Source organism: Tachypleus tridentatus, chromosome 4 (genome assembly GCF_004210375.1).
Source record: "Tachypleus tridentatus isolate NWPU-2018 chromosome 4, ASM421037v1, whole genome shotgun sequence".
Lineage (NCBI taxonomy): Eukaryota > Metazoa > Arthropoda > Merostomata > Xiphosura > Limulidae > Tachypleus > Tachypleus tridentatus.
In genome coordinates this window covers 64,361,349-64,605,141 of record NC_134828.1, presented here as the reverse complement: position 1 = coordinate 64,605,141, position 243,793 = coordinate 64,361,349, and the positions used below count along the sequence as shown (strand labels likewise).

At 34.1% G+C, this 243,793-nt stretch overlaps 4 protein-coding genes across 15 annotated transcripts; 2 read left to right on the top strand and 2 right to left on the bottom strand.

Annotated features, from left to right (window-relative positions):
- Nucleotides 1–10,710: 10,710 nt before the first annotated feature.
- On the top strand, nucleotides 10,711–37,036 carry LOC143249296 (uncharacterized). 5 transcript variants are annotated; one of them, XM_076498877.1, is made up of 4 exons: nucleotides 17,832–18,069; nucleotides 19,244–19,516; nucleotides 31,763–31,947; nucleotides 33,401–37,036. In XM_076498877.1, the coding sequence occupies exons 3-4, from the start codon at nucleotides 31,773–31,775 to the stop codon at nucleotides 33,457–33,459; spliced, it is 234 nt and encodes a 77-aa protein (XP_076354992.1). In that variant the 5' UTR covers nucleotides 17,832–18,069; nucleotides 19,244–19,516; nucleotides 31,763–31,772; the 3' UTR covers nucleotides 33,460–37,036. The 5 variants fall into 5 exon arrangements, with proteins under 5 accessions (XP_076354991.1, XP_076354992.1, XP_076354990.1 ...); XM_076498876.1 differs by lacking the exons at nucleotides 17,832–18,069; nucleotides 19,244–19,516 and adding an exon at nucleotides 10,711–10,862; XM_076498875.1 differs by lacking the exon at nucleotides 19,244–19,516 and having other exon boundaries at nucleotides 17,835–18,069.
- On the bottom strand, nucleotides 35,223–81,120 carry LOC143249294 (uncharacterized). 3 transcript variants are annotated; one of them, XM_076498869.1, is made up of 12 exons: nucleotides 80,772–81,120; nucleotides 59,269–59,437; nucleotides 58,443–58,856; nucleotides 55,357–55,565; nucleotides 52,283–52,424; nucleotides 47,509–47,745; nucleotides 46,934–47,053; nucleotides 46,344–46,454; nucleotides 39,090–39,206; nucleotides 38,096–38,215; nucleotides 37,550–37,675; nucleotides 35,223–36,637 (listed from the first exon to the last, which is right to left on the bottom strand). In XM_076498869.1, the coding sequence occupies exons 1-12, from the start codon at nucleotides 80,793–80,795 to the stop codon at nucleotides 36,603–36,605; spliced, it is 1,824 nt and encodes a 607-aa protein (XP_076354984.1). In that variant the 5' UTR covers nucleotides 80,796–81,120; the 3' UTR covers nucleotides 35,223–36,602. The 3 variants fall into 3 exon arrangements, with proteins under 3 accessions (XP_076354984.1, XP_076354985.1, XP_076354986.1); XM_076498870.1 differs by having other exon boundaries at nucleotides 58,443–58,853; nucleotides 80,772–81,119; XM_076498871.1 differs by lacking the exon at nucleotides 46,344–46,454.
- A 5,849-nt stretch (nucleotides 81,121–86,969) lies between these two features.
- Nucleotides 86,970–87,941, top strand: LOC143248139 (testis-specific serine/threonine-protein kinase 3-like). The gene has a single exon (XM_076496571.1). The coding sequence runs from the start codon at nucleotides 86,970–86,972 to the stop codon at nucleotides 87,939–87,941; it is 972 nt and encodes a 323-aa protein (XP_076352686.1).
- Nucleotides 87,942–91,378: 3,437 nt separating this feature from the next.
- On the bottom strand, nucleotides 91,379–153,951 carry LOC143249292 (glutaminase kidney isoform, mitochondrial-like). Of its 6 annotated transcripts, none has more exons than XM_076498865.1 (16): nucleotides 153,336–153,474; nucleotides 147,028–147,080; nucleotides 144,183–144,279; nucleotides 142,773–142,909; nucleotides 141,286–141,415; nucleotides 139,770–139,849; nucleotides 137,547–137,710; nucleotides 112,103–112,173; nucleotides 111,763–111,795; nucleotides 108,757–108,815; nucleotides 108,015–108,132; nucleotides 107,486–107,662; nucleotides 106,734–106,865; nucleotides 105,368–105,522; nucleotides 103,707–103,847; nucleotides 91,379–95,310 (listed from the first exon to the last, which is right to left on the bottom strand). In XM_076498865.1, exons 3-16 carry the CDS (start codon nucleotides 144,228–144,230, stop codon nucleotides 95,136–95,138), a joined length of 1,620 nt encoding a protein of 539 aa, XP_076354980.1. In that variant the 5' UTR covers nucleotides 144,231–144,279; nucleotides 147,028–147,080; nucleotides 153,336–153,474; the 3' UTR covers nucleotides 91,379–95,135. The 6 variants fall into 6 exon arrangements, with proteins under 6 accessions (XP_076354980.1, XP_076354983.1, XP_076354982.1 ...); XM_076498868.1 differs by lacking the exon at nucleotides 153,336–153,474 and adding an exon at nucleotides 153,049–153,065; XM_076498867.1 differs by lacking the exon at nucleotides 153,336–153,474 and adding an exon at nucleotides 151,628–151,922.
- Between the last annotated feature and the right edge of the window lie 89,842 nt (nucleotides 153,952–243,793).

The following is a 243,793-nucleotide window of genomic DNA, read 5'->3' as shown; positions in this document are numbered from 1 at the left end:
CTAGTCATCACCACCAGCTAGTCATCTTACCAGGTCTTTAAAAACCTAAATCCTGATACGGAATCTAAGCTGATTAATTTCTTCAAAGAAGGGGTCTTTTTGTGCCTGACTCTCTCATGTCTACAACACCTAAATACCGACAGATGGAACTATTGAATGTGCTGCCATCTAACGAAAACAATATAAACATGTTGCACACTTCTCATGCGACCACAACACACAATAGCACGGCAGCAAGTCTGCGTGCGGACTTGTAACGTTAGAAATCGTGTTTCGATAACCATGGTGGACACAGCACAGAAAGACTATTGTACAGCTTTATACTTGACTATAAACAAATAAACAAACAAATCACAAGAATATAGTTACATAATAAAAGGTACAGACATTGTTCTCGAAGTTTCTTTTTCATCATCAAATGACAAAAATATTTTAAACGTTTCAAAATCTCAATAATGTTTTATGCAATAAAAATTGTTATTAAACATATATAAAATTGAATTTAACCACATGTCAGAAGAAAATAATACCTTTTCCAAGATCTATATAAATCAATGATTGCCTCCCCTCTAATGACAGCGTAAGTCTGCTGAATTATATAACTAGATAGCGGGTTTCTGTGGCTATGTGTTTAATAATAACAAATAATTACAAAATAATTTAAAAACCCTACAAGAACATGACATTATAAATTAAATTAGGACTAATTACCTTTAACTTAGGTATTTGTTTAAAATACTAGTTGTTATTCTAAGTGCTTCCCATTTTGCTTGTTTTGTAAATTTTTTATATAATAAGTTTGTGTAATAATTTTTGTATTAATTATCTATTAATAGTAAAAATTCACTAGTATACTATGAAAACATCCTTTGGATTATTTTTTGTCCTTAATAATCATAGTGTCTCCAAACTGAAAAAAATTAGATGTAATGTGAAAAGCAAACTAAATAAAGTGAATGGGAAATACAGCTGTGTTACTTTAAACACCGGAATGGCCTAGCGCGTAAGGCGTGCGACTCGTAATCCGAAGGTCGCGGGTTCACGCCCGCGTCGCACCAAACATGCTCGCCCTTTCAGCCTTGGGGCGTTATAATGGAAGGTCAATCCCACTATTCGTTGGTAAAAGAGTAGCCCAAGAGTTGGCGGTGGATGGTGATGTGTAGCTGCCTTCCCTCTAGTGTTACATTGCTAAATTGGGGACGGCTAGCGCAGATAGCCCTCGTGTAGCTTTGCGCGAAATTAAAAAAAAAAAAATCTACGAAAGATAACTGAATCCTTGATTTTAGCGGTATAAATCGGAAGACTTAAATAATAATAATTGTGCGTTTTGTGCGCTACGTTTGGCATTAAACTGTGTATAATATACCAACTGTATTTTTCCACTTTCAGGTTTTTAGTGACTTGCTCTGTACCTTTATTTCGAATTTTTAAGTTCTTCAGTAGTCGGCATATTTCAAACAAATTTAGTCTTCATAACTTTTGTTTTCATTAATGAGAAAAAGAAAATTATTTTTATTTTTTAAACTGAAATTAGTTCTAGTTAATTCGTAAATCATGTCAAACGCGCAACATTTTGAAACCAGTTATGTATTAATAAAAACGTAAATAATTTTTTTCATTGTTTTAAACTAAAACTAGTTCAAGTTCATTTGTAAATCATATAAAACGTGCAACATTTCGAAGCCAGTTATGTATTAACAACTGTTTGCACATAGTGAAATTTGCATCATTTTTTCTCGTCAATTTGTGATATATATAGGTGGTCTTCTAAACCAAAATTTAAAGATGACAATTTCGTTTTCACTGTGTTTTCATTTGTTTATGTTTATTGTCACTTGCCGGATATCTGTATAAATAATACACTTATGTCTGTTTCCCCAGAACTTTTCTCGCTAATCTCGGTCAAACGTTACAAATCTCATTTTGTTAGAAGGACTTCTGTCTGAAGTGTCCGGATTAAATATTGGCTTTTCAATTCAGAATAACCTTAACCGTTTTTTGCTTAGTCAATCTTTTAATGCAACAAGTATGGTACATAATGACACAATGTTGTTCTTATCATGTGACGACTGGCTTCAATTTCAACTTTAATGTTTTTTATTTGCAAAGTACAGTGGTATCTCGGTTCTCGAACAATTCGGTTTTCGAACCTATTGTTTGAGAAAAAAATGTCTCGGTTGTCGAGCATAAACTGGGTTCCCGAACCCCCGAAATAATCCGTCTGATGACCCGAACGACCCTTCAACCATTTACGGCTCACGCCAAGCTTGCCCAAAACATTTTACCCGCACCTGTCGCTCAGTCGACACACCCGCTAAAATCTGCTGTGAACGTTCTCGTTTTTCTTTTTTTTGTTGTTGTTTTTCTAAATATTCTGATTAAATAAGCCACCATGGGGTCAAAGAGAGATACTGAAAGCAGCAAACCAAAATGAAAAGTTGTTAGAGCCACAATAAAGGTGAAAAAAAAGATCTCATAGCGAAGTATGAGAGTGGTGTTCACATGTCTGACCTTGCTACACAGTTTGGTATGGCGAAGTCTACAGTCTGCACCATACTGAAAAATAAAGAGGTCATCAAAGGAGCTGACGTTGCAAAAGGAGTGACAGTGCTTACGAAACAAAGATTACAAACAATGGAAACTGTTGTTGATTTGGGTAAACGAAAAACAGTCAGCTGGTGATAGCATTTCTGAGACCATCATTTGTAAAAAAGCAAAGCAGTTGCATACTGACCTCCTGAAAAACACCCCTGGAACGAGTGCTGATACAAGTGATGCCTTTAAGGCTAGTAGGGGGTGGTTTGAAAAATTTAGGAAGAGAAGTGGTATACATAGTGTGGTGAGACATGGGGAGTGTGGCAGTTCTAACAAAGACGCTGCTGATAAATTTGTTAGGGAATTTAAGGACTATGTAGAAGCTGAGGGTTTTATTCCTCAACAAGTGTTCAACTGTGATGAGACAGGCCTCTTTTGGAAGAAAATGCCAAAGAGGACTTACATCACCAAGGAAGAGAAGTCACTGCTAGGACACAAGCCAATGAAGGACAGGCTAACTTTATCGTTATGTATTAATGCAAGTGGGGACTTAAAACTTAAGCCTTTGCTTGTGTACCATTCTGAGAACCCGAGGGTTTTTTTAAAAAATAATGTCCTGAAAAGTAAACTAAATGTCATGTGGAGGGCTAATAGTAAAGCATGGGTAACCAGGCAATATTTTATGGAGTGGGTCCATGAAGTGTTTGCCCCAAGTGTAAAAAATTACCTCACGGAAAAACAGTTGCCACTCAAGGCCCTTCTTGTGATGGACAATGCACCTGCTCACCCACCAGGCTTAGAGGACGGGTTGGTGGAGGAGTACAGTTTCATTACGGTGAAGCTCTTGCCCCATAACACGACTTTTCTCATTCAACCCATGAACCAGCAGGTCATATCGAACTTTAAGAAACTCTACACCAAAGCACTGTTTCAAAGGTGCTTTGAAGTGACCTCTGACACAGAGTTAACCCTCAGAGAGTTCTGGAAAAATCACTTTAATGTACTCCATTGCTTGAGGGTCATAGACAAAGCCTGGAGAGAAGTGTCTTTGAGGACCATGAACTCAGCCTGGAAGAAATTGTGGCCAGACTCAGTAGCAGATAGAGACTTTGAAGGTTTTAAGGTTGAGCCTGTTGTCGAGGATATTGTCTCACTAGGCAAGTGTATGGGCTTGAATGTGAGTGGTGATGATGTGGAGGAGTTGGTGGAAGACCACAACACTGAGCTCACCACGGAAGAACTCCAAGACCTTCAGAAGGAGTAGCAACATAAGACAACTAAGGAAGTATCTTCAGATGAGGAAGAGGGAAGGGAGGATGTTCCTAGTTCACTAATCAAGGAAATGTGTGGAAAATGGGGAGAGTTACAAAGTTTTGTGGAAAAATTTCACCCTGACAAAGCTGTAGCAAACCGCAGCATAAACCTTTTCAATGACAATGCCATGTCTTACTTCAGAAACATTTTAAAATGCAAGCAGAAACAAACCTCATTAGACAAGTTTTTAGTGAGAAATAGGCCCAGTGAGTCTCAAGCAGATTGTAGCGGTGCAAAGAGACAGAAAAGAGAAAGAACCCCAAAAGGAGAGTTACCTGAGATTTCTATGGAAGATGACTCCCCTTCCAAACAATAATTCCTACTCTCCATGTTCCTCACCACCTTTCACTTACGCCATCAGCTCTCGTCAGCACAGGTAAAGTACAGTTACATTTTCATTTATTGTTTTTTTATTGTGTTTATAGTTTTCGTGGTTGACTTTATGCATGTAAGTATTATTATACAAGTATAAATAAGCAATATTTTTACTTAAAATGCTTCATAATGCGTAATTTTTGGAGGTCTGTAACGGATTAATTTAATTTACAATATTTTTTATGGGAAAAATTGATTTGGTTTTCGAACAGCCTTCTGGAACGGATTAAGTTCGAGAACCGAGGTACCACTGTACTTCATACTCAAAGTTCATTCAAAACCACATGCTTATCACTGTGAACGCTCGTTCAGACGTTTCTGTATTGTTTCTAAGTTTGCAAGTTACGTTTATTTTGTACTAATTTTGCTTGGGTTCATTTCATAGACTGTTATAAACACCTTTTATCTACTTTTTTCTTTAGTGCAGGTTTTATTCTAAATTTTTGTGAGTTTCATTGTTTCAACTCATAAAACCGTGTAATACGCCGAATATTCATAACAGTTTCATATTCTGTAAGCTGTACCCCGGTGGGACAGCACTAAGTCTTCGGACTTAAACGCTAAAATCAGCTATTCGATTCCCCTCAGTAGATACAGCAGATAGCCCGCTGTGACTTTGCTGTAAGAAAACACACACACTATTCTGTAAACTATTATAAATACCATTACTCTACTGTTTACTTTATATTTAGTTTTATTAAATAAAGTTACGCCCATGTGAGTTTGTTCGTGTGACTACATAAATATTTATTTTCCATTAGATCAAGAATAATCGATCTAACACATAATGCTTGGAAAAAAGCGTAACTTAAATGGCACACATGAAAATGATAGAATAAGGAAAATTTAAGAGAAGGCATGAAAACTACTGCAAATGTTTTGTGGATCGTTGTTAGTAGACAGTATTGAGTAATCGGGAAACTGGATAGGGAAAGTTAGTTCAGCATTCCAGAAACTTTAACCCTTTATTGCACATTGTTGCTTATTACACGTTCAAATTCCTCAGTTCTGTAGTGGAATGCTCTTATAACAGTCTAAATGGACCATGAAATTGTTTTATTTGTTACTCAACTGAACAATGGCACCTATAAGTAACGTATCTATTTATAACATGCCAAAATATATTTCATAAAAATATATGTTATTGTAGTATAGACCTATTTATGTAATAAAGTCAAACAAAACATTTTTTTTACACTTTCATATGTGTGCAATAGAATTAATATGGCTAGAATGTGTGTTTCTCTTTTAGCAAAGTCACAAAGGCTATCTGCGCAGCCTACCGAGGGGAATCGAACCCCTGATTTTAGCGTTGTAAATCCGGAGACATACCGCTGTACTAGCGGGGGGCAATATGGCTAGATAGTAACAAATTAAAATAACTAAACTACAGTGCTCCTAAATATATCCAAATTCTAATATTAGAAAATTAAAATAACTGAATAGTGGAAACACAAGGTCTTGTTTGAAAAAAAACAACAAAAAAAACGCGATGTAGAACCATGAAAACAAATTCTTATTCTTTATGCTCAAAGCATTACCGCTGTTAACTCTCATGAGATATTTAATATCGATATTTGTTTCAGTTAAATATATGTTTAGAAATGTAAGTAACTTATGCTGTTAAATGTTTATTACGAAATTCCCACCTATAAATTATATTTTAGAAGGGTCTCGAGTATAAGAATCAACAATATATGATGTACGAACGCACTAGCCTATCGTCAGTGCAAGCTGAAATTTCCAGATATTCGCTTCGCGCTTATAAAATGTAACCAACACAATGGACCAAGAGAAACAGTTTATGTTACTGGTTTGCTATAGTTGGTATATTATAAACTTCAGTAGTTGTAACTGTGATCAACGCTTATTAATCATGAACTTCAGATACTTGACCAGGAACGTTTATAACTTTCGAACGTTACAGATCGCTTAACTTCAGTGGATTAACCATGGACGTTAGCATTTTTCCGAAGATGTCATACAGCTTCAGCTGTGGATAAATCGCGTGCGATCAGCGAAAAGCTAGCTGGCTTTCCGTTAAGTGAACTGTACCGATAATCAACTTCAAACTAATACAATAATCGAGTATCTTCAAGGAAGTTCGGAATCAGACAGAAGACTCAATATTGTTTGTAAGTTTGTAAAACTTTTGTACATAATTCATTATTTGTAATAATCGTTATTATAAATTGTATTATTGTTTGTGTATTAAGATATATTTGTATCAAGAAAGAAAATTGTGTATCAATCAAGTTGGCAAATATAATAATTTTGGTTGCACATCGACATTTAATTAATTACTGAATTTAAATTACAGTTGAACTCATAATATGTAACAAGCTGTTTTGTTCTGTTCTTTGTTAAAGGTTTTCGGTGTGAATTATTATTCTTTGTTCAAGGGTTATGTCATCGTATGACGTGTAGATCTTTACATGGACGAAACAAATTAGAATTAATTAAGTTAAACGAAATTCATTTGTCAGCTTAAGGATAAACCTAAAAAAGAAGGACAATTAAAAGTGTGGTGTATCAGTGTAAAATATGTTTTCTACCTTCTTACTTTAATGTAGAAATTTTCAACATTTTTCGTTTAGTCCGAATCTACGGAGTTTTCCATATCACGTGTTAAAAAACCTTTCAAATTAATTTCGCCGTAACTGCATTTATTCCCTTGTTATTCTTTGGATATAATATTTGTGATTTCCGTGGAACGTTTGCTATAATGCTGCATATTGTGCAGGAATATAAAGGACAGTGTCTGTTCTTTATTAGTAAGTGAGATGATATATCGAGGCCTCCCTTATGTTGAAAGAAGATAACCAGTTGGGTGTGTAGCTATAAGTAAATCTGTAAGTTAAAAACGTATTAAATTTAAACAGTTTAAATGGGATCTCAAGTGAGTTGGTTGACAGAAAGACATTTCGAGGGAATACCAAAGGTTAATCGAATTACGTAACCTAGGAAAAATATCCATTTGATGTTCAGCACAAGTACAAGCAGCCGCACACCGTGTTTTTGTCTTTGCCAATACATAAAGATTATTTTCATTTTGATCACACATCATAGCTAATATTTTTGTTTCTCAGCATAATTTTTTCTTTTTTTTTAAATTCAGAATTATTTAGTTATTTTCTCGCCGGTCTTCGCGTACCACAGCGGACCGACATAATACACCTTGCGGAAATCAGCTTATCCTAATAATAATACAGATATAATATGAAATAATATTTATATATTGAAAATGCATTTTCCTTCTTTCATACGACATTGATATTATTAAAATCTAAATATTCAGGATGTGAAATGCATGTTATCTAATGAAAATAATAAAAATAAAAGTTTCCTCCATCTACAGCAAGATGTAGTCGTCTCCCACATCGTTATGACATTGACGCGCATGTTCGGTGATAGAATTAACCTCACAGGTCTTCATTCAAGTGCGATATCTTATATTTAAAATGAGCTAATCTGCATTCTGTTTTATCAACATATACCTAAATGTTTCATATTTATATGATAAAGTGTTACTTAAGTGCTTAATAGAGTTTCATAAAAAAATCACTTGTAGGATTTTAATGGAAAGTAAAAACATGAGAAGCTATCAACATGCAGTTCTCAAGAGATACTTCTGTTAGGGAAATTCCGAGTAACCTTCTTCGTTTTAACTTAAACGTCTTAACGATTGGATTACGTGCATTTCGAAAGCCACGACATCTCGGCCACACATTACACAGCAATTGTTTTCATCAGTGGCTGGTGAAAAGTAAAATATGGCAAAACTAATATAGACGCCAGTTTTTATAACAATAGATCAACAATTATTGAACTTTTTTTTGGTATCTCTGAAAATAGACTTTGACGCATGTCGTTAAACAACTTTTATTTTTTTACTCAGTAATATTGTCATTGAAACAATTCAGTGTACGAGGTACCATTAAGCAAAAGGTCAGAACTTCAATATGTCATTTTTATCTCAAAAAAAGTAATCGCTAGTATGTGATATATTGTTAATATAACGTAATATTTTATGAATTTATACACCACAATTTCATCTTTAGAACACGGAAACAAATGGCGAAACGTTTTTCACATTTTCGAGCAAGCAAACAAGCTGAAATTGTGCTTACACTTTTGTCCAGATTCCTGAAACTAACTTTTTTTACGACTAGCATCTTTGTATTTTTGCGTCTTTTTATCTATTACAGCTTGTAAAAACGTATGATTCTTGATGCTACCTGAAATGACATACAAGAAAATAGTGATCTATATCAGTTCTTAGCATATTGTTTATAACCTTACAGAACAAAATTTAATGTCTAGATAAAATATGATTAAAACTTCATCTAGTCTTATTTATTCATTTATCTTTGTTGTATATTCAAGTACTAGTAGTGAGTGGGTGAAGTCTCAAGGTTTTTAAGGCGTTTTAAATGTTTAATTATACGCACACTAATATAACTATCTCTGGGGGTCATGATTAACTTCTCCCTGTCTGAAATCTCTTTGCAGCGATATGAAATTTTCGTGGATTTGCATCTTCTTTGTAACAGTAAATCATGTAAATACATAGGTGAATAACATGACCTTTAATTTGTGGTTAAGAGAAGATTAAGGATTCGATTTGGTGTTGAGACTTCAAAAGTCTTTCAGAATTGCCTCTGGGAATACATGTTAAGCCAATTACATAAATCTGTGAAAAAAAACAAAAATTTCTCGCCACCTATACTTCCTGCAAAGGTAATAAGATTGTATTCTGTGATTTATCACAAAGGAATGCGATGGTTTTACTGTCTTGAAACATTTACATGTTCTACCGTCATTCCTGTACGCTGAACCCAAAAATATCATTTTTTTTCCTTTATATACATATATTTCACAAAATGCCCGAACGCAATACGTAAAAGAAAGACCACACCAGGTAGTTTTGAGACTAAAAGACGTAGATTTCACAAAAAATCAGGAAGAATAATGATACATATTTATTTAATATCAAGGTTCTTCACTTTTCTTCAGTTTGTTTGTATTTTGGTAACAAACTCATTAATAAAAAATGTTCATTGTAGCAAACGAAATAATAAGTTGATCAAATTAAGAGCTTTTTCTTCTTCCCGATTTGTAAAAAATCCTTACGTGATTAAAAGAAAATATTATTTTCGAACTCTGTGAAACATCTGTTATTAAAAACCAAAACAGCTTTCATGAAGCTTAAATTTGCAGGCCTGCGTCATAGGTGAAACAGACTGATATGAATTTTAAGAGTTTTAGATCCATACAGTTTTGAGGATTTTAATAATAATATAAAAATAATATTTTAATATACGTTTTAATTTGTGTTTAAATTTTGTCAGTTTTGTGTCTCCAGTGACTCTTAGACCCAGTGACACGTATTAAATTTATTTCTGGTGAAACATTATGTTGGTGGAGCCTGTGGCTTAAAAGGGGTTGTATTTGATAACACACGTTTACTATATTTTAGACACGAGAACAAAGTTCTTTTTGTGTTTGATAATATCGTTTGTAAATCCCCCATGTGGTGTTAACGTTTCGTGTTTGCACAGTACATAAATTTGATGTGAACTGGTTTAAAACTAGATTTCCCTCTAAACTTCAATTCTAATTTAAAGTTTTGAGATTGGAATTATCTAACTTGTGTATTTGTTTGTTTATTTTTCAATTTCGAGCAAAGCTAGACGAGGGCTAACTGCGCTAGCCGTCCCTAATTTAGCAGTGTGAGACTAGAGGGAAGGCAGCTAGTCATCACCACTCATCGCCAACTATTGGGCTACTCTTTTACCAAGGAATAGTGGGATTGACCGTCATATTATAACGTTCACTACGGCTGAAATGGCGAGCATGTTTGGTGTGACGGGGATTCGAACCCGTGACCGTCGGAATATAACTTGTGTGCCTTAACGACCTGGCCATGCTGGGCTATCTAACTTGTTTTAATATTAGTTTAACTGTGTTTTTTGTTGTTTGTATTGAATTTGATTTTTTATGTCTACGAATTCAGTTTTCACTTTGATAATAATTTATTTTCTCTGAAGAAACGTTCTAATTGTATCTAATAAAATTTATAATATTGATTTTTTCTATGATTGTATCTAAGTTTCTTTCGATTGACTACTCGTTCATATTCTGATGTTTTCGTATATCGTTTTCTTCTGATCTATTTTATTTCATTAAATTAATGATTTTCTCTTTCCTTTTCTACACTATTTCCAGTTTACAACAAACTTTTGCAGAACCTGATCCTGAAGTGGTGTTCCTGGTATACAGGGAAGAGATTCTCTTCTTTAATTACATTTTTCTATCACTTTTTAGGGATCTCTCTTGAGAACTTTCCGTTTTATTTTTGTACTAAATTTTAAATGATATGAAGGAGTATATTCCGACCTATTGATGAGTGAGGTACTTTAAAAAAATGTTTTGTTTATCCTCTGTAAGCACATTGGCAGCTGTAAACTTGAGGGGGAAGTTAGGTCTGTTTTCCACGTCATTTTAATGAAGTGACGTTAATGTTTGAACGCTAACTGCAGGCTCAGTGTATTCATTAGCCTCCTGCACTGACGACGTGACCGTCGTAAAGGAATGACTCATGCGTGAGTTGAATCATCCAAGATAGATTACAAACGGTATGTGAAAGATAAAATTTTCCTAAACCCGAGTTGAAAACCCTACGCATGTGAGTCAAAATAACTATACGTTAAAGATTAGGTTTAACTGAACTGCAAATCCTTTTTAATTAAAATTGGTATGTTTCTTCTATGTATCTGGATGGTCAATTATTTATTTTGTAAATACGATATGTGTGAGGATTCCTTATAAAATAACATTCACTAACAATTCGCTTTGTTTCTTAGGCTAGCTTATGTTAAAGTATTTTCTTTTAATTTAGATTTTTTCGTTTATTTGTTATTATTTCTTTGATTCTTAATATTTTTCTTTCGTTTAGAAGAATTAACTGTTTAGCAAATGGGTTTTAATTCATGTTCTTTTCTTCACCCTACATGCGTTTTAATCGTCACGACCACACTATCTAAACGCTTGACTCTAATGATGTGCTACTGTGTTGTGGCATCACATGTAGCAATTAAAAGTGCATGGCAGTGATTTTTTCTTTTACTATGAATTATTTTGGTTTTTATTTTGAATTTCGCGCAAAGCTACACGAAGGCTATCTGCGCTAGCCGTCCTTAATTTAGCAGTGTAAGACTAGAGGGAAGGCAGCTAGTGATCACCATCCACCGCCAACTCTTAGGCTACTCTTTTACCAACGAATAGTGGGATTCACCGTCACTTTATAACGCCCCCACGGCTGAAAGGGCGAGTATGTTTTGGTGTGACGGGGATTCGAATCCGCGACTCTCGGATTACTAGTCGAGGGCCTTAACCACCGGGCCAAGCCGTGCCTCTTTTACTATGAAACGAACTGGACAATGAACAATAATTTTTACGAGTACATATACGCTCAACATTTTCAGTTGTTAAGTGAATTACTGTAACATTGCTGGGTTTAATTGCGTGTGTCTGACTGAGAAAAGATTACTTTAGAAACATGTGCAAATGATAAAAGCAGAATAAAATAATAAATATAAAATGGATTTAATAACAAATAGATATCTTATACACATCATAGAAGATCACAGCCAAAAGGAGTTTGTTTGAAAGAAAGCATTATTTATGAACCTATTTTATTTTTCCAACGCACCGAACCAGAAAAAAAATTTTATTTGTTTTTTATTCGATATACAAGATTCTAGCTGGTGATTAGATACTTGTTTTCAGCCTATACGTATAATTAACCGATGATGATTTATATAATTGGGAATAAATATACATTCACAGGCAAATCATGTTATAAGAATATAGTGTTTGGTTTAGCTCTCTAGTGGTACATCGGTATGTCTGTGGATTCATACCACTAAAACCTAGTTTCGATACCCGTAGTAGGTAGAGCACAGACAGCCCTTTGTATAGCTCCATGCTTAATTCTAAGCACACAATCTTTGACTTGGAGTGCTGTTAATAGGATTATATATATTTTACTTTCATACAAGATATTTGCATTTAAGCTTTGATTAAGTGGGCTCGACATGGCCAAGTGTCTTAAGGCGTTCGACTCGAAATCCGAGTGTCGCGATTTCGAATCCTGGTCGCACCAAACATGCTCGCCCTTTCAGCGGTGGGCGCGTTATAATGTGACGGTCAATCTCACTATTCGTTGGTAAAAGCGTAGCCCAAAAGTTGGCGGTGGATGGTGATGACTAGCTGCCTTCCCTCTAGTCTTACACTGCTAAATTAGAAACGGCTAGCACAGATAGCCCTCGAGTAGCTTTCTGCGAAATTCAAAACAAACAAACAAATAAAAACGAAGTTATGAAAATGAAAATACATACCCAAAAGGCCTTACTGTAACCGTCCAGGTCTATTGTGAGCATTTTGACTTAGTTATAGCAATTCCATATGAAAGTTTTAACAATACAAAGTGATTTAACGTGTAAACAGTTTCGAAAAATAGATATACATGAATCATAAAAAATAAGTAATAAAAATAAATAAGTTGTATTATACTATTAATCGCTATTCTGTATCTGTTTTAGTTTCTATGGTATCACAACTTTTATTAATCTACGATTGTAAAGTATTGCTCTAAATGCCCTAATTACTCATCACAATTTAACCAAATTGTATAATTGTCGTTTGACTTTCTCAGTTTCCATATACAATCATACATTGATAATATTTGGCAAGGAGATTATGGTACAAGTGTCACAATCTGAGGATCGCGAGTTCAAATCCCCTTCCCGACAAACAACTGTTAGGGTATTAAAACGTGATGGTTAATTCCACTATTCTTTGGTAAAAGAGTAGCCGAAGAGATGGCGGTGGGTGATGATGAGTAACTGCCTTCCCTGTAGTCCTTCACCCCTAAATTGGAGACCGCTACCGCAGATAGCTGTAGTGTAGCTTTGTGCAAAATTCAAAACTAAACCTAATAATATAAATATTGGTACTTTATGTAGGTCACGCCCTGGTCGCAAATGTTTCTTCACCCTTTCATTTTCTTCCAACTATCTATCTATTTACCACATTTTCTGCCAATATTTGTCTACCATCTTGGAATTGACATTTGCACCCAGCCAAAACTGTGATTTTTTGTTCGTATTTTCTGACAGATAGATTTCCGGCGGAGAAGTATGTCGGCTCCACTTGATAGGGAATTCCACAAATACTATGCCGCAGAGTATGTGTTCCTTACTTTCTGAACTCCGGCTGTTTTGTCAAGAAGAAAGAGTAAATAAAAAAATTCAAATATAGTAGACAGTAACTGTTATTGACAAAAGGGGCGGGCCAGTATGGCCAGGTGATTAGGACACTCAACTCGTAATCTGAGGTTCGCGAGTTCGAATCCCCGTCGCACCAAACATGTTCGCCCTTTCAGCCGTGGGGGCGTTATAATGTAACGGTCAATCCCACTATTCGTTGGTAAAAGAGTAGCCCAAGAGTTGGCGGTGGGTGGTGATGCCTAGCTGCCTTCCCTCTAGTCTTACACTGCTAAATTAAGGACGGCTAGAAAAGATAGTCCTCGAGTAGCTTTGCGCGAAATTCAAAAAACAACAAACAACATCCTTCCCTTTAGTCTTACACTGCTAAATTAGGGGCGGCTAGCGTAGACTTACAGCTGTCCCAGCGAAGGACCGTTTTGTCTGTATACAATACATATTTTAAAACCATTTTCTACGTGACATGAATCGTGACAACGTAACGAAGCTCCAAAATCGTTCTGATATAACATATTTAACCTCCATATTTCACTAAACTTTTAAAGTTCAATGCAGTAAAAAAGATAAGGTTACAGACTATGAATGTATACAAACAAGTTGTCAATTTATGATGTAAGTATGGACACTGTAATGGAAAAATATGTTCCGTTAAAAATCAGTGAGGGCTTTGATGACTATTCTTAACTGTAAATATTGTATCTTGAATGCAATGCGATACTATACTCATCTCTACCGTTGAAAAAACTATGCATGCTTGTTGCCGTGCTAATTATAACTAATTATTTCTGTAACAAGGATGATTGTGCTGATATTTGTTGGTGAAACTTATGTTCATTTCATTTAGCATGAACTTATGTAATAGTGGCAAGCTGGAGTAGCGATCCTATCACTATTCCACACAATACAGTTTAATACAATGTCATGTAGAAAAGCATCCATCGAGGGACGGATTTGTTTTCTCGTCAATGTCTTTTTTCTTTTCAGTTGGATCTCATGTACATAGCATATTTCTACGTATTTATGGTGTTTATATTACTATAAATATTTATATATACAAAAGAAAAATTATAGGTAGTATTGCACAATTACACTATATGCCTGTCAACAGTGATGTTATGATATTATAATCGTCGAGAATTAACGTGTTTCTAAGGCAGACAGTTCTATGAGTTTTATCGTTTTTGGCAGGCTGCATAGTTTGCCAGATAATTAAACATTAAAATTAAACATTGTACACGATAACATTTTTGCATTGGGTAGAAAAAAACATCAATTAAGATGATGCGAAAAAAACAAGAAATTTTATCATTGAAATAAGGTTAATAAAATTAAGTAACTTACAGTTTCCTTTCTAGACATCTAACGGGTGTAAGTGGTACTATCATTATTTTGATGTGTATATCTTGCTGTAAAATCATATGAATAAATATTTGTGTATAAAAAACTTTAAGGGTCGAGATAATTTATTTAGTAACATTTTTATTTTATATAAAATTTTAGTATATTTTTACTTTTACGTTTCACATTTTAAGTCATGTTTTATTATTTTTTTATAAACAACAACAAAAAGCACACACACATATATGGATGGTATTTTGAACCTGGTCAAAACATGAGCTACATGGCCAGGTTAGAGTAATATTCAGTAATAACCATCCATAATTTAGAGCTGCTGACCAGAAGAAAGGCAATAAATTAGCAGTACCTCTTCGTCTGCACGTCTACTGGGGCTACATTCAGATATGCCATGAGTTTTTTTACCCTTATTCGCTGCTACAGTTTTTGAAATTGTCAGTGTTTAAGGGTTTATTCTCACTAAAGAGCATCGGACATGGAAATTTCAAAGTTATTCTGGTATTGGTTATTAATGGGATTACCTGCGTCACCAAGGTTATTACATGCCTAATTATACTATAAAGAGAAATAGTATCTGTTCAAGTGGCTTGGTGGTTTATTCCCACTCCTTGTTTACATTAGAATGGCCCTCAGTCACGTGGATGACGTGTCGGCCTGAGAAAATTTTGTATATCTAACTACTTTTTCATTTTCTTATCAGATTTATCTGGATATTTAAAGAGTCTTCAGAATTACTAATAGACTCTGAGGTTCCGACTTAAGATTTGTAGAAGTTTATCCAAATTGATAGATATTACTATTAACTGATTCTGTTGCCAAACTTAAGAGAATACTTACTTTTGATGCGACTTCATGAAATGCTTTGTTTGCTGTATACTTTGTCGTATTGAAGCTGGAGTGTCACAGTTTGAGTTTAGCATAACATAGATTACCTTAACAAACAGAGATACTGTTGTGAAAGTGTAAGCAAAACTCTCTCTAGCCAACTTGTAAAAGTGTGTAACTTCAATTTGGCTTTTTGTAAATAAAATTAATGTTTAGTGAGGGTCCTATTGAACTGAATAACTAATTTAAAAACACAATAATAAGGAACGATTACAGTAGGCAAGTTTAATTATTACAACGTTTCGACCCATAATATAAGATTATCAACAGGTTTGGTTTGTCTTGAATTTCCGCAAAGCTACACGAGTCGTTCCTAATTTTGCAGTGTAAGACTAGAGGAAAGGCAGCTAGTCATCATCACCCACCACTAACTCTTGGGCTACTTTTTTTACCAACCAATAGTGGGATTAACCGTCACATTATAACGATCCCACGGCTGAAAGGGCGAGCATGTTTGTTGTGACGAGGATTCGAGCCTGTGACCCTCGGATTACGAGTCGAGTGCCTTAACCACCTGGCCATGCCGGGCCCGTTATTAACATGCAAAAGTTACATTGAAAACACTTTCTTTATTTTGAAAAGAAGAGAAAATAAAGACATTGCTCCATAATACAGCGTCTGAAGAAACCTCTTATTTCTGCGGTTCCTTTAGGCTCCTATGGAGGAAATTAAGGCATACTGATAACACCACACTGCCTTTCACTCAGAGGGATTTGATGTCACAGTTATAAGCGAGGAATGTATGCATTGGCATTTAACAGCTCGAACATTGGACATTCCAAAGCACAGCCAGCCACTCTGTTTGCTTGTCTTTTGAATTTCTGCGATAGTCGTCCCAAATTTAGAAGTGTAACACTAGAAGGAAGGTAGCTAGTCATCACCACCCACCGCGAACTCTTGGGCTACACTTTTGTCAAGGAATAGTAGGATTGACTGAAACTTTACAACGCTCCCAAGGCTGAAAGGGCGAGCATGTTTAGTGTGACGGGAATTCGAGTCGAGCACCCTAACCACCTGACCATGCCAGGTCCTCTCTAATTACTACGTCAGTCCATGTAGATATAATTGCAAATTCTCAATAATGATTTGACATTTTTACTCACGTCCTAAACAATACATTTCAAATCCGCAGAGAAACATTTATCCAACACTGTTAGTCAATTATTCTGTATACTCTGAGTCAGAGTCCACAATTCACGTTCCGCTGCCGCAAAAACGCGCTCCGCTCTTTGGCGTTATAGGTGCGTTACACGAATGGTTGTCAAATCCTATTATTCAATTAGCGTGATCCAAGAGTCGGCAGTGGGTACTGTTGACTAGCTGCATTTCCTGTATACTGTCGTTTTAAAATTAAAAACATTTTGTGGCTTTGTGCAAATTTCCGAAACAAACAATTAATTTATGTATTTTATAAGATAAAATATAATTAATGAAACACGTAATGTATAGCAAATGATTTACTCTTCCCTCACTTGTGGTTCTTTTTATTCTTATTTTTTTATTATTGTGTTCTTATGGTTTAAAACTACAGAGAACTTCAAACATGTTGTCTGAATAAAATGTTCACAAATGTTTTCTTCCAAGTACTTAAAAGTGATATCATTATTATTTAAATGAAAGTTAATATCAAGAATCTTTACGCAATTGTATCGAGTTTGGAAACTGTTGTCCTCCAGTGGTACAGCGGTAAAATCCAGGATTCGATTCTCAGTGGTGGACAGGGTGTAGACAACTCTTCGTGCAGCTTTGCACTAAGATAATATTTAATTTTAGAACTTCTTAACATTTTAAAACCATTTATTCATGCACTTGGCTACATATTTCTGATACGAAGGCTTAGCCCTACAATGTAATCGACTCGCCCGGATTGCAGGGGGCAAACAAACACGTGTGTTTGATTAATTTGTTTTTTAATATTCTGTAACTGTAATGACTCTTTCCAAAGCTAGCAAAACAACACTCAACCGAAATCGTGTATCTACATATATATATATAGAGAGAGAGAGACACACACACACACACAGCGCATGCGTATTAAAGGTGCCAGCTGACATTTGTGTCCCGTAGCAACTACACGTCACCGCATCAAACAAACGCTGAGGATTACGGTGTTAACAAGGTATATTAAGTCTACCAGGCACAAGTCGGAGACAGTAACTAGTGTGTTGTCTAGACTACGAGATAGTTTATGTAGGAAGGGTGTGCTTATATGAGCTAAATTTCCAGTATTCAAACGTGCAAGACACAAGGAAAACATCGAATTCATGGATTCACAGAGCGTCAGGATAACTATTACAGTATCATCAATGAAGTAGTGAGTTTATCGCGTATAAAATAACATGACAATTTTTTTAAAGTGTTTCTGCTATATTATTATCAAAGCATTGTAAGTCCCTTATAACTTTGACATGAATGAAGATGATAGTAAATATAAATCGTCTTTGGAATCGTATGTGGTAGCGCAGAGAAATCTTAGAGAAACCATAACGAAAAATCTGTAGCATATCAGAAACGAATGCAGGATGGTAAGGTGGCTATCATTAGGTAATAATAGAAACTCTCCACCTGTTTTTCTTTACACAGCTACGCGGTTCAGCATAGAAACACCTTTTACACTGGAATGGTGTGCTAATATAATATATATAAAGAAAGTATATATTAGAAACTAGGGTAATATTAAGGATGTTAAGAGAAGTTACAATATTTAACTGGTGAATTATATCGATAATGTTAATATGTAGACAACAATAATTAATTTATAGTATTGAGCAGTTCAGTGTCACTCAGCAATCACGAGACATTTAAAAATGCCCACTCCTGTGGCACAGCGGTATGTCAGCAGGTTTATACTACTAGAAACCGAGTTTCGATACCATTGATGGACAGAGCACAGACAGCCCTTTGCTTAATAACAAACAGCGACAAATGAAAATATTATTTGTACTACATACAATGTACTGTATTAGTAACACAGTTGTAAAAATAACAATACTTTATATCAAAAGAAATAGTATTAGGATAAAAATGTTATAGCTAAACAAACAAGTTATGTAGAGCTGGTTGCTGAACTTGATAAAAGGAACCAAACAAGATAGGAATGGAAGTGGACATATAACTTGATCCGGCTAATGATCACATAGCAGACTAAGCTATTTCAACTTTACATGGAGAATAAAATCCCTACATTACTGACTTCCCCCAATTTGTTAACTTAAAAATACTTTTATGACTATTTTAGAACGAAGCAACATTTTACGATTTTAAATTCCGGTTCTATTTGTTTTGCCAGTGAGTTATCCAGTAATGTGGGGATTGTATTCTACATTCAAATATGAGATGGCTTCGTCATCTGTATAATCACTAACCGTATCAAGTGATATGTCCACTTCCATCCCTACCTCGTTTGGTTTATTTTGCTTAAAGTTCAGTAAACTATTTATTTAGCGATAACTTTTTTCCTGATGTTCGTTTACTTACTTTTTTATAAGATGGAGTACGTGGGTCATTAGGTCTATTAAAGAAAGGTGATGATGAACGAAAATTAGAAATCTCAGTTTTTGGTTATTCGTCGGTTTTCGAATTTGGGACATTTTACATATCTGAAAAGCAGTATATATACTGGAGGTAAAGCGACTACGTCAGAAAACTAAATTTTTGGCCTGTTTAAACCCTTTAAGAAGAAGGTATGATTTGACTTTCCAGAAGAGAGAGCCCCCTCCCTCTTCTAAACATTTTGAGGTATGCTGTAAATACAAACCGAGGTAAGACTTTTGTTCTTCTCTTCGAATCATAAAGCTCTAACAGTCGCAAAAATTATGAAGAATTTTCGTAATGTCATGTAAGGGCAGTTTCATTCAGTAATATCCAATCAGAAGTCGTTTAACATATCATTTTATTTTTACCATAAATATCCACAAAGCTTTCAGATTTCATTAAACTTTACTCAACCTTGTAAGTGTGTACATTTACTTAGTTAAACAACTAACAAATGCAAATATGAAGTTTGCTTCATGTAAATTGGAACAAAATCCTTCTGTATGGAAGCCTAAACAATTTTATTTGCACTCTGCCATAAAGTATTACTTCAATATAAAATGTGTAAGAAAAGCTATTGAACTCTTCATATTACACAAAGTTGGTCATACACTTTACGTAATGAACCTTACGAAACTGACTTGTGTAAGTCTTTAAATGGAAGTGAAACATGGCCTAACACGTGAGTAATATACTAATTATTTATATTATCTTATAACCACTTACACTTACATGTTTCCAAACACGGTAATTATAAATCAACAAGACGGCTTTTAGCCATGGTGCTACACAGTTCACAGTAAAGTATAACAATCAGTACTTCTTGGCCATAAGATGTCGATACTTTATAGTCTATAGTTAATGTTAGAATTCAGTTTAAAAACTTAATTAGGGAAGTCTACGGTATCACAACACTGCTGAGTTTAAACCCCCCGAAAACATCACTCTGTTTACAGTTAACTTGTAACATAATAGGAAGTTGGTTATTTTGAAGTAGTCTGTTTATTGTTAATTCAAATACTGATTAAACTATCTTTCCAGGTAAAGTAGACAGTGTGTTAATTTACATGTGTATTTGGTTGCTTTAAATTGGGAATACGACTCATTGCTGTAAATTGACAATGTAACAAATTTGTTGATTTTGCATGTGAAAATAACAAACTGTGAATTAAAGTGAAATTAATTTAAACATTTTTATTTAAAACTGTTTTTGACTCCTTCTGCACGAGTTAGTTAAGAATTAATGAAAATTATTACAAATCACAATTTGCCTGCATTTTGAAAGGTCTCCCATGTTCGTAAGTTGCACGGTGAAGATGTTTTCCATACAGTATTTCCATTCACACCTCGTAACTAACTGGTTGATAATATAGGCCTGTAACTAATCATACGTAAAAAGTATATTAGAAAACGTAGTACTGAAATTTTTAAATCTATAAAGTTTATAATTATGGTTTTCTTGGTTAACAGGAAAAAAAAAAAGTTGGGTAATAATTCTGATTTTGCGTCAACACATCCTTGTTGGGAATAAACAATACCCCAAAACAAAGTGTCACAGAAGAAACTGATACCACATCTTGACTTCACAACATACAGAGAAATGTTTAGGAAGGTTTTCTCTAAACAGTGAAGTCAGAGACCACTAACGTACAGACATAGTCCCCTTTAATTAGATTTTGTTTGTTCAACAATATTTGCGTACAGCTTCACAGAAGACTATTTGCACATAACCATTCTTAATTGTGAATCGATAGAGTAGAGAAAAGGCGGCTAGTCGAAAGCACCAGCCGCCAACACTTTGACTATTCTTGTCTGACCAAACAATGGGATTTGGCCGTAACTTTTATTAAAGTGCATTGCATCCACGGCCTTAAAGTGCGGAGCGTATTTTTTGGCAACTGGACGCCGACCATCTACACTCAGATTCACAGTCCTACCACAATAACCACTATGGTACGCCCAACCTCTCATAATTTAGAACTGCTGACCAGAATAAGAATAATCACTTAGAAGCACTTACTGCCTTACTTTAAACCAACCAGCAGAACTGACTGTTGCAATTACAAAATCCCACAGCTAATAATGCTGAGTTTCTAAAACAAATAGCCTTCGAGATTTAAAAGGTACGACATAAGCTTATCAAATAATTTGTGTGAATTTCTCCACACTTTTAATGTAAAGTGAATACAAAAATGAGAGAAACGCGATTCATCGTGTCTCGTCAAATGCTTTCAATTATTCGATACCCACACTTTATGTGCTGAGCATATCGTTAATCGTTTTCTTGTTTACATTTGACGCAAGTTGTTTCCAGTTTAACTTCTGTAATGACGTATTCATGGTTCATTTGGACCTCAAAGAATCAGTGAATTGCAACAGAGGCTGACATCTGTTACATTATACGCACCTGCAAGCTCAATAGTCTCTTTGTATGTTCTGTCACTACTAACTGCACTGGGGGCCTCAGCTTTAGTTTGTCCTAGTAGCAAATAAGTTATTTTTATATCACCGCTGTTGGTGTCTTTAAACAACTGGTTAGTATTGAAGATGACGTATTCCTGATTTACAGGCATCTACTATCAGTTATACTTTTAGATTAATCATGATTTTTCTTCAGGTTTCGTCTTTGACTTTACAGAACTGAAGCAAGCACCGATTTATCACAATATGTTTCATAAATGAAGCTTTCTCCAAACATCTGGTTGACTTTGTTATCTTTATTTATATAGGCACCAAATTCCATGCTCTTCTGGTGATCTAAGTTGTTTTAATATAACAGATCTTGCGTTTACATCATTATTCGTTGGTTTGTGTGTCCTAATATTTCTTTTTTGCAACTGAGCTTTCAAGCACAATGTACCCTACAAATCCTACAAGCTGAAATACTGATTTGAGTTAATTGAAATGTGTAGTTTTAATATCCGTATCCATCTTACAAATGTGAAGAAACCCACCAAAGTACAGTTTTTAAATAAGGCCTGTAGAATTGTTTTTCATGTGCTCTAGTCGCCATTGTTGTAACTAACGAATTTTCAGAATGTTCAGAAGTTAAAAGATGTGAAAGATCGCCGAAAAGCATGGCAGTTAAGGGGGCACATTATTAATACCTATTCTAGAGAGTTTGTGCGATTTAATGTTAATTGTTATCTCTAGAAAATAAAATAGAAAGTTTGATACAGCGATTCTGGGTAGTAACTCCCGCACTTCAGCGTCTAAAGTATGCCGCCACAGTGGGAGGAAGGGTAGAGGGGGTGATATCATCAAAAATGACGAGATGGAAGTTGATGTGGGTGTCTTGTTTGTTAAGCTGAATATTAGAGAAGATAGAAAAGTGGTCGCTGGTTATGTCGTAGCGAACTGTAAAGATTCCAGGAAAAAGTAGAATGAAGAAGGAATTACAGCAAGGCCGAGTACTGTCAATATCCTGTTCTATATAGTGTTATGTCTGAATAACTGTTTCGAAACCATGATACTTACTGTAATAGTCAGTGCCACATGTTTAAGTAGAACTCAAATTTTATTGAATTCTGAGTAGATTGACTTTTAACAAGTAACAACAGATGTATAACAAAATCTTACACTGACTTGTATAACCCTGAATTAGCAGTGTAGGTCTTGCTCCAACCACAAATGTTGCCGAAAGTAGGTCTGATTCTAAATAAATGTTATGAAGTGGAACATTAACAAAGTCACCCTCAATATCCTGAGACAACTAGGCGTGATGCAAAATAAATGTTGTGAAGAGGAACAATAGTTACCCTCTATATCCTGAGCAATAACAGACTCATCAGTGACAGAACTAGAATCTAAAGGCAATACACCTTCTGACAACAAGTATCCCCACTATCAGGTAGAATACGTATAGGTATTGGATTAGAAATGTCATTTGTCAGAGACAATCGACAGACACAAAAGGCTAACTCCTTCCCTATCTACATCAGCCCTTCTATCAGTGACTAAATTAAAAGCATCGAGTATCTGGTGAAACTACGTCCATGTGTGGACACTAACATACTGGGTGTTGCCACCTTTTCTCTTTTTTCTTTTTCACACTCCAACAATTACACATAACGTGAAGTTTTTTGTTTACAAAAATCACAAACAAGCCATAGTAGTTTTGATTACATTTTATCCTGACTGTTAGAAGATTTTGAACTGGAGGAGCTGGATTTGTTAGAAGAATCCTCAACTTGAGTGGATTGAACAGATACAGGTCTTTCCTAAGATGGCCGGAACTTTTTACGAAAATTGGTTTTATGTGTTAAAGTGTAATCATTGGAAAGAGCAGCTGCTTATAGTAGTGTTTCAACTTTCTTTTCATCCAAGTAAATTTTGGGGTCGTCACTGTGCGGCGTTTAAATTCCTCAATTAGACATAATTATCTTAGTTTGTCAAAACAGTTGTTGATGTGCATAGAATCATACCATCAATCAAAATAAACCTCTTTTCTGTGGTCAAATTTCATATAAGTTTCATTATCTAGCTTGCGATAACGTCGAAACGTTTGGCAGTAAGTCTCCAGTACTAACTCATAGGTTTTGAGAATAGCTGCTTTAATCTTATCATAATATCAAATAGTGGCGTAAGGTTTTTGTACTTTACCACTTAAAACACTTTGTAATAATAATGATCATTTCATAGTTTGAGCAACCTTCTAAAAATGTTAGAAATAATTATTAACTTCATTTTCGTTAAATGGTGGCACATATCGATTAAGTTCAAAGTTTTCATTTTGCCTTGGTCTGTCAGAGTTGAGTCTAATTTCCATTTCTTTCTGAGCTTTAATACGGTCTTGCTCATTCTCAGCTTCGACAGGGGCTTGTTCGGTCTCGAGACGTTTATTTTCTCTTTCAGCTTCGATGCAAGTTTGTTCAAACTCCATTAGTTTTTGAGTTTTAACTGGATTTCCAACTTATCTTTATCTTTCAACTCTGATTGATTGGTAGAAACACTGGAGTATTCCCCTTATGCTTCCTCTAACAACAAATCATCATCAGCTAATATTTCGATAATAAACTTTTTAGTTCATTTTTTTCTCATTGACTTCTCAACTTCTAATTTTAAAATTTTGGTAATTTCAAGTAACTCATTTTTATTACATCTTTCTAATTGCTTGAGGGAGGGTTTGTTTTGAATTGTACACAGAGCTACTCGAGGGCTATCTGCGCTAGCCATCCGTAATTTAGCAGTGCAAGACTAGAGGGAAGGCAGCTAGTCATCACCACCCACCACCAACTCTTGGGCTACTCTTTTGCCATCGAATAATGGGATTGACCATCCCATTATAACGCCCTCTCGAGGGAGGGTCATTCAGTAAAACCTTGAAAATGAGACATGATCAAATCTTGTTGGTACTGATAAATATAAACTGAATTTGCATTTAGGCCAAATTTTATCACTAATTCAGATCCTGGATACAAGCTCCAATTTATTATGTTATGTATTATAATTTATCTCGGGCAAGACTCCAATTTATTATGTTATGTATTATAATTTCAAATAGCCTGAAATTTTAATTCAGAAGTAAATTGAATATCGATATATATGAGATTTATGATATTTGCCAAGAAGATTGATACACATAATTATTTCTGAACAAAATATTTTTAGTTTCGTTTTTTACTTAAACGTAAGAAATCACAGATACGATATTCAGATTTTTGTGGATTCTAAGTTTTCTTGAGAAACTGAATATTTGTCTTGGTTCGTAGTCTATACGAGACTTAAGTCTACTTATTAATAAGTTACTTTTTATTAATTGCTCATTACTTCTATCCTGTGTTTCGATTCATAATCTGCTACTGTTCTCAGAGAAAGCCTGAGAAGCACCATTTTTATGGCAGCAGTTGCCGATACTCGAACCTGGATCTTCTGTTACCCACTCCCCTGAGATATCTCCATTAAGACTTTAACTTATCTGAATGTTTACAAGAAGGGTATCCAAGTGTTTGTAGCTTCTATGCCTTCGACATAAAGAAACATGCCACCAACAAGAAAAAAGGCCCATATATGAGTTCACCCCTATCACCAGCACTCGCTAACTTTTATCAGAAACATTTGAAAGATAACGCCCTCAAACCATGTGCTCTAAGTTCAGGATTTGTCTCAGATATTTTAACGATACACTTGTAATGCTATCACAACATTCAGTAATGAAATTCACTAATGGCAATAAAATAAGGTAAACTAAAAACCGTAATCATGATGGTTACTGACATATCTTTTATACTACAGGTACTTACAGAAAACTCACACATAAGAGTGAACACCTCAGGTTTAAATCAAACCACGTCAACGAGATAAATAAAAGCGTCATAGTCTGCCTAGTTTCAAAATTAAACAAGATTTGTATTACATAAGATGCAAAGAATAAGGAAGAGAAACATACTGGATGCCTGGAATAATTGAAATAAGAGGAGATAAAGACGATAAGCATTACGAAGAAACAAAAAATTAAAACACACAACAATAATCTCCAAAAAATGAAAAGTAAAAGGCATTTCTGAGTACATACAGAAGATATATAAAGAACATAGTGAATGTGGACTCTGATAAGTTGGAGAAACAAAAAGAAAAACAAACTACAGATTTCATATTAACAGACACACAGAACTCTGAAATATCGATTTATCTGCAATATTGTATCTTGTTAGAGATGGATTATAAAATACTAATTGAAATAATACTAAAATAATGGAATATGAGCCACATTCACAAAAAAAAAAAACAAGAATACTTCAATAAGTAACTAACTGATAGCTGAACATGTTAAAAATCTTGGATATTTTTAATTCAAAACTTTCAAATACATTGCTGATTAAAATGAATAGTGTACCAGCTTCTTTATCAAGAAGATCTACGTTTGAATCCTAGCCACTACCAAACACAGAAAATTCCTTATCAGGATTTTCCAAAAGGGTTAAGGAGCTCGACTCACAATTTGCATATCGCAGGCTAGAATCCCCTCACCAAACATACTTCCCCTTTCAGTCATGGTGGTGTTATAACACCAACCCCCACCAACTCTAGAGCTACTTTTTACCAACGAAAAGTGGGATGTACTAGCATCCTTCCCTCTAGTCTATCACTATGGACGACTAGTGCAGGTTGGCCTTGAACAGCTTTGCACAAAATTCAATAATAATAGAAACCTTCCTGAGGGCAGCAGGAGATTAGTAGTAAAAATACTTCATAAAAAAACTAGTTAGTAATTAATAACGGAAAAGTTACAAACTGACTTATAATTAGACATAGCTACAAACCATGACTCTGAGCAACCTTACGTTTAAATACTGCTGAAGTTTATTGAATCCTAACTCATAAGACTTATTAGTGACATTCATTAATTTCCGTTTTCTGAACTTAACATTTTGAATCTCAAACATACATATTACATATACAAAGGTCTATCATTTTCTATTCACTATGATGTATAGGTACACTATTTGTATCTGACCACAATACATCTTGTGTGTTAAAACAACACAATACTTCTTAGCCCCTAGTAAGACGATCAAGGTCTCCATATATGAATATGTCAAATTGTTTTCATACTCATTGAGAAGGTGTATCGAAACTGTTGGTACGAGACAGCAAAATGTTCTGCCGTCCACACCAAATTCCGAAAAAAAACTACAGTTTAACAGGAGGATAAACTCGGGTATTACGTACTACGGTCAAAATGCTTTTAAACCATGCAATTCAATCACTACAAAATTGCCAATTCTACAGTTTTCCACATCTTACGTCATGTAACGGAAATGGAAGTGATGGGTTGAAATTTAATGACGCACAGCAACGAGGCTATCTACAGCAGACGTCACGAAACACAATTATATGCTTGAAAAGTGCCATCGGCGAACAAATACTGTAGCAATGGAACATCACTATTTCCTAAACACTGTTTATTCCTGGGGTACCTACCAAGATCTTAAACAGTGACATGATATGCCACAAGAATTTATTATGCATCAGTTGCACAAATTAACAGAAATTTTAGTTTTTTTTCATAGGAAACTTGCATATTTTACATCATTCTCTAAACACATTAGTGGCATGGCCAGGTGGGTTAAGGCGTGCGACTCGTAATCTGAGGGTCGTGGGTTCGCATCCCCGTCACGCCAACCATACTCCCCTTTTAGTTGTGGGGCGTTATAATGTTACGGTCAATCCCACTATTCGTTGGTAAAAGAGTAGCCCAAGAGTTGGCGGTGGGTAGGTATGACTAGTTGCCTCCCCTCTAGTCTTACACTGCTAAATTAGGGACGGCTAACACAGATAGCCCTCTTGTAGCTTTGTGCGAAATTCAAAAACAATCTAAACACATTAAAAAACAGAAATTTACGCTTCTACAATGATGTTATAATAATGTTGGGGTGAGACAAATACTTGCATGTGTAGAGGTAACTTTCTTTAGAATTATTTTAAATGTTTAGATCTATTATTTCCAAGTCCCCCACTTTGATATTTTGTATTTGAATTCATAAATTATAAAAAATGTAAAGTAAGTAATTTGTGTTTTACTGTACTAAAACAGTTACGTCGATCTGACTAGACCACTCACATTTGAGGTTAGGTATACAGAATCTGATGGTCACTTTTAATTATATATACATATACCAGGTGGTTAGGGCGCTCGACTCGCAATCTGATGGTCGCAGGTTCGAATCCCCATCATACCAAACATGTTCGCCCTTTCAGTCTTGGGGCATTTTAGCGTGTTTTAAAGAGTAGCTCAAAAACTGATGGTGGTTGGTGATGACTAGCTGCCTTTCCTATTGTCTTTCAATGCGCAAATAGCCCTCTTGTAACTTTGCGCCAACTTCAAAACAAACCAAACTTAATTATATATATATATATACTATAATTTAATATGGGGTATAAAAAATTTGCATTCCCATCCTTTGTAAGGGATTTGAAAAATACTTAGATAGAAATCCCTCTCTTTATATTAATCTTACTTCCAATAGTTATGTGACTTATCACTTTTGTGGATTGGTTCACATAACGTTCTTCCAACCAATAATGTTAATACCACGTATATCATGACAATTAAACTTCAACTGCCTAATTTTCTAGTAGGACGCCAAAAATACCCTTGTTGTGCATGTTTTATCATGTATTTTGAACGCTAATGTTCAAATTTCTAAATACCATAGGATTTCATAAAAATTATTCAATGTTTTTGGAATGGTTGAAAACACCTATAATAAATATCAAAATTTGTCCGTGATCATATTCTCTTTGAATTCGAATCATTTTCAAATATTGAAAATATTACTTTCTGGCATTAAAACTAATTTCAAATTATTATCAAGAATTAATTATAAACTCTGGAGTTGGAAACTTATTTTAATTAAAATAATAACACTTTTTATAAGAGGTATTACAATTTTTAAAAGGTGTTGACAGAAGTATACTAGTAAAAATCATTGCGAGTGTTTCTATGTAATAAATCTACAAAGTTACGAAGGCAAAACCCTTTGAAATCTAATAGTAAACAATCAAACTGTTGCAGACTAAACATATACACGCTTACACATATCTAGCTCAAAAGCTTAAATAATCAGTCGGAATTATTACCAGTCATTGCTACTTATACCGTAAGTTTACAGTTTGATATCAAAGAATGCTAGACTTTGATTGGGGATATTCCACTTATCAAATATAATAAAAACAAAAGATGTAAAACTAGAAAGCAGGCTACAGATTTTTTTATTATTATTTTTATTTAGTTAATAGAACTCACGAGGTACCAGATTCTACTGTCACTCACCGTTGTTATCATCAACCATCTTCAATTTTATATGGTATACGAGCTTATAATTCTAGTGATACAATAGCATGCGATGTTATAAACGATAAACCTATCTTTGACAACCTAATCCTTCAAGCAACCAATGGTAAACTGTCTCCTGGACTCAGCGTTTTTAATCAAATATACTGAAAGTTTTATTTTGATCACTGCTACTCTTTATGCTAGTTATCACCCTCTAAACAATTAATATTTCGAGATAAAATTAAGTGAATTCAAATTGCTAATGAATGATACATTTTCTAATAATTTATAAAACTTATTATAAAATAATTTAAAGACTTTACTAATTTCAAAATTACAGTAGCCATTAAAGTAAGCTTTACCTGATAATAATTACACATCGTTCCTGAAACAGTACTTTCGTTACAGATAGTTATGACATAATTTTTAAGACTATTGTACCTTTTAAGCAGATGTGTAGCGCCACACTATTTGGATAATTCAGTCTAATAATGGGAAATTTAAATTATCTTCTTTTATCAATTATGCTCAAATATACTTTATTTTCTGAAAAGAATGAATATTTAAATTTAAAAGTCTTTTTTCTAAATTAAATCGTTATTAAAGTTCTTGATTATTAATTCATAATATAATCAATACAATTTGGAAGATAAGCATCTTCTTGTGAGGACATGTTACATTTTTAACAAATAAATTCTTACAAAGATAAATATTCCAGTTAGCTATATTAGATGAGAAATAAGCCACCCCATAGGGATGTCGATTAACTATTTACATATGTTATCATTAAAGTTTATATATTAATTATATATACAAAATTTAATGAGATCTTACCTCGGATGCTACAAAAATTATATATATATATATATGTATAGTGTGTTGTTTTTGAATTAAACACAAAGCTACACAATGGGCTATCTGTGCTTTGCCCATCACGGATATCGAAACCCAGTTTTTAGCGTTGTAAGTCCCCAGACATACCGCTGAGCCACTGGGGGACTTATATGTATAAATAATTGTTTTCATATAGGCCCGGCATTGCCAGGTGGTTAAGGTACTCGACTCTTAATCTGAAGGTCCCGTCACACCAAACATGCTCATCCTTTCAGCCGTGGGGGCGTTATAATATGACGGACAATCCCATTATTCGTTGGTAAAAGAATAGGCCACGATTTGGCAGTTAGTGGTGATAACTAGCTGCCTTCCTTCTAGTCTTACACTGCAAAATTAGGGACAGCTAGCGCAGATAGCCCTTGTGTAACTTTGTGCAAAATTGAAAAAAACAAACAAACATGTTTTTATATATAAATTCGTCTTTTGAAGTATTACATCTATTATATTTTACACGGCTTGTCATCGCCAGGTGGGTTAAGGCGTTCCACTCGCAATCTGAGGGTCGTGGGTTCGAATCCCCGTCGCACCAAACATGCTCGCCCTTTTAGCCGTGAGGACATTATAATGTGACGGTCAATTCCACTATTCGTTGGTAAAAGAGTAGCCCAAGAGTTGGCAGTGGATGGTGATGAGTAGCTGCCTTCCCTCTAGTCTTACACTTCTAAATTAGGGACGGCTTGCGCAGATAGCCCTCGAGTGGCTTTGCGTGAAATTCAAAAACAAACATTATATTTTACAATTCAGTTTGTTATATATTTTCATGTTTTTAGGGTTAACTATCACGCCAATAACCGGCTATAAACGGCGAGTGATAGTGGGATCTGGCACCCAGATCCCAACCTTTTATTGAACCTGTAGTTTGCTTTCTTGTTCTAATGCTTTTAAGTGATATCCTAAAAAAAATTACACTTTTAAATGACGAAATTTAATACAAAAGCATAAATGGTATAATTTTACACTATTTTGTTGGCACATGCATGTATATATATATATTGTTTTCATAATTATCTTGTCGGGGCTGTGCAGAGTTGAATAATCGCCTCTACGCCTTTGACGTAATACATATATTGTGAAATACATGCATACACATATATACAATCTACGTAAGTAAATTTCTCAGTGGCTCACCTCACCCATGCATAGGCGGCGCCAGTTAATACTGGATAAAAATTTAAGTCATGCACATGTAATTCATATTTTCATCACTCGAGAACGGTGTTTCTGTCCCCTGTTGGTACAGTGGTAAGTCTACGGATTGTAAATGCTCAAATCAGGGGTTCAATTCCATTCGGTGGACTCGGCAGATAGCCTGATGTGGCTTTGCTATAAGAAAACACAAACAGTGTTTCTGATCCTGATTTTCCAGATGACCCCCGTGTCTGGGCTTTGATCGTCATGACCCCCACACTTATATATATATAAGAATGAAAAACACACCTATTTTATTAAATTAAATGTTGACTTAGAGTAGACAGGCTTGCAATTTCCCCTGGAAACCTACTCGCGACCCATTGTTTGATAAACGCTGCTCAAGAAGAAATGCCAGAAAAAACAAAATACTAATGCAAATCAAGAAATTCCCATCAAGGGTTAGAAAAAAAAAAAAAACGTGTGTAATAACGTGTTACAAGATACAATAGTTCATGCACAAAAAATATATATACACACAGGTTTGATGCATTATTTACAAGCTGATATTGCAACATCTATTTACCATTCTTTTTAATATTTAAAAACAATTTAGAGTATTTTGATGACAATAACCCTAAATCTACAAATTACTTTATATGATAATATTAAGGTCTAATCTGATGGACTGTAAAGATGAAGATTCTACCCGCGACCCTGAGAACGAGACTACCCTCAAGAAATTTCAACAGTGTAGCCGAACTGGTCGGAGGAATGCCCTGCCAGACATCCAGGACCAGCAGAGTGAGGGGAACACAGCTTCACTTTCAAACCAGTTCAGCAAGTTATCTTGTTCCGGTAAGTTGGCGTACGGCTTTTTTTAATCAGTGAAAAAACAACAATAAAAAAACAACTGACTGTACGTACTTTGTTCTACTTTAGTAAATCCATGGTCACTACCAAATCCAGGGATAAAACGTTTGACCCTCCTTTCCAATGGATTATAGAACAAATACAGGCCCGTAATGTTTAAATATCTGAAGAGGAGAATCATTTTGTAAGATCAAGAGTCAATACATGTTGTGCGAAATACAATTAGCATGCTAATACAACAGATGTTTGAAGGTATGTCCCCCAGACAATTTGTAAAAAGATGCTATGAGATTAAATCTGGAAGCAAGTCTGCATCAATTATAGCCTAAACAGTTTCATGGCTTTTGATAGAAAATTCAATAAATCATCATTCTGTTATAATGCTGCACTACAGAAAAGTACTGTACTATCTACGTGCAGACTAGTTGTTAGTTGCTAAATTATATTACTAATTTAAGCAACCCTATACAGCAGTAATATATTAGCTGTTTCAATCACTAGATATCATATACATATACATGGAAGCACGCTTTTGAGCAATAAGCCAGTACCTGGTTCCTGTTCTGGATAGGTATAGAAAGCAATATTGTCTTCCATCGATGAGGTTCTTCGTAAAAACATATATGAGGACTTTGCAAATCTTCCCTGTAAAAATCTATAGCCTGTCTTGTTTTAGAAATAGAAAACTATTGTATGAGTTTTAATGGCACGAGTTTCTGAGCTGTTCTTGTTTACATTTACAAGTACATCAAATTTGGAGGAAAGATTACCGATACTGTGGTCAATGAACGAAATGTTTATTGTTTTCTTAAAGTTATCCTCCACTGTACTCTGCATTTGCACCTTGGGCTTGTCATGGCATGCTAACATTAATATTAAGACTGGTTTGTAGTATTATTGTTGTGATTGACGAGATAATGGGAATAATTATCTACTTCAACTCTTAGTGAAGTCAGTTCTTTAAAGGATTATTCTATCAGGGAAAGATCAGAATCAAAAATAAGGGGCACTGTTGCATAAAAGGTATTATTAACCCTAATGAAGAAATAAATGCTTGTTCTAAAGGTTTCATTAACTGGTGAAAGAACCCCGTTCCCTGCCAATTCTTCCGAGCGACGAACTACAAAGCAAAGACCCTTTTAGATCAAACAAATAAAAATGTTATTAATAGTAACATTTGTTGTGTAAAATTATTTCGTACTTTTTAGTAAAAATAGTTTCTTAAAATATTTATTTTGCTGATGAAAACTGGTTACTTATTACAAACTTTGACAAATTAGAAAATAAAGCACCAAAATGCCACAATGAAGTGAATAGTTTGACACAAATGTACAGTCATTTCTTAGGAGAAAAAATAAAAAGTGGGCATTTTCTACTTCTAAAATTTAAATACTTAGAAAATGAAGTGAACTTAAAAACTTTTCTCATTATTATGCAGATAACAGCCACGACGGTACCACAAGCAAGGCAACGTTAGGTGACACTTCCAAAACCTAAAGACATCTAGCTGGTGTGACGGAAGAATGTGTTAAGACTTTTAATTAGAACAAAGACTTATTTACGTAATGGACCGAGAAAGATTGAGCGGAAATACCGCTTTGCAATTAAATATTGCATTTTAACTCGAGTTTCCTTTTGCAATCATAGAATGGAAAATATCCATGTAATGTGAATCGACTAATGTCATTACCAGAATATTTTTGTTTTAAACCAAACGTATCGTTAGGGGGAAAAAAACACACATTTAAAAACGCTGTAAACAAGCTACTAATAGTTGCCAAGTAAACAAGTGTCCACGAAAATATTTTCCCAATCAAAAGTATTAACAAACACACGTTCAAAACCCAATACGTGACCAGTATATAACGTTAGTTGAGAGTACTAAAAACTTTTCGATTCACTTTTGTGAAACTTATCTTATTTGTTTGTAGATTTATGATGAGGTTCAAAACTATTTTACAAGTCTTAAAAATCCATTATAAATAAATATTAATAATATATAATTCGTGGTAATCGTGAAATGGCTCCATGGTTTCTCATTGTTAAATAAACAGTTGGTAGAAGTAACTCAAACACACGACATAAATCCCAAACCAGTATCGCTTAAATTCATAAAAACTTCTGAAGAAGTGCTTATAAAACATACCATATAAATTTATATGGTTTAAATCAAAATGTTTTACTCTTTAAATCCTTAATATTTTATTCACAACCTACAGCATTTTTATGAAGATATTAATGCACTTTGAGATTAATAAAACAATACTATTGTCAAATATTTGTTTACTTTACTTGTCACGAGAATCCTATATGACAGATGTAACACGTTTGGAATCTGTAGGCTTTTCTCAAAATTTGTGAAACTTCATCAGGTTTATTCTGCAATTTAAAATATTTATATATGCATACTTTACTTGCCTTTACAGTAAATCTGTTACAGGCGAAATGTATAAAAGAAATTTTAAACTTTTCAATTTTGTAATATTCGACTGTATTAATTGTCAATCAGGTCATAATTAAATTCAAAATTTGATTTCTACCACCCAGAGTTCCTGGTGATGTACATACTTGTTTAAATGATTCTGAATCCTGACTTTACATTTTCACGTATACGTGACACTTCATGGAAAGGGCTCGCGTTAATCAAAAGGGTGTAAAATTATTTTGTGGTTTTCGTAGAGTTCCTTAATTTTAGTAATAAAAACTCGTTACTTATTAAAAATTTTGACAGAATGGAACAGAAGCCCCCTGTACACCAAAACCACTTGCAGTTACTAAAATTTTAGGCACGTTTGTTCTAGCTCTTTTCTGTTCTACACGTTTAGATCAAGTACTTAGTGAAAATGTTTCAATGCCCATCATTTTGGGGGGAAAGTTAAATACCGTCAGAATAGTTTTATGGTAAATTAGTTTCACAAATTTTCCTTACTGTACATGTGCATACGAGTACGTTCTAAATATAAGAATTGTAAGTTTCAGTCTGCAATAACAAACTGGTGCAGTTTCTAATCATATTTTGTCAAACATGTTTAACGTCTGTATGTTTTGTTCTTAAAACCTGCATTTTAACCAAAAGCCATAAAATGGATATTTTAATTTTTGTTTGATAAAACACCGCTGTTTACCTCTATAATAACATTCTTACCTCTCAGCAACTTACGTTCCAACCAGCTTCTACTATATTTTCAATCAGTATATCGATTTATCATTATTAATACTTGAAAAATAGATGGTATAAAACTGAGTAAATAAATCATAACTTAAGAAATCCAGTTTCTTTATTTATTCAGTTACCTACCTATTGAACATACAATTAGTTAAAGGACAAAAATATTTTAAAAGCAGCTGTATTTTAGTCAATAATGTTGGTTATCAAAAGTTGTACTTATCATAATTGAAACAAAACAAATAAGAGAATCATCACACTATAATAATTAGTATCTAAACACATTAAAAAGCATTTATATGGTCAATGATCACAGATTGTTAATGATTATCAATACAAATATTTTAAAATTTACGAATATGCATTGCTTATACAAAAACATTTATTATTGAAAACATAAGGTAAATAGCACAATAAAAATTTGTACTGTTTTTAATTTGTGAACTTCCACCTACTACATTTTTTCCCTTTATTTTCTATACATACAGATTTAATAAACTGCAATAAGGATAAATAGCACTAAATGTTTTCTACTAACTTTTGCCTCTACTTTTCAGTGACCTTTCATATCCTTCCACATCTCAAATGCATTTAATAAATTCATCACTGAAGAAAAGAGGTTTTAAATTTTGTTTTATTTTAGAAGTAAACTGTTCAGAAACCAATTTCTTTTACTATATGATCTCTCAATTAAATCACTAATATAACTGTAATATAGCAAACCAAAAATAATGACTAAACCAACATGTTGACCATGAACTTATTACAAACAAGATAAAGTACCATGAAAATCCAATATGTTGGCCTAGAAACTGGACAAATCGAATCAGATAGCAAACAAAACCTGAATGTTCTAAAACATTGAACATAATACTAGTACTTGGATGACCAAAGCATTATAAATTTTTATTAAATTGTTGAAACTATAATTAACTAATGTGGTTCTGTCCCCCCCTTTTTTTTTAGAATGAGAGAAACATATCTTAAAAATTATTAAGCAACAAAATAAGAAATATATCTAAGTTGAACAGTTATAAAACAACACCCAATAAAAATATTTTTCAAGTTTCATACCAAGATTAAAACTTGTACCCAAATTCACCTTTATATTTGTTTTTCTGCCATGAAAAAAAAGGTTCTTCTCAAGAAAATCTTCTATTATCTTCAGTTATTGACATATAATATTGTCTCAATATAAAATAAAAGTACTTTACACATTAAAATAACTTATAACAAACAACATGTAACAATAACTCCTTGTATTTATTGCTAGTTTGTTATTGATTTAACCTGATTCACGAACATCTATAGTAACCAGAATAACAAATTATAATTTGATATTTTATTGCCTAAATGAAATTCTGTGACCTTAATGAGCCTGTTAAAAAGAAAAGCAAAACTCAGTAAAATTCTCTGAAGCCCAACAAAAGCTTTAACCTTACATAATTAAAAGAAATCTGCTAAAAGGTCAGCATCATTGACTTGCTTTCCGGTTGGTCGTTGTACTAACTACAAAATAAAAAAGAACAGAATTTACAATAAAATACTCTGACTTGGATAATTATGTTAACAAATGTCATCTTATTAATATATACACTGAAATATGAGAACCAAATAGGATCATAAGTTGCAGTTAAAAAGACAATAAAACAGAGCCCTTCAGTGAACAGGTATTATGTTTTTTTTAAGTTAGGTAATGTTTATAATAATTAAAGAAGTTTCTAAATAAATGTTTCCATTATAATGCTTTTAGTTAACTTTTTATAAATATTTTCCCCCATAAAATGTTCAAAAAAGTTAATTACGAATACACTACAATATCACTTTTATGAATTGAAATATTACAAGTACTTATGATAAAAGCATGTATCAGTATCACTTATGAATAAAAATAAATAAAATTTAAAAGTGATTCTTTATTTGCAAGACAATATTTAGGTGAACCCTAAAAGAAGAGACTTTGATTTTAAGTACAGTCATTTCATGCAGTTACTGTTGCTTAGATGATATAAAAAACACAACTGTCACAGATGTAACAAAGACATTAGATAAACATCATTCTGATAACAGTAGACTAAAGAAGTAGTCTATAAAATCTCTGAACACATACAAAAATTAATGTCTCAACCCATTTCAGTATTAGATCAACATCAGGTTTAAGTGTAAATCAATTTGATATATTGTTCTGTGCCATCAATCTTTCGTATTATTTATACAACTTATACTTGGTTTGATTTTTTATGGGTGTGTTTCCCAGCTCATTCTATAGTACTAGTTCCAAATCTAGTTAGCACATCATTATATTTTCTTGGGAGATTTAAAACTATTCTCTTGTAATCTATTGCTACTATATGTCAGAGAGAGATATACACAATTGTTTCTTTACTTTGTTGGTTTCTAACTTTTTTTTTATCTACTTACTTCTGCTTCTCACACTCTCACAGTTTAGTTCATCACTGTTATCTTTACAATCACTTTGACCATCACAACGCCAGACAGGTGGAATACAGATTCCATTGTTACAACGGAAGTCATCAACAGCACACTCTAGAAAAATGCAGATAATATAAAAATTAGACAAAATCCTTAAGCATAATAAACAAAATGAAGAAGTGATTCACACAAGGTAATTAACTTGAATAAGAGTGGAACTATTATAACACTTGTCTGTTACTTTACACTGAAGATCTAACTGGAAACACGATCAATTTAATTTAAGAGATTCAACATGCAATTTTGCCAAGAATCTCGATCTCACATATATAGATTTCATTAATTATAATAAAAACAAGTTCAAGTTCTTCAGTTATGTGTAATATTTATATCATAAAGCACTTTATTTAACTATTAATTCATTGTTGAATAGTTTGCTACAGATGTACACATTTTTAAACATGATAGAAACGTGTCAAATGACAGACACTAGCCAAGTTTCATGGTAAAACATGCAACATTCATCTTGCTCACCCCTTTTGGAACACTCCCTTTCATCACTTTCATCAGTACAATCTGCTTGGCCATCACAAACCCATCTTCTGGTGATACATCTTGACCCATCTGTGCATTGAAAACGATCAGGTTCACATACTGGAAGAATATAAAGTTTGATGGTAAGTTAAATGACATATGAAAACATATCAATTGAAATTACATAAAAAAAACTAAGCAATAAGTATTTGTCATGAAATTTACTCTTTTGTTTGTATATATAGTAAGCATATATAAGGGCGTATTGGGCTAAGTACTTATTGATGATAAATACAAAACAATAAATGAACAGCATGCACTCCACCAGTTTTCAGAATAATATATATATATATACATCTATGCCTGTAAGAAATTAAATACATGCATAAAAATTCCTTACTCTATGAAGGTCATAGTTATATCTTAAACATTGTATAGTTATTTTTTTCTTGTCAAAAATCCACTTAGGCCTATTCATTGCTTTATAACTTAGCAGAGAAGACAAATTATTTTTCAGTATTTCTGTCACCTAACTGTCCCTGTATGGTTAATTTATGTTGTAACTAAGTTACTGCAGTTGTATCTTGTTCTTCAAAAATCATCTTCTCTTTTTTTGCATTTGCAAGAATTGTCTACTTTTTGTGAAAGTCCACTCGGGCAATAGTGGCAATCTTCATGAGAACTGTGAAAAATGTATCTAGGTGTACTTAAATAAATAATTTTTTTTTTCTAATCACAGAAAAGTGAAATACAGCAGCTCTTCAACTACGTTATTGCAATAACAACGTATATATTGCAGGGTATGAAGCTGTAAGTAAATGTAATCAAAAGTGCAATGGCTTTATAAGAAAAACGATAAAATAACTATTAGTAATTAACAATTAATTTATATATTTCATGACAAGCAATGAAAACACATAACGTTTATTAACAAATATATTACTAATAAGAAATAAATTTTTAGAAATAACTGTAAAAAATGTAAGTTAATCACCTGGTTCACTAGGGCAGCCTCTTTCATCACTTCCATCTAAACAGTCTGGTTCCCCATCACACCTCCAAGTGCTGGGAACGCATTTCTGGTCACACTGATATTCATCTGCAGTACATGCTTAAAAACAACATAGAAAACTACTAAATTCTATGAGAATACAGATTACTAGAAACTATTGTGAACATATATTTTCTTTATCAGAGCTTGAAGCAAGTCAATGGAAAACTGTTAATTCATGTCCTAATCAAATATTAATTCCCTTTTTATGATATGGCATTCTGAGAAGCTGTGATGAAGCTTAAAATTGTAATAAAAGTCCGAGCAGAGACAGATAGTCCTTAGAATCCAGATAGCGTGTATCAAGTTTACTTGGGTGTTCATTTTGTGAAGTAATTTCATTCAGTAGCCAAAGAAACTGACCTACAATGAAGGAAAGTGTTTATTTATACAGAACTTTCACAAGTTAAGTTTGGCTGTTTTTCTCTTCAATGAAAATATGTGTGTAGAACATTTTGTGTACAGTTTCAATCATCTTTGATTGGAAGAAGACTGGGTTTAAGATTTGACTGCAAAGTCTAAACTTATAGGATGTAACAGGTGTTAGTTGCTGGTATTAAAAAACATTTGCTTAAGTATTATCATGGACATGCTTAGAGCAATAGATGGATTGGTTGAACTCATGAGAGAGTTTACAATAATGGTGAATTATATGCTACAAATAAGCAGGTTACGTAGATACATGTTTGGGGAAGCTCTTAAGTATATTCATTAATGATAACTTAAACTAAACTTGTATACTGTTGAGAGAGTTTGGGAATTAACAAATACATAGAATAATAAAGAGTTTGGAAATAAGAGATTTAGAACATGATAAAAATATTTTAAAAGATAAGGCTGCTGGATTTAAAGGTAAATGCAATTATCCAAAAATAAACTTAGTTATTAGTATCAGTAACGAAACAAACTGAAATGGAAATTTATAACAAATATTTTTTGTTCTTGATATTTTCAGTACTGGTTGGTTAATACTACTGCCCACAATTTTTGTAAATGTTGAAGATTCTGATCTGTTGTCAATAATTTTTCTTGATTTGGTTGAGCTGAAAAAACAAAATGCTGAAACTATATATACATCTCTAAAAAGTTTGCTTGAGGCAAAATTTGATAGCACATATTCAAAAATATTTTGGTCACATTCTGCTCAGATAGTGCAAATGCATTGCTTGACTGCAAGTCAGGGGTGAGCACTAAACTTAAAAATAATTTTCCTGACATCTTAATTTGGTACTGCTTAAATTGCTGCTTGTAACTGGTTTTAGATGATTCTATCACTGATATAAAACAAGTGAATCACTTCAAAGTGTTCATATACAAAATCTACATGATCTTTCACCAATCAAACAAAAACAAATGGAACTTTTCAACATTTCAGAAGAAATTAGATTAGAAATTCTGAGATTGGTAAAGTTTTGGGACCAAAATGGGTTGCTTGCAGCCCAAGATCAACACTTGCTGTATAGCATGCTTATCCAACATTATACAAATATTTTCTACTCAGAAAAAATATTCAGAAATGGCTAGCCATCTTTGCAACAAATTCTTCCTGTAGGATTTTGCAATAATGACAGATATACTACAAGAAATTTCTTTACTTTCTAATGCCCTTCAAGCCAGAAATTTAAATTTAGCAAAAGCTGAAAACTAATAAAAAGGGCCATTAAGGCATTTGAAATGCTCAAAAAAAGTAGGGGAACCTTTGAAAAGAAAACTGATGAAACTATTACTTCTGATGCCTTTAGGAATACTGAGTTTGTTGAGAACCAAAGACATGTAGGCCTTCCTAGTCAAAAACTTCTGGAAACAGTAATAAAACATATAAAAGCCAGATTGATGGATTGTGATCACCTAAAATTAAAAAACAATGTACAAGAAAATGACAATAAAATTCATGAACTGGTAAACATACTTAAGTCAAATTCTTGGAATATTGATGAAGTTGTCCCTTAGAAAGCCACTGAAGAAATATTGCATGAATTCAATAAGCTCTTTCATCACAAAATCAGCATTAATGATTTTTGTGACTATGTGGAAAATGTCCTATGAAATTGCAATAATCATGAGATTCTAAGAACCGTACAAAAGGCTAAATATGTCATCAATACTGTTGCTCTTAGTTCCACAGAGACACAGAGGGTTTTCAAGAATGAATATCATATATTCAGATAAAAGAAGCTGCCTTACAGTTGAAAATATGGGAAACCTAATGACAATTAATTTGACTGGCCTCCCATTGGATTCATGGGATCCCACTTCTTCAATTCAAATAGTGACTTAAGAACAAAACCACACAGCTGATGACAACAGGGTCAAATGTAGAAGGAGTAAAGATTTGGATGATAATCAAGTGGCAATTTGGAAATATTTAAAGCATGCTAAATAAATTATTTCATTAAGATATTTTTGTTATTATTTTTCATTACAAAAATGGGGTTGTGTAAAGCTAGATAGAACTAGTTGTCAAAAGTTTTTGAATCTCACCACTGATTTATAAGTATAATTTGGATGGGAATAACCATAGCAGTATCATGAAAAAAATGGATCTTAGTGTAATAGCTGATCATTCTCTAAGGCCATCCAAGCAATGTGCTGCTGTTAGTGGTAACAGAAATAGGATTTTAGGTTATATTTACAGAAATATTGAATACAAGTCTAAAGAGGTTATTTTATTGTACAGGTCACTGGTTAGGCCACATTTGGAATACTGTGTTCTGTCTTAGGCTTCTTACCTAAGGAGTGACATTGAATTGTGGAAAGAGTTCCTAGAAGAGTTACAAAATGAGGCCTGGGGAGATGCTGAAATCTCTCAGTGTTTTCTCTTGAAAAAAGAAGTGTTAGTGGGGATCTGATTGTAAAGAAAATTGATAGTGTCAATGCATCATCTTTTTTATATCTAACAGTGAGAACAGAAGACTAGGAGACATAAATAAAAAACTTTGGCAAGGTAGGAGTCATCTTCAGCTAAGATAGTTCCATTTTCTACAGGATGGTTGGCCTTTGGAATGGGTTGCCTACAGATGTTGTAAAGGCACTAAATTTAAATGTTTTTAAGAAAATGGATAATTATATAAATTGTAAGAACTGGCTTTAAGTTTTTTTTCCTTTTAAATTAATTTAGATAAGAGTATAATATAGCCGAGATGGACCAATAGGTCCTATGTTGTCCCGAAATGTTATGTTATTATTATAAATATCAGAATCACTGAAGCATTGTGCTTAGTTTGTAATGTGTCAGTCAAAGTGAAATATTTAAGGAGAAATTAATGCGCGTGTTCTGTTACTCCATTGCTCGGCAAGTTACATACCTGTCTATCAGCCAAAGCTAAGTAGTTAAGTTAGACATACACCTCACAATTTTTATTAAGACACTGTATTTGAAATAAGGTCTTGTTGAAATGTTGTTTTTGTTTTTAAGCCTAATAGTTACATTAAAGTAAATGCAGCCTTCAGATATTTTTCTTGTTTTTTGTTAAGTGCCAAGTTACACAAAGGACGGCCTGTTATGTTCCCACTAGAAATATTAGTACCTGTTTTTAGTGTTATAAGCCATCAAAGTTACTTTTGAGCCACTGAGGGAGGTATAGCCTGTAGAAACATTATAAAAGCAATAAAATAATTTATAATCACATGGACTGCAATTATTTTCATGAAATATCAAGCAATCTAAAAGAACCCAGTAACTGATGGAAATGATTGAATAAATTACAACAGAGGGAGAGAGAAGATGAGAAAATAAACTATCTTTCGGCAACTACCTTCTTTACAATACAAACAAAAGGTACAGTAAAGACTTTTGGTAACTTTGTACTGTATAAGTTAAATTTAGTAGAGTATTAGCTTACAAGCATTAAATATTCATTACAACGACCCTGTAAATGGAGCCCTTAGGTTCGCTAAGTGCTATCAAATGGATTACCTTGTCCCCAAGGTTTACACAAATATGTTCACCCATTCTGTAGTATTTTCATAAATATCGTCAATTTTCAGCTGTTTCACATGAAGGTCTTGTAACCATTCCTTATTTTTCTTGTTATTTGCCATAATATTCTGTAAAGTTTGGTAGTTCGTCCTTTAAAGATACAGTTGTATATTACGATATATTTTGTTTTCATGAATTATTATTTGAAGTTTACTTAATCAGATACATATAGGTAGCGAAGTATTGATAGATGATTTTACACCGATTTCAATATTTTTCAGTACTGCATTCTTACACTATGCCTCTCTTCAGGTAGCCAAATGCTCTGTCATCAAACTACATCCTTTTTCAAATTAATTGAAACAAGACAGAAAATTATGATTTTTCAATTTTTTGTGTTTTATTTCTGAGAATCCAAAATTACTCACAAATTAATACATGATATGACCGCCTTTATTTTTCAGAAGATCATTAATCCGCTTTGGCATCAAGTCCACGAGTTGACTGCAATCTTTACTAATTTTTGGATCCCGCTACCACACCTCAATTATGGCCTGAATAAGCTTATCTTTCGTAGTACAGTCTTTTCCCCGAAGTCTTTCTTTACAAATCGCCCAAAGATTTTCAATAGAATTTAAGTCTGGAGAGTTTATAGGTCAGTCCAGCACCTTTATTCGCATTGTAGTCATAAAATTCTTCACAAGTTTCGATGTATGGCACGGAGCCAGATCTTGCTGACAAATGCCAGATCCATCTGGAAATCTCTTTTTCAATCCTGGAACGACTCTTCTCTGCAAAACTTAGATGTATTGTGGTCCTCGCATCATACCTTCTACGATATGTAAGCCTCCGACGCCATAGTAGCTGAAAAAGCCCCAAAACATCTTCTTCAAGGGATGTTTTACGAACTGATTGATGTAAGATTCTCGAAGTTTCTCACCTGGAAATCTGCGAACATGCAGACTTCTTTGACCCTGTACGAAGAAATGAGTCTCGTCACTGAATAACACCTTCCTCCATTGTTCTTGCATCCAGTTCTTGTATTTCAGACCCCATTGATACCGTTTTTTCTTCATTGAGTTGGTAAGTTGTTTTTTGACTGGTCTCTTTGCCCTTCTAACGCAATTTTGAATGACGTAATATTCCTCAAAATTCCGTCATATATCCCAAAAATAGATCAACCGTACTGCAAAACACAGCTAATGACGCCGTCTGTGTGAAAAAATTGACTATTAAAGGAAATCAGCGAGTCCAGCGAGCCTACACCGGCCACCATGCTGAAAATATTGTAAAATGACCATTTGTTTCAATTAATTTGCACAAGGGTGTAGTGACGCGCATAAATGATTAACGAGATTCCCACTGTCCTTATCTACTATCTAGCGAAACCACAGTCAAGGGAACGGGCCTGGAGAAATAATTACCTCCTTAATGCCGCTCCTGACAAGAAGTGTCTTCAATCTCTGCAATACTAAGTAGACATATTTTCCTTTAAAAACTCCATTCTTTATATACAAAAATTTGCGAAGACCATTTCGACATTTGATGCTGTTTGTAGTTAATTTTGAAAATACTGAAAACTCAGGCTCATCATTTCGTAGATCGGTAAAATCATTAACATTTTCACGTTCAGATCTCTCAGAAACAATGACCGTCACTACAATTCCTGTTATTAAACCCTTTATCACTTTTGTTTCCAATTAATCTGTTTCTATGTAATAATTCTGCAGTAGTTTAATCGCAGAAGTTCTCGTGACTTATAATAAACAATAGGCATAAAACTAAAAACTGTATAGGTCTACTTTACGTTATACGAGGTTTGTTCAAAAAATACGCGAACTGTTTGAATTGCGCGGCTCCAGTTGGTTCCAGGGGAATCCGTTTGGTGTCGCTAGGTTTGCACAGATCAGCTGATTACGACGCCATTTCCCGATTGCAGATATCTTCATTTGTCTATTAGCTACGCGGTTTTAAGTGAAGTGCGATTTTTTCGTTTGGCGGATTTCAGAATGAATGACCTGAAGGAGCAACGACTTGCTGTGAAATTTTGTGTTAAACTTGGATAATCTGCGACTGAAACTTTTGCTATGCTTAACACGGCTTACGGTGATGTTGCTATGAAGCGTACGGCATGTTTCAAGTGACATGAACGTTTTAAGGATGGTCGACAATCCATTGAAGATGATGAGCGTCCTGGACGTTCTTCCACGTCAACTGACGACCCACACGTCGACAAAATCAACACCCTGGTGCGGGCAAATCGACGTCTGACTGTCAGGCAGTTTGCTGAAGAGTGTGGTATATCAGTTGGATCTTGTTACGAGATTTTGACCGAAACATTGAAGATGCACCGCGTTGCTGCGAAATTCGGCCCTCAGAACTCGTGAGGTTTTGGCCAAACACTTGATCACTGTTCTTCCCCACCCCACCCCCTACTCACCTGACCTTGCTCCTTGCGATTTTTTATTGTTCCCCAAACTCAAAAGACCCTTGAAAGGAAGAAGATTTGAGACGATTCCCGAGATTAAGGCAAATGCGACGAAGGAGCTGGAGGACATGACAAAAGAAGCGTACCAGGACTGTTTCAACAAGTGGAAACACCGTTGGGATACGTGTGTGCGTTGGGGAGGAGAGTACTTTGAAGGGGTCCCAGACCTGTAACTTCTCAATGAAGTACATTTTGTTTTATGACGTCAGTCCGCGTATTTTTTGAACAGCCCTCGTATACCGATATTAAAAACACGGAAACGCAGGTTCTTCTCCGAAATAACGCTCATGCGCTACTCATGTCTTCATGAACATTGTTAAGATTGTGTACACCTTTTACCTGTTGGCGTAGAATAACAACTGTAAATACTGTACATGTTTAAGCCTAATAATTGACGCAATAATTAAATGTAAATATATTTTAACACATCTTCTTTAAAATATAAAGAACAATACATGCTTATTTTCTAAAATAATAATAATATACTACCATTACGCTTATAAAACTAGTTTTAAGAACTAACCTGAAAAGGGAAGTTTATATAGTGGAAATTTCATAAACTTGTATTTCCATTCTCACTTTGAGTTACTGTTTGAATTTTCAATATTGGGTCTAACTGAACTAAGAAATTTAATGATCCAGGTATTATGCTGAGCACGGTTAAAACGCACGAAGATGATAGATATCGTAATAGATCCTTGAGTACGTCCGGTTAGCGAACTTAGTAATGACGCTTCAGCGTTGACAGTTTATAGCGTTGTTGAAAATTTAAACTAAAAACAACACTTACCATTACAGTTAGCCTCGTCTGCAGCGTATATGCAGTCTCGAATGCCATCGCATTGCCACCGTTTGGGAATGCACGCCTTATCGGGACACTGAAATTCGCCACTTAAACATACTGTAAGAATAAAAATACTGGAATTTAAAACTGGCTTTTATTTACCTCAAACGTAAGTATACATTTACTAAATAATTTTAATAATAAACATATTTACAAGTGTAACTTCGAAGAAGTGAATTACACCGTCAATTTATTCTCGAGGGGTCGGCATATTTCATACATAGCGACGTAATACTTGTACTAATTTAAAATGCCACAGTATTCAGTTGTAGCTTTAAGTTCTCTTTACACTATTTATTGTCGCATAAACGATTGCTGTTGTAGTTGTTTTATGAAAATTGATTTCGTACAAATATGAAAAACAAACAAAATTGAATTTTTCGTGAAACATTACAACGATTTGATAATAATACAAGCTATTGTGTAAGATTACACACTACTGAAAGAGAACCAGTAGTACAAAAAATACACGCAAATATTTGAATGAAAAACTTGAAAGGCGCCGGACGTAAATTCTGCGACAGCGGTAGACGTACCTTTCTGAGCCAAATTAACACAAACGTTGGGATTGTTTGAATCCGGATACTTCTGACACTGGAATACTTGGGATAATTCTAAGGCAGCAAGGATGTACTCTTCACAGCCTTGTGTTGCAACTGGATATTAAATAATGAAACCAAGAAAGGTTGTCATAAATCTGGGAAGGTTAGCAAAATAAGAAAAAAAGTGACTTCGAAGAATTACTATTAACGATATTTAAATACGTCATAGTAGTTTACCATGCTAAACTGGCATTTACCCTTTACAATGCTTTAATCCACAGCAGAATACGAATATTTAGTTGCAAGCAAACCTTAAAACCATTTAATGACTTTGATTTATCACTATGATACTTAAATTTTTAGCTTAATAAATTGTTTACATATTAGTAAGGTAATAAATGGCCAGCATTATATTGTTTCCTCAAATATTTCCCAATTATTATGGTACCATCGTGTGTCAACTCTTTACAATCTCAAACTGAAGCAATTACAACAACCACTGAAACTTCTGAAAAATTTACTATTATTTTTGAACTTACGTCCTGACGATAATAAAGATATCATCCTACCTCTGCAGAACTTCCTACAAGGCGCCACTGGTCGGTTGTTCTTACATTCCGGTTCCAAAATGGCGCAGACAAGCTGCTTAATTCGAAAATTGCACTCTGATCGAAGAATGAATTCGAAGTAGGGAAGAGACCTGTTTACTTCGTCATAACTGGTGTCTCCAACCACATTTGGCAGAATAGTTGTATTGTACGGCAGGGTGTCATCACAGAAAGCATATCTCCTGTCTCTACATACTCCTGAAATGTATGGTAAATATCAACTAAAATAAAAACTTTGGCCAATCCAATAACTTCATTACAAAAATCCAGGTTGCTAATGTGTTGTCATAATATACGTCCTACGTAAATAAATCCATTCTTATTCGAATTTCAAAAATAAGACTGTAGGTTTATGCCTCATAACAACCTTTAAACAAACATGAATAAACTTGTAAAATACAAGATATATATTAATTTTAAGAACAATAATCGTCCTTTGCTTCGTTTTTACGAAATTTTGTTAAGACATTTGCTGCAGGAGCAAGCAAACCGACAGTAATGTACACTCTAAGGTAGAACAGTCACAAGACTATGGACTTTTATGATAATCTTTAACCTATTAATAACAGCAAGAAACGGGTAGCTACTTCCTGTTGCAAATATTTTTTAAAAGAAAAAAAACGTATCCATCCTTTCCACTCGGGTCCTTGGGCAGTTGCCCAGATCTGCGAGCCTAAGCAAGAGCTTCCACTTCTGCGCCATCAAGAGTTCAGTGTTCCACACAACTTGGTTTTCGAACTTACTCATACTGATATTGTTAAAAACGAAAGTAAAATATGTTACCTCGGTTACAAATGTAGTTAACTATTCATGGAGTATAAATATTTATGGACAGAATAACATTTCAGTGTAGACACAAGCAATTCTTACGAGATATTCCGCAGGCATTAAACGCCAATATTTCTCGTAGATATATGCAAGTACGAAGTAAAATGGTTTCTACATACTTTAACGCAAATAATAAGTAGCGTTTTGCTGAATACCTGTTCAGCAAAACCCTTATTAAATTAAGGTATAACAATACACGTCACACGAAAATTACATCCCTTTAAAGAAATTTGTTTAATCTTAATAATTAGCAGTTCCGGCGTTCGTTCAATTACGTCATGACGTTTGTTCAAAGTTAATTTTAATTTAAAACGACGGGAAGCTGCCGTAAAATGGCGGTGTTTACACCATTGAAACCAAAGGACCAAGTTTTCCTGGGTTAACAAGTCATAGTGGTTCTCAAAACAGCAATTTCTTAACAAGTCAGTGTTAAGCCATGTAATTCTCTTATAAAAACACAAAATAGAAACATACAACTTACCACTAAAATAATATAACATGTTACAGAAGCAGGTTTATAAGTCATTCTTTCGTGAAAAGGAAAACACAAACAAAACAGAACAAACCTTAGTGTGCACTTCTAATATCTGTTTGGACGTCTAAAAACTTAACTTGCTCTTTGCAACTGGCACGTTCAGACGTTGCCTGACGCCTTTAATTAATACACGAATGAAAGAAGCTAAACATGGTTGTTTTGAAAATACATAATATTACAACATGCTGGGTCGTGGAAGTAAAATGCGAAAAGTAAAAAAACAACAACACATAAATGCACTCAGATTTGAACAAGAACCGATATTAGTTACAGCAGAATTTTGAAAGTATTAATTTGATTTATTTTATTATCATTATTACTGTTTATAATAATCGTGGCCCTATTTTTCTACATTAAATTTATAACACTAAAAACTATAAAATAGAAATGATAGACTACAGAAAAGACACGAAGTTAACGCCACCCATCAACTCTTAGACCACTGTAATCGAATAGTAGGAATAATCGTCATATAATAAAGCTCTCACTTTTAGGACTGGAAACCTAAACAACATACCTAAATATAACTCATGATAAAAAATATAAAGTTTCTATGTTTTATTTAAAACCTAATCACACGTTTAATTTATTGAAAATCTCAAAATACGTCAGCATGTTCAAGTTAGCGAAATTGAGCCAGATTTTAATGCACCAGACAGTTTGGTCAGAAAAGAGGAATTTCTAAACTACACTAGAAATGCGTGCGTGAACATATTCATGAAAAGCTGTGTAATTCTTTTTTATTTAGATATGCTGAATTAAGTGCGATATTTTACATCTTTTATGAATCTAGTAGTTCCATCGTAACTGACCGAACCGCATTATATTTTTACTTTTCCTATTGTTAAACATCATGAGATATGTTATGAACAAACACTTGACCTAATAATTATAAAGAAAACATTGACGTGCCTTATTTTTTTATACAAAAACACTCATGTGGCAGTCTTTAAGTTAGAATAACTTCATTTTTTAAACTAGTTAAATGTATTATTTGATGAAATTTATTGAATTTTGTTCTGTGTAAAAAAATGTGCAGTTAAATAGAATATTTTGAATCAGTAAATTTCTAAATTATGAATAAAAATACACTTTATAGCGCCACCTCTTGTAAAAGCTTCCAACTATAGATAATTTTTAAAATTATCTTTGCAAGGATTGCTATAGTTTATAGTTACTTTATCTTAATAGCTACATATGAAAAGTAAAACACACGTTAAATTATTATCAGTAATTTTAGAACAAGTGCCGGCCATACGCGTATATTTTGTAACCTGTCTACAATACACGTGATTTTGATTTGGACTTAAAACAAAGTTTTGCGAGTTAATGTTTAAAAACCGAACCTGTAACACAAGACGGTTTTTATCTAATATATATATATTTAATGAAATATTCTTTTTAACACGCCAGAAGTATTGCATTGTTGTCATGAAAACTTTAAATAAGTAACTACAATTATGAAAAAATACTTGTTAATAATAAATCATGTCCACAATTGTTTGTTACGTAATTCAGTAATATCTGATTTAAGTATTCTTGATATGTAATTAAAAACTTTCTGAAGAAACATCAGCATGCATTCGTCATTCAAATATAAAAACGACAATATTAGTTTTAGAGCTATAATCGTCCACTAGATGGCAATCCAAAATATCATTAAATTTATTTGTAAAATATCGTAATAAGTAAAACTTCAATATAATACATCCACGTAAAGGGTTGTTATGTTCATTATGTTTATAAAACACACAAATAATTTTAACGAATAAAAATATTTAATATTATGTCGAAAACAACTGTAAGTATTCAAATTTGTTAAGAGCACCCACATACTACAAACCTTTTTTTTTACCACATCTTAATTTGCATTGTTTTTGTTTTATAATGGTTCCTTACTTGAAACGGTCAATTTCATTTTTACTACGTTAGTAAATAAGTGTGGTTTTTATTGAAATACGCATGTATCTGTTTCAATTTAATGTGTGACGCACGATTATGGTTAAAATTTCGCGGATTTTCTGCCTCCTTTGAAATTATAATTTAGAGATATCATGACTGTTGTTTTTTGTTTTGTTTTTTACAATCGGCTTTACATTTACATATCAATAAGAAATTCTGAGTGAAAGTAGAGCGTATAACATGACAACCAAAATGTATTTGCCATATCCAGGGCTAACGAATTATTTCGCTTAATATCAGGGCTCATAAGGGCAGCTGGGATATGACACACACAATAGTGGTTGTGTAAAAAAAAGCCAAAAATATTTCCGTTTCAGATATAAAATGTTTTCAAATATTTTAATTTCCTGTAACTAGTGTCGTGAACTTATTATGATAACTTGAACTTAACAGAGGTCTAATCTTTGAAACCATACGCATAATTAATTAGTTAAGAACCTTAACAACAGATACTCTGTTAAAAGTTGATTACGCTAGATAATTTTAGTAGACTAAGTCAAGCATCAGCTAAATAACAAATATAAAACATCCAATATATTAAGCAATGTTCGAATGACGAATGTGTTTTTCTGAAGGTTAAATATAAGCGGTATACGACTTTTAACCTTGGCATTAGAAGCGCTTTAATTTTCCTGAATTTTTCTCCTGCTCATAAATTCTTTCATCAAGATTTCACATTGATATTCTACATGTTCTTAAACTAAATACATTCTGAGTAATATCAACCACATTCCAAGTAAAGAACGCGAAAAACAACGGACCGTTGAAGAAATCACACACATGTAGTGACATTTGTTTTTACACTAAAACCTTTAATAATTTCCTATAACTTATAAAATTTAGTAATTTAGAAAAAAGGGCCTTCACTGAGAAGGTAATCAGTTACTTCATTAACGTTAATATAACACAAAACCATCAATGATTAAAAGTACTTGAAACGATCACCAATTTTTGTAAGTTGTATTATTTGCATTCTACGTTCACTATTAATGAAAAATTCAAAGAAGCAAAATATTTATAACTGAACAAAACAGCAACCAATGAAATCGTCACAAAAGATTTTTTTTTTATTCGTGATTCCAGAGCATTTTACCTTTTCCTCCACAGCTACAGAGTGGTGAGAAGATTATTTTTTTCATATATTAGTGAATTTTTTATTAGTTTAAAATACTACAGAAAATATGACTGTCATCACAGTATTTTAGTTTGTTATACTTTGTATAGGTCCCACAGGAGGTATAGCCCTCAGACCCCTTCAGATGCAGGATAATATATCCACAGCTTACTTGAGTGCTATCACACCCAAAATGGAACACAGTTGATGCGCATGAGCAGGACAGACGAATTTAAATACTGAAATCTGGTTAACAAGTCACTAAGAGGCAGACGCCTCCGCCTGCATCACATTACCAATGTTAACGTCCTCCTTGTATGTTGAACGCCCAGTCTCTGCATTAGACACCGTTGATGATGCTTTCCCCATTTGGTTATTGACAACAACAGCAAGAGAATCACTATTTGCAGTGTCTGAGCTGACAGTTATCACTTCAACCTGTCAAGGGAGAGAGAAAAAACAACCTTGAAACGATTACGTGTTTTCAGTTACACCAACGTTTAATACCGTGGGAAGGATGTTCTTTTCGTTTATATGCCTACACGATAAATAAATAAAAAAGAAACGAATTTTGGGTCAACAAACTCCGAAGTGAGTTGTCTAAGACTTTTCTTAACCCTTATCTTTTTTTTAAATTTACCTTTGGAGACAAGAAATGGAAGTTTCATTTTTAGGCGATAATTTAAAACAGTATTTGAGTAATCGCCATCTATGATTGCACAAAGGTAATTATATAAACTTTTATTTGAAACTTTTAAGTTCAAATCACACTGTCTGAAAAAACAAAAACAACATACCAACTAAGAATTTCATACAAAGTTAAACAAAACATGAATATCTGAAAATTATTTTATGTAGTGTGTGTATATACCTAAACAAAAAATTAATGTAACAGAAATTAATACAAACAGTTACACAAAGTTTTCAGGAATTCGGGCTGAGAAACTTAAATATCAAAATCAAGTTCCTATTAAAAACAAAATCTCACAATACGAAATTGTCCCATTACACAAAAGACTAGCTGCGTACAGCTGTTCCTAATTTTGGATTGTTACGTTAGAGAGACGGCACCAAATCTATTCAACTACCCAAATCTTAAGTTACTCTTGTAGAATTTGACTGCTACTTTTATAGCACACCTAAGACCGGAAAGGTGTAGAACGTGTTTTGGGGACTACAGGGTACGATCCTGTAATCTTTGAATCCAAAGTCTGGGGACGCTAACTGCAAAGCCACTTTTAGCCTCAACTGTTTTCAAATATATTCCATCTAATAAAACTTTTTCTTTAAGTACATAGTGAATAAAAAAGGTTTGTACGCATTTTACTAAATGACATCTTATTGCATCATCAAACTTTTACTACAACATCGAAGGATGTTTTTGAAGCGATTTTTGTCCGTATGTTCTTCTGTGATTTGTTCTTCTGAATTCTTCATTAACTACGTAATAAACACAAATGATAAGCCCAACAAGAAAATGCTAGAAGATTGTTTTACTTTTAATTAATGATCCAATATCATGTTACCTTTTATCGGTTACTAAAACAGTTTTATATTTCCAAAATATTCACAATACAAGATTGTACAATTACTCAAAAAGACTATCCACACACAGACGATTTCTGAAAACACTCTTCTAGGACATGAAATGATTAGCTTTATTTGTTTGGCGAATTTCAAGCAAAACTATTCGAACATTAACTGCACTAGCCGTCCCTAATTCTCAAGTGATAAACTGGAGGGAAAGTAGCTAGTCAACATAACCCACCCATGTTGTACCAAACATGCTCGCCCTTTCAGCAGTGAGAGCGAAATAAAGTGACGATCAATCCTATTATTCGTTGGTAAAAGAGTAGCCCAAGAGTTGGCGGTGGGTGGTGATGAGTAGCTGCCTTCCTTCTAGTCTTACACTGCAAAATTAGGGACAGCTAGCGCTGATAGCCCTCGAGTAGCTTTGTGTGAAATAAAAAAAAACAAACTTCACTTTGATTTCTGTCCCAGAAACGTAACTTGGATGTCAGTTCTGGATTCTTATTTTGATAAATTCTTGGCAGTTCTATTTTTTTTTGTGCATATACGCAAGGCTACACAATGAACTTTCTGTGCTGTGGCCACCGCAGGTATCGAAACCCGGTTTTTGTTATACGTCTTAATACTTGTCAATGGGGGCTAAATGTACAAGATATGTAAAGTGTGATTTCAAAATGGATACGTTAAACAAGACATCATCATAGCATACTCTGTCTCTCTTTTTCGTTTTCTATTCACCTCACTACAAGTTTCTGTTGGAATGAAAAAAGGACGGGTCAAGTTTGCCCTAATGGCGTTTGTTGAACATCTTTACATATTTATACAACTTGGATCTTCTTCCTTTGTGTAATTATCAAACCTTTATATGATTGATTCTCTCACTGTAACTTAATTGCTTTTACATGCAAAGCTTTTATCAGATATCAACTTGTTCTAAGATAAAATTTTCCTCAATACAAAGCTTGAGGTTAATTTTATTATTATTTTCAATATAGAACTTTTAGAAAGTTATAGACGTATTTACCAATCGAAATTTGGCTGAAAAGCATTTAACTAAGTTAAATTAACTAGGATTTTTAATGATTAAGTAACCTATTTTAATTTAGAAAAGTATTAGGAGGTCCTGATGAATTGTGCTGCCATCTATCCGACAATATTATTACTACGTTTAACAGTCTTAAAGTGTTATATAAATAATTATATTTGTCACCAGATATCCAGATATCAGTATTATTAAGTCTTCACAACGCAGCCTTATAGAGTGTTGAAACAACAAAGAAATGTTATCAGTTTAATAACTAAAGTACACCCTACAATGTTGATCCAGTCACAATCTCTATTTCATATACGGTTACATGCTAATATCTGTTCATTGCTATCTTTGTTTTCCTTGTTCACCAAAAGAACGTTACTTTTACCATTTTTTACTGATTGTTCATCTTAATTTACAATATATCAAGTTGCTAATTTGCTGGTGTTGTTAAAATGTTTACATCTATTCAGAAACATATAAACATAAAGCATCTTGAGCATCTGTGTAAAAACACGATCCGTACATATACTTGCAGTAAATGTTTTTCCTCAGATGTATGTGTCCTCATACATACATATTTTTTCTTTATGTTCACTAGCCTTAAGATTTTGGCCAGCAGTGTATATTTCAGGAGTAAAACGAATTTTTATTTTAATTAATAGTTATTGTAAATAATTCCCTTATTGGCAAAATTATACATAAAATGTTATTATAGAGCAGGCATTAAATTAAACAATTTAAAAATTAAATATTAACATACTGAAATATAATTCCAATATTTTGAAATAACCTAAAAAAAATGCTTACTTCGACGTTGCTCAACGTAGCTAACTTTCGTTTTGGTCCCTCGAGTTTCACCATGTAAAGATCTGTTGCTGGTGGAATTTCAGAACGTGCAGCAGAGGCTGTAGATTCCGACTCGTCCAGATAAGCAACAGATGGATTCACTGACGACGTGGGTCGGAGAGAAGGGGTAGACTTCACGGAAAAAATATCTACGTTGGAGGTAGATTTATCTACGCAATACAAAGTTGATCAAAGCACCAAATCAATAACCGCATATTTAATTAAAGTAATTAGATATTTTAATAGAACAGGACGAATTTGCATCAAATTACTTTGAATTTTCAAATGACTATTGTATGGAAGGTACAATTATTTTGTCTAAACATAGATGGCGCACATATAGCTAAAAATGTTAACTTTTCGAATCTACCTAAATTCTATTTTACCTGATATTTGTACCCTAATTAGTAGTTCTTTTTATATTTACGTTCAAGTCAATTAAAAATAACTTATACATTTGTAGTTATTGTTTATCATATAAAAATACAATAAATTGTCTTACCTAAATGAAACAACTGCATTTTTTTCTTCTTTGCAAATATTGAATTTTATCGTATTTCATTAGTAAAAGAAATCCGTGTGATTATTACGTGAATATTTGAAATTAAAATTATTGATCACAGGGATTTCTGGAATTGCTGTAGCGTGTAATGTTGCTATGAAAACATACTTTTCATATACATACCAGGGCTGTTCAGAAAATACGCGGACTGTTTGAATTGCGCGGCTCCACTTGGTTCCAGGGGAATCCGCTTGGTGTCGCTAGGTTCGCACAGATCAGCTGATTACGACGCCATTTCCCGATTGCAGATATCTTCATTTGCGTATTAGCTACGCGGTTTTAAGTGAAGTTCGATTTTTTTCGTTTGGCGGATTTCAGAATGAATGACCTGAAGGAGCAACGACTTGCTGTGAAATTGTGTGTTAAACTTGGAAAATCTGCGACTGAAACTTTTGCTATGCTTAACACGGCTTACGGTGATGTTGCTATGAAGCGTACGGCATGTTTCAAGTGGCATGAACGTTTTAAGGATGGTCGACAGTCCATTGAAGATGATGAGCGTCCTGGACGTCCTTCCACGTCAACTGACGACCCACACGTCGACAAAATCAACACCCTGGTGCGGGCAAATCGACGTCTGACTGTCAGGGAGCTTGCTGAAGAGTGTGGGATATCAGTTGGATCTTGATACGAGATTTTGACCGAAAAATTGAAGATGCACCGCGTTGCTGCGAAATTCGGCCCTCAGAACTCGTGAGGTTTTGGCCAAACACTCGATCACTGTTCTTCCCCACCCCACCCCCACCCCCCTACTCACCTGACCTTGCTCCTTGCGATTTTTTCTTGTTCCCCAAACTCAAAAGACCCTTGAAAGGAAGAAGATTTGAAGATTTAAGACGATTCCCGAGATTAAGGCAAATGCGACGAAGGAGCTGGAGGACATGACAAAAGAAGCGTACCAGGACTGTTTCAACAAGTGGAAACACCGTTGGGATACGTGTGTGCGTTGGGGAGGAGAGTACTTTGAAGGGGTCCCATACCTCTAACTTCTAAATAAAGTACATTTTGTTTTATGACGTCAGTCCGCGTATTTTTTGAACAGACCTCGTATGCGTCACTGTTGAGAAGATATGTAAAGTGTGATTTCAAAATGGATACGTTAAACAAGACATCATCATGGCTAAGCGTGTTAAGACGTGCGACTCGTAATCTGAGGGTTGCGGGTTCGCATCCCCGTCGTGCCAAACATGCTCGCCCTTTCAGACGTGGGGCGTTATAATGTGACGGTCAATCCCACTATTCGTTGGTAAAAGAGTACCCAAGAGTTGGCGGTTGGTGGTGATGACTAGGTGCCTTCCCTCTTGTCTTACATTGCAAAATTAGGGACGGTTAGTGCAGATAGCTCTCGTGTAGCTTTGCGCGAAATTCAAAAACAAACAAACAAACAAAACTGTCGAGAAGAGAAATTTCATTCAGTATTTCTATGTTATTTGTTACTGAATTATTTGAAGTACCTATATAAAAGGTCATAATGTCTCGTAGTTTGTAAAAACATTATTGCGTGAATTATGAGATGGATATTATATAGCTGATGTTATGAATATGTGCACATATATTTGCCTACTTCTCAGAATATGTAACAAAGTCATTAGGAAAAATTATGAGATACAATGATAGTTTACCTTACAGAAAATTTTACTAGTAATTTAATAAAGGCATACACTGTCTTCTGAGGAGGCTTTACTGGTTTGTCTGGATTGAAACATAGAGCGGCTATCAATACAAAAACAGAAGATCCGATCTGACATGAACAGAGATTTACATTTTATGATAATACAGATTCATGATATAATGACTAATGTGTTTATTTATGTGAACAATTATGACAAAGATTCCTTACGCGGTATAATAATCAAAAAGGCCGCGACGTTGAGGAACAGGTAAAACCAGTTCACATCTATTCTTACAGTCAGACTGTTTAGTGTATTAATACAATGAACGTAATTCAGTTATAAACAAAAGTGAAAGGAATAAATTAGTGAAATCATTAAACTGTAAAAATCTTTTATTACCAGCAGCGTTCTTTTGAAAAACAATGGCTAAAAACCCTTTAACAGGTGATGACTAAAGCAATTCATTTACATGTTGTACTCTCGTTTACAGCACGCTTGAGGATTAAGTTATTAGTGTATCATACACCTAGCAACAACAACAGAAAAGGTCTTTACCCTATCTTTATATTTCTGGCAACTTAATAGTTATTTCTAGAAAACTAAATATAAAAAAAAACACTTTCAACGGCTCAATAGCGATTTTTAAAAAAGCAATGTTAAAATATGCAAGTTTACGATGTTACAATACTTTTTGCACCAAAATATTGTTTATAATGATGTATATAAAACAAACTAACATAATGAGCCTACAGTTTGTTAATTAAAATTTAATCTGGGGAGTCTAGCTGCTTGTGGGATTTTATTTATGGCTGTTGTTATTATTTCGAACATTTCGCATATATTTATATAATTATAGATTATCATAAACCTACCTGATATATTGCTATCAAGAGACATTTCCCGTGATGATGGTTTTATGGGTGGCTCGCCAGTGACCGAAAATCTTTTAGATTGTCCGACAGAGGGCGATACTGAAACAATGGAATCGATGTCACTCACACTTTGCGTATTTATTACCCTGGTGGGCATTATCGAAAGACCAGGCGGTTTAGTATTGAGCAACATGGCTGAATTCTGATTAGGGTGTATAGCAAATGTCGTCTTTTCATGAACTAGCATTTCTCGGTTAGCACCATCTCCAAACGCTCGACCTTCGACCTCTTCAGCAATAATATCTTTTTTTGGTAAAATGCCCCCAGTTCCCTGGCGGTCCAACTGGCTAGCGATATTTTCTTGTACTTTGAATTTCGGAGTTCCTAAAGTATCTGATTCTGCGGCTTGATCTGCTGAGAAAAACATCGCAATACTTACAAAAACAATACAATATATAATATAATTTACACAGTTTAAAAACAGTTGTTTTTGCTTTATATATTTATATTTTTGAAAACCTCTTTTTAATGGTGGTGGTATATGCATTACAACGAACTGTTTAAAACAACACAGTTTCAAACATTCAAAATCACACACTTGATTTTGAATTTCTGTTAAACCATTTTTTGATGTCGTTTTTACTTGTGATAAATAAAGCAGAAACTTTTTTTTAACGTGTTAAGATGGTGTAGTGTTTACTGCATCTAAACTTATTTAAATATTTTAACATTCCCCTTGGTGTTAGCGAAACTAAGTCTACAAAATCAAACTTATTCAAAAGCTGTTTTCGTGGTAAGTTAACGATAAAAATTAAAAATTCCTTACCACCTAGCGTGAAATACAGAATAAGTAAAGCTACGGCCACAGACCCTACCACCACCAAAGAACAGAAGAAAAGCTTGAGAGAATCAACACAATATGGCTTTCGGCAAAGTCTGTCTCGGTACTTCGGGTAAGAGGTGTCTGGGTCTAGCGGCAAAGTACACATGCTTTGCTGAAAAATACAAAAACAAAATTATCGTCATTTACGCGCAATTCATAAATGCATATTATTGTATAATATTCCATTTAATATTTATATTACAGTAACTAACCCTGGATATTCGAACATAAAAAATATGTATCATGCATTATTGAAACCGAAAGTACTGTCATAAAATAGTAAAAAAGTTATGATACTTGAACTGGGTGCATAATGAAGTAATATCAACTTAAGGAATTCGAGATTAATGTTTTTATTACATATCTTATTAAAAAAATTCGAAAGGGACGGCAGGCAGCACAATAATTAATAGAGTGTAATTTAAAAAGTGTGTGTACATTTTATTCTATATTCTTTAAGATACCAGACGCTCCAGACAGTTAGGCCTCAGGCCTGAACGTTGCGGATGTAACATTCTTAATGTTCTTATAAAAACACCTTTGATTATAGAGATGTTATAAACGTATACGGCCGTGTTGTACCAAGCTATACCTAAAGGTTCTTGAACTGTAAGTGACTGGGCAGACAGATATACAGTCGACCTCGTCCTTCAGCGGGCCTACCAGCCAACACCTGGTGCAGGCAGTAATGTCATAACCAGAGTTTTAGCTCTCCCGCAAAACTTGTGATCCAAGTTCCAGCCCTGTGTTGAGTAGCTTGCTTTCTCGTGACTCTAAAACTGTGCACATTTATATACATAATAAATTTCTGTCATTCGCAATGCAATAATCAATTCACTGAGAGAACTCATACAAAGGTGAGAAGTTTTCATTTTTGCTGAAAAAGATGAAAATGAATGGAAAGTTGGGTGATAACAATTCATAATAGATTATATGTGTTGATTATTAGTTCAATAACAGTTACAAGTCACGAAATATAACATAGACTTTAAAATTAAATGCTGTTTCCGATATCGAACCATGAGGATTAGTAAGGTAATATTAGACTTGAAGTGACAGAAACATTCTCACACGCTACACATTATCTCCTGAGCACTGAATACAAGTCTGATGGAAGATGTGTGCAGAGGCTGAATATTAAATTACACTTTGTGATATTCTTACTTTCGCCGACGTTTTTGAACGAAGTAACTGTGACATAATTTAACATAAGCATTTCGTACGTTTAGAAATGTTTTGATTTCGCAAACTATGCTATTCTTTATCTTTCAGTTTCTTTGTGAGATGGGGAGAAGAAATGAAAATTTCTAGCCGCAGCATAGCAACTCATAGAATGACTCTCTGAGTTTGTTTTTAATACAAACTTTTAGCTCGTAGCTCCACTTTTTGATTGACTTAAGATCTGTAGAGAATTTATTATTATATATTTATTTTAATAACTATGTATGTTTCAGTTTAATTTACATTTAGAAATGTGTGTAAGTTATATTGTTAAATGTGAATTGCGAAAGTCTCGCCTATTCTCTACATTTGTAGAAGATTGTTTTAAGAAAGCACTAGCGTATCTTCGATTATTGTTTCCAACTGAATTTTCGAGAACCTCACCACCATAAAAGTTTATAAATCGACACGCCAAAAGACACTTTATTATTGTTAGTTTGCTACAGTTAGTATACAAAAGACCTCGCAAAATGTAACTGTGATAAATGCTCAACAATCGGGAAGGTACAGATATTTAACGAGGAACGTTTATAAATTTCGAAAATTACAAACCGTTCACTTCTGTGAATTAACTCTGGACGTTAGTTTCTACGAAGACATTAAATATGTCTTCGTTTGTAAAAAACTCATGTGTGAGCAGCAAGAGATAGCTAGGCACCCATTAAATGAACTGTACCGATATTAGCTCGAAGTTCATTTGCTCATCGTGAACCGTTGATAAAATATTCAGATTTAAACCAGATAGGAGATTCAATATTTTTTGCAACTTTGTAAAACCTTTATATATAACTGATTATTTATAATAACTATTTTTAATAACCGTTACCATAAATTTTGCTGTTTGCACATTAAAATATAGGGTTAAAAAACTGTGTGTATATCAATCATAAATTTGATATATACCGACATTCAATTAACGTTTAAATTAAAATTTCAGGTTATTTGAAATCATAATACGTAACATAATAAATTAGAAAGTCGTCTGAGATAAATTATAATAAACTCTTCAAAAAAAGAAACGCAAAAGGGATATTTTTGTTATTTTAAAGAGAAATATATGTAATAACGTTACAAGCTCAGAGTATATGATGTTACACGTGTTAAGGCACTGATTGTCAGACCAAAATGACAATAAAAGTTGTGCACTTTGAAAACGGAGGAAAACATCAGATTTTTCGCCAAAATGCATGCGTGTCTAATAAATTTGTTTCAGAGATCTGCATGTTCTGCAAGTGCAACATGTGCAAAATCCCTATAAAAGTGACGGGTTCTCGGTTTCCATAGCTCAGTGTTAAGCCATCGACACGCAATACAGTTACGCCAAGCCTGACTGAAGCACAACGCAACAACGCCATTGGTCCCTTGGAAGCAGGCGAATCTCGATCAGATGTTACCAGAGCTGTGAATGTTCACCCAAGCACCATCACAAGGCCATGGAATCGTCACCAACAACATGGATCAACTCGTGACCGTCCACGATCTGGCAGACCTCGTGTGACCACACCCGCACAAGATCGCAACATCCGGTTACGTCACCTTCGGGATAGGACCACCACTGCGACGTCTACTGCCTCAACCATAACAGGGCTGCGTAGGATTTCCGATCAGACCGTACGCAACCATCGACGAGATTCTTAGGCTCCATATGCAACCCATCATGGTGAAGGTCAACGACGTTTTTCAACATGACAACGCCCATCCTCACACAGCCCGACTCACCACTGTCTTCTTGAGACACCACAATATCAACGTTCTTCCCTGGCCCTCCAGATCACCAGATTTAAACCGCATCAAACATCTTTGGGACGAGTTGGACCGACGTCTGCGACGGCGACAACCTCAACTGCAGACTCTACCTCAGCTTGCAGCAGCTTTGCAGGCTGAGTGGACAGCCATTCCGCAGGATGTGATTCGTCATCTCATTGCTTCCATGGGCAGGAGATGCCAAGCAGTTATTGATGCTCACGGGGAGCATACTCGTTATTGACGTTGAGTGACGTTAAACTTCACCTAGTAAGCGTGGACTTCGCCTTTGCAGACTTTGGATGTTCAGCAGTGAATGTGCAAAGTTTCACACATGTCATACAGAACTACCCGGAATAAACTTGTTAACAATTTGTCTCATATTTTGCCTTTTGCGTTTCTTTTTTTGAAGAGTATATGTAACACACCTAATTACATCTACATCTATTGAGGATTCCCTCTTGATTTTCAAGTAAAAACCTTGAGCTCATAGCTTCATCTCTCGACCGATTTGAAATCGAATCACAGTCACTTGTTTCAGTTATTTTTCTATTATGGAAGGCAGATTCCACGAGTGCCAAAGATATCAATACATTGTTTCATCAAGCAGTTTTACAAAGCGGACAATCAACAACACGATAGATTTTCAATGTCCAGCACAAGATATAAGAAATGTTTTGAAAATTTGATTACCTTAGGTAAAAAACACCTGCAAAGGTTGTTGCTTTCGTATCACATCTTTGTTATAATTGTATGTAATAATGTACATTGATAATTGAAAACAAAATTATCATATGTAATAGTAGTGTTGTGTTGCCTAACGCATGGCAAAGTGGGTTAAGGCGTGCGACTCGTAATCTGAGGGTCGCGAGTTCGCATCCCGGTCGCGCCAAACATGCTCGCCCTTTCAGCCGTGGGGGCGTTATAATGTTACGGTCAATCCCACTATTCGTTGGTAAAAGAGTAGCCCAAGAGTTGGCGGTGGGTGGTGATGACTAGCTGCCTTCCTTCTAGTCTTACACTGCTAAATTAGGGACGGCTAGCGCTAATAGCCCTCGAGTAGCTTTGTGCGAAATTCAAAAACAAACAAACAAATACCTAACGCATGAATGTAATTATAACTAAAACATCAAAAGAATTTGGTCTTTTCTGTAAGTCTCAGTAACGATTTTCACGGTTTCGCAATTCATAAGCGCGAGAAAAATAACAACAGGCTGATATTCCAGTGTTTTCTTTTATATATGTACGCAATACTTGCGCTTACTAAAATATCAATTATTAGCCTAATTGATTTAGTAGTACTGTCAGAGGAAACCACCCTCTATTTACAAACTATAGAAATCTTAAACACCATGTTTGTGAAGTTAGAATTTTCCTGAGGAAATACAGCTGCCCATTAGACAAGGCTGTGGATTCGAATCTCATACGATCTAAATTTCACTTATTCAGAAAAGAACATCGATTCTTGGTAGCTAAGCCAAATAACGTTGATATTAAATATACAAATAACTGGATGTTTTGTTTGTAAAATGGAATTTACTTACCAGAATCCTTCAGTGAACAACGTGCAACCCGCCTTAAGAACTTGTATTTGCGGGTACATATGCTATTTATACAACATATAATAATCCTTTAACTAGTAAAACTGAAATATTCAACTTCGTTTACGAAAATGAATTACTGCGTATTTGTGGGATATGCGATAAAAGTTTGTCATATGATACAAAGAATTAACCAACAGGTATAACCTCCTTTAAATACACACTTTATCTGATAAAAATTACTTTCATAATTTACTATTTATATAAGACGTATTCTTGTTAGATATGGCATGCATGAAATAGTAAAGAAATAAGAGGATTCTGAAATACTCGTGGAATTCAAAGCAAGTGGTGAAAGAAGATAATGAAAGGCCGATATATACACAACGCAATACAATAAATGTAATTATTTTACTACTTATCATCTTACATTAAAATTTATTGCAACACAGTCAATGAACGTTTATTCGTATCAAGTAATTTGTCTTCGAAACGGTAAAAAAATATTAATAAATAAAACATCTTTTATTGTTGGCTTAAAACTAAAAAACAACTGGAAGGTAGAGACGTGAACAGCCGTCAGTTAGGGTCTGTTTAACCTAACTTGTTCACTTTTTTATGCGTCTCGAAAGGTTTAGTGACGTTCAACCACCACGACCTAAGCTAACCGATTGGATCATCGTCGTCACAGGTATGTGTATCTACGTATACCAAAACCATACATACACTGTTGATAAAAGTGATTAATAAAATGAAACAAATATTTATCCAAGCAGGATAAATAAGTTTAAATCTTCGTAAAGTGCTGCAATGATCTTTGTTAAGCTAAACAAGGGCTAGTTGTACTAGTCGTCTCCAATTTTTGAACTGATACTTTTTAAAAATAGTTTACAATACAAGAAGCTGCTAAGTGGTGTAGCTGTAATGCACCATGTACACAAAACGATGTTGTTTTTTTAAACATGAAGTTCGTTAAGTATTATCATAAAATATAAACAAAAATCAAGAAAATAGCATTGCAAATAGTACTCGAAATACGATGTGTGTTTTGTGTATATTTTTCATTATAGCAAAGCTACACTGGGCTATCTGCTGTATCCACAGAGGGGAATGGAACCACTGATTTTAGCTTTGTAAATCCATAGATTTACCGCTGTCTCAGCGCGGGAAGGGGCTCGAAATACGAATATTATATTAATTTACACAATAATCTACCTCAATAAAACCTACATCATTGGAATGAAAGGTCGATTAGCCATTATCTGTCCGTCATCAATGCTCAAATCGAAGATGTTCTGCTGGTCTGAAATCGTGTGCAGTTCAGTATGAAAAACAATATATATTTTACACATGACAGTTAACAAGCTGCTATAAATACAAAAAAAAAATTAACTGTTCACTTGATGCAAATGCTTCATAAAAATGAATAGCAACTAATTAAAAAAATATAAGTGAAGAGACGATGACCGGGAACAGTTAATACAGCATTCTTTTTTTATTGAAATAACATTTTACTTCAAAGGGCTTACGACTGACAAGTTTTCTTTTTCTTCTTCACTTCCTTGCTGTTCGTAGCTAACTAACATTCATTTATTTTTTTAAGGCCTAATTACTATGTCTAGCAGCAATCATCGTTTTCCATTACGTTTTTGTGGACGAATATTTTAAAACTTATGTTTCAAGAGAGAAAGAGATTCTTACGATAAGTCAAACAAAAATCCATCTGTCTAAAAGATATCATCAAAATCATCAAACGTTGAAATAGTTAGTTAATAAAAACACTTGCGCGAGAAGAATCGATAGGAATTATCGACAAGTTTCATGTTTGAATTTGCCAAAAATGTCTTTAACTTTAAAGAATGAACGAGTCTTCAATGATGCTATCAGCGACGAAACGTAAGGAGTTACAAAATTATTTCCTTTAGTAATCCCGAAATTATTGTTATTTTAACAATATTTCTGTCACAAATACTTTGAGGCACAGCCATCCAAACGTAGGCTTAATCTTCATAAGGTTAAACATAATTTATAAAACGTTAATAGAAACTTTGAACGGCGTTTTCGTAATAGTTTAGGAAAAGAAACGGAGGTAGTGATAAGCCCAAAGGCCTAATCAAAGAAACGCTTATAAGATGATTACGCGTAGACAATACTTAAAAGTAATTTTCCCCATTCTTCTAGGGCGTGGCCTAGTGATTAACATGCCAGACTAGAAATCCGATAGTACAAGGTTGGTGTCCCTTTACCGCACAACCGTGTTCCACACTTCAAGGCTTTGAGTAGATTATAAAGTGGGTGGTGATGACTAGCTGCCTTCCCTCTAGACTTGCATTGCTAAATTAGGGACGGCTAACGCGGATAGCCCTCGAGTAGCTTTTTGCGAAATTCAAAACAAACCAAACCCTCACGTGGAATTTTTAACGAACTAATAATACCTGTTTTTCTTTTAAATGTGAATAGCAGTCTGTTGGATTATTATTCTCAGTATCTCAACTGCGGTTAATAACTTTAAGCAATTTAATAACTAAGTATTCATTTATCCTCAAAACAACTTTTAGTGTGCTTTTTTCACAAGATTATTTACTCAACAAAAAAAAAAAGAACAAAAACAACTACGAATCCTCTCTTCCAGACGGCTCTCTAAAATACACTTCAAATTAACTTAAGTAAACGGATATTAAAAACATTAGAAATATGATTTGGAAAAGAAGTGACTGTTCAAAATCTAGATAATAAAATTTATACCGCGATTAGTATATTATAAGCAAACCTACTGTGGAACAGAATCAGCGAACTCTTACCTCAAAATTATTGACGATAATAACATATTCAAAAACTTATACACCACATGTTACTGTCGAAATATTCAGGCTTCCTCACGTTTGCTACCTTAGTCCTCTAATACTCAGTAAACGATATCGAATAAAACCTTTAATATCTAAGCAATAATTATATACATGGTCTTACTCGTATATTTTTTTCATTAGCATAAATCAGTCATGTTTGTAGCAGCCAACCAAACTATTTTAGGTTTTGCAGCTTTAACAACTGAGTTTTTTCTTTGTAGCCACTTGGATTTATGAAAGCATTAGAAGTAGTATCTTGACTACAGAACAACATTGCACAATATTTGTTTACGAGCACACAGATTCTAACCGATTTGAATAGACTGTCGTACTATTTGGTGTTTCGCAGGTCACATGAATTTTTAATAGAAAAATCTAAAGCTTGAGTTAATACAGAATGAAAGAGAAAAAGTCATCTCCCCCCCCTCTAGTAACATCCAAATTTGGAGCTCAGAACAGAAACTGGTAACGAGATAGCTTATAAGAACTTTTAATCAAAAAGCATTTCTCCAATAAATGATGATTAATGATTATTCTTTCCTCTTTACAAGAGTAACAGAATGTAACACTTACCAGAAAATATATACGTAACATTTTACACACATCTTTATTAATTTCCTAAATAAAAATTGTGCATAATTCATTTTAATAGTCAAAAATACCAGCAAAAAAAACAACAACGAACTACAACCTCTCACACTGTACTGCAAATATATAATATAGTTATTAGTGAAATTTCACGAGGTCAACGTTCTTTTAAGGAAAAAAATACAAAACATCTAGGTAGTCGCAAACTCTCTAAGTCTACTATCTTTTAGTACTGAAACAGCTTGAGGCATCTGATCAAGATGAAGATGAGGCCACGTTTGGTGGGTCTATCAGCAGCTTTCTGATTGGTTAACATAAATACATACAATCCAACCCTTCTATTAACGTCGGCATACAGTAATAAAAGAGTTGAATGCTTGGGCTTATATCAATGAAGCGTGGAAACGAAAGGCCTGGGGATTCGGTTATCCATATTTCAAAGAACAAAAGTAAACTCCAAGCTCAAGGAAGAATGACTAAGCAGTCATAACAACGACTAGTAGGTCTTGAAATCATTGCAGAAGAAACTGTTTAAAAACTCATACATACATGTTATGTGATAAGAGAATATTTATTTTTATTAAGATTACAGTAACTGGTTATTACAATAAGAATACAATATTATATTTTGTATATGGGCACCAGTATAAATATCTTAATGGAAATATAATAAATAATCATAGCTTTATTAACTAAACAGAAGTGTAATAATAATTTTGGTCAGTTTTCTTTAAAATAGTTGTGAATAAACAGTCTCCTTGAACCAGAGAGTATATTCAATTCGATTGTTTGGTAAACCGTTTACAACTGCTTTGTGTAATTTCCTGTGTTACGTTAATAACAAAAATTGCATTTCACATATTTTGACGGCACTGTATTATCAGCAAAAATATTTTGGTCTCAGTGTAACGAATGCATCCAGCACATTGACACGCCCAACTCCGCGAAGTGGCTGCGGGAATTTTTTATCAATTGGATGCCACCGGTCCTTGTCATTAACTGAGTGCGAGAAAAAACCGCAACCGAAACGAAGGCTTTTTGACAGTTGTAATTTCTATAAGAAGTGTCAAATGGGAGACATTTAGTTAATTTCAAAACAATTTATTTGACAAGATACAATAAAATTATGCATGTATATAATATCAACATGAATAAATATACGTATTTATATAAACTGAACAACATCAAATATGTATTCAAACACGACCCGGTGGTTAGGGCGCTTGCTTCACAATCTGCCCGTCACGGGTTCATATCTCCATCACCTAACGTATGTTGCCACTTCAGCCGTTGGGGCGTTATTATGTTACAATAAATCCCTTTATTCATTGATAAAAGAATAGCCCAAAGAGTTGGCGGTGTTCACTAGTTAGCTGCTTTTCCTCTATAGAGTCTATCATTGCTAGAGCAGATAGACCTCGTGTAGCTTTTCGAATTTTTCTCTTTACGAGTTTTTCGTTTGAAATATTTCTTTCAAGCAGTCGACGTTTTCTTCATGAAATTCCTTCATAAAAAGAAACATTTTTGTTTCTCTTTGAATTAAAGTGTTTTTTTTCTTCAAATTAACCGTTCTGCAAATACAATTGTTTGTTTGTTTTTGAATTTCGCTGTTCCAAATTTAGCAGTGTAAACCTAGAGAGAAAGCAGCTAGTCATCACCACCCATCGCCAACTCTTGGGCTACTCTTTTACCAGCGAATAGTGAAATTGACTGTAACATTATAACGCCATCGCGGCTGAAAGGGCGAGCATGTTTGGTGCGACGGGGAGTCAAACACCCTAATCACCTGGCCATACCAAGCCCTCGAAACCTATAAATGTTCCTGGTTGAATATCTGAAGTTCCCGATTAATAAGCGTTAATCACAGTTACAGCTTTTGAAGTTCATAGTGTACCAACTGTAGCAAATTAAAAAAAAAAAAACTGTCTCTTGGAGGGTTGATTGGTTAAATTTACAATAGTACATCCATCACAATTTGCAGTAGTGCTTTACCAGTTGACTCGCTCCTTCCTTCTTGCCTTAACACTGCTAAATTAGGGACGGCTAATGTAGATAGCCCTCGTATAGCTTTGTGTGAATTTTAAAAACCGTTTAACTTGAGCGGATTAACATCGCACATTAGTATTTTTATGAAGACATTATATAATTTAACTGTAAAAAACTCACGTGTCATCAGCGAAGAGCTAGCTAGCTCCCCCATAAAGTGAGTTGTACCGTTATCAACTTGAAATTATTTCACTCATCGTGAATCCTCGATAAGATATCAAGGAAGTTTCGGATCAGATGGAAGACTGAATATTGTTTATAAGTTATAAAACTTTTGTATATAAATCATTATTTGTAATAACCGTTATCATAAATCGCATTATTGTTTGTATATCAAAATATACGTGTATTAAGAAAACTGTGTGTATCAATGTTGTTGGCAAATATAAAGTGGAAACATATCGACATTTATTTAACTTCTAAATATAAGTTACAATTTAACTTAGTTTTTGGCTGTATGAAACCGTAATACGTAATAAAACATTCCGTTTCCAAACCCATCAATTATTTGAGTTTCACACATGTAGTTTCTTGATAGACACACTTATATTGAGATGTTTTAAGTCAGAGTTGTTTACTGATTAAAAAAAAAAGAAAATGAAATGTTATTTTAATGTAAAAAAATCCGGTTCCAAATCTCAGTAATATGAGGGATTTAATATTAATTGGTATTAACACCTTATAACAACATCTATCAAAAGTGCGTGTGTTTTTTTGCAAGACATATAAGTGCACACATTATATATATATATTTTTTTTTGTATTTCACACGTCTGTTTGTGGAATTTCGCGCAAAGCTGCACGAAAGCTATCTGCGCTAGCCGTTCCTACTTTAGCAGCGTAAGGCAGCTAGTCATCACCAGCTACCGACAACTCTTGGGCTGCTCTTTTACCAACGAATAATGGGATTGATCGTAACATTATAACGCTGAAAGGGCGAGCATGTTTGGCGTAATGGGGATTCGAACCAGCGACCCTCAGGTTACGAGTCGAGTGCCTTGACCAATTGGTCATGCCAGGCTCATTTCACATGTTAATCAGGGTGTGGTCACACCAAATAAAGTACATGAGAGGCTTATTATGAACATTAGAGACAAATGAAAAAAATGTTGTGAGTGCATTCACAGCCACAAACCCCAATAGCGATGTAGCCATGACTAAAACGAAGCAGTAAACCTTCTCTATAAAATCAATAAACGAATAATATAAATGCTTTGCTAACTTTCATAAGCCTCTCAACGACCATCGCACGGGTATACATTCTAGTACAGTGGTTCTCAACGGGATCTATTTGGATCCCCAGGGGACGAATTGGAAGGGTTATATACCTTCACAAACTTTCTCTTGGATGCGACATCGCGTCTTCTTTATGGATATTTGGGTATGTTGAAAATTTTATACCCAGGAGAGTCGGGTGCGAAAAGACCTCTTCCTCCTTCCCTAACTTTAATTTTCAGCTACTACTATGTTGAAGTTGTTTGTAGTGCGTGAGGTCCTGAGTAACCCACAGTACTCCAGCCCTTTTCAGGGCAATGTCCATGTATTGTCTTTAATTCTTTTTTTTTTATTTTATTATTTGAAAATATATTTATATAAAGACATTTATAAACTATGTATATGATACTAAATATAAATGTCTAATGCATGGTGGCCTGCTTGATTTCTATTTCTTAAATATATATTCATAGGAGAGAGGTACTTAAGACTATGCTCATCATGTACGTGGTATCTAACGAGGTCACACAACAAATCATTTTTTATGCAAGAGTCTATCGGATACTGTTTCTAAGTTTGCGTACTTGTGTATGAAGTATTGCGAGGTACTTTATACGCTGAGGTTATGATTGAATTTTGATTGAAGTTTGTGTAATTGTTTTTGTGTTATGTTTAACCAGGCTGGACATGCGTATTTTATAATGGGTCTAATGTATGTTTTATAGATTTTTATCATATTATCAGGAAAAGTGCCTTGATTTTTATTCGACAGGCTTCTTGCATAATTTGCTCTTTTCCAGGTTTTAGTCAGGATATTGTTAGTATGCTGTACTGTATCCACGTTAACATGATATCGTAGGTAAATACTACAAATTTTGCCGAAGTAGCAGTCTGTAAAAGTGATCAGTTCACGTGTAACTTCGGAGCATCTTTTCTCAGTTTATTTAATCTGGTTAATAGTATTACTTGGGTTTTTTCGGAATATTTATTTTTATTCTATATTTCTAACAGTATTCTTCTAAGTTGTTCAGGACTGGTTGAAGGTTTGTTGCTGTGCTATTGAAGGAATGTGGGCGCTTCACTAGACCACTACATCGTCAACGAATTGTGACGCAAAAGTTTAGGTCCGACAGTGGCATATTACTCACATACATGATAAATAAGATAGAGCTAACAACCCCTCCTTGTGAGACTCCTGTCTCAGGTGAAAAAGAGTCTTAGGAGGCCCCATTAATTGGTTGGTTGGTCGATTTAGTGTTTTAGGGCACAAAGCAGCTAGGCTATCTGCGCCAAACGTCCGGTAAAAAGGTAAAAATAAAGTAAATGTAGTAAAATTCATAAAAGGAAATGAAGGTGGAGGCCCCATTAACATCGACTTTACACGTTCTATTGTCCAGAAAGTTAGATAGCCAGCGAATTTACCCGGGGTAAATCCATTTTCGTTAAGCTATCTCAAAAAACCGTGATGCCAGACCATGCCGAATGTTTTCTCAATGTCGAGAAAGCAAGTGACAGTGCATTCCTTCTTGTTAAAACTATCGGTAATTGTTTCCATTAATCTAATTAAGTGATCTGTAGTTTGTCTAGTTTTCCTAAAGCCGTTTTGAATTTCGGGTAATTTTGAGTTTGCTTCTAAATATATTGATAGTCGGTTACTAATTCTTCTTTCTAATATTTTTCCTATGCATCTGGTTAGACTAATAGGGTGGTAGTCGCGCCAAACGTTGTTTGCTACCATATGGTAAATGCGAGGTCAACTACACTCAGCTAATGCCTCCCTCATGTCTGGTGTGCCAAGAGGTAAAGAGTCTTGTGTTTTCTTGCTATGTCTTTAGGTTTTATGCCAGTTTTGGTAGCTTGTACCATACAGATGTGTTCAGTATAAAGTGATATATAAGGTGATATAGTGCTTTTAACGTGACACAGTATAAAAATCTGCTAGATTGCTAAAATCTAAGTTTTCTGGCCGTGTGTATTATACTACTGTACTGGAAAAATATTTTAGTAAACATAGAATCGTGAATGTACATACCGATATTGTTCATGGTTGTGGGTGATTTTATGGATATTATGGTAGCCACTGATATTCATACATGTCTCGTATTCATATGTAGCTAGTTTATGGACTTATAAAATGATGACAACGTGAAACCGATCCATGCCTTGAAAAACCAATGTTGTGGCTGGATTCCCAAGTTAGCGTTAAATATAACAAATTAGATATGGAGGCCCAGCAAGTACTTTTACCATTTCTGACCACATACTTGGTTAAATGTGCCTTCAGAGCTGTTAGAGATATCTTGACAAAATTCCTGTAATTTTTTTTTGTCAAATAATCACCTTTAATTAATGATTAGACAATAATTGTTTTGTTTTAGACTAAGTGAATTTCATTAATTACTATTGTAAAACTAAAGTATAATGATGCAAATAATTTATTATTTGATGATGACTTAAGGATGGCGAGGATTTGGAAGAATCTGGGATCGCCAAGGGAGAAATGCAATGTGGGACGTTGAGAAATAATGTTCCAGTATGACCAATGCAGTATTTACTTTGTTTTTTGTGAAATAATGTAGATTAGAGCAGCTTCTCCATTTATCAACAAGTGAAATGTCTGTGGTTTATACACTCTTATAACTTTGTGCATCTGTAAGAAAGATATTTATATACAAGTTGTTACTCATACCTCTGGATTGAGAAAGTAGTACTTCATCTGCTGGAAATGCATGCGTTGATAAAACGATGCTCTGCCGCCCATTGTGTTGTCAGAAAGATTTTCTACAGTTAGTGTACATATTAAAAGGCACTTTTATGTCAAGCCATAAAGGCCATAATTCATTGATAAAAAGGCAGCCAAACTATCTAATCATAAGATAGCTATCAATCATACGATGCAAATCAAAATTTCGACTATCCACCGCATCAATACGTTATGGCCCTCTTGTGTACCAATCATAGAGTCATATACTTCTACTGTTATACGTTAAAATATACTCCTACCATTGCAAATGCGATGAAAGGTACTTCTACTGTTGTATACGTGTTGAGAGCAAGTTATTTATAGTATTGTGTACGTATTTTATAAGGAAGTTATTTCTAACCTTGGGTAAGTGTGGAGTGAAATTTACTCACTTTTCTGGGCATGTTTTAAGAAAGTTAATCCTCCTACTGTCTACTTAGAAAACAATTACTTCTACCGTTGTGTGGGAGAAATAATGTACTTATATAATTACGTATATGTTAAGTGAAAGGTATAAAACTGAATGTTTGTTTTAGTACAAATTACACAATAAACAATCTGCACCATGCCCACCAGGTGAAATGAACCCCAGATTTTAGAGTTGTAAGCTCTTAAACGTGTCTCTGACCCAAAGAGGGACGAAGATGTAGAGACTGCGCAGAGGATGAAACAGAAACAGCTTTAGGCACCTATTTAAATATCATGGTAGACAGTCACTTGTCACAATATATACAGAGGATTTCTACACCAAAGGATGGACAGTCACCTGTCACAATATCTACAGAGAATGTCTACGCCAAAGACTTGTGGAGTAACAAATTTCTGCTTTAGGCTGGTGGAAGATTCAAATTTCCAACAAGCAGCACAAGGATGGAACTGAAAGCCATGAAGCAAACTCTTCCCCAGATTGCTGAACAACGCAATACTTGCGACTTCACAAGTAGTACTGCGTGAAACTCAAAGTGGTTGGCTCCCAACTACATGGTAAGATCATCAGCTAGTTTTATGTGCCAAATAATAAAGAGGTAAAACCACGAAATAAAATTGATAAACGTACAGTAGAAACTACTTAATCAAAAGCAAAATAATTCTCCTGACAGGAAACTGATCTCCTCTGTTATAATGATGAAGTGAAAGTGGCAACCATAGAAAGTCCTCACAGACAGACATAGAGAATGAGAATACTGAAAATCAAGATACCATATAGAATAACTAGGAAAAGCAAAATATGGGTCAGTACGAGTATAGACAGCCGGAGGGTTGTTGGGAACACAAGTGAAAGAACTCATCTGTCTGGTTCGGTCTCCAGATGAAGAATTATCACCTGTCGGCGAAGCAAAATAAACTTATGGTAATGACCTTTTTTTTTTGTCAAATTTCAGGCAACGATACTCGAACGATATCTGCCCCTAATTTTAAAATGGCAGACTACAGGAAAAGCAGTTAGTCAACGTCACCTATCGCTAAATCTTGAGGTACTATCTGCCAACGAATAGTGATATTGCTCTTGACATTACAATGTTCTCAAAGCTGAAAGGACAAGCATATCTGGCGACGAGTTTCGATTCCGTGACACGCAGGTTACAAACCGAAACATTTAACCAACAGGCCATGCTAGGACTGGTGGTGAAAAGACCTCTCACTTTTCGTACCAATAATTATTGGATTCTCTTAATGACTAATGAAACGCGCTTTCTTGTAATAAATAAATGCATAAAAAGCAATGTTTATCGCCATTATAACAATAATGGTGATAATCTACCGCAAGTTACAACACTATTAAATGAAATTGTTTGCTTTCAACCTGCTGTTTTGAAGTCCGTGAGATATTATCTAAAATATATATACTTTATTCAAATAATAGTAATTATATATTTTTTGTTGCATCTACGAGCATGTAAGAGAATGTTAAGTAAATAAGTTGGAATTCGTTTCAGACGAAATTTATCAACAGAAATATCACAATGTTTTTGTTTTCACGTTATGCTTCGAGTCCTTTAAATCATCTGCAGATCAGTGGTGGCTACTGAAACTTAATTATCCTTAACTGAATGTCTGCCAAAAATAAGTTAAGATTTAATACCTGTCTGAGCAAGATGTATATTTTTCTATTCAATGTAACGTTACAAAATATATTTCTAACATTAAGTTTCTCTTTTAAAAACTTTCATTACAAGAACAAGGTTCACACGTAAGCAAATGGGAATTTCAACGTCCAAATTGTTCAAAAGCTACTTTAAATCTCGCATTTCGTTATTCAAGAACTCTGCGAGGATTTAAAAAACCTATCCAGTACTAGTTCGCGGTACAGGCATGCCACAACTAATTTCTTAGGCTTACGATCCACATGTTTCTCAACTACATGAAAAATCAATGACTTTTTCTATCGGCCTTTTGGAATTACAGATGTCTCCACACTTAGACATAGCTCAAAACCTATTTCCAAGTTCTGATACATGAACTAAAAGTATAAAATTATTTAAAATTCATGCAGTACGCTCAAGTGTTTGTGTGTGTTGTTGAGTTTTTCTTATAGCAAAGCCATATCGGGCTATCTGCTACGTCCACGAGATGAATCGAACCCCCTGATTTTAGTGTAGTAAAAGTGTTAAAAAGATAACAAGTATACATTATTTTCGTATACTTCTACACCCAGGAAATGTAAAATAATGGAAATTAAATTATACTGCATCTCGTTACTCTTGTCACAACATCGTGTCCGATTACGCAGAACATCGTATTTTTAAAGTGATTTCGCACATACACTTATGTCTGTCTCTGGTATTTGGGTATATATAATTTTTATACCCAGGAAAGTCAGGTACAACAAGACCTTTTCCTCCTTCTATTACATTGTTGAAATTGACTGATTAGTATGGAGTAATATCTACTTTAGACTGGTCCTTTTTAGGGCAATGTCCATTTATATTTTTCTTTTTTTTTTAAGTCTAGTACGTAGGTGGCTGTTTTATTTAGCACTATTTTATTAATTATTATTATTTAACTTTGTTTTTATCAGATGTACAAATTTAACAGGGAAAGGAGTTGGAAGCAATAGCACTCTGTATATTGATGTATAATACTGTGAATTTATCCATGTTTAACAGAGTTCATGATGTATATTAACATTTGTGGTAGGTATTTTTCGATGTTTTTCATAATTATTTTAATGATTATATCTGTTAGATTACTTTCATTATTTGGATTTGTGTCAATATTTCAAAAAAGGTAGAAGTAATGGCATTGGTTAGTGTGTTTTCAATATTCATAGATGTGGTTTTGTGTGTGTCTTGAGTTGTTTTAGGTAAATCTTCATTTCTTGTTGATGGTTTTTCGTGCATGAATGATGTTTTCTTGACTGCTGCAGCATACGAGTTTGTTTGTGTGTTTATGTTTTCTGGTGCTGGAGTGGTAGTTGGTTTTGATGGTTCGTAAATTTTGGTTCTTTGTGGCTTGTTCGTGTTAGGAATTTTAAGTTCGTATAAGTGTGTCTTAATTGATTTGTAATTCTGGCATCCTTTATAGTTTGCTGTATGTTCTTCCCCACAATTACAGCATTTAGGTTTGGGGGTTGCAAATGCACGTTTCAACATTGTTACTTTGTTTTGAATTTCGCGTAAAGCTAAACGAAGGCTACCGGCGCAAGCCATTTCTAATTTAGCAGCTAATCATCACCACCCACGCCAACTCTTGGGCTACTCTTTTACCAACGAATAGTGGGATTGACTGTAACATTATAACGTACGACGGTTGAAAGAGTTTGTTGTAAGGGGGATTCGAAACCGCGATCCTCAGAGTAGGAGTCGAGTGTCTTAAGCATCTGGCCATGCCGGGTCCAACAGTTTTACTTCTTAAAAAGAAAATTTCTAACCTTCTGAACTGGTGAAATTAAGTGTCCGGCATGGTCAGGTGGGTTGAGGCGTTCAACTCGTAATCCGAGGGTTGTGCGTTCGAATTCCCGTCGCACCAAACATCCTCGTCCTTTCAGGCGGTGGGTGGTGATGACTAGCTAGCTGCCTTCCCTCTAGTCTTACACTGCTAAATTAGGGATGGCTAGAACAGACAGCCCTCGTGTAGCTTTCCGTGAAATTAAAAAAGACAGTACTGAAATTACGTTTATTAATCCCAACTTCGGAAATTAAAAAAAACAAAACATCTTCCTCGGACCATAAAGTGTTCTAGTGACATTTATTATTTGTAGTATTACACAATAGTAAGTGAGCAAGTAGCAATAAAAACAAGACTCGTACGCAAACATAATTTTATCGTAAATATTTGGGTTTATTTACTAGTAAGGTAAAATCTGGGATTAGAACACAATATATGCATACTTTACACACAAAATACAAACATTTAACTTTTATTTAATTAAATACTACCAGGTAGTGTTAATATTGTATATATCACTGTTATGGCAACAGTTTTCAATTGCTCCTTTCTAAATGATGTTCACAATAAAACGTGATGGTGCCTCCAGTAATACAGACGAAAACGTATCTTTACTGAGAGTTATAATCCAGAATTCTTCCTTTTATGTTAGAGTTTCCTCGAGATAAACCTAAAACAATGTTTCAATAATGATTTTTATATTTTAAAACAATCTCTATAATAACGTCCCGCGCTGGTACAGCGGTAAGTTTTCGGGTTTACAACGCTAAAATCAGGGGTTCGATTTCCCTCGGTGGACTCACCAGATAGTCTGATATGACTTTGCTATAAAATACACACTACAATAACAAGTATGAAGCTTTAGTAACATCATGCGATACGAAAACCGACTTTCATTTTGGGTAACAGAGCCCATATAACAGCAGAAACAATCCTAACACAACAATATTTTGTACGGGAACTAAATGTCTTGACTACAAACATGAGTTTTAATATCGAGTGTAAAATGTTGCCTGCAACTAAGCTCAAAACTTTTTTGTTTGTTTGTTTGAAGTTAAGCACAAAGCAACACAATGGGCTATCTGTGCTCTGCTCACGACGGATATCGAAACCTGGATTCTGGCATTGTAAGTTCGCAGACACATTACTGTGCCACTGGGGGTCAAGCTCAAAGCTACATAATGGGTTATCTGTATTGGGTTCACCACAGGTATCGAAACTCTATATTCAGCGTGAAAATCCTTCAGAGTTACCGCTGTATCACTAAGAGACCGAGCACGGAAAAATATTCATAAAAACAGTTACGACAATTACAATTGAATTAGTGGCTTCCTTGTATTATGTGGAGAACAGGATGTGTTTCAACACTATTTTTTTTTTTTGGCCTGGCATAGCCAGGTGGTTAAGACACTCGAATCGTAATCTGAGGGTCGCGGGTTCGTATACCTGTCACACCAAACATGCTCGCCATTTCAGCCGTGGGGGCGTTATAATGTGAAGGTCAATCCCATTATTCGTTGGTAAAAGAGTAGCCCAAGAGTTGGCGGTGGGTGGTGATGACTAGCTGCCTTCCCTCTAGTCTTGCACTGCTAAGTTAGGGACGGCTAGCGCAGGTAACCCTCGTATAGCTTTGCGCGAAATTCGAAACATACAAATTATTATTTTTTATATTGACAAATTAACATATTTATTCTTACATCCAAAACATAACTAAAAAATAAAACTTTTTCTTTGGCTTTGCGTTATTTACCCTCTTTAGCAATTTCTAAGTACTACAGTTGTTGTTTTGTGGAGCGTCCTAATGTTTCATGTGCCCAAACTGTAAATCAGAGAATTCGCTCCAAACGTTCAAACCATTGGAACACTTATAAAAGTTACGGTTAAGTCGCAGTATTCAGTCATATAAAGATCAGCTCAGAGTTGGCGAAGGGTGCTGCTGACTAGTGCCTTACAATCATATCAGTTCGAAATTAGGGAAGACTAAATCGCAGATAAACCCAAAACAACAAGAATAATTTCTCACTATAAATAGGACAATGTCAGTAATAATAGTTACTGGCTTCAATATCATAAAGTGAATACCAACAAGAACAAGTATTGGCTTTCATACGGTAAAACAATGTAAATAACTACTGGCTTTCATGTCACAGAGCAATGCCGACAAAAACAAATATTGCATTTCGTTCAATAGATTCAGTTACCGACAAGAATAAGTACTGGTTTTCATGCCATAGATTCAAATACCGATAAGAACAAGTACTGGTTTTCATGCCAGAGATTCAATTGCCGACAAGAACAAGTACTGGTTTTCATGCCATAGATTCAGTTGCCGACAAGAACAAGTACTGGTTTTCATGCCGTAGATTCAATTGCCGACAAGAACAAGTACTGGTTTTCATGCCGTAGATTCAATTGCCGACAAGAATAAGTACTGGTTTTCATGCCATAGATTCAATTGCCGACAAGAACAAGTACTGGTTTTCATGCCAGAGATTCAATTGCCGACAAGAACAAGTACTAGTTTTCATGCCGTAGATTCAATTGCCGACAAGAACAAGTACTGGTTTTCATGCCATAGATTCAACTGCCGACAAGAACAGGTACTGGTTTTCGTGCCGTAGATTCAATTGCCGACAATAACAAATACTGGGTTTCATACCATAGAGCAGTGTCAACAAGCACTGGCTTTCATGTTATAGAGCATTGCCGACAAGAACAAACACTGTATTTCGTGCAATAGATTCAATTGCTGACAAGAACAAGTACTGGTTTTCATGCCATAGTGCCTCCCAGTGGCACAGCGGTATGTTTGCAGACTCACATTGCTAGAAACCGGGTATCACTACCCGTAGTGGGCAGAGCACAGATAGCCCATTGTGTAGCTTTGTGCTTAGTTCCAAACAAAAAAAAATCATACTATAGATCCAATTGCCGACAAAAAAACTTGCTTTCGTGTCCCAAAACAATGCTGAGAACCACAGCGTGTCTTTTTTCATGTCACAGAAAAACACTTACTTCAGGTCATGCCTTTCATGTCATAGAACAAAGCATAGAATAACAAGTATTGATCCTGATTCCTTTAAAAAATACAGACATTAACAAGTTTGGCTAAATTTCGTGACGACAATAACACTATCGGACTATAAAAGCCCTTTACTCCAATCTACGTCATATATATATATATATATATATATATATCAATTTTCACAAGTACAGACTACTTACGAAACCACGATATTTAATTCGTAAGACATACCATAGAAAAGTTCAAAGATATATTAGGCTAAATAAAATGAATTTTAAGTTTTAAAATTCATTTTCTGATATTTGAAGACGGTTCCACAAATCAATTAACACTGTAGTTTATTTATGTATATTAATATTATTGTTGTTATTTTCAATTATCTGCAATAAAAAAAGGCCTAGCAAGCAATACAAACGATACAGTGCATGCTTTTCGAACATATTTTTGTTAGCAAATTTTTTGTGAGCCTTTACTAATTTTTGCTGACTGTTAATCTTGTAAGTTAATATTTATTTTTGTCATTAAATACAAGTCCAAGGCTAATACAGAGTAAAGGTCTGTTCATTCATATCTAAGAAAAGGGTCCTTACCTCTCTCTGGACTTGCTTCACCATTTCAACTTGCACTGCAGGGTCCGATGCGAATGTGGCGAAGTTAGTAGTTCTTTAGTTGTTAGGCGTGCTGCATGTAATGGAAGACGAGTTCGGGCACTGACCTTAACTGTCGGAAACCGAGATGGTTTAAAATGTCTCCTACTATCTAAGAACCTCGGTTCTGCAGTTCAAAGCGTGATTCAGGCTTTTTTAGTCGGGAGACTTTTATTCACGGAAGGAAAATCCGCCAAAAAAGTAGACACCTGTCCAAGTCAAATGCTCTAACAAAAACTTTTACAAAGTAGGCGGAGAAACGCTTCTGGCTTGTGACGTTAATAACAAGAGGGCTTAATCTGGTTAGAACATTTTCTTATTGGCTAAAGGTGAAAAGTACCAAGATACACTTGTTGGAGGTCAAAGTTTTAGAACAACCAGGTGGTGCTCAACAAGAACTAGATGAGTTGATATGCAAGGGAAGTGTAATTAAGACTTTTGAAATAGTAAGGGTTATATTCTCTGGACATAATTTACCTTTCATAGCATACATTATTTATTATTATATATATTTATATATGATAATAACGTTACTTATAGTAAAACATCAAGATATTTATTACACAGCAGCAATCAGACGTCACTGTTCTTGCACTAACTAGCATGGGACATATATTATGGAAAGTAAAGAACAATAAGTTTAAGTTTCTGAATTTTTAGTAAATATTTGTCATTATTTTAAATACTTTTATTCTAGGCCACCCAAGTAAACATTAATCATAAAGATTGGGTCCGTACGTAGAATGTTTAAAAGGAGGGTTTCTAGTTTGTGAGATGAAAATCCAACACAACGTGCTAATGCTACGGGTATCTGGGAGCAAACCCTTACAGAAAATATATACATATAAAAAAAGGTATTACGAGATTAAACTTGAAAGCAGTTTTGCATGAAATATAGCTTAAACAATTGCATGGCTGTTCATATAAAACCCACAAGCATCCAATAAAAAGTCAACAAATTATGATTCTGTTGTAAAACTGCATGTGGAGTGAGACTTAAATCAGCATAATATTGTATATTTTATTAAAATAAAATTCCATATTATCAACATAAAGAGTAATGATTAATAGTTCCATTATATTGCTAATTTAAATAACTCTCTACAATAATATTATATTAGCTATTTCAATAATTGACTATCATATACGTACGTGTATGCGCTACAGAGATAACATGCTGGTATGCTCCACTCTTCTGTGGTGATTTTCCATAAATAACTTACATATTGTTTCGATATTGGGGCCTGGCATGGCCAAGCGCGTTAAGGCGTGCGCTTCGTAACCCGAGGGTGGCGGGTTCGCGCCCGAGTCGCGCCAAACATGCTCGCCCTCCCAGCCGTGGGGGCGTTATAATGTTACGGTCAATCCCACTATTCGTTGGTAAAAGAGTTGCCCAAGAGTTGGCTGTGGGTGGTGATGACTAGCTGCCTTCCCTCTAGTCTTACACTGCTAAATTAGGGACGGCTAGCACAGATAGCCCTCGAGTATCTTTGTGCGAAATTCCAAAACAAACAAACAAACCGTCTGTAATTCACTAGCAAATGCTATCTTGGTGGTACTAGTTCCAGTTCAGCGATTTCACAAGTCAAAAAGAGAGTTGCTTTATAAATTTCAACTCTCTATTTGTGCTGCTTGTGGAAAGCTATATTCTACATCATTGCTTAAACTACGATCTTACTAGTTCGATCGGGTTCGTGGACTCAAGCACCTTGGAAACCCGCACGAAAATTAACATAAGTGGTTAAGGGCTTCAACATCCACCGATCTTTTGCAGAATGTTGTTGGTCCATGAGATAATAAATGCATAATCATCTCTCTTACTTTTTGCAATGCAAGAATTATCTGTGGCCATGAGTGATAACAAGTTTATTTCTTATTCACCCTCTTCTCAATCCTTATATTTTATATGTTTGGAGTGATTGCCGTACATCAGAGTTGCAATAGATCTTTGTTCCACACGGGGAAAGGAAGCAGAGATTTGGTTGTGACCAATCATCTCAATGGTGACCGTATCATATCTTTCCACCCATGTGTGTCTTCTGAAGTACATTTTAGCAATCTCTTTCAGCGTTATAATGTGATGGTTACTCCCACTCTTCTATAAAAGTAGGCGGTTCATGGTGTTGACTAGCTGCCTTCCCTGTAGTCTACCACTGTTCGAAATTAAAGTTCAAGCAAACCAATCAATCAGCGACTAACCGTCCTTCTTGATCATGAGCACTTCTGCCTGTGAGCATGTCATTTCTTAAGTAAGAAACGCTCTTCACTTATAGTACATGATTTTAGACTCGATAACACACGAGATAAGGTAAATATATACATAAGCAAAAACATCATAATAATATTATGTGGTCATAGCACCAATACTTTCTCCTCTCTACTTATTTTGTAGTCTTTTCAGATGAAACTGGTAAACCCATAACATGAAAAGATGTTTTACTAGATATGATACAAAGTAATATTCAGTTTCGCTAAAACTAAGTCTCTACTACGATATAAATAGGCTAAACACAAGTGTACAGGATATAATGAAACAATATTCGCTCAAATTCACAAACACAATTAAGGTAATGATCATATACTACTTTTAAAAGATGGACAATTACTTTTAATGGAGTGGTAGAATGATCAGACAAGCAATATTCCATCAAAGTTTGTTATAAACTGACCAACTCATTCAAAATTCTGTTCCACGGCGACTAAAACTTACGTTTCTTAGTTAAAATGGAAACGTTAGGATCATTTAGACTGACTAGAGCTACTCACGTGTCTGGCCATTCCCATTTGAAAATAAAGGAAATTGTAACTCTGAGATATTACCTTACCTGCCATTGAAGGACAGTGCTGTTAATTTTTATGCACATGCGCTTTACAACAATTATCTTATAAGTAGACCAAGAGCATGGCAAAAAAACGTAACTAGAATAAAAGCAACTTCATTTCATGACCATGTGTTGTGTGGAAACTGAACATATCTATAATAAACGAAAATATTTAAAATCTTGCTACATTAAAATAAGAAGGTTGAAAACACATGGTATACTTGCATACTAAAATTTTATTGTCTGCTTTTCCTTCCTTGCATAAAATGACAACTGTGTTTCGCTTCTTGTACAGTATCTGAATGTATTTCCCAAAGAAAATCCTTTTAACACTGGAATTTCTCTACATTTCTATTTTTAAGGTGCTTAAATGTGTTAACAGGAGACATGGTAGTAAAATATATTTAGAAAAAGTAATAGAAATATTAATTGGAAAAACACGGGTCTTTTCAGTAAAGAATACATTAAAAGTATTTATAAAAAGAGTTTCAAGTCCAATTTACAGGGAGTCTGGAATATTTCTTGTAGTGATTGAATAAAATATAAAGCACTTTCCACGTTGGTAATTTGATATTTTAATGGACTCGAGTTTTCAGTTGCATGCTGAGGCTCAACATTTATGTATGACCCTGTGATTAAGATTATAAAATAGGAACTATGTTATGGAGAGTAACGATACTTCATTATGCTTTGTTAAAATAAATATATGTATTATTTTCGATCTTCCGGTGATCATGTCTTAATTTTTTAAAAGTTTTAATAGAATGTTGGTAAAAACAATGCTCTTTACCAAAATGTATCATATATTTATAGCGTTCCTTATAATATTAATGTTTCTAACAATCAAATCAAATAACAACACATAGAGCCCACTGTTCCATGTTCTGTATTACTTATACAGGGTGTTCGGAAAGTCACTGTGCACTTATATATTTATTAACAGACAAAACTCCATAGTGACTTTCCGAACATCCTGTATAATATACTTTTCACTTAATGTTTTACTACTTGTTAAACTTAACCAAGCTAATATCATACTAATACTTTTATTAGAAATTATAAAATACTTATAATCATTGCGTAAACGTAAAGCAAAATTATTAATATCATAATGTTTAAAAATAAATCTTAAAATTTCTATAAAGTTTCTAACAATTTTGAACAGTAGGTAACATGATTTTGACTGTTGCTCTTGGACAACTGTTACTAACATTATCTACTAATAATAGAAAAAAATAAACATTACCTTATATTTTGGAATTTACAAAAAATATTCATTTCCAAACTACGCTTGTCGTTTTTTTTACGGCCCAGCATCGCTAGGTGGGCTAAGGTTTGTTTTTGATTTTGAATTTCGCGCAAAGCTACTCGAGGGTTATCTGCGCTAGTCGTCCCTAATTTAGCAGTGTAAGACTAGAGGGAAAGCAGCTAGTCATCACCACTCACCGCCAACTCTTGGGCTACTCTTTTACCAACGAATAGTGGGATTGACCGTCACATTATAACGCCCCCACGGCTGGGAGGGCGAGCATGTTTGGTGCCACTGGGATTCGAACCCGCGACCCTCGGATTAGCCTTGTGGGCTAAGGTGTTCGACTCGTAATCTGCAGGTTACGACCCTCAGATTACGAGTCGCACGCCTTAACACGCTTGGCCATGTCGGGCCCAAACGGCCTAACTGAATATTACTCCTTATAACTTGAACGCACGCATTTATTTTGCGTCGTCTTTCAGAATTTGTAATGGGTACTGGAGGGATCGGGCCTGGCCCGCGTCGCGCCAAACATGCTCGCCCTCCCAGCCGTGGGAGCGTTATAATGTAACGATCAATCCCACTATTCGTTGGTACAAGAGTAGCCCAAGAGTTGGCGGTGGGTGGTGATGACTAGCTGCCTTCCCTCTAGTCTCACACTGCTAAATTAGGGACGGCTCGGTGCAGTGGGCTAACAACCTGCTCACTTAAATACTTGTTGAAGAATCTGCAAGCGATTGTGGCCCTATGTTCCTAGATGGAATCTAATGGTGATAACTAACTATAACTAACTAACTGGAGGGATCTACATGTTTCGATAATGTTAGAAGAAACTAATTTTACACTGCAGATAGCAATAAGAGAACATTTATTTAAACAGACGTTTCGCCTTTTTGGGTTCTTCAGGTCCAGTACATAAAATTATGTATTTACTATTTATTGTTCATTATTACCGTCTATTTTATCTTAATTTAGCTAACATATTTATTCGAAGGTGGTACCTTTCTTAATACTTATTATTGAGAAAAATATGTTTAATAGGAACAATTTGAAAGTGTTAATATTCCAACATGATTATTATCCCTTTATCAGCACCCATGTTAAAAATATAACACTTCAAAAATATTTTTATTAGTTATAAAGTAATGCAGTAGTTACACTTTACATGTATTGTTATCAATGTTTATTATAGATAATATGTTAAAGTTTACACCTTCTAGTTCCGACTGTCAGTTCTGAGGTTGGAGGATACCCTGAACTGCAGTATAAATACATTTTTATCTGCAATACTTAAACAGTTTGTTTTTATAATTGCTATGAAACTGACAGCAATTTTTTTTTATTCTTGTGTTATTGTTCTGCTGACAAAAATAATTTTTACACATTTTATTGAAAATTAGTAAAACATTTCGATAAGGCACGACCTTAAAGTTGGCTTCAGAAGCTTATAAAATCCAAAAACGTAATATAAAACACTTAACTATAGTTAAGTTTCATTACCGAGCGAATTGTAACCATAAATAAAAATTGTAATCATATTTATAATATACATATACTGTGAAAGATGTGATATTTTAACGACATTGACAGCCATTTTGTTTACTTTTCATTTTTCATCACTACCCTCTTCTCAACAATGTATAAGTACTAATACTTCAGTATAAAACAATGAAAGAAAACTAAAAGCTTTTTATACGCTCTTCATACATTAGTTGTTGAAATGTTTGTTTTAAACGTTGATCTGAAAAGTTTAGGACGATGTTTCGAGGAGGTTGTCTGTTTAGGAAGTCGCACTGTTCTAATAATGGAACTATGGTTATATTGTAACAACATAACCTACGTTAGTTTAGTATTGTTAAACAATAAAAAGCATGTAGTTGTTAGGTAACGAATTACGAGAAACTACATGATGACTCGGTAATGACAGAGTATTTCATTCAAGTTGTGTAAATTTGATTGGGTTTTATTTTAATTTTATTACTCATATATTTCATGAAAGTGGTTCATCTTCATTGTTTTTTTTATACCAAATTTGTGGAAGATACTCGTCAGATAACCGAGCTAACTATGGCAATAACTCCGAAACAAGTTGGATGTGTGCCAAGTTTAAATGTAGATGAAGCATTTTACGTTGATAATTTTAATTTATCTTATAAAGAGTTACAATCACCAAAAATCATCGTAAAAACTTTTCTACATGGTAGATCTTCAAATGAAAGATTTCTTAATAATAAAGGATATACAATTGGAAGGCAGATTGGCTGTGGTACGTTTGCTTCTGTCAAGTTAGCTTATTATACAGTGAACGACCAGCAAGAAGAACTTGCTGTAAAAATTGTGGCAAGAGACAAAGGACCAAAAGAATTCACGAATAAGTTTTTTCCTCGTGAGATAGAAATATTAAACAAATTAGACCATAGCAACATCATCCAACTTCATGCGATATATCACTTGCCAAAAAAAACTTATATTTTCATGGAATTAGCCCGAAAAGGTGATGTCGTTGAATACATTCGGGTTAAAGGTCCTGTTTCGGAACAATTAGCGAAAAGATGGTTTCATCAAATTACTCGAGCATTGCGGTATTGTCACCATCTAGGAATTGCTCACAGAGACTTAAAATGTGAGAACATATTGCTGGATGACTCACTAAATGCTAAACTTACAGACTTTGGGTTTTCCAGAACATGCTTCAACCCCACAACAAACCGACAGATTCTAAGCGAAACATACTGTGGGAGTGCAGCCTATGTGGCCCCAGAAGTTGTTCGAGCAGTACCATATAATCCTATGTTGTCTGACCTTTGGAGTCTAGGAATTTGCCTATTTGTAATTCTCAACAACTCTATGCCTTTTAACGACTTTAATCTTAATAAAATGCTCAGGGACCAGGAAGAACGAAATTGGAGATTGCGATCGAATATTGAACACACTCTAAGTAATGACGTGAAACATTTGTTACGAAAATTATTGGAACCAGATGTCATGAAGCGAATTTCGCTTGACCAAATATTTGAACATTCATGGCTAAAGACATGACTAATAAATATTTACATTTGAAAATGTTTCATTTAATGTAACACATACTAGTAAAATACTCCTAGACTTCTCAAATAAGTGATTATGGCTAAGATTTATTCATTAATAACTGGTTATTCAGTCTTACTCGACTAATTTCACATATTAATACACTAAACTCTATAATTTACAATATTTATTAATTCTTAAATACCTTAATATTAGTTGGTTTTGATTTGTAAAATATATCAAGTTACTGCTATCAATTAAATATATATATATATACATATTTTTTTTTCAGTTTATACATATAATCAACATTCCCAAACGAAACGTGTGACTTAGGTTGCAGACTATAATAGTTTCAAAATGCAAATATATTGATTACTTTAAAAATGTTTCATTTATTGATTTTAATAAAGAATGAAGTAAATGGTGTGTTGATTTATTGACCTGTATAATTATATTTCTACCCATAGATTAAACTGACGAATTTACCTGGTTCACTATTGTGTTTTTAATTGTTTATATTAGAGTGAAAACAGATGTTGTTTAACACAGAACGTATATCTTCCAAGTTGTTTGTTTTTGAATTTCGCGTAAAGCTAGCAGCCGTTCCTAATTTAGCACTGTAAGACTAGCGAGAAGGCAACTAGTAATCACCACTCATCGTCAACTCTTGAGCTACTCTTTTACCAACGAATAGTGGGATTAATTGTAATATTATAACGCCCCTACAGCTGAAAGGGCGAGCATGTTTAGTGTGACTAGGATTCCAACTCGCAGATTGCGAGTCGAGCTCCCGAACCACTTGACAATGCTAATCCACTTCCAACTTGAGGGAAACCTTTTACACATTGTAGTTTTCGATCTTTTGAATGTATTTTTACAGATATACTAAATATTTTTAAATTACATTCACTACTTGTAATGAGTTTTTGGCATAAACATGTAGCAAATCTTACACGTGTTCAGCATTGTTTGCTTGAATTTTGCACAAAGCTACTCGAGGGCTATCTGTGTTAGCTGTCCCTAATTTAGCAGTGTAAGACTAGAAGGAAGGCAGCTAGTCATCACCATCCACTGCTAACTCTTGAGCTACCCTTCTACCAATGATTAGTGAGATTGACCATCACATTACAACGCCTCCACAGTTGAAAGGGTGAGCATGTTTGGTGTGACGGGGATTCGAAGCCGTAAGCCTCAGGTTACGAGTCGAGTATCTTAATCACTGGGCCATGCTGGGCCTTGTGACGGCTGTCCAGGGCCTTCACAACATTTACAAAAGTCCAATGGCCAAGAGAAGACTTTTCACAAACCTGTAATACCCTTCACGAGAGCTACAATTCCTCAGCATCCAAGTCATATGCTCTTCTACTTGTGAAGAATAGCATTTTCACGTGTTAAAAATTCCAAACACACTCATCCTTTCAGAATGGAAAGAGTACACATATAATAAGCATATATGTGTGGCCTACAAACATGCTATGTTCTCCCGCTATTTATTATAATATTTTAATAAATTATGTATTATTTAGTTCCTGTGCTGTCATAGAAGCTACATATGGTGCAGGGTGTCTAATATTATCTTGTTCTACCAATTTCAGCTACTTTCTCTAGTTAGTTAACGTTCTCTGCTTACGGAGAAATTTCAGTATTCTTTTCCCCTGTGCTAAGGCTAGATAAACTGGAATACTTTTTGTGGCTGAAGTATTCAGGTAAACAAGTCTTCTAACAGCTGTCAGAAAACAGAGTTCATTAGGTCTGCCTTCAACTAGACAGAGAAATTAAGTGGATTTCAAATGCATTCTTTACTATCCCCCTGTTTTACACATTGACAAGACGTTTTAGAGTTGGTTCAGCATTTATTGTTTACGTAATAAGTGTTATGAAAAAGGAAGGACACAGGAATAGTTATTGTATACCTTGGACTCAGGATGGCCTGATTTGCTTTTCTTGTGAATAAAGATGTTTTTGTCTGTTTACCAAAATGTTTGTCCAGCTAGGTCACAAAATGATCACTTGGTTTAAATATTTTTAATCACAAGAAGTCTCATAATTTTTCCTGGTTAGATTCTGCTGTTACCGTGGATAATTCTATATGATACTTGTCTGAAAACTCCATACAAGTTTCTAACATTTCAGGGTATCTTCTCTCCTGTTTTCATGGCACTGTCTCCTTGTATGAAAATTAAGCACTATATGACAAGTATTTTATTAGTAGTACTAGTTGACCTGAAAAAAGTTTAAATTTCTAGATATAAGTTCATTTTAGATCTATGTGCATGTTTTGGCCAAATATTCATTACTCTTTGATGTTCATCATTAGAATGCTACTAGTCCTGTAATGGTTGCACTTACTGGAATACCTGCAGTTCATCATTGACTTCATGTTCAAATAAATAAGATACGTATGAATTATACTCAAATAAGTTATGTTGTACTCATGATAAGCTTATACATAGTGCTAATGAGATATAGGGTGATAGGGGTTACGTACCTTGGATAAAAATGAGAAATATGCCCTTCCTTGTGATTTTTCATTTAACACAGTCACCCACCCACCTACGGATAAAACTTATACGTATATAAACATTTCTATGCCTTCAATGGCTCCTCAGGAAACTGGGATGGATTGTGTAATCTAATAATTGATGTAAGACAACTGACTGCTCTGGCAGTATTTATCAAGTGTTAAAAATGTTGTTTGTGGTAAGTGTATGCTTGAATTGTACAAAACATTTTCTGTGATCCATAAATGATAGAACTACAAAAATGTTGACTTAGTAGTTGCCATTCACTGATATTTAGATATTTGCCCATGTAACATAGGGTCTCATTAATTTTAGACTAATTAGGGGTTAATAATCAAACACCCTGTTACTTAATATTGTTTCCAAGAAAAGCCATGCAGGATTACTATTTAATATTATTGTATCAAATATACTCTAGTTATTTATTCAAAATTTTCTATTTTTATTTTGTAAATTTTTTTACAAATTATTCTGCAAAAATATAAATTATTTAACCTTTTAACATTGTCTGTTTTGTACTTATACATACAGTAACTTTTGCATGGTTATTTCTTGTGCTTGAATCATAACATCTGTACTTTTATTGCTAATAAGCCAGGTTTTAAATGGCAAGAGAAAAACAAAAATTGAAAAAAAAACAACAACAACAACAAAAATGATTACAGTTCTGGCTCTTGCCAACCACATTTGTTAAAACACCTGTATTACGAAGCTCCTATGTTACCTTCAATAGATGTTGACATATTGCCTACCATTAAAGGATCCTCCATTATATAATTACTGTTTATTACAATGAATAAGGAGAAATATTTTGCTAAGTCCATTATAAGTTCAAAAGATGCTTTCTGAAGAAAGAAACTTATCAATTTAATTTGATCATTTTAACTTTTTAAATGTATATAAATAACTATAATGAAGACAAGATTTATTAAACAAGACAACTATTGAACACTTTATTACTATACTATCCCATACAGGTCATTCATGCACAATATATTCATCATTCTTAATGTCACCTGAAAGACAAGATTATTCAAACTCAACTTTTTCTTACTTTTTTAGATGTAAAATGTTTTATATGTGTTTTCATGTGTTTAGATGCCCATACAAACAGAAAATATCTCTCTCAGAAAATGTACATTTTTGTATAAACGTTCCTATATAATATTATTTAAACTCTTGTTTTTTCAAACTAACCCCAATCAACAAAGTAAGCAAGGATTTGTTGTTTTGTTTGCATTTTTAACAGGATGATTAATCTGATATGAAACTCCTATAAATATCTGTTTTCTACACATTATGTTCTTACTGTTTTCTTCAGTAAATTTAACAGAAGATGCTAAAAAATTATATCACAAATACATGGAATAATATAAGTTGTTCTACCATGTAAAAGATCAACTATTACAAAAACGCACCTCATACAAATACAGTAGTTAATTACATATTATATTATTAACATTATAATTTTTTACTGTCATTGCTATGAAATGAGAAAGTTAGATACACTTTTAAAAGTAAATTGAACTGCACACTGTTTTAGGTCAAAAACAGTTAATATGTTAAGACCAATTTTCTATTATTTGTTAAATTACTTGGTAACTTTTACCAGTCACTGGGGAAAGTAATGTTCATTCATAGAATATTCAATGTGGGTGAACAAAATATATTATACTTTTAGTTATTCCAAATGTAAGCTTTATATCATGCTACTCTATCTTTTTTTCCTTGAAATGGAAATGCTACTGTTTTATCTTTAATTCATTAAGCCTACATCAGTTAAAAGTTCATACCATATTATTAGTTTTCACTTAATTCTTAAAACCAATTAACAATGTTAACAACATGTAATACCTTTATTACCATGACTAGGTTGCATACATATCTAAGTGTATTTTGAAAAACAGCCATAGCAACAAAACATCACACACTAAATCACATAATATTGGTTGACTAGTTACATTTTGAAAACTTGTACAACACTAAATAAAGTCACATAACATCATAACATACATTACCTCACAACTCAACACGACAAATTACAGTATAATATTAGAGTGCAAAATGCTACAGTTTGGGGTAAAACACAGCAAAGAAAAAAATATCAGCTGTTAAAGCATTTTCAGCAACTCACAAAATTTCTGCATGATTTTGTCTTCTATTAAAAGTTGCTGCAGTTTTATGAAATGTTTTATTTTTTTATTGACTGAAACAAAAAAATTTCAACATGGCTAACACACAACTACACAGTTTAATAAACATCCAAAAAGTTATTTTAATACTAAGGAAAATAAAACAGAAAAATGATTTGACAGCTCTTATTGCCATAAGTCCACTTACATTCACTGTTGCTTAGTACAACTTAAACTACATCCTTAAAAATACAAAAGCATTAAACTAAATTTATGATAATGTGTTTGATTTTGTTACTTCAAGCTAATAAAAATAGAACTGGAAATTCTAGATAACCATGAAAGAAATTAATATATATATATAAAAGATAAAAGTCATGGAATAACTAGAAATATAAAGTTTTCCAGGATTACGACAAGTAACTAAAACATGACACAGAAAGTTTAAAAGTTGTGAATTTCATAATATGTCACTCACATGACAAAGTATTAAAACCACATAATGTACTACAGTACATACAAAGAAAGAAAATTGATGTTAACTACTGAATCCTGCCACCTAATGTTAACACAAACAATTTGTGCTACATCTCTCTATGCAACACCATTGCATGTATGCTACCTAAGAAAACAATTTAGAATGACTACAGGTATGTTTATACATAAAAAATATGCTCCTTAACTAACATCAAGTAACTTTTATTAAACAGAAGTATGGTGATAAAGGAATCACATCTACTGGCAATGTATAAATAAATACAAATAACAAAAATGCAAGGGAAATATTTCCTCCTAGTATATACAATTAAATTTAATGAGTATCTATGTAGTGAAAATATTAGGTTTTTAATGGAATCTATTTTTGACACAATATATCTAACAACTAGAAAAATAATTTACTTTTTCATAAATATTAATTACAAAGAGTGACACCAACCTAAGTCATTTTTAAACTTTACTTAAATTTTAAATAAAACTCAACTTATAAATAATAACCATTAAATGCATTTAAACAAGAACTGTAAAACCTAAATGTCACAATGAAGGGATGTATTTAATGGAGAGAAACATAACATTTCTATTCTACCCAATCAAATAATATACTAAGTGTAACTACAATAAAAAATTCTAGCTGTGACACAACAACACTGAAATCTGAACATGTTATGCACAAATAATGAAACTTACGTCTTCATTGAAATAAGCTCCTAAAATAAAAGTATAGGTCAAATGATGTTTCATTCTTCAACTAAACCTACATGACAAATAATAAATATATCTATTAGCTCATTTTTTTCCCTACAAAACAGTACCTATAACAAGCAATAATGAACACAACAACAAACAAACAAACAAAAAAAAGAAAGAAAGAAAGAAAAAATAAATTATTATACCTGAATTACTTCATGCAATAATGACAAACTTTTTTTGACTTTTATTAATTAACACTATTGTTTTCTGATGACATCAGAATACTTGATTTTTCAATGGACTCTTTGTGACTTTTATTAATCAATATTATTTTTTACTGATGACATCAGAGTCCTTGACTTTTCAATTGCCTTTTTGATTTTTATTAATCAACATTATTGTTTTCCGATAACATCAGAATTCTTGATTTTTCAATTGACTCTTTAAATAAATTATTGAATGAAATATTCAAAATATAAAATATTCAGGAAGCAATTTTTATAACAATAAATTTTGTTTTTATGACTAGCATTTATTAAGTAAATATAGTTCAAAGTTTTAATTATGTTTAATCAGTTACATTTTGTATTCTTAAACTCACCCAAAAGCCAAATTATTCAGATAAATTGAAACAGAATTTTTTGTAGTTGGCATCATTAACTCAACACTTAAACTGAATATCAAAAACAAGCTAAGGAAGCTAAGCATTTGAAAACAAATTTTAAAAAGAAACAGTCCATAAACAACTGAGGTCAAAATATTTTCATACTGGTTGTAACAAAGTTAGCAATATATTCTAAAAGTATGAAATAATAAAATACATGTACAAAACAACACAGGTACCAAGACGGTTTCATTGCAAAAGTGACCTTGAATGTTATGTTATTCAGTGCTGTACATTATGCAAAAACATTTTTGAGTTTCAAAATTAAGTACTCAGAATAGGATACTGACTTATTTTTAAATCAGTAATCACAAAACAGAAAATATAAATTATCTTGTTTAAAATGCGTATATTTGCTGATGATTACTAAAAAATAAATTTCAATTACATCATATTTTTGGTTTAAAGTCACTTAACAAAACTAATTTCTTTTTTACTTTTTTAACTTCACAATCAAAGATAGAGTATTTCAGATGAATTTATTTTTGCAACATCATAACAATGACAGATTATATACTCCACTATAAAAGTTACAAAGAAAGCTTGACCCTGAATAAAAGTTTAAGCTGAAATAATTTCAAATGAGAGTAGCACATAGAGGAAGTCAGTTGCTGATCTAATAGCCATGCTTGTCAACCTCTTATTAACTAAACAGTAGATGTAGCAAACAGAAAATAAAACAGTTATGTTCTGCCTACTTAGGCAAGTATGGAATTGGAGAAGGTGTCCGATTAACATTTCGACTGGCTACCTTTAATTCACTAGGACTGTTTTTTTCTTCTTCTCGCAATGACTCCCACTTCTCTAAAATCCCAGCAACTTTTGGATGACCAAATAAAATGGCTTCATCATAAGGTGTATGACCCCATCTGAAGAAAGGAAGGTAAAATTTCTATATTTCTTTGCTTAAGACAGAAAAAATAGTTTCAAACAGTTTGTGTGTTTGTTTTGGAATTTTGCACAAAGCTACTCAAGGGCTATCTGTGCTAGCCGTCCCTAATTTGGCAGTGTAAGATGAGAGAGGGAAGGCAGCTAGTCATCACCACCCACTGCCAACTAGTGGGCTACTCTTTTACCAATGAATAGTGAGACTGACTGAGCATGTTTGGTGCAATGAGGATGTGAACCCGCAACCCTCAGATTACGAGTCGCACGCCTTAACACGCTTGGCCATGCCGGGCCACCAACAGTTTACAACATGAATGTAACACAATAAAGAAAAATATAACTAGCTTTTGATAACTTACTGACAGGTTTTAATAGATTTTTCCAATTTATTAAGGTATCTTTCATCTTGTAACAGCTGTTTCAAGTAATTTACCCCAACAAAAAAGTAAAAATAAAATAAAAAATATGCAATTTCACAACCATTTCTTATGACATTTAAAAAAACATTATTTTCTACGTATACATGTTACTCTAGCAGGTATAAACTAAAAATAAATAAATAAATGTAAACAAATAAGAATTCTCTGAACTTCATTGCTTGCAAAAAAAAAATCATAACACATTGTATGAACAATAGAATAAATTCCAATCACACACAAACATTCAGTCATTTTAATATTACACTTACATAATTTGCAACTTTCATTAATAGCAACGTAAATTAAATTTCACTAAAACAACAACACAGAAGTCACTATTTGAAAAGAGAAGACAATAGTAAACTAAGTTTTCATATTATGATAAATATTTGAATGTTACTTGGTTTTATTATTTTCATCTTTAGAAATTAAAGTTGAATAACAAAAAATACCTAGATTTAGTGATATTAGGGACTAAAATAGTTGGTAAAAACTTTTAATTTACATTGTAAGACAAAATAAATACATTGTTTATTTAATAAACACAGTCTACAGACTAGTTAATTGTTAAAATTAGGCTTAGCAGTGTTAAAAACAGGCTACTTAATACTGAGTGTTTAATCTAATTCTACAAATAATACAGTGGTTAAGACAATTTTGGAGGTTACATGTTTCCAGTTTGTTATGTGTGATGGGTGCAATGAATAGGTTTTATTTGGGAATTCTAGACTACACTATGTTAGCAAAGAAGCTAACAGTGAGGTTGTTCAATCTGTACGTAGAGTTTGCAGATTGGAGGTTATTCTAACTAAAATTGAGGAAATAGATAAAGAAAAATACAAACTGTGGGAAATGACAGCAGGACTTCAAGAAAAGCTTATGCTTTTATATGCAAGGGAAGCTAAGATTCACAATTAAATTCAGGAAGTTAGAAATGGTTAGGATTAAATGTAGTTAACTGTAAAGGCTCTATTCTACTGAGCAATAGATTTCAGCCCTTGGCTTATGTAGATGAGGAACTACTAGATCAAGAGAAAGCAAAAGGAATAGAGAGTGATATGGATTATGAACTTACAGAGGTTATAGGCAATTCTTTGACATGGTATGTGGTAAATAGGAAAAAATAAAAAGAGTTAGATTATGTTATCCTGGGGCACAGATGGAAGACATAACTGACAAAGCAAGAAATGCAATGATGCAGTTTCTGTTGTATATGTAGGATCTAATGATACATTGAAGAGTTAATTAGTAAGTACAAGGGGCTGATAGAAGCATTCAAAGATAAAGGGCATAAATTAATTGTGTCAGGGATAACTGCTAAAAATTAACTGTAGGCACGAAATTACGAGGAAGTCATTAGGGCTAAATGCTAGACTGAAATTAATATGTAAGGGTGAGCAGGTCAATTTGTTGGACGTTTGGGATAAGTTCAGTGGGTGGATGGAACATTTCAGATGGTTTACTCTTAAGAAAGAAAGGGTGTGACATTTTTGCAAGAGCTATTAATTCAGCCATAAGTGAAGTTTTAAGCTAGGACTAGCTAGTAGTGAGGGCAAAGTAGATGTAGAGATGTAGAGGAAAGTTCAGCACAGAAAATCAGTATGAAAGAAGGGGCTTAATTGTTACTATTGTAATGCTAGAAGTATTAGAGATAAAATAAGTACTTTGGGGCACTGGTAAAAATGGAATAACTGAAATATGGCTTAATGTAGGTAATTTTGATGACAGAAATTTCTTTGAAATACATGGTTATAGGTTATTTAGTAGGGACAGAATATAAAATGCAGGTTACATGCTGTTGAAGTTGAGAATATTAAGGATAATTAGCAAGGAGACTGAATCCATTTGGGTTTCTGTTAGTGGGTATCAAGGGAAAATGCTTTTTATCAGAACTTTGTTACAGACCACCAGATGAAATTAGTGAGAAACTTTACAGTGAGATTAATATTTCAGCCATTAATAAAATCATAATTATGGGTGATTTTAATTTCAGGCACTGATTGGGAAATACTAGAGCCAAACCATGAGGGAGAAGGTTTCTGAAAACTGAAGATGAATTTCTTTATCATTTAGTTAAGGAACCTACTAGAATAATATATACTCTATATATATACTAATATATAAATGCAAAAGGCAAAATTTGAGACATATTGTTAACAAGTTTATTCCGGGTAGTTCTGTATGACATGTGCGAAATTTTGCACATTCACTGCTGAACATCCAAAGTCTGCAAAGGCGAAGTCCACGCTCACTAGGTGAAGTTTAATGTCACTCAACGTCAATAACGAGTATGCCCCCCCTTGAGCATCAATAACTGCTTGGCATCTCCTGCCCATGGAAGCGATTAGATGATGAATCACATCCTGTGGAATGGCTGTCTACTCAGCCTGCAAAGCTGCTGCAAGCTGAGGTAGAGTCCGCGATTGAGGTTGTTGCCGTCGCAGACGTCGGTCCAACTCGTCCCAAAGATGTTCGATTGGGATTAAATCCGGTGATCTCGAGGGCCAGGGAAGAACGTTGATGTTGTGGTGTCTCAAGAAGACAGTGGTAAGTCGGGCTGTGTGAGGACGGGCGTTGTCATGTTGAAAAACGTCGTTGATGTTCACCATGATGGGTTGCACATGGAGCCTAAGAATATTGCTGACGGTTGCGTACAGTCTGACCAGAAATCTGACGCAGCCCTGGTATGGTTGAGGCAGTAGATGTCGCAGTGGTGGTCCTATCCCGAATGTGACATAACCGGATGTTGCGATCTTGTGCGGGTGTGGTCACACGAGGTCTGCCAGATCGTGGACGGTCATGAGTTAATCCATGTTGTTGGTGACGATTCCATGGCCTTGTGATGGTGCTTGGGTGGACATTCACAGCTCTGGTAACATCTGATCGAGATTCGCCTGCTTCCAAGAAACCAATGACGTTGTTGCGTTGTGCTTCAGTCAGTCTTGGCGTAACTGTATTGCGTGTCGGTGGCTTAACACTGAGCTATGGAAACCGAGAACCCGTCACTTTTATAGGGATTTTGCACATGTTGCACTTGCAGAACATGCAGATCTCTGAAACAAATTTATTGGACACGCATGCATTTTGGCAAAAAATCCGATGTTTTCCTCCGTTTTTAAAGTGCACAACTTTTATTGTCATTTTTGTCTGACAATCAGTGCCTTAACACGTGTAACATCACATACTCTGAGCTTGTAACGTTATTACATATATTTCTCTTTAAAATAACAAAAATATCCCTTTTGCATTTCTTTTTTTGAAGAGTATATAATGCTATTTTGAATTTGATATCAACTTCTAATGTAGAAATGGTTGAGAAGGTGAAAACTGGGGAACACCTGAGCATAAGTGGTCATTGCTGTATTAGGTTTGATGTTTTGCTGCATATGGAAATCAGAAATAATGATATTTTGATTCCAAATTTCAAAAAAAGCAGATTTTTGTAGGAATTCAACAAGAATTATCTGTTCTGAATTGGGCAGCTGAGTTATGTGGAGACACTAAGCAAATGTTTTAAAGAGAAAGTTACCAATATTCAAAACAAATATATTCCCTACATAAAGAAAATGGTAGCTGCAAGTAAAAAAAAACAAACAAAAAAACAAAACAGGTTGGCTTACAACAAGTATATAAAATAGAATTACAGAAAAGCACCACATGTTAAAAAAATTGACTGGTATCATAGAAGATTACAGAATACCAAAAATAAACTGGTCAAACAGGGAATTAGGACATTCAAAAGGATGTATGAAAAAAGTTTACTGAAAACTTTAAAATTAACAGTAAGAAATTTTGAAAGTACATAAGCGGTAAACAAGATGTTAAGGTGGAGATAGGAAGGCTTGTATCTGATGGTTATGAAGTGGCTAATTTATTAAATTCTGTTTTTTCTTCAGTTTTTACCAATGAAGATTTAACCAGCATTCCTCATTTTGAGCAACTGATAGGTGAAAACAAAACTGAAAAAGACAACTACATAAATTCTGAGATTGCTAAAATAAAATTGGGAAGTTTAAAGAATGATGAGGCTCCTGGGCCAAATTACACTGGTTTACAAAGAAATTGAGGCAAGCACAAAAATAGTTGTTTTAACCTTATTTGGGGGTGCTGAATTCAGATTTGAAATCCGTTTTTACTCATCACCTCTAGTTTTTTAGATATGCATACTGTACATGAAGGCGTATATGCATTCAGGGTTAATTTCTAATATTGTGTGACTTATGTCTTCTTTTTTAGTTATTATGCAATAAATGTAAGTGATAGCATCACATTATATATATAGCTATATATCAAGACGTATTTTGGCAGTTAAGCGTAGCCAACACGTCTCAATCAACAGCCAGTAGTGCACTGGCAGTTAGCGCAGGAGGTTGTTGTCCCTCGACAATTGTGTTACACAGTCTTTTGGGTATATATTTGTATTACAATTTCCAACGGCCTTTTATAATTATTATTGCCTTACATATGATTTAATTTTACTTTGTTTTTTTTCAGATTCTCCAATGGCTTCAAGCTCGTCAAAACACCAAGGATGCCTCAACAAGGCCAATTGTTTTTGTTACGTGTGTGGGGACTTCACGACAGTTGCACAGCGTCGAACCATCACTTCCCTCCTCAGAACTGCCTACTTTCATTATTTTGACTGTAAAATTGGTGATCAGGACAAATCTTGGGCTCAACACATCTGTTGTAAACCCTGCTACAATGGACTAACTGCTTGGTTTAATGGCAAGAAAGCGGCTTTCAACTTTGCAGTCCCGATGGTTTGGAGAGAGCCACGAAGCCATGCAGATGATTGTTATTTTTGTCTAACAAATATAACTGATTTCAATGCATCTTCTAGAAAAAAGATCAAATATCCCAACCTTCCATCTGCTATGAGACCCGTTCCCCATTCAGATGATTTTCCTGTCCCAACACCTCCAGTAAATAAGGATCTTCTTTCCTCATCAGATGAAGAAATGCCTCCAAGGGAAGATTCTGCCAAGTCAATCTCTTCCGAAGATATTGACTCTTCTTATTCAGGAACAAGTGGCAACGAGCCACACTGGATCACGCAAGAAGACCTGAATGACCTTGCTCGTGATTTGTATCTGTCAAAACAGCAGTCAAAGCTCTTGGATTCTCGGCTTAAACAGTGGAACCTAGTCCAGGAAGATGTAAGGATCACCAGTTTCAGGAATCGGAACAAAGACCTTGCTTCATTTTTCGACATGGAAAACAAGTTGTGCTACTGCACAAATGTACCTGGCTTGTTCACTTTCCTTGGTTTGCCACAATCCTTCAGACTGGCGTCTTTTCATAGACTCTTCCAAGCGAAGTCTCAAGGCTGTGCTTCTGCACAACGGGAATAAATATCCCAGCATTCCCACTGCACACTCTGTCCATCTAAAGGTGTCCTATGACAATATGGAGCTTCTTTTAGAAGCTGTTAAGTACAACCAGTACCAGTGGAGTCTGTGTGGGGACCTCAAGGTCATTGGTCTTCTTATGGGTATGCAAGCGGGCTTCACAAAGTACTGTTGCTTTCTCTGTCTCTGGAATAGTCGAGCTGTATCCCAGCATTACAAGCAGAAAGACTGGGGGTCTAGAAGCACTTTCGTTCCTGGCGAACACAGCATCAAGGAGAATCCTCTGGTTGACATGAAGAAGGTGCTTCTTCCTCCTCTTCACATCAAGCTTGGTTTGATGAAGAATTTCGTGAAGGCCATGGGCAAAAATGGTGCTGCCTTCCAACACTTATCTACTGTGTTCCCAGGTCTCAGTGCTGCTAAGCTCAAAGAGGGCATCTTTGTCGGACCTCAAATCCGAGAAGTGCTGAAGGATACTGATTTTGAGGAGCTTCTTACCTTAAAGGAACTGAGAGCATGGGAAGCATTTAAGTCAGTCTGTAGTGGCTTCCTTGGTAACACACGCGTACCAAATTACCAAGCCTGTATTGAGAAGTTGCTAAAGACTTATGAGAATATGGGATGCCGAATGTCACTCAAAATTCATTTTCTCCATTCCCACCTCAACTTCTTCCCTCCAAACCTTGGAGCAGTGAGTGATGAGCACGGAGAAAGATTCCACCAAGACATTACGAAGATGGAGAGCAACTACCAAGGCAAGTGGAACCCCAGCATGATGGGAGACTTCTGCTGGATGCTCTTGCGTGACATCCCCGGAGGCAAAATACACCAGATCATCTAAGAAAACACACTTCTAACTGTCTGCGGTACTATGAATTGTGTACATTGTGTCATCCAAGTATATTTATTCCGTCAATGTTCTTTATCTATCCTGTTTTATCTGTAATAAGCTGCTGCAACTGTTGAAATAAACACGTATATACTAAAATGAGGCTATTTAAAAGCCAGAAAACTAGAGGTGATAGAGCAAAACTGTTTATAAATTTGAATTCAGCACACCCAAATTAGTAAAAAACACCTATTCACATTCTTGCATCAGACAAAAAATATTTTTTTGCAAACCAGTGTAATATTTCCCTGAGGGTTTTAAAGGAGTTCAAAGATTGTATATGTGAGACACTTGCTACATTTTTTGCAAGTCCTTGAGTAGTGGACAAGTACCAACAAACTGGAAATTAGTTACTGTCACTCCCATTTTCAAGGGAGGTAACAAAAGTTGTTCCAGTAATTACTGGCCTGTTAGTCTTACATCAGTTGTGGGAAAAATTTTGAGTCTCATAAAAGATACTTTGAAAAGTCATTTAACAAAATTTAGAATTTTATTAGATAGTCAACACAGTTTCACTAAGTGATTATCTTGCCTAAAAAATATTTTGATATGCTTTGAAAATGTTCCTGCATTTGTTGATGAGGGTAAAGGTGTGAAATTGGTGTATCTGAAGTGCCATTAAAACACTTGTATAAAAACTTATCCCTATATTTACCTAATTGAATATAACAGTGGCTTGATGGAAGAAGGCGGAGGGTTGTTATAAATGGAGTTCAATCAAAGTGGATTAATGTTGCAAGTGGTATACCCCATGGATCAGTCTTAGGACCATTTTCTTTTCGATTTACATCAAAGACACAGATGAACAAATTGTCTATAAATTACTCAAAAGTTTCTGATTGTAGTAAGGTCTTGGATGTTGCTAGCTGTGAAGAGAATGCTGCAGCTTTACAAAAGGATTTAGATCATTTAGTGAGTCAGGCAAATAAATGGAAGACAGGTTTTAATTATGATAAATGCAAGATAATGCATGTGGGTTCTCATAATTTCATTTATAGGCATAATTTAAATGGTTATAACTTTTAACAGTGTTACGAAACAAAATATCTTGGTGTTGTGGTTGATCAGTATCTTAAACCATTTTAGCAGTGTGCTGTTGCTAGTGGTAAGGCAAATAGGATTTTAAGTTGTATCTACAGAAATATTGAATACAAGTCTAAAAAGGTTATAATTTCATTGTACAGGTCACTGGTTAGGTCTGATTTGCAGTACTGTGTTCAATTTTTGGCTCCTTACCTTAGGAAGAGAAGAGTGACGATAATGGTGCCTGGGATAGAGGGGTTGTCATATTAGAAGAGATCGAGATCCTTAAGACAGTTTTCTCTTGAAAAAGAGAGGATCTGATTGAAGTATTTAAGATTGTAAATGGAATTGATGATGTTGATACATCAACATATTTCATATTTAACAGCAAGAATTGTAGAACTAAAGAACACAGATATAGATTTAGGCACAGAAGAAATGATCTTCAGCTATGACAATTTATTTTTCAAATTGTGTGATTGGCCTAAGGAGGGGGGTTGGTTTTGGATGTTGTGAGGGCAGTAAATTTGAGTGAGTTTAAAAGAAAGATTGGTAAAAGTATGAATGATAAGGGTTCGCTTTAATTATTTTTAATAGTTTTAGTTTGGCTTAGAGGATGGGAGAGTTAAGATGGACTAACAAAATCCTTTGCTGTCCCTTAAATATTATGTTAAAAAATTAACCTAACTATTTACCGATCTTTTGGCTGGTGTTCAACCCCACACACTTTCAGGAGAAAACTGACACATTCAGAGTGTCCTTCAGCTGCTGCTAAGTGGAGAGCTGTTCTTCCATCATAATCACACTGTTCCATGTCCATACCAGATAGGTAGTGCCTGAAAGGTGAATAACATCAAATCAAGACAAGCAACTTGCAAATTTGTTCTTGTAAGTGGACATGTGTGACCTTTATAGTAAGTACAATACACATATACATATATGAGCTTCACTGTAAGCAGAGATACACGTGTTAATAGTAGGTTTTTTATTGTTGTTGTTTTAAGTTAAACACAAAGCTATACAATGGGCTATCTGTGCTCTGCCCACAAGTATCAAAACCCAGTTTCTAGCAGTGCGAGTCCATAGACATATCACTGTGCCACTCAGGGTGCTAACAGTAGAAGTACACCTGTAATCTAAAATAAAGTTTAAATACAATATTATGGAACAAATTTTGACACCTTCATGAGTCCTTTTACTCCAGCTTTTGCCCTGAAATAAAAACAATTTATTTGATAATGGAGTCACTTTGGGGACATTCAAAGCTGTTGATTGATTATTCACATGTCACTTACATAAGGAACCATTTTAAAAAATGAAAAGAGTTGAACAGGACCACTGTGTTTAATTCAGTACACAAACCATATCTCAGCAAAATAAAAAGATAAGGTTTTCATTTTATATTCTAGCTTGTAAATATTAGTAATTTGAGTTCTTAATTTGTAGGAAGTTATAGACTTAGTATTTTGACATCACAAACACTTAATTTTAAACAGCGTTGCATTCAACATATCATGTGTTTCATTAAAATCTATATTTAAATGTGTTCTTTTAATATTTACTTTTTAAATAAAGAAATTAACTCGTATATAATACCAAAGTTTGAATTATAATCTACAATTTGATTCCAAACTTACTGACATAAATTTATCAAATAGTAGTTCAATAAAATTTGAATGCAAGTCAACAAATGCAATGACTTGGCCTTTGAACCCTGACCCATTGCAAAAGGGTTAATCAGTAAGGATACTCAACACTATGCATGAAAAGATGCAGTATAAGTTTAATCACACAAGGGTAATTTTCACAGTAATTACTGAAGTTCAATTTATTGAATGATTCTCACACACATATGAAAGTTGGTGCCTCAATGATGAACAAGCATTGAATTCAGATACCTGAATTTCATTACAAAGAAACTGCAGCTGAATTTAACAAAGGATTTCTAAGCTAATGATGTATTTAACCCTGAGATTAACTTCAACATAAATAGTTCAAGATGAACTGCTAAAAATATTTCATGTTCAAGATCAAATGTTAAATTTCAACTTTGGAGAATATTGTGAGTTTATTTGAAAGTTCAATTCAGAAAAACGTCCTCAAATTACAGACAAGTGTCAAATATAGTACACGAGCGACACAAAATTATCTTCAGATTCTTACAAGAGTCTGTATAAGCTGGTCAAGATATTAAATACAAAGTATCACATGTATCTAAGTACAGCTACTTCTGTAATACTCTAAATAATTAGTTAGATGATTTGTTTGCATTTACTTATATTCTCCAAGGAACACATTCTGTCCATTACACTAAGAGAAAAAATGTAACAAGCAAATCTAAAACAATGAAACTAACCTCCTCATTGCTGTAACATCTCCACTTGCAGCACTAAACAGCAAACTAACAATTTTAAGCCCTTTTGTTTCATACTTCTGTCTTCGAGGGTCTTTTTTTTGAGTTGTGTGTCGAAGATTGTCATAATGATGGAAATTGAACAGGCGAATAAATTCCTGAAAGGATAAAAGTATTCATTTTACAGCTTAAAGTACAATAGAACAGTTTGATTTGAATCATCTTGGCTTCTGTTATGCTACCTTTAAAATATTAAGACTTCAATATGATGAAAACCCATGCAACAAGAAGAAAACTAAACACAAGTTCAGAGATAGCAAATTACGTGTGTTAAATACAAAAAAAAAATTATATATAATTGTCTGAAAAAAATTTTAATTGTATATAAAATGCTGGAAGAGGATATAAACAGTTACATAACTATACAGATGTTTTACTTACTTCCAAATCCAATGCATAAAAAAAATTCTTTATTCTGCTTTCCATACATTTGTGAGACAAGTGTTTTTTGTCAGTCATGATTTGATTTTGTTTTCATTTATGTACTTTTCCTTCTATCATTTAATTCAGTTATATTTATTTTCCTTAAATGCTAGATTACTTGCCTCCTAGTGTGCATTAGATATTAAACAAGTAATTTTAAAGTTAGACCACCATGAGGTTCCCCTGACAGTGACATATGAATACTAAATTCACATGTGGTTATGTAACAGAAATGATAAGCTGTTAGTCCTGTGAAACTGTGATGTGTACAATTTTGATTTTAAAACAAATTACTGCAATACTGTTATTTCAAACAATCTTGTGGTTTTGTCTGGTTATAGTTTTTTTGACTTTTTGTTATTGTTGCTATTATTATTTTGTGTGTTTTGCTAATTTACAATGTTGCTGTTTTTGAGATTGTAATTAAAAATTCAAATATTTAGTTACAGAATCCTGGTCAGGCACTACTTAATTTCTTATTGATATTTTGCAAAATATGCACTGTGTTAATAAATTCATATTTTATTGTATTCTAGTAACAACATGGTTGATTGATATGTGACATTGTTAATTTGATTACTTGGTACATTACATATTTATTTGAAGTTTCAACATACATAAATTTATAAAACAAAAGAAAATAATAATTTTAAGAGCTCATTTTCAAGAAAACCACATTCATTTGCAAAAAGGAGTTTTAAACAACATGAAACTAGATATCAGAGACATTGTCAAGATAACAAGAAACATATTAAATATCTACTTTTGTACTAAGGTATGAAAAAGAGTTAATTTCTAATATTTATACTTTAGAATTACATCCATCTAAAATACAGCACCATTAGTTACTATACTTGTAACATTTAGCTAATGTATAATTCCTTACCTCACAGAACTGAACTCCTCGTACTGAATTACCATAAACATCTAGAGGTGGTGACCAAAGACAGATTCCCATCACATTAGGTACAACAATCATAGTACACCCAGATACACCTGACTTTGCTGGTAAACCCACCTACAGAAAGGATCAAATTAAGATTTAAAATGAAGATAGTGGCTTGATAAAGTTCCAATTAAACTACTACAAAGTTACTATGTTAAAAGTTATGATAAAACAACTGAAATATGTTTAAAAGTAGCTGTTTTACAAGGCCAGAATACAGAAAAGAAACTGTTATCAGTTTGTTATTCTGTGTTGTTAAGACTAAGTATTAACTGCTTTCATGCTAAAGACTGTACAAACCTCAATAAAAACAAATAACATTAGTACTATGATTCAAAACTTCATATAGAAAAAATATTTCAAGTTCCACAACACTTAAGTATTTCTAAGTTCTGACACTTTTTAAAATGTTTTTCTACTTAAAAAAAACAAACTAGTGCAATAAAAATATTTTAAAGCACAAAAACCATGATGCAATTTATAATAAATATAGTTATTTCACTAAAGTTCACATATTCTATATTACAACAACGTTTTTTTCTTCAAATAAACAATTTATGATAATGGATTTTTCATTTTCAAAGTATTTTTAGGAAGTTATCTTACTAGCCACACCAGCAAAATTCTAGATTATACTTTAAAGTACTCATACAGATAGATACCAAAAATTAAAAAAAAATAATAGTTTTTACCTTAAATGCAAATTGACCAGAATAATCATACATTCCACAAGAATGCATCAATGAAAGGACATCACGAGCAGCGTGACTATCAATTACTTGCTGGCCTGTGATTGGACAGATACCTCCATTGGCAAGAGTGGCAGCCATAATAGAGATGGTTTCACTATTTACTTCCAGAGAACACATCTACATATCAAATAATAAACAAACATTAATAACATGGGTCTAACAATGATATTTTACAGGTAATTACATCATAAACTTAATGTCAAATTGTATGATAAAAGAATCAAGCAAGCAAAGAAATTACATACACCTGAAAATTTATATAAATATTTGTAATGATTTAAAAAAATATATACTCACACATACGAGTGTGAAAGGCACTACTGAAATGTAATAAAAAAAACATCATAATGTTAAAACCATTAAAGATGTCAAAAAGAATGTATAAACTAGCTTAAGGATAACTGTTTTTAGCATATTTCTAATTTCCTACACAGTGAGAACAATGCAGTCTTATCAAAGATCAGCATACTTGGAAATAAAAGTCCATAATTTCTTTTAAGACTGCTTTTTCTGGAAAACACTTATTCTCCTTCATGTAAAATCCTATGGCATAGTTTCGATCTGCAGCTTCTCGCTCTGAAAGAAATCTAATGAGAACAGTGGGAAAAAAAACAAAACAGTATTTAGCCATATCACCATTTTTTAATATGCAGGATAATTCCAAACATTTGAAAACTAGAATTTGTATTAATAGTGATTTATATTACATATATGCATGTGCCTAACTACATTAACTAGAAAAGCATTTTCTACTCATCTAATTATTACAAGTTTTCAGCTTAATAAATACATTAAAACTGACAAAACAATATATTTTTATCTGATGACTGATAATAAATAGTTTGTTTTCTTTTTACTTAAATTGCAAAGTTAACAACCATTCCACAGAAATTACAAGATTTACCTAAATTTGATTGTTTATTGGGACGTATAATATATATATATTTTTTAAATTTATCAAGTCTTATAAAATTAAACCAATAGTTCAGAATAATACAAGCAGAAATTTGAAAAAAACACAACAGAATTTCTTTACATCACAAATTGACAAAAATCTTCACTCCCAGGAACTCTTGTTATAACAGTAAAAAAAATACATTACTAGCATATTTAAGTAATGCAGATTAATTGTAGTTTACTTTTCTTAAAAACTAGTAACCAATTACTTTCTATTTTGTGAAAAAGATATACTATACACAGATTACACTTACGTGGCATTATTAAAACCAAGGTATTCACCACCTGCCATAGCCTTAAAGTACTGTGTCATCTATGAAAAATAATTACAAAAATATGTTTAAAAATTAAGCACTTTAAAAATACTTTCTGAAAGAATACTGCAAGCTACATAAATTAATTGTAGTGCATAATAGCTGTTTAAAAAAATTACTTCATGAAAATGTGTATGAAAATAAGTTTCATGAAACAGTTCTCTACATTTTTCATTTCTTCTAAGTCTATGCAGGCAGTTTCCAAACAAGTGGTCATGAAAGTTACTAAGTTGATTTCATTCTAGCTACCTTTGTTCCTTTGTGGAGATAACACCTGTTCTGTCTATGGATGTAATATCTTTAATGTTGTAGGTTGAGCAAAAATATCAACAGTTATCATTCCTCACTGGTAAACCAGATGGAAGTGATAAATAATATAGGCAGCATTAGTCACTCATAGTTTCCCCATTAATTAAGAAACACTAGATTTAAACATTTATGTACTGAACCGAGAATCAGCTTAGTTGATTCATGGTTATCCACTATTTAGATGTTTTGGTGTGTTTGATATAAATAATACTGTTTTTATTGTGTATTAAAAACTGTATCCAGTCTGCTTATTTATCTGCTCAAACTGAATTAGTATTAGTTAAAGTCAATACCACTCTGCAATTTATCCTACTGATTCTTTTGTAATATACTCCATTAATCTGATTTATTCTTTAGGGAAATCAGTTTTACCAAAAAATACTGCTAGCACTAGCTGTTTGTTCTTTTCATTGTACATTGACAATTACAATGGATATTTCTTCCATAAACTTAGTACATTTACTCTTGCATTAAATGACATTACAAGAAATATTATTTAACATTCACACCAAACTTGTGTACAATAATATCAAATAGACCTCTCATAAGAAAAAGGGCTTATTTTGCTTGTTAGGTAATAAGACTTACAGTTTTTAAAAGTAAACAGTTATAATTTGTTTGGCATCTTAAGACTTGTTTTTCAGCACAAGAATAACTGTGCACTTATAAAACATGTAAAACAAATTGTATCTTTGCCATTTTATCAGACAACTTATACACTTTACAAAAATGATAAAATTTAAGCAGACTTCCAAACACAGTACAAGTATAGAATCAAAGTAAATGATGCAGTCTTTGGATGCATAACATGTATTTCTTTCCTGAATCAACATTCAGGAAATACAGTGCAGAGAATAATTGTTATTGTGGAGAGTTATGGAAAGGAATAAACATCTGTGAACAGGTGAAGCAAGTTTTTGTTTATTGACTGCTGAGGTTGAGAGGAATATTTACTAGAAATGTAAACAGTAGATAAGAAATATATTTCCATATCATGTCTTCATAAGACAAAGAAAGAAAGAAAAAGAAATTCTGAATTAGAGAGCAAAATTTTGAGAAAAGCATTCAAAATACAACAGACCAGAACTCAATGTTTTATCACCACCAGTCACTCCAAACAATATTTATACAGGACAAAAAACTTATTCCAATGTGTAACAGCATTTGTTTCATCTTAGAGATGGACCTACCTTCTCCCAAGAGACAGACACTGGGCTAAAGTGATAATTTTTAAAAACTGACACATGCAATCTTTACCAGAGTAAAAGGATTAGTACATTTATTACTTTACACTATTTGGTTAACAAAAATTTCACACAATATACAGATCACCTGGATGAAAATATAGAAACATTAACTGAATACATCTGACTAAAATATATATTTAAACTACTTATGAAAAATTGATTTTTGATGCTACTACATCAGCAGAGAAAAATGTATTTGAAAAATAATTATACACCTATTTCACAAAATTATTCCCAAATTTTGTCAGAATTTAAAATAAATAATTTCTTCCCATTGGAATTAGTCCAGCAAAATACTTAAACTTTTATGGGACAGTTAGATCTGTACAATTTTTATTGTTCAACAAAACTGTTAGTTTAAGTGTCACAGAAGTATTACATACCTTCAAATATCATTACATTACATCACAATATTAAAAACATTTATTCAGAAGTACAACTATTTTAAGGTACCATTAACACTAAAAGCTCTTATTCTTGACAAATCCTAGATGTTTAATTTTTTTTTAATATCCAAAGAAATTAAACTGAGGCTTGCAGTAGGAGAAATCTGGTAATATAAATGATTAAAGCATATATTCAGTTAGTAGAATCATGGATTCTAGTCATATTCAGTCTCAGTTTTTTGTTTTTCAAAACAATCTATAAATTATGTAAATGTAATACCAACTCTCATTTAGTTATTTAGAAGCAATATACAATTAGTTAGAAATAACACTAAATTTCTCTGTTTTATTTTTTATTTAGTAGAAGTTTTATCTTTGTGATATAAAACCAATAATGATTTAACAGTTTTTGACTGTGGTTAGCTGATGTCTCTTAACAGCACTGCTGTATCTTTGGTTACAATCCTTGATGCCAGCAACTTCAGTTGTTAGTTACCTGTACTGTGGATCACATTCTGCTTACTTTATCTGTATATATTTGCTACATCCTAAAGTTACAGTTTTTAATTCTAGCAAAAAATCAATGTTTTTATACAATTTAGGGTTTTTTAAAATTACTTCTGCTATAGATGATGTAGAAATACTGTACATCACACCATTAATAAGGGAGTTAAAGTTTTCTGATAAAATATCATAATGGAAATGCTTTGTAACCAGATTTTTCACCTATCCATATAAAAGTTTAGTGTATATAGTCATATGCAATACATATTATAGTAATTATACTTAATCAAACAAAATGTATTTTTGTAAACTTTAATTATTCTATATATCTGCAATGTCAGAAGTCAAATAATAACCATTTTTTTCCCTGAAAATAAGTTTCCAGAACTTTGGAACAAACCATAGCATTAAATTTTCAACAACAGTTACTTCATATGCACACTCGTAAAAAAATTATGTGAGTGTAACAATTATAAACACTACATAAGAAATTTACTTACCCAGTCAAATTTCTCAGATGCTCTCATTTCAGGCTAAAAAATAAAGCATAAAAATATTTATCATTAAATGCTCTTTTACCATATATATACATGTGTGAATATAAAAATAATTAAGTTTATATATACCAGAAAATAAAGTCTCAAGAATATTTCTAACTGATTTCTGATTTTAAGGAAAACTACTGCTAGATATCAAGTACTAGATGGAAGAACTTCTTGGCAAGGAATATAATAATTTACATTTACTTCCTTAGTTAGTATCATCATATGTGTACTTATGATGTATCTGATCACTACAATATTCATACAGCTGATTTATACATGAATACTTAACACCTACCTCTACAATATTAAGTAATAATGAACAAACAACAATTGCTCCAGCATTTACCATGGGATTGTGTGGCTTCTCTGTAACAGAAAAGTTCTTTAGAAAATTGAAAGGTGTTTAACAGAAATATAAACTAAATAACAAGCATACCAATAAGAACTACAAATATATTTTTTTCAAACAAATATCAGTGAATGCATTTTCTTATTCAATAAAACTTTATAGCTAATAATAATACTGGTAAACTCACTATCATCATTAGTAATCTATATGGTCAACTAAGTGTAATTATTAATTAGTAACTAAATTATTTTTTTAAATTGTGCAGCATCTTTGGGAAAAAACCTAAGAATAACTGTTTTCTGCATTTAAGAGATAAAACATCCTTATATGTTGAGAACTTAGTCCACTTTTTGTAAAAGCAATTAGGATAACAACATAAGACAATAATCAGATTTAATTGTATCCAACATCTTCACTATCTTAAATACTCTGCCCACAGTTTGAAAATGGTAGAACACTTACAGAATGGACCTAAGTGACAACCTCCTAAATAACAGATCCTCAGTTATTATAACCTACTTCCAATTTGAAGATAAGAACTACCAACAAGAAGACCTAGCCAAGAGTTCATTCCTTGCACCAGTACTCAGCTGTGCTAATGATTTCTTTTATTTTCATTTCTTATGCTACATGTTTGATTCTGCCCGTGGTACACAAACAGTAATAAGAGAAAACCTGACTTTTGTCAAACCAACACATGGTCTGTATCAAAGTGGAAATCTCAAGTTTTATTTGACATGTGTTTGAATTGAGATCATGACAACTCCTAGATCAGATAAAAAGACATCTAAATAGTTAGATATATAAAGTTTTTTTTCAAAAGAAGGTCGAAGCAACAACATCAACTGATGGTGGGAAATCCATTTCAGAAGAAAAGACAACTCTGAAGAAACTGAAGCTTGCAGCAGTAATCAGACTGTCGGTGTGAAAAAAATATATACCAGCAATTTTCACAGAGTTGTTAAAGAAACTTGGTTTTCACAGTTTCCTTGGCTGGAACATGTTTCCCAACAAAATACATTTCATTGCAAATTATGCAGGGACAACAAGAAGACAAATATTTATGCTACCACTGGGAAAACTGCTACTAAGCCTAAAAAAGACGACTTGGCAAAGCATGCATGATCAGAAGATCATCACAGTGCAGTAGTATCACAAGTTTTGAAGAAGGACATGTCAACTGCTGCTGTGAATGTGTATGTGGGGTGTAAAGGTGGCATTCAGGCACAAATGGCCACATGACTTGTACAAGCAAAGGAAGTCATCCCAACTGTGAAGTTTCATTCCCTCCTTTCATTACAAATATTCAATGTAAGAATATTCTTCATTCTGGTATTAATAAGATACTTTCTGTTTTCTACAGTATTTTCTTAAAACAAAAGGCAATTTGACAATTTTCTAAAAGTGAAACATTTTGAAAATACCTATCAAAACTTAAGTAGCTAGCCAACTCTTCCAAATATCTTTGTTTATTACTTTAATTGGTGGTCTTATTTCAAAACACAATGAGGATGAGGCACTGACTGAATGGCTGCTACTAAGGAACATAATGGAACAGGATGCTCACAAAAACATAAACATGAAGAGCTTCTACAAGGAATACATCCACCAGACCCGTCAAACTTTTCCAAATCTGTCTCAGCTTGCAGAAATTGGATTAATAATTCCAGTTACATCTGTTGACTGTGAGCAGGGAATTAGCAGGTACAACAGCATCAAAACAGATGCCAGGAGCAGTCTGTCTGTGGCCAAGACAATAATTTTACTGAACTTATCCATGGAGTCCAAACCTTTAGATCATTTTAACTTTGACTCTGTATTCAGAAACTGGGGCACTCAGAAAGAGAGGCATGGGTACCATTCCCTGCTGAAGAAATGTGTTTCGGAACCTCAGATGTCAACTTCTACCACATCTTCTGTTGAGAATGATTTGGCTGAAGAGCTGCCATTGGATTTATCTACTTACTAGTCGTCCTACCGTATTCTAGTTTTAAGTCATTTTTTGTTTGTGTTATTTTGAGAAATGTATCTCTTTATTTTCTTCTATATCATGTTTATTTTGTTATTTTGTTTGTTTTGTTTTTTTTGGTGGAGAAGATTGCTGGGGAATAAAAAAATAGTACAAAACTTAATGTCTTGTAGATTTTCACATAATTATAACTATTTTTTACTGGATGTAACTGATGTATATTAAAAGTCACACACAACATAGTTTTTGGTGACCTAAAATTTTGGCTAAACAACTGTCACTGTGGCTAAAAGAAAATTACTTTGTTTAGCCACAGTGGCAAAGAGAGTTATTTTTCTAGTGGAAGCCCACTATAACCATACACTACAGATAAGATTCAAGAATTCATTAACCACATGAGCAGCTAACAATCTCCCATATCTTGGCATGATGGTTACCAAAACACATAACTCACGCACCACAGATGTTTATATGAATCTACAGATAAGGACAAAATATTGGGATAGGTTACAAGTGTAAAAACAGGCATCACAGACACCCAGTTTCAAGAATTAATAAGATCTGTAATACCAAGGAAACTAATAAGAGGGAAGGAAAACATATTAATATAATTCTCTTTAACAACAAATATCCAGAACACATGATAAAAAATAGACCAAATTATCTAAAAACTCAATGAAAAAACACCACTGACAGTACCACCCTGTGAAAGTGGATTCTAATACCTAGGCGAAATGTAAAGACCAAGAAAAGTTAGAATTCAAGAGTATAATAGACTTACAAGACTTGATAATACCAGTCTAACTATAATAGCTTTTCATATCTGAGAAGACTGTACAATAAACGAGAAAAATGCTGAAATATTAGGATATGATCCAGTCACAATAAAAAAAAAAAAAAGAAGCTGTCTATATCCACCTAAATAAATATTCAATCAATCTAATAGAGCTAGAAGTTAACAAAACCTGGATATTTTCATGAAAAACATTTAAATAGTTAGGTGGATCAAGCTTTAATGTGGAGGAGGCCCAGATGGGTGGATAATGCATCGGACTTCCAACAAGAAGGATCCAATCCTAGTGACTACCAGCACTGCAAATAATCCTTATCAGAACTGCTGTGAAGATAGCAGCTACAACACAGAGTAAAAACTCATTAGTAATCAATATCTAGTTATAAAATCTTAGTTACTAATTATTATTAGTTGATCACATGAATTACTGACCATGACTATGACTGGTATCTGGTTGTCATAACCTTAACATAAGTGGTTGAAGAAATAATTACAGTGAAAAGTATTACCTATTTATTTGAAAGATACTTGAGAATAATAATTAACACTAAATCTCTGCATTAATAAACATTTTATTAATGTTGCAAAGTCTTGACAACAATGCAGTAACCTGGTTGTTTTGAACTTTGCGCAAAGCTACTTAAGGGCCATCAGCTAACCGTCCCTAATTTAGCAGTGTAAGACTAGAGGGAAGACAGTTGTCATCACCACCCACTGCAAACACTTAGGCTACTCTTTGACCCAAAAATAGTGGGATTGACTGTCACATTATAATGCCCCCACAGCTGAAAGGGCAAGCATGTTTGGTGTGAGTGGGATTTGAATCCGGGACCCTCAGATTATAAGTCAAACGCCTTAACAGGCTTGGCCATGCCGGGCTCAATGCAGTAACCATCATTCTACGTCTGAAAAACCCTAAGATAAATTACATGAAATATATAACCTGTCATATGAGATTGAGATCAACATAAATAATACAAGGTTACATTAATGATAAATAATAACAATAAAAAAAGAGTCCAACTCATAACCATTATTAAAGACTGGGAGTGCTGCAACATCCACCTATTTTTACAAGTCCAAGGAACAAGAATACTGTTTTGGAACTTTATATTCAGCCATTCAATTGTAACATTATGTTTTTGCTGTTTATAAATACCCCATTTTGAATTAGCTCAGTAAATATTTATGTAAAATGTGTATATAACATGGGATTAATCATGAATTTACTATTTAGTTGTGTATTTTTTGCAAGTTTTCTACAGTAGTGCTTCTGAAGAGTACAAACAACATATCCAAAAATGTTCAAGTCTTGTGTCACCTTTTTGTGTTTTACTATAATTTAATTTTGAGCTGTAATTAATACCAATAAGTTTTTATAAACTGTTACTGTGATTGAACTGCAAAGTTTGTATTACAAATTCTGTAGTAACCCTTACCTTTAACCCTAAAATTATCAAATTATCACTATGCTGTTCACCAGTAATTAGAGAGATTAAATAGTTCTTTTTATAAGCATATTTTTGTATGCAATGCATATGTTATTATAGACCCATAAGCAATATGATGGATAAATAGCTTAGAAAATGTGTTTAAAATGCCAATGAGGGTTGTTAATTCTAGTGTTGAAAATAACAGCAGTGTTGACAAACATATTACTGACTTGTAAGAAATTGATTGGAGTAAAACATAATCTTAAAATAATTTCAATTTTATTAAACTTGTTAAATATATCTCTCAAAATGCTAATAGATGTCCAACATATATGCAGAATCCCTGCACAGTAAATACTCAAGTAAACTGCCCACATTTTCCAAAACTGCAAGCCTGTAAAACATCTACTATATGATTTATCTGCAATCATAGTACATACATTTTAAATATTCTATGCAAGTCAACACTACCTCTGCATCATATCTACACCATGCCATAATTTATACATTTCTACAACACATACAATACATCCATGATACTGCATGAAGCTCGTTCCTATACAAGAGAAGAAATACAGTTCTAGGGTTACAACTCACTTTAATTTAGGTTTTACTTTAATAAGTACAGTATAGATAATAACAAAATGGTACTTCTTTTTTATTTGTTTTCTTTCTCAAAGTAATTGTTAGATTTAACTGGCAGAGAATATTTAAAATGAATATCATAGACCATAAATTTACAATTATAAGTATATATGGTTGATTATCTTATTTTAAACTGATTTTAAATATACAAATCAGCAGGTCACATCACAGCCACAACCAATATATAAAATTGTAGGTTGTGTGATGCCATCAAAACTGATTAGTTTTAGAATGAGCATGTAACAGCCCTTTCTGATGCAAAGCATCCATCACTCAAATCATAAAGATATGCTCAGATCTATAGTTTAGAAATTATAAGATGGGTACTTGAAAGAAAAGAAATATGAATTAACACTATTAAAAAGAAAAAAAGAGAGAAAGACCTGAAATAAGTTATACCCCAGCTGTGGTAAGAAAGTCATAGCATCTAGCTTGTAGCAAGTAAATATTCACAAACCAGCAGAACACCACTGCCCTACTCTCAACTGAATGGTTTTATAATCATTTCTATATTTTGTTTATATTTCATTAACACATTTAGGAAGATGCCTCCACAGTCCACCACCCTAGCAGTTTGGAACTGAAAAGTGGTTAAGAACTCTCAAACTGCACTAGAAGAAGTAGGGAAGGGGGCAATGCTGAAGAGTCTGGAGGAATATTTATATCATTTTAATTCAAGTTTATGAGACCAGAGGGAACCTAAAAGCTGTCCTCCCCAACTCATGAACTGGTCACATGTGAATAAGATAAGTTGATGGACCAATTCAAGAACTCAACATTCAGTATCAAAGATATTTACCTAACATAAATCATTTTTTTCAAAAGTGAAATTGACCAGAACCACACCAAATGTATTAACATCTTCAGAATAAGAAATACAGATAGACAGCCAAAGGGAAAGAACCATACCAATCCATAATTACCTCTGCTGTAACCAACAGTGCTGACTAAATAAAAATGATGGATAAATAAATACATCTGTAATACAAATATGAGGAATTATGTTGATTGTTTCCACTCTAAGTTCAAAACTTGACCACTAGGAACCAACATCTATGTGGAGGTAAGATGTGGGATTCCAATTGAAGGAGTGAACTGTAATTATGACTTCTCATTCCCATTTGTTTTTATGTTTCACGTCAAAAGATACATACCATCTATACCAGCAGAACACCTCCACCTTACTCTCAACTAAATGGGTTTATAATCATTTCTATGTACATCATTAATGTATTCAGAAGGATGCTTCCATGGTCCACTATCCCAATGGCTTGGAACTGGAAAGTGATGAAAACTCTTAAACTCCACCAGAAGAAAACGGGGTAAATGTGGTGGAGATAACTTACCTAGTGAAAGTTTCATTGAAGTCTGAAGAATGTCTCCAGGAAGATGATGAAAACCTGAAGAGAAAGGACCTATGATCCTAAGCAAATAGTGAGATGTGAATGTATTAGTAATTGACATGCCCAATTGAAAAAGTTCCTCCAATGGATGATGAAGATGAGATACCAGTGAAGGTGTAAGATATTGAAATTGATAAGAAGGCACCTGGAACAAAGTACGGGAGGAAGATGATAGAGGAATAAGCCAACTGAATCAAAAGCCAAACCCAACTGGTAACAGTGGAAGGAGAAAAATCATGAACAAAGAATGGCTGTTAAGGAAAAAAAGAGGCAGGAATGGGCACCATGGAAGAAAGCCATGCAGACAATGCAAGAGTGAAGAACACATACATAATGTAGAAGTTTGTCCAAACTGGTTCCAGGATAAAGTTGGGGAATGGAAAGAAAGGAAAATGATGAAATGTAGGAGTTACCCTCCATACCTTCCAAAGTTTTGGGGAGAAAAGAATGATTCGGATAAAGAATATATGTAATATGATAAAAAGTACAAGAAACATTGACAGCAAATAAATCAGACCTCTGACATGCACAGGCTAGGAGGAGAAACAAATAAGTCTCAAGGGAAAGGGGAAACAAGGAGCACATGGCAAGTGGTTTCAACAGAGGAAAAATGAAGCAGTGTAGGATCACATTAACATAATAGCATGGAAGAAAACATCAACAGGGAAAATAGGAGAGGTGAATAACCTATGACAATGGAAGAAATGAAAGGTGTAGGGCAAGGCTGTCTGATAATGTGATATCACAGAGACAGAAGACCACTTGATTTAAAAGCCTAGTAAGAAAGTATGCAATATGAAAAACAGACGGTTGATCAGTGGAAAACCCTCAGCCCGGAGACAAATGGCAGAAAACATTCCTATATGTGGATCAACTTCCATGGAGAAAGGGTAAGAGAAACAAGTCAAAAATGAAACTACTCATCATGACAAGTTGGATCTCCTTGCCAAGGACTAGATAAAAACCAGGCATGAAGATTGAAAATATGAAGGGCTTGGTGAAGCACTGATGAACAAAGCAGATTAAGAAGAGAGAGGTAATGGAGGGGTAAATTAGAGCTGGAGAAGCCATGGAATCATGGTTGAGCAAATCACGAAGGAGCAATCAGAACGACTTGACACAGAATGGTATGAATGATCAAAGTCACCTAGTGAAAAAGTTTAATAGAAAAATAAACATGTATGTTGGTCCAATTCTGGCTGAAAGATTCGACAACCAAAACAGGAGGATGAGTGATCAGAGACCAAAATTGAGTTAATTTGCAGTTGAGAGACATGGCAACACCTCTATGTATGAAGTACCTCCAACCCTCACTCAAGACAAAGCCACTGGAAAACAAGAGGGCAGAGAGGTTACTTCATCAGAATTTGTCTGGATGTAAAACCAATCTGTGACAAGACTGAAAGCACATGACAAACAATGAAATGAATATCTTGGATGTGGGTCCAAACAAAAAGATCCCATGGATCCAATGTAAGTATACAGAGGGATCCAGAACAGGTGCCACCCTAGTGACTGAAATAAGCAACTACTGTAGAATTGTCAGAATAGATCATTACCAGACAATTTATAGCCTGATAAAGAAAATGCTCCACTATCTGATGTACTGTGAGAAGCTCCATAATGTTAATATGATAATACCTTTCAGCCACAGACCAATATCCTGAAACTTTCTGTTGAACGACCCTCCTCCCCTATCCCTGAAACGATGCATCCAAGAAAATATCTAAATCTGGACAAGGAGGTGGAAGTGGGATTCCCACTGACACACAAGTCTTGTTCAACCATGACTGCAGAATGTGAACTAGAGTAAGAAAAAGGAAAACAAAAGCTTGCAATGAGTCCCATACAAGATTCCATTTACCATGAAGAGTCCATCTATGAGCACAACCTAAAGGGATAAAAGGTGCTTTAGAAAATCATATTTTCAAAAGTGATAGAACTTCACAAACTGTAATACTCAGAGTAGTAAAAGCATTGAGAACTAACAGCTACACAGAATAAAAGCCAAGTTGAATTACACTGTACAACAAAGTTTTTGTTTCTTGAACACTGTTGGGTGTTCCTTATAGATGTTTGGCTGCTGATCATGAAAATCACATCCAAATTTGCCCATCACGTATCGTTTCATCGAAATCTTGGTTTCACCAGGACATTGCTACAATGGAAAAATGTTATTAGAGCAACTGGAATCTGTCAATGCTTGCTGACTACTGTTGTACACTGCAACGTGATGCACCAGACATTGAATACAAATGAAAATCAGGAGCAAAACACTTTTAATTATGTTGAACTTAATAGCATATTAGAAACATAAACGCAATTACATATGTTATTGCTGGTAAACAGTTAACTGTCTATTTCTCAGAGTTCCTACGTGATGAAGCAAAACCAAAACTACATTTGTGCATACCCACCAGGTACTGGTCACAATCAGCAAAAACTTTTCAAAACAATTGTTGTGCAGTGTTATTTGTACTTAAGCACAAAACTACAAAATAAGTTATCTGTGCTCTGCCCATCATGGGTATTGAAACCTGCTTTGTAGTGTTTAAGTCCATAGATATACCACTGTGTCCCTGGGGGACTATAATAAAGTTGGAGAGGAAAAGGTTGAAACTGACTGAAAGGATTGTTGATAAAAAAAACACATGCAAATGGACAAGATATTAGGTAGCTGTCTCCAAGAGCAGCTGATGAGTGTGAATGGTGGACCCCTGTTTTGAATGAGCTAACAGTAGCCAGCTGTCCAAATAATGATGAAAATAAAACCTAAGAACATGAAGGTAACAAGCAACTGCACTGACTACCCAATAAAAGCAAGGCCAAAGAGCAGTGTGTAAAACTGAAAAACCACCCTGTGATGAACAAATCAAAAGGTATGATTGCAACTGACCAGATATTTGAATATTCATGTAAGCATTTCTGACATTCATAAGCCTTGAGAAATGATTCCATGGTAAAATGGAGTAGACTGAGAAATTTAGTGAGGTGTAACAAATCTGTTAAAGGATGTCAGTCTTTGGTTTTCTAGAGGACAAGAAAGAGCCTGGAGAAAGACAATGAAGAAGTCTGATGGTCTATTGACAGAAAAGATCATGTACTGCCTCTAACAGATGCTGGCAGGTGATAGGATCCAGAGGCATAAGGTTGATTGATTGATTGATTTAGTGTTTTATGGCACAAAGCAGCTAGGCTATCTGTGCCAAACCTCCAGTAAAAAGGTAAAAATAAAGTAAATGTAGTAAAATACATAAAAGGAAATGAAGGTAAAACAAAAAAATATAAAACCAATGTTTACACCTAGTCTACAACGTTAAGAGAGAAAGCAGAGTAAAAGAAGTTGTAAAGTACTTACTCTAGCAAAATGGTAATGAACATAACCCGCCAGGAAGACGAACAGGTAAGTTCAAGAACCACCGTCAGCCAACTGAAGTTGGTCTTTCCAGTCCTGGCTCCGGGTTATGTGTCATAGCAGCCATTATCAAAATGTAAAGAATAGAAGTTTTAAAAGACACATAGCAAAATCGTAATAATGAGTAGCCAAAGGTCCAGTAAAAAGAGAAATGTCAAGTAAATGGAGTAAAATTTGTAAAAGTAAATGAAGGTAAAAACAAAACAGCAATTAAAACAGAAAATGGCGTAAAAACCAATGTTGACATCCAATCTACAAAGTTGTAAAGGACTACCTGTAGCAGAATGGTAATGATCATAACCTGCCAGGAAGACTAACAGGTAAGTATAAGAACCACCGTCAGTCACCAGAAGTTGGTCTTTCCAGTCCTGGTTCCGGGTTATGTGTCATTATGGCCAGTACTAAAAGGTAAAGTAGTAAAAGTGTGAAATGACATGCAGCAAAAGTGTAATAACAACTCACCAGGATGACTAACGAGTAGTTCAAACGAATAGTTCAAACAGCAGCGTTAGTCACCTGAAGTTGGCCTTTCCAGTCCTGGTGTCGAGTTATTTAATGTTCTGGCCATTTTCCAATGTCAAATTGAACGAGAGAGAATAAAACTGGAAAAAAGGAACCACAATTAAAAAGGTGTAATGAATAAATATGCAACACTTAAATAAGATTAAAAAGATTAATGGCCATTAAAAAATTAAAAACGTTATCAAGGTGGACAGTGTCACTATCACCAATAACACTGTCCAATGTTACAGATAGACCCTGGGAAAAAATATGTTTAAAATATTGCCGTCGTTGAGAATTGTAACGATGGCAAGAAAGTAAAACGTGGCTGATAGTAAGTTGAGTGTCACACAAACTACACATTGGTGCATCAGTTCCAGATAAAAGAAAACGATGAGTTAAAAAACTGTGACCAATGCGTAGTCTAGTTAGAACAACTTCCTCCTTCCGAACTTTACGGAAGCTAGATGGCTAAAGTCCAATATAGGGTTTGATTTGAAAAAGCTTGTTGTCGTGTTGCTCACTCCAAGTGGACTGCCAGCTGGCACGGAGCAGAGCCTTGAAGACAAGACCATAGTCCATGTATGGAATAGGCACAGGGGTGGTGGTGCTGGAGCAGATAGATTTAGCTGCCGTGTCTGCAAGCTCGTTCCCGCGAATACCAACATGGCCTGGTATCCAGAAAAAACTGGATAGAATTAGCTGTTAATGAGAAATGGGCCAGTCGGTTTTGAATATCAGCGAGAACAGGATGTGAGCCAACGTGAAGTGATTCCAGGGCCAGTATAGAACTAAGCGAATCAGTATAAATAGTGCAGTTGGAGTACTGCTAAGCTGCAATATGATCCAGGGCAAGAGATATGGCATACAGTTCAGCAGTGAACACAGAAGCTGTAGAGGGGATTCTGTGCGCAACTACTGAACCACAGCAGAGCCCACTGAATTACCTGATTTGGAACCATCTGTATAAATGGGAACTGAATGAGTGTTCGAAAGATGTTCATTAAATAAAAGACAGTACTTCCAACCTGTAGTATCTGCCTTTTTTAGATGACTGAAAGAAAGGTCACATTTAGGGGCTGTAATAAGCCATGGTGGGATGGGCCGACCTGTGGAATCTGCAATGTTATCCAAGGACAGACCCAATTAATCCAATTGCGCCCGGATGCAAAGGCCAAACGGAGCAATGGCAGATCCTCTGTTCTGAAAAAGTACGGCCCACAGAGGAAGGAAAACACATCACCAAGTGAGATGCTTTGTTAAGGAACGAAGTTTCGAAGTATATTGTAAAGATAGTTGCAAATGGCGAAGGTGCAGAGAAGGTTCGTGAGATTCAACGTATAAGCTTTGAACTGGAGAGGTATGGAAAGCCCCAGTGCAGAGTCGATGTCCTTGGTGATGAATGGGGTCCAGCATCTTTAAGGCCGAGGATCTGGCAGAGCCATAGACCATTGATCCATAATCGAGTTTTGATTGAATAAGAGCACGATATACCTTTAACATCGAACATCGATCTGCTCCCCAATTGGTAGAAGAGAGGACACGGAGGATGTTCAGTGCTCTTGTGCATTTGACCCAAAGCTGTTTTAAGTGTGGTATAAAGGTCAGCTTACGATCAAAGATAAGCCCCAAGAACTTGGTCTCCGGGACCACTGGCAGCAAAACTTCACCGATATGAAGTTGAGGATCAGGGTGGATACCCTGTTGACGGCAAAAGTGCATGCATATGGTTTTAGAGAGAGAAATTAAAGCCATTCGCCATAGTCCACTTCAGTACACGATTGAGGGCAGATTGTAGTTGCCGCCCAACATATCTCATGTGCGACGACTGACATGAGATGTGAAAGTCGTCGACATACAGCCCATTCGCAATAGTGAGAGGGAGTTGTTCAGTGATGGCATTTATCTTTATACTGAAAAGTGTGACACTCAAAACACAGCCGTGAGGGACTCCAAGTTCCTGTACAAAAGAATGGGAAAGTGTCGAACCCACACGAACTTGGAATCTCCTGTCCATTAAAAATTTTTTAATAAACATGGGTAAATGGCCATGTAACCCACATGTATGGAGGTCTTACAAAATGCCATACCTCCATGTTGTGTCGTAAGCCTTCTCAATGTCAAAGAATATTGATACAAGATGTTGGCATTTGAGAAAGGCTTCTCTGATAGATGTTTCAAGACAAATTAGGTGGTCTGTGGTGGAGTGCTGTCGTCGGAACCCACACTGGGTGGGCGAGAGGAGGTTATTTGATTCGAGGAACCAAACAAGACGAGCATTAACCATCCTTTCTAAGGTCTTACAGAGACAGCTCATCAAAGCAATTGAACAGGAGTTTGAAGGAATCTTGGGATCTTTCTCTGGCTTAGAGAAAGGTAAAATAATAGCCTGGTGCCAGGCATCAGGAAAAACATTCTCCTGCCAGATCTGGTTAAAGACAATCAGAAGGACATCAAGAGAAGCAGGAGATAGATGGTTGAGCATGTCATAATGAACATCATCTGGTCCAACAGATGTACTGGCAGACCGATGAAGGGCCGTTTTTAGTTCCACCAGTGTAAAGGGACAATTATAGTCAAAGAAACAGTCAGTTTGAAAGGAAAGAGGTGAACGCTCTGCCCGAGTCTTGATGGCCAAGAAGGCGGAAGAACAAGCAGAAGTGCTAGATACCCGGCAAAAGCTTTCACCTAGAGTATCAGCAATGCTCCGGACATCAGCCACCTCCTGACCATCAGAGAGTAAGATCGAGAGGGGAACAGAATTGTAGTGCCCATTAACCTTTCGAATCCTGTCCCATATGATCTTGGAACTGGTGGTAGAAGATATGCTAGTTGTGAACTTAATCCAAGATTCCTTTTGGCTTTGACGGCTTACTCACCTAGCATGTGCACGGGCCCGTTGGAAAGCGACACGGTTTGAAAGTGTGGGATATCTACGAAAAGTATCCCAGGCCCGTTTTTGAGCCTTCCGTGCTAAGTGGCAAGCAGGATTCCATCACGGACGAGGATATCATGGAAAACGTGTCGAGGTTTTAGGAATACACTGAGCAGCTGCTTGTATAATACAGCCAGTTACCGCTGCCACACAGTCGTCTATTGATGGCAGATTTACGATGGCAGGATCAAGTTCTGCGAGAGCAGTGAAAGTGGACCAGTCTGCCTGATCCAGCTTCCACCTGGGCACAAGGATAGGGTGGCATCGACCACGGCCAGTCTCTCTCAAAAGGATAGGAAAATGATCACTGCCTAGTGGATTACTGTCAACCATCCATGAAAAATGGGAGAATAATGAAGGGGAGCAAACCGAGAGATCAATAGCGGTAAAGGACTGACTAGGTGCATAAAAATAAGTGGAAGAACCAGCATTGAAAAAGAAAGATTGTGATCAGAGAGCATACGCTCTACAGATCGACCCCCTCCCATCAATAACAGCACTTTCCCAGAGGGGATGATGTCCATTAAAATCCCCCAGGATTAGAAATGGAGACGGCAACTATTCAACGAGAGCATCAAGGTCTGATTGCTCATATGTCTCTCCAGGTAACAGGTAGAGAAAACAAACAGTGATGGTATGACCCAAGGAAACACGGATGGCTACGGCCTCCAAAGGTGTGTTGAGTGACAAAGACAGAGTGGGCACATGCTGATCAACCAATAGTGCCACCCCTCCATGTACTTGTCCATCACACAGCCTGTCATTTCTGTACAGAGAAAACTGCCGAATAGAGACTGTATCAGCAGGTTTGAGAAATGTTTCTTGTGGGGAAAAACAAACAGGATGGTAGGAAGCAATCAGTGTTTTGATATCATCCAGATTAGAACGTAAACCTCGACAGTTCCATTGTATCAAGGTAGCCATTTTTAAGAACGGGTAGGTGAAGTGGCTGGAGAACCCTTCTGTTTACGACCACGTCTTTTTTCCTTACTGTCCTTAGTCGGAGGAGGTCTATCAACCTCCATGGATCCTACCCTGGGTCGAGTGGGCAGGTCTTTGTTACTGGAAGGGGATTCCAGTGACTGAGGACGTGAACGAATGATTGTTTTGCCTCATGGGGTGGGAGAAAAAGATGTATCGGAAGAAATGCCTGTATTTGAAATTGAAGGACGTGGATCTTGAGGTTTATTGGAATGTATGGGAGGAACAGAGATGGGTGTGGAAGTCAATTCATCAACCTTTTTAACCACGGAGGTTAAAAGGCTTTTCATTTGTTTTGAAAACGATTCTCTTGGAGGCACAGAGAGATCTGTCTGCACTCCCACTGTGGTTGTGGAATGAAGTGCAGCAGCATATGTCCGAGATGGAGTGGTGGGCAGCAATTTCCGAGCCTCAGGATAACTAATGTTATGTATCATTTTCAAATGCTGCACCTCTTTTTCCTCCAACCATTTTGGGCAAGAACGAAAGTAAGAGGGGGTGAGAACCATTGCAGTTGATGCAATGTGGGTCCATGTCACATTCATATGCATCGTGATCCTTGCCCCCACAACGAGCACATGTCAGGGAACCACGATATGATGTCTTTGAGTGGCCGAATCTCTGACATTGGAAACATCGGAGAGGGTTTGGAATGTATGGTCGACCCTGCATATGAGATAACCTGCCTTGATGGTGGCAGGTGCACGTGATGAAGTAAATGTCAAAACGAGGGTATTTGTTGGCAGTGTAACTCCATCTTTGCGAGTGGAGATGCGCCTCACTGCAGAAATTCCTTGAGTGGAGAGACCAGCGAGAATCTCTGACTCGGGGATGTTCTTCAAATCCCTCTCAACAATAACTCCTCGTGATGAATTCAAAGTAGCATGAGGTGTAACCTCAATAGGTATATCCCCAATTGCCTTTGAATTCAAGAGGAGTTCACTGTGTTGGGATGTGGATGTTTCAACCAATACGTCTCCAGATCGAAGCTTCTTTACTGACTTTGGAGAGCCAGCAAGTCCCTCTAGTCCCTTCTGAATAAAAACGGGGGACAATTGCCCTAAAGGTTTTTCCGAAAGAGAATGTAAGATAAGAAAATGAGGTAGGTGTGTTTCAGATGTTGAAGATTGCTGTTCAGAGTCTTCAAGATGTGGTCACTTACCCATTGACTGTTTTTTCACAATTTTATTTAAATTTTTTGGAGGATCCATGGGAAAAATGAAAAATTCGGTACCCACTGACCCCACCCACCATGGAGACCTACAAGGGGACACACTACAAAGTCATGCAAGGACAATGCAGCAACGCCAGGGTTTCGTGAGCACTATACCCAAACACCAGCATCAGGCACAATGTCCACAACACCCGTTGAGAACTTCCAACTCTGGTACTTAGTTGACTCTAGCCCAAGTGGACCAGCCGACTGACCCAAGGTGGGCCACCCAGAGGCCGCCCGTCTACAGGAATTCAAGGTCAAAGTGGTGTGTTAGGGTTGGACTCCTCAACCACCAGGATCCTCTCCTCCCCTTCACGGGTCGCCACACTCGGCAAATACGTGGGTGGATGTTTAGATCCCAGAGAAGGTAACCAGACAGAACAGAACCTTCCCTGGGAGGTCCCCTCACCACGAACAGGAATCCACACCGAGGGGAGAGGCATAAGGAAAAAAATCAGTACCCAAGAGAAATGAGAGAGGAATATAAGGATAAGTGACTCTGATAATACCCAAATAACCACTGACCTGTGGTGAAAGAATGCCAAATGGGGAAAAATTTGCAAAATCAAGTTTCTACCAGACTGAGACCATCTGGGTTGTCTAGTGATCAGTACTAATAGTGCAATGCCCATCTATGTTGAATAAAATGATGGGATGAGAAATCTCTGGATGGAGGAACAGGTAAGGCTTGAGGACAGGAAACAGAAATAGAAGCTTGTTGTATTTCTGATTGTGACAAACAGGCTACCAAAGGGAAGAGGGTAAAAGGGTTGAGAAAAAAGGCTATCATAATCATCATCAGCCAACCATTTTTCTTGTTCAGGAGATAGTGGGACTAGTTCAGGAAAAGCTGGTTGACCAATATAACAATTAATTTCTTGGAAGATAATCACTGACAAATCTAACAGCAGGTCACCCTCATCTGCAGTCTGTGAAAGAGTGCTTGTATCAGGTATGATATCTAAAGTAGTAACATGAATTTCAGAAATATGAATCAAACAAAAATGTTTGTTTGCAAATATGAGAGAGAAAATAAAAACTGAGAAATTAAGTTAAAGTAAAAAGTGTCTTTAGTATAACTATAAAACAATTAAGAATAAAATTCTGCTTCAAAATTGAAACTATTAAATTAACAAGTGCAAAGCACTAAAAGTAAAATAAAGACCATCTGAACCGAGTACTGCCAAACAAGAAGAGATAATTATGTAGAATTAAATAGAGGCAGTCACATGTGTAATCAAAATATGTTGTGCTCTTATTAGTGGAGGGTTGTCTCATGATGATTTGCATGAGACTCATTGGAATTAGTCAATTCCAATGGAGGGAAGAAAAAAGACTTATGGGCTTACATAATTTTTTGTAGAGATGTAGGTAGGTAGGTAGGCATTCAATGTTTATTAGCACAAAGTTATAAGGCTATCTGAGCCAGACAAGATATGGTACAATATAGGTGTAGGGCAAGTAAGGTAAAAAGTAAAATATATAAAATTAGTAACTGCCAGGAAGACTGAAGCAAGAAGTACACCCTTGCTGTCAGTCACATGAAGTAGGCCTTTTCAGTCCTGGGTTCAAGTCAAAATAACAATTGAAATGTGTAAAAGAAATTGTGTTAAAACATTAAAAATGTGCAAAAGAAATCATTCTAAAACACTATATAGTCTGATAAAAAACCTTAAATTAAGTGTAAAAGACCAATGGCTCTTAAAAATGTAAAAAATGAGTGAAATGGGCACTGTCACCTATAACATGGGCTAAAGTCAAGGACAAACTCACCTTACAAATATCTTTAAAATTGTGTTGTCATTCTAGACTGTAATGAAGGCATGATAATAAAATGTGGATGATTGTGATCTGAGTGCCCCATAGACCACACATTGATGCAGCAGTTCCAGACAAAAGGAGTGACCAATTGACATTGACCAATGTGTAGCCTTGCCAAAACAGCCTCCTCTCTTGATCCTTACAGAAGCAAGAGGGCCAAAGACCTAGAGAGAATGTTTGATTTGAAAAAGCTTGTTATTGTGTTGCTCATTCCAGGTTGCCTCCCAACTGGTGTACAGTCTGGATTTGATAACTGGACCATAGTCCATGTATGGAATAGGTACTGGGATGATAGTCCAGAACCGACAGACTTCACTGCTCTGTCAGCCAGCTCATTCCCACAAATACCAACATGACCTACTATCCCAAAGAATTGGATTGAGACAGATGAGAGAGAAAGATGAACCAGTTTGTTTTCAATATTGATGAGAAGAGGGTAGTGACTATCATGAAATGATTCCAGGGCCAATAAACAGCTGAGTGAGTCCATATATTGCACAATTTGTATATTGCATTAGTTCAATATGATTTAGGGCAAGAGAGATAGCATACAATTTGGCAGTGAAAACAGAAACTGTAGGGGGGAGTCTGTGTGCCATAATCGAACTGTAGCAAACCATGGCAGAGCCCACTAAGTCACCCGATTTGGAACCATCTGTATTTATAGGAATGGATGGATCATATGAAAGATGTTCAGCAAAGAAAGAGCGATATTTCCAATTGGGTGTATCTGCTTTTCTCAGATGACTCAAACTAGGTTACAATTGGGGAAAGTAATTTTCCATGGTGGAAGAGGCTGATTTGAAGAAACTGCAATGTTATTCAAGGAGAAATCCAATTCTTCTAATTGTGTCTGGATACAGAGACTAAAAGGAATAGTGGCAGACTTTCTGTTATTAAAAAGTGTGGTCCATTGTGGTTGGAAAACACAACTCCAGGTAGGATGCTGTGGTAAGGATCAAAGTTTGGAAGCATACATTAGAGACAGTTGCAAACGGCAAATATATAGAGGGGGTTCATGAGATTCTACATACAGACTTTGCACGGAAGAAGTAAAAAAAGCTCCAATGCAAAGCCGAAGCCCCTGGTGATGGACAGGATCCAACATTTTCAGTGCTGAGGTTCTGGAAGAACCATAAACCACAGACCCATAGTCAAGTATGGATCAGACGAGACCACGATAAATTTTGAGCATGGAGTATCGATCTGCTTTCCAAGAAGTAGAAGTGAGGACATGGAGAATGTTCAATGATCTTAGACATTTGATACGAAATTGCTTGATATGAAATATAAAATTTAATTTAGAACCAAATATAAGACCTAAGAACTTTTCCTCAGGGACGACAGGAAGTACAACATCATCAAGACGGAATTATGGATCTGGGTGGATTCCCTGTTTGCGACAGAAATGTGTACAAATGGTTTTAGAGAGTGAAAGTTTAAAACCATTTGCTGTGGTCCACTTCAGTATCTTATTCATTGCAGTTTGTAGCTGCCATTCAATAAACCTCATATTTGATGACTGACATGATATGTGAAAGTCATCAACAAAAAGACCATTTGCAACTGTAGGGGGTAGCTGTTCACTGATGACATTAATCTTTATAATGAAAAGTGTGACACTCAGAATACAGCCCTGAGGGACTCCAAGTTCCTGTGGGAAAAAATGAGAAAGTGTTGAGCCCACATGGACTTGGAATCGGCACTTAATTAAAAACTGCTGGATGAAAAGGGGTAAGTTGGCATGCAATCCATATGAGTGAAGGTCTCACAAGATGCCATATCTCGATGTTGTATTGTAAGCTTTTTCTAAATAAAAAAAAAACAGTAACAAGATGTTTTCGCCTTAAAAAAGACTTCTCTGATTGATGTTTCAAAACGAATTAAGTGGTCTATCGTAGAGCATTGTCTTTGGAATCCACACTGAGTAGGTGAGAGGAGGTTGTTTGATTCAAGAAACCAAATGAGGTGGGCATTGATTATCCTCTCTAAGATCTTACTGAGACAACTTGTCAAAGCAATGGGATGGTAATTCAAAGGAACTGTTGGATACTTCCTAGGTACAGAATAGGGAGTATGATAACTTGTCCCCAAGCATCTGGAGAGACATTTTCCTGCCATATCCGATTAAAGACAGCTAGGAGAATAGTAAGAGAGTTCTGGGAAAGGTGGCGTAACATCTCATAATGTATATTATCAGGTCCGACTGATGTATTGCCAGACCAATGAATTGCAACTTTAAGTTCCATCAGTGTAAGAGGGCAACTGTAGTCATATAAATGGTCAGTTGAAAAGGAAAGAAGCAGATGCTCTGCCTGTGTTTTAATGGCTAAAAAGGAAAGGGATAAGTTTGAAGAGCTAGATACACGAGAGAAGAAGTCCCCAAGAGTATTGGCAATGCTCTGTGCATCTGCAACTTCGTAGCCATCAGATATTAAGATAGAGAGGGGGGGGGCAGAAGTATATCTTCCACTCACCCTCAAGATATTATCCCATATAACTTTTGTGCTGGTGGTTCAAGAAATGCTGGAGGTGTATTTCATGGAAGATTCCTTCTGGCTTTGAGGTTTAACTTGCTGAGCATGTGCACAGGCTTGCTGAAATGCAATGCAGTTTGAGAGCGTGGGATATCTTTTAAATTTATCCCAAGCACGCTTCTGAGTTTTGTGTTATAGAACAGGCAGAATTCCACCAAGGGTGGGGATGCCATGGGGAACATGTCAAGGTTTTAGGGATGCATCAAGTAGCAGCTTGTATAATACTGTTGGTTAGTGCTGCATTACAATCATCTATGGATGATTTACATAAGATGGCAGAATCAAGTTCTGAGAGAGTAGTGAAAGAAGGCCAACTGGCTTGGACTAACTTCCACAGAGGTACATGGGTCGGGTAGTACTGATCACAGCCAATCTCTCGTAGGGTGATGGGAAAATGATCACTTCCTCATGGATTGATGTCAACCTCTCAGGAAAAGTGAGTGAGTAGAGAAGGAGAACAAAGAGAGAGATCTATAGCTGTAAATGACTGACTAGGTGCATGAAAATATGTGTAAGAGCCAGGTTGTGGTTCAGGAGAGTATGCTCCATGGTGCACCCTCACATATCAATATGGGAGCCACTCCAGAGGGGATTATGCCCATTGAAATCTCTCAAGATTAAAAAGGGGGTAGGCAGTTGCTCAATGAGGGTATTGAGGTCTGATTGATTATAATACATTTCAGGTGTAAGGTATAGAGAGCAAATAGCAATGGTACATCCCAAGGAGACATGGATGGCTACAGCCTCCAAGGGTGTGGTCAATGACAGGGACCAGGTGGGCACATGCTAATTAACCAGCAATGCAACTCCCCCATGTCCCTGTCCTACACATAGCCTGTCATTCAGGTATAATGAATAGTGGCAGATAGTTACTGTATTTGTAAGCTGTAGAAATGTTTCCTGCAAAGAAAGACCTGGGATGATAAAAGTCAATCAGATCTTTGATGTCAGTCACATTTGATTGAAAACATCGACAGTTCCATTGGATTATTGTGGCCATGTGTAATTATTTCAGAAGAAAAGACAGTAGAGAGTCCTTCTGCTTACAACTGCATATTTTTTCTTTATTGGATGTGGGTCTATTGCCCTCTATGGATCCTGCTCTAGCTCGAATGGTTGGGTCTGAATTTATCTGTACACGTACTAACAACTGAGAGCACAGACGAGCGGTTTGTTTAATTTTTGGGGTATAAGAGAGAGAGACCCCATGGAAACATCTTGACTTGAAGAAGGTGAAGTTCAGCAATGACTGGAAGGTGTGGTCAGGACAGAGATGGAAGGAGACACTGATTTGTAAACTATGTTGATTTTGGAAAGTGTTTCATTAAGATTTGCTGGTGAGGACTTTGTAGGGGATAGTTTAAGGTCTGTTTGGACTCCTACTGTAGTAGTAGAATTGGTTACAGCATCATAAGTTCTGGTTGGAATAGGTAATAATAATTTTCAAGCCTCTGTGTAAGTGAGACTGTTAACTGTCTTGAGACATTGTACTTCTTTTTTCTTCTACCCATTTAAGGCGAGAGGTAAAATAAGAAGGATGCATACCATTACAGTTTATATAATGTGGTTTGAGTTGGCATTCGGTGGCATTATGGTCTTTACTACCACAATGGGCACAGGTCAAGGAACCATGGCAAGATTGTGTTGAATTACCAAATCGTTGACAATGGAAACATCGTACAGGATTTGGAATATAAGGTCGCACCTTACAATTCAGATATCCCACTTTTATTGTGGTGGGAGGACATGGCACAGTAAATGTTAGTATTAGAACATTTGTTGGTTAGAGAATTCTATCTTTTCGAGTGAAGATTTAGTGTACTGCTGTGACACCTTGGCTGGTGAGACCTGCAATGGTCTCCAATTTGGGAACAGTCCTTAAATCTCTTTCAACTATGACTCCCCTGGAAGTATTCAAAGTGGAATGAGGAGTAACTTCAATGGGTATGTCCCCAAAGGCCTTTGATGTCAGGAGGAATTTGGAATGCTGTGATGAAGATGTTTCCTGAACGTAGCTTTTTTACCAATTTAGGGGAGCCAGCAAGCCCTTCTGAATAAAAAATGGGGACATCTGCCCTAGAGGTTTGTCACTTAAGGAATGCAAAATTAGGAATTGCAGGACAGATTCAAGTGGTAAGTTAGGCTGTACAGATTCATCAATGTGTGGTCATTTTCCAGTAGTAGGATTTTTCTCAATGGTTTCAAGTTGTGTTATTTTTTTTGTTTTAGGAGTATCTATAATAAATAGAAAATTCAAGGCCAAAGTGGTGTATTGGAGTTGGACCCCTCACACCACTAGGATTCTCTCCTCCCCTTCACGGGTTACCACACACGGCAAACAAGCAGGAGGATGTTTAGATACCAGAGGAGGTAAACTGTAAGAACAGAACATTCTTTGGGAGGTCCCTCACCACGTACAGGAATCCACATCGAGGGGTTTATAGAGGGCAGCACTTAATGAGAATAGCTATTTATGTAAGAGAAGGTAACACACAGTGTTAGAACTTGCATATCATGCAAGCATCACACTCTCCAAACTTGCAATTGAAAATGAGAGTAGTTATAAATTACTTTAAAATTTTTATAATGCATATTGACTACTTTAGCAATGAAAAAAAAAAAGTCTAATATAGCTAAGTTTCTTTGCACAAGTCAACAGACTTTTACCAAAATATATAGCTAAGTTTTTTTGCACAAGTTAACAGACCAAAATATTGACACAAAAGGGTGGGCGAACTCATTTTCAAATAAAGGTTTTCCTGTAAACAGTAAGCCAATGAATACTAAAGATGTACTGCTCAAAGGTCTAATACAAAGTTATTGTCAAAAGGCAGTTTTACTCCTTTTGTCATTTACAAGACAGCGTGACAATAAAAACACCACTACTTTCTGTTTAAATAACATTGAATTTTTTCTTACTTTTTTCCTCTTAATCTTTAATCATTCCTCATTTTATGCTATTTGTAGCACATCCAATTTCCATACCACTTTTGAGCTTTGTTTTTCAGACTGTTCCTACATTATACACATTCTCTCTATATTACCAATAATTATGTTTCTCATATTTCCTTTTTTCTATCCTATATCTGTATTCCTTTACACTCAAATTTTCACAATGAATGATAATCTAATTTCTTTTCATACTGTTACTTTAGACCTTTGTATTTTCCTATTTATTCCTAGTTCACCATACAAGAAGGTTCTGAAACTACATAGCTTATTAGGTTTCTTATTTTGTAATTTATCTTAAGTTCCAGCAAGTTTTCTTATTATTATTACTGTTATGGTAGACAAAAATCCCACAGCAGCATTTCCAAAACCTTTTCAGCTATGGAACACTTTGAGCTCAAAAACAACTGATCGAACCCTTAAGAAACACTTTTATGTTCAAAAAGTTTTTATTTCAAAACTAGCCTTTTGCTTCCTTGAAACACTATGTTCAGCTATCATTAATGACTATCTCACAATGAGTCATCAGCTCATAAATCATGCCACCCTGTATTATTTTTGTCATTGGCTACTTCATTTATGAGCAGAGCTTCTAAGCATAGGTTTATTTTTTAACTGAATATATGTATAAAATGTTGTTTCCTGTTGTAAAGAAACTTAATATTCATCAGTTTACTAATTTTTCTTCATTATATGAGAATGAAATGTATGTCATTCTACGTAAATAATTAATCACACTAAAGTTTCAAATATATTGTATAATTTTCCAATTTATTTTTAAACTTGTTTCCAACCAAACACCAAGTATATTGTAAACATGTTTATTTACAGAATTTTGAAGTTGAAAATTTAAGCATCACAAGGTGTTAAATGACATTTAGTATATTTCAACATTTATTCCTACAAATCAGGTAAATTTATTATGTAGGTGATTCTAATCTGTAGATAACGTGTTTTAACTGAAAATTATCCGTACTACATCTATGGTGAAGAATCCATTCCTGCTTTAACTGTAAACAGTGTGTTTGTGGAGAACAAACTTTTTGTATCATGAAAATAATTGATTCAATCAGTGTCTTAGCTGTAGACAACTTGCAAATAGTATGTAAACTTCCTGTCTTATGCATGTAGTCTATACATTTAGCTGCTGGTGAAATGTTATTTGCCTGTGACATGCATGCACATTTCTGAAAAATATTATATAAAACATACAAAAAGAATTACTGAAAAAATCATGCTTCAGGCACTGCTCAACAAATTGGACTCTGCTGCAACATAGTTTCTAGCAGTATGAAAGGTCTCTCAAACTATTCAACAACTTTTTAGTTCAACTTAGCAATACAAAATAAATTCATGCCACTGAAATTAATATATAATTAGTCATTGAATAGGCCACATTCCAAAATGTATAGCTACACCTTTCAATCTCAAGAGATTTTTAGCATTATATACAGGATGTCACAAAATAATGTATACACACATTGAATGATTATAACTCACCTAAACTTTCTTTTTTACAGGTGCAACTGATTTGAAGCAATGGAAGAAGCAAAACAAAGCTTTATGAAAAGGAAATTTATCTTAAAGTGTTACTGGAAGTGCAGGAACATAGCTGAAATGCAAAGACAGTTTAGAAGGGAGTCTCAAATAGATCCACCAACGTGACTCACCATTATTCGCATCAGAGATAAGTTTAAATAAATGGAACTGTTCAAGATGTCCATAAAGGGTACTCTGAAAGACTGAGGTCATCCACCAGTCCCACACGAGAAGCATAGCTGTTGGAAAGTCTCCACCAATCTCCAAGAAAATCTGTTCCGTAAACAGCCTGCAAAACAGGAATCCCATATTCAAGTGTCTATCACGTTGAAGTGTATTCAATGGAAAAGTTTTATTCCAGCATTAGTCCATGCCCTCAACGAAGATGATCCTGACCAGTGTTGAATTTTGTGAGTGGTACCTGGCAAAATCTGCAGAGGATGTACAGTTTCCACAAGACTGCCAGGAATGATGAGGCCACATTTAATAGACATAATTGCACCTACTGGGCATCTCAGAACCCATATGTTACAGTTGAACACCACGTAAACTTATCAGAGGTTACAGTGTGGTGTGGACTATCAGCGTTGGGCATAATTGGACCATTCTTTTTCGAAAGCACAGTCACTTGTCTCGTTTATCTGAACTTGCTGCAAGAATCTGTCGTGTCACACACTTGAGAGCAATGTGGAGATGAAGTTTTATTTCCATCAAGATGGAGCACCTCCTCATTTCCATCGTAATGTGAGGGTCTATTTTTACAAAAATTTGCCAAACAAGTTGATTGAACAAGAGGTAGCACTGAATTTCCCCCACGTTCACCAGATTTCACACCTCTGGACTTTTTTTTTTTATGGAAATGCACCAAAAATAAGGTTTATACCACAAAACCTGCAACAATTAATGAGCTGAAAGCAGCAATTGAAAGAGAATGCACCCAAATACCAAATGAAATGATTTGTGAAGTTTGCAATCCCATCTGTCCAAGTTATCAGCAGTGCCTGGATCAGAATGGTCATCAGATCGAACACCTGCGATAACTCAAAAGATTCTACACTTACCTTCTTAAAATTGGATTATAAAACCTAGATATATTTAATAAACACTGTATCTATAATCATTCAAAGTGTGTATATGTATTTTTTGGGACACCCTGTATATTAAATAATCAAACTTTTCAAAAAAGGTTGAGGTTCATAACTTAGGCATAGATTTTATAACACTTGGTCTGTCTGTGAATATTGTTTACTCACTGTTGTAATCCAACACAAGTTCATTGAACATGCGACCACTCGGCTCCTGACCAACATATTGGTGGACAATGTCAGAACCAAGCTCATTCAGAGCTATAGCATAGTTCAAAGGTTTTCCTGATGACTGGATTGTGAATGGCACTTCAGTGTCTCCAATAGAATACCTAGTAAATTAGATAGCATAAACAGTTTGTACAAAGTACCCAAACACAGGAAACATAGCAAGATCCCACCATTACAATTCTGACCTAAAAAAACATTAGTTTAAATCCTATTATGTTAAAATAAGTACACACAAACAAGAGCATGATTTATTAGCTAAACATTAAATTTCTCACTTCGAATATGAGGAACTTCAGGACCTTGTTATTTTAGCAAAATTGCTGTTTCCTCCCCTAAGTGTCTCAGCAATATTTGTTTGTGGTTGTCAGTGAAAACCAGTATAGTAATGTAGATGCCATTTCAAAAAAGTGATTATTATCTATTGACACAACACAATTTTTTCTGTAGAGCAAAATAAAAATAATTTTGTAGGTTGACATTCATTCTATCACTGTCCATTAATTCCTTCCTAGTTTAATGATACACAAAGATTTAGCAAGTAATATTGTATTTAACAAAGAAAAAATAAAGCTGAGTCAAACCAGTTAAATAAATATTGGAAGAAACACCAGTTTGTCCAGACAGAGACTTTTAAGCTGTGAGCATTTCACAGGTGGTATACTGAAAATGTAAACATGAGGAATATTAATAAAAAAAAACAAACTTTTTCTTCTACTAAATATGTTAATTTCCATTCAGTTTTATGTACTTTGTACAAATCATTTTTACATATGTAAAATAATTAAATATTTAACTATGTTTAACATAACAATCTTTACTGATCCTGATACTCCATGCTTGTTAAAGCCAAAAAAAAAAAAAAAAACAATTTAATGAACAAAGTTGACACTGCAAGATTGCTGAATGACTGCAGATATTTCAGTTAGTTTTATAAAACTAAAGAACAGGAAAAGTGCTAATTATTGTGTTTAATGACATTAACTTAAGAGGATGCCCAAAACAAGTTAAAAATTTTGACATGCAATTCTATACTAAATGCCAAAGATAGTTAAAAGATAAGCTCAATAAGCTAAACATTAATGTGTGCAAATAGCATTATGATATTTATTAAGTAATTATAAAATCAAATCCAATTAATTTTAATATATGTAGAACTGAGAGAAGTTTAATTATTCTATAAAAAAACTGAAATTGTAATGAATCACAAATGTAATTTTTATTTACATCTTGTGGACTGTAATTATTCCAAAAAATATATAATTAGAAACAACAGTAATTTAAAAAGAGACAACCAATAACCAACAAAACTTTATTTTTAACCACTTCATACTGGTTAAATGCTTGCATATAGAGTTCAAACCTTATCTGGTCAAACAAGATAAAATCTAGTCTCACTCTCTGAAAATTCTCTATATAGCATTTTTAAAAATCTGCAAAAAAAGCTCTTGTGTGTACTACTTAAGGTGTTTTTTTAAAGAGATTAATTATTTCACTCCTTTGATTGGTAAGGTGTTCACATTCTAAAAATTCTGCAAAGAAAAATGCTGAGATAATAATAAACCACTAAAGAAAGCTGATCTCTTTCAGCTGCATATACACATTTGATTCTCAATCAAGTACCAATTATAGTTTTTTTTACATACTGGTCTTCCACATTATTGTATCTTACTTCCTCAGTGGGCTGGATTTATTTATGTTATGGAACACTGATCTCTTTCAGCTGCATATACACATTTGATTCTCAATCAAGTATCAATTAGTTTTTTTACATACTGGTCTTCCACATTATTGTATCTTACTTCCTCAGTGGGCTGGATTTATTTATGTTATGGAACACTGATCTCTTTCAGCTGCATATACACATTTGATTCTCAATCAAGTACCAATTATAGTTTTTTTTACATACTGGTCTTCCACATTATTGTATCTTACTTCCTCAGTGTTCCATAACATAAATAAATCCAGTGATGTCGAGAAACCCACTTGTTGAGGGTATTTTGAGAAAATATTTTTCAACTTAATCTTTTTTATAAATAAATAAATCCAGCCCAGGGTGTATTTAGGGGTTCTTAATCGTTTTTTTTATTACTAAATTTTTACAATAATAACTTATACATATTAAATTATTTAACAAATATATAATGCTAAATAAGAGTTTACCTTTGCCCATCAACTGTACACAGTGAAACTCCCCAGTAGTCAGGATTATATTTGGATAATTGTGGAATGTAAGATGCAACCTTAAAAAATTAAGAAATGCAAAGGTTGTGAATAACAAAACATTACTATTGTTTTTATACCTCTATGCTATACATTTAAAATATTGAAAAATATTACATGCCAATCTAACATCCTTCTTGTCCTGAGTTTAATGAGTGTCATCTTCTTTATAAAAATCCCAACATGGTATTTATGTCATTATGCTGAATTAGAGTGCTTATTTTGTTTTTGGCATTGCCTTTATTCTGTAATCTCTTATAAAGTAGGAAAAGTCACAAGATTTACAGATCCAATGAATAATACAGAATGTCTGCAATTATTTAACAACTTATTATGCATTTAGAGTTAAAGACTAACCATCATATATGATGTTATTCCAATGAAATTTATGGTAATATACAAATACAAATGTGAAATACAAACAATTATTTCTTATACTCTCATAACTGATAACCTTTGAGTTGGGTTCATACTGCTACAAACTTTTTCACTACTGATGACATTTGTTTGGCCATCTTCAAGGAGAAATCTACATCTACTAGCAAAACTCTTGCTTCTTATTTAGTAGGGAGTATTTCATGCCAGTAATAAGTTCTTGTATATATAAATCTTAAAACATATAAATCACTTCAAAATAGTCATAAACTAATGTTCAATCTCTCTTTTACATAAAAATATATCACACTTGGAAGAAATGACAACAGTTTTCTTAAGTAAATTTAAATTTATCTATGAAAAAAATCATTTCAGATGTACCAAGTTCATATTTAAAAATTTACAAAATATTTGTGATTTTTAATGCAAGTACTTAAGTTTTACAAAGACATTAGAAACATTAAAGATATATAATTAAGCTTCTGTGAAGTCTGAAAAAGAGGCAAAAGCTTCAAGTTTTTAATCCTTATTGACATGAAACATGTTTTCTACAACATTCTTTTTAAATCTAGAAAAATTATTATCAATGGACTCTTTCAGAAACAGACACAAAATTTCTTAAATAATTTGCACATATTAATTTCGGCACTCACTACCCAGCAGTTACTTACAGTAAGTATTATCCCCTATTACCATAACAGGTGAGCAATTTAATTCCTCTTAAACAAAGGTTTTGAAAGCATCACTACATTTCGTGTCTCTTGCTTGATAAATTGATCAGTTCATCACTCAGCTTGAAATATCTTTTGTACTAGAGGTATTTGATGGGTGTCACTAGTTGTGAAATAAGTTTAGCTCATTTAGGTTTATTAACATTGCAGTAATTTAGACACCTCACACAGCCACCACTTTATAACCAAATCTATATATTTTAAGTACACAACACTGCCTTTACATTTGATAAACTTTCTGTATTAAAATACAAAATACCATCCTAAAAATGTTTTGTATGTTATGTAAGGTCCCCATAATTTGAAATATACAAGACTATACACAACAGAAAGGCACAAACATACAATACCTTGCCTCTAGTGTTGACTTTGCACTTCCAATAGAAGTCTTCAATGTTTTTAACAAAATCCTGGAAGTCAGGAATTACAAAATGGTGGCGGAATGCTCGGCTAATAAGAACAATGTTCTCCCGTACAACACTGTAGGAAAATAACATTAAAAAAACGTAAAATGTGTACAAACCTATTAACCATGCATCAGTTTTCTGGCATATTCACAGACCTCAAATATTTTACAAATATTAGCACAACAGATGGAAACACCTACAAGTTTGTTGTTCTCAGTTGCTTCAGTATTCAGCTAGTTTGTATTAAATTATTACTAGTTTGTATTAAATTATTAAACTTAAGTTTAGGTGGGAAAAAAGAAACAAGTTGTAATATTCAATGTTCATTTATTGATTAATAGAGGAAAGGTTTTAAGTGTTAGTATTTTTGTTTCCAAAATATTAGTTTATTATTATTTAATTATTTTTAAATTAAATGTTTTATGATGAGGTCAGCTTGGACCATGATAGAGTGACTATGGAAACTTTTTACAGAAGAAGAAAGCAGATTTAAAATACATGAAAACCAGCATTAATGTTCCTAACTACGTGAAATATTTAATAAAAACATTGAGTACAGTCTAGTGTGTTTTGTTAATTGCATGACTAGCTTAACAAGCAAGTTTTTGGGCAACATCAATAAAGAATATTGAGTTTTTTTTTCATTAGTCATTTTTTTATTATGACACATACATTATTATTATTAACATTTTTTTAGAATTGAAGTTTCTCTGTCACATATTGTCTGTGCTGGTACACAATTTTAAGTTTTACCTATTTTCTTTTCTTTCTAGATTTAAACAGTTCTCAGTACCCATGTTTACATATATTGCAACTGCATATCTGTATTAATGTGTATTGAGATTTCACTTCTAGAATAAAAAATAATTTTACTTCTTCGATACTGCCTTCATAAATTTTGTAAATTTATTTTATAACTTCTATGATAATCATGATATTATGAGTTCAATCAGCTCAAATGTAATATGAACTGGAAGTAGGGTTTAATTATGATAAAGTCATTGGACTGATGTACATTTTTTTGCAACATTAACAAATATTATACTCAATTTTAGAAAACATATCATACTTAAGATAGGGGTAAAAATAACTTATTATTAAAGCATAGCTAAAATATTTCCATTTAGTAATTCAATATTTGGGTTATATTTCTTGAGTCATCCTTATTAATTGATTTAGTCTTAAAAAGAGTGACACAAGTTACATCACAGATAAACAAACAAATTCAAATAACTCCTTTTTCATACTTTTATTTTGCTGTTTACCAGTGTGACAGATAATTGGTGAAACAGGCAAGAGAGCTTTAAGGCAAGTCAGAAATGGAAACTTTCCATCATAAAAAAAAATTAAACATTTTGTTGATATAACTTTGTAATACACACACACACAACTAATTTCAATCACTAATTTATTCAGAAAACTATACATACCTTTTAAATGTAGACTTATCCAAACACAGAGCCTCTGGTGAACCAACATCAGGAAACTGTTTGTGAGTGGCTCGTAGTTTGGTCATCATTTCCTTCAAACGAGGATCACCCTTTCTCAATCCAGTGGCAGATAAAGCCTATAAGCAATGAATACATATTTAACACTTCAGGCACAACACTGAAAACATTTCTTATTCTTTATTCCCAAAATTTTTGTGTCTCTATGTTGTTGAGTCAAACATCTTTCATAAATCAAACTTCCATGGGAATTTCTGTTAGCTTCCATACTCATTAATCAGTTTGAATTAATATATATTCCAAAGTAAACAATCATCTGTGCAAGTCCCTCAAAAATGCATATGTAGAGCCCTTTTAGTACAGAATGTTATCGTGGCCTGCAGGCAAAACTACTCATAAGTTACCATCACTTATATAAAAAAATATCCTAGCTTCTTGTTTTTGACTAAGTGTCTAAAACTGTAATAGATACATGTGCGTAATTGTATCATACTGTTATGTCAACATCATATAAGATTTAAAATTTGACTTCAGAATAATTTTGTGTTAAAATAACTTGTTAAAAAAATTCCAATCAAGCACTACAGAGAATTTATCAAACATAAAGACAACATTCATTTGTATCACTTTAAAAACTCAAAACCTCTTGAAATTGTAAACAATTAGTCAAAGGGATTAGAATTTAACTATGCATTAAGCAAATAATTTATTACTCTGATCTTCAAATCAACAAATATCTCACAGTAAAGATGTATTATCTTTATATATTAAAACATGTACTTTATATGCTTTTTTAAGACAAATATTTAAGGAAATGTAATTAAGGAATATTAACTTCTCCAACTTTTACTTCTAAAATTTGAATTTTTATTATTTTATGTTTTTGAAATCAATCAACAGATGACAATACATTGTACCTTAAATAACTGTGTTATGAAAATACATACTAATTAAAATCATTTTTAATACAATAAAATATTGTTGGAATTTACATAGAAATGATAAAAGCTAAAGTAATACAATGCAGAAATTTGCTTAACAATTGAACACAAAGAACAAATACAAATTGGATATGCCTGTTTTAAAACACCAATGTACACTTTTGCAAAACACTCTAAAATATAGAATGATTTCAAGTTGTAAAGATTTTAAATGTTGAAAGAAACTCACCAGTTGTCAGCCAGACACAATGCATGTTTATGAACAAAGTCAGATGTTAAAGTATTATGAAATTTAGTGCAATAATATAAAAAAAAAGAACTAAAATGTAGCAGAGTTCACATCATTGCTATGTTGCTAAGTGATAAATTTGCAGAATACTTCTTCAAACTTTTAAAGGTTATTAGGAAACTCAATAAACTTATACATATAAACTAGGTGAACCATTCTTACAGCCAAAAATCTTCCCACAGGAACCTTCTCATTGATGTCCTGAAACATTTCAAACAGAACATCTTCAACATTCTTCTGCCCATCTTCAGTACTCTCACTGTAAAAGATGAGTTGATCATTCAATTTATATAGTCTACTTCTCAGTTACAGATAACAAAAATAAAACAATCACAACACTGATTAATCTAGACAAAATTCTACATTTGCTAAGTTATTTTCATCTATTTTGGGCATTCTCAAACTTTTTCAGCCTGAAACTTCATTGATAACTACGAACATTCAAATCCTCCACAAACACACACACATTGGTCAACAACAATAAACAGAACAAGGTCTTTTTTCTAAACAAAAACTTAAAAGGTAGTTTAGTAGCACACATATTTGATTTGGAAACATTACATAATCTTAAAACATCAAATCTCAAACAAGTAAAATACTAAAAAGAAAGACTGGACATGATTAGCTTCACAAATGAAAAACTATTAACTTAGAAAGCATATTCACTGAATTCCTGATTAATTATACCTATAAGATATTAGTTTCATTCCATTAATATACAGTGCCCTGAATGTCAAAGTGAAGAAATTCAACCAAGCACGGGTAAATAGTGGGAGTAACTAAGACTCTCTCAAGGCAGCCATATGCCTCATCATCTAATTACTGATGCACATGAATGGATTAATTACCTTCCCACTCTCCATATCTATTACCTTGCAAAACCACAGCCAAAAAACAGGCTTGGAGAAATCAGTTGTAACTATATAATATTAGTGACAATTATAAACTTCAAATTTCACACACTGATAAAAAGGCATCAAAATCACTTGGATGAAACAGATTCCTTATATTAAATATACAAGTTACGAACTAATGGCTAACCAATAAAATTCAGAATTTACATTTAGTATTTTAAGACAAACTCATAGTCAACAGGTTAATTCCAATACTATTGTAACTAGAGTTTTAGTTAATCTGGTTGTAGAGTGTGAAGATAAACCATACCATATAACAAATATACAGAGTGATAGAAAGTAGCTTCACTTGAGAGCAGATATGGTTTTATTTCACTTAAGAGTAACATAAGAAGGCCACATGTGTGTATACTACTTATTCAATTCTAACTATAATACAGTTAAATATGTTATGTTAAACCAACTCTGGAGGCTCACATTACAATTCATGTCCTTGCATTCAGTAATACTCTATCTGATAACAATGCATATTAACAATAGCCTTGGAATTCTGTTTCCTTTGCAAAAGTCTCTGTCATAAGGGTTATTGTATCTAAAACACACTGCTCCTCCCTACAAACTTTTCATAAACCATGTAATGTATGAGAAAGTCAGTTTCCCAAAACCCATTTCAACAGTTAGATATTGCACAAAACTCCAAAGTGCTACATCAGGTGACTTAACTGGCATGTCTTCATATATAATAGTATGAACATCCATTTCATTTTACAGCTGCTTGAAGTATGCACTGGTTGAATGGCTAGTATAACTGGAAGCATTGTTTTGGTGAACCCACAGCTTGTTGAACTCATTCCCAGACAATAACCTTTCAGGCCCGGCATGGCCAGGCGGCTTAAGACATTCTACTTGTAACCTGAGAGTTGCAGGTTTGAATCCCCATCTTACTCTTACCTTAGTCATAATGCAGTTCAAGACAGGATATGTTACCCTAGAAATTCTACATACAAACAACTATATAGGTCATTATAGGAATTTTGTTACAGTTATGAAAAGGATAAAACCAGGATATTTGAATATCATAGAATACCAGTGCGACACAAATACACAAAAAACAGTGAAAATGTGTGATATTCAGTATTTGTACACAATAAAAATCTATTGTTTTCAGGGAACCACAATGATGAGACATAAATACTGGCCTAGTAAAATTATGAGTTGTGCATATTCACATCTGTTTACAGCTAAAAATTTAGAATGTGTACCAGTTTATAGCACTAAGGAAAAACTAATATTTCCTCACATAATTAAACTAAAACAAACTAAAATTACAATCATTTAACTGAGTTAATTGCTATATGTTCATATTGACTGTCACAGAACAACATAACAGTTTATACAGTTTATGCCTATAACAAGTATTAACAATGTTAGTGCTCCTAGTATACAAATAATATAGCATGTTTAGCAGCTTGAACCTCAGACCTTCTGATGTGCAACCTGGTATACTTGATTAAACCCAGCCTTCAATGCTTAACAATCTATGACCTGAGAAGCTGCAGATAAAGCAGAAGAAGACCAGTAAGAGTTAGTTATTATATTATTTCATTATCTATATAATTATAATACATGAGATAAGCAAAACAGAATCACATTTATTATAGATATAACTGTCTTGATGAAAGACTACATACATAATCATTACAAAACCATACCAATAACATCCATATAACAATCTATAATATCCCATACTAGTTTAAAAAACATTAACTGCAAACATCCCATAATAATCTATCTATGACGTTCCATAATAGTTTTAAAAGTCTGTAATATCCCAATAAAAATTTTTAAAAACTGTAACATCTCATAATAGTTTTAAGCCTATAACATCACATAATAATTTTATAAAACTTTTAACAACCCATACAAATTTTAAAAGAACTTTAACATTTCATAATACTTAAAAAAACAATTTAATATCCCATAATAGTTAAAAACATACTGTCGTTGCTAAGGTACTATAGAGTTCCGAATAATCGTACATGTACGATTATTTATTTTCAACCATTTTACCACCATGTATGATAGTTATTCGAGGCTTTATGATTATTAAATTTTGACCGACACAGCAGGGAAAATATGCTGATATCGCTTACTTGAGAGAAATCGCTCACATCAGTCATTTACAGTCAAGCAAAGCCACATCGAGCTGTTTGTTGAGTTCACCAAGGGGAATCGAAAAAAAAAAGGAAATTGGCTTTTATATACCTACTTACTCATGTAGGATATTGTGAATGTAATGTTATGTATTATAATTTATCTCGAACGTATCTCCGATTTATTATGTTATGTACACTACATATTACAATTTCAATTAGCCAGAAATTTTAATTTTAATTTAAAAGTTAACCAAATGTCGATATGTATCAAATTCATGATATCTGCCAACAAGATTGAAACACATATTCTTTCTTAACACAAATATATTTTACTGTATAAATAACAATACAATCTATAATAACAGTTATTACAAATAATGACTTATATACAAATGTTTTACAAAGTTACAAACCATATTAAGTCTTCTATGCAGTCTGGAACTGAATATTTGATTGACGGTTCATGATGAACGAATTAATTTATATTAATATCGGTACAGTTCACTTAACGGGTTAGCTCTCTCGCTTCTCACAAGAAAGTTGTTCATATATGAAGATATGTGATGTCCTCTTATAAGTATTAACATCCATCAGATGTTAATTCACTGATGTTAAACAGTTTGTAATGCTCAAAATCTATAAATGTTCCTGGTCAAGTATCTACACTTTCCTGATGAATAAGCGTTAATCACAATTATAACTTCTGAGGCTTATAGTATACCAACTGTAGCAAACAAACAATATTAAACTGTTTCTCTGCATGGTGTAAATTACCTTTTATAAGCTTAAGAGAAGATTTTCTAGTAACTTCAGCTAAGGCAACAATACTGTGTAACGGATTTACAGTTACATAATTTATTTTAATACCTGCGTTTGTTTCAGTTTGATGCATGTGACATATATTGTTGGATGAGTATTTTGCAAGTCCCATCTGTTCTCCAAATTTGTAGAAGATTCTCGAGAGTAAGAATCAACAATATATATGTTTTATGAAAATAAATAGTGTATCTTCGAATACTGTTGAATGTTCAAGAATTTCACCTGATTGGTATAAAAGCTAGCTGAGACACTGTAACAGAATATTGTTTTGTCACTACAGTCAGTAGTGATAAATGCTCATTAATCGGAAAAATACTGAACTTGACCAGGAACATTTAAAAGTTTCGAACATTACAACCCGTTTAACTTCAGTGAATTAACTTCGAACGTTAGTTAAATATCTTCATCTGTAGAAAGTCAGCTTGTACTTGGTGTGAGACCAGCCAAGAAAAGACAGATAACTAGCTTAAGAAAGTGTACAAAATATCATCTCGGAATTAATTTGCTCGTTGTGGACCTGGACCATCGATAAAATATTCAGTTCTTGACCAGAAAAAAAGACTCAATGCAGTTTGTAAAACTTGTATATAAACTAATATTTGTAATAACTATTTGTAATAACCATTATTATAAATTGTGTTGTTGTTTGTATATTAAAATATATTTTAATAAATAATATTTATAAAAAATAAAATTGTGTGTATCAATTTTGTTGGTAAATTTTGTAAATTTGATACAAATATAATTACTATTAACTTCTAAATTAAAACAAAAAGTTCCAGTTATCTGAAATTGTAATACATAAGTGATGAGACTTGTCCGAAATAAATTACAATACGTAACAACTGGTATTTTACATTCACATCGTACATTGTTGATTCTTACGCTTGAGTATGTTATACAAGTTTAAAGATTAGACAGGTCTTTCACAAAATATATTTAACACTATAATTTACATGCAATTCTACATATATATTAAAGTGAAACAAACAGATATTAAAAAAAAAGAACAATAGTGAATCTGTTACACCTTACTCCTTAGAAAATTAAAAACTGATGTTAGATATAACACTGTGAAGGAATTATACAACTTCAATAATCATAACAGTATGTAATACAATTGATACAAACAACCTATCATAAATATCACATAACACGTGAAAATGCTTACACACAATTGTTATATTTTTGGAAAAGACCCAAAACAATAAACAGTCACACGACTGAAGGATTCTATCAAAGTTGGGATAGGTTTGAAAGAAGCAACAGGAATTTTCCTGTATGGTTTTCTGACCAATTAACATGTTTTACAGAATTGAGAAACATCTTGTATTATTTTTTGGCCAAATGAAATTTCTCATAATTTTATCACACTGTTGTAACATATAAGTGACCTTCCATGTCGAGTTCATAGGACACTTTTCATATATCAGAACGATATGCTTGTGGAACAAAGATCTGATAAACTACAGACCAATCCTCTGAAGCTGGTACACCTGGTGGTCTCCATTTCCTCATAAGCACACCATTTTTGACAAAGTAACAATTTGGAACTTTATCCAGTTCATTCTTTGGGAGTGCACATTTAAAAAGTGAAGAGATCTGCAGATCTTTTTCTTGTTCAATGATCAGTTTACTTCTAGCAAATGAACTGCACCAGTTGAATCAGATCCCTCATTTCCATAACTGTCACTCACCAAAGTATTGTCAGGGGGAAAATTATTCACAAAATTCCCATTGGATCCAAAAAAACATCTGAGACAAATTCATAATGTCCTTTGAACACGTGTCTATCATTTGTTTTTGACTTAATTTCTTAGCTTGAGCTCGATTCACAGCACACGAGGGAAACACGTCTGGACTCTCCTTAACATCATCTGTAAAAGAAATAGTGATAGACTTGCTAACCATGTAGGGTCGGCAACAGCTTTTCCTACAACCAAATTGCTTACCAACAATGATACACCTTTAACTGGCAGACTAAGTATTACTCCAACCACAACTTTTCCCAACACTAGGTGTGATGCAAAATAAATGTTGTGAAGAGGAACAATAAAGTCACCCTCAATATCCTAAGACAACTAGGCGTGATGCGAAATAAATGTTGTGAAGAGGAACAATAGTTACCCTCTATATCCTGAGCAATAACAGACTCATCAGTGACAGAACTAGAATCTAAAGGCAATACACCTTCTGACAAGTATCCCCACTATCAGGTAGAATACGTATAAGTATCGGATTAGAAGTGTCATTTGTCAGAGACAATCAACAGACACAAAAGGCTAACTCCTTCCCTATCTACATCAGCCCTTCTATCAGTGACTAAATTAAAAGCATCAAGTATCTGGTGAAACTACGTCCATGTGTGGACACTAACATACTGGGTGTTGCCACCTTTTCTTTTCAAACGCCAACAATCGGACATGACATGACCGTTTTTTTACAAAAATGGCAAACAGGCCTTGATTATTTCGATGAAGTTTTATCCTGTCTGTAGTAAGATTTCGAACTAGAAAAATCCCGAACATTACTGGATCGAATAGATACAGGTTTTTTGTCAAAAGCATAGAAATTTCTTTTTTCATGAAAAATTGTTTTATGTGTTAAAGTGTAGTCATGGGTAAAAGCAGTTGCTTCCTGTAATGTTTCAACTTTGTTTTCATGCAAGTAAGTTTTGAGATTGTGTAACGGATTTACTGTTGTGTATTTATTGTAATATCTACGTTTGTTTCATTTTTAATGCATGTCACTTATATTGATAAATGTGTGTTGTTAAAGTCTCGCTTGCTTTATAATTTGTAGAAAATTCAAATTTATGATATTTGCTTACAAGATTGTACAATTTTGTTTCTTGATACAAATATATATATTAATATATAAACTACAATACAATTTATTATAACGGATATTACAAATGATAATTCATATACAAAAGTTTTATAAACTTACAAACAATATTAAATATTGACACATTTAACACTAAGTGACATACATATCTGAATATATGTTAAACTGAAAGAAACATAGATATTGAAGTAAATATACATCAGTGAATCAGTTACAGCAGTAATTCTTTGAACCCGTTTTTCAAACATCGATATGAAACATAAATATTCATAATGTCTGAACTTATTCTCCAGCGAAACGAAATTCCTAGTTAATAACGCATTTGTCCCCCCGTAGGTCAACCATAAGCATTCGTGCTAAAATCGTTATAATGCTAAAATATGGAGTTCTGTTCCACGCATTAGACAAAACGCAAACAACCCATTGAATAGTATTGTGCTAAAACAATCATGGTATACTTATTTATTTTAAGCATTTAGCTTACTGAGGATTTTAATAATGTGAAAGCTATGTTTTTGTGGTCCACTGATTACAAGCAGTAACAGTACTTGGAAGGAGTTTTAGTCTAATATACGTTTGCAACACAAAATTAATTTTTTTCATTTCAATGTTTTATAAACGAAACAAATAGATATTTTCTTTTGCAAAAACTTCTACTAATACTCATTACGAATAAACATACTCCAAATATCAAAATATACTCACAATTTAGATAAAAATACATGTCAGACTGAACAAATTAAAACAAAATTACCTAAATTGTCCAACAAGATATTATTTTTAAGTTAGTTTTCTTTATTCATTATATTGTGGGATTCATTATAGAGAACAATGTGTTTTAAGAAAATATTTAAATATTAAATTAAATGGTTGTCTTGTAACAGTTTAAATTCACTGTGCTAACTGCGCAATATTTAAACTCACATGTTACCGTTTTGGTGATCAATTTCTTCTGGTGGGTTGAACATACGAACACGATTCACCATGTATCGCTGAACGACGTATATTGGCGTCAACACGCTGCTACTAAAAAATCCGCGAAAGAATATGGGGATAGTTCTAACAGCTTGACGGCTTACGATAAAATTTGAATATACGACAAATGACATCGGTGTATTGCAAACTGTAAGGCCATCTTGTAGTAACCTGTGATGTGGCCAATAAAGTGTTTTTAAACATTTTCCATGAACTACGCGAAAAGTTATATTACTAATGGCAGCCATCGCAAGATGCTAAATTTCAACGCATCAAGTATCCTGTACACAAACTAAAAAAAATACGACGCACAAACACTACTGCATCAAAAAGGTTGTAGCTATAAACACACTACCTTAAATAACGTTTACACGTCACAATGTCAACCACACTATTAAATCTATTTTTAGAATACAACAGAAACTTTGAATCATAAAACTTGGTTCAAAAGCACACACATTTACAAACGCAGGATCTTCGTTTGTAATATCGGTAATTTTCTCATGATTCAAAATTTGACTTCCATGAAAGCACTTATTAAAAAAAAAAGCCTGATATTAAACGGATTCGTTTTATCACGACTTCGCTGTTTAAGATCAGTTGCGATATAGTTCAAAATAAAATTTGTAAAAGGAGAAATCCAAGTTCATCGACCTTCACAAATCGAAATAAACCAAAATAACAACCCAGACAACGTGAATCCAAGTTCATGTCTTAATTCATCTTTCAAACGAAACTGACAACTGCATTTGGTTTATAAAAACGACAAAAGTGACGATTACGTCTTATAATTTTATATAGTACTTAAGTATACTACTCATAAGGTTTTAGTAGTGGACCTATTATATTCTTAAAACACTTTAGGCTTTATTTACTACTTACGTTAAAACTAAAGATTGGTTTCAAGACTGTTTAATACTATTTAAACTATACTGTGTTCGCCAAATACTTTTCTTCAGCTGGTTAAGCATGATTATAATTAATCATACTGTCATAATTGTGTTTTTTCTTATGTCAAAGATACATCGGCTATTTGCTGTGCTACCTAGGGGAATCGAGCCCTTAATTTTAGCGTTGTAAATTCGTAGAGTTACCGCTGTTCCAGCGGGGGTCATATACTGTCATAAGACAATATTTGCATTGTTATTTAGCACTACATTTTTTATTCAGGCTGTTTTTGTATTTTTTTTTTTCATAACAGTAATTCAACCATATTGTGATCGTCATATTCACTCTTTTTTAAAATAAATAAATAAAAAATATTGGAGTGAATAATGGATGAAGAGTTAAAATTATAACACGCTTAAAACTAATATATTATGACAAAAATAATTAAAATCATGTTTAGTCATCTTAGAAAAGACGTTCACACCATACCAATTATCGTAACGTTTCTTTTGTACAGTCACGCTACAGGCCTACTACCGCAGTACTGAAGAACCTAAATCACTTTTCACTCACTTCAGCGTAAAACAAAGAGGCAACGTTAGTGTACGTTACTGATGAATCGGTATGGGAGTTGCGTAAGATGTAGAATAACGACATTAACATCACATTATTATTAGCTTTACATTCCAACAACGCTATTTAGGTTTACTGTTAATTATGTTATGTGTTAAATTTACTTAAGTATATATAATTAAGTAGGATAAGTGTGAACTTACCTCAAAACTTGTTCTTTATTATTAGCGTTTGCTTTTGTCTTATTTTCTTCATCCTGATTATCATTTTCTTCTTTGTGATTTTTCACAGATTTTGCTCGAATAAATTCTTCCACTGGCATGAAAACCCGATCAGCGTTTGATGAGTTTATTGCTGATGTTGTATGAAACCTCCTTGAAATTGATGTGGTTTTTCTTACGATAGGTCGTATACTTCCAATAAAACAATAAAGGTTAAACAATTTATTTGATGAATACTTGCCTGTATTATTAAAAATATGGTCCAAAATAAATGGTTTTGGGGTATGTCGGCCGAAGAATCTCCATGACGATACTAAATGCGCCGAAGATGGCAGGCGTCGGCTGATGATAACCATTTAGGCTACTTTAGTTGTTACATTCCATTGTCCTACTTTTATTGATAGATAATCAATTTGGCAAGAAATTATTAATTACAACAAGCTTACAATAACCTATAAGTTATTTACTTTTTCTGAGGTTAAAATAGCAGCGCGTTTGAATACTATTCAATCTGCAAGAATACAACATGCAAATAAGCCTTGTCTACCTGAACCTCAACGAAACACCGGTAACTAAGCAGCCACTGCGTCACAGCCTGTGGTAATATGTAGGATTTTAGAGCCATCTATATTCTCTGCAGGATTTGGAATGATGCTTCCCTCTAGTAGCAGAAAATTAAATACTTTGTTTAAAATTAAAACGATTGTTTTATAAAACTTACTTTATTAACAATTATTTCACTCTGTAAGTGTTTTTATTACTTTATGGATTTTATTTGGTGGAACAAAAATAAAGAATATTAGAAACATAAGTACATTCCTGATATTACTTTTATTAGGAAAACACTTTGGTTCAAGAATTCAATTTAAAATAAAGAGACATTGTATTAAATTGGTTTCTTGAACCTACGCGTTTTCATAGCATCATGAATTATTATAGAAATATTAGAAGAAAAAAAAAGAGTTAAATAATGTGTGTATGTGCATGGAATGTACAGTTATCCAAAGTGAAGGTGTTTGGTAGAGGTTAACTAGTGGAGATGTAGAGTAGTCTAAAGATGGTATGATGTCTGGAATGTACAGTTATCCAGAGTGAAGGTGTTTGGTAGAGGTTAACTAGTAGAGATGTAGAGTAGTCTAAAGATGGTATGATGTCTGGAATGTACAGTTATCCAGAGTGAAGGTGTTTGGTAGAGGTTAACTAGTAGAGATGTAGAGTAGTCTGAAGATGGTATGATGTCTGGAATGTACAGTTATCCAGAGTGAAGGTGTTTGGTAGAGGTTAACTAGTGGAGATGTAGAGTAGTCTAAAGATGGTATGATGTCTGGAATGTACAGTTATCCAGAGTGAAGGTGTTTGGTAGAGGTTAACTAGTGGAGATGTAGAGTAGTCTAAAGATGGTATGATGTCTGGAATGTACAGTTATCCAGAGTGAAGGTGTTTGGTAGAGGTTAACTAGTAGAGATGTAGAGTAGTCTAAAGATGGTATGATGTCTGGAATGTACAGTTATTCAGTGGGTGAAATAGTTTAGAAGTAGAATAACCTAGTAGGTTATGATGTTTCAAATGTTATCTTGTGCATTTGGTCCCATACTTTATCAGTGTAAGACTCTAAAACACATTTTGCATCAAAACATAGGCTTATCACAATCATCCAGTTAATCTATAAATATTGAGTAACTTAATAATACTGTATATCTTGAGTACTTGTTTAGATCCATCTACCACTTTCCTGAAGTCACTTCCCCAGGAGCTGCAGCCCATAGTTTATAAACCCATGACATGGTACATGGTGGTGTTTAGAACATAAAGTTAACTGGTAAATAATTTATAATTTAAGTTTTTGAAAGTAGCAAAATAGATTATAGCTTTTGGAACAAAAACATAGTCATTAGACAAATTTAAGTGGTTTGTAAATTGAATTAATAATGATAGGATTTGAGATACAAGGTTGCCTGCAGACAGTGAAGTTGTAAAATAAAACTATTGAAATAAGGATGGTAAGTGAAATGTAAAGCAGCCAGTATGTCACATAACAAAACATTAGAGGGCAATAAAGTACCTTTCAGTCCATCTAGGCCATCCTATCCACTAACTTAAACACACACACAAAAAAGCCAACTCTTATCATTCAAATATTTATCAAGCTCCAGTTAAACTCCCTTAAATTAGCTATATCTACCATATTTTAACACAATCCACTTCAAAGGCCAACCACCCTGTTAGAAGAATAAAGCTGTCTTAGCTGAAGATGACCCATACCCTGACAAAATTTATATTTGTGCCCCTTAGTATTATCATTCTCCATAGTAAATATGAAAAAATATAAAGCATCAACACTATCAATCCTTTAATAATTTAAAACACCTCAACCAGATCCCCTCTACTTTTTTCATAAAAAAACAAGTTCAGATATCTTAACCTATCCTTGTATAACAACCTTTCAGTCCCAGGTGTCATCCTTGTAGCCTTCCTTTGAACAACAATTCAATGTTTTTTCTTAAGTAAACAGCCCAAGACTGAACACAGTACTCTAAATCTGGCATTAACAATGACCTATACAATAACATTATAATCTCTGTAGACTTGTATTCAATATTTACCTAGATATAATCTAAAGTTCTTTTTGCTCTGCCACTAGCAACAACACACTGCTTAGATGACTTAAGTGACTGATCAACAACAACACTGAGATATTTTTTGCCACGACACTGTTAAAGGTATAATTTCAATTATAAGTATAATTTAGATGGTTATTATAACCCATATGCATTATCTTGCATTTAGTGTTATTAAACTTATCTACAATTTATTTGCCCAACTCACTAAATTATCTAAATCCTTTTATAAAGCAGCAGCATCCTCTTCACAGCTATAGAAAGCCAGAACCTTATTATCATTTTCAAATTTAAGTAATTTGTTGACCATTCCTTCATCTGTGTCCTTGATGTAAATCAAAAAGAGCAAAAGTCCTAAGATGAACTCATAGGTACACCACTTGTGAAATTATTCCAGTTTGACTGAACTCCATTTATAACAACCCTCTGCTTTCTTCCATCTGCCATTCTGCTGTCCAGTTTGCTAATTTATCCCCAAACCATACAGAGATAACTTTTTACAAGCCTTTTATGTGACATCTTGCCAACTGCTTTCTGAAAATTCAGATGCACCAAATCTACACTATTATCTTCACCTACATAAGCAGTAAACTTTTTAAAGAGTACTGAAAGACTGTAAGGTAAGATTATTTAGTTAGTGTGACCATGTTGTCTATCCACTAAAATTCTAAACTTTTGTTAAATAAATTTGCAAAGCATCTTTCATAAGACTTTCCAAAAATTTTTTTCCACAACTGATGTAAGAATAATGGGTCAATAACACTATGTAACACAAATTTTGTTCCTGGATAGTATGTGTTATTTCTTAATTGCTTATGTTGTGAAAGTACAGAAAATGGATATTATTCCCTTTAAGCTTCGCTTTTGTGACCTGGATAATGAAATTAAGAAATTAACCTATTTTCTATGTAAAAACAGGTAAATTTACACATTTTCATTTACATAAGGTCTGAATAAAACAACATATGAATCAAGATTTACATGTATTTATACTAAAGTTATACAAAAATGAACAAGAATGTTTAGAAGTGAGTAGTTTTTCGAGATTTGCGACTGTAATGTAAATCGCTATCACGTATCAGCCCCCAAATATAGCTTCCCATCATATTTTCAATATATGCTCCCAGGTCACAAAAGCAAAGTTTGAAGAGAAAAATAGGTATTTTCCATTTACTTTAGGTATAAGCAATTGGGAAATAACACTTTCTGTCCAGGAACAAGAAAAAGTCAAAATTTTGTTACATAGTGTAATTACTAGGCAATTGTTATCACCAAAGTAGTTTATCTTGAATATTTAAAAAAAATTATTGTTAAAAATTTTCCACATTTGATCAGTCTTGAAAAGCACAGCTTCCCACTTCACAACAGATAATTCTTGTAGCATTCCTTTAAAATCAGTTTTGTTTAAACTTGTAACCAAAGTATCATTATCCCTGGTCTTCATATGCAGCAAAACATTGAACCTAATAGAGCACTGAACACTTGTACTCAGTTGTTCACTAATTTCTACCCTCTCAACCATTTTTGTATTAAAAGTTAGCAATAAATCTGAAATAGCATTGTTTCTAGTAGCTTCCTTGACAGATTGAGAAAAAAAAGATCTTGAACAGTTTCCAAAAATATCCCATTTTTATGGTTTGGTGTTAAAATTTCTCAATCTATATGCCCGAAATTAAAATTACCTATAATTATGACCTCATTAACAGCTGAAATACCATTTATTACACAGCTTAATAATGTCACAGTTTACAACATTGCAATATATAAAAGGGTTTAGAGGGAATACAGAGTTAATGGTTCCATGTGATCACAAACAGTTATAACTGGGTAAAAGAGCTATACATATTGCAGTCATACTTCTGATTATAGTTTGAAACATTAAACTTGAAATTAGTGCAATGTTTACTGAAACATAACAACTCAGAGTTGGTACAAATAGCAGGTAATTTCATCCCAGGAATTAACTTATCATTTGCTATGCAATATTCTGTTGGTGAGTACATTTGCACATCTACTTAGATGTTCATGTAAAAGCTTTATAGCCTATGAAACTATCTGAATTTTTTATGTGCTCATCTCTGTTTTGAGATGCACACTATTTCTAAAAAAATTATTGTTCAACAGCTACTCAGAGAAGCTTATCAATATACGACTTACTTTAGAATCATGCAACCACTGATTTGTTAGTTGCTAAGAATATTTACTTTAGCAAAGAAAGAAGAAATAAAAAGAATACTTTACTCCCATGAAAATATCTGTCATGTTACAGTACTGTAGAAGAAAAATTAAATGTATGTTTTACCACATTTACTGGTATGGATATTGGTGATCAATACACAAACACAAACCTACCAATCACTGGTAAGGACAACAAATCTTGACTATCTCTGAAAAGCAGAGGTGCCAAGTGCATGGCTGCCATTTCTGTAGATCTCAACCAAACTCCAAATGAAATGTATAGTCAAGCTGTGCTTAATAACGCCAGTTATTTACTATTAGGTTACTCTTTATCACTCTAATTACATAGTGTTTACATTTTCCCTGTTATTTCCACCTTTTTTTTTTTTTTCCACCAAACGCCCCATGTTTGGTGCTCCATACCACGAAACAGCTCGGTTAAACACTATGAAATTAGCCTAAATACTAGCTGGTCAAAAGTTTAAGACCATACCAAAAAGAAGTCGTAAACAGGGTAGAAAATGCCCAACAAGAGGTCTCAGTAGTGAGTTGCACGGCCATCATTGCAAATAACTTCAAACATTCTCTTTGGCATGATCGATATAAGTATTTGCAGAAGGCTGACTGTAATGTTATTCCAAGTAGTGAAGATGGTTTCATGAAGATCATGCACTGTTTGGAATTGTCCATTTCTGAAGCCTAATTTAGACTAATTTCATAGTGTTCACATTTTCCCTGTTAAATGCTATAAAAGTTTTTTTTTTTTCCATTTTCTTATTTTCATCTTTCGAAGCTCTACTCAAATAAGTGGTTGAGTCTAACAACGCAACATGCATATTTTTTCTTTATGTTTATTAACCTAAAGATTACGGCCAGCAGTATATTTGACAAGCTCTGATAATAGTTGCATTGGTGGGCATTCAAAAAGTAAAATCATACACAAGTATTAAGATGTGTATAAGCATCATTGGATTTCAAGTTTTGGGAAACAATAAGAGTAAACTTATTTTTTGTTAGCATTTCACAGAAAATATATTCCATAAATTAAAAGCGCTCTGTAGCGTTCATAATAATTTTTCTAGTTCATTAGAACTCACGATTTGTAAATGAGTTATTTTAGTTTACATGTATAAACGTGGAAACACTAAAAGAACGATAAAAGAGCACCCTGAAAAAACATCGTTCAATGGTAAACAGTTCTAAAACGATTTAAATGTTCTGACAGTATTTCCTGCAAGTTTGTTTATTTTGTTGAGTAATGAGATTAATTTGTTGTTTCATTTTGTAAAAACATTTTTTCGGAAGTTTAGGAAAATACTCGAGTTTTCATCAAATATTTTTCTCATTGTTAAGATTTGTTTTGTTTTTGAATTTCGCGCAAAGCTACACAAGGGATATCTGCGCTAGCCGTTTCTAATTTAGCAGTGTAAGACTAGAGGGAAGACAGCTAATAATCACCACCCACCGCCAACTCTTGGGCTACTCTTATACCAACTAATAGTAAGATTGACCCCCACGGATGAAAGGGCGACTTTGTTAAAATTCACTATCACATACGTGAAATAAATATGAAAATGAAGAATTCCTATCCAAAACCTTTTTTCAGTTTCTGGGTTTCCACCGGTGGAACAGTGGGAGGTCTACAGACTTACATTACCAAAGATTAGCGTTCTATTCCCCGCGGTGGATACAGCAGATAACCAAATATGGCTTTGTTCTAAAACGAACAATTTCTGGTCTACTGGTATCAACACATTGTTGAGGAACACTTTGACATTTACTACATCTGTACATAAAGACTACAAGTATGGTAAAAATACAAAGCTTTGTTTTTTTTCAGCTAGAGGTACAAGCGGAGTGAATAATTTGAGAAAACCTCTACCAGATATATTTTATCACTTGATCTTACACCTGTAAAATGTAACAATCAGGAACACCAATAGGTCATACGAAACTGCAATGATTTTTCACTGAAATTCATGCGAAGCTACTCAATGGTTACCTACGAGTATGCTAGCGATCTGTAATTATGAGCTGCTAAATTAGATGAAAGGAGCTAACCAATGGTACTCACCAACAATTATTAGTGTAGCTATTAATAATGCGACCACATCCCTAAAGTTGGGAATGAAATTTTGCGACAAAGGGATGCAAACCATTATGTCTTGGAATTTACAATCTGTCACGCTTATCAACACATATAAAACCCGAAGAAGTCGCATAGGCTAAACATTAGTTTAAATTTAAAATATATATATATTTTTTATATTTATCTTGAGTGTAAATGCCGTTTTTCCTTAACTTTTATCAAACGTACTGCTCTGTTGTAATGGGACATCTTAAGACATTTCTCATAATTCTTTAGATAGATACTTTCCTCGCCCTTGCAACCGCTCCTTTAATTAAACAATCAAATATTGAATTACTCAATCACGAGTCACTTGTAGAAATGATCAACGACCTATTTTGTCTTTATTAAATTTGTCTGAAACATTTAAGATAATATCAAGTCGTAAAGCATACTGAGATACGTACTTTTAACGGGTACTTAACGAGATCGTATAATCTACAATATACTTCATCGCTTATCATTATTACTATTTCTATAACGCTATTAAACACTTTAATAAATAATTTTAGTTTTGCGTTTAGTCACTGGTCTCTCCAAAAAAACACAATCAAATAACATTTTGCGAGATGCTCTTCAAAATTGACATAACTGTTAAGCATCTATAACCGTCCACTAACCATCTGATCAGTCTGTGATAAACTGTCATTGTTGATATCAGTCACCACATTTTGAACCTCCAGTTAGTTATGCAATTGATCCTAATGAATTGTACTCAGTGTGTCACTTATGAATTCCCGCGTTTCCTCGTGCTTCTTTTTTGTTTGAGATTATATTTTTAGTCATTTAAAGTAAACTGAATCAAAATTCATTTAGTACAATGTGTGCAACACCATATTTTTCCTGAATAGGAACATATTTTACTCATATTACAATGAAAAGATTGCTCGTTTGGGTTGTTGCTCATAGAAGTCTGTAACAAAAGAAAAATCACAGTAACCTACTATGAATCTGCGATAGATCTGCTTTATATTTACACCTAGCACAGATCTAAATGTTTGGAGAAAATTAATATAGTCAACTTTTATGTTAGAGCTCAAGTGGGCAGAGCACAGATGGCCAGTTGTGTAGCTTTATGTTAGCAACAAATAAACTTTAAATGCTTAATTCATAAAGCTTCTCTGTGTTTATAATCTTTGAAATTATTAAGCTGCATTCAAAATATTATGCATGTATTAAAAATAATATTTGACTAAGTCCATTTCGGAATTGTAACTTCATTTTATTTCTTGATCTATCTTAGCAAAATTGCAAAAACAATACGGTATAAACTTTTATTTATGACAAAATGTATCTCGGTAATCAAAATGAAGTTTCGTTTCGAAAACAGTAAATTCTTACGTGTATGAATGTTTGACTCTTGAAACTGACTATATTATAATTTTCTTCTTCCAGATCTTAAATTTTCGTTTTATGTGAATGTGTCAGCCTAATACCCAGAATAAACATTATAACCTACATTAGTGGATACATTAAAATAATAAAAGTCGAAAAGTAGACAAACGTTCCATAAATCTAGATTTTAAAAAAACGTTTTTTTTTCTTTTTTACCAAAACTAAAATGCTTGCCCTCATACGAATCATGAAAGTTACTGAACTCACATAATTCAAGGAAAAAAATAATTTTCAAATATGAAATTTTCGTGGCCAAACAAAGTTTAAGTTACTTTCAGCTGAAGACGAAAACAAAAAAGGTGCAGCCAGCTAAAAATTATGGAGTCTAAGAACACACACTTAATATCTTAAATAATATCTTAATATCTTAAAAGAGGTAGAAAGTAGTACATAAGTAATTCCACAGATGGCAGCAGTCTGTCTACAGTGCGGAAATAGAGCGGCAAACAACCGCGAGAAATTACACACGGGGCCAGAAATCCATTTATATTTTGAACTTATCAAAAATAACACCTGTGACTGATAATACTAGCTAAAATGAAATGTATTTTACCTCCTCTTGAAGCGTGGTTTTGTACTTCTCATATGAGTATTAAAAGTATTAATATTAATGGTAAATTTTAAGTATTCTCAGATATGAGTTCACAGACATAGCTTGTCAATCTTTTCTAGTGGCTTCAACAGAATAGATTTACTATCCTTTCAAGTACAACAAATTCTAAGTTGATATCGCTGTCGGTGTTAGATGTACAGGATTCACTTTTGCGAATAGGAAAACAACAAACTTAGTACAAACGTGTTACTTAAGTCGCGAATGAGAGTAGCAGACATTAACAAAAATTCCCACCCTTTTTCATCAGATCTTACTCATCAGTATGACATTTTATTCAAATTCAACTAACTTATAATAACAACCAGTTCAACAGTATACAGTCTAAAGATACATAAGACAACAACTGAAGTAACTGTAGAGTTGTCCATCTACCTAACATTACGGACTGTTGTGGCTGAACCAGGGTCTTGCCAATTCTTTTTGTAACAATAAAAATGCAATGAGATAGTCTAAATGGATTGTGGGTTTTGTCCTGCAACTGTCAGTAGTAAGTGTCTGGCAAGAATTGACGGTTAGGGCGCTGGACTCGCAATTTGAGGGTCGTGGATTCGAATCCCTGTCACTGAAGATGCACTATCAGCCGTGGAGGCGTCATAACGTGCAGTAAATCCCACTATTCGTTAAAGAAGTAGCCGAAGGGTTGGTGGTGCTTAACTGGCTAACTTCTCTCTAGTCTATCACTACTAAATTAGGGATAGCTAGTGCAGACAACCCTCGTGTAAATTTGCGCAAAATCTACAACGAATCAAGTCAACAGTGAGGATATACAACAACACTTTATTTAGTCATTCAGTATTTCAGGATTAGGTTGTGACAAATTCAAAAGTCGGAGAAAAACAGCAATAGCGACCTAACAAAGAGTGTGTGAGAGAGTTTTTTTATTCCAAAATCTATTTAACCACAAATGTTATTTCTCTCATCGCCAGAGAAGAAAACTCAACGTCTTGTCTTGCTCAGCATAGAAACGAACATTAGACTAGTTGCAGGTTTCAACACAGAAGCTCATGAACTGTATAACACCAGTCGGAATGTCCGCCAAAGAGACAAGAAAAGCAAGCATCTTTTGTTTTAAAGGCCTGTTCAATCCGTAGCCACGAACTTTGCTTTTAAGGCTTCTTTTTTACACTTGGAGATAAGTAAGGTAAATCTAAGACACCAGGGGGCTGACCACGATGAATGTTCACTTTCTGTGTTTAAGTGATGCTGGTATGTTAAAAGTAAAGAAGAGAAGACGATCCCACACCCGTCAGCGATAGAGAGAGAGAAGTAACTATAAATACTTGGATCGCTACAGTTGTTTCTGCAACTATCATCATCCCTCAGAGCCCTGAGCCTTGTTAGCGTTGTAAAGATGGCAATTGTCTAGAAGTTCGTTCCAATCACCATCAGAAGTGTATTGAAATGTACTTACAAGAAAAATCAAACAACAAAACACAAACAAATAAAAATAAAATGGTATTCTGTTCCCAGATATTAGCAGGTTAAGGTACACTTTATGGACACCTTCTGTAGGACAGTGGGAACTGCGTATGTATTGTTACGTACCAAGTCTGATTCCCAATATAAAATATAACATCATCTACTTACTCATATTTCTGTGTTTTATTTTCAAAGACGTTACTCTTTATTATGTAATTAAAAAATTTGTAAAACAATTGTGTCAAACGTTAGATTGATATTTAAATATGTCTATCTATGTACTGCTGACACTAGACATCTCAAAAATGTCTTCAAGTTATACCATTCTTCAGTTAAGTGGTCTTCTGTGAAAATTTTCTCTCAAGAAGGCGTGTGATTTGATGAGGCCTAACTATCGTGCCTGCTTATACATATGAGGGTTTGGTTTGTTTTGAATTTCGCACAAAGCTACACGAGAACTATCTGCACTAACCGTCCCTAATTTTGCAGTGTGAGACAAGAGGGAAGGCACCTAGTCAACACCACCAACCGCCAACTCTTGGGTACTCTTTTACCAACGAATAGTGGGATTTACCGTAACATTATAACGCCTACACGGCTGAAAGAGCGAGCATATTTGGTGTAACGAGAATTCGGACCTGTGACCATCGGACAACGAATGATGTGTTTTAACCACCTAACCATGTCGGGCCAGATATAAGGGACGAATTACTTAGTTGCAAGTTAAATCGTATTACTTTGTATAGAGAACTGAAACGTTGACCGTGTTTTTAACTTAAGGCTCTAAATTTCACTGTTGAGTAGCATCTTGAGATCAAAGTTACTAAATGACTTTGATCATTTAAGTCCTAAAGTATTGTTTCAAGTAATGCAGTTAAAATAACATGAAAATCATGACGAAAAAGGAATGTAGTACAAAAATATTGATATACTTTCAGACTATTAATTCTATATGATCGAACATAATCAGTTTCCATAAAAAAGTTACGTGTTAATATGAGAACATTCTTATTTCTCATCCAGTTACCGAAATGAGAGAAAACAGAAAACTAGTACCGTGCAGAGTACCTTAGTCTTTAAGGCCCCCTCGACATTTCTTTCCTTACCACTCTAATTCCCAGCTGTCGCAGTATTTCTCTTGGCCAGGTGGTTAAGACACTGGACTCGTATGCCGAGGGTCGCGGGTTCGAATCCTTGTCACACCAACTATACTCGCCCTTTCAGCCGTCGATGCGTTATAATGTGACCGGCAATCCCACGAGGGTTATCTGCACTAGCCGTCCTTAATTTAGTCGTGTAAGACAAGAGGAGAGGCAGCTAGTTATCACTACCCACTGCCAATAATTGGGCTACTCTTTTACTAACGAATAGTGGGATTGATCGAAACATTATAACGCCCTCACATCTGAAAGAGCGAGCATGTTTGGTGCGACGAGTGTCACTGGGAAAAACTTGAGGTTGGAAAATACTGTATTAAATATTTTTTTCTTCTAAACTGGTTATATTCAGTGTTTGGATTGGAAGATAAGAACTCTGTTCTAATTGTTAAAATTTCAGTCCCAGAAATAAATGTTTTGGAGTTTTACTAACTTACTAAACCTTAATAGAAGAACGTGTGCACAAGTTATAATTATATTAAGTCCCTTTGTGCCAGATATTACCTCCAACAATAACTGGTAAAATAGGTTTTTCTTTCAGTTCTTTTTAATGTTTGTATCATTAAAGTTTTTATTGAAACATAAGTTTGATCGAAATAATGTCTGATCAATGGGACAATTAAATGAGTAAAATATCTTTTGTAAAAGTGTGGGGCCTGGCATGGCCAAGAGTGTTAAGGCGTGCGACTCGTAATCTGAGGGTCGCGGGTTCGCATCCCAGTCGCGCCAAACATGCTCGCTCTTTCAGCCGTGGGGGCGTTATAATGTGACGGTCAATCCCACTATTCGTTTGTAAAAGAGTAGCCCAAGAATTGGCGGTGGGTGGTGATAACTAGCTGCCTTCCATTTAGTCTTACACTGCTAAATTAGGGACGGCTAGCACAGATAGCCCTCGAGTAGCTTTGTGAGAAATTCAAAAAAAAAAAAAAGTGTAAGTTTAAATTACATATGTTTCATTAATTAGTTATAATTCGATCACTGGTTATATTGAATCTTTCATACATGAACAGCTAAGTTGAATAAAAACGAAATATACTTATCCAAAACTTGATAAAAATAATTTTGAATTAAAACAAAATTAGAAAATAGGATAAATATTAACAATGTGAAAACGCTACAAATTCATAGAAAAGTACAAATGATATTTTCACCTAATCTCGTTACACGAAACGTCTTCCAATTTCCACCACCACCACCTGGCACGTAAGCCTATCAAATATCGCGTTCAATAGTTCTGTTTCACATATTTTTACTCTTTCTAAGATTATTGTGTAAACCAAACACGACGTCTTCACGTTTCAGTGCTTTCTTGGATCAAAAACGTATTATCATTTCTTTATTTTTTCTCACAAACGTATTTAAAATTCACGTTTTGTTTACTCATTAATATTTCACTCTAGGCGGAAAAAAGAATTAATGCAAGCATTTCGCATCTTCAAAACAAAGGCCGTATATACGAAATGAAGTAGGCCTGGCATGGCTGGGTGGGTTAAGGCGTTCGACTCGTCCTCTGAGTGTTGCGGATTGAAATCCCCGTTGCACCAAACATTCTCGCCCTTTCAGCCGTGGGGGCGTTATAACATGACTGTCAATCTCACTATTTGTTGATAAAAGAGTAGCACAAGAGTTGGCGGTGGGGGTGATAACTAGCTGCCTTCCCTCTAGTCTTACACTGCCAAATTAGGGATGGCTAGCGCAGATAGCCCTCGTGTAGCTTTGCGCGAAATTCAAAAACAAACAAACGAAATTAAGTTACGCTTGTATTTAACCAATACCACCATGAATGGGATAAGCAACAAATTTGATCAAAAATAAACAGAAAGAAATATCCACTTTACATTTAAAAAAAAAAAAAATTCGTTCACAACTTTTCAACTGTCTCAAATAACATTTATCATATTATTTTACATTGTCAGAGATTTGATTTTATCGGAGAAAGTGCTCCTTCCACAGCTGTCTGAATCGAATAATAGAGAGGTGGCGCCGTCTGTAAGCAAATTATATGAAGGTAACAGTATCCTTCTCTTCCTTTGGAAGAACTGAATCCTACAACTCAAGATCTTATTGGGTTTTAAGTGACAAATCAGAATTGTCTGCTTTATACAGACTGTCCTATCATCATTAAGTCTTGCTAACATTTTGAAATATTTGCTTTTGATCGATTTTGTACGCCAGTTTGAATGGATGTTGGATTACTCACAATTCTGCTTGTGTCTTGTAAACCAGGAGTTTTCAAAATATGGACTGTAGGAAAGCTTCAGAGAGAGATGTATCAAACATATACAATTGTTAAAAAAATAGTAATTCTGAGTGAAATATTAAAAACAAATCTGAAAAACTTAACGAAGAAGTCTAGAAATATTATTGTTTATATATGTTTGCAATGAAAGTAAGGTGCTCAATATCTATAGGTTTATTGGGTTGGATGGAGGGTTTGATTGTTTGTTTTTTGAATTTCGCGCAAAGCTACTCAAGGGCTATCTGCGCTAGCCGTGTCTAATTTAGCAGTGTAAGACTAGAGGGAAGACAGCTAATAATCACCACCTACCGCCAACTCTTGGGCTACTCTTATACCAACTAATAGTAAGATTGACCCCCCACGGATGAAAGGGCGACCATGTTTGGTGCGATCGGGATTCGAACCCGCGACCCTCGGATTACGAGTCGAACGCCTTGTCCCAGGGGTTCCCAACCTTTTGGCACTCGCGACCCCTTACCTAAAAGTTTGAAACCCATGTGACCCCCTACTTAGGGCTTACTATCAGCAGTTTAATTTTTCTTTTATTTTCTGTGAAGGAGAGGGAAAGAAACATCTAAAAAAATATATAAAATTCTGTAATTATTTATTAGCAAATTAAATCACATTGGTCCAACCTGATTTCACAAAAAGAACATATTTCTTAAAATAATATTAACATAGGTTTGAACAGCTATCCAACCCAGCTAGTGAGATGCCTGATGTTGCATTTCAGCAGCAAGCTTTGAAATTCGTGGCCGAGCGTTTGTTAAAGCCAGTCTCATGTCATCTCCAACATCCAATCTGTTCCTATTCTTTGTTTTTATATTGACAAGAGTGGAAAATCCTGCCTCACACAAGTAGGTAGAAGCAAATGGAACAAGGACACGTAAAGCTATCATGCTGACTTTGGAGTATGACTGATACATAGCGCACCAGAACTGAGTCACAGATTTCACCTTGAAGAGATCACGAGCTGAAGAGTCGTTCCTTAGATCCAGAAATTCATCTTAGATATCACCTGGGATGCTGGATACATCAAGTTCAGTACAAAATGGGTTCCTTACCAGGGCCTCCTGTTCCTGCGATAGCTCAAGGAAGTAACGCTCGACTTCCTTTTTCTAGAGACTAAAGATGTTCGGTAATCTCATCCTTGAGGAACTGATCCAGTTGGATCTGAGACTCATCTGTCACTCCACAAAGTTTTTCAAACATAGCGATGTTTCCAAGATTGGTTTTCCGACGCCAGTTCTGCAGTTTGAAAACAAAGGCCCGAAGACTATCTTGAAAAAGGAGAACATGTGTTTCCCTTCCTTGAAGCTTCAAATTGAGCTTGTTCAGCTGGTCAAAAATGTCGGCTAGGTACGCAACCCTTTTATTCCATGCTTAATCTTCGAAGTGAGCTACAAGATCTTTCCTTTCTTGAGTCTCCAGGAATAGCTTTATTTCATCTTTCATTTCAAAGACACGATTAATAACGTTTCCTTTCGACAACCAACGTACTGCTGTGTAGAAGAGAAGGACTTCGTGGTCAGCATTCATGTCTTTGCATAGTTCTTTGAATAGGCGAGTGTTGAGTGCTTGAGTCTTCACATAATTTACAATTTTGATTACAGATTCAAGCACTTCCTGCAGAGAGGCAGGGAGAGTCTTACTGGTGGGAGCATATCGGTGAATCATGCAGTGGATGCCCTTTGCTTGAAGTGCTAGCTTCTTTACTCTCAACTGGAATCCTGATTTCGATCCCAGCATAGCCGGTGCCCCATCCGTACAAATCCCACACACGTTTTCCCATTGAAGATCGTCGTCTTGAAAAAAAGTTGAAACTTTTTCTATGACATGATCAGCTTTTGTTGTGGTTTCAAGTGCACTGCAGAATAAGAATTCGTCTTTGATGTCACCTGAATTAATGTATCTCACGAAGACAAGCAACTGAGAACATGAACTTACATCTGTCGACTCGTCGAGCTGAAAAGAGAACAAAGGGGAACCCTTGATTTCAGTCAAAACCTGTTCCTTCACATCCATAGACATTTTAGAAATTCGCCTCTGTATAGTATTATTTGACAGGGATACTTGCTGCATCTTCTTTGCACTGGCTTCTCCAAGAATAAGATTTACTGCTTTTATCATGCAGGGTTTAAGAAGTGTTTCTCCAATCGTTTGAGGCTTTTTTGTTCAGCAATTTCGAATGCAATCTCATATGAAGCTTCCACTACGGCTGCACACTGCTGCTGAAACGACCCACTTCTATCGATTCTTTGGCTTTTAAGACACCGTTCATGCCGTTTGAAGAAATTCAAACCCTTCTTTGCGTGTTCTGGATGTTTCGTCTTGAGATGACGCTTGAGTTTTGATGGTTTCATTGACTCTGCACTCAGGACAGCATGGCACAAAACACATTGTGGTTTCTCGATGCCGTCGTTGGCAAGCACAGTGGTGAAGCCAATATTGAGGTAGCATTCTGAGTATCTGCGCCGTTTAGCCATGGACACAACTCACCTCTACTGCTTACTTATCTCCTTGTTAAAATAAAATAAAAATGTTGAATAATGAACGCTTTGGCAACTGTAGATCTTACACTGACTACTTGTGGGGGTGCAGGTAGAGTAATGATGGGGTTAGTATTGGGAGGGAAGGGAGCGTGGCCAGTCGCGCGATTCGTCATCCACCAATCAGCAACGGACATGTGACTCACGTGTCGACAGCGAGCACACACACACTTAATCACAGCTAAACAGACACACAAGCATACGTACATGCGCGTGCACTCACATACTCGCTACTCACTAGTCCACACATAAATACAGTTGCAGACACATACACATTCACACAGGCACATTCAGTCACAGGCACGCATACATACACCCATAATATCACCTAATGACATTGAACTAACGTAGCACACGTTTTGCTTTGCACCGAAACAAAAAAAAAAAAAATGTAAGAGCATGAAAATGTAATTAATGAAATAAAATTAATGTTATCCCAAGCTACTTCTAACAAGGCTACGTGACTCCCCTGCCAAGGCTTCGCGAAACCCCTGGAGGTCACGACCCACCGGTTGAGAACCCCTGCCTTAACCCAACTGGCCATGCCGGACCGTTGAATGAAGGTACAGGCTTATTCAGGATGCACAATGTTCTAGGAGGAGTTTATGATGGGAGAGTTTTAGAAATCCTGCTCAAACTTAAAAAAAGAAATCATATAAAGTTTTGCGCATCATTCTCATAAACTATCACATTTCTAGATAAATTACAAAATGCCAAAAATGTTAGTGTTACATGCCTATTCACTTGAACCACTTAACACAGTGATATTCAGATTTTTAAACAGAAAAATCAATACCCTAAAGAGCGAATGTGCTGTGTACCCAAATTATCTTTGACTTTAGTACATCTGTATTCAGACCGTTAATGTTTTCTAAAAAAAAATTGCCCGAAATTACCAAAGTTCACTTTTCACAAATTCAGATAAAATGATGTTCAACCCAAATTTCGATAGAAAACCATTTTTAAAGTGAAATATAAGACACCAGCTTGCAAACGTCTCTCTTAGTATTTGAGTTTCAGTTAAATTGGGATATGTTCTAGTTTATTTAAAAATGTTTTATGTTTTAATGAGATAGAGAATTAGATCAATGTAAGTAGACATTTGCTTCGTTTTTTTCTGGTTTTTATCTTTCAGAATTTAAATTATTTTTGTTGTTTTTTCCAAGCCCTAACTAACTTTAGGAACAGAAATTAACCCAGTTATTTGACACTTGAGTTTCTTGGTTCACGATCTGTTTTGGCGTAGTATATATCTTGTATATGCGTCATACTCTTTTTTTATAATGCTTATGGGGGAAATGGAGACTCCTTAGTTCAAAGACAAGAGATTTTAAACGTCAATGGATGGAAGAAAATAGAATAAGATGGAACAGGCTTTCTGAGTATGTTCATTTGTTTCAGTAAACTTCTTACTCGCCTCTGATCAACATCTGTGTAGAAGTGTTGGACAAGCCTTCCCTCCCTGTACCTTGTGATTTAACCAAGGTGCACCTATTTTTGTTAGCTTACTTAGATTTCAGTGGTAGGTCTACTCAGATTAACCCGAACCTTGCATTTTTGAGCTTGGACATCCTCTTTTTAGTTTCTCACTGAGATGTTGAATTACTGCTCTCGCATCCGAACAATTGATACATTAAATGCAGTAAAAATACACCTGGAAACACCTTCTATTAATCCTTAGAATTAAAAATACACCAGAAAACACATTTTCTGGATCATCAGAATTAAAAATACACCAGGAAACACCTTCTCTGGATCATTAGAATTAAAAATACACCAGGAAACACATTCTCTGGATCATTAGAATTAAAAATACACCAGGAAACACTTTCTCTGGATCATTAGAATACTAATTTCTTGTTGCATACTGGCTATTTACATCTTATTCATCTTGATCACGCTGATGCTGGGTATGGTAATTGCGCTTTTTGACTGCTAATGGTATCTGCTACCATAATATTGGTATTGAAGGTGTTTCTTGTCTTAAACGTTCATTGTATGTTAATGTTGTTATTCATTATTCTCAAGCTGTTATTTTATAGCACCCATACAACTAATTTGATACTTTTCTCTCAATCAGCAATTGCTCTTATGCTAATTTGTGATGATATTTCAATGCACTTCCTCCACGTTATCACGTGAATACAAATGTTCAGGATAGTAAGTAATTTATTCATAAATACAACCTTGTTCTGCCGAATGATGGATTTCCTTCTTAAAAAGTTTCACGTTTTTCCTAATAATTCATCATATTGAAAGTTAGGTTTTTCAAATAAGTTTCGTCCGGTTTCCTTTACTTTTTCCCCCTCAAGTGGATTCCTATTTATAGTGGGGACCTCCAATGGGTGGTTCTACTTGTGCAGCTTATTTACCCTGAGAATCAAATATCCACCCACTATTTCATTATGCAGGGTGAAACATAATGGAGAAGAGAGGATCTTGGTAGTTGTGTGATGGTTTATTTGACATTGCATACCGCCTGGCTTTGTGTTACCGTAGACAGGTGATTGTTCAGTTGTTCCTTCAGGGACAGTCATTTGGTCAGTAGGGAGGTAGGACCAACTAAACGCCTTAATTAGACTTCTTCACAGTTTGTTGATGCATTTAGGTATTGTATCCATGAAAACCTTCAAGTCATTGCAATGTCCTTCTGTAGGGGAATGAGGTCAATAAGTACAAACTTTTATTCAACTTTGATCTTTAACTTCCAAAATACCATTCAGGACTTCACAACTAGTTTTCCTGCTCTCCCTCATAAAACCTTCTTAATAAGAAGTCAAGTCTATTTTATCTTCTCATTATCCATGCATTATCTGAGAAATCTCTGAGCAAAATGTCACCATTCTCCTGCTAGAAGATTTTAAATGAACTTGTTGATGCCAATAGGTCTGTTAAAACTTTTCTCAGAGCACCTGTACTAAGCATAAGAACATTAAATGTCTTTGGCTTCCAATACCTTTGGAAGAATTCCCATTGACTTTGCTCTTATAACACCTTACACTCCTTCAGAGCATTAGTTTCCAAACTTTATATCTCAGAGGAGGAAATTCTTTCTGAGTTATACGACTAAAGTGTGGTTCTCATGAGAATGGGACATTAGAACCAATCAGGGCTTATTTCTTACATTTCACTAACCATAGTCTCATGCTGATGTCAAGGCAGGATATTTTAAATATGTTATGTTCTTATAGATGTCAAATCTTCTTATAGGGTTCGACTGTCATAAGCTTTGATTTACAAAACTTCCTATCACGAATCCTGTATCTATGTTTATTTTGTAATAAGAACCATAGTTATAATAGCTGTAACCACAAAGTCACTACGTATTAACTCTAAAGGTTAACATTCTGTCACTTCGTATTAACTATAAAGGTTAACATTCTTACTCAAGATGAAAAATATTTTATCAAAAGATAAATAACATCTCTTATAATAAGAAATTGGAAGCAGTTACACCAACTTTAAAGCAGTGTTATGCTTTTGTTGTATATATTTATCATTTCATTTGCGAAAAGATATTTATTTACGTAACGTATTCTCAAGACGGCTGGTATGGGTATTAAAACTTTAATTAAACTAAAGTACAGAACAACATTTCGACCTTCTTAGGTCATCTTTAGGTTAACAAAGAGAGTTTTGAACTAGCCATATTGAGAATACATTTTTGTTTCAAGTGGGTTTTTCGTCATCATGAATTATGTAATGTATATTTTTTATCACTCTATTAATAATCTTTATTAGATTTATAGCTGAGTCCTCTCACAAGGTTATTTTACCTCATGGTTCCTTGACAGTATGCAGAACCACTAAGCATCTGGGTTCTGTTGAATGGGTCTTTTTCCGTGGGACCATTTTATATTCAAAATACCAGATTTTGGAATTACTGAGTACGAGGTCTGTTAAAAAAATACGCGGACTAACGTCATAAAACAAAATGTATTTTATTTAGAAGTTACAGGTCTGGGACCCCTTCAAAGTACTCTCCTCCCCAACGCACACACTTATCCCAACGGTGTTTCCACTTGTTGAAACAGTCCTGGTACGCTTCTTTTGTAATGTCCTCCAGCGCCTTCGTCGCATTTGCCTTAATCTTGGGAATCGTCTCAAATCTTCTTCCTTTTAAGGGTCTTTTGAGTTTGGGGAACAAGAAAAAATCGCAAGGAGCAAGGTCAGGTGAGTAGGGGGGTGGGGAAGAACAGTGATCGAGTGTTTGGCCAAAAACTCACGAGTTCTGAGGGCTGAATTCCGCAGCAACGCGGTGCATCTTCAATTTTTCGGTCAAAATCTCGTAACAAGATCCAACTGATATCCCACACTCTTCAGCAAACTTCCTGACAGTCAGACGTCGATTTGCCCGCACCAGGGTGTTGATTTTGTCGACGTGTGGGTCGTCAGTTGACGTGGAAGGACGTCCATCTGCAATGGACTGTCGACCATCCTTAAAACGTTCATGCCACTTGAAACATGCCGTACGCTTCATAGCAACATCACCGTAAGCCGTGTTAAGCATATCAAAAGTTTCAGTCGCAGATTTTCCAAGTTTAACACAAAATTTCACAGCAAGTCGTTGCTCCTTCAGGTCATTCATTCTGAAATCCGCCAAACGAAAAAATCGCACTTCACTTAAAACCGCGTAGCTAATACGCAAATGAAGATATCTGCAATCGGGAAATGGCGTCGTAATCAGCTGATCTGTGCAAACCTAGCGACACCAAGCGGATTCCCCTGAAACCAACTAGAGCTGCGCAATTTAAACAGTCCGTGTAATTTTTGAACAGCCCTCGTATACACACTCAGTAGAGGATAGTCTGTTTTAATTACTAGTACTGTGCTTCTCAGGCCATGATTCATTGTATTGTTGCTCTATCTTTAACTTTTTAATTAAAATCTTGACTTAACTTAGTGGAACTGTGCCTGCTAGAAGGCCTGCCAAGCCAGAATATTTGTTTCAAGTACAATAGTCTTTTCAATCTCATTGCATTTGAAAAGTCTAGACTACTTGCTCATTGTTTCAGAAGGTACAGTGAAATAGACTCGTATATTAAATTAATTTCTAACCTTTGTTCTTCCACCAGTTCTAAGATATATACTTCCTAGTACTGGACTAGGTGACAAAGTAGTATATATCTCATTCTCTTTCAGTCTGGCAGGCTGATGATCAGATAGTAGTTGAGGTGCTAGTAACTGCTAACTAACTCTTAGGACATGTTTTTCTTTAGCATTTTAATACCCTCAATTATTCTTCAGAATTTTCGGCCATTAAGGTATGGGCTGAGGACATTGTTTTAAGTGTTTGATTTGCTAGCAGGATCAAAGTTAACAAGCCTCCCATGGAGTTGAAACTATGTTCAGTGACAATGCATTCCTTGGATGATATTCATTATGATACGCTATGTCAACCTTTTCTTTCGCTTTCTCTTTTATTTTACTTTTAATCTTAATCTTATAGGCGAGTACATTTTTGGAACCATGGAGTCAATTTATTATCAATCTATTTCCAAATCCAGAGGCCCAAAATGGCCAGGTGGTTAGGACGGGCGACTCGTAATTAGAGGGATGGGGTTTAGATTCTCCGTCACACCAAACATGCTAACTCTTTCAGCTGTTGTACGCCATAATGTGATGGTCAATCCTATTATTCGTTGGTAAAAGAGTAGCCCAAGAGTTAGCGATGGGTGGTGGTCATTAGCTGTCTTACACTGCTAAATTAGGGATGGCTAGCGCAGATAGCTCTCGTGTAGCTTTGCACGAAATTCAAAACAAACTAACTAACTAACTCTATGGAAAAAAAATGCTTGAGTCCCTTTAATAACAGATTGTTGCTTTTGAAATGGGATAATTAATTCTCGTTTTACCTGTTTCTTTAAACTAAATTTTTCCGAACATCCAATGTGGCTTTAGTAGACAAAGAACTGCCAACGATACCTAATTAAGACTTGAACATGGAAACGTCATGTGATATCACAAGAGAGTTAATCTTTAACTCACCAGCCTTTCTTACGGGATAATAGTCAACCATGTAACATTTGGCTAACAGCCAGACATTTTTTTTTTCTTTTTTCGTTACTTTTTGTTCATTAGTGGCAACATTTTAGACATTCTAATTTTCATTCTATATTTCTTAATGTGGTTCTGTATTGTTTAATATGTTTACTTGCACTTTGTATCTTTTACATTCGACAGTATCATTGTAAATGATGATGCTGAGCAACTTGATCTTGCTTTTAACTTTTTATGTAATTGAAATTTTTGTTTTACTGATTTATAACCATTTTTTTCAGTTTTGACTTGTTTTATTTAAACATTAACTGGAATATCCTTCGTTTGACTAGTGAAATAAAAACTCGTTTGTGACAAAGGAGAGGAAATTGCGCCTCTGTTTTTTTTCTTAACATGACAAACGTTAAAAGTGTAATGAAATTATACAAAAGTACCATGCTGCCAAGAAAGACATACTGTTTTCAAGAATTCTATCAATACGAAATTAGAGGGAGGGGACCTAGTCCTCTGTCATGACCTTATGCAATCGCTGTGTTAAGTTTGGTACTGATATGAAATGTGGAAATGTGTGAGGATGTTTATATAGAAAATGGGAGTCCACTCCATCCCCTTCATGACCTCGTGTCACCATATATCACTGTGTCAAGTCTGGTGCCGACTATCAAGAAATGTGAAACTTATTAGGTTTGATTTGTTTTGAATTTCGCGCAAAGCTACACGAGGGCTATCTGCACTAATAATCTCTAATTTAGCAGTGTAAGACTAGAGGGAAGGCAACTAGTCATCACCACCCACCGCCAACTCTTGGGCTACTCTTTTACCAACGAATAGTGGATTGACCGTCACATTATAACGCCACCACGGCTGAAAGGGCGAGCATGTTTGGTGCGACGGGGATTCGAATCCATGGCCCTCAGATTACGAGGCGAGTGCCTTAACTACCTGGCCATGCCGGGCCCAACATATAAGGAGCAAATATGAAATGATAGATATACGATCGTGTATTCTTTCATTCCTGACACACATCTTTCTTTGTATAATAGATAACCAATTAGGCTTAAGTGTCTTGTCTTATTATGCTCGAAACCATATCAGACTTCTGCTTTTGTCTTTGACATTTTGTTGTTATTCTTGCTAAACTTCTATTTTCAAGTTTCCCCGACAATCTAACATTATAAAATTTCATTCACTAGCTTCTTGGTAGGATCAAAAATGCAACCTTTATTTGGCCCAACATTTTAAGTTTGTTTATATTGTTACAACAAAGCCAGATTGTGCTACATACTGTGTCCACCACGGTCGATTTAATTTCGGATTTTAACGTTTTATGTCCATAAACTTATCGTTGTCTCATTTTAATTCTTGCAGGACTTTAAGTTGAAATTTCTCCTAAGCTATTTTGTAGATCTTTCGGTTCATCAAAACATAGTCTCACGCATACATGCTTAGATTGAACAGAACATTGTGGAAGATAGGTTTGCTCTTTCCTATCCAAATATTGTCCTCTCTTTCTCAACTGAAACCAGTTTAAAGATTTTTATGATACTCATCTTGTGCACAATAGTGTTATCTGGAAGCATAAATGTCATACTCTTCACATATAGTTAATCAGTGTGAAGATTTCTATAGCATTCTTCATTCCCTAAATTTCAGGTGACTATTTTTAACTGTAACTGACATTTTGAAATCTATATGAAACACTTTAATGTTTTGTTTTCTGAACCAGAGCAGCATTTTGCTCTTTGCTAATGAGCCATATCTACTTCTTCTTAGAATGATTATGGTCACTTACACCATATTAACATATTGAATGATTATGGTCACTTACACCATATTAACATGTTTTATTGCTTTTACCAGAGATGTAGTTTTGTATTTATATGATGAAAGTTGAATGAGCTGAGCGTGCAGTATTCGCTCTTCTGAGTGGAAGCATTTTAACACAGTTCTTATTTACAAATGATGAAAATAAGTTTCTCTTTTATCGTCATATCATTATATTTCTTTCTCTACTAAAATTATAGAGCATATATAATTATCTCTCATTAATATTGGTGCCTTTAATTCATGGTTATTCATTTTCACAGTAAACTGGACTTTGTGAGGGAAGAAGCATCGTTGACCATCTTATCATTCTTCAGAAATCTGTAAATTGTTCTCTGTTTCCCTATGGTTATTTTGTGACTGGCTTTTTAGTCCTTGTACCTGTTTTGCCACAATATTTGTATTGAAGCATATCTTATTTCTTTTGCACTGGTTTCTTCTTGATTACCCTCATCGGTGTAATTTCACTGGTAAGATTCAAAACACCAATTCTTCTAAATTGGTTTAAGCTCAGCGAAGACTTCGAATTTTACGCTTAGTCACATACGTTTTAACATAATTCTGAGTTATCTAATTTCTGATCCTTCTGAAGCTATATCATAACTACATTTACTTCTGCGAAATATTTCGACGTTAGTGAGGAAACACTAAACTGTTTCAAAAAGTGTGACAAGTTTTTAAGCATTTGATTTTAATGAAACTATTTTAAACGTCTGTGTTTTTAACTTAATTTTTCCTGTTTAATGTTATCTACCCAGGCCTTTTGAGCGTCATTGATGTATTTACATCGGTACTACCACAAGGAAGCTGAATTTGTGCATACAAGTACACCGACAATCAAATATACCATCAAACTCTAACGTAAGAAAAACATGCATTGAAGAAATATGATATAACGATAAAAACAGACTTCAAAATATTAACAAGACTTCATTACGAATGGACACTTCAAATCAAGGTGACCATTATTATTCATCAGTTTGAGCCTACTTTAAATGAGGATTGCTTAGCCATTGTGCGATACTTCAAGCTGTAGGTCGATCTATGGTTACAGACATTAAATCGTTATGTAAGAGGTAGTTAAAATAAGAAACTCGGTCTATAGACGATTGTAACTCAGTGGTAACTCTGGTTAAAAAGGATCCATAAATACCAAATAGTTTAATGTTGTGCAAAATGTGTGCAAATCACAGCAACTGTCTGAGTATAAGCACTTGTAATTTATAAGCTTGCTGTGGAGTAGTAGTTGGTTTTGTTGTTTGCTGTTGTTGTCTTGAATTAAGCACAAAGTTACACAATGGGCTATCTGTGCTCTGCCCACCACGGGTATCGAAATCCGGTTTTTAGCGTTGTAAGTCCGCAGACATACCGCTGAGCCACTGGGGGGCTTGATGTTTGCCCTTCCTAAAAGATGATGCACATATAACACTTTTATAATTTATCATATGTCAAACTATACTGAAGTTAATATTACATTATCGTGTATAATGCCATTCAAATATTTCTAAATTACATGGGTCTTAATTAATATTATGATCATTTCAAAATATACTGAAATGCAAAATTATAGTGTAATAATAAGTATTAACTAATGCTTCATTCTAAGAGTGTTAGAAAACTGTTGATCTCATAACTAATGCTTCATTCTAAGAGTGTTAGAAAACTGTTGATCTCATACAAAAGAACAGAATAACTTTGGATTTTTGTTTATACTTATGATAATACAAATTAATTGAAACACTTCTATCTTTTCATCTACCTCATGAAAACAAATGTAACTAGAGGAACACTCAGTGGAGCGTACACTTTCAGCACACAGTGTTTATCATGGTTGACTCTAAAAATATATATAAGATTGTGTCCGTATGCCCGTCCTTATCAATAGATATGGATATTTTTTTTGGCAGGACAATGAGGAATAATATTTTATAAATGTCCACCAAGTTTCAATTTTGATCGAGTAATAAAAATTTGTCCTCATATTACAGGGATTTATGGATTTTCGTGACCTGGACCGTCCATAAACTAATCACCTCTAAATTGGATCATAGTCCAAATGTGTACCATCTGTCGTCTAAGTCTATTCAGCAGTTTTATAGAAATTCTAATGACAAACACACTCACAGGGTGAAACATAACCCCTGTCTATCTTCGGTAGCGGATGTATTAAAGAATTGTAAATAATAAACTATAATTGAATATATTCCTTCTATCTTTAGCTCTTGAAAGCACGTCTTTTATTCACTAATGAGAAAATACTACGGTTTTTAACTGTTGGACAGGCAGATTTAGTTGTCTTCAGACATTAAATCTTATGATATACATACATATATGCAACTTTCAAGGACTAGTTTTAAACCCGAAAAGAAAGGATTTTTTTGATAGTTATTTTACAGCTGTATTTTATTCTTCCTGTGTGTAACAGTGGAAGCTGTTGTGTTAAAAACAAGAGCTCTGTTTCAGATCTACCTGTCATGTGCGACCTTTATAAAAAAAAATAGAAAGAAAATTATACCCTCCAGAGATTTTGAAAGAAGCGGAATATTGTGATGTTTCGTAGACAAGCATATGACGCCAGCGTCTCCTGTATAATTTACTTATAACGATAAGCATATGTAATTACATATATCCAATATGTTGTTGTTTTTTGAAATCACTTCGATTAAAAGGCTAACCGTAGTTGGCTATTTGTCTCAACCACTACTGTTTAATCGTTGTTTCTCATTGGTACCATATCATTAGATCTCTCACATACGATTATATCAGTCGAGATATTTTTCTTAGTGCTACTGAAGTATTATACTTTAGTCTAGCATGAAAATAGAAACCACAAATTATGTATCTACACTAATATAGTTGTCAGTCTCGGCATTCAAGGAGAAAATAAGTCATGTTCCGTTTTGTTTATTATATACTTTTTAATAATAAACGTACTCGTAACGTTGTGGGTAGAGCACTCGTTTGAAGAAAACTGCTTCTTTAAATAGCGGAAAATAAAGAGGGCGTTCGTTGCCTTGTACTAATGAAGTAGCTTAAGGAAAGCATGAGAATTTGGGCTAACATTTGAAAAAGTTATCATTTAACTTGTTCTTTCTACTTCATTACATGTGTGTCTACAAGTAGTAAATACACACACACACATATATATATATATATACTCGTGAAATTATTATATATTAAACGAAACGAGAACCGTTTTCACATCATTATGCTTAATGACATAATAGCAGCATAAAAAAAATTTTAAAAAATCACGTACGTATGTTTCATACGTCTACTTTGTTACTAGAATTGAAATCCTAGGCAAGAAAACACAAATATATTCGAGTGAGCCACACATGTGTTTTTTGGAAAATATTTTCTCTCATCTCTCATAGCAATGTAACATAATACAAAATTTGTGATTTGCTACTTAGCAATACTTCCTATAATATATATATATATTTATATAAAGCAAGTACGTTATCACCCGAAAACACGCGCACACACGTTTAATAAAAACAGGAGCGGCTTTAGATAGGTGGGGGGTCCTGTGAAAAATTATGAACACGGGACTAAGAGTAGTGAAATGTGAACTAGTTAACGTTAAAACACATTAAAATAAAATACTGCATAACATATAATATTTCGATATTTAATTCAATATACCTTCAGAGGGCATAACGCAAAAGCCTGGGGAAAGTTATAATAACTCAACAACAATTAACAATGATTACAAGGTTTCCGATGGCTTCTTCTTATGTTAAAAGCTGAGTTCTTTTCGTGTACAATGGCGCTCTGTGAAAAATTACAGAGTGGGTGAAATTTTGAACATTCTTTTTCTCGGGACTGTTTAAAGTCTGAAAAGCAGACTTTAACTCAGTACACGTAAAAGCCTGTAGAAACTGAGAATGCGTCAGATTTGACAATTGATCACGTGTCAGTTCGCTACCATTGGACAAACGTTACAACTGTAATGAGTTAACTAGTCTAGAAGTAGGGTTGATTCTTTATGAAATAGCAGTAATAGCTGTAATCAGCAGCATAAGGTCAAGGGTCAAACTTGAAAAAAAGTCCTTGTTCTATCGCGGGGCCTGTAACGCATACATCATAAAACTTTGAAGAACACTAACACAGAAAACCTCATACATCATAAAACCTTGAACAACATTAAAATAGAGAAACTCATACGTCATAAAACTTTGAACAACATTAAAATAGAGAAACTCATACATCATAAAACCTCGAACAACACTAACATAGAGAAACTCATGCGTCATAAAACTTTGAAGAACATTAAAATAGAGAAACTCATACGTCATAAAACTTTGAACAACATTAAAATAGAGAAACTCATACATCATAAAACCTCGAACAACACTAACATAGAGAAACTCATACATCATAAAACCTCGAACAACACTAACATAGAGAAACTCATGCGTCATAAAACTTTGAAGAACATTAAAATAGAGAAACTCATACATCATAAAACCTCGAACAACACTAACATAGAGAAACTCATGCGTCATAAAACTTTGAATAACACTGACAAAGAAAACCTCATACATCATAAAACCTTAAACAACACTAACATAGAGAAGAGAATTTCGTACAGTATAAAACTCGAACAATACTAAGACAGAGAAGAGAATTTTAAACAACAGAAAACCGCGAACAAAAATAACATAAAAAAATAACTTTTTACAACATAAAACTTCTAACAATGTTAACAGAAAGAACACAACTTTATGTATACAATTTATTCTGATAAGCTACATTAAATTCGAAACCGGTAAGGGATAAACTTTTAAGCTTCTATGTTTTTACATATATTTTACTTGGAGGAAGTGTGCTTCGTGTTATTTTTTGTTTTACTACACAGTATTTTTTGCGTTAGGCTTACCTTATGTGATTTTTAACCGTTGTTATTGTTTTTTGAATTTCACACAAGGCTACACGAGGACTATCTGCACTAATCGTCCCTAATTTAACAGTGTGAGACTAGAGGGAAGGCAGCTAGTCATCACCACTCACTGCCAACTCTTGGGCTACTCTTATACCAACTAATAGTAGGATTGACCGAAACATTATAACGCCCATACAGCTGAAAGGGCGAGCATCTTTGGTGTAACGAGGAATCGAGCTTATGACTTTCAGATTTCGAGTCGAGCTTCTTAACCACCTGGCCGTGCCGGACCTTTTTTTCTATTGTTACCTAATCTGGGTATTGTAATTTATTTTTGTGAGGGTTGCTTAAAGCAGTAAGGTATTTGTCTCCCCCTTTTTATTGTAAACCCTTTTAATTATGTTTCCTTTTATGAAACCAGTTTTAGAGGTCTTAAAGTTTAATTAATATTTTCTTCTTTCTTTCTACAATACCTTTAAAAATAGATTCATACGAACTGTTTTTCTTTTCACTGAAATAATGCGGCATGCTTTGACTAGAAACTGGATGAAGAATTAGAAAAACTCAGTTGTAGACGATCGATGTAAATGTTAAAGACATTGTGTATATTAAGTGTTAACACAGATGACCAATTAAATGTAGGAGACGCTTCTGCGTTATTATTTTTAGATTAATCGTTTAGATACTACCCTTGTTATTTTACCAGATAACATTCTACATAACCTTATACGTCGTGTTCGAATGTGCTAAATTGACTAACCATATAACATTTTATATATCTTTATACGTCGTGTTGGAATGTGCTAAACTGTTTTACCAGATAATATTTTATATAACCTTCCTTATACGTCGTGTTTGAATGTGCTGAACTGTTTTACCAGATAACATTATATATAACCTTATACGTCGTGTTCGAATGTGCTAAATTGTTTTAACAGATACCATTTTATATAACTTGGTACCAGTGGCGGATTTAAGGTTGTGTGGGTCCAGAGGCTGATAATTTTTGTGGGCCATACATCCCATGTAATTATCAATGGGCCCCCATTAAGACCATGGGCCCTGAGGCTGAGTCGCATCTATCCTCTCTCTATCTAAATACGCCATTGCTTGGTGCGTCGTGTTTTAATACACTAAACACAAAAGAAAATATACTTGTAAAAAATAAAATAAAAACTGCCGATATTATTATGCCTTTATTAACGTATTATACTCGATATTTATATTTCTGTTTCCTTATTCTGCTTTAATATATGCACAGACTCGTTGAATTTTATTAATAAATAAAATGAAACTAACAATTAAGAAGTATCTAGCGTTGGAAGTAGACATGGAGACCGTTGTATAAAAGAAGGGTGCAAAAGGTAAACACTGTAGGATTTCCACTCCTTTATTGTGTGCACTATATTACTTTCACGTTCTGACAGATTAAAGTGTGATTGGTTGTCATCCGACCAGTGAGAAAGTACCACACCAATATATAGCCTTAAAATTATAAGTTGTCATACTATATCCAGTAGTAGTAGTCCTGTGGCCATTGAAATAACGCATGATAAACATGTAAAAAATCAAAGTTGGATTTGGTTATGGGCATTCTATGTGCGAAAAATGCTGACATGACTCCGCGTTTCATTAATAAACAATATGGAAAATTTTGAAGAGGGTAATTTGAAAGTGGAACTGTTGAAGAAGAGGTTTAAGCAGCACCTGACCCTTCGGGGTCCATTTAATGACACCGATCATAGCAGCAAAGCGAAAAGTTAATGTAGAAAATCGAAACTTTTCAAAAGTTACGCAAAGTATCTCAGAGTGTGTTCTTTACCAGACAGATGACGTCAATTACAGATCTCACCAACTACCTTGCTATAAATACTGTTGTCAATGTTATCTAAATAACTGTAAGATATAGATTAGCACAGAAAGTGGTCTTAATATATTTGTGGTTGCACGAAAAATGCTGCTTAAAATAGGTAGTCAAACCAAGAGATTGAAATGGGAATTGAACCATAAAGAGGAGAACAATATCACATTTAACGTATACCATCCACAAGAGTCATAACAAGTTTACGGTTGATCTAAACAAAAATTGATGGCATCGCGACAGCTTATGGGTTTCGATTCACCATGATATACTCTCAGGTACAGTACCTACCTGGCATGGATTCACCATGATATACCCTCAGGTACAGTACATACCTGGCATGGATTCACCATGATATACTCTCAGATAACAGTACCTACCTGGCAGGGATTCACCATGATATACTCTCAGGTACAGTACCTACCTGGCAGGGATTCACCTTCTAATAAGTTAATGACTTCAAGCACACAGTAAAGAGACTGGTGGAAAACATAGATCCATGACTTGACTTGCACAAAGTACCAGTATATAAATTATTGAGACTGTATGGCTTTGTGTGAAGAATGAAAATATGAACAAATATCTAAGCTGAACAGTGGAAACTAGCAGAAAGCATTTCAAATGTTATCTCAGAATCATACATTGATGGATTGTATAGCAGAACAAAACAAAGAGTACCATTTACACGAAGCAAAGAGCTATCGTGAAAATAATTGTACGTTCTATTACTTATTCAATGTTCTCTAACATTTTCTGTGATAAATCAATATAATCACCATTATTGGTTGGTTGTGATCTCTGTATGTGTATTACATCCATAATTATTTCGTTACTGTTACATATATATGTTAAAGAAATTAAATAAATACATTGAAATGAAGTTAAATAAGTAAACAAAATCATGAAGAAGGATTGCGTTAGAAACAGCAAATCCCAACCTCTGATTAATTATATTATAACCATAATTTGTGTGTGTGTGTTTTTCTTGTAGCAAAGCCACATCAAGCTATCTGCTGACCCCACCGAGGAGAATCGAACCCCTAATTTCAGCTTTGTAAATCCGTAGACTTATCGCTGTACTTGCGGGGTGCGCCATAATTTTTTAAAAGCCAAAACAAAACACATTAAAATTAAAAAAATAAACAACATACGTTGCATTTTTAAAATCAATCTTTTTCTTATTATTATTTTAATTTAGGAGAGCAGTCACCTTCCCACAACTGTCTGCAGGCAGTGAAAGGTGATATAGATGTAGGACGTTGTGGGCTTGAGCACCCACATCTCGCTCTTCTAATTTCTAGTCTGATTGTGTCTTTATTATGTGAGACCAGCGAATTGGAGGTTAAGACTGATAGACGGTGCATCCTCACCGCAATGTGGATCCTACGTCTTCATTCACCTCCAAAACCTAGGATACACTTAATAATTCCACATTGTACCTTGTACCCTAAAATTTTTCTTAAATGTAGCGTATTTTGTTTATTTTTAAAAACTAAGTACAAAATAAACTTTCATTGTCTGATGCTGGGCTAAAAACAAATTGTATCAAGCTTCTTCTAGTTAGTTTATGACAGTGTAAATGGAATTAACTTGTAGTGGGATACAAGTGGGAAGTACTGTGAAACAGAACTGTTTTTTGCTGACCTGAAAATTAAGGCCAAGCGGGATTAGAACCTAAAAACGAAACAAGTACCTGGGTCAGAAATTATGCACGACGCACGAGATTTTGAACAATAACAGGCTTACGTATATAAATACATTTAGTATGTGTGTTTGAAAGATAAAATTGTAATATTTTTCAAACTTTGTCTGTGTTTCAGATCTCAAATTTACCTAGCAAAGCTTCTTGTTTCTTAGAATATGTTCATCGCCAAAAATAGTTTCATGTTACCCATGCCACGGTATTATAAAGTATGAAGTTAGGGAATATTTACTACTCATAAAATGTCAAGTTTGTACACGTCTACTGGTGGGCCAGGGGTAATTTTACAATCTTACAACGTTAAAATCCAGGGCTCGATTGTCTACGGTGGAAAGATCGCAGACAACACTTGTGCTACAACAGGTTTTTTACAAGGTGTAACTGAAAGCTTTTTCTATAAGCATGAGAAAAATTAGTCAATACATAGAGTAAAACATTGATGTGTAGATCAAGTTTATTAATTGTTTAGGGAAAGTCAATAAGTTGACTTTATAAAGACATCAGTTAGTAATCTAATTTGACTTGTTTCAATTTGGTATTTTGTTATAAGAACTCTTGGAGATAGCAAAAAATAGTATTTTACAGTTTGGATTTTAAATTATCATTATTTTCCTCTCATATTTCCCGAGACGAACTCATTCAAGACAAAAACAGTATGTCTAAGTATACCTAAACAAAGGAGGCTATTTTGAATTTACGAGACGTAAGGGGACGCTTTAAAATACAGGTAGGGTTAAATTATGTCTACAATAACATTACTACCGAATAATACACCCAAATATGTTTGTATATTTGTACATTACTCGTATGTTATAATGTGACGGTCAATACCACTCTTCGGTGAAAGAGTAGCCTAAGAGTTGGCGGTGATGACTAGCTGCTTTCCCTCTAGTCTTAGACTACTAAATTAGGGACGGCTAGCGCAGAAAGCCCTCCTATAGCTTTGCGCGAAATTCAAACCAAACCAAACTTACTCGTGTATTTTTACACAAATTGCGCTGTTCCTGTAACTCACGTTTGTACACAAGAAAACGTGTAAGTATTACGTCTTTACTTCTTGTCAAGCGTATGATTCCTACAGTTTGTTTAACATCTGTGGTACACTCTTATAAAAAAGATAAAGTGTTCTCGAAAACTTCAACCATTAAAAACATAAACGTCTAAAAATGCTTCAAGGACAGCGTCGTACATATATATATATATTTAAAACGAACATATGTCAAACATAAAAATATGCATTTATGTGTTTCTCTGTGTGTATTTCTTTGATCTGATAATATATGTTATTTTCGGGTTCTTCTTTTCATAGGATGGAAGGTGGTATGCGTGAAAGCTATGGAGCCATTTCAAAACTTTAAATTTTTTTTCATTCATTTAGAGAGAGCTCGTGATTAACTTGAATAATGAATAGCTTCATTAACACCTATTCTTACACTGTAGTTTATTCTTTTCAATGTTGTATGGCCACTCTAACTTCCTCTAAATATAAACACTTTTAAATTATTTTTAACTTTTTATTATTAAAATATCATGAAGTATTCTAGGCTTATACCGGAGTTGTGTTAATGTGTTTTTATAAGCTGGTATCATTATATTTACTAGGCTTTTTTTAAATTCTTCAAGTTGCATGAGTAATCGTTGACAGTACCGATATAAAAGCTAAAACGTTCCGTTGATTTTACAAAATATTTCATTATGTAATTATATGTTATATTAAGAGATCAGAAAAATAAAATAAAACGTAACAAAAAAGTATTCAAGAAAAATTACATTAGATTACTTACATAGTTAATGAAATAATACATTTAAAAGACATCAGAAAAGTGCCACCTGGTGGTAGTGGGACCGTAATTAAAATCCTTTGTTTCAAAAAACACCAGTAAAAACAGAAAATTCAACCATCTAAATAGAGTTGATAATTACAAAGCTGTTAAATAATAAGTTATATTTAATGACAGCAATGAAAAAATAAACGTAAAATGAAAACCCAAGCAGTGTTTAGTAAACGTTTCTAGAGAGGAAAGCGTTCGATTACTTACATGAATTATAGCAGTCTGTCTTAAGCCCGATGTCTTCATCTCGATCTTAATGGTGTTTTATTATAATAATAATGTTCTTTGTTAATAAATTGCCTCTTGAGATAGGGGCAAACATAAAGAAGAAAATAAATTATAGAGATTAAACTTTATATAAAAAAAGGTTTCATTGTTCTTTACATTATTAACAGAGGCTCGTACGAATAACACGAGCCTCTAATTTTTGTAATTTAAATACGCATTGAGTAGTACAAAAGAACATCTTAAACCGAAGGAATTCAAGACCTTGCCTTGAGCAGGTGGTCTTACAGATCTCTTGGTAATTAGAAGTAAACTTGAATGCGAATGTCATGTTTTTTTTCTTCTCTCTTTCTGTTCTTCACCATTGCATGAAGAACAATTTATGGGCAGCAGACAATTATGGCTCATACGTACGTTCTCCTGTAATAGGACGAGAAAAAGCCCGTAATGGAGTTGGATACTTTTTTTTTTCCGTCTCTTATACGTATGTTTGAGATTTTAATCTTGCTATCACTTCATCTTTCTGCTTACAAAATAAACCTTTTTAAATTGTTACGTATTATAATTTCATATAGTTAAAAAGTTTAATTTAAAAGTTAATTGAATGTCAATATGTATCAAATTTATAATATTTGCTAACAAATTGATATACATAATTTTCGTTCTTAACACCAATACATTCTAATGTACAAACAAAATATAATTTATAATAAGGGTTGCTACAAATCGTTATTACAAATAATGATATATATATATATATACAAAAGTTTTACAAACATACATATAGTACTGAGTCCGACGGTTTATCGACTGTTCACCATGAATGAATTAATTCTATGTTGATATCGGTACAGTTCATTTAACGGGTAAACTACCTCTCGTTTCTCAGACGTGAGTTTTTCATATATGTAGATACTCGTAGAAATATTAATGTCCGAAGTTAATTCACTAAAATTAAGCGTTTTGTAATGTTCGAAATTTATAAACGTTCCCGGTCAAGTATCTACACTTTCCCGATTAATAAGCGTTTATCACAGTTATAGATTCTGAGGCTTATAGTATACCATTTGTAGCAAACCGATAATATCAAACTCACTCTCCGTATGTTGCGATGGCTACATTTTATAATCATCAGGCGAGGCTTTCGAAAGTTCAGTTGGCAATAATGTAAAACGCATATTGTTGACTCTTACACTCGAGAATTCTCTACAAATTTGGAGAACAAGCAATACTCATTTAGCAATATAAGTTATATACATTTCTAAATATATATTAAACTGAAAACAACAACATATATATTAAAATAAATATATAATATTAAATCCGTTACAAAATCTTCATATAAAAAATTTCAGCTTGAAGTTAGCACACGATGGACTATCTGTGCTCTATTCGTGATGACAATAAACCCACTTGAAGTAAAAATATATCTGAGGACAGCCATTACGGTTTTTATTAACCTGAAGATGACCTAAGAAGGTCGAAACGTTGTTCTGTGCTCTATTCACTACGAATATCAAACACCGATTTCTAGTGTTGTAAGTCCGAGGATGTACCGCTGTGCTACAAAAATAAATGCTTAAGAAAGCTTTAGATAAGTGTATACAGTTAAAAAAGAATCCGAAAGAACAGAGATGCACTGCCAAAGAACATCGATAATTAGCTTACAAGTGTGCGAACATACAAACATTTCTATCTCACGAATGACAATATACTTTTTTACAGCTAAAACAGATTGTTTATTTTCAACTGTCACTTTCGAACGATGTGAGATCTCTAAAGTTATAAGCCAGGAGTGGCCTAATGCTGTGCGTTCCGGAAGGCTTAAGGTTCGAGCCTGAGAGACGCCACTGACCATACACTTTCAGATATGTGTGCGTTATTGGTAGTGATAGTGACAGCCATCCTGTCTGTATAGACGGTGGGTGCTGCTGATTGGTTTTTTCTTTCTCGTCAGCAGTTACAAATAGCAATGCTTCATTCATTAACTTGAGTAAACTTACTCGTTGACGCTAATTAATATAAATGTTTACATTATGGCTTCTCACGTTCACTCTTGCAGCTTCAACTCAAATCATATAAAACTGATTATATAGTTTTAAAAATTTGAATATGTTACACATTTAAACTAAAACGACGCTTGTATGAAAGCGTAAACACCGCAGTTGTTGAAGGTCACCGACGTTAATAATACATAATTTTTTAAAATGAGACTGTAAAAAAGTCTAAAAGTACAAAACATTTACTCGATAAACCATCGTATGAAGAAACTCGAGACCGTGGAAGAATCTCGTGCGCTCTGCTCGATGTATTCCTTGTCATATATTATTCAGAAAACAAGTCTTAGCCAAGGACTGGAGTTTCAAGTTATATCATCTTTCACCAAACTAGCTGGATCGATTATAGGATACTCATATATAATTTTACAATAGGGCTTGGATAAGCTATCTTTCATGCATATCATTCTATACCAGTTACAACAGGGATTTGAATTCTTGTTATATACAACAAGGATATGAACATTTTCAGCTAGACCAGGCAGCCACGATATCCTAACTTTTCTGTGTGAAACCCTTTACTTTATTCAAGATCGAGCAGTTTGATACTTAATTTCTTTTACACAAGCTTGAACTCACCCTAAAAAATATAATTCTGAAAATATTATTTGTTTGGAATTAAGCAAAGAGCTATGCAATGGACCATGTGTACTCTGCCTACTACAGGTATTGAAACCCGGTTTATAGCGTTGTAAAACCGCAGAGATATCGCTGTGCCATTGGAGAGCATTCTGAGAAGAAACTAATAAAAAAACTCATATTTTTAGCATAAAGTTATGAAACTATTAAGTAGGAGGTTTAAGTTTTGAAAGACAGCATTTGTTAGAATTTCCCTAAAATAGCCTGTTATTTAGGTATTAATCTGAAGGATTTTGGAATTACAAAACTGAGGTGTTCTCTAACCTAAACATTTTATAACTGAAACTATACGTGACTTTACATGTATGAGCAAAACCCTGAATTTTTATTATATTTGGATATATATATATGTATGTGTATGTGTATTTGCAAACACTTAACACGTTCATAGTGAAATTTTCCGTCTCGCTCTCATCCGAAGTTTGTTATTCAGAGGTTATTCATTGAAACAGAAATACATTAAAACGTATTTGAATAGCAATAACGTTGCAGTGAAAAGTACGTTCTTATGTGTTACTACCCAGACGTTCTGTTCTCAAGTTTCTTATTATCAACAGTACACATTTTCTTTTAGGACTCACTCTTCTTGTAGATTTGTCATATGTTAACTGATTCGAATCTTTGGTGATACTACATTTATCAGTAGCCTTGAACAAGGATAGGCTTTGTTCGGTTCATTAAACAAAGGCGATAAAAATATTTTTGTATTATTTTACTTCTTACCTGCGTGTTTATCTAAAATTAAAATAAAATTGTTAAAATTAAAACCTGCATTTAGTAACATATGGTATCTTCATATGACATTGATAAGAATACAGTTGTATTACTTCTTGAAAGAGCAAAATAGAGTTGGATCTGTAGAATGTTCGTACCGTACATTATACTTTGGTAAAATGTAAGAAAAGTTACTACCTTTTCTGTCTTTGTTTACGTCAAAAAACATGTTATTAATCAATCAAAAACATGACCTTGGGCTTATTGCTTACCTAGGCTGTTTTTATTGGTGCTTTAGTCCTTGTTGACAGCAGTTTTATCTACCCAAGAGCCACGTGGAAGATGGTGCTGTCACAGACAAGTTTACTTTGTTTTAATGGGCACAACTGGCAGAGGTGACACCGTTTCTCATGGTTACATAAGTTTAAGAATCGGTGTAGACGCTGAAGTTCAAAATGACCAACACATCTCGTAAACTGTTCCTTCCCCTTTCTTGCTCCTTCTTCAAATCCTCTTTCCGAAATTCTAAAGTATCAAGGTTATTTAGTTCATTTGTTTATGATTTTAACGTTCTTTCGTCTTCAGCTATAAACTACTGTGTTTATATTTTGTTCGTGTAATTTCCTTTAGACTTGTTTTTAGTTCTTGTTCTTTGATGCTAGTTTTCTTAAGGAAATTTAGTCCTCCTTTAAAAAACTTAAGCACATGGTAATACAGAAATTAGTAGCTAATAACAGGTAAACAATAAATATTACAGCTGGAACCTCATTGTATTGAGGAAAACTTTTTATAAAAGGAAATAAATGAGAGGATGGATAATATCAAATCTTTAGTGCAAACAGGACAATAGGGATGGCATTGGCAGCATTCCTATATAATAGCAGTATAGTAGAATGTTAACAGACAAAAATAGAATAAATTAAACTCAATTGTGATTGTATAGTTATATAGATTGTTATATGTTAATATTTGCCTGTGGTATTGTGTAAGGATGGTACAAATGCCACCACTACTATATTGTTTCCTTTGTCCTTGAATAACTGATATTAGCCATACCTTCACATATTTCCTTTATCTTGAAAAGTTTTGTGTTTACTTGCTTGCTTATTTTTTAATGTAGTGTTTCAATATAAACAGAAATTTGTATTTATGATCAAGTTCTAAATACAATATATGAAAATTCACGAAATTTATAGCATACTATATAAAACGCAAATACTCCCCAAAATAGAAATAGTTACCCTGATGGCACAGGGGAAAACGTTAGGAACATAGGGTAAATTCCAAGCGTTTTGAAATGCCTAGATTATCTCGCCTGGAAGAAATTATCCTAATGAGAAGTAGACACTATTTGTGAAAGCATAACAATCGCTACATCATGATAAAAGTACGCCTTAATCTTTAGTAACAAATACATCACGTTTACCGCTGTTTTTTTCTGTCATTCTAATCCTGTTCCTTCCTAAATCTCAAGTTTTGATAGATTTTTTTAGTTATATAGTGAATTCAAAGTGCAGAGATGAGCCACCAGGTGCAGAAGAATCTTCTAGCTTACGCAGGAGAGTATACCAAATATTTTGAGAAAGATAAGATACACAGCACTGAGAGCTATCCAATAACTTCGCAAAGATTTTTCCAAAAGGTAGATTCTTGAAGAATCTCACACATCTTGAAGATCACTGGTGGAGCACTGAATTTCAAATTCTATCATCAGGACTTTCATTAGCTATATATCCTCGTTTCCATTGTAACACAACTATATGGAACGCAACGAGCCAACTCCAAAACTGAAAGTTCTACATGTCCTCGTCTCCGAATAAAAATATTTGTATTCTAAGTAATCACAAGGAAAGGAAGGACTGTGACGGGTAATCTCCACCTGGAGGATCTTCTTGTCATTCTTCCTTTCGGAACACAACTGTGTTCTAAGTCGTCAGAAGGAAGGGAAGAACTAAGACGAGTAAGCTCAACACCTAAAGGTTTCAAAACTGATACAGTGGGGTTTTTGTGAAGCGTGTGATTATAAATTCGAGTTGCATACTTTTAATTCGATGTAGGTGAAACGTTTCACAGTGACTTTACCCAAAGATTATAAGCGGGTACTCTCTCCATATACAACTAATAAATGTTTCTCTTCCTATAGTTTCTTCACACTATATTTTATCACTATAATATATGTAAACTGTGGAAACAACAGCATTGGCTATCATACTTTTGTTCTTCTTGAGTGAAACGGATTTGCTCCAGGGTCATACCCTTAAGATTAAGAAAATTTCAAGTCTAGCTTTAGTTTCTTATGTTTCGTCATGTAGACTTTCCGTGTGGATGCGAGGGGTATTGCATTTTTCATATGTTTAATAATAAAATTATTTCCTTTCAGGTAAATGTTAGCAGGAGATTCAATTTATCCATATATAGATTTGTCGAGGGGCCCTTCGATATAGGCTAAGTAGACAGAAATATTGTTCATAATTACTCATCACTTCTCTGGTAATTAGAACTAGACAAACAATAAACAGTTATGGGATGATCTGTTAAGTAACATAATGTTAGTTTTAGTATTGTTTTTCCCCTAGGTTTTCGTATATCCGGTTTACTATAAAACATATTAATTATATTCAGAACACTTAGATGAAAATTAAGAATTACCTGAATGTACCTGAAGAAAGATATTCTATACTATGAAAATGCAAAATATGACTATATTCATGTTATCACGTGTAACATACAATCCTGACCAAAATGCTGCACATACTTTCTATATCCATGTTATTATCTACATGCATGGAGTAGTTATTGAGTAAATGCCCGAACAGTAAAAGAGAGGTAGCATATGGTTATATAATAGGGTTTTCTTTTGGTTTAATCAGACAGTTTCTCTGTACTTGGTGTAAAATCGTGTTTCGTCACATGCCAGAAGTTAACAGAACGTCAAGTTGTTCGACTGACCAGAAATGGTATGAAGCAAACGGACATCTCCACAAGAACGTATTATGCCAAGAATCCTGAAACATTATTGGACTTTAGAAAACTCTATTGGTAGACGCCGAGAAACCGAGATAGCCGTGTTTTGATCAGGTTAACTCATCAAAGTCTAAGGATGTTTTGTAACACCTTACAATAGAAATGCCATGAACACATTCATTTCAGGGTATTCAGGAGAATAGTGAAAACAAGACTGTCCAAACAATATTATTTTGCAATAAGGACTGTCTGTAAATCGATATAAACGTGAATTAACAACTGTCACAATGTTATTTCGGCAAAACAACACACCAACTTACAGTTAAGACAGTGGCATGATATATTTTCGGTTGAGTCTTGTTCCCAGCTAATGGCAGGATTCACGTTCGTCTTTTGCCTGAAGAATGAATGAGGGAAGAAGACTGTCTATCGCACAGGAGGTGGTGTAGTACATGTTTGGGCAGCTATTCATTACAGTGGAAAATATAGCTTTTAGTCTCATCTAGGGAAACATCAGTGGCTTATCCTACAGGCATCACATGAAAACGAGGTTTCTGTCATATGCTCGCGCAATGTTTAGCAATAACTTTGTGCTCCGGAATGACAGTGCTATTGTCATCAGTGTCAGTATTGTACAGGGTTATCTTGATCAGGAGGAAATTGCAAGCAAAATCTCCATACTGTAATTCCATTGAGAACTATTGGGCAAAAATAATGGTAAAAATTGCTAACCTCGATCCTAAATCAGCTACTATAGCTGAGTTGCAGCACCTTCCAGTGGCAAATTGTATTAAAATCACGGTGGATTAAATTAACAACTTCATCGAAAGCTACATCGCTTTGCAGAGGTTAATAGAGTACAAGGTGGACCAGCCAAGTACTAGTACTGAATGTCTCATATGAAATAATATAAGGTTATAGACGCTATTTATAATAATTTTGTGTTACATCTTGTCATTAGAAATGTGTTGACAAATGAAATGCTACAGGTCTCCGATACAACTGTTTGCTGTTCTAATAAATCCTTTACGATGCCCATATAATCTGTATTATTATACAAATTAGATATATAGATGCTTAAAATAATACATATTTCTCAGTTTGATAGCGCCAAGTGTATTTGTATTCCATTTTAATAATAATAGTTTTATTTGTTACAAAATATACAAAAATTTTGGCCAAAACTTTATATTTTCTCCGAATATTGTCACATTTATGTGTTATATGGCATATAACATGTATTTTAACATCTTTTTGTTGTATGGAATGTATTTTACTCCAAATGTTTCTCATATTCAAGATTATATGGTGTGTGTATATATGTATATATTTGTTAGACAGTACATTTTACTTCTATCGTTTTATTACGTAATTTGCATTTGTTTGCTTCACGATTTTCTCACACAGTGGCATATAACACGTATTTTTTACTTTAAACTTCTCTCGTATCTGTTATTTAGCACGTGTTTAACTCTAGAATATTCTCATAACTTTATATTATAAAGTATGTATTGTACTCCGGATATTCATGTTACTTCAGAAAACTAACACCATATGAAAATCAGTCAACATAAAAAGTTTTTCTCAATAATCTTAACTAAAACTTCCAGCTCCATAACAACTAAAATTCCATCATCTCTGAAAACAATCACTATTAAACCAAGTCATGTAACAATCCAGAGATTTATAGTGGGGAACTCTAGTCTGTGTGTGTTTTTCTTATAGTAAAGTCACATCAGGCTATCTGCTGAGTCCACCGAGAGGAATCTAACCCTTGATTTTAGCGTTCTAAATCCGAAGATTTACCGCTGTCCCAGCGGGGAGACCCGCCATGGCCAGGTGGATAAGGCACTCGACTCGTAATCTGAGGGTCGCGGGTTCGAATCCCCGTTACACCAAATATTCTCGCCCTGTTAGCTGTGGGGGCGTTATAATAGGACGGTCAATCCCACTATTCGTTAGTAAAAGAGTAGCCCAAGAGTTGGCGGTGGGTGGTGATGACTAGCTGCCTTCCCTCTAGTCTTGCACTGCTAAATTAGTGACGGCTAGCGCAGATAGCTCTCGTGCAGCTTTGTGTGAAATTCGAAACAAACCAAACCCAGCGGGGAACAATCCCAGTTAACCATTTCTATCCCTTTCAAGTCATTTAAATCATTCAAATTATTATATATTTTTTCTTTTTTCAAATGAACACAAATGCCTTTATTTATTATATTCGTCGAATGTAAACCTAACATAAAAGTTATGGCTTTAAGATATTCTTATCAATGAAAATAAATCACGCTTTAAAGTCTGGACATTTCATGAAAAGATAATAATTAGTTCGATTTTGTACACAACGCATATCATGGTAATAACAAGTGTTTCACATCATAGCTAGATCATAAACTAGAACTTATTTCTTATTATGAATATTCGTTCATACAAACTGAATCTCAGTTTTGTAGATTATAACAGCATGGATGAAAACACCTTGTAAATTTTCGACAGTAAATCATATATAATTACAATGCATGGTGCAACCGTTGATCTCAGCATTGTTCTAACTATGAGCTTTTCGTACCAAGATAAGTAGGCGTTGGTTCCACGTGGATTGGTTTGTAATAATATAGATAATGAGAAAGGTGTGTGAATTCTTATGCTGCCAGTGCTGGGGTGGTCTGGGAAAAGAAATTACTTTTTTTTTTCAAGCGACCTAACACGTTTCTAAGTACTGAACAAATACTTATTTCACATATGAAAGCAAACCACGTATACAAGAGAAACGACTTCACTAAAGTTGAGAAACTATTTAAATATTTTAACCGTGTCTTCATAAATTGGTATTAATATTGACACGATCTTAAATCTGAGATACTTTGATAATCAATAACAGACGAGCAACAATACCTCTTAAGTTTGATAATGATATAATGGCAGTGAACTATGCAGGTATTGACATATAACTTACTCAGACGAATATACCTCTGTTTTTTACGACTGCTGTTCACCTCTTCTAACCCGTCAAGTACGTGATGTTTAACTTTGACAACTAAAGACAGTGATTGTATGTGTTTTAAGAAACTGAAAATTAAAATTTTCCTATTAAAATTCGGCTTTAAGTTACATATCCATCAAGCATTTTGTATTCAAAATTAGAATTCAAAACTGAAAGGTTTAATTCGGTAACTCGATGATGGGTACGACAAGCAAGCAATTCGCTTAGTTTGCAACATGTACATGAAAATCATGTTCAGCTGAATACAGTTATGACTTATATTCTTCGTTCAAGAACTTGAGTAACTTAACAGCCATGTACACAGGGTAACTGTGCTGTGATTTTTCTTTGTAACATAACATGGTATTATAATTACTTTGTGTGTAAATTTTAGACGAATAAATGTATTCAAGTCGATATTGTACAGTTATAAAAAGTAACCATTCGCTGAGAGTTTCGAGTGCTTACAGAACATAGACCATAGTTAATAAAAGATATACTGACTTTTGTTATAGAAGTGATTATTTTTATATTTTCACATTGCTAATTGCTACTTTATATGCGTGTTTGTGTTTTAACGCTGTTAGTTATAAGCATGAAAATATAACATGCTGCTTATATGCAACCAGTATTTTTCTTATTGTAAACTTGTTTGACTGTATTGTAAAGTTTAACCATAATAGGAAGACAGTGAACTTGATGTATGCAAAATTTTAATGCTACTTTTTGTAAAGTTTGCAAGATTAGAATCTTAGGTTCTTAACCAAAGTAGAATAGTGAGAGAAATGATAAAAGAAGATACATTATGGTGTGCTTGGTAGACGACAAATCTTTTTGTGTGTGTTTTTTTTTTTTTTTTTAGTCAACTCACGTTCTGCTCTCGCGTGAGGTGGGAAATAACGAAAGGATATTACCTGGCTTTAGGTCAAGATGACAGAAGGTTATTTGATAGAACTTATATCCAGATGGTGTTACTGACGGTTTTAGATATGTTGTTGCCATATCAAGGTGGGAACAAAAACGAACACATCAGTTTCAGGCCCACCCACTGCGCTTCAAGGTTCTGGAGTAACCAAGCTCCATAGTTACTTCTCTTTTACAAAGTTCATGTTTCATGTAAAAATCATGTTTACCTGGAGGCTCAGTTACCACCTAACATTGTAAATATTAATTTGCTGAAATTGTTTTTTCTCCCTTCATTATCTATCTTTCCCCGTTTATTTTCACCTATTATATTATTATTCATTTATATATGTTTTTTTATCCCATTTCAGTTGTTCTGGTTTAATTAAAGTTTTATATTTCAGTTTGTTTAGTGTTTCTTCTTCATGCTGTTAGTTCATTTCAAAAATCTCTATTATTATATTTAATCTATAAAATTTGTTCTTTTCAAATAAATGAGAATGTTTAGCGTTATAATTATTGGTATTTATTGTTTTTAAGAGCAGAATTATCAGACCCACTTTGGTTTTTGTACTTTGACACTAGTAACGGAGACCCTTAACAAGTCGATACTAATATTTGTTGTCTGATTCAACGTTTAGAACTAGTGGAGGATATTTTGACTGGATCTTCTGGTACTTGTTATCAGATAGAAGGATAGAAATTGGAAGTATAAATACTTTTGAGCTCGGTAGTAACGTCTAATGTTTGAAACCACGTATGAAACCCATCAGTTAATCGACATTTTTAAAATTAACATAACGTTTAAAGCTGTATGTTACGAATTTTCATCAGGTGAACAATAACATTTATCGTTTAAAACCACATATAAAACCTGTCAGTCAATCGACATTTTTTAACTGACATAACGTTTAAAACTGTTGTTAGAGATCTTCGTCAGGTCGACAATAACATTTGTAGCTTGAAATCAAATAAAAAGCCTGTCAGTTAAATTGATATTTGTTATTTGACCTAATGTTTGGAACTATTTTAAGGATCTTCATCAGATCGATCTATTATTATTCGCCTAAGGTAACTTGGAGCTTGTCTTAGAGATATTCATCAGATCCATGTCAACACTTATTACGGATATTCATCAGATCCATGTCAACACTTATTACGGATATTCATTAGATCCATGTCAGCACTCATTATGGATATTCATCAGATTCATGTCAGCACTCATTATGGATATTCATCAGATCCGTGTCAGCACTTATTACGGATATTCATTAGATCCATGTCAGCACTCATTATGGATATTCATCAGATCCATGTCAGCACTCATTATGGATATTCATCAGATCCGTGTCAGCACTTATTATGGGAAGAAGCTTTCATAAAATTTATTTTAAATGTTTCAGATTTTTCTCAAAAACTGCTTTTACAAAAGTCTTACAAAAACTTGCAATTATTTAGTGTTATCATAATCAGCATTAGATCATCAACAGTGACAGAATGGTTTTTTGTTTGTTTTCTAATCCATATCAAAACATCACAGTGATAGGGAGATTTGTTATTTTATAATCCATATTGGATGATCTACATAAACAGTGATAGGGAGATTTGTTGTTCTTTAATACATATTGAAACATTAACAGTGATAGATTTTGTTGTTCTCTAGTCCATACTAGATCACTAAAATCAACAGTGATAGGGAATTTTGTTGTTCTCTTATCCATATCGACAGTGAAAGGAAGTTTTGATGTTTTGTAATCCACGTTGGATCATCAAAAGTGATTTTGATATTCTTTAATCATTGTTGTATCATTAACAGTGACAGAAAGTTGTTTAAATATCCTTAAATTGGCTTTATAAAGAGTAACAAAATGAAAATGAGATGTGGTTTGTTTTTAATAAAATATTTCCCTATGTCACCAAATTACAGTTTTTATATTTTTTTCATAACATAACTCTTATTGTGTTAATTTTTCTTAACGTTTAGGAATGAACGTTATTGTTAAAACTGTAAAACGATCTTATACTTGTCATACGTGTAGTCACAATGCCTTACATTATACGGAAAAGCCCTCTAGTAGATCTAATCTTTTAATATTTGAGCATGTAATCCCTGTATATAATTTAACAGCCAGACTTTAAAAAAATATAGACATATTACTTTGTAATGAAATAATTATGAACGATTTAATATAGTTTTACAACGAAACAAGTTTTACGATAAAAGGTCCATTTAAATACGCCGTCAACTGTCTAATATGTATTCCCAGAAGACATTAAATGACTAATACAAATAGTTTTGAGTTAAGCCATCTGGAGGATATAAAATTATCACGTGGTCTCGATGTTTAAACGAGTAAGATATACACAGAGGAGGAGCTCTCATTGATATGGATTTGGCGAAGTGGTACTTGTTTGGAGTGCTTCCATATAAGTGGCTTGCAAAGAGAACGTTGTTGGCGTGAAGTTTGTTATTTCCCGCCAGGTGTTAACTGTCTGTCGCAGCGCCCTCTCAGCTAAAAGTAGCATGGTTTTCTTCAGAACTTGTAGAGGTCACTTTAAGCTGTTCGTTTGGACAAGACTTGAAAAATTACAGGCCAAATTGATATAGAATTACTGAAATGTAAGAAGTTCTGTTTAGTTCTCAGTGAAAGGCATTCCAGGAATCGTGTAAAGATTATACATAATTCTGAAAAATCATTAACGCCAATTTTGCAAGAAACTTTAAAATACATACAGTTTGTTTATGCCCCGTTTCCTGGCGTCACCACATGCCCCTCTTGTGACATTTTCCTCTTGGAGAACATACTACACAAAGTTATCCTTCTTCTGAATTTAACGAAAGACACAGCTTGAAGTTCAAAGTCGTAATGAAAACAGCAAAGTTGAGTCTTAAAGCACGTGAAATGTTTTGAATAAACTCTCTTTGAACTAAGTTTAGTTAATTATTATTAATATATTAATAAAACGATTAATGTTAATTTCCAAATACCTTACAAGAAATCAAAATAACAGTAGAAACACAACACCATTACTTAGTAACGTTATTGAACATGTTTCACTTATTAGCGTAAATCGTATGTTTATGCAGGGCTATCACAAAGTAAGTTTGGGTATAATCACGTGGGTAGAGGGAAAAACCATAGAACCTGCGTCTTTGAAATCACATTTTCTTGTCATTGGGAAATGCAGTTCAAAGTATGATTTTATGTCGTATTTCATCATCCACATTTCGACTAGTAGTGTTGCTACAACTAACCATTGCTAACACTTAAACAGAAAATATCATACGTGACGCACGTATGATAGTAGTATCTTAATTTATATGAGCTTTTAATTCTTGGGGTCGGTCGGTATTTTTTGTAAACCAAGGATTTTCACATCCGCGTGGTAGGCTTAGTAAACAATCATATAGGACAAGCTTGGTCGATGATGGGGACTCGAAATCCGATTCTCCGATTGCTAATCAAGCGTCCCAACCACCAGGCCTGACTTGCACTGATATTACTGTATTTTTATGATGAAATAAAATCTTCAAGTGCTTCGTCACCTACGGCCGTGTCATTTTCTAAAATGTGTTGAGGATATGCTCTATATATATACTAATAGATAAAACTGTAGTTTTATTTATTTCCCCGCCATCTATGCGTTTATAACCAAACTAATTTAGGCCATCCTTATGTATACAAAGTTAAATATACTTGTGTTGCAAATTAATATAAGTATAAAGAAGATAAATTGTGTTCCCGTTGAAAATACTTGTTTGTATTATAATATGAATATTTTTGTAGCGATATGAATACACAATTTTTATGTTTTCTAACAAGACCAATGATGTGTTGTTTCCAATTCAAAATTGTGTTTATTTAAATATAGCGTCGTGTTCTGAAGCCACTTTTTAATCAAGTGTAGGTAAATTGTACAAAATTCATCAAAATGCATTACCTGACATATATGTGTGTTCATTTTATTAGCCAACAACGACTATGTTATTTCTAACTTGAATTTGTGGTGTAACCATTCTAATACAAGGCTTGTGTTCCATAGATGATACTCAATATTGTTTTTAACACGAGTTTGTTGTTTTACAGTTTTTTCAAGATGTAACAAATGTAGTTGAACAAAATTAATGTTGATAAGGAAAAAAAGTAAATAATCTAAACAATATTCATGGATGATAAGACAGGAAAATACTGACAACTCTAACATATAGGAATAGACTGATAAATGAATAAAGAAATACTTTATGTAATTAATGGGAAGGTAGATAAACAGATACATAGATACACAAAAAGATAGGAGGACAGCCAAACAAACACATAGTAAGCTAACGATGGACAGATAGATAAGAAGTGAGACTGATAGACAGATCACGCACCTGGTTTGTGATGTGTGACGACTGCTTGGAGCATGATGTCTCAAATTAACAAGTCGTCTTCGATTGAGGGTAACCTAACCCCACGGATTCAACCTCACAAGTAATACCTCCCAAGCTGGTATAGAGGTATTCTAACCAGTGGGTTTAATTGGTACGTATGTCGAACTCGATCACACCCTTGTCACTAACTTGCCAGGACGAACCAACCAACAGAATATGTAATTTGACCACCGAAATTTAGGAAAAAGAAAAAGAATACTTTTACGATAAATCGATGTTTCAATACGGTTTTATCAAGTTTTCTGTTTGATAACACTACCAACACGCATTTTTCATTACGTACACGGCCTCACCTTGAAACACATTTTGTTTCTATGTTTCACTGAGCTATATTTCGAGACGACATACATCTTCTGATACAGCTCTATCAAACGAAGCACGATTAAAAATAAATTATTTCAAGTCACAACTTTAATAGCAGCTTTCTGGAAGAAATAGATACTTCTTTTCAATGTGAAAAGGTGGGTTTAGTTTATAAGGTTAAGACTCCTAGAGAAAAAGGTCTATTTTATTGGGCTATTAATTCTGCGTTTTAGCATTCGCTGCGTCAACGAGCATTCTTTCCTTTATTGTTCTCCATATTTGAAGTTGATTGTCAAAAAGATACCCGCTCGTGACAACAATTCCTTAACAGAATAAGACCTTGAAGATTCTAGATGGTTGTATGGATAAATTTTAATCGTCTTGATTTGTTTATTTGAACTTGTTATTGTATAATTTGATCTTAACTGATTCGTTCCTTCTTTTCTTAACAGAACCTTTATCGATTATTAATTTTTTCTACATTCTTTGTCATTTATTCAATTCTTACATTATGATTACGGTGGTCGCTTAATTCTTTTAGCTTATTACCTCTCCATTTATTTGTCTATTTTGACTCTGTATCAACAAGATTTCTTCACTGTTTTTCATTCAAAATAAAACTTATTTTACGATTCTTCTAACTTACATATTATTTCATCCATTGTTTTGTACCACGTTTATCCGCCATTTTAGGTATTCATCCATTATATTTCGTTAATTACCTATAATTTGTTTCACACTGACATTATTCAGTACTTGACACCACTTTGATTCATTACTTGATACTATATTAATTATCTGACACTATTTTATTCATTACCTAATACTACTTTTTCATTAATTTACACTACTTTTATTTATTACCTGATAGTACTTTATTCATTATTTGACACTACTTTATTCGCTATTTGATACTACTTTATTTGTTATTTGGCACCATTTTTATTCATTACATGATACTCCTTTACTCATAATTTAACACTACTTACTATTTGATAGTTCTTTATTCATTATTTGATACTACTTTATTTACTACTTGATAGTACTTTATTATTTAACATAACTTTTATTCATTACCTGATACATCTTTATTCACTACTTGATACTATTTTAATCTTTATTTGAAACTATTTTATTCACTACTTGACACTACTTTATTCACTTCTTGAGCCTATTTTATTTGTTATTTGATACTACTTTTATTCATTACCTGGTACAACTATACTCATAATTTAACACTTCTTTATTCACTATTTGATAGTATTATATTAATTATTTGATACCACTTTAATTATTATTTGAAACTTCTTTATTCACTATTTGTCATTACTTTATTTAATATTTCACACTACTTTATTCATTACCTGAAGTTATTTTATTCATTACAAGACACTGTTTTTATTCATTACATGCTACTACCTTATGCATTATTCGACACGACTTTTAATCATTTCTTATACTTTTCACTATTTGACACTACTTTTATTCATTACGTAATACTACTTTACTCATAATTTGATACTACTTTATTCACTATTTGCTATTACTTTATTCACTATTTAACACTACTTTTATTCGCTATCTGCTACTATTCATTATTTGACACTACTTTATTCATTACCAGACACTGCTTTTATTCATTACCTGATATCACTTTATTCATTATTTGAAACTACTTTATTCACTATTTGATACTAGTTTATTCACTATTTGAGACTACTTTATTCACTGTGTGATACTAGTTTTATTCATTATCTGATACTACTTTATTCATTACCTAATACTACTTCATTCATTATTTGACACTACTTTTATTTATTACTTGATTCTACTTTATTTATTATTTGACACTGCTTTTATTTATTACTTGATTCCACTTTATTTATTACTTGACACTTTTTTATTCACTATTTGATAGTACTTAATTCATTGTATGACTCAACTTTATTTACTATTTGATACTACTTTATTTATTATTTGACACTACTTTTTCGTTACCTGATACTACCTTATTTATTACATGGTACGACTTTATTCATTATTTGACACTACCTTATTACTTATTTGACACTACGTTTATTCATTACCTGACCACATTTTATTCATTACATGACACTACTTTTATTCATTACCTGAAACTATTTTATTCATTATTTGACACTACTTTATTCACTATTTGACACTACTTTATTCACTATTTGATAATATATTATTCATTATTTGATACTTCCGTTATTCATTACTTCATACTACTTTATTCACTACCTCATACTACTTTAATAATTGTTTAACACTACTTCATTCACTATTTGACAGTACCTTTATTCACAACCTGATAGTTCTTTATTCCTTATCGGGCACTACTTTATTTGTTATTTGAAGCTATTTTATTCATTTACTGACTCTACTTTATCCACTATTTGATACTACTTTATTCATTACCTGATACTAATTTATACATTATTTGACGTTACTTTATTAGCTATTTGATACTACTTTATTCACTACTTGGCACTTCTTTATTTATTATTTGACTCTACTTTTTTCATTACCTGATACTACCTTATTCATTATTTGATACTACTTTATTCTCTACTTGATACTACTTTAATCATTATTTGAAACTATTTTATTCACTACTTGACACTACTTTATTTACTACTTGAGTGTACTTTATTTGTTTTTTGATACTACTTTTATTCATTACCTGGTAGTACTAAACTAATAATTTTACACTTCTTTATTCACTATTTGATAGTACTTTATTCATTATTTGTTACTACTTTAATTATTATTTGACACTACATTATTCACTATCAGATACTAATTTTATTCATTACCTGATACTACTTTATTCATTACCTAGTACTATGTTATTAATTATTTGACACTACTTTATTCGCTATTTAATACTACTTCATTCATAATTTAACACTACTTTATTTATTACTTGATTCTTGTTTATTCATTAACTGACACTGCTTTTATTGATAACCTGATTTCAATTTATTCATTATTTGAAACTAGTTTATTCATTATTTGATACTACTTTATTCACTATTTGATACTACTTCATTCCTTACCGGGCCTTTCTTTATTCATTATTTGACTCTACTTTTATTCATTATTTGACTCTACTTTTATTCATTATTTGATTCTACTTTATTCATTAATTGATTCTACTTTTTTCATTAATTAATTCTACTTTATTCATTATTTGACACAACTTTATTCATTACTTGATACTACTTTTATTCTGTTTCTGATTCTACTTTATTCACTATTTGACATTACTTTATTCGTTATTTGACCTTGTTTTGTCTGTTGTTTGACATTACTTTATTCGTTATTTGACCTTGTTTTATCTGTTGTTTGACATTACTTTATTCGTTATTTGACCTTGTTTTATCTGTTGTTTGACATTACTTTATTCGTTATTTGACCTTGTTTTATCTGTTGTTTGACATTACTTTATTCGTTATTTGACCTTGTTTTTCTGTTGTTTGACATTACTTTATTCGTTATTTGACCTTGTTTTATCTGTTGTTTGACATTACTTTATTCGTTATTTGACCTTGTTTTATCTGTTGTTTGACATTACTTTATTCGTTATTTGACCTTGTTTTATCTGTTGTTTGACATTACTTTATTCGTTATTTGACCTTGTTTTATCTGTTATTTGACATTACTTTATTCCTTATTTGACCTTGTTTTATCTGTTGTTTGACATTACTTTATTCCTTATTTGACCTTGTTTTATCTGTTGTTTGACATTACTTTATTTGTTTATTTGACAAACATATTTGTCAAATATGTCGTTATTTGACCTTGTTTTATCTGTTATTACAGGTCAGTATTTGACCTGTCAAATTACTTTATTTGACCTTGTTTTATCTGTTATTTGACCTTGTTTTATCTGTTGTTTGACATTACTTTATTCGTTATTTGACCTTGTTTTATCTGTTGTTTGACATTACTTTATTCGTTATTTGACCTTGTTTTATCTGTTATTTGACATTACTTTATTCGTTATTTGACCTTGTTTTATCTGTTGTTTGACATTACTTTATTCGTTATTTGACCTTGTTTTATCTGTTGTTTGACATTACTTTATTCGTTATTTGACCTTGTTTTGTCTGTTATTTGACATTACTTTATTCGTTATTTGACCTTGTTTTGTCTGTTGTTTGACATTACTTTATTCCTTATTTGACCTTGTTTTGTCTGTTGTTTGACATTACTTTATTCGTTATTTGACCTTGTTTTATCTGTTGTTTGACATTACTTTATTCGTTATTTGACCTTGTTTTATCTGTTGTTTGACATTACTTTATTCGTTATTTGACCTTGTTTTATCTGTTGTTTGACATTACTTTATTCGTTATTTGACCTTGTTTTATCTGTTGTTTGACGTTACTTTATTCGTTATTTGACCTTGTTTTATCTGTTGCTTGACATTACTTTATTCGTTATTTGACCTTGTTTTATCTGTTATTTGACATTACTTTATTCGTTATTTGACCTTGTTTTATCTGTTATTTGGCATTACTTTATTCGTTATTTGACCTTGTTTTATCTGTTATTTGACATTACTTTATTCGTTATTTGACCTTGTTTTATCTGTTATTTGACATTACTTTATTCGTTATTTGACCTTGTTTTATCTGTTGTTTGACATTACTTTATTCGTTATTTGACCTTGTTTTATCTGTTGTTTGACATTACTTTATTCGTTATTTGACCTTGTTTTATCTGTTGTTTGACATTACTTTATTCGTTATTTGACCTTGTTTTATCTGTTGTTTGACATTACTTTATTCGTTATTTGACCTTGTTTTATCTGTTGTTTGACGTTACTTTATTCGTTATTTGACCTTGTTTTATCTGTTGCTTGACATTACTTTATTCGTTATTTGACCTTGTTTTATCTGTTATTTGACATTACTTTATTCGTTATTTGACCTTGTTTTATCTGTTATTTGGCATTACTTTATTCGTTATTTGACCTTGTTTTATCTGTTATTTGACATTACTTTATTCGTTATTTGACCTTGTTTTATCTGTTATTTGACATTACTTTATTCGTTATTTGACCTTGTTTTATCTGTTGTTTGACATTACTTTATTCGTTATTTGACCTTGTTTTATCCATTATTCCTTCTTATCTAGCTCATTTCTCGTACTGAAATTGCCTATTAATTTGTTGTAATTTTATTATTTACTTTTTATTAACTTTATTATTTAATTTACACTCAAATATTTCTGCTTACTAATTTACACTGATTTTATACTGCTGTATACTTTTTTACGTATTATTCTTTACTGTTTATTCTTTATTTTACGCTTATTGTATTCATTTCTTCACGCTGGTTTAACTTACTACTTTACACTATTTAATTTATTACTTCACACGTTTTATTCCCAGTTTATAGCTCTCGTGTGTAAAATAGAAACTTTTTCTTTTCTTACATGTATGTATTTCTTTCACAGTTATATCTTCGTTGTCTTCTCTTTCGCCCTTTAACGGCATAGCGGTATGTTCGCGGACTTAGACGCCAGAAACCGGGTTTCGATACCTGCAGTGTTTATTTGTATAACTTTTTGTTTTATTCAAAACAAGCAAACAAATGTCTCCTCTTTTAATTAAAATCTAAGGGTGTCAGAAAACTCTATGACATACTCTGAATATCAGAACTAGCGAGTGGGTTTACTATGTGCGACAACACAAAATATTCTTTGCGCTTTAAGCAGTGGGCGACAGGCTGCTGCTAACTGGTTGCCTTCTCTCTTGTGAATGGGCGAAAATTAGTGACTGCAGCAGATATCTTAGTTATTAAATTTAATTGAAAAAAAAAGATTATTTAAAAGAACGGATTATTTATTGGAAGGGCTGAAAGAATAGGGATAATCGAATGGGTTTGAAGCAACGACTTATATAAAGATGACTAAATGAAGGCGACAGTCGCTGGAGAAACGTCTGGCACTTGGCTCTTAAATCTTGTTGTCTATTATTGTTTTTGAAATGTGTGTATTCACAATTTCAACTCAGTTTATTTGTTAGCGATATGATTAAATCAAAAACAGATAAATGAATCACTTTATTTATCGTCTTAATTCCAATAAACAAAACATAATCACATTAACTTTTAAAGAAGAAAAGTATCCCGTTTATAAACATGAGAATGAATAGAAAACAAGAGACAAACTTTACTCTTTCACATTTTTCAGAGAACATACATCAACCGAAGCATCATAGCCGTCCCTAATTTGGAACTTTGTTGTTTTGAATTAAGCACAAAGCTCCACAATGGGCTATCTGTGCTGTGCCCACCACGGGTATCGAAACCCGGTTTTTAGCGTTGTAAGTCAGCAGACATACCGCTGAGCTACTGGGGGCAATTTGGAACTTATAAGCCAGGTGACAATACTCACCATCAGCTCTTGGTTTACTCTTGTCTGATCGAACAGTGAGGATTGACAGTTATTTTTAATAGCGCACCCATGTCCGCAAAGTAACAAGCGCGTTTTTACCACAACGAGTTACAAATTGAGGATTCTTGAATCCACAGACCGAGTAACCTAACTCTTTGGCCACGCCCAACTGAGGAAAATTAGATTTATACAAATTACATTAAAATTTATCTCTAAACATTCAAAAACCAAAAATAATGATAATAACATAGAACATGAATTAAAAATAAAGCAATTTCACTTGCATGCCGTCTGTTTAAGAACTGTCATAATGAAGTCAGATATGCACTAAGAATATTTTGTATTCGGACGTCTTCAAGTGACTAAAAAATCCAAAATAGCTGTTGGTAAATGTTATCACATGCACGTGATCGACAGTTTTATCTGTGCTGCTGTGCGGGCTACATTGTTCAGCGAGAATCCTTAACTCTGCCCAGACTTCTTTGTTGTTAAATGAATGGTCACTGGATCACACGGCAAGCATAATGGAATGCCAATCACATACACGCATAAAAATAACAAACAGTCAAAGAGTGAAAGAAATCACAGGTGAAAGGTCAACACATCACTCTTTATGAAAGTAGACTAGATGCACTTTATCAAGTTTTACTGAAGTGTTCCGTTTCAAGAGTAAATAAAATCCAAATTAAGAGTAACAAATATTTTTTCTTACTTTTGAAGCTCATGTGTCATGTGTTGTGTCGTAGCCTACAAAGGGTATCATTCTACTCGTGATTCATAGCATACGCACGTTTAATGACGTCACGACAGTAGAAATTGGAACGTTAAGTGTCTCTTTTGTGATGTAATTTTTGGGTCTACTGACCGACTGACAGGCAACCCAGTACTGTATTGTGGTGCAAGTGGTTAAAATAGGTGATACCGCCAGGTTGCTTTCGGGGAAATAGTATCATGTGAAAACAAAAGTAAGCAAAAAAAATATCGGATCCCACATAAAACTAATGCTAAATGTCCAGTCAGAATACTCGCTATGAGCAAGTAAAATTTAAATGGCTGTTATAACATCAAGCTTTAACGTTCTCAGAGATGATATAGAAAACTGCAGGATTAAAAAAGCGCTATTAATTACAAATGAAAGAAAAAGAGATTTGCAGTTGATAAATGCTGGAGAAAATAGTATTATTACTTATCCATAAAAATGTTCCTGGTGCTTGATGTTTAACTGGTAACAAAAACGTTCTGAAAACCGATTCACTATATATCTCTGTCTCACACTCTCTAGGAGTCGTATTAGTTGTTTGTGGATTGAGAACACAAAGCTATAGTAACACTCTGTGATAGAGCTTGGCTAGGCCTTTAGGATACCGCTGCATATTCAGACATGGGTGGTACTTATCTGTTTATCCTTTCCTCTCAACATCTCTACAGGACACTAGAAATAACACATATAATTCCACCAATTATAGCTAATGATGTTTTTTATTTTTAGTTGCGTGTATTATGTTAGATAAAACCTGACGTCAAGGTCTCAAACTAATCGAAGGAGTAAGCTGGTAATCATAAACAGTGTTTATACATGTGTTAACCTTCACACTTTGTGTAATATTGTGGTTTCTGCCTCATTGTTGCAGATCGATAGGGTATAGTCTCAAACCCAGTCGCCTCCTGCAGTTCTGTTTTACGTGTTTATTAGTGTAAACTGATGCGATTCTTAAAACAAAAGAGCCAGATTTTATACTGATTAACAGCTAGTACTTCATGACTTCATTTATTAATGAGTGATACCAAGAACCAATGGCTAATCCTTTTGTTAATTACTACCAACTACTTTATCATTTCCTTGTTTCGATAATGATTGATTTGAGTGTCTTATCACTACCGATCGCTACTATTAATCTTTGATCAAAACAGGTACCTACCGTGTTTCTCCGATAATAAGACCTACCCATAAAATAAGACCTAGTGTGATTTTTGGGGATAGTTTTAATATAAGCCCTACCCATAAAATAAGCCCTAGTTAAGAGTGGCAGGAAGAGGAAAGAAATAAAAAAATTAATTTATTAATTAGTTTAATAGTTAGTTAATTAGTTTGTTTAAGTATTAATCAGTTAGTTTAATAATAGTTTATTTTAAATGGTTAGTTTAATAGTTTTACTTTGTAACTTCATTTTTTTAATATATCAAAATAAGACATCCCCCGAAAATAAGCCCTAGTGTCATATTTTGGAGTGAAAATTAATATAAGCCCTGTCTTATTTTCGGAGAAACACGGTACATAGATCAAAACTAAATTGATTTGTCACATTTATGCATTGAAACCGGAGTTCAACGCGGACTCTTACGTATCAGTTAGCTATAATATGCAAATTTTTATTCATGCTGTGAAAGAAAGAAGAAAAAAAACTTATTTGTGTTAATTATTACCATAAGAAAACATGAACATCATGTCATAGAATTAATGAGAAAAATAACCATGGAAGTATTAAAATACGGCAGTGTTTGATTAGGTTTAATTTACATATTATATATTTATATATATATATATATTGTTGGTAACTTAAGTTGCTTTACAGGATTGAATTAAAAATAATTACATATTTTACTGTTTCTCACTGGGTCAGCGGTATGTTTATAGACTAAAAACGTTAAAATCCAGAACAGATAGTCTATTTTATAGGTTTGCACTAAAACAAATAAAAATGTATTTTACGTGGTAACTTGATAATTTAGTAAATTGAAACTTGACCACGCTGTCGCCTTCCACTGACTTCCTATTATCCAAGTATAAATAAATACACGAAGTTTAGGATAGTTTTTGTAACTATCTAGATACTGTATCAAGATAACAATGAAATATTTACATTTTTTTCCCGTTTACTCTAGTTCTCCAAAATTCAAAGCTGTTTATCAGTTACAGTTCATGATATGAATCAATACACAGGGGCGTAGGAACAAATTCACTGATATAGCAGAATTCTTGCGTTTTTTTCCGGTGAATTATATATATATACGTGTGTGTGTGTGTAATAAAGCAGCACAGGTTTACACAGAGAACTTGTCCAATGCTGTTGCTATAATGGAGCACCAGCCCTTGATAGAACGTTTTTTCCTTTTACTCGTTTAACAGAAATACACACAAGTACCGTGTTTTTTCTGTTTTGTAAACGAATACAGGGTATCATGGTGACGTCATTGTTACTTGAGTCACTTACAAAATTTTTTATAAGGCCCATGGTGACGAGAAAACCCACTTGTAGAGAAAGTATATATGTAAAAACGGCTGGTATGGGTTGAGAAATTTTTTTATGTAGAGGAGCGAACAACGATTTAACCTCTTCGGCCAATTACATGCAGATGTAAATACATCAACATGTGCCACTAAATGTAGAAAGAAAGCTGAACTTTATTCTCACAAACGAAGCGCATTATTCCAATTTTATCTGTACTGTCTGAAATCTGTTCATAAAAAATACTATGATATTAAGTGATCTCTGTTTTGATATTACAATTTATCGTTTCTGTTGGGTATTCTGAATAACTAAAAATTAATCTGTTTTAACGAGAAATTGTTCATTAATATTTGTTCACAGTGACTCAACTGTAAGTCTGAAGGTGTATAACGTTAAAAACCTTATTTCGATATTCATGGTGGTCACAGAACAGATAACCCATTGTGCAGTTTTGAGTTTAACAAGAAACATTAATGTATATTTGAAATTATAATATTCGTTTTGAACAATAGAGGGCACCTCTGTAGTACGATGCTCCTCTACGTTTATTTAAAGTCAAATCCTCAACCCAGAGGCTATTTATACTTCATCAACCGCAGTGAATTGAGCCTCTAATTTTACAGTGTAAGTCAGTGATCTTACTACTAATCCACCAAGTGAATACTATTAGATTATCCAAGTCAACTTTTGTTTCGATAATCGTGGTTGACACAACGCGGATAGGTCGTGGTATATGTAGCTTTGCGCTTAACGACAAGCAAACAACAACAAAAACACTTTTTTTTTACTATAAGCATTGCAAATCACTCTTTCCTCCCCAAATTACAGTTATCCTTTTTATCATATTTAGCTGTAATTTGCTGTTTTTATTAACATTAATAAGATATTAATATCATTTTGTATTCTCCAGATTGAAGAAGTTGTTTCACTCTGATGAGCAGATCTGAGGCTCTGTGTTTCGCGCTCCGCACTTTGTGACTGTGGTTCCTTTACAAGACTGACGGCCAAATTCAACTATTTCATTAGAATAGTTCACAAGTTGACGGTAGGTGGCGTTGACTATCTGCCTTCTAGCCTGCCCGGCATGGCTAGGTGGTTAGGGCATTCGACTCGCAACCTGATGGTCGCGGGTTCGGATCCCCGTCACACCAAATATAATCATTTTTTCAGCCGTGGGGGCATCGTTATGTTGCGATCAATCCTATTGTTCGTTGGTAAATTGTAGCCTAAGAGTTGGTGGTGGGTAGTGATGATTAGCTGTCTTTCCTCTAGTCTTACACTGCTAAATTAGGGACGGCTAGTGCAGATAGTCTTCGTGTAGCTTTGCGCGAAATTCAAAACAAACAAACACATACACCCTCTAACCTATCACTTCAAAAGTAGCACTGCTCAGAGAAGATATCTCTATATCACTTCAAAAGTAGTACTGATGAAAGAAGATATTTCTAGAATAACTTTTCGCCAAATTCAGGAAACAATAACGCTAATATTTATTTATACTCAGTATAAGCTGTTATACTTACCAATGCTCACGAAACCGTCTATACAAACAACAACCAGTAATAATAGCTTTGTGTTTACACAGACGTACACATGCATTTTCGGCTAAACGAACAAGCTAAAATTGATCAGTATAACTTAGTATTATGTTTTAGTTAATGACATCGTCATGACAGCTGGATAATTAATGGTTTAGATAAGATTTATTCTTCCATCGTAAGATTTACGTCTCTCTTTAGGTCTTCGTAAAATAATGTTTGTTTAATCTAAAGGACAGTGGAGAAAACAAAAGTCCATAGCCCCCGCCGGTATCCGCAGGATGTCCACGTATTACTGATGTTTTAACTTGAAATAAAAATAGTGGTGACTTTAAAAATACCGTGACATGAATGACAACACTGTTCATTTCACCTTTGTAGAGTATCGGTTTGGACGGACCTTGAAGATCCTGTAAACCATGGCATCTATCCTAATCCTGTCGCATCCGTGCCGAAACATATACCACATGCTGTTCGGGTTTGTCTGCGTAGTAAGTCACCATTCACAGATATTATGTGCCCACAGAAAGACGTGCTGTTCTTCTATTGTTTCTTATTACAAACAGCTTTCAATCGACCGCCATTCTTTCATTTTTTTAGCAAATTGACTTGAAACTTTATAAAGTTATACATTGGTCAGACGATTTTCTTTTTATTTAGACGTTTTTAATGACTTTATGGGGCCCATAGTCAAACAACCCAAAAATATATTTTTTGGGCGCCCGTGCGATCATATTTACAGCAATCAAAATGAAAATTGGCACAATTATAACTTTTCCTGCAGCCAACACATTGACATAAAGAAATTTGGATTTACCCATTTTGGGTCTTTCGGGAGGGATTTTTGGTCAATTACACAGCAGTATTTTTGTCAGTTTTACAAGAGATTTGGTACAAAGCTACTTTTGTACAGGTTCTACTTATCGGCTAACAAAACTGATGGACTTGTTCATTTTCAGGAATTATAGAGGTAGGGATGCACAAAAAGCATAATTTTAGGGTTTATCGTTGTTTTTATTTGACACTTACTCTGCCATCTGTCGGCCAGTTTACATGAGATTTCGTACAAAGATACCTTTTTAGAGACCCCAAACAGAGATATAAATAATTTGGAGATTTTTGTCTTTTGCCGAATTTCTCAGCGAGGAAAGTGAACTATTCATGTGTATGTCAACCAGTTTACAATTTGGTATAAAGATACTTCCCTGCAGGTCCCAACTTGCAGCGATACAAACAACCTTCAGTTTTTTTGTGTTTTTTCACCATTTTTCTGTTGTCAAAACTGTCAAATCCTTGTAAAGATTGCGTGGCGGGGACACGTTACGAATGTTGGTCTCTTTAGTTTAGTTAGTTTGTTTGTTTTTTAATTTCGCGCAAAACTACTCGGGGGCTATCTGCGTTAGCCGTCCCTAATTTAGCAGTGTAAGACTAGAGGGAGGCAGCTAGTCATCACCACTCACCGCCAACTCTTGGGCTACTCTTTTACCAACGAATAGTGGGATTGACCGTCACATTATAACGCTCTCACAGCTGAAAGGGCAAGCATGTTTGGCGCGACCGGTATTCGAACCCACGACTCTCAGATTACGAGGCGAGTACCTTAACCACCTGGACATGCCGGGCTCTCTTTAGTTTATATTGCTTTAATTAAATTTTAAGAATATCGTTAATTGAGATTTCTTTTGCCGATGGCTCGGTGTCCAGGCCCGGCATGGCCTAGCGCGTAAGGCGTGCGACTCGTAATCTGTGGGTCGCGGGTTCGCATACCTGTCGCGCTAAGCATGCTCCCCCTCCCAGCCGTGGGGGCGTTATAATGTGACGGTCAATCCCACTATTCGTTGGTAAAAAGAGTAGCCCAAGAGTTGGCGGTGGGTGGTGATGACTAGCTGCCTTCCCTCTGGTCTTACACTGCTAAATTAGGGACGGCTAGCACAGTAGCTTTGTGCGAAATTCCAAAACAAACAAACAAACAAACAGGCTCGGTGTTAAAGTGATTACAGGATAACATTGTATACTTATTTAGATCAGTTAAGACGGTTTCTGTTGAATTATAAATTTTTTAAGTAAAAATTAAATTGATTGATCGTAGTTACACAAAATTACGCTTCGAAAAATAAAGGACTGTTTAGTCGTTGAGAAATTATTTAATATCAGATACATTAGCCGCTACGACATGATAAAATATTTTTAATACGATCGGCTTGAAGACTAGAAGTTTAGGAAGAACAATGTTTTCTTGATTTTTGTTTGTTGTTTGAATTTCGCTCAAAGCTATACGAGAGCTATCTGCGCTAGCCGTCCCTAATGTAACAGTGTAAGACTAGAGGGAAGGCAGCTAGTCATCATCACCCACCGCCTACTCTTGGGCTACTCTTTTACCAAAGAATAGTGGGATTGACTGTCATATTATAACGTCCCCACGGCTGAAAGGACGAGCATGTTTGGTGCGACGGGGATTCGAGCCCGCGACCCTCAGATTACGAGTCGAACGCCTCAATTTACCTGGCCATGCAGGACCGCCTTCCGGATTTTATGAGCTACTTATGATCACAATTTTCAGCCACCACGGATGGATGAACTTCTCATAGAACGGCTCTGAGTTTTTTGTTTCTTTTTTTTTACTAAGTACAAACTTTTAGCTCATATCTCCGTCATCTCCTAACCAATTTGAGATCTAATTACAGTCTTAGACTCAGTGGGTGAAATCCTTTCGATTGATGTATTTGACCACGCCCAAGGTCTCACAGATTAGTTTACTCTGATCTTGCCTGAAATTATTTCAGTTTGAAGGTAGGTTGGTAGTAATCCTGAATCGGATATACCATACTCCCGCCCCTCGCTTGGTCTTGTTGGCGCACAAAAATGTAGCTAATAAAAAGGAAGGGGGAAGGTTTTAGTGATTAATTTACTTTATTCCTGCCTAAAATAATTTCAAGTGCCGCGGCTACTGAGGATTCCCCCTTGTTACACTATTATCAGCACATGATTAACGGTTTATTTCCTGGCAGCATTGTTCACTTTCTATAAAGCATTTTTAAATTTTATAATTGAAGAGCTTTGCAGTTATAAGTTTCTCAAAGAGCCAAAATTCACAATACGAATATTAGAACCAAAGCTACTAAATTTTTAAGCTTTTAACCTTGTTATGTTATCTTTGAAATATTTAGGATACGATTTCCTTGGTTTTATATGAAAAAATAATACGTCCTAGTGTGAATAATAACAGTTTGATTGTTTCAGAATTTTTGTACACTGCGCATTGTCGTTCGTCCTCAGTGCTAAACTGACAGCCCAGATGAAAGGCGGCTAGTCAGTAGCATCCATCTCCAACTTTTCGACTTCTTTTATTTAAACGAATAATGATTTGTTTGTTTATCATTAACCACAAGGCTACATAATGGGCTATCTGTACTGTGGGTAGCCCTCAGACTTGTCTTTAAGCCACCGGGGGTGAATTGAAAAGCAATCTTATAGGCTACCCACAACTCCGAAGTACGAGGCCCATTTTTGCGTTAACTAGGCGCAAACCATGATCTCTCTGATTCACAATCTGAGTACATCAACCATTATGCCACATCCGGCATAGAACAGTATCACCCAATGAAACTAAAACTAAAGGTTTACATAGTTATAAAACGATATATGTATAGTTATGTTTGTTTAAAACTGCAAAGTTAAAACAATTGTTATGGAACTATGTTTTTCTTCTATAAGTCTGAAACTTATATAAATGAACGCCAAAATTTAACAAGTGAAATTTGTGTAATATTATATATTTACTGTTTTACCTTTGTGTTTCCTTTTTTTGTGCTGAGGTAAAAAGTAAGATCACCAAAGATCTGCTTTAGATTTCGTATCTTTGTAAGTTTGTCATCTGTAGGCTACAGCTGTAACTGTAGTACGCGCCTTGCAAGCACTAGTGTATACTTCTATTCTCACGGTACTGATATTTAAAAATAAATCAAATAAAAGCCAGTAGTTTTGGGCACATTAGTTTTCATGTTACAGACATAACACTAGAACGAATATTAATTAACCTATTTTATATTTTGCTCATGTTCGTTGTCCACCATTTTCATCGGCTCACCCCTCTTTCAGCGTAGGTTAGTGGTCACGGTCTCGTTTACATTTTAATCTGAACCCTGTAAAATATTTGGTAGTTTATCCACGTTCTGTTATGAATCATGGAATATAATTTTACTACAAAGATCCTAACTGAGAGTCAAATATGCTAATAGACTTGAAAAAGAAACGTTATCTATACTTGGAGGATAAATGTTTGTTATATTTTGCCCAAAAATTTTTTTAATTCCATTAATATATTTTAATATATGCTTACTAACTCTATAAAACAAGGAATACATGTAATGAGTATATCATATTCTAAAACATGAACGATCACTAAGTAGGTATCATTTATGTTCTTAATACATGTACTAAAATGTACATACATCCATGCGTTGCTCAGTATTTTGAAATAATTTGTAAATAATGCAAGTAAGAACACGAACAAAAATGTTGATACTTTAGCATGGATAGAAAGTAATAAGCATATATACATATCTGTATATACTTCCACACACATAAAAAAAGCATACTTTAGATTCCAGTTAGTAGACAACTAAGTAATTATAAACATTTCAAGAGTCCGGTAAGAAATAAATTTAAAATAATAAAACTCAAGAAAGCATGCTACTCATTTATTCAGTTTTAAAATTAAGTTATCTGACATCGTTAAAAGTAGCTAGGGGGAAAATACCTTTTGAGAAAGTCAACAGCATGGAACAACGATTCAACTTCAATGGAATCCAGAGATGTTTTTAAACCATGTTAACAAGAAATAAAAACATAAACAGTGGTTAAATTGTAATTCTGAAAGAGATGGAACTCAAATTTGCAAACCATTTTGTAATAACAACGTGAATCACAGCGGAACATTTTCCTTCCAATCAGAATCGTTGTTCCGCAACAGTTTAACATCTTATAAAGAAATGGAAATTCTTATAAGTCGTTTAGAATTCAAGAATTTCCAGTGTTTTCAATTCTAACATTCATGTGATCATTAAGAGAACCTTTTTATAGAATTCCACAAGCAGCTTCTTAAAGTAAAGTATATATTTTTTTCATAGCAATATAGTCAATGTGAAATTTTACCCTGCTTAAATTTAACCATTGATAAATTTTAGCTTTACTCTGGGTTAGACTAATGTAGGTAATGTGGAAATTTACTTTTCTTACAGCAACCAATGTAAAATTTCACTCTTTTTAAAGTAAATCATTGATAACTTTAAAATGTTAACTTTCCTTTGACTTAGTTTGATGTAATCAATGTGAAATTACCTTACAGAAAGTTAACCATTGATAAACTAAAAATGTTAGTTTTACTTCGGTTTAATTTGAACACACACCCGCACATACAACAAGTAAAAAAAATATTAAAGAAAAATAAAAGTACATGAGCGGATATATCAAAAAGTGAGAAAACAAGGTAGGAATGGGCATGGCGTTTAAAAATAATTCTCTGTACAACGTCACAAAGGGCGTGTTCAACATCCTGTTCATGCTTATTCATTTACTTTTTCCATCCTGTTATCTAATAAGTCAAGGAAACTAAACTTATCAAATTTAGTTATGCTTATAATACAATAACTAGAGCCTTCTGTGAATCGAATTACTGGATACAATACATGTACTGTAAAGTCTGTTTACATGGCTCTAGAAGAATCAATTATTCGTGTGGACTCATAACCTGTATGGAAATATATGTGTGAAAACGGCTGGTTTGGGTTGAGAAAATTTTTATGTAGAGGAGCGAACAACGTTTCCACCTTCTTCGGTTATTTTCAGGTTCACAAAGAAAGAAAGAGGTAACTGACCGATAGCTGACCACATGTTTGAAGGGGGTTGTGTAGCTGAGTGTAGGAATGTAGAGGGCGTGCTTAGATGTTATCCTGTATGCTTTGTTTTTTGTCCCTCGTTTTGCAATTGCATAAGAACGCAACAGGATTTCGTACATTAGCTATATAAGTGGATTAAAATACAAAAGATAAAAAATCCTAAGAGGGTTTTGTGTATATGAATAAGTAGAAGAACCATACACACACTTTTGCAAGAGCAAAGAAAAACGAGGTAGGCATGGAATGGAGATTGAGAGATTGTACGACATTTCCATTCCTACCTTGTTCTCTCACTTTTTTGGTGCATCCATTCTTTTACTTTCAATTTTTTTAAAAAATATTTTTTCACTTGTTTACGAACTTTTTATACAAGGTAAATCAAAATCTAGGATGATATTAGTGGTGACCCGAGAAGGGTTGAAAGTCCAAATCCGAAACTTCAGAAACTAACTGGCTTATTCATAGCAATAAGGCTGGCTTAAATTATAGAGTGTGCAACTGGCGCCTGAAAGATATCTAGCGAAAAAAAAAGAAAATTTTGTTAAGAAAGGTCTACCAAGAAAAATAAATAATTATTGTGCTGCAATGTCAGATGTACTAATTGTACTGCAGCGTCAGATGTACTGGTGTCTCTTATTTTTCTACTTATTATTGCTTTTTCCTGTTGGACTTCCTGAGTGAGAAACTACTTGTGTTTTTATGTTGTTTTAAAATACAGTTTTGACGATTTATAGAGCAACGAGAACAAGAAACTGCACACACATATTGTGTGTGTATAAATAAAGATATACATTTCACAAAGAACATATATGTTTTAAATAAGAGATGTCTGATATATGTTTTGAAGCTTTGCAAGACTGCCAGAGATCGTAACTATGATTTGTCTAAATATATTTAAGGGTTTAGTACCTCAGGCGGTTCCTTTGATTTTTTTATACTCACAGATCAAGGGTGTCTACAAGGTTTCGTTTCACTCATTTTTGTAACATTCTTAATTCACAAAATTGCTTCTTCATGTATACATTTGTAAACAATAAAGGTATAGATACAACACAAGCAGATACTTTGAAATTATTGTCTAAAATATTTGAAGCAAAAGTAGACAAAATAGTCGCGAAACTGGTTGTAAAGGGCTTTATACACGTTTTGTTCGAACAGTAAGTTAGAGATACTGGTGATTTATATATCTATACACACATATGGATGAGTAGTATACATTATGTAATAATTTGATTAATTTAATATCTGAAGGGAATAGAATGTAAGAAGAGCACTTTCGTAATTTGTGATATTTTTAAACAGGAAACCAGAAAGTGGCACACGTAAACTAGAAAACAAAATACCAGAAACCAGAAAGTGGCACACGTAAACTAGAAAACAAAATATCATTTATTGATTTATGATTTCTTTAAACTGAACAATTTATAATAACAATGTAACTTATTAAGGACGCTTTCTTCGCTTTTTTTGCTATATGATTATTGTTATTATTTTAAAAATATTACCAGTAAAAGTTGTAATCTCTTAAGTAAAAGAAACGTTGTGAGACTACGTGAAGATGTTACGTACGTATATATGTTTTTACGTGTGATACGGTCCAGAGTAATATGAGGAGGTGTGCAGAAACACTCCTTTGGGCGGGTTTTGTCAAAGAAAACACCGAGATTAATGTTGCTATATAATAAGGTTTCTATGAGAGTCACAAGTTCCTTTGTATTCATTGCATACCTTTCGCTGTCAGTTTTGTGTAATCGATAGTTCTGAATTCCATTTACGAAGCTGCGTTTAAACTTCTAGTCTGGTTTTGGCCTTGTTTCTGTTAAGTTATTGTAAAAAATATTTGGAGAGATTATGTTAGAAGGTCAAGCGTGAGGAGGGCAGTTTTAATCTTACATTGTAAAAAGTATTCAACATCATGTGCAGATACTTTTAATTAATTCCACACGTGTATCGATCAAAAAGAAATAATTGAGTCATGAAACCTAAATTACTTGTCACGTGAAAAATATGTGTACCAATTCAAAAGTAATGACGCAGCTGCTTTGTTTTTGTGCGCAAATATTAATTTTAAACGTGTTCTGAGGCTGTAGTAAACACCATATCTCCACATCAATGTCTTTCTTTGGGGAATTTTTTTTTAGGTGATGATTTTTCTGCTATTTTTTAACTTTCACATGATCATAATAATAGATAACAATAGTATATGGGTGTGGCTATAACAGGGATTTCTTTTCTCTTTTTTGATGAGCTTGTAAAAACAATATATGTTGCTTTTTTGTGGATTGGCTTGCTGTCTCATATTCAGACTTTACAACGTGTGTAAACTAACACTTGTCTTTTTTTCTTATTTTGTTATCCTAGCTGATGTTGTAACAATATAATGTTCTGACCAATACTATGTTTGTTGTGTCTCAGCAGGCCTGATAAAAGCTGGATTCAGAAAACGAATCGACGACAATGGACATAGCGATTGGAATACTATTATTAACCACTTTTCTAAATCTTGAAAATCCCAAAAGGAATAGATAAAGAATGCAATTTTAAAAAAATATAATAGGACTAAAACTAATGTCTTATGAGAGTATAATTATTTTATTATTTATATATCATGATCACTAACAGGTTTTTGGCCAATAAAGATGCTGAACTGGAAATACCTATTTCAATGTTTAAAATGAATAAGTAATTTAAGTTAAAGAAGCAAAATTTAAAAACCATAAGAGGCAACATACTAAGATTAAGTAAACATTTACTGCAGTCGGGCCGAGGTTAGCATGCACTGCTGTGTGTCCGAAATTCCATAATTCACGTCCAGTTGCCATAAAATTGAGCTCCACATTTTGTGATAATATGGCTTAGGGTCATTATAAGTGTAATAGCAAGCTGGTAGACAAACAAACAAACAAAATTTATTGCAGTTTAAATTATAAATCATATGAGCTTAAAAACTAGGTTTAAAAGTAAATACAAATAAAATAATCATCAAATAAAAATTAATAAAATAAAAGTTTGAATACTAAGTAAAATAAAAAAATCAGAGGGATAGAAACAATAATTACAAATGAGTGGCAGGTTAAAAACGTCATTATAAGATTTAACTAACCGGACAAAAAATAACATGACCGGAGCAAAATCCATCTGTTCAAAAAATAAGCAAATGCCGCCATCTTAAGGCCAATGAGCATAAAGAAAAATACTTCTTTGAGTAGAGCTTCGGAAGATGAAAATAACAAAAGGGAAAATTAAAATAAAAAACATTTTTAGCATTTAATAGGGAAAATGTGAACACTATGAAATTAGCCTAAATACTAGCTGGTCAAAAATTTAAGATCATACCAAAGAGAAGACGTAAACAGGGTAGAAAATGCCCAACAAGAGGTCTCAGTATTGAGTTGCACAGTTGTCATTGCGAATAACTTCAAATATTCACTTTTGCGTGGTCGATATAAGCGTTTGCAGAAGGCCGGCTGAAATGTTATTACAAGTGGTGAAGATGGCTTCACGAAGATCATGCACTGTTTGAAATTGACGTCCATTTCTATAGACTTCCCTTGCCATCCCCCCTAACATTTTCAATGGGGTTCAGTTCGGGCGAACACGCTGGATAGTTCAAAAGAATCACGTTATTCGCCATGAAAAAGTTCTCTATCCTGCGGGCATTGTGGATTGCAGCATTGTCCTTCTGAAAGATCCAGTCATTTCCACACAAGCGAGGGCCTTCAGTCAATGAGAATGCTCTCTTCAACATGCCAATGTAGCCAGCTGCTGTTTGATGCCCCTGTATAACCTGAAGCTCCATTGTTCTATGGAAGGAGAAAGCATCCCAGATCATGATGGAACCTTCTCCACTGTGTCGTGTAGAAAATGTCTCCAGTGGGATATCCTTTTCGTGCCAGTAATGTTGGAAGCCATCTGAACCATCGAGGTTAACTTTTTTCTCGTGAGAGAACAAAACCTTCGTCCATTTTTCTACGTCCCATGTTTGGTGCTTCTCAGCAAAGTTTAACCTAGCTGTTTCATGTTGTGGAAGGAAGCGTGGCCTTTGAAGAACTTTACGGTTTTTGAAGCCTTTCTCTCGTAGATACCGTCTTATTGTTCTTGAGCTGCATTATGTGTCCGTAAAGGCCTTAATCTGGTTCAATGATCGGCTGGTGTCCTGCCGGTTAACCCGTTGAATCCTCCTGCTCAACGCCGGCGAAAATTTCTTGAGCCGACCACTTGAAATTCTTGTTCCGTATCCCTCAAAGTGTTTTAAAAAATTTGCAGCAGCAGTTTTACTTCGCCCAATCTTATCAGCGATGGCACGTTGAGAGAGACCTTGCTTTTGCAGCTCGACAATTCTGCCACGTTCAAACTCTGCCAACTTTTTAGCCTTTGCCATGTTTTTACCCAATGTAACACATGATATGTCAGTGGGAGATGTTGACAACGCTAATGCTTGAACACAAATGTATAAATTTTGTTACGTGTTTACCGATTAACGCTTCGTTTTAGTGTGGTCTTAAACTTTTGACCAGCTAGTATTTAGGCTAATTTCATAGTGTTCACATTTTCCCTATTAAATGCTAAAAAAATATTTTTATTTTCCCTTTTCTCATTTTGATCTTTCGAAGCTCTACTCAAATAAGTGGTTGAGTCTAACAACGCAAAATGTATATTTTTTCTTTATGTTTATTGGCCTTAAGATTTTGGCCAGCAGTGTATGTTTATTTTGCAGTCCTAACTTTTTGTTGCATAAACAACTTATTGACTCTTATCATTGAGTCACCAGTAACAAAGACAAAGATGGGACTTTTTCTGAGTGTACAATAGCAAGTTTCTGTAATCTTGAACTATGTGAATATTAGATATTGTAAAAGGAATTATGACTTTCTTTTTTCTTGTGATCGAACATATCCTTCCAACTTAAACGAATGGTTTGCTATGAGTAATCCTGTTATTTATATACAGTGGAGGCGCCAGGATAGTTTCGTTCGGAGGACTAAGGTAAACTGTGAAGGGGCTTCCCAAAATGCCATCAATATGAAGTATAGATGGTAAATTATAATAACGTAAATACCAAGGTACATTTTAGAAAGGTGTGCTATTTTGAACTGCGTTTTCAATGCAGTTTTTATTGGAAACTCAAACTCTGATTAATAATTCATTATTACAAATTAGAAATAATTTGTTTATGAAAATATGCGTATATGTAAAAGAGGAAGCTCACCTAAATTTCACCCAAGGTAATACATAATAATAAAGAAAATCAAGATTAGCTTAGATTGAACATTTAATATACCATTAAGAGTAAAGTTACAAATCAAAAGAAATATAACATAAAGACATAGTTTACATAGCAGAAACGAATTATCCCATGTGAAGTTCATATTTTTTTTTTTTTTTTTTTGGAATTTCGCACAAAGCTACTAGGTTATCTGTGCTAGCCGTTCCTAATTTAGCAGTGTAAGACTAGAGGGAAGGCAGCTAATCATCACCACCCACCGCCAACTCTTGGGCTACTCTTTTACCAACGAATAGTGGGATTGACCGTCACATTATACACCTCCACGGCTGGGAGGGCGAGCATGTTTAGCACGACGCGGGCGCGAACCCGCGACCCTCGGATTACGAGTTGCACACCTTACGCGCTTGGCCATGCCGGGCCATGAAGTTAATATATTCTGAGGAAAAGTAAGGTCACTATCAGACCAACTATCTTTCATCTTAATAAAGACGTTGAGTTCTACAGGTCTATGTGTCTTTGATGTTAATTGTTAAGCAACAACGACGATTGTGTTTTCCATATTTTATTAATATATGTAGATAACAATATTGGGGGGCTGAGGGGAGCTTGGCTCATTTTTAAGGGGCTCATGCACCCCCAAGCTCTCCGTGTCGCCGCCACTGTTTATATATAACTTTTTTCTAACACTTACAGTGAATAGTTTAAATAACGTGATTTTAACAGTGTTAACATTATCTACTTTAACCTAAATACATTTAACATAACCTGGATGTGAATATTTTATTTATTGTCAGCATTTTCATTTCAATTCGTTAGTTCTCAGACCTGGGTTAGTGTATTTTGTGTCTTACATATAAAGTGGGAATATTTGAATAATTATTTCACTACTATGTATTAATTTACATTTTAGTGCAATAATTACATAAAAATCTTTCTTTCGGCACAGTAGTGAGTTATTGCTAATGTAATAATCTAATAATTGCAACTTACACTCAATCCAACATATAGTTTTCAAATATTTAGAACACTGCTAGCAATTAAAACTGAATTATTCTTTATCTGTAAGAACCAGCAAAACTGTAACAATTAGTGCATTAAACACACTTTCACAACTGAATATTCACTTAATAAAAGTCAAACATTTCACATCCTTATTAATTATTTGGTTGATATTACGCGCGTATTTCTCGTCTGGAAAAAAATCGGTCAACAGTTTGTGCTCTTGTAAATTCAAGCAAACAAATCTTAATAATATCTGAGAGTATGAGAACATTACCAATTTAAAAAGTAGGTCTTCGAATTCTGGATTTCTAACAGTACAGAAGGCTGATTTTTCATACAGTTTAATTTCCGTAAACTCTCTTTGTGTAGACCAGAATTGGCTTCTCAAGAAATAACATTATTTATGGCATTTGTCTTTGAAATGTACATAATTCTATTCCTAATGTATCATCATGAATAAACGAGAACGATAATTAAACGAATATTTCAACCATTGTTGTTTCCCGTAAATCCATCGTTTAGATATTTGTCATTAGGAGATAGTTTATGATAATAAGTGTAAACAATGGATATCAATGAAACCCATTTTAATTTAGTCGTTTTAATATTGTTAGTTTTTGTATCAGTTCAACCTTGGCTACTGTAAACTAGTACGTTTGAGACTACCACATTTCTCAGGCAAATTATTAAACTTAGGTTGTTTCTGTGATCACTAGGTATCGGTTGGCTATACTTACTTGAAAATTTACCCTACAAGAGTGTTAGCACGGCTTTCCCATGGTAATATAGAATAGTTATTTTGAACATTTTTACCAGTGCATTTTAGGCTTATCTTCAGTCTACTCACCAGACAGGTAAAAAGTAAAATAAATTTGTTCGATGTTAAACCTTGTTTTAGTCTTACTTTGGGTATTTTTCTAGTCATCAGACATACTTCTGTCACCCCAGTCCAAATAAAAAGGACTAGGTGGTTAAAGCACTCGGTTCGTAATCTGAGGGTCGCGGGTCCGAATCCCCGTCACATCAAGCATGCTCGCCCTGTCAGCCATGAGGGCAATATAATGTGACGGTCAACCCCACTATTCTTTGGTAAAAGAGTAACCCAAGAGTTAGCGGTGGGTGGTGATGACTAGCTGCCTTCCCTCTAGTCTTACACTGCTAAATTAGAGACGGCCAGCGCAGATAGCCCTCGAGTAGCTTTGCGCGAAATTCAAAACAAACAAACTAACCTTTGATTATGTTATTTGCGATGCTATCTATTTTTATATCGATATCATTACGTGTAGAAGCAATCAGAGTACTAAAAACAACTGATCACTAATCAGTTGTATGTAAATGATTTAACTACTTTAATACACCTTTATTGACAATAGGTGTAAACGTTTGATTACATTCTATTTTAATATTGAACTTATAAATGTTTTTTGTTGCTGTTTATTTATTTATGTTAATCTCACAGTTATCTTTAGTCGTTATTCTACATTTCCAATAATCCCAATTAATCCTATAAATGAATCCAGTTAAGTCGTTAGCAATGATAAACACCTTTTGTAAATTGAAAGTTAATATAAAGTTGATTCATGATTATCTCTATATATTCAAGTTCATTTATATTTCAAAACACTTAAAGCAGAGGTAACCAACCGTATTAGTCAATATTGTGTGCTTTCGGGTATGACATATTTTTCAGTTGCAGCGCGAACTCTGAATGGCCGTAGTTCCGAAAATTCAATGTAATAGCAACTAAGCAACTGGTACTCATTCAAGTTGTTATATTACATAAACGTGTATAATTCTGTATTTAGGACATAAGCTGTTGACATTTTGAGATATTTTGTAATCATTTCCGAGACCTACATTATTGTTACCCGTAATAAAATCTTTCTAACTTTTTAATATTATTATTATTACTATAGAAACAACATGAAAAAGTTGAGTTAAAATAATAAAAATAAGACAAACTCCAGTACTGGTAGTGGACATTTTTCGGAAATATTCGCCTGTCATCGTTTTTTTTTTTTTTTCCTACTCATACAGTCATTACAAGTAATAATTCGAAATCTAATCGTGAAAGACAGATCAAGGTAAAAGATACACGATCTTCACCCTGAGTCTTCATATATCATCGCATCCGTAGTATATCAGCTCCAAAACCTCCTTACGGCAAAGCCAGACTCGCTTTACAACGTAAGTTGTTCTATTTTCATGATCTGGTGCACTCCGCTGGCGACGATCCCTTGTTAATCGATTTGAAGGTCAGGGTCAAAAAGAGGGGAATCAGGTGCTAGGGGTGGTAATGGAGGGGTATCAACCTGTTATCTCAGTCCAAGGAGTGTTCCAACAGAAATTCAAATTTGTAGATGCGCGTGCTTGTTTATTTACGTGAATAACAGAGAGGTCAATGGTTGAGTTATTAAAGTGGACTACGGCTTCAGGTAGCTGTTTTTACCACAGGAAACAGGTATTAGGCACACGTCAAGTGAAACTCACAAAGAATGAAATACAAATTATGTGGAAGTAATAGTTAGTCTGGTTTTGTGCTTCAATCTCTGCGGGTGTAAAACAGACAGGATATGAAAATTACGCAAAAAAACATGATGTAAATTATTTTAGCATTTGTAGACCATTTTTTTACTAGATATTAAAAAATAAATACGAGAAAAACACAAGCCTAGTAACTTTCTTTTTCTTTACAGCAACTTCTTACTGAAATAAAACAACTTGCTTGTAGGAATTAGATCTGAGAACACGCCTTTAGCAATAAATTAACAATTAGATTTGAGAGCACGCTTTTAGTTATAAATTAAAATTAGATCAGATTATTTTTATATCTAATTTCAGTCTCATTTAAAAAGGCATTTGAAAGTTTCAGATGTCGCTATTGCACTTCTATTTTTGATGTGCAAAGTGTAAAATGAAAACTAAACTGACCACAACCATTTTGACTTATAGAAATATATAGCAATACTGTAATAAATAATCGCTTTTAAAATTAAAATAAATAAATATTATTGTGTTTTATAAACTTACCCTTATATTTTAATTGTGAATGACTTAAATTAATTTCGTAATAAATAAAGTTAACTTGCTTAACCTTCTTCACACCATAACAGCCATTGTGCATAAAAGTTGATGATTTAAATAGCACACAAACAATTACATACAATGTAAATAAATAAATCCATGTCATTAACATGTATTTTTTCTTTTTTTTCAGATACCGGGCACACGACAGGCAAAACTTTCGGCGCCTGTCCTGTGAAAGTGGGTTTTCTCGGGGCACTCCCGTTTCCCCCCACAGCAAAGAAACTTAGGCATTGGATTTCTAGATCCCAGGCAACTTTATTGCCAGACCCTGAATCGCGCCGTTTGATTTGATTTGAATTCTATTCATGAATTGTATTCATGTTCACATTTGCTTGACTTCTTCCTTTCGGGACAGGTCTCGGCCTTTCTTTCCGGTGCTGCCTTTGCCTCCACCCAAGACAACATTTAGAGAGACATCCTCCACCCAAAGAGTTAAAAATAATAATAATAATTAATTTAAAAAAAAAAAACAAAAAAAACAACTTATTCCTAATAACAATGCACGAAAGGGGACGAAGAGGAACCACAACGTTCCTGAACACCCCAGTTGAAGAGAGAACTCTTCTGATTTCTCTCTCTCTAAACTAAACCCCTGCCACGTTAGTTTGAGTTTGAGTTTGAGCACACAGACCAGAGTCATGCCTTTCTAAATTAAAAATTAATATAAAAAACTTGAAGAATACTTCCCCCGGACATGACCAAATTCCAAACATTATTCTGAAAAAAAGCTCTACTCTCCTATTACAACACCTCACAAACATCATGAACATTTCACTAGCAACTGGAAAAAGGCATTATAACTACGATCCCAAAGAAACAAACCAACAGAACTAATCCAGATAATTTCCGTCCCATCAGTCTGTTAAGCTGCCTTGGCAAACTGATGGAGAGAGTTATCTCCAACCGTCTTCTCCATTTTTGTGAATCAAATAACAATTTTCCAGAATCCCAAAATGCCTCCAAGAAAAACAGGCAAACAACAGATCACCTCACGCGACTAACCGAATTAATCTATAAAGCTTTCAACAACAACCAAGTAACCATTGGGGTATTCCTAGATGTCAAAAAAGCATTCGACAGCGTATGGCACAATGCCATCAAATACAAACTAAAACACCTGAAAATAAATCCCACTATAATTAAATGGATTTCAAATTTCTTAACAGACAGAACAGCACAAGTAAAAGTCAATAAAACTATATCTAAATCATTTAATATAACCGCAGGAGTGTCCCAAGGATCAGTCCTCTCACCACTTTTATATATTATTTTCGTCAGTGACATACCTTTCCCAAATCTAACATACACGCATAATTCACAATACGCAGACGACATCGCTATCTGGAGCACCTCCAGAAACCCAGTGATGGCCATGTCTCGCGTACAAGAATCACTGAACAACGTCTCAACATGGAGTAACAAGTGGAGAGTAGTGTTAAATCCAACTAAAACACAAGCAATCACCTTCTACAGGAAATTAAAAAAACAAAGAAAAAATCTAGAAAAAATAAAATTATCACTCGAAAATACGACCATTAACATGAGCAAAAACATCACATTCCTTGGCATCACTTTCGACACAAAACTAACATGGAAAAAACATGTTAACAATATACACTTATCAATTAGAAAACGGATTTCACACCTAATGACTCTAACCAGTAGACAATCGAAATGTTCACCAAACACCATTATCCACTAATAGAGTACGGATGTCAAGTAACATACAATATGTCAAATAACACACTCCAGAAAATCCAAGTTCAACAGAACAGAATACTAAGATCTACATTCAATCCACCGTCATTCACGTCAGTAAATTATATACATCAAATCAGTAACTTACCAACACTAAGAAATAGACTAACGGAAATATCACACAAATATTATCTAAAAGCAGAAAACAGAAACAAACTAACGGCATCACTATACAAATTAACTAGTGCACCAACAAAATACATTTCACCTTACAACATATTTCAAGAATCACAAATTACACAACAAAGTATCTAAAGAATTAAACTCATGTTAATAATATGTATTCTCTTTTTCAGATATCGGGCACAGGACAGGCAAAACTTTCGGCGCCTGTCCTGTGAAAGTGGTTTTCTCGGGCACTCCCGTTTCCCCACAGCAAAAAACTTAGGCATTGGATTTTAGATCCCAGCACAGGCAACTTTATTGCCAGACCCTGAGTCGGGTCGTTTGAGTTCATGTTCATATTTACTTTGACTTCTGCCTTTCGGGACGGGATCTGGCCGTTCTCTCCGGTGCTGCCTTTGCCTCGGTCTAGGATAACATTAAGAATGACCTTCTTCACCCAAAAAAAGAGTAAAAAATTATTTAATAAATAAATAAATAAAACTAAACCTAATAACCTTTCACGAAAGGGGTCGAAGAGGAACCACAACGTTCCTGAACACCCCAGTTGGAGAGAGAATTCTTACGATTTCTCTCTCTCTAAACTAAACCCCTGCCACGTTAGTTTGCGGTTTCTTTTCATGCCTGTCGGCGCCTGTCCTGTGAAAGTGGGTTTTTCTCGGGGTGCTCCCGTTTCCCCCCACAGCAAAACCTTAGGCATTGGATCTTTAGATCTCAGCCAAGGCAACTTCATTGCCATGCCCTGAATCGGGTCGTTTAGGTTTAGGTTTATGTTTTCTTTGATGCTACCTTTGCCTCGTTCACGAATAATATTAAACTTTACTCCTTCACCCAAAAAAGAGTTTTAAAATTATTTTAAAAAAGCTAAATTCTATAACCTTCCACGTGAGGGAACGAAGAGGAACCACAACGTTCCTGAACACTCCAGTTGGAGAGAGAATTCTTACGATTTCTCTCTCTCTAAACTAAACCCCTGCCACGTTAGTTTGCGTCATGTCCATATCGTCTTATTGATCACTAGTAGGAGAGAAAATGTCTTGTTAGCAGTCGATGTCATGTTTGCTTTCTCATAAAACCTCTGAGAATAAATATCATGAATTTCATCTAACCCTTACAGTAATAAGATAAAAAGTTTGAATAGTGGTTTACATTATAAAACTTTCTTCTATTTAGAGAAAATAGCTAGGGGAAATGTCCAGCTTCTACTCAATTGAGAATATGCTTTTAGTAATAAATCGGAATTAGACCTGAGAACATGCTTTTAGTAATAAATTAAAATTAGATCTAAGATACATGCCTTTAGCGATAAATTTACAATTAGATATGAGAATATGCTTTTAGCAATAAATTGGAAAAGAAATCTGAGAACATGCCTTTAGCGGTAAATTAAAATTAGACAAAAGAACATGCTTTTACTAATAAATTAAAATTAGATCTTAGAACATGTCTTTACCGCTAAAATAAAATTAGATATTTGAAAATGCTTTTAGTAATAAATCAAAATTAGATTTGAGAACATGCCTTTAGCGATAAATTTAAATTCTCATTATTTTTATATCTAATTTGAATTCCGTTTAAAAGTTTGTTCCAGACCCTCCATCCTTGCTATCAAATCTTGTGTGCTTCGCATTTGCTTCCGCATTTTACTTTAGATATGCAGGAAGGGAAAGGATCTTGGACTATTTTTGTCTATGGACACCAAAAGTCTTAAATTCGGTCCTGGACATACATAGCATGCCATTTTTAAATTATTTATTGTCAAAATATTTTACTCAATGCTGAAAAATGCTTTTGGAAACTAATTATATTTTACTAAATAATGTGAAAAATTTAGAGCGTCTTTGAAAGTGGTAGAATACAAAACCTAAAAAATTGAATTTGTCCATTCTGAATAGCATAGAAAATGTCACTGAAGATTAATTTTACCTGAATTAGTTTGAAACTGTAACTACTCGCGTAGACAGGTGTATGTAAAGTACGGGAAACACTGTTACTAAAAATAACCGGATATGATCAGTGCCGTATTTCTCATTAGACAAATTTGGTAGTTTCCTATTTGTTGTTACCACATTGAAAAAATCCGGGACTCATATGATCCCCGTAGACACCCACTGAAAAGGTATGACCATTTGAGAATACTGGGTGATGATGGTACTCTAATTTGCGTGGTCAGGTAGTTAGGCCGCTTGACTCGCAATCTAAGGATCGTAGGTTCGAATCCTTGTTCCACCAAACTTGTTCATGGGGAGGGGGTTGTTATAATGTTACGCTTAGCCTCACTATTTTTTGATAAAAGAGTAGTTCTAGAGTTGGAAGTGGGTGGTGATGACTAACTGTCTTCCCTCTAATCTTTCACTGCTAAATTAGGAATGACTAGCGCAGATAGCCCTCGTGTAGCTTTGCGCGCAATTAAAAACAAGTAAATTCTAAAACTTCACGTTGTGAAGGTAGCCTGTATCTGCTAAGTGTCGATGAACAGTTTTTTTACAAATGTAGGAATTTAATTTGAAAATATATATAAAAAGCGAGAAAAAGCAACATTTTGAATTAGAATGTGATATAAAAAATACTAGAATGGAATGCATTGTTAATAATATTTAGGATTATTATATTCTATAAATAAAACTGATCTAAAGCCTCAGCCTTTAGGGATTTGCTCCGAACCCCCCACTCTTGCTATTTAATCTTGTGTGTGTCGTGTTCGCTTTCACATCTTGCTGTTACTTTTTATATGATGGAAGGGTAGGGGGATAAATCTTGGACTAATGTTGTCTAGGGACACAAACAATTCTAAATTTGGTCTTTGACACAGCTTGGTAATTAGCATGTCAAGTTTTAAGTCTGAGGTTTTTGGTTCGCGTCAGGTTGCCGCAAAAAAGGCGATTAGCACTTTAGGGCTAAGGATGGGTTATAAAAGTAAAAGTTTAAGTCCACTGTTTGGTTAAACAGTGCTTAAGTGCATTTCAAGAAGAAAGGTAAAGGAAATTGATATTATGTAATATGTTAATAAATGATGCGTATTTACAAAAATGAAGGAACATGACAAAATAAATACCCCTCTCTACATATCTATACACATACACACATATATGCATAATTTCTTTTAAAAGATGTATTGTTTGTGATACTGAAGGGTATAAGTAAAATAATATGTTGAGGTGTCAAAGGATGCATGTTTATGAAAATAAAAACGAACTTCGTGATACCGTAAATAAGTGAAAACTATCAAAGATGCTATGCTTTATTAACTTCTCCAAAACTGCTAATTACTCAATTGCCTTGCATGGATTTGTACACTGGAAAAATTGTACTGCATGTTGTACATTCTTTAGTAAGATCTTTACTTTATAATCACTTATGCATTATAGTTTTAACATTTTCATTCGGTAAAGAAAAAATACGTAGTTGTTCTTCATTGTTCCTTGGTATTTGAACGGTTCAGAAGGGAATCTCTTCGTAGTAATCGTATGTTTCACAGTTTTAATATTTTCATTCAGTAAAGGAAAAAAATCCACAAATGTTCTTTAGTAAGTATCAACTTCACAGTAGGTAGCACAATGAACTAAATCATGCGACAACGTTCTTAAAGACAGCGTGTGTTATTTCTGTACTAACAGTAAAATAGCAGATGCACTCATCCATGATCAGTATGGGAACCGAGCTAATTTTCTCCACTTGCTTGAATATCTGGATTTTTTATGCTTTTGTCAAGTACTAGGAAAATGGAAATGTTTACTGTTGAAAATGACCTAGAAAGATCTCATGAATGAAGCTATAGTAAACCATATACAGACGCATCCAGAACTGATAACAGAAAATTATCATTCTTTTCTGTTCCATTCATTTCGGCTGAGACAGTGTGGAACTTTTCCCACGAAAAAATAAAATAAAATAGGTTGCTTGTACTTTTTATTATTAAAGTGAAGTCTTTTAGTTTGCAAGGTTTTAAAGTAGACATCAACATTTTTTCCTTCCTAGAAAAAATGTAAAATGTGAAATTAAATATTTTGTACTTGCATATAATTAGAAAAAGAAAAATATGAAAGTATGTTTATAGAAAGAACATATTTTTATCAACAATTTTTGCTCGAAATTTGGAACGTGATTCGTGAAGAAGTGACGTACGAAGCGTATTAGTACGTCTTAAAATGGAAATTATTTCATGAAGCTTTTTTTTGTAGCTGCTTTATGACATATTGACGAATGTTACAAGGTTCATCACGTACGTACATTATAGTTTAGCGAAAATTATACTTTATCCTTAGGTGGTTACGAACTGAAAGAGTAAGACTACACGATGTTTCTGAATATCAATAGGTTTTGGTTCGGTGTGTTTTGAATTTCGCGCAAAGCTACACGAGGGCTATCTGCGCTAGCCATCCTTAATTTGCAGTGTAAGACTAAAGGGAAGGAAACTAGCATCACCACCCACCGCCAACTCTTGGGCTACTATTTTACCAACGAATAGTGGGATTAACCGTCACATTATAACGCCCCCACGGCTAATAGGGCGAGCATGTTTGGTGTAACGGGGATTCGAACCCGAGATCAAATTACGAGTATTGTGCCGTAACCACCTGACCATATCAATAGGAAAAACTAGTAGAATGTCTTCGCACGAACCTTTGTGGCTCAGCCTGAAGACTTGTGAAGCTAAAAACCGGGTTTCGATAACCATGATGGGCACTACGCCAGTATCACATTATGCATCTTTTCACTTGATAACAAACAAACAATATAAACATGAATAGGGGGAAAAATTAGACCAATAATAACAATACATACAAAGTTATACCAAAAGCTGTCGTAATTTTCCTAACAAAATTGTATTTTTGTATCATCAATTCATTCTTAAATACAAATTCATATTTCATATAAAGGGTTTTCTTCTTGTTACTTAAACACATGGCATAATCCACCAAGTGACATTTTAATTATCTATTCCTACAAAATTCTCCATTTCATGTTTTTTAGCAAAATTGAAAAAAATTATTTATTTTGAAGTCGTTCCTGATATTCCCGACATCAGCGATAAAAGTAACCAACATCTCGAAAAACTGATAACAAAACACAACATTCCAGTAAACACCAAATTTATTCAAAAACCAGTTACAAAAATAAAGTCCATACTGTGTAAAAACTACACTGACAAACACACCAACATAATTATAAAATACAATGCAACAACTGCCACGACTTCTATATTAGAGAAACAAGCAGAAAAAATGGAAATTAGATTCAAAGAACACAATAAACGCCTTCACATGTTTTTGAACACCGCAAGTTAAATAAACGCAACATAACCATAGAAAACTCCCAGACACTAAGTAGGGAAACAAATATAAACAAACGCAAAATCAAAGAAGCCCTACTTATACAGCAACTAAAACCAAAAGTAAATCAATATAAATGAACACATTTATACCTATACTAATTAATAACGTAACATCCAACTGCAACGCCTCCTACAATCCCGTACCCGTTTATACTATCGTCCCTGAGACATGTGTCCGACAACGGTCAATTGCAAACTCTTTTTGTTAATCTGAAGATGAATTGGGAAGGTCGAAACGTTGTTTTCTGCTTACCAATAAAAGTGTTAATACCCATACCAGTCGTTCTGAGATACATTATACAATTTACAGGCTACAACATAGCATGACTTATGAATTTTAAAAGCAAGAAATAAAAATATCTTGATTTTGGTTTTTTTATACTCTGGAAACAAAACACTTTCGGGGACCCTACGGAAGTATATTTAATACCAATATCTATTTAAATGGATATTTTGTGAACCGTTTGATAGCTCTTTATGTATCAGCTTAGAGTTAGAAATCTCCACTTTACGTTCGAATAAGTCGTTAACAGCGAGGACACCCAAATGATGAAATCGTGAGTTTTAATCTTTGTAACCAAGAATGTAAGGAAACCAAACTTAATTAGCTTTGCTGACAGTTAAGTTAATTTTGAGTTTTGTTCCAAGTACATAGTTTACTCTGTTCCAAGTTATTATTATTTCTTAACAACACCCTCAGTCAACACGTTTTGATTAACTAAGTTTTCCAAAGTTAAGATATTTGATTAGCTTTAATCATAATATCTTATTTCGTGCACAGTAATCTACAGATAATTTGATATTATCTTCTCAGGTTTTGATCAGCAATTGGGCTAGACAAGGACGAAGTAAACGTTACTGTATAGATTTTCTGCAACAAAAGGGTACCTGAAATAATTATAGTAACTGTGTTTTGATGGTCCATGATCTGCAGTATAATAAGTTGAAATATTCAAGGTATTATCTCAGCAGCTAGTTTCATACTGTTGTCTTTGTTTTAACTCTTCCATAACTTTATCACCAGAGTAATATTTTACTACATGCATTTACGCAGTGTCCTCGAAAGTGTTTTGTTTCAAAAGTTAATAAAATACAAATTAAGAGTAACAACTATTTTTATTTCTTGCTTTTGAAGCTCTTGTGTCACGCTTACAGAATGCATGATTCTTTTCGTGATTTATAGCATGCACATGTTTCACTGGTGTCACGAAAGTATAAACTGTAACCTTCAGTGTCCCTTATGTGACGTAATTTTAGTGTCTACTGACTGACTGACAGACAGACAACACGCTACTGTATAATCTTACATGTAGTTAAAAAAGACAGCCTTCGACTCCTTTCGGTGAAATAACACTTTATACAAAATAGACGACAATCCATTAAGTTATTTAGCCAGCATGCTGTAAGATCACGTGGCTTCTTGGTTGTCCAGTTTTATTACGTCATCGTTGAACAACTATTGCTAAGAACGAAATATCAGTCCCTTTCTCTTTACTTTACATAATATTTGTAACAGAATCTTTATGCTAGAAATGCAGAAAAATTCACATGCTTATAGCGTAAGCAAAATATTTTTGTTAATATACTAATGGCGTAGACGAAATATTTATGTTAAGGCATGAAAACTGTGTCAGGTTAAACTATTTATGCCATAACACTGAACACAAAAGCTAGATATATTGTAATTTCACATTTGAGGGCTTGTTTGTTTGTTTGTTTGTTTGAAGTTAAGCACGAAGCTGTAAACTGAGCTATCTGTACTATGGCGATCACGGGTATAAAAACTCGATTTCTTACGAGGTAAGTCCACAGATTTGTCATTGGTGGGCTCACATTTGAGAGCAAGTGCAAAGGTATATTCCTAAATGTATTTAAACATGTATGTGAGTGTGACAGTCATTTTAAAGGTGGCCCTCAATTCATTTCAATTCCTGTCAAATACCTTACTTTCTACTTGAGAAACCAAGACCTGAAAGTAGAATTGTAGAAATGTTGATAAACACTGCCTGTTGACAGATGCTAATTTCCATGTAGGGAAATGGCGCAAGATAAGGGTTAATGTGGCTATAAGTTAAGCTTGGTTTCTTGGTGGGTGGGCCCAATAGGACGATTTCCACACTGTTGACGTTAATTACCTATTCACCATGTGGTCTAAGAACTTAAGTCGCTATTCAACACAACATTGGAACTAATCATACATGATTTATGATGTTTTTAGTCTGTCAGTAAATTTCAACTCAGAGAATATCTAAATAAGATAGCATCGCACTTCTATCACCTAGTTAACCGATTATAGAAGGTGGTTTGAGGATTTCTACATGACAATTAAGCTTTAAGACATTAACGGAGCCTGTCTGGAAGTACTATCTTGTTTGTCAAGCCACAACAATATCCTTCAAGGCGCCAAGGAGATAAGGCGAATAACTACTTAAGACCTCATAATAGCAAGACTACGTAGTCTTGTTTTTACTTGAAATTTGATTCTGAATACTTCTATTTCACCTATTTTTCCCCCATGTTTTCTTTTACTAAGTTTGGCTTTTTTGTTTTTGTTTGGTTCAGGTTTTAATGATTTACGAGCAAGCTTGAAAACGTTCTTTCAATTAATTTGGTTCAGCTTATTTTCAAATTCGCGCAAAGCTACTTGTCTCTTAGTTAGCAGTGATAACCTAGAAAAAAATAGAGCATCCGTCAACTCTTGGGCTACTCTTTTACCAACGATTAGTGGGATTGAACTTCATACTATAACGCTTCCACGTTTGAAAGGACGAGCACGTTCGGTTACGAGAATTCAAAACCACAACCTGCAAATTGGGGTCGAATACCCTAAATACCAGGGTATGTCAGGCCCCTCTCTTTCAACTGATGTGATTATTCGTGTCTGTTCTTGTTAAGGTCTCCACTTGTTAATGTTAAGTGTTTTAATTTTGAATGAAGTTTCTAGAAACTTATTTTATTGGAAGGAATTTTTGTTTTGTTTTATTCGCAAATCTACACAATGGTCTATATCCGTCCTGTTTATCATGGGAAATCGAACCGTTATAAATTCGTGAAATTCCCCCTGAATCAATGAAAAAAGTCTGTTGGAAATAAATATGTTCGTTGACTTTCTCTATTTATAGATTAGTAATATTTTACTTACCTATATAAACTGTATCTTATTTTGATTAATCGAAGATCTAGTTTAAACTTTTTCTCCATTCCGTTTTGTCGTGTATTTTTTTATATACGGTTAGAAGCCAATCTTTTAGTTTACCAGCACTACTAAAGTTGATTTGTCCTTGAAGTTCAACTGAATGTCAGGCTCTATAAAGCTTTTCATTAAACATCGCGTTATTTCAATTTTACTTTTTCATTTTTCTTTAAACATAATTTTGGTGTTGGAGGAAGTTATTTTCACCACTACCTCCATTAAATCATTGACGTCGTTTTTCCTCAACATTCAGCCAACCATTGTTGTTGATTTTGATTGACAGTAACCTGATTTGTTGCCAATGAAAACGTCACTGGCTGAGTTAAGAAGTTAAAGGAAAACTTATAACATGTCAATAGAGAGACTACGCCCTACCTGCTTTTGTTTAGAAAAAAACAACCAAAAACTATTTGTTAAACATGTCACTCACTTAACGTAAACCTTAAGCAATTTTTCGTCTGTTGTTAATTTTTAGCTAAACTTTTTAACGAAACCGCAGGAAGAAAAGAAGATGAACAAAGCTCGTATAATCTTCTGCAACTTAGTTCGACTTAACCTGACCTTATTTTTCTCTTCATCTTACTGAATCTTTACATTTCTCTTTGTCCAACTGGACATCTATGACGCGTTACTAAGTTTATTCAATATTTACTCATAATGTCAGCAGTCATCGTTTTACGACACCTGGTGTTATACTGTTAAAGTTTCTTTTCTTATCGGCTTTGATGTGCAAACTTTCTGTTTCCGAGACATCCTTTGGAATAAGTGTTTTCTGAGTTGACGTTTGTTACCCATCAGTTTTCTAACTCCCCGTCGCGCCAAACATGCTCGCCCTTTCAGCCATGGGGGCGTTATAATGTGACAGTCAATCCCACTATTTGTTCGTAAAAGAGTAGCCCAAGAGTTGGCGGTGGGTGGTGATGACTAGCTGCCTTCCCTCTAGTCTTACACTGCTAAATTAGGGACGGCTAGCACAGATAGCCTTCGAGTAGCTTAGTGCGAAATTCAAAAACAGACAACCAAACAAACAGTTTTCTAACAGCATTTACAGATAATTTGTTGATAAATTTATCTCCCATAATAATTTTTGCAACTGTATATGTAAATAATTAATTAGTAACATGATATTTAAGTTTGTTTGTTGTTGCTTTTTTAAATAAAAAAGGTAGATACACATACACTAAATTATGAGTTGTCGGCAACCTTTGAATGAGTTTAGATGACTAGCACATCCAACCCAAAGCTACAGTTTTGTTAGTTCCATATATGAGTGAAGTTTAAATATTAAAAGAAAAAGGTAGGTACAATAAATTATGAGTTATCGAGTAACCTTTGAATAAGTTTGGATAACTAACACATCTTAATCCAAAGTTTCAGTTTTGTTAGTTCCATATATGAGTGAAGTTTAAATATTAAAAGAAAAAGGTAGGTACAATAAATTATGAGTTATCGAGTAACCTTTGAATAAGTTTGGATAACTAACACATCTTAATCCAAAGTTTCAGTTTTGTTAGTTTCATATACGAGTAGAGTTTAAATGAAAAAAAGTCATAAATGTAAGGAAAGTTTGAACCTTAAAAAATGGGGAAATTGTATTGGAATGAAGGAAAAGGGTGATTATGCAGACTTTTTAACCAATGACTCACTCCAGAATCTCGGCTCTAAGTTGGAAGACTTATAACGATAAAAACAGGTTTCGATACGCGTGGTAAGCACAGAATAGATAGTTCCATTGTATAGCTTTAGACTTAACAACAATAATAAAACCAAACAAAACTGACCAATGGCGCTTTTCAAAAGTAAACGAACAAAAAACACTGAGAATTTTCGAGAGAAAGATGCTTACTGAAATTAAAGTTTTTTTTTTTTTTTTGAATTTCGCGCAAAGCTACACGAGGACTATCTGCGCTATCCGTCCCTAATTTAGCAGTGTAAGACTAAATGGAAGGCAGCTAGTCATCACCACCCACCGCCAACTCTTGGGCTATTCTTTTACCAACAAATAGTGGGATTGACTGTAACATTATAATATCCCCACGGCTGAAAGGGCGAACATATTTGGTGTGACGGGCATTCGAACCCGCGATCCTCGGATTACGAGTCGAGTGCCTTAACCATCTGGCCATGCCGGGCCGAAATCGAAGTAAGTTTACTACTAAACTACAAATACCAGAACGCGCGATATACTACAGAAATATCCCCGAAGTATTAAAGAAACTAGTCTTAGCAGCTAGAACAACAGTTTCATACTTGGTTAATATTTATACCTACACAAAAACCAACCAAACAACAGCTTGTATACATTAAGTCGAAGATATTCCTTAAAGAATTCTAAAACAAAAAAGAAGATTTTCTTGGAAGATAATGGCAAGATCTTGTAGAACATTTTCTAAAGGTTCATCTTTTTCTAAATTAGATTGTGATATGTGATTTTCGATTAAAATAATTCAAACTTTATGTAATAAAATCGTGCTTTTCACAACGAGTTGAGTATGGTGAATTCAAACTGTTTTAAATATATAAGTCAACAAGTTAGCTACATGACAACCACGTCCTATATAAAGTCGCTGTAAAATGGGACGTATCAGAACTACGGGCTCACATAGTTTGACGTTTCGTAGGTAAATTGATACCATGGCAAATTGATCGCTTTTAGAAATGTTGTGGAACAGCCTTTACTCACACAAAGTCTTTATATATTCGGTTTGTAAAATTTTGTTCAGATTGGGGACTTAGCATTCCCAAAGCAGATTTCTCTTGTACTAAGTAATATTGGAAAACAAAAAAAATATGGATCACTTTTAGGTACCAGGATCATCCAGAAAGAGTTATGGAATAAGTCGTATCCCACCCATAGTAAGCAAAGTGAGCTGCCTTGTAAAAGATGAGAATCCGCTAACACAAAGATTAGTAGTAAAAGCCATCCAAGTGGCCTGGGCAACTGTGATGCAACATAATCAAAAAGGATATCAGCCTGAAAAATCGACAGAAATTGCTTCCAATGACATATGTGTTCAACCGTTACGTTAAAAAGACATATATGTCAGGTCATCGGACTTAACACTCATGAATTTATATGAAATTAGAGTGTTGAAATTGACGCTGAAAATGTTTTCTTATTAGAAGCTCCTTAGTGGCAAAGTGGTATGTCTGAGGATTTATATTGCTAGAAACTGGGTTTTGATACCTGTGATTGACAAGCTTTTCAGCCGCGTTAATCTCATTATTGGTTGGTAAAAGAGTAGCTTAAGACTTGGTGGTAGGTGGGTGGTGATGCCTTCCCTCTAGTCATTCACTGATAAACTGAGGACGACTAGTGCAGATAGTCCTCGTGTAGCTTTGTAAGAAAATTCAAAACAAACAAACAAATACACTCTGTTTTGATAAGGTTTCGAATATATACGATGAAGCCCTAGCCATAAGTTTATTACCTCGTATTCACATCTTTATTAGTCAAATGTCATGTATTGGCCTGAAAATACATTTGTGTTGCTTGTAATTTGAAAAATTCTTCCTGGATCTCTTCGAATGTCATAAATACACAAACTATGCATTGTTTTATCCTAAAACTTTTGTTACGTTATGTCCTCTCCAGCTATTTTATTTTCGATACGTCTGTTTTTACAATGGATACACAACAATTCCAGTGACCCATTTTAACTTTAAAATTTTCGTCACAAACAGTTTGTTAAGGTAAAGATGATAAATTAAACGATATTAGCGAATTATTTCTCGTTAATTACAAAACAATTAGAAATTTTAAAGACAGATTTTGTCTTTTAAAGTACCACTACGTTGGTAGACTAAACTTATTAGTCAACATTAGTACACATATTGTACTAAACTCTACTAACAGTAGAAATGTTCTTTGTTTTTCTTTCATTCTTGTTTTAAATAAATGTAAAGTGTACGTTATAGCGATTTGAAATAACACACAATATCTACCAACAGCATAAATTTTCTACAATTCTAGAATCTGTTTATTTCTTTTCATTTAC

Bases quoted from the DNA above. Each gene is read 5' to 3' on its own strand.
- LOC143249296 (XM_076498872.1), top strand. From the start codon at position 18,271: ATGCAGGATGGTAAGGTGGCTATCATTAG. The intron at 18,300-31,762 runs GTAATAATAGAA...GATAATATTAAG, and splicing joins GGTAAGGTGGCTATCATTAG to GTCTAATCTGATGGACTGTA. The intron at 31,948-33,400 runs GTAAGTTGGCGT...ATTATTATGCAG, and splicing joins CAGCAAGTTATCTTGTTCCG to ATAACAGCCACGACGGTACC.
- LOC143249294 (XM_076498869.1), bottom strand. From the start codon at position 80,795: ATGGTGAAGCAAGTCCAGAGAGAG. The intron at 58,857-59,268 runs GTAAGGAATTTT...TGTTTTTCTCAG, and splicing joins TCTGTATTTCACGCTAGGTG to CAGATCAAGCCGCAGAATCA. The intron at 37,676-38,095 runs GTGAGCAAGATG...GCATTTTTCTAG, and splicing joins AAGGGAGTGTTCCAAAAGGG to AGTGTGCTGTTGATGACTTC.
- LOC143248139 (XM_076496571.1), top strand. From the start codon at position 86,970: ATGGCAATAACTCCGAAACAAGTTGGATGTGTGCCAAGTTTAAATGTA.
- LOC143249292 (XM_076498863.1), bottom strand. From the start codon at position 153,709: ATGGTTATCATCAGCCGACGCCTGCCATCTTCGGCGCATTTAGTATCG. The intron at 108,816-111,762 runs GTAAGTAAATTT...TATTTTTCATAG, and splicing joins CATCTGAGAAATTTGACTGG to ATGACACAGTACTTTAAGGC. The intron at 107,663-108,014 runs GTATGCTGATCT...TTTGATATGTAG, and splicing joins TTATGGACTTTTATTTCCAA to ATGTGTTCTCTGGAAGTAAA.